This window comes from Chiloscyllium punctatum, chromosome 35, assembly GCF_047496795.1.
Source record: "Chiloscyllium punctatum isolate Juve2018m chromosome 35, sChiPun1.3, whole genome shotgun sequence".
Lineage (NCBI taxonomy): Eukaryota > Metazoa > Chordata > Chondrichthyes > Orectolobiformes > Hemiscylliidae > Chiloscyllium > Chiloscyllium punctatum.
The window spans coordinates 70,871,505-71,159,862 of record NC_092773.1 but is presented as its reverse complement, the minus strand read 5'-3'; the positions used below and the strand labels follow the sequence as shown (position 1 = coordinate 71,159,862).

Sequence of the window (288,358 nt, the reverse complement as noted above, 5' to 3'; positions counted from 1 at the left end):
AAAGAGTGCAAAATCCTGAATCCTAAGGAGCGTTATAAAGACGGCATCAGACGCTGAATGAAATGCTAAAAGCTTAAATGCTAAATGTTAGCCGAATTAGTGGGATGAAGGTATCCCATTCGTTTTCCTTGCCATTGGAGATGCCCCAAATGAATCTACTCAGTTTACTCCCTTCGAGTTAACATTCTAACGTGAAGTGAGAGGCCCTTAAATTTAATTAAAGACAAATTGACAGCGCCAAATTGGGACGCCTCGCACTTGCATTATCTATCAGAGGTGAGGGAGAGATTAAATAGAGCATGTGAGTTAGCTAAAAATGCACCTGAAGAGAGCACAACATAGGGTGAAGGAGGTGCCAGATAGAAGATCTGAAATTCTGACGTATTCCTGTGGAGATGGCGCATTCCTGTTCACCATTGAGAAGAGATCACTGGATAACAGAGAAGAGGTTGAGTCATGTAAACTAATGTGTACAGATGCCAGTTAGAAAAAAAACTGTATCAGATGTCATGTGACAATTTTGAAACCTCAATATAATAAAGTAGGAACTGAAAAAAAACGTGCTGGTGAGTGCGTCACAGACTGAGGAATCAAACCCAAGTATTGTGCTGTTGACGCACCAAAGAATATGTTAAACAATCGGAAAAGTCAATGAAGTATCTGTCTCCGCAACAAAGAACGCATTTGACACGGTTGTTGCAGCAGTATTAGGACATGTGCAGGAAGAGGATGGGGAAGCCTAATGTTATTCCGCATGAGCTTGACGTAGTGATTGCTGTTCCGATAAAACAATACCACGACAGACTCAATCCTTTTAAAGCTGGATTGGTCTAGAACAAACGAAGGCAATGCTAAACAATGATGTCATCGAACCGAGGTCGAATGAGTGAATTTTGACGATCGTGTTCGTTCCCAAACTTGACTGGCCTCAATGATTTTGCGTGGACTGTTGGAATATCAATGCTGTAATTGAACTCATACTCAATACCGACATTGGAGGACTGTTTAGAGAATGTTGAAAAAGCTAGTGACTCACAAAGTTGGATTTACTGGGTGGTTATTGGTAGGCACCTTAAACAGATAAAGCAAAAGAAATGTCTGCATTGGTAACACCAAACGGGTACATCAATTCAACGTGATACCCTTTCGAGTGAAGAAATTACTACCGCCCCTCCCCCCACCTACCCACATTCCAGAGACACATGATCAGAGTTGTGGCTCACTTAACAAACTGTGTCGTCTATTTGGACGTTACAGTGATCTTCAGCGAGTCCTGGAAGGATCACCAGATACAGTTGGCAATGTCGTTGAACGATTAAGGACAGCAAAACTTGTACTAAAATGATGGATAACAGAATTTGCGAACGCAGAAGTGGCATCCTTGAGAAATAAATCCCGTCATGGATTCTGAATTCAAGGAAAACGAAGACGAAGGCCATCGACGAATTTACACGACCAACTGTGGAAAAAGAGGTGCTCTGGACAGAACGATGTGAAAAGATATTTGAGAATTAAAAGCAGTATTAACCACCGCACCAATTTTAGATACACAAAATGTCTCGAAACACTTCAAAATTGCAATCAATGCTGGCAACATAGGAATTCGAATTGTACTAGAAAAGTACGATACTGATGAAATTGAACTGTCAGTTGGTACTTTTCAAAGAAGCTAAATATGCACCAGAGGAAATACTGCACAATAGAAAATTAACTATTGAGTTGGTACTGGCCTTCCAACATTTTAATGGTAATGTCGTAAATCATGTTTCAGAAATGGTTGTGTATATCGATCCCAAAATTCTTATATTTTTGGAACGCTTTAAAAGCAAGAATATGAGACTATTTCTTTGGAGGTTAATGTTACAGACGTTTTATTTACAAATTGGACATATTGCAGGTCGTAAGAATGTGATAGTAGTTGCAGCATCGCAGATTTAATAGATAAAGTATAGATAAGATGAAACAGATTCCAAATGTTATGTATACGTGGATGCAGAAGTTAATATGAACAGATCTTAACGTCCTATATATTTCATGGTAATAGAATTAAGCATTAGAACAAAAAGAAGCCATCTTTACATTATGATGATCCATTATTTTCCGAAGACAGAGGTGTTCCGAAGCTGAAGACGTGCACTGTAGCTTTAAGAGAGGGTGAATGCAAGCAGCTGGCACATGACTGAAAGCAATCTCAGCATGTCGTGGAAAATTACAAGGGTGTAATCTTTGGCTTTGAAACAGTACCTGAGCTTGGTGGTGATCTTTTTGCAGCAGTTCGAATTTAACCAATCAGTTTCAATTACGCCCCAAGATACTGAAAATCAGTCAAATTTGAATTTTACTCTTTTGAAAACATTGAACCAATGAAAAAAACCCATGATTTGGGGTATAAATATGCCGGAAATTTAGACACTTTGCCATTGTCAGACAAACCCCGTGCAAACCCTCTCTCTTAAAGTTAGCTTGTTCATATGAAACATCTTTCAAGCAGATGACTGAAGACGCCCCAGGGACATCTACCGGCAGAGAGAGTTCGCCACCGCAGACGACTGGTGTGGATTCGTTTTGAAAATTGATTTTGCTGTAAATTTAAGAATGACTTTGTTGGATCAGTATAGTTGTTATCGAGTAGAAGGTAGTTAACATAACTTTCAGAGAAAGTAGAAATAGAATTGTAAATAGTAGTTGGTTAATGTTGTGGACTTAAAGATTAATGTTGTTTCTTATTCTTTAAATAGTGAAATTTTGGTCGTTCTCCGTCACGCATGCTTCAACAGACTACGAGGTGAGGTGAATTTTTCTGTGTGTTTGGGATGATTAGCAGAAGGGTTCACCACCGTGCTGTAGCACATTACATTGTGGTTCTTAAAATCAGGACCACAACTAATGAATGCACCACACCATCCACCTTCTTAACACACCTATCAACTCGGGTGGAAACTTTGAGCGATCTATGGACATGGATATTAAGATCACTCTGATCCTCCACACTGCCATGAATCCTACCGTTTACCCGATGTTCTGATTTGAAATTCGACATTCAAAAGTGAAAGACTTCACACTTTTCCAGGTTGAACTCCATCTTCCACTTATCATCCCGGTTCTGCATCCCATAGGTGTCTCATTGCAATGTGCAAAGACCTCCACATTATCCAGAAATCAACCAAACCTTGTGTCATTGGCAAAATTAGCTACACTTCCACTTTCTAATCCAATACGCTTATAAAAGATCAGGCATCCCAGAACTAAGGCCATTTGAAGTACAATTGTCATCGATCTCCTGTCTGGATACTTTCCACCAACTAGCAACCTCTGTGGTCAATGGGCCAGCCAATTTTGTATCCAGACAGAGAGGATTTCCTTATTCCTATATTGCCTTACTTTTTGAATGAGCCTACCAGAGGGAAACATATCAAATGCATTGCCAAAATCCATGCACACAACCACTGCTGTCACTTCATCAACGTATTTTGACACATTCTGAAAAAATCAACAAAATTTGTAACGCATGTCCTGCCCCTCACAAAGCCATGTTGACTATCTCTAATTAAAGTGTGGTTTTTCAAGTAATCATAAATCCTGTCTCTCAGCATCCTCTCGAATAATTACCCACCACTGACGTTTGACTAACTGCTCTGTAAATTTCCCTATTCGCTTTCTGGAACAAGGGAAGAACACTTGCCACACTCCACTCACCTGGTGCTTCTTCAGTGGACAGTGAGGATGCAAAGATCATCGGTGAAGGCGCAGCAATCTCTTCCCTCACTTCCTGTTGTAACATGGGGCATATCCCACCTGGCCCAGCTGATTTATCGATTTTTCTGTTTTCTTTTATATTTCAGCACAGCCTCCTTCCGAAAATCAACCTATTCCAGCATTTCAGTCTGTATCACGCTGTCCTCAAAAACGTCAAGGTTCTTCTCAGTAGTGAATACTGAAGCAAAGTATTCATTGATGACCTCCGCTACCTTCTCCAACTCCAGGTGAACATTCCCTCCCCGAACCCTGATCGGCCCTACCCACACTGTGGAAATCCTCTTGTTCCTCACTTAAGTGTAGAACGCCCTAGTATTTTACTTCATCCTACCCGTTTAAGGTTTTTCATTTCCCATTCTAGCTCTCCTAAGTTCTTTCCTCAGTCCCTTGCTGGCTATCATGTCAACATCTAAAGTCCTATCTGATCCTTTCGTCCTCAACCTTAAGGAAGCTTATTTCTCATTCTTGATGCGATGTGCCACATCCCTTGTAAACCACCACTTTTAAAATCCTTGCCTCAGTAGGACAAAATAGACAGAACTATCAGCAGGTGTTCCAAAACAACCTGCGCACTTCAGTTGTGCACTTCCCTGAGAGTGTCTGATCCCATCTTAGGCGTCCCAGTTCCTGTCTAATAGCATTATAATTCCAACCTCCCTCAAGTACTGACCTTTTCTACCTGCTCCTACCCTTCTCCATGACGATAATACAAGTCGGGGAATTGTGACCTCTGTCAGGAAAATATTCTCCGAAAGCGAGGTCTGACACCTGGCTTAGTTGGTTTTCAAACAGCACATTCAGTATGTATTCCAGTCGAGCAGAAAGGAATGACTTCAGTTGCTCGAGATCAGAATCGGGAGAGTGGTGCTGGAAATGTATAGCAGGTCCGGGAGTATTCGAGAAATAGGCGAATCGACATTTTTGGCAAAAGCCCTTCAACAGGAATGAGTTTCGTAGGCTGCAGAGGTGGAATGAGAGATAAATTGAAGGATGCTGGGGTTGGGGCGAATCGACATGGGAATGGAATAGGAAAATGAAGTTGGGGAGAAGAGGATAGGCCAGAGAGGAGACTGGATCGGATAAATAGGAAATGTGATGGACTGGTCAAGAGAGCTGTTCTGAGTTTGAAGTTTGAGACTGGGGTAAAGTGGAGGCTGGAGAAATTTGGAAACTGTTTAAATCTGCATTGATCTCTTGAGGTGACAGGGTCTCAAGGCGAAGTGTGAGGCGTTCTTTTTTCAGCCGACGTGTGGGAAGAGTTTGGTGATTAATGGTGCCCAGGACCTGCATGTCCTTGACTGTTTAGGAAAGGGAGTTGAAGAGTTCAGCCATCGTGTGGTTAGCAGTGGGTGCTATTGTCCCAGAGATGCCCTCTGAAATGATCCACAAGTTAGCGTTCTGTCTCCCCGATGGGGTGCAATTGAGAGAGTAAATGACAGTAGTGGAGGTGCACGTAAGTTTCTGTCGAATGTGGAAGAATCACTGGAGGTCTTGGAAGGAAATGAGGGGCATGGGCGCAGATTTTACACACTGCGGTGTCAGGGCAAGGTGGAGGGAGTCGGTTGTTGACTGGTGAGTGACGTGGATCTACCGAGGGAGTTGTGAAGGGATTGATCTCGCTAAAATCATGACAGTGGTGAAGACAGAAATATGTCTCTGTTGGTACGGTTCGTTTTTAGGTGAATGAAATAGCGGAGAATGATACATTATATACGGACCTTTGTGTGTTGGAACGGGAGGAGCGAGGGGTTTCTGTCCTTTTAGCGTTAGGAAGGGTGGGGATCCAGGGCAGAAGTGTGGGAAGCAGATGTGATGAGCTGGAGGGCATTCTCAATCACGTGTTTCTGATGACCGCAGAAACTCATGTCTGTTCCTGTAACGATTGAATCTCATTTCACCGACACTCTCTCTTCTTCCCTTCATTAACACGGAGCCAGGCTCATTGCCAGAAATCTGGCCACTGAGCCTTTCCCCGTTTGATTCTTAACATGCTGTCCAACAGTATCCAGAATGGTATACATATTATTTTGGGGAGAGACCACATGAGATCTCTGCACTGCCTGCCTCTTCCCTTTACCTCTCCTGACATTCACCCAGCTGCATTTATCCTGTGAATTCGCTGTAACTCTCTCCCCATAACTCCTCCCTATCACCCCCTCAGCCTCCCAAAATATCCGAAGTTCATGCAATTCCCTCTCGAGTTCCCCCACGTTGTCTAAAAGGAGCTGATGTTAGGTACACCTCTCGGGGTTGGAGTCAGCACGTAGAGCAGTATAATCCTTACATCCTACAAGATGACAATGCAACTGCACTGGCTTACCTCCCCTCTGCTCTGAATTACCAGCAGACACTGATGAAATGAAAGAAAATTTAAAAAAATAGTTACCTTGCCGACATTCAACACATGGTCTTTCTTTCCTTGGAAAGAGGAAGACAGTGGGCGTGAGACACTATGCGTGTTCCGCCTCGTGTTTCACCACAGCCTGAATATATCAGTTTTCTATCCAACTCCATACGTCCATCCAATCCTATGCACTTTAATCTTGCACAATAACCTGTTCTGTAGGACTTTGTCAAACGTTTTCCAAAGTCCAAATATACCATATCGACAGACTCCCACTTGTCAACTGTACTGGGTGCATCTTCATAGAATTTCAACATGTTTGCCAACCATGATTTCCCTGTCAAAATCCATGCTGGCTCTTCCAGATTCTGCCATTCCTTTCTAAATATTCCACCAGAAAGTCCTTCGTAATGGATCCGAAAAAAATTCCCATACCTATGTTCAGCTCACTGGCCTATAAATTGCTGAAACTATTGAACGGAAAGGAGATAATCCTGGGTGGAGTGATTAATGAATGAATTTGATTGATTGGTGAATTTGGGTGAAGGGATTTTGCAGCACATTCTTCAGCTGCTGTCTGAATGTCATCTGTGTCACGGCATAAATCGCGGTGTTTGTGCAGCAACTGAGGAGCTGCAGCCTGAAGCCTAATTCCAGCACTAAAGTATCCAGATATATTGATGTATCCCCGAACAACCGCACCCGTTTCCATATAGAAAAAAACATTAACATTGACCATAACAGGATGAAATTGGCCGAGATCACAAACACCAAAACAATGGACTTTTTTCGATTTTGCATTCCTGTGTCATGTTGACCGTTCCCATTGGTGCGAGCCCGGACCCTTCTGTGGGCTCTGCTGGTCACGAAAATGTGTCTCACGGTGAAGGCATTAAACAGCACAATCAGGAGAAATGGAAGTGCCGGAGTTAGAATGTAATGGAGGAACTCAATAGTGATCCAGACTGGAGAGTAAGAAACATTACTCCTTGCTTGACAAAACCATGGGGAATTCCACAGCTTATACCAAGCTGTGAACATAAAATACCAGAAAATGTTTTTTAAGCAGCTCAGCACAGTAACTGTTCCCAGAACCACAGCCGCCGTTTTCTCACTGCAATATTTCGTTTTTAGCTTCTGGCAACAAATGGCCACAAACCGATCAAAGGTGAAAGTGACAGTGAACCAGACCGAACAGTCAGTGGCTGCATAAAGCAGGACGGCGTGGATATTACACACGGGGATGGACTTCACGAACAAAAACCGTTTATAATAAAGGATGGGAATGTGTCTCAATACCAGGTCGAGGATAATGACCAGTAGGTCTGCCAGTGCCATGGCCCCCAGATAACGTCTGATGCATGGAATCAATCCACAATCTTTACAAAGCAGGACGTAGGTCGTCACTACGTTAACTGTGAGGAAGAAAAACAAACACATTATCCATCAGCCTGGAAGCAGAATTATCAGTTTGAATGAGGATAGAGAGAGATTTTCAAATGAATCACTTTATTCAGAGATTTTTTTGAAATAATTAGAACTGAAATAACAAATGATAACTTCTGAATTATTCACAGAAATGTGAGGTAATCCATAAGAAACCCTGCCTCCCGAGGCAAACAGCAACACATCCATAAGAACGTTTCGAGGGCATTCCCCCACACTCGATCACCTGGGAGCAGACATAGGTCACTTCTTTCCAGTTCCTAATTTGGTGGGTGAAAAAGTTGCTGTCCTCTCTCTGTTCCTTGTAGACAAACGGAGGTGGGAAATTTCTGTTTTTTACTTTAAATTGTGGGCGATCCTCCGTCTTGTAGAAATGAAAACTGAGGGAAAGCATATTTACCCCTTTAATTGCCTGACGGGACTTCAGAACAGTGTCTCATTCTCTCTGGAACGGGATCACTTCCCTTGGGACCTTCTCTTTTGTTCAATCCACTAACATTCGTCCTTTCACAAATCATGTCAGTGATAGAACGTTCCGGGAAATGTCAGTTATGAACTGTGAGAGAGTCCTCAAAATCCTTCTCATAAAAGCCCTTCTGCCCATTACGATTGGTGAGATCTACTCAGTCTCAAGGTTCGAATCTCTCCCCAAACTCAAGTAAACTGACTCTTTGCAGAAAAAAAACCGGTAAGATTAAGCCAATACCACAATCGTTTCTAGTAAGATCTTGCTTGAATATCATATCGTCCTTATTCAGAGATCTCTTTCACCTCCTTTTTTCAATTTTTAATAACACTCCTAAGTATAAAGTGTTCCGGATATTCCGCCCCCCATATCAGATATCAGGCAGCTCTGCCTCTCTAATGCCTTCAAACCATATTCATTTCCATCAATGTATGCATTGACATTTTCATTCTTCTTTGAGAATAAAGCACCCAATCCAATAGAGTGCCTTTCATTTTAGGAGAAAGTGAGGACTGCAGATGCTGGAGATCAGAGCTGAAAATGTATTGCTGGAAAAGCGCAGCAGGTCAGGCACATCCAAGGAACAGGAGAATCGACGTTTCGGGCATAAGCCCTTCTTCAGGAATGAGGAAAGTGTGTCCAGCAGGCTAAGATAAAAGGTAGGGAGGAGGGACTTGGGAGAGTGGTGTTGGAAATGCGATAGGTGGAAGGAGGTCAAGGTGAGGGTGATAGGCCGGAGTGGGGTGGGGGCGGAGAGGTCAGGAAGAAGATTGCAGGTTAGGAAGGCGGTGCTGAGTTCGAGAGATTTCACTGGGACAAGGTGGGGGGAGTGGAAATGAGGAAGCTGGAGAAATCTGAGTTCATCCGTTGTGGTTGGGGAGACAGGCCGCCTAATTGCGGAACGTTTCAGAGAACAACACTTGGACACCCGGACCAACCAACCCAACCACCCCGGAACTCAACACTTCAATTCCCCCCCCCACCCCACTCCACCAAGGAGATGCAGGTCCTTGGACTCATCCATCACCAGACCATAGCAACATGACGGTTGGAGGAAAAGCGCCTCAATTTCCACCTAGGAACTCTCCAACCACAAGGGATGAACTCAGATTTCTCCAGTTTCCTCATTTCCCCTCCCCCCACCTTGTCTCAGTCTAATCCCTCGAACTCAGCACCGCCTTCCTAACCTGCAATCATCTTCCTGACCTCTCCGCCCCCACCCCACTCCAGCCTATCACCCTCACCTTGATATCCTTCCACCTATCGCATTTCCAACGCCCCTCCTCCAAGTCCCTCCGTCCTACCTTTTATCTTAGCCTGCTGGACACACTTTCCACATTCCTGAAGAAGGGCTTATGCCCGAAACCTCGATTCTCCTGTTCCTTGGATGCTGCCTGACCTGCTGCGCTTTTAGCAGCGCATTTTCAGCTGCCTTTCATTTTAAGCCGTTATTAGGCTGTTTCTCCCTGCTTAATTTTTTAGTTTATTCCTTATTTTGATAAGTGAGAATACAGTCTGACACAATCTGATCACAGAATCAGACCCGATGGGGAATGTTAGTTGAAGCCCATCACTATTCCTGGGTGGATCCTGGTCCACCGGCAGGACCGAACCACCAGTGGTGGGGACATCGTGGGATGCAGTTAGGGAAGGTGTTACTGTGGAATTCCTCAACATTGATTCCAGAAGCCGGGAAATCTCATGGTAGCAGGTGACCTTTGGTCGAAAGATCACCTGATGATGAACATCTCCTGCCGTCTGTGATAATTCAGTTCCCCTTGATGTTAAAATAAATCAGAGAAAACATTAGGTTGACAAGGGCACATGACGTAATCTGTGTGTGGGAGTTTAATGTCCATCACCGAGTGTGTCCCCACGGGGTCACCACTGACTGAGCATGGACACGGCTCAGATATACAGTAGCCAGACTGTGGGAAGTGATGGGCGAATCAACAAGGGGAAACCATTCTCACAAACCACTTGACATAGATGGATATATCCTTACAAGTGTCTGTAGAAGTACCCAGCACACACTCCTGGTGGAGGGAACGTCTCAGCCTCATATTGAAGATATTGTCACTGGCAAAAATTAGTGTTTTTAAACTTAACAGAACTTCATCACTGCAGTGACGCAGTGGCCCGTGTTGGGCTCTTCATTATTTGCAATCTATATCAATGGTTCAGTTACGTGGAGCAAATGAGTTCGAACTAAATTTTAATGACACGAATATAGACAGGGAATTAATTAATCCAGTGGAGGTATAGAATCTGTGAATGGATACGAATGAACAACAATTTGACAGATGGTATATAAGGCGAGTAACTCTGAACCTGTAAATTTTCCATAAGAATGAAAAGGGTGTATATTACATGAATGCGGAGAGATTACCGGATATTGTGATTCAGTGTGTACTGGAGGGTTCACCCTGACGCATTCACACATGGAAATGGTTGCTCCACCTTCCTGATGGTCTGCTCGCTGATGTCCCCAGTGGCCCCATTGCACTCAGTACACAAGGGACATTTTGATGTGGTTGATTGGCAGTGGTGAGTCCTGAGGGGATGAGTGCTTTGAGCAGTTTATCAATTGGATGGCCTTTTGACAAGAGGCCAACATTTCTTTCCAAGTGGAGGCTCGCCGAGGATGGAAATGGGTAACTGCTTCTGAATGAAGAAGCTCCGGCTGCTGCCAGGAGAGTGATAATTTATCAACATGATGTACTGTGCATGGTTATACTGCAACATTAATACAGCGAAACATGAAGGGCTCAATCCCAGGGATGTGCATTCAGAACAAAGGCATTGCCTAATCAGCTCAAATGGTCAGTTAGATCAAGACCATTATCCCCTCCACACTGGTCTCAAAACTGCGTGACCTTGGTCTCGTCGCCCCTCACTGCAACTGGATTTACTGACTCACAGGCCGCAATCAGTGAGAATATTTAACTGCACCTCTTTCATGACCACACGCAACACTGCATCTCATGCAGGATGGACTTTCATCCCTTGTCTGCATGCCCTGTACAACCGTAATTGTGTTGATAATTTACAACGAAATGCCATCGACAAGATTGCTGACAGCAACACCATAGTAAGAAGTATTAATGAAAAAGACGAAGCAAAATGCAGAAATAAGTTCGAGGACTTGTTGACGTGATGCAATGAGAACAACCTCGCTCTCAACGTCAGCAAAACTAAAGAACTAATCTTTGACTGCCGAAAGAAACGAGCAGGGCACGGCCTCATCCACATCAATGGAACTGAGCTTGAAAGGGTAAAATGCGGTAAGAATGATGATAACCGACATGTGTACTAGAACTCCCACGTAGATGCAACAGTGAAGAAGGCTCAACAACGTCTCTTCTTCCTCAGGCGCCTCAGCAAAATCGGCGTGACCATAAGGAATCTCAACAACTTATGCGACATTGGAAGAACACTGTGGTGCTGGTGTCAGCGATTTTGTAGCTGACATTCATTTGGAAATTGCCAACACAATCACAGTTGTGCTGCGCGTGCAGGCAGGGACTGTGAGTGCAGACTATCCGGAACAGAAAGTCTTTGGGATGGCAACTGCTGCGCATAGGACCATAAGTAAGTACAGAAGCTAGTTTGGGCGTGGTTATTGATCATGTTGGCAGATTTTGCATGGAAATAAGCAGTGGAAATGGAGTTCCTGAATGGCAGGTTTGCTTCCGTGATAGTCAGGGTTGTGCACACCCCATCAGGAAGAAGATACAGAAGCCATTTCACATTAAGGAAATGGTTTAGGAACAATATCTCCCAAGCTGTTATTAGACGAATGAATGCAATCTCTCACCTCAAATTTTGCTGATCTCCCGAACATTGCTCTTGCCTCTTGCACTACCTGTACATGCTAACCACTATGCCTCAGTCTAATTGCTTCTGATCTTTATATTCTTGCTTGGTATGACCTGTCTGCACTGCTTATAAGCAAAATTTTGCACTGCTGCTTGGTTTCACATGGCACTAAATCAATCAATCATTCAGTCAATATCACATCATCAATTCACCACACAGAACCTGCGCAGACACGTCTTTTTAAATTCACTCACACGAAGGGGGCATCAATGGCTGGACCAGCGTTCATTGTTCATCTCTCAGAGGCAGTTAAGAGTCTACGTCGGGAATCACAAGTAGGTCAGACCAAGTAAGGATTTTCGTGCATTAACCTATAAACGTGGACGAGGTATCTGTCGAGTATTTTAACTCAAACACATTGATCTATAAACGTGTTTCAGATATTATGTCCAGCACTGGGAGCTGTGCCGACCTCAACAGTGTACAGATCTAAAAACCCAGATGAGGTATATCTCCAACGAATACAGCTGTGCAATGAACGTCAGTCACTCAATCTATGAAGCAGGATCAGTTATCCTCCAAGTATGTTGAGCAGTGAATACCACCACCAGTGCGTTGTTGGGTAACAGTGTGTTCCATCACTGGTCAGCATGGGGAAACTTACAGCCAATTGTGGAAGTGGCAGAAGTGCAGATCCCATCCATGTAGAGCTCGATATCACCGTTGTGCCAATATAAGGGATGTTTGTGAGTGTGAAAATCACTGCCATAGAGATATGGCAGGAAACTCTTTGAATTGGCAACATATGGGAGGGCTGTGGGAAATAACAGAAAATCAGAGATTGAAAGACAATGCCAGTAGCAGGGTATGTTCACAGGTTTTAGAATGATGAAATATACACACGTCGATAGTATCCTGAAACATGAGCCAGTGATTCTCGGAAGGACGTGTGAATGAGTTGTTGGCATGTGGTCATATGCTGGATAGTCTTGAATGAGTATTTGTTCTGCAACTTTCTACCTGGAAGCAGAGTAAGCAGAATACTCGACTCAATGGGCTAGATGTAAGAATAATGTGCTCCAGTGCCATTGTTACTGTGTGCGACAGAGTATTTATCTCCACGATGCCGAGCTAGTTTCCTGGAGCTATCTGAGCGAACTCAGCTCATTAGCTACCCTCCTCACACCATCGTGTCCCTCCCATTATGTGCCAGCCCGATTCTCCCACCCATCATGGCTGGAGGTACTCACTATCCCTGAGATGTCTCTGAATGTTCTGTGATGCCTGGAACTGATGCCAACCTGCAAAGTCCAACGGGTACAGGATTGAACTTTCTCAGTTGAGAGCTGCCTGCACAGTTTAACCTGAGCAAGGCATATATGGGACAATCACACAGTGATTTGTCGATAGAGACACAGAGGTCCTGTTGGATTGGTCAGCACAGAGGCAGACCATTCTCTTCCCACAGGAGACCACACCACCAAACCCACCGAGCCTGGTCTGAGCTCATCGCGTGCTCAGTGCAGTATCTGCGGTCTGAAGAGAAGTCCAGCAATACAGGACGTGCATCAAAGCACAAAGAACAAAGAAAGTTTCACCAGAGGAACAGGCCCTTCAGTCCTCCCCTTCTAAGCTGATCGAGATTCTCTATCTGAACCTGTCACATATTTTCTAATCGTCTGTGCCCCCTTTCTCCCCACCCATTCACGTGTCTATTTTGTTACAGATTAAATGGCGCTACCGCACCCGTCTCTATCAGCTCCGCTGGCAAAAGATTGCAGGCACCCACCAACCTCTATGCACAGAAGTTCCCACGCATATCCTCCTATTTTTTCCCTCTCACTTTGAACTCGCTACCTCAAGTAATTGATTCCCCCACTATGGAAACAACAGCTTCATGTGATCCACCATGTCCGTACATCTTATGGTTCTGGTGACCTCAATCAGGTTCCCGCCAACATCTGTCTTTCCAGTGAAAGTAATCATAATTTACTCAGCATCTTTTCACAGCGAGCGCCTTCCACACCAGAAAACATCCTAGTGAACGACCTCTGCAACCTCTCCACAGCATCCACTTCGTTTTGGTATTGAGGCGAACAGAACAATGTTCCAGATGTGGCCGACCAAAGTCTTATCCAAATGTAAAATGATTTGATAACTTTTGTATTCAATACTCCTTCCAATGAAAAAACAAGGTTCAGAAACATTGTCGTATAGCTTATGTTGTCCTCTTTATTTTCAATAAGGGAAACAGGTAAAATACAGGAAACTCTAGGCTGATAAATCTCGCATCAGTGCTTGGGAAGGTTTTGGAGAGGATTCTAATGAATAGGAGTTACGATTATTTCGAAAAACAGTGCCTAACTAAGGACTGTCAGCCTAGCGTTCTATTGGTCAGACCATGGTTACTAACTTGTTTGATTTTTTTGAAGAGGTGACGGAGATGATTGGTGAGGGTGGAATAGTGGATGTTGTCGGCACAGATTTTGATAAGGCTTTCGCAAAGTTGTATTGAACATGACGCCAAATAAAATTAATCCCATCTGCCTGCCGTTGGCCGATAACCCTCCGTTCCTTCCATTTCATGTGCATATCGAAATGTTTCTTTCCTGTCCTTATCGCATCCACCATCACCAACATCACCCCTGGCAGTACCTTCCATGCTACTGCAACTCTCTATTTAAGGCTGTTCCAGAAGATTAAAATGCATGGGATTTACAGGGACTTGGCTGTGTGGATTCAGAATTGGCTTGCTCACAGAAAATTACTTCAGAATAACTTTGAATGATACAGTGGGATGTAGATCAGTTGGAGGTATGGGTGGGGAAATGGCATATTGATCTGTGTCTGGGTAAATGTGAGGTGCTGCACTTTGGGATATCAAATGTTGAGAAAACTTCCACGATTAATGATAAAACCTTGAACAGCATTAATTTACAAAAGGATCTTGGGGTTCAAGTACACAACTCGCTTTAAGTGACCAAACAATTGTAGAGGGTAGTAAAGAAGTCATATGACATGCTTGCTTTTCCTGATCGGGGAATTGAGTACAAGAATTGGAATGTAATCTTGCAGCTTTATAAGAGCGTTGCGTTGGCTGCACGAAGAGCATTGCGTTCAAATGTGGTCGCCACATGACAGAAAGGATGAAGGTGTTTTGGAGCGAGTGCAGAAGAGGTTAACCAATACACTGTTTGGATTCAATTTTATGAAATTTGAAGAGAAGCCTAGAAAACTGGAGCTGTTTTCTTTGGAGTACCTTGGCTGAGGAGAGACTTGATATAGTTATTGAAAATTATGAGATATCTAAATAAAGTTGATGGTCAGAATTCTTCTCACAGTGATGAAATATCTAAAGCTATTGGGCATGCAATTATGGTTGTAGCGAAGTTCAAACGAGATTGGCAGAAGGCTGGAACGCTCTGGTGGGTGTGGTGGTGGTGATGACAGAGTGGAAAGGGGCGTTTAACAAAGTTTTTGACAGGCATATGAATACGAAAAGAGTGGAGAGTTATTGAACAACGGCAGGCAGAAGGGATTTATTTTAATTTGGCGTCATGGTCTGCACAACATTGAGGGACGAATGGCCGATTCCTATTCTGTACTATGCTACGTTTCATGTTCTAGCGAGACTCAATGTGAATGCAGCCGCAAACCTCGCCCAGACTTGAATCAAAAGGTAATTTCGTCTTCCTGAATACAGCATTTCACAACACAACTTTCAGGAGCAAAACACTGAATATTCAATATCTTTACAAAGGAACATGAGGTATAGGATCAAGATTACGTCATTCAGAACTCCAACCCTTCATTCATTACGATCACACCTGATATACGCACACCTTCAAATCGAATTTCATGCCATGCCTTCTATTGCTCAACTCAAGTCAGACAAAAAAAAATCAATCCACTTGGTTTTGAAAATATTTTCAGTGATTGAGACTCCGGAAGTCTCTCAGTTCGAGAGATCACAGGTTCGCTGCCATGTGAGAGAAGATATTCTTTTGCATTTCATTTTTAAATGAGTATCCCCAGATCAATAAATAAATCGCCTCTCGTTCTAGATTTCCCTCGGTTTGGAGACATCTACTCAACATCCCCTCTATCAGACACCCTTTGAATCGCACAGGTTTTAACAATATGATTCTTCATTCCTTTCAAACATAAGCTATAAAATTAAAAATCTCACAAACCAAGTTATAGTCCAGCAGGTTTATTTGGAAGCCCCAGTTTTCGGAGCACTGCTCCTTCATCGGGTAGCTAGTGGAACAGGATTATAGCGTACGGCATTTACAGTAAACGGATTTAACTTTAAGCTGTGTATCCAATAAAGCTGCACCTGTAACTCCCAGATGAAGGAGAACCCGAAAATATGTACGTTCAAATAAGCATGTTGGACAATAACCTGGTGTTGTACGATTTTTAAACTTTGTCCACCCCAGTCGAACACCGGTAACACCTCAACAATAATTAAGGGCCTACCTTGTTGGTAAGACCATAAGACCACGGAACAAAAATTGTGCCATTGAGCCGATTGCATCTGCTCCTCAATTCAATCAAAGCTGATAAGTTTTTCAACCCAATTCTCGATCTTTCTGCCCATTACACTTGATCCCCTTGGTACTGAAGAACCTCCCCATCTCACTTTTAAAATCAATCAATGACCTGGTCACCACAGCCTTCTGTTGCTGTGAGTTACATAGATTCATCACTCGCTTGTTGAAGAGATTTCTCCTTATCCCCAGTATAAAAAGTTTTCCCTCTACTCTAATGTAGTGTCCTTGGTGCGAGTCTCGCCTAACAATGGAAACATCTTCCTAACATCTATTCTGTGCAGGCCATTCAGTATTCTGTATGTTGCAATTAGATACCCCCATCGTTCTTAACTCAATCGAATACAGACGAACAGTCCTCAAATGTTCCTCATACGTTCAGTTTTTCCTTGCTGACATCATTCTTGTGAACCGCCTCTGACTATGCTCCAAGGCCAATATATGATTTCTGTGATATGGTGCAGAAAACGGCGCAGAATGTTCCAGATGTTGTCTGGCCAGAGACTTATGGAGCTTTGGAAGTTCGGAACTACGGCCTTGATTTTATATTCAAGTCTTTTCGAAATAAATGCCATTTTTGCCTTTGCCTTCCTAACTTCTGAATTAACCTTCAAATTTACCTTGAGGGAATTCTGGAGGGAAGTCTCTTTGCACTTCAGAATTCTGAACTTTCTCCCCATTTGAAAAATAATCTATGCCTCTTTTCTTCTTTCCAATGTAAATGACCTCGTACTCGCCCATGTTGTACTACACCTGTCATTTGTTTGTCCACTCTCCTAACCTGCCCAAATCCTTCAAAATCTTTCCCCGCCTTCTCAATGCTGTGTCTTTCTATCTATCTCTGCATCGTTTTAAAAGTTCGCCAGGATATTCTCAGTTTCTTTTCCAGGTCATTAATCTTTAAAGTGAATAGTTGTTGTTCTAACACAGCCATCTGGAACACAACTTGTCAACAGCTGCCATCCTGAAAAGTACGTTTTTTTCCCCATTGTCTGATCTCTGCCAGACAACAAAGCTTCTATCCATGTTAGCACCTTGCTTCTGACATCATGGAACTTACCTTAATCATAGGACTCCTGTCGGCACATTGATCAAGGTCCTCTTGAAATCCAGGCAGGTAACACTCATTGGTTTTCCTTGGTCTAACCCGCTCGTTACTCTCTCAAATACTTTCAGCAGATTTATCCGTCAAGATCTCCCCTTGATGAAATCATGTTGACTATGCCATACTTTACCATACACTTCCAAGTATTTGGAAATCTCATCTCTCACATTGGATTCAAAGATCTGACCCACAACCGAGGTTTGGATAATTGATCTATAATTTCCCCACATTAACGTTTTACCTGACATCCTTAATCTAATGATTATTGAAAGATCAACATTAACACATTCATTACATCTTCAGTTCGCTCTCTTAAAATTCCGTCGTGTAATCCATAGGCCCAGGAGATGTATCCATCTTCAGACCATTCCGTGTTTCTTGCAGCTTCTCCTTGTTGATGGCCTTCAGTCTCTTGAATTTTCAGGATATTATTCGTGTCCTCCAGCAGAAGCACTGAAAAAAAAATAATTGTACACTCCCTCAGACATGTCCATGTCTCCCATTACTGTCCCTCCAGTGTAATTTTCCAGCGGAACTAGAAATGCCCACTCTTGCCGTTTGTGTATCGAAACGCAATTTACATTAGCTTATCTACAGATTGGAAACAGAACATTTGGCTCAACAAGTCCACACTGACCCTCCAAAGAGTAACTGACACGGACCCATTCACCTACATTTATCCATGACTAATGCACCAAACACTATGGGCAATTGGACATGGGCAATTGGACATGGCCAATTCCCCCAAACTGTACAACTTTGGAATGTGGGAGGAAACCAGAGTGCCTGCACAAAACCAATGCAGACACTGGGGAATGTGCAAACGCCACAAATCCAGTTGCCCAAAGCGGAAATGGAGGCAACAGTGCATACCGCTGAACCACCGTGCTGCCCCTTGTCCCCTGGCTAGCTTACCATCATATTTAATCTTCTCCCTTCTTATTTACTCTTTTGTTGCCCTTTGTTGGTCTATGTAAACTTCCCAATCCTCTGGTTTCTCACTGCCCATCATCGCATGATCTTCTTTCTCCTTTGCTTTTCTGCTATCCCTGACTTCCCTCGACAGCCATGTTTGTCTCATCCTTCTTTTCCATGCTTAATTTTCCTGGGGATGAATGTCTGCTGTGTCTCCTGACTTACTCTGAGAAACCCTTGCCATAGATACGTAGAGTCCTCCAGAATGGAGCTCTTCGGGCCAAACTCGCCCACAGCGACCAAAGTAAACCTCCACGACATTTTTGCATTTCCCTGAATTTGGTCCATAGCCTTCTACTCTTATCCTCTGCACGTATTTCTCCAAATATCCATGAAAAGATGTTGATGAGCACTTTAATCACTTCTGCTGAAAGATCATGCATATGTTTAATACTCTCTTGTGCAAAAACAAAACCCTCGGGTTCCATTTTATTTTCTCCCTTCTAACCTTAAACTGATGCCCTCTAATCCTCGTTTCCCGACCCTCGGAAAACGACTGAATACAATCACTCCATCCATAACTTTCATGATTGTAAGCAGTCTATATGATGCCCCCTCAGTCTCCTGTCGTCATTAGAAAAAAAGTCCCACCTTGTCCAATCTCTCCCTATAACTCAGGCTGTTGAATCCTCGCAACATCCTTGGCAACATATTCTGCACTCTTCCGAGGTTACTATTGTCCTTACTCTCATAAGGTGACTAAAACTGGAACACAATATTCTACGTGTGGCAATATCAACGTCCTGTATATCTGACTGATAACGTCCCAACTTCTACACTCAATGCCCTGACTAATGAAGGCCAGTGAAGCAAAACCGTTCTTCACTGACCTGTCTTCCTGTGACTCCACTTTGGGAGAACTTTGAACCCGAATTCCAAGATCCATCTGTTGCACGACACCTCTTTATGCTTGCCCATTAACCATAAAACTCTTAATTTGGTTTGTCTATCCGAAATGAAAGATGTCACACTGTATTAAATTTCATTTTCTCTTTCTCGGTCTACTTTCCCGGTTCATCAAGCTCCTGTGGAAATTTGTGACAAGTTTCTCATCTGCGATCTTACTGATCATGCTTGCACATTCCCATCCAAGACATTGGCATAGATTTTAAAAATGGGCTTAGCTCAGAACCCTGAGGCACACCCGTATTCGCAAGCCTCCAATCTGACAGCTATTATCCTCTGCTTCCTACCGTTATGCCAATTGTGAATCCAATTTTTAGCTTCCCTTGGATCCCATGTGATCAAACCTGTCATTGCTTGCCCACTATCGTTTCTGCTAGGCTCTTCTCTCCGTTGATTCTAAATAACTCGTCCCTCGTGCCTCCATCGTCGCCTTTATTCAGCTGTCATACCATTACCTCTGATTCTATCTTCTCCCTCTCAAGTTGCAGTTAAAAATTGCAATACAAGCTGCTCGAAAAACCCGTCTCATAGGCATTTTACAAATTACTTCTTTTTCAATCGAATATCAAGCTGATTTTTCAAATCGACATGCAAATTGAAATACCCCATGATCACTATACGTTTGCCTTTCTTACATATATTTTCAGTCTCCAGGTGTGCCGTGCACCCATCCTCAGACAACAGAACACGGAATGTACATGACTCCAACTGCGTTCTTTTTAACCTTTTTGGTCCATCAATTCTACACACAGAGATTCGATGACGTCTGACATGAATTCGTTTCTTAACATTAACATAGAGTATCTCTGCAAGTGAAAAATATAGTTTATGTTTTTTGGTGTTATTATATTACATCACACATTCTTACAATGAACACCATCTAACTATTTCTGCTATTGAACATTTCTGTTATTATTATCCCTCCATATACTCCAAACTATTTTATGTTTCATCAACTATCGATAGATTGTGTTTTGCCTCCTCCTCGAATTTATTATTATAGACAGTAATTAACGAACGTCCAAAGGTGGATGGTTGTGTTCATACACTAATGATATCTTTACAAACAGATAATTTAATTTCTTACTGATAATGCAACCCACCCCCTGCCCACTTTTTCGAAAACATGTATATCCTTGCATTTTCACCCCCATTTGTGATGCCCTTGCTGCTACGTCTCCCTGATACCGACCACGTGTTACCTGCCAATTTCGATCTGTGCCACGACCTCATTTACCTTATTCTGAAAACTGCGTGCATTGAGATACGACAACATCAGTCATGCAGGAACCGGACTTCGTTTTTCATTGTCATTTGTTTTTCCACTGTTTTTGTAGTTTGTTTTCTCACCCTTTCCATGCAATATCTATCTGTGCTGGAGATGTAAATAACCTCTTCGGAGTTCTGCACTCTTACATCCTCGTTTAATACAGAATTTCTAATTTCCCCCATAACTGAACTACACACCCGTTTTTCGTTTGAAACAATGTCCAAAGCCAGAGTTATTTGAACTTCTAGCACATTGGTCACTGTATGGTCAAAGTTAAGATCATCCCATCGGAACCTTCCCTTCTTACCCAGTACTGGGGCCAATGTCGCAAGACGTCATATCCTTTTTGCCCACACCATTCTTTGATCCAAGCATTTACTTAATTTCATTGAGCCTGTGCCAATTCGCTCGTGGGTTCTGTAGTAATCCAGGGAACAATACCATTTTGGTTTTGCTTTTTTAAAATTTAGCTCCAAGCTTTTCGTCCCCCTTTTTCAATGCCTCTGCCCTCGTTTTATCTGTGTCATTTGTCCTGATGTGCGCCTGAAGCACTGCATCTTTACCCTCCCATAGAAAGTTCCTCTAGAAACTAGAAAAGATATCCCGAACATGCGGAGATAACACAATCTTCGGGACGATTCGTTGTGGTCACAGAGAACACAGTCTATGACTCTTCTTTAACGCAATGATCAGCCGAGTAAATTGACCAAGATTGTTGATGCACCTGTATGTTAAACTTTTGAATTCCATGCACAGCTAAACCCAGATTTTCTGTTCTGCTATTTTGTTTAGAGTATCTCTGCAAGTGAAAAATACAGTTTGTGTTTTTGGTGTTATTATATGACATCACACATTCTTACAATGAACACCATCTAACTATTTCTGCTATTGAAGATTTTTTTTATTATTATCCCTCTATGAACTCCAACCTATTTTATGTTTCATCAACTATCGATAGATTGTGTTTTGCCTCCTCCTCCAATTAATTATGATAGAGAGTAATTAACCAACGTCCAAAGGTGGATGGTTGTGGTAATACACTAATACCATCTTTACAAACAGATAAACACCGTTTGACTCACTCTATTGTACCACTCCACATGTTGAATCTCTGACAAAAACCCACAAGCATCGTGCTTCTGCAATACACATTTGATGTAATAGACTACCAGTCGTTTAACAAAACTAAATACACAGTCTTACAGTTTGATTTTTGTCACCGCTTGATATATCCTCAAACAATGTTTGTCAGACACAATTTAATTTTCAGAAGAGGAGGTTGACTTTTGAATACATTCATTTTTTTAAGTGTCCTGCTGTGCATTTTCTCTTATAATAAACTCAGTTTCCTCATCATAGATATAAGGCAATCAGGCCGATAGGTTTCAGCATTTGTCTTTCCTGCCTGCTTGAAGATGGCAGTCACATTCGCAATTTTTGAATCTACTGCAAACCTCCAGGTGTTTTGTGGGAACAGACCAACAGTTGCTTATGGACAGTCTGTTTCTCTTCTGATGCTTTTCTCAAACAGATATACCACGAAAATAAGTCTTGTCGCAAGATCTTTCCTGTTCTTAAGAGCTGTAAATACATTGGGTTGTTTCTCTATCTCACCAAAAAAGACCATTAATGCAAAATAATGACTTAAATTATCTGCTATCACCTTAACTCCTGTGTAAAATTCCCCATTCTCAATTTACTAGTTTCACTGTTGTGGTTCTGTTTGCCGAGCTGGGAATTTATCTTGCAAACGTTTCGTCCTCTATCTAGGTGACATCCTCAGTGCTTGGGAGCCTCCTGTGAAGCGCTTCTGTGCTGTTTATTCTGGCATTTATAGTGGCCTGTCTCTGCCTCTTCCGGTTGTCAGTTCGAGCTGTCCACTGTAGTAGCCGGTATATTGGGTCCAGGTCGATGTGTTTGTTGATAGAGTCTGTGGATGAGTGCCATGCCTCTAGGAATTCCCTGGCTGTTCTCTGTTTGGCTTGCCCTATAATGGTAGTGCTGTCCCAGTCGAATGCATGTTGCTTGTCGTCTATGTGTGTGGCTACGAAGGATAGCTGGTCGTGTCGTTTCGTGGAGAGTTGGTGTTCGTGTATACGGATCGTTAACTGTCTTCCTGTTTGTCCGATGTAGTGTTTTCTGCAGTCCTTGCATGGGATTTTGTACACTACATTAGTTTTGCTCATGTTGGGTATCGGGTCCTTTGTTCTGGTGAGTTGTTGTCTGAGCGTGGCTGTTGGTTTGTGTGCTGTTATGAGTCCTAGTGGTCGCAGTAGTCTGGCTGTTTGTTCAGAAATGCTCCTGATGTATGGTAGTGTGGCTAGTCCTTTGGGTTGCGGCATGTCCTCGTTCCGTTGTCTCTCCCTTAGGCATCTGTTGATGAAATTGCGAGGGTATCCATTATTGGTGAATACTTTGTATAGGTGTTCCTCTTCCTCTTTTTGTAGTTCTGGTGTGCTGCAGTGTGTTGTGGCCCTTTTGAATAGTGTCCTGATGCAACTTCGTTTGTGTGTGTTGTGGTGGTTGCTTTCATAGTTTAGGACTTGGTCTGTGTTTGTGGCTTTCCAGTAAACCTTTCTGGTGAATTCTCCGTTCGGTATTTTCTGTACCATCAGACGACTAGCAACATGAATTCGACTGGGACAACACTACCGTTATTGGGCAAGCCAAACAGAGAACAGACAGGGAATTCCTAGAGGTATGGCACTCATCCACAGACTCTATCAACAAACACATCGACCTGGACCCAATATACCGGCCACTACAGCGGACAGCTCGAACTGACAACTGGAAGCGGCAGAGACAGGGCACTGTAAATGCCAGAATAAACAGCACAGAAGTGCTTCATAGGAGGCTCCCAAGCACTGAGGATGTCACCTAGACAGGGGATGAAACGTTTGCAAGACAAATTACCAGCTCGGCGAACAGAACCACAACAACGAGCACCCGAGCTAGAAATCTTCTCCGAAACATTCAATTACTAGTTTCACAAATAGATTTGAGCAACTCTGATGCATTTTTATTTGGGCACATGCAACCACACGCTATTTCTCCTGATACCACTTTGCAATTTAATTTCCAATCAATTTCCTCCCACTTTATTCGCTTTACTTCAGTCAAGAGTTAGATCATAAAATAAAACAATCTTCTGGCGTACAAGCAGCTTTCATGATGACATGTGTCTCTGTTTTTCCATTGGGTACCAACGTTAATGTCAAATGTTCACCATGAATGTTTTATTGTTTCATCAATTTCTTTTTGTAATTTATTATTGTTATAAAATATGTGACCAACATTTGCCGCCGTTCGTCAACTGAATATCCCTTAGTCCACTTTGCCAGGTCACTTTAATCAACAATTAATACAAAATTGCTGATTAGACGCCTGGAGATTGGGCTTCCTCATGTAGGTGAACAGTTGATCAACTGACAGTGCCGAATACAGTCTTTCAATGGATAGGCACGAAACAACTTATATGCACGCGGGTCAAAGTTGCTCAAATGCCCTGTCCAACATGGGGCACCAAGTATGAGACACTCGGAACTGAAAGACAATACAAATAAAAACATTTTGGAATCACCAACACTACAGTCAGTTAAAATCATGGTCAATGAGAGAATCAGAGGCAAATACAATTGCTTTTAACAGAGATTTGGACACCGCTGGCAGGGAAAAGGTCTGAGGAACATACGAAAAACAATTTGGGTGGCAGACTAATTGGATAAGTAATGCCATCGAGGGACCCATATGATTGAAATCAAGAAAATGGGGTTTTAGCACACCAGAAGTCAGTATCGGTAACGATTACAGGATTATGGGTGAACCAGACACTGTGTGAACCAGTGAGTAGTGATAGGTGAATGGACAGTGTAGGTCAGTTATTTTAGGGTTGATTGTTGTACGGCCAGTGTAGATTACTGAGTAAACAGGTGATGTGTGAATGGGACAGTGTCGGTCAGTGAGAACCGCAACCGCGGGTGAATGGATCTCAGACTGAGTTGACGGACGGACAGCAGCATTGTGTATCATTTGAGGTTTATGGAAGTATGAAGCAGTTATTGGAAAACCTAACTCTGGAGCTATTAATGACTTGGATGAAGATTTCAGCAAGAAAGAGCTGAGGCACAGGCAAAGATGGAGGAGTGAACAGAAGTATAAATAGATGGAAATATTGGTGATGAAATTGAAAATTGTTAAGAAACGCTTTTCAATGAAAGATAGATTGCTGAGGTTTTACATTAACTAGCTCACACGTGACAAAGGCTTGTGTGATTCAGAGCGGAATAATTCTGCCGACACATTGATTCTCCTGCTCTGCGCATGCTGCCTGACCTGCTGTGCTTTTCCAGCGTCACACTTATGACGCCTATGTTTTAATAGCGTACTCTGTACTGATTAGTGCAGAAAACTTCTATGGAGCCTGAGAGTGCAGTAGAAATGAATTTATATGATGAGGACATACCATTTATTCTATCATTCACAATTTGAACAATATCATAAATTCCATCAGATTAATCATTCAACATGGCGCATCCTGAGCAATGCACAGATCACAGCTAAAACCTCATTGTCTCTGTGTGTGGGGAATTGAACATTAGGGTAAAGATGCTACACTACAGTTTTACAAGATATTCATGAAATTACATCATGAATCCTATGTGCAGATTTGTTCAGTACAATTGTTTTGTAAATAACTCGGAGGTAGCCCAGAGGACGTTTACCCAGTTGGTGTCTCGGATGAACACGTCTCATGAGGAAAGTTGGCAATCTGACCTTATTTCCAGCATTCTCCTGAGGATTGAGGAATGAATGTCTGAGTTACTACTCACAATGCATGTCTGAAAATTATGCTGAAGCTTGTTGGTGGGTCCACTCACATTGTTTTAAAACTATCGATTATATTTTAAGGACAGAGATGTATTTGATATAATTTATGAACACTTCATTACAGAATATAACAAAAATCAGCGTACCATCCAACAGTATGCTTTTCAGCCTCTCGGAGATTACCCTGTTTTAATAGGATCATAGCTGATCTCATTGTAATGTTGAATTCCTGCCTATTCTTGATAATCTTTCCATTCTTGCTGGCCTGTAACCTATTTGCCATTGAGTTGAAAAAAAAATGTAGGACTTTGCATCCCCCACATTTTCAGGCAGAGAATGGCAAAGTCTCATCAACTGCAGAAAGGGTAGCAAATCGCTGTTTAGAGTGAGCCTGATATAAACTCGTGAACCGTAGGTCTGGATTCACACATAAAATAAAGTATTCTATGCAATATTACTCTGTCAGGATCCCACAGAATGTTTCTCAAATTTTAAACCAAAGCAGCACATTCAGCGGATCAGGTCTGATCTGCCATTCAGTGCCTTAATCGCTGATTTGGTAATCCTCAAATCCATATGCTTGCTGTATTCCCATAGCCATCGATTCCATACAGATGAAAAACTTGTCCTGCAATGGCCCTCAATATACTAACTGTTAGAATTTATACAGTTCAGTAACACATTATCCTCTGAGAGAAGAATTCCTCCACATCCCTATTATAAAAAAAAAGATCCCTTAGACTGAGCTATGCCCTCTGGTTCTGACTCTCCTGCAAACAGAAATAACGTTTTTTTTTGGCAATTAACCCGTCAAGTTAAACATTTTTTCATAACTCTTTCTTCTCATTTTTCCAGACTGCAGTGAGTGCATATGTAAACAACTCAACCTCACTTCATAATAAAACACTTCAATTCTCGGGATAAGTTTTGTGAAACCTCTCTCACCTGCTTCCATTGCATCTGTCCTATCCTGAGAACAGGGGTGTAGAACCTTTCATATTATTGCAGGCGCGGTCTGCATGGAAAATTATATGTGTTTAGATTGATATGTAGACATCAGCGTGTTTGAAATGATTGCCATCAGTAAATTGCATTCCCTGTAACCTGTGAAGTTTTCTGTTGGTCTATATAGAAACTGAAGTTCTACTTTGCTGTGGCTTTCTCGAATCTTTCTTAAGTAAATCGTAATCAGTTGCTCCGTTTCTATTGAAGTCAGTTCATCATCACAAACTTTCCATTTTTCTGTGTCAGTTGCCAGGTTTGTGCACAATCACTTAATCTATTGCATCCCATTATAAATTCCTTGCATCATCCTCCCCATTTCCCTTCCCAGTTCTGTGTGTGTCACTTAAAATATGGAGTTTTTGTTTTCACTTTTATCACTCAAGTCATTGTGTTGGAATTAATTATGTCGCCAGAACTGATCCCTGTGACACCGAACTAGTTGCAGTTCGTCATAGAAATAAAAATGCTCCCGAAATGCCTCGCTGCCTATTCTCAAATCTTTTGTGCAGATAAACTTTAATCTATTAAACTGTAAACTCACACAGCCACAGCGAGGATTTCCCATGCTATTGCCATTATTATGCTTTTAAAACCGCCTCTAACTGACTGAAGTAATCTGCACCAAGTGCTTGGCACCACTGAAACATTACCCCTGCTTCTAAATTCTGTGGGCGGACGGCATTTAAACTGATGGATTCGACAAAAAGTGAGGCATGCTGGGAAACTGAGCCGAGTTTTGACCAAAGTGACCGTGCTAATAAACACGCTGCAGAAACCACACAACCTGCGGCGACAGACAGCATGTAGTTGACGAAACAGCTGCAGATCATACAATTTCACTTGAATTTCAATCGACGGAATTAAACTGAATGACATGCCCAGATCACTCACAATATGGAGTTCCATACCGGAAACAGGGGCAACTCACACGCGTTTCGGAGAGTGCTCCCTAACCTGTGTGCACAAGGACCATCCTGCTATCTCCTGTCAACTCCTGTTTGGGTCCATTTAATCAAAGTAATCAAGCTCTGATCAATGGATTGGATGATCGGGACAACCCTCCCAAAAGGGCTCAAAGACTTCTTTGGACAAGAATCACTGCCGCCCCACCCACAGGAGCGGCAACTCCCGATCAACAACCGTGAAGAAAAGGCAACCCTGGGACTACGGGAAGAAGACTCGGCAATCATCTGCACGTGGGTCAAGGCCACGATCGAAGGTATTGGAGCATCCAGAGTTAAGATAAACCACAAGGTAGTTGATCAGATTTATCGCATAATTTGTTAGTTTGGAATGTATTTTATTATAATAATATTATTTGTGTTAAACAAATGAGTATTATCAGTCATTACTATTACCTGTCAACTCACAGTTTGTTCACTTAACAAGAGTTTGAACGCACTATGTGGCAGGCGCAACCGTTCAGTTCTGTAACCGTTCCCCACTATTCTTGATTCAATTATTCTGCATTCCACATATGAGGACTCCTGGATTCCTCTGCAACTCATAATCTGTCATTTCTCGTCATTTTGATAATGACAACATTTTAAATTTTGTGCTAATGGACAATTTTACGTTAACCCGCCTTTATCCATTTGCCCATATTGTGGTTCACTTACCTGACCCATAGTTACCATGTTAAAAACAGCACAGATGATGGAGGTGAAGTATTCGTGACCAAATAAGGTTAAGGGTTATATATTCTGGTTAACAAGAAGGTCACCCATATTTGAGGGTATAGGAGATGCTGATTACAAATCAGAATTGGATCAGTCATGATCTTGTGGAATGGTAGAACTGGAAGGGCCAAATGGACCACTTCAGCTCCCAGTCTCTGTGCATGTTCCTGACGAAGTGCTATCTGGACGACCTCCTTTTCATCAATGTTGTATTCATGCTATTCCGCATAATTACTTGTTATGGAATCAGTATGGTTCACTGAGGTTCTTTACACAGCACCTTCTCAATCTACAAACACGTCTACCCAGAAGTATAAGTGCAGCAAATACTTGGGAACACCGTCACGTGCAAGATCCCCTCCAAACCACTTGCCATCCTGACTTGAAATTATATCACCCTCCTTCAGGTTTGCAGGATCAAAATCCTGGGTCTCCCGCTGAACGATATTCAGGTTCCACAAAACCAACGGGACTGCAGCAGATCATTCAGAAACCGACTACCATCTCATCCAGTCGACTTGGAATTGACAATAAATCTGGCCCAGACAATAACACCAACATCTCATGGACGTATGCAACTCAATGCAAGGTATTCATTTCAATTGCATTTTGCAAGACGTTCTGTCAAACGCACATGAAAATAAAAACAATGTGGGTCCCTCGCCCGGAAGTGATGACCTCTACCACCTAATGAATTTAGAGGTTAACAGCATCATGGCATTTAATGGAAATGTCAACAAAGCCTGCCGTGAAAGTTCTTGGTTATATACGTTGAACAAAACTATGACCTTCATGGCCAATGTGAGCATAGTTCTCATCCTGGTGTGACACGCAAAATTTGTTAAATGTGAGGCACAACATTTTGACACGGCTTCATATTTGAACCATGCTTGCCTCTCCCTGTGTTCTTGGTTTACTAATTTGTTGGGAAAGTCTTCCTCGAAAACTCAAGGTTTGTGAGATAAGTGCAACCCGCCTCAGCTCCCTGACCTCCCCAAACTCATCTTCTTTCCTCTTCACAGACATTCTCCTACCTGTGGTCTTTCCTCAGTTTGTCAGTGACACTGCAGATCCTCACCGAATCTCAAGTACAACTGTGAGCAAAATTTCACAGCACCTGCATCAACTTTCCAAATCGAGTCCCCATCACGTTCCACAAATGCAAAGGTTTCCTCCTCGGTGTTGATCAGAACACTCTCCTTTCCAGTCGTTTAGGTATTCTGGTTATTCACTATTCTAACATAACACTGTCAGATGTCCAAGTAATCTCAGCAAACTGCAAGATGGATGCTTCGTCTCCCCGGAGAAATAGCTGATAGTGTAATTCATACCATTGTCTGAAGATCAGAATCACTACCAATGGTAACCGCCAAACTGAGTTGGAGAAACAGAGAGAAGCGAATGAGGTATATATGCAAATGGTAAAGGATTTTCAGGACAAAATTGTGATAACAGAGGAAAGGGACTCATCTTTGTTGAAGCAATCTTTTGTTATATGTGTATTGCACGTAAAAACAGATCTAGGGAACTTTCCTGATTTTCCCTGAATTGCGTGTCTTGCTCGGCCATTCTCGAGCACAGTTCAGAACGATTAACGTTCCTATTGTTGTGGAGTCGCGCGCAGAACAGACTTAGCAAGGAAAGAAATATCCTGCACCAAACGAACATAACCGTAGTAGGATGAGGAAAACAAAATCACTAAAATATACCCGTGGTATTGGTGAACATGTATTTGATGCAAATTACAACAGCTGCAAAGGAATGGGGTGGAATTCCACTCATGCCCCCACTGCATGAGCCTGGGGATCTGGGTTTCAAGTACAGCAACACTACGGCAATCTCATGTCATCCCAGGATATCAACTTGTGTCGACCGCAGAGCAGGAAACATTTCTGATTGAATTAGTTACAGTTTAGAATTGTACGTGGAAGAGAATTGGAATACGGAAATTTGAATTTAAGAAGCGTATAGATTCAGTATCGACAGTCAGACTGACGTGAAGACAAGGGGTTTTGTGGAGTTGATTGTGCTCGTAGTTTGAGACAAAAATAAAGGTCACTCTGGGGTTTGTTTATCAGTTTGTTTCATCCTTAGATATTGGTTTTAAAGATAGTTGACGAAAACATAGAGTTTACTGATGGAAATTGCAGCAGTTGTTTCAATCCTTTCATAATTTAACTAACTAGAATGCTATTCATAATAAATATAGTTTATAGTGTTAATGTTCAGATAGACTTACCAGGAACACCAACAATAGCGAGGGCGGGATAGTATCCAGCTTGAATCAACCAAAGTGCAGCTCGTATCCGCAATTCTAACCGGAGCCAGTCTTGTGAAAGCCAGTGAAGACCCAAGGATAAACTCCGGCCATTTGTTATTTCTTTCAAGTCCATTTTTCTCAGTTTCCGACGTCTGCTCTCCTTTACTCTGGAGATGTTGATCCCTGCGAGTGTCGAAAGTAATGGCCCCGCTATCAGTATGGAATAACACATTGAAATGACTCCCTTATTAATACAAGAGAGAAACTCTCCAGTGGCACGGTTAGAAAATGAGATTAATTAAAGTCATTGAGTAAGCAGCTCCAGTTAACCCCTCTCAGTCTAACACCTATTCGATTACAGTCAAACACAATATTTACCCAGTTTGAATAGAATGCACTGCGGTCACTGAAGGAAGCAATTATGGATATGCTATCCTTGGTCATTATGGACCATCATCAAATTGATTTAGGAATTTTCAGAGAACAACATCGAGAAAAATATGTTGTTGCTCAGAAAACATAGGGGTTTTTTTGCGGAATGTAAAGCAAAATCGACAGAGAAACAGAAAAGCGTATCTTTTGAATTCCAGTCAATCCTTTGACGCAGGGAGCTGAAGTGCCTTTTTTTTGAGTTGGATGTGTTTATAACTGTAGGTACATCAGAAGAAAAAGTGATCGATTGTAATTTAATTGTATTTGTTTACGAAGCAGAATGCCATTGACTAGATGGGAGTGAGAATCTGAACAAGGTATTGACAGAGAAAAAAACAGAAAAGGGTGGAGTAAAGGAACATGGCTGTTCCAATAGCATTCTCCAATCGGAACATTGGCAGGATGTAGATCTGGGCTAAGAAGCGGCAGATGTATTTCAATGTGGAAAGGTGTACAGTACTTAATTTTGCAAGGGCGAATTTGATTTATTATTACAGAGGTAAAGGCAGTATTCTTGGCAGTGTGAAGGAAAAGAGAGATCTTGGAATGCATGTCCATAGTTCTCTCAAAGTTGCTATCTGAGTTGACATGGTTGTTAAGAAGGTGTATGTTGCATTGGCTTGAATTAACAGGGGAATTGATTTTAGAGCTGCGCTTTGATGTTGCAGCTGCACAGAGCCGTGGTTACATCAAGTTTGGAATGTTGTGTTGAGTTCTGTTTGCCTCATTATTGGAAGGATTACAGATGGTTGAGAAGAGATTACTGGGAAGTAGTCTAGACTGGAGGGCATGTCTTGTGAAGAAAAGTTGAGGGAGCTAGGGTGTTTTCTTATTGGAGTGAAGAAGGGTGAGTGGTGACTTGTTGAAGATGTACAAGATGATGAGCGGCACAGATAGAGTGGATAGACCGAGAGGTTTTTCCTATGGTGGAAATGGCTATCATGAGGGGATATAATTTTAATTGTTTGGTGGAAGACTTAGGGAAGGTGTCAGAGGTGGGTAATTTACACAGAGAATGGTGATTGCGTGGAATGCACTGCGAGTTGTGGAACTAGAATCAGAAACTTTTGGGAAACGTAAGCGAATTTTGGATAGGCACAGGGACAATAGTACAATGAAAGTTATGGAAGTTAGCTTGATCTTTGAGTAGGATAAATTATCGGCACAAAATCGAGGTTCGAATGTACTCTACTGTGTTGTATTTTTCGAAGTTCTTTAAACACAGCAATATTCTACTGCATTGTAGAGGGTACTTGTGAGACTACATCAGATGGACTGTGTGCAGTTTCATCTACTTAAGTGAAACACAAAGAAATAATGGCTTTAGAAGCTGCACAGAGTAAATTATATGCACTCATTCCTGTGATGAAGTGCTTATCTTATCACAGATTAGTTCACTTGGCCTGAAAATGAAACGTGATCTTATTGAACCATACTGACCTTGAGGAGACTGGATAGTCAGAATGATTAGTTTTTTTTTCTTGTAAAGGGGCCCAAACACAGAGAAAATAGCATTTTAATGCAGCTATTACAAAACTTCAATCATGTAAAAACTTCTTGACCCACATACAATTAAGTAGCACTTCCATAATGGGGATATATATTGAACTGGGAACTTTTCGAGGCCGTTCATCTGATTTAGGTTGGGGTTGTGGAACAATTCTTACACGTTGGAACTAAGAGAGGGAGAATTATTGCCCTGCCTGAGAAGCAACAGCTCATTTCCCACTCTCTTTCTTTGCAGCCACATGGATAAGCAGAGAAACCCAAAGTCATCTTTAACACTCTTGACGCATTTCTGCGGACAACGCTTTAAAATCAAGCCACCACCTACAGCAGAAGTATTTCAGCCAAGTAGAACTGCTCATTGATGAGCATGCAGCACCTACATCTTGTGTGAGAAGATATGCATCGTACCATCATCTGGTACAATCTGTTGCCTAGTCTTTGTCATGATTGAAACTTTCCCTCGTCGAACTGTTCCCATGTTAACAAGAAAGTGCTTTTGCTGTTCAAAAGCAAAAACGATAGGCATATGGGAACAGCATTTGATGAAGTTGAATTGTTAGATTGTCTATAAATATGAAGGGGTTGGCTTGTCATAAACTGCTAAACACATGAGGCCTACATTCTTGACAGTTCTGCTTAATGGATACCTGGACTGTCAATTTATTGGTAAATTGTTGCCTTCATTCAACATTCCATCTGTAGAGCATTTCGTATATCTTTGGTTATGGAGGCTTGGCTAGGTAATAGTCTTGCTGTTATGAATAAATATGTAAGCATAGCAGACTTATTAGCGCTGAACCAGATAAGTCTGAGACCTATAATTTTGCCAAAGTCACCAACCTGGGTATGTTTAAAATTGGGGTGACTGACAGTGTAGTGGCACACGAAATGAATCAGTGACCCCTCTTCGAATTGAATACAGAATCATCGAGTCAAGGTGGAAACATCCAGAACCTAATCATTTTGAACTTGCTCCACTATTCAATATGATCATTGGTGATGCTTTCTGACAACATCATATTCCTGCTTTCTTTCGATTACCGTTGATCAATGCAAGTACTTCCAAAAAGCCATTTCGTTATTGAAAACATTTAATATCTTGGCCTTTTTTTTCTCAGTGATAAAATCCTTTACCATCTTTCATAATATTAAAAACTGTTTCTGGACCGCACAAACATAGAAAGCATTCCCTTTGCATCCAATTCTGCAAAATGTGATCCATTTCCCACAGCGTTTTCCAACTGTTCTGCAAATCACACCTTCGATAGTAAACCCTCACAGTTTTCTCTGTGTTTATGTAAATTGGTCTGTCCTTCAGTCTTTATTTTCCTCTCCTTTTCATGCCAAATAGTGAAATGACATTTACGACACTCCAATCTGCAGGAAGGGCTTCACAGATGGATTGTTGAATGAAGGCAACAATTTACCTTGTATTTCCAGGTATTCATTCACCTGAACTATCAAGAATGTAGGCCTAATAAGTTCAGAAGTTTCTGACAAGCCAACCCTTCATATTAATAGACAGTCCTGTAAATCAACGTAGTCACATGCTGTTCCCACATTCCTATCTGTTTTGTTTTGAACAGCAACAAAGATAACGACCTGCGCTATGCTTTGTGAATCTCATTTTAAATATCGCCAGTCTTTTGGTTTTTGATATGAACGCACTCACATTATTTTACAATTTTTGCTACCTTGCTGAATCGGTGCATTTCTTGTTTCATCAGTCTGATGTTATCAACCTAATTGTTCTCCCGTGTATCAGGTCCTACCCTGTATCATTTCGCCAAATTTTCAAGCATTCAGTCATTTTTCAAAATTATCTCGTTACCAGTACTAACGTATCCTTTGACAAGCTTCCACACAGGAGGCTGTGAAATAAGATAAGATCTCTTGGACACTGGGGCTAGGTACCAGCATGGATGGAGCATTGGCTGACTGGCAGAATACAGACAGCAGGGACAAAGAGGATTTTTTTCAAGGAAGGCAGATGGTGATTAGTGGCTTTCCACTTGAGTCAGTGTTGGGACCACAACTATTCACGGAAAATAATAACAGTATGGATAATTGAACTGATGACATTTTTGCAGATATGGCAATTGACAGAAAGATAGCTGTACAGACAGTTCGTGATGAGGAAGCAGGAAGGCTGCAGAAAGACTGGCATTTTGAGGAGGTGTTACCGACAGAAGATGCAGATTGAATGCAGTGTGGGTAAGTGCGAGGTAGCAAATTTAGTATGAAGAATGTAGATGCAGATGATTTTAAAAATGGGAAAGCTTTGGTAATGTGAAGTGCGATTGGACTTGGCAATTCGAACTGAGATTCTCTTATCGTTATCAACTAGAAGTTCTGAAGATAAAGCCAACTTTCTCTTCAAGATGGCAAAAATATAAGAGCAGGAATATACTGCTCAGGCCGCATAAGTCCGTACTGAGACTACAGATGGAATACCGTGAAACAATTTGCTCCCCATGCCTGAGAAAAGATGTGCTGGGTTTGCAGGACCGCCAGAGGGGATTTATAAGAATCATGGAAGTCTTGGATTTCACGAACGATTGAAAAATCTGGGTTTGTACATTATGGATTTTGGAAGAATAACGGGAAGATCTGTTTGAAATATACATAATACTGAGAGGCCTTGATACAGTCACTGTAGGGAGGATGTTTTCACTATTGGAAGAGACTAGATGCAAGCAAACTCTCAGAGGGGAGGGACAATCTATTAGAAATGAAAGCTGAGTGAATTTCTGCAGCCTGTGGGTGGAAAACCTGTAGAACTAATTATCACAGAAGGCTGTGGAGGCAAAGTAAACTAATTAATTCCTAACTCGAGTATCGAGAAAGGGCACACATACAGACAGGACACTCAATTACAACAGTAAGCATCCCAAAGACGACAAACAAAACTGAGAAAACCCAACGTGTAAACGAGCTTTAAGACACTGCGACGCCCAAGACCTCCACAAAACAGAAGAGGAACTACTACGTAGAGCATATAACCTAGCACATAGAACATTATAGCGTTGTACAGGACCTTCGGCCCCCGACTTTGCGCCGATCTGTGATACCAATCTGAACCCCATCTAACATATTCTATTCCATTATCCTCCATATGTGTAACCAATGATCATTTAAATGCCCTTAATTTTGGCGGGTCTACGACTGCTGCAGGCAGAGTGTTCCTCACCCTTAAGACAGTCTGAGTAAAGAAAGCAAATCTGACATCTGTCCTATATCTGACATCCCTCAGTATAAAGCTGTGCCCGCTCCTGCTAGCCACCACTACCTGAGGGAAAAGGCTGTCTCCGCCCATGCGATCTAATCCTCCGATCATCTTTTATTTCTCTATTGTGTAATCATTTAACCTTCTCTTTAATGCAAACAGCCTCGATCCCTCAGCCTTTCCTCATAAGCTTTCCATCCATAACAGACAAAATCCTATGCAATCTCCTCTGCCCAATTTCCAATGCTTCCACTTCGTTCCTATAATGCCGTGACCAGAAATGTACACTATCCTCCAAGTACGGCAGCACCAGCGTTTTGTACAGTTGCAACATGACCTCATGACTCCGACACTGAATCCCTCTAACAATAAAAGCTAATCACATCATGCGTTCTTCAGAACACTTCAACCTGGTGGCAACTTTCAGGAATCTATATGCATGCATATCGACACGACTAAGAATCTACTTGCAAACTGAACCACCTCACAGGTTTCTTCTTTAAACGCCATTTGCCACTTCTCAGCCCAGCTCTAAGGCTTAACTATTTACCTCGGTAACCTCCAACCTCCTAAGTAATGTCCACAACTAAACCGACCTTAGTGTCACCCGCACATTTACCAATGCATCCTGTATGACCTCATCCAGGTCAAAAACAAATTGGCAAGCAGCAGTAGCCCCTAAACACCCCTTGCTGTACATCACTTCTAATTGAATTGAAGGATGAACATTTTCCATCAACCACCAAAATGTGTCTTCTTTCAGTGAGCCACTTTTTGATCCAAGCAGCTAAATCACCCTCAGTGTCATGCCTCTGTATTTTCTGAAATAATCTACGATGGGAACCTTATAAAACGCCTTGCTGAAGTCCATATACACCACATCCACCGTTTTACCCTCATGCACTGTTTGATCACCTTCTCACAGAACTCAATAAGTTTTGTCAGGCACGACCTACACATCACAAAACCCTGTTAATAACCCCGAATCAAATTATTCTTTTCCAAATGTTTATGTATCGTATCTCTAATAACCCTTTCCAACAGTTTACCCATAACCAAAGAAACGCTCACTGGTCTATAATTACCAAGGTTGTCTCTAGCCACTTATTGAAGAGGGGAATAACATTTGATTAATACAGTCTTCTGGCACTATTCCGGCAGACTATTAAAACATAAAGATCCAGCCAAAGTTCTGCAATCTCCCCCCTCTCTTCCCTGAGAATCCTATGATAAATCTCGTCCGGTGAGGGAAACTCATCTATTTTTACGCTTTCCAGAATTGGTAACACATCCTTCTAACGAACCTCAATCCCGTTTCCCGAATAGCCTCTATCTCGGTATTCTCTTCGACAACTTTATCATTTTAGAGTGTGAATTCCTACAAAAAAAAAAATGCGCCTCTTCTAACTCCTGGGACTGCACACAAAGCTTCCCAATACTGTCGTTGACTGGCCCTAATCTTAGGAGCATGTGAGGACTGCAGATGATGGAGTGCCAGAGTGGAAATTGTCGTGCTGAAAAAAGCACAGCAGGCCAGGCAGCATCCGAGAAGAAAGGAGAATCGACGTTTCGGACATAAACGTCGATTCTCCTGCTCCTCGGATGCTGCCTGGCCTGCTGTGTTATTCCAGCACAACATTTTTCAACTCTGGGACTCCAGCATCTGCAGTCCTCAATTTCTCCTAGTTGATCTTAACCGACAGCGAATCCTCTTGCAAGGATGCCTTCCTTGAAGAAGCTCTCCTCCTCCGTCTACAATGATCTCAGTGAATCCCTCTCTCAGTGCACCCCCCACGTCATCTCCTCTGCCCTGCAGCTCTTCAGCCTTGGCTCATTCTCGAAGAAGGGCTTATGCCCGAAGCGTCGATTCTCCTGCATCTCGAATGCTGCCTGGCCTGCTGTGTTTTTCCAGCACAACATTTTTCAACTCTGGTCCTAATCTTAATATAGTCATTCCTTTATTGCTGCCATAACTATAGAAAGCTACAGGGGTTTCCTTCATCCAATCTGCCAAAGACTTCTCGTGTCCCCTCCTTGCTCTGTTTGGCACTCCCTTTACGTCCTTTCTGGCTGATTTTAACTTTCAATCGTCCTAAGTGAGCCATCACGTCTCATCTTTATATATGCTTCCTTCTCCTTCTTCACACGAGATTCAAGAACGTTAGTAAACCACAGATCCCTCACTTGACCATCTCCTCCCTACTTTACAGGTACAGACTTATCAAGGACACGCAGTATGTGTTGCTTGAACAAGATCCACATTTCAATTGTGCCCATCCCCTGCAATTTCTTTCCCCATTCTATTCATCCTTAATCTTGCCTAATCGCAACATAGTTGACTTTCCTTCAGCTCTAACTGTTATCCTGTGGGAAATACCTGTCCCGTTCTATCGCGATAGTAAACATAACTGTATTGTGGTCACTACCACCTAAGTGCTCATCTGACTCCAAATATAACACTTGGCCAGATTCATGGTCCAGCACCTAACTCAATGTATCCTCGCCCTTTTTTGGCTGTCCACGTACCGTGTCAGAAACACATATGGGCATATTGGACGAAGCAAATGACCCATTTGAAGTACTCGATCTATCGTGATTCTAGTCAGTATTTGGAAAGTTACAGTCCACAACCACAACCACACTGCTACCTTCACTCTTTTCCAGAATCATCTTTGCTATCCTTCTTTCTACATTGATGGAAATGCTTCCTTTCCTGGTTCTAACGTCAGCCCATACAAACTCAGTGGACGAGTCCTCAAACGTCCTTTCTGCAGCCGCATTATTTTCCTTGACGGGCAATGTCACAAACTTCTCTCTTTTCCCAACTTCCCTGTTCGGACTGAAACGCCTAAACGCTGGAAGGTTCAACAATCTTTCCTGTCTGTGCTCTATGCGCCTCTCCAAATACTAAAAACTTCGATGTCCCAGGTAAAAGCCCATGCTGCAAGTTCACAAACCTGATTCTGGAAACACCTGGTGTTGAAGAGGACACACTTAAATCCAAATTCCTGCATGAAAATGCACTCTTGCATCCTTGAGGACGTACTTATGACAACACGATTCTCAACATTGTGGACGCTGGAGCTACAATTTAGGTTCCCATAGCCCTGGTGAAATAGTTTAAACCCTCCCGAAGAGCAAAGCTAAATTTCCCAAAATATATTGGCACTCTACTTTTTCAGGTGTACACCACCCTATTTGTTCAGGTCCCACCTCCCACAGAATGAGCCCCTATTATCCAGATATCCAAATCCATCCAGCCTGCACTATCCCTGTAGCCATGTCTTCAACTCTTCTCTTTCCCTATTCCTCTCCTTGCAAGCATGCTGAACTGATAATAAACCAGGAAAAAAAAAGCTCTGTTTTTATTGTGTCACGAAGGTTCCACCGAGCTCCTTGAATTTCTGACTTACATCCCATCCCTTTACCTACCAAAGTCGTTGCAATCCATGCGGTCAACGGTTTGGGGCTTCATTCCCTTCCTTAAGGATCCCGAAAAGACGTTCCCAGACATCACAAACCATGTGTAAGGCAACATTGCAACCGTGAGTCACTCTCGTTCCCACAGAATCTTCTACTTATCCGGCTAACTATGGAGTCCCCAATTACTAATGTTCTGCTCCTCTACTCCTTCCCTTCTGATCAACAGGACAGACTCTTTGCCAGAGACCTGTACCCCATGACCTTCCCATGGTAATTACACCGCCTCCCAAAACAATATTCAAAAACGGCAACTTTGTTATTGAGGGAAACGTCACCGGATTTCCCCGCACAGTCTGCCACATTCTTTCTATCGTCTGACTACAACCCATCGCCCGTTTACTTGCACCTGAGTTGTCAAAACCTCCCAGTAATTGCTCTCAATTATGCGTCAGCGTCCCAATTTTCCGTAGTTCATCCAGTTCCAACTCCAATTCCTTCACACGCTTTTCAAGGAGATGGAGTTGGGTGCAATTCCCGCAGAAGAATATCGTTGGGACACGAGTTGTGACCCTCATGAATGACAAAGCACAACTGATCGAACCTCCATTCTCACTGTTCTGAATTTCCATTGACAATATTAAAAATAAAACTAACAATCTTACTAATCCAGCGCACAGACCCTTTTTTTGGTTACAGGAGGATGATAGGTGGGAAACACTATACATAGTATTTGCTAATAATGAACACCCGAACAGCTTCATCCAAATCAAGAAGTCACTGTGCACCAGAAACCTACATTAGAAATGTCTCAGGACTGACATCAAGACTCTTACGTGCACTGGGAATAATAACAGCCCACAAATCAACAGCCAAACTTTGCCAAATAATATCTGAGACAAACGACACGACATGTGTTGTACACAATTTCATGCAGCGACAGCGAAAACAAAATGACGTTGAAAAAAACAGGCAGGACATTTACCACCAGAATAGATAAACATCGCCTTCTTGGCAAAACGACATGACTCGCTATCCCTCATCAATATACACTCATAATGAAGAACACCAGTTAAACTGGGGCAATGTTAAAAGAATGGGACATGCTAAACATAGGCAAAAGTCGGCGCTCCGTGTGGCCTGGTTTTCCTCCACTGATTCAAAGAACTTAAAACGTCACAACACTGGAATTGTCCATTTGGCACTGCAAGACTGCAGCGATCCATATCCTCCATCTAAGTCTGCCATCTCCGTTTGAAGGATCTGTATTCCTTTGTTCCGTGCCCATTCACGTATCTGTCTTGACAAAGGTTCAATTATGATATCGTTCCTAACCTTACCACCTCCGCTGGCAGCGCATTCCAGGAACAACCTACTCTCTGCATGAAGAAATGTCCACGCATATCTCCCCTAAACATTTCCCCCTTCGTTTGACATTGCGACGCCTGAGGTTTGAGTCCTTCAGGCTGGGAGAAAACGTGTCTTGCTATCCACCCTGACTACACCTGTCATGATTTTGTGGGACTCAATCTGGTCTCCCCTCAACCGTCTAATTTCCAATGAAAATACTCCTAATCTACTCAACCTCTCCTCATAACTGGCACCCTCCAAACCAGGAATAAACCTGGTGCACATCTCTGCACCCTCTCCAAAGCATCCACGTCCTTTTGGTAAGGTAGCAAGAAGAACTAGGTGCAGTTTCCAAATGTGGTCGAACAAAAGTCTTATACAATGGTAACATGACCTGCCAAATCCTGTACTCAATTCCCCATCCGATGAAGGAGAGCATGCCGTATCCTTCTTGATGTCTCTACTGACATGCATTGAACTCCATTTGCCATTTCACTCCAATCTATCTATATTCTTCTGTATTCTCTAACATTCCCTTTCATTGTCTGCTACTCCAACAATCTTAGTGTCATCTGCAAACTTACTAATCAGGCAACTGACACTTTTCTACACTCAGTCCTTACATCTAATGAACTGCTTTGGGGTTTTTCTTATCCCTGTTCGCAAAGGAAATCTCATGACCTCTTTTAGCCCTCTTAATTCCTCATTTCAGATTGGTCCTACGTTCGCAATATACATCCATACACGGATCCCTGTGGGACAACTCTAGTCACAGGTCTACAGTTTGAGCAGCTACCTTCCATTCCTACTCTATTCCTCCTGTTGCTCAACCAGATCGCTATCAGTCCAGCTGGAATACCCTGGACTCCATGAGACGTAGCCCTCTTCATCAGTCTACCAAAGGGAAACTTGTCAAATGCCCGACTAAAGCCCATGTATATGACATCGACATCCCTTCCCTCATCAATCAAATTTGCCACAGCCTCAAAGAATTCTATTGGACTTGTAAGTCAAACCTTCCCTGCACAAAACCATGGAGCCTATCACTCATGAGCCCATTTTCTTCCAAATGTGTGTGTGTGTGTGTGTGTGTGTGTGTATGTGTGTGTGTCTATATATATATATATATATAGAGAGAGAGAGAGAGATTATATATGTATATATCTCCATTGGTATTGTCTCCAGACGCTTCCCTAAACCTGACATCATGCTCATAGTTCTGTACTTGTCTGGATTATCCCCGCTACCTGTATTAAACAAAGGAACAACATTAGTAAATTTGCTTTCCTTCGAGACCTCCCCCGTTTTCACTGATGCGGAAAAGATTTCTGTCATAGCATTAGTTATTTATTCTCGCAATTCCCTCATTAACCCGGGATAGAACCCATTCGGTCCTGTTCACTAGTTCACCTTAATGTCTTTCAGAAAACACAATACATCCTCCTTCCTTATGCCGTCTTGACGGAGATAAATCAAAAGTCTATCGCGAACGTCAACATCCAGCATGTTCCTCTCCTTGGTGAATACCAATGAAAAGTACTAAATAAGATCCCCACCCAGTTTCTCCGACTGTACGCATATCTTTCTTCCTTTGTACTTGAAAGGACCAACATTTTCCCTCGTCACCCACTCGGTCCTTATATGTGAATAAACTGTTTTGGGGTTTTTCTTAACGATGTTCGCAACTGAAATCTCATGACTTCTTTTCGCCCTCTTAAGTCCTCACATCAGATTGGTTCAACCTTCCCAATATACATCCAAAACATCTTCCGACTTCAGCCGCTTAGACCTTGTGCATTCATTCTTTTCCCTCTGGGCGAGTTTCACAATTTCGCCTGTCACACGTGGCTCCCTAACCTTGCCATTGCTATCTCTCATTTTCGCCAGAACATACCTCACCTGAACTCTAATCAACCCCGCGTCAAAAGCCTCCCACATATTGAATGTGTACTTCTCTTCAAATAGCTGCTCCCAATCTACATTTCCCAGCACCTGCCGAATTTTGCTGTAGTTGTCCTTCCCCCAAATTAGTACTCTTCATTTAGGACCACTCTTTTCTTTGTCCATGAGTATCCTAAAACATATGGAATTTTGATCACTCTCCCAAAGTAATCCCCCATTGAAGTGTCAACCACCTGGCCGGTTCCATTTCCTACACTAGGTCCAGCATGGCCCCTTGACGAGTTGGACCCGTTCCATACTGCCCTAAAATACACTGCTGATTGCTCCTTACAAATTCTACACCATCTAATCCTCTAACACAAATTGAATCCCACTCAATGTTTGGAAAATTAAAATCTCTTTTCACCACCACTCTGATGCTCCTACATCTTTCCATAATCCGATTACACCTTTGTACCGTCATCTCATGCTCGCTGTGGGGGAGCCTGTAGTACAGCACCAAGATTGTAGCCGCACCCTTCCTATTTCACAGTTCTGCCAATATTGTCTCATGTTCGAATCCTCCATATTGCCCTTCTTCAGCACATCCTTCTTATCTGCTTTGACCAGAAATGCGACTTCTCCATCCCTTTTGTCTCCCTCTCGAACCTGCCTGTAGCATCGTTATCATGGGTCACTTAGTTGCCAATCATGCACTTCCCTCAACAAAGTCTCAATAATATCAATAATATCTTACTCCCAAGCATTAATCTAAACCCTGAGTTCATCTGCCTTATCTTCTATACTTATTTGCATCAAAACAAATGCACAACAGACCATCAGTCACTCTGCGTTCATTGATCGCTTTCTGCATACACTTTCCCTTAGACACGCTGACTTCATTTTCCTGTGCCTTACGGGCTTTAATTACTACCTTCTTACTGTCCAGTAACCTATACATTTAGTCCCCAGCCCGCTGTCACATTAATTAAAAACCTTCCCAACAGCATTAGCAAAAGTACCCCAAGGGCATTAGTTCCAGTCCGGCCCAGCTGTCGAACATCCAATTTGCAATAGCCCCACATCCCACAGAACCGTTCATATTGTCCACCCTCCTGCGCCACCTCTCAAATCACACATTCATCCTGAATATTCGATTATTCCTACACTGATACATACGGAGTACTGGTTTGCAAACCTGAGATTACTACCTCGGAGGTCCGACTTCTTATCTTGGCTCCAAATTCCATAAAATCTTCGTGTAGGCCCTCATCCCCCTTATTACCTATATCGTTGGGGTCTACATGCGCCACGACATCTGGATTTTCACACTTCCTTTTGAAACATTTCTGCAGTCGATCCAAAACAATCCTGAGGCTCGCACCTGTGAGTCAACATGCCGTTCAGAAGCCTAGATTTTGACGTCAGAAAAATGTATCCTGCTCCTTGACAATTGCATCGCCTCTGACTATAGCCTTTCCATTTTTTTCCCAACCTTCTGTACAGCAGACAGCCAAGATGCCATGAATTTGGCTAATGCTACCTTCCCCTCGTAAGTCATTTCCCCAACAGTGTCCAAACGGTTTCCCTGTTTGAAAGGGAGATGACCGCAGGAGACATCCATACTGACGTTCTATTCTCTCTCTGCCTTTTGATCATCAGTTCCCTTTCTCACTCAGTAATCCTAGTCTGCTATTCCTGACCACTACACCATTGTGTATTCATCAAAGTGAGTCCATCCCCAGCTCCACAGCCATCATGCAGTTCATCAAGAGCTACAATTGAACACAGCTATATCCCTGAGCTCCAACATTGAGCGAGAGGAGCACAATACGGCTCTGACATCTCCTGCCATTTCTCATCTTAAACTTTGTTGAAATTGAGAGAAAGGTAACGAAAAAGGATTTTTTAAATACAATTTACCATAAATTGCCAAAATCCCTGCCTCATCCCAAAGTCTCTTTTTTTGGTTGGAGGAGGAGGACGGGTGAGAACACTGCACAGGTAGTGTATCGAGTTCAGCCGCTGACCGAGTGTATTAGCCTTTATAACAGTTTGAATACTTTCCCAGCAGCCCCCGGTCTTTGTTCTGTCTTCCCTCACTGAAATTAAAGTGCAGGCCGCAGACTCCGGACAAAGATTTTTAAACACTCTGTTTCCCTGCCATAAACAAAACATTAGTCTGATCTGCAGACCACAACAGTACAAAACTGGAAATACAACCACTGGCCATGGCAGACAGAACTGTATCAATTCAGGGCATATTACTACAATAATGCTTCATCCAGCAGCGACACGGCAATGCAGGTGCAATTGGGAGATGAAACGTTTGCAAAATAACCAGTCAGATCCGTGAAACGACCAACAATTCCAAACACAAGCCGAGCCTTAGATCTTCGCAGAAACGTTATGGTAGGAACTGCCCGTGTGGTTCCAGATAGTAAGTGTCAGGCTGCAGCATCACTCTGCCGGGTTCAGGATCATAGGCCTCAGTCAGTAGTTCAGTCTATGTAGTTCCAATTTGTAGGCTTCAGGCAGTAAGACCAGTGTGTGGTGTTCCTGTTATGAGCTCTAAGGCAGCAGCACCAGTCCATTGAGTTTCCAGATTTTAGGTCTCCGGCAACAGCATCAGTCTGTGGACCGCCGGAAAGTAGGCGTCATTCAGGAGGACCAGCCCGGTTTCATGTCTAAAGGCCATGGCTCTTTTAATGTATGTGGTGTTTCTACCTGACATATATGACATGTCTGTACAAATTGAACTGCATCTTTGTACAGACCAGGCCAACAGAAGTGCTTTTGTATCATAGGCTATGCTTACCTCACTTCTAGATGACTTCCTAATATTAATTCCTGTGCTCCCATGATACTTTTTATCTGCATGTTACCGGCATGACAATCTAGTGTTCTTCCATCGTTTTCTATTCTGCCCGAAGCTGCCGTTGTCACCACTTTCAATTTCGGATTCTATCTGAGACATTATAACACTTTGTAACACATTCAGTTTCCTTTTCAAAATTGGGTTTATTATACAAGTCTTGCAATGGCAAATCTTTACCTTGTAACTCCTGTAATCGTTCAGAGCTAAACACCACTGCATTGCCCTCTCCTTGTTCAGGCTCTTACCTTATCATTTCATTAAACAACATGTCAGCTAACTGCATCTCAACTCCTCCTCCTCGACTGGTGGAGCTTAGATTGGCCTCAGATTAGTTCGTCAGGTCGGCGCAAAATCGAAGACTGTGAGGCCTCTTCTGTGCTGTAATGTTCTATGTTTAAGTTCTGGGTCTCACGTGAGTTTTCCTTATTGCCTGAACTTATGGCTCTGGGGTCTTCTGACCACACTGTCCGAAAACAAACCACACTACTTTTTTTCTAATTCGCCATTTCCCTGATTTTCCTTTGGCTTCTCCACAATACGGAGTTTCTGATAGTTTTTCTTTTCCCAAAAACAAACTGTATTCCTGGAATAGACAATCTTTCAATATTTATCACTGTCTCTTCCTCACCCTGAGTAGAAATTCCAACCTGATCTTGCAAAGTGGGAATGTTAAGTCTCTTTCAATCTATCCCATAGATAACCACTTTCTCTGGTAACCTATTAAAAATAGTTTTAATTCATCCATCACTTACTATTATAGCTTCATGAGATCCTGTGTCTCTCACTATTTTGATTTATTTCACTTCTCCCCCTGTTCTTCCTGAGTAAACTTTAGGTATCAGGCAAGAACTCAATACCTAACCCATGCTTCGGCTGTCGACTCTCACCCAGCTATTTGACTTCCTTTGAGATTTCCTTCATTACCTTTACTAATCTCTTTGGATTATCTTCGTCTTCCACATCATTTTTCACAGGTGCCTTTCTTCAACGACGAACACTGTGACTTTGTTTGTCCCACATTATTACAGGAAAAAAACACCCGAGTCTTCCACCTCCTTTTTACCCTCTTAGGTTTATATTTTTCACCTTGGGTAAACTATTCCCATTGTGATCCAATCTTTGTTTTTCTCAGAAGCATCTCCGTCTTTCAAAATCTCTATACCCACGGACTGAAATTCCTGTTCGAAGCGAATTATGATTTACTAAGGGTGTAGGTTTGCTCACTGAGCTGGAGATTTGATATCCAGATATTTCATTACCTGGTTAGGTAACATCATCAGTGAGGACCTCCAAGTGATTTAATAACTCATGCATATTGACCAGGCATCTTTGCAGCTGTTCTCAATGTTTTAATTTCCCATTCTTTTATGCGAGCTCTTGACATTTCTGGAAGTAAATCTTTAACCCCACCAGCAAAATAATCTCTTTACCAGACTCGTATGTCTTTTCTATCTTTAATGCCTTCAACTATTTATCGAAGTTGTTACATTTAATCATTTCAAACTCAACATGAATCAAACTTAGTTCCTCCTTCCCATTTCTGAACCCTTGTCTATATACTTCTGGTACCGACTCGTAGCGTCTCATCATAATCTGCTTGACATCTTCTGAACTTCTTGACACATCATCTGACAGCGCAGCAAGCCACTCAGTGGCATGCCGACCAACTTGGTGTGAATTAACATGGCCCACACAGTCTCTGGTCTGTCCATCTGCCTCGCGAATTTCTCAAAAGATATGGGGAAAATAAGCCTTTGACATCTTTTTCAACGGATTTTGGGACTGTTTTGAAATATTTGTAACTCTCCCTATCCCACTCTTGGCTATCAGAGATTTGCTTTTTACTACTTTCCTCACTGAAACTTTCTGTTGCCATCATCTCTACTCGTTTCAGTTCGGTTTTGTGTTCAATCTGCAACTTAGGATGTTCAAGCTCTCTACCGTTGTCCCTCTCTTTCCTCCCTTTTGCCTTTTACACGGCATTAAATTAGTATTTCTCTTCCTTTATCTTCCAGCTCCAGTTGCCTCATTTGCAATTTCGCTTTTTTTTAACTCCACCGCCCTTGCGTGTCTTCCTGATGAACAGATGTGCTTGACCAACTCTGTAAAATTTCAATTTTCTTATTATTCTGATTAAATTGCACACAGTGTCCATGCATGTGCAGGTCAGGCCATTACCTATGGAAAATGCAGGATACAGGGGGTTCAGCATGGGATAATCTTCAGAGGGTTGTTGTGGACTCCTTGGATGAATAACATGTTTCTGCACGCAAGGGATTCTATTTTATTGTCATGAAGAAGAATGTACTTGTCTTCATGTGTTGAGCATCTGTGCAATTCACTATTCAAAACGTGGTGAATTCCAGGACAATGGGAGTGCTAAGAAGAGCCAGGAGTGGACATGAGAATTTGTTGGTGGATAGGATCAAGGAAAGTGTAAGGGCCTTCGATAGGTACCTTAGGAATAAACGAATGGCTTGACTAAGGTAAGGGCTAATCAAAGATTGTCGTGGGAAGTTGTGCTTGACATCTGAGGACTTCGAGGAAATGCGAAATGAATATCTTTCATCAGCATTCAAAATGGAAAAGGGCAAATTTAGTGTCAATAAGGAGACAAATGCTACAAGATTAGTTGAGATTGAGGTTGACAAAGAAGAGTTTTTAGCAATTTTGGCGCATCTGAAAATAAATAAGACCCCTGAGCCGAACGGGATTTATCATCAATTTCTATCGGAGGCAGGGATGTGATCGCAGAGACTTTGACTTTTTTCTTTATGTCATCATTGTAGATAGGAGTATTATCAAACGTCGTGAGGATAGCAAATGTTGTTGCCATGTTGTAGAAGGGGAGTACGGCGATTATCGTCCAGTGAAACTTACTTCAACTGTGGGTACTGTGTTGGAAATGGTTATAAAAGATCATATTTATAATTATCTGGAAAGGAGTATAATTTGATTAGGGATAGTCAACATGGCCTGGCAAAGTGTAGGTCGTGCCTTATTAAGCTAATTGGGTTCTTCGAGAAGGCGACAATCAGATTGATAAAGGTAAAGTGGTTGATGTGACGTATACGAACTTCAGTAAGGCGTTTGATAAGCTTCCACACGGTCGGCTATTGCACAAATTACGGAGTTTCGGGATTGAAGGTTATTTATGCGTTCAGATCAGAAATTGGCAAGCTGAAAGCAAGCACAACGTTGGTGGTTGATGGGAAATGTTCATCCCGAATAACCCTTCCAGTGATGTGTAATAAGGATCTGTTTTGGGGCCACTCCTGTTTTTTTTAGAAATGTTTTGAATATGGGCTTAGAATGAGAGTTTAGTAAATATCCGGCTGACACTAACGTAGGCAGTGTTATGGACAGTGCCAAAGGATGTTCTGGGTTATAGAAGGTCAGAGGTAAAATGGGATGAGAGAGAGCAAATAAAATTTAATCCAGAAAAGTGTGACGTGGTTCCCTTCAGAAATAGGAATAGGGATGCAAAGTATTCTGTTAATGGTAAAATTCTTGTCAATACAGATGAACATATAGATCAGAGATTGCCTGGTGCATAAATCTCTGAACGTTGGCACCTAGGTTAATTGGGATGCTAAAAGGTCATGTAGTGTGCTGGCGTTGCTAAATTGTCCATTGTGTTTGGGGCATTTGTCAGAGTGGTATGGGTTACTCTTCAGAGGGTCGGTATGTACTTGATGGGCCAAATTACCTGTTTCCACACTATAGGGAATCTAATCCATTTCAATTACTCGGAAGAGCTAAGAACAACTGCATAATTCCTGGAAAGTAGAGTTTCAGGGAGATCAGGTATTGAAGAAGGCATTTGGCATATTTGCATTTAATGGTCAATGCAGTAAACAAGAAATTGATCTGGGTTATATCTCAGTTTTTGCGGAGTTTGCATATCTCCCCTTTGTCTGTGTAGGTTTCGTTTGGGTGCTCTGAATTCCTCCCATATTCAAAAGACGTGCAGGTCGGTTGGATTAGCGGTGGGAAATGTAAGGTTACAGAGATTGGATGGGATTCTGTTCAAATTGTTGGTGTGGGGCGAACATGCAGAGTGTGGTAGGTACGTGGACTGCGGTAGTAGTAGAGTCAGAGATATTAGGGACATTTAAGTGACTGATGGACAAGCACATGGATGGCAGTAAATTTTAGGGCTTGTCTGTTAGGTTGTTCTTAGATGAAGAGAAATGCTCGGTGCAACGTCCTGGATTGAAGGCTGCACTGTGCTGTGTTCTATATAGGGGTTGGGAGGTCACGTTGGGGCTGTACAAGACCTTGGTGAGGTCAACTCTCGTCTCACTAATTTGGGAAAGACGTTTCCAAGGTAGGACCCATCCTCGTAATGGTAAGTACCTGAGAAGGGTTGCTGAGCAAATAGATTATAAAATGTGGGATCATAGTCCCTCGAAAGTGCTTTTGCAGATGGGCTGTTCAGTGAAAGTGGCGTTTAGCACAGTAGCTGTTACTGGTCAGTGCATTGAGTGTAGGAGTTCGGAGTCCATGTTTCCGTTGTACAGAACATTGGTTTGACCAGGTATGAAAAGCCCATACTGCCTTCAGTTCTGGTCTCTCTGCTATAGGAAAGATACTGGAAAATTTGCAAGTGTTCAGAGAACACTTACAAGGGGAGCATTTGAATCATATTTTGTGGCTTAATAGGCCGAGGCAATTTTCCTGGAGCACTGAAGGCAATGGGGTGACCTTGTAGGAGTTTGTATATTCATGAGGAGTAATGGACAGGGTGAATAGATAAGGTTTTCTATTCCCCAGGTTTGGGGAATCCAAAACAAAAAGGACATTATTTTAACATGAGAGGGGAAAGACTTGAAGGGGTCTGAAGGGAAACATCCCTTATGCAGATGGTGGTGTGTGTCCAGAATAATCTGGTCACATGATCACATTCGACCAAAGAGTCTGTTTCCGTTCTGTACATCTCTGTGATCGTGTTGCCATACGTGAAAGACTTCAGAAAATATCTAAAGAATTAATGCTCAGTTTGTAGAGCTTAGTTAATGGGAGTGAATGAACAGGCTGGGGATTTTTCCCTGGATTGTCAGAGACTGATGGGGTTTTCTTATAGAGGAGAACAGAAAATTTGGATGATTAGGGCCTTTTATTCCTCACACACCCATCGTGTGGGGAGTTCGAAATTACAGCGCATCTGTTTAAAGGTGAGAGTGGAAAGATTTAAACGTGACCTGAGGGCAACCTTTTCACTCAGAGGCTGATGTGTGTATGGAATGAGCTGACAGATGACTGATGAATGCAAGTAAAATTGCAACATTTAAAAGGCATCTGACTGAGTAATTCAATCGAAAGCGTTCAGAGTCATATATGCTAACTGCTCAGAACGGGCGCTCTGCAGGTTTGGAGGATGCTATAAATGCATGAATGTTTGTAGAGATTATCTAATGTACAGAGGTAGGAAGGGTTATCGAACGTAAAAACATATCACATAGATTGGCAATTTGAAGGCACAGAGGGAAGAATCTGAATATCACCTTTTGGCTGTCAGTTTCAAGAAAAATGCTAAAGAGCTGCAAATGCGCAGACACGTTGTCTTTCTCCCATGACCTTAATTCATATGTTATGTCGAGGAGAATAATGCAAACACTTATAACAATTAATACATGAAATAGACATTCATTGAAACAGTGAATACTGAGTAACATGCATTGTCTATGCAAACAGCGAGAGAGCGTGTAAACTGGACTTAACCTGCGGAAGAGTTCACCCACAACCTCTGCATTTGTAATCAGACACGTATCCATTTCATCACGAGTACATGAAACAGTCCCGAAGAGTTGTCATGTTAACAAGTGTATGCATGGTATTTTCGTACGTCATAGGATGATGAATCTTTCGAATTTTCCAGCCCAGACATGCGTACATCAGATCCTCATGCAGGGCTCCTGCCAGAAACGTCAATTTTCCTGTTCCTCGGATGTTACCTGATCTGCTGTGCTTTTTCAGCGCCACTCTAATCTTTACTCTAATCTCCAGCATCTGCAGTCCTCACTTTTGCCATGCGTGCATCCTTGCTGAATAAGAAAGTCTGAGACAGAGATATTTCGGGTTGTAAATGAATGGAAGTCCAATGTTATTGGGAGGGAAACATTTATTGAGATTTCCATTTCGGTATGACCTAATGATGGCAAATCTGATTCGAGAGGTATGAACTTCTCACCTTCCATACCATTGACGTGGCAATAACTGTCAATTAGAGGGCGCCCCAGTGATACCATGGTCGAGCGGGGGTTTTCGTTTTTGTCTCTTTGAAGGGCAGGTTTTTTTTTGGTTTCCGATTCATGTCATTCTGTGTGTCTTGCAGTGAGCAAGTGCAGTTTCATTGAATGTGGGTTTCTGCCTTATTCCATCTGATCAGAATAACAATGAGCACCAATGTCCCTCAATAGAGGTAACGTGTTCATTTTTATTTAACGAAGCTGGCACGTACCTATTTACGCAATGTTTTATGTGCAGCCGAAATGAATATCGTTTGCACATGTTTCTAATTCACTGTGGAGATTTAATGTGTCAGCAATGTACTTCGCACCCAGTGAAATTGTTCGCAGCATGTCCCAATCCTCCTTGTCTCTCCTCCCCTTCTTTGTTCAGGAAGTGGAGTAGAGTCAACTATGGAAGTTATAGACCTGTGAGTCTTACTTCAGTTGTGGGTAAAGTGTTGGACAGCGTTGTGAGAAACAGGATTTACAGTCATCTAAAAAAGTAATGCGTTGATTAGGTACAGTCAGCACGATATCGCAAACCTTTCTGTGTTCTTTGAGAAAGTGGCCAAAGAGGTGGATTAGGATAAAGTGGTTGATGTGGTGCAAATGAATTTAAGTCAGACGTTTGATAAGGTTCCCCGCGGTAGTCCACAGCACAAAATGCGGAGGCATGTTATTGAGGATGATTTATTAGTCTGTTTCAGAAATTAACTCTCTGAAAGTAAACATCGGGTGGTGTTTTATGGCAATATTCAAATTGGAGTTCAGTTACTACTGGGTGACTGTAGGGATCTGTTTTGGGTCCACTGTCGTTTAGCACTTTTACAAATGACACGGATGGCGGCACAGGAGGATGGTTTAGTAAATTTGCGGATGACACTGAGGTCGGTAAAGGAGTAGTTATTGATGAAGAATGATGTAAGTTACAGCGACATATAGATAAGCTGCAGAGCTGCGCTGAGAGTTGGCAAATGGAGTTTAATGCTGAAAAACGTTCGGTGACTCACTTTGAAATGACGAACAAGAATAGAAAGTATTGGTCTAATGGCAAGATACTTGGTAGGATGGATGAGTAGGGAGATCTCAGTGTCCAGCTTCATAAATTTTTGAAAGTTGCCACATCGGTTGAGAGGGTTATTGAGAAGGTGCGTTAGATTTTATTGATAGTAGGATTGAGCTTCGGAACCATGAGATCATCCTGCAGCTGTACAAACTCTGGTGCGGCCACATTTGGAGAATTGCGTGTAGTTTTTGTCACTGCATTAGAGGAAGAATTCGGAATGTTTGGAAAGGATTCAGAGGAAATTTACTGGGATGTTACCTTGAATGGAGGGAAGGTATTATGAGGAAAGGCTGAGGGACTTGAGGCTGCTTTCACTCGGGTAAAATAGGTTGAGATGTGACTCAGCTGAAACATATAAGTTAAACAGGATTTTGGATAGATTGGACATTAAAAGTGTCTCTCCTCGGATGGCGATGGATAGCACGAGGGGACATAGCTTGAAATTGTGGTGTTATATATCTACACACATACACACATACATGCATACACAAGAACAGTGAGAAGCGTCGATTATCCAAACGAGCTGGGCGAGCACTATGATGTTTGGATAATTAATAATTGATTTCATTGATTCAATGTGTCTCCCCAGTGGCTCGGAGTTGTCTGTAAAGCCTGTCCACCATTCAGGAGACTGGGCAATAGCAAACCCCGGGCAAAACCCGCACCCCTGACTGGACCAAAAACGCCCCTCCTGCCCACCCCCAAATCCGTTCCAACACCAACCCCGCCCGCTCTGAAACTCCTCCAACACCGCCACCTGCCCACCCCCAAGCCTACCCACAACATCGCCCCCTGTCCGTCCCCCAAACCGATTCAACGCCGCCTCCTGACCGCCTCTAGCACCGCCCACTACCCGTCCATCAAACCCTTTCAAGACCGCCCATTGACCGCCCACCAAATCGGTCGAAGATCGCACCCCGTGCCCAACATCGACCCCCATCCGACCCTCAGCCCGTTCTCCAATCCTGTCAAACACCGTTGCATTCGCGCCCCTAACACCTCACCTCGCCAGCCCCAAATCACATCCAAAGCCCCCCTCCATCCACCCCAGCACCACCTTACACCCGCCCCACAAACCCGTGTAACATTACCCGCTGCTCACCAACAACACCGCCCACGAACGCCCCCAAAGGGCCCCAAAGACACTGCCCAACGCCCGTCCAACACGGCCCACCACCTGCCCCCAAACCCATTCAACACCGCCCACCGCCTGCCCTCGCCCGCCCCCAACACTTACCACACCCGCCCTCAAACCTGTCCAACACCGCCCACTGCCCACTTTTAAAATGTTCCACCTCTGCCCTTTGCAGGACAATGTTCGAGAGAATATCTGGGGAAGGAGGGTTGAACGTTCTGCCCTGGGTTCTCCCCTATGTAGAACTCCAGTAAAATTGGAGGTAGAGGGAGAGATGGTGGAAGGTCATTCATTTTAAAATGGTGCCCGCGCTCAATGTCCAAGACTGTTCTTGGCAGCATTTCGGGTAAGCTGAGACTGTTCTTAATTCGTGCAAGCAAAAGACGTGATCAGGTGAAACAGCTCTTTGATGTAACGTTTCTATCGGGACCTCGATATCTCCTTTGGAGAATCTGATATTTCGACAATCATTGTCTCTCCGGATATGTGTGTGTGTGCGCGCGCGCATTGGACAGTTGTTCGAGTTCGTTTCTGTAGTCAGTGAGTATTGGGGGTGTGGAGCACATTGCCTGTAGTAGTAGTCTACTCGACAACTTCAGGGCATTTAAATGATGATTGGATAAGGAAAGGGGCGAGAAAGGATTAGAGTCGTTCAGATGGGCTTCAAATTGGTTCCACCCGTCGGCGCAACATCGAGGGCTGAAGGCCCTGTACTGCGCTGTAATGCTGCATGGTTTATATTATATTGTCCAAGTGGATTTCAATAAGGAATTTTTAAAATGTTCCCGGCGGTCGGTTTTAATATAAAATACGGTGTCATGAGATTGAGGGTGAGTTCGCAGTTTGGATCAGAAATTGGCGAGACAAATGATGGTAGATTGTGGTGGTTGATGGGAAATGTTCATTGTGGAGTTCGGTTACCAGTGGTTTTCTGCAAGTATCTGTTTCGTCATTTTTTCTAAATCACCACAAAGAGGGCGGAAAGAAATAGATTCCCTCCAGGAAACAGGCATTTCGCTCATTAAGCCAACATCGACCCGACAAAGAGTAATCCATCAAGACCTGTTTCCCTCTGAAGAGTCCACGGAGGCGATGAGCAATTCAGCATGGCCAATTCACCCGATCCGCATATCTTTGGACTGTGGGAGGAAACCTGGAGCACCCGGGGGAAACCCAAGCAGACACAGGGAGGATGTGCAAACTCTACTCAGACAAGCATTCAAGGCTGGAAAGGAACCTGAGTTTGTGGCGCTGTGAGGAAGCAGTTTTAACCAGTGAGCCACAACGACAGCCATTACTGGCTTACAGCAAGGATCTATTTTGGGTCCACTGTTGTTTGTCTCTTTTGCGAAAGACCTGGATGAAGGCATTGAAGAATGGTTTAGTAAATTTGCGGATGACACTAAGATCAGTAGAATTGTAGAAATTGCCGAAGGATGTTGTAGATTATGGAGAGGCATAGATAAGCTCCAGAGCTGTGCAGAAAGGTGGTAAATGAAGTTTAATGTGGATAAGCGTGAGGGGATTCAGTTTGTAAGAAACAACAGGAACCAAGAGTACTGGGCTAATGGTAATATTTTTGGTAGTGTAGATGAGCAGAGAGATCTCAGTGTCCACGTACTTAGATCCCAGAAGTTTGCTAGAGTTTGATGGGTTTGGTAAAAATGCACAATGTGTGATGGATATAATTTGTAAAAGGCTTGAGTTTCTGAGCAATCGGAATACGTACAAAACTCTGGTGCGGTCGCACTTGGAGTATTCTGTACTCTGGTCACCGCCTTGAAGGAAGGATATGGGAGTTTTGGTAAAGTTTCAGAGTAAATTTAGTAGGATGCTGCCTGGAATGGAGTGAAGGTCATATGAGAAAAGACTGAGCGACTTTATGCTGTTTTCGTAAGAGAGAAGACCATTGAGAGGTGTCTTAACAGACATGTAAACGATAATTAGAAGTTTAGATATGGTGGATAATGAGAAAGTTTTTTCTCAGATAGTGATCGCTTGCATGAGGCGACATAGATTTAAATTTAGGGGTAATTAATATGGGACAAGTATCAGATGCAGTTTATTCACTCAGTGTGTAGTCGAGGCATGGAACGTCCTGCCTGCAACAAAAGTCGACTCGTCAACTAAATGTGCATTCAAATAGTAATTGGACAATCATATGGATGAAAATGCAATAGTGTAGACTAGATGGGCGCCAGTCAGGTTACATAGGTTGGCACAACTTCGAGGGCTGCAGAGCATGTACTATGCTGTAATATTCTATGTCCATTTTATAATACTTGTGTTAAAGTTAATGCATTTTATTCTTCAACAAACACAGAAATTTCTGGAAAAACTCAGCAGGTATGTCTGCCTACAGAAGACTTTTATATGTTCTAACGGTACCAGAATCCACTACTTCTTCACTCCATACTCAAACCACCCTTTGTGCGAAAACAATTACACCATAGCTCCAAGGTAAATTTTTGAACTCTCACCGTAAACCTATGCACTCCAGTTTAGAGCCTCTAGGGACATTGGCTATTCACCTCATCCATGCGCCTCACGATTTTCAAAACTGTATAATTTGTATATTTGACTCTGGTCAACAGAAATGAATGGTTTCATTCATCGCAAATTCTGAAATCTAATAATGACACGCCTTCCTTCTCGATTAAGTCACAATACCAAAATCAGTGCACACAAATGTACAGACATATTAATGAGTCATCTGTTTGGAAGTCCAATCTCGATATTTGGGCTCAGAGGTAGAGACGCTAATACTACATAGCAATATCCCGTACAGCTGCAAGATTATTCTGCTGTCTGTTTTGTTCATCAGCCTGTTCTGACATGGTGTTGCACACCTCCACGACAGTATAAGACCTAAATCCAGAACTTATGCTCCAGAGATTGTGATATTACTGCAGGTATAATGACGAAAAGCGAAGTCAGAGTCTGGCTCAGAGGCTGGTTCACTTCCCACTATTCAAGATCTGAACCACACCCAAATACTGGCACATACGTTTACTGTCAGCTTTCAGCTGATTGTAGATGTGTTACATTTTAATTAACTTACTGAAAAGTATTAGTTTTCCTTCCAAAACAAACACAAGGTGTTTGCCTCAACGAAAGGACTTTGTGTGTGTGAAATAAACTGTTTGCATCTTTAATTTCTTGGCTATGATTTCCAGCCTAAATGATTAATAGCTGTAATACTAGGGAAGGAAATTTGCAGACTCACTTGGTGGAAGGAAGGATCTCGAGTCAATATTATTACTGCACAGCAGCGAAAATGAAAGGGAATAATTTCTGCCACTAAAATAACGGTCACTATTTCGCACTTCTATCGTGTGATTTCCTTTTTCATAAAATCATTAAATGGAACAAGGCAGCTTCTTACATTCTCGCCTCCCCTCTCCGGTAATATCACATACTGAGACGAGGAGTGGCAGATGAGAGGTTACTTTGGTTAGCTGCAAAGTACTTAGTTTTGGTAAAGTCAACAAGGGCAGGACTTATACAATTAAATTAGGTCTTTTGAATTGTTGGAGAACCCGTGGTCCGATACCCCGTGGTCAGGCATAAATCTTTGATATTTGTTCGTTTTGTTTGTTAGAAAGGTGTTCAGCATGCTGCCTTCATTGCTCAGACCTTTGAGTCGAGAAGTTTGGATGTCATGTTGAAATTGTACAGGAATGTTGGCGAGGTCTCTTCTGGATTCGTGTGCCCAGCTGTACTAACCCATTCATATGAAGTGTATTATTGTGTTGGACAAAATTCAGATGACATTAACTTGGATGTGTCCAGGAACGGAGGAGGTGAGTTATGAAAATGGAATAGTTAGGCAAGCGCATTTCAATGGAACATAGGGGAGTGAGGGATGATCTTCTAAGGGATTGTAAAATCACGAAGAGTATGGATCAGCCCGAGGGTGGGGGATCTCAATACTCGGAGGATATTTTTATGCTGAGGGGAGAAAGGTGTTAAATAGACACGAGGGGCAACTGGTTCACACAGTGTTATGTCTGAACTTTCAAAGGCAGTCGTGGATGTGTGTAAATTTCTTGTGTTTCAAATACAGTTAGATAAGTACGTGAATAAGTAAGCGTTTGGAGGGACAGGGACCAAGCGCAGGCTGCTGGGACTAGTTGAAATGAAGCGTCTGCTTCAATGCTGAATGAGTCTTTGACTCTATGCGTGCCTGTTTATGTATCTGCAGGCAGGCAGCTGGACTCGTTGAAATGAAGGTTCTGCTTCCTTGCTGTATGACTGTTTGACTTTATGTGTGTTTGTGTGTCTGTGTATGCATCTGCATGTCCCTGTCTGAGTTTGTGAAAATTTATGTGTGTCCACATTTGTCTGTGTATGTCTCTGTGTGGATCTATGCCTCTGTCCATCTCCCTCTGCGCATTATGTTTGATTCTGTATTAGTGTGCCTATGTAAGTTTGTATCATAGCATCCTAGTCTTTTTGCAATGGTTTTGAATCAATGAATTGGGGGTCAAAACCGCGCCACCTTCCTCTGTCTCTGGCTGAAGTTCTTTTTTAATGTGGAACAGTGGCACAAACAACAAAGCACAAATACAAGTGCAGCAGAGGTACAGGTCCTTCGGCTCTCTCAGCCAGTGTCGAACAACATGCTCGAAGGAAACTAAAAAAAACATGCCATTTTTGGGCAGCATCCCGCTATACCCTCCATATTCATGCAACAATCCAGATGTCTCTTACATATCGCCAAACTGCCTGTTTCCACCACATCCTCTGGCAGTGCATTCCAGGCCCCTACCCACCGGCATGAAAAACGTCCCTGGAACATTTCTCTGAAACATTTCCACTCACACATTGAACCTGTGTCCCCTTGTAATTGAAACTTCAAACCTGGGCTAAAATCTTTGACCATCCACTGAATCTATATCACTCATAATTTTGTAGACTTCCTTAAGGTCTCGTCTCAGCTGCCGTCTTTCCAATGAACGCAATCCGTGTAATTTTATCCTTTCCTCAGAGTCAATACTCTTGAGACCATGCAACATCCTGGTGAACTTTGTCCACACTCTGTACAAAGCCTCGACATTCTTCTGATAGTACGCAAACTACTTCAATCCAGCTGAATGAGGGTTTTCTGTAACTAAAAAATGTTTTGCCAACTCCTATATTCAGTCCTCTGGCTTATGAAGACAAACATGTCATACGCCTTCTATTAAGCTTGGCCACCTGCGTTGCCACTTTTCGGGAACTAGCACTTCTCGATCATTTAACATGTTACTGTTCCTCAGGGTTCTGCCATTTATTATATAATGCACGTCTACATTTAATCATCTAAAATCCTCTGGTTTTCCACAGTCTGCTGGTCATTTGTCGGGCTTTCCTATCAATTTGAATATTACAGAGAACGTCTATGAGTAAGTCACACAACACTGCAAGTTACAGAAACTGCGATTAACTACATCTCGTCTACTTGGAAAATGTTCATTCGAAGTTGCCTGGATATAAATGCATTACAAACACATTTTAAGGTGTACGCTATGTGAGCGGAACACTGTCCAAAGACAAATCACTTTCGCATTGCAGCGGTGCATAAACATTTCTCCACATGAGCACAGTGCACTCTATGTGCCACAGCAATCTTCCCCAATCTATTTGTGTCTGTGTGCGAGTGTGTGTGTGTTTGTGTGTGTGTGTTTGCGCCTGCGTGTTGGTGTGTTGCTGTGCGTTTGTGACACTTTACCCACTCCTCTCTCCGACTGAACGTCTACTGATTTTCACCTTCCACCAGCGCCTGTGAAGTGGGGTGGGGAGATCAGCAGAGGGGGGCATTGTATCATTTGAAACACCACGGAGACTGTTGGACCTATATGACACTGCGAGACTCAGATTCACACACTTATACACTCATGCTAATGACGTGAGCCTATCAGAATTTTTCATGCATCATCGTTTGTCTGGTGTGTGTCAAGATTTCCGTTGATCCCCTGAAAGCGTGTCATTATTTAACTCTTTCCATCGGATTCAAAATGAGTGGTGTTGGAAAAGCACAGTCGGTCAGGCAGCATTCGAGGAGCAGGAGAGTGGATGGTTCGAACATACTCACTTCATCAGGTATGTGGGCGGCCCAAAGGGGCTGAGAGGTAAACGGGAGGGTATTGGGCTTGGGTAGGTTAGCTGGGAATCTAATCGGTCAATGAACGTCTGGTGATCGGCTGAAGCGGAGGTTGGGCCCGTCAGGTGGGAATGTAGATGGATTGGTAGGTCTGTCAAGACGGCGGTGCTAGTTGGATGTTTGGATCTGGGATAAGTTAGACGGAAGGGAGATGAGGAAACTGGTGAGATCGGCATTGATACCATGTGATTGCATGTTCCCAAGACGGAAGATGAGATGCCCTTTGACCAGGCGTCCGGTGGTTAGGGTTTGGAATTGGAGGAGGACTAGAACATTTCCATCCTTGGCCGAGTTGGACAGCGAGTTAAAATATTCGGCCACAGGAATAGTGCCTGTGTCCAAGAAATGTTCTCTGAAACGTTCGTCAATGTGAAGTCCAATCTCCCCAATATTGACGCATCCGCACCAAGGAGCAGGACAATCTCTGTTGGATGTGGAACGATCATTTTGGAACTTGCATGGAGTTGAGTGGGAGATGTGGGTGCAGGTTTTGCATCTCTTGATGGGTCAACGAAATCTGCCAGGAGTTGAATGGATGTATGTAACTAAAAAGGTACTAACGGACGGGATGGTGTCTGCAGAACGCAGGTAGGGGTGAGTATGGAAAACATATTTCTGGTGTTGGGGTGGCAGAAATGGTGGAAATATCAAATAATTCTTAGACCTCTCTTCGTCATACTCAATTCCCCTTCTCTCCCACATGACCGTACGGGTGGGGAGTGAGTGGCCTTTTCTTCTTGCTGGGTAACAGGATCCTGGTAGCTCACGAGCTTCCAGATTTCCCAGTATATCAGTATCGAGCAGTTGAATAACTGCCTCCTGTTCCTGTGTATCAAATTCTTGAAAATATATTTCGTCTTCATGGTCCTGAGTCACAAGTTTCAATAGCTGTGTGCTCTCGTGCTGCTGAGGGACTAAATGGCCTCTTCACAATCCTTACAGCTTCTATGGACTTCCTCCAGATTTTGTGAAACAGCATCAAAGTCTGAATGATGGATCACAGTTCTTTTTTTCTCTCTGTAAATAAGCAAGCAAGCTGACTAGTTGTGTTTTCGGATGACAGATTGGAAAAGTTCAATGTCCTCCACCTATCCCTGGGTAACCGCTCTACAGGCTTCATGGACTCCACTGTCCCACTGGAATTGACCCAAACGTCTGATGGCCTCCTCCTGTCCATGTGTATCAGGCCCTAGAGGCTGAATGGCCAGCTACTGTTCCTCTGTACTAGGCTCAAGAGGCTCGATGGCCTCCTCCTGTACCTATGTAACAGACTTGAGAGGCTGATTGAGCTTCTCCTGTCCCTCTCTAACGTGAATAAGACATTATATGACACATCAATCCGTGCGATATGAACAGCCTGTGAACTGTAGATGATGATTGTCCCTCCCTTTTGAGTTACCGAAAAACCATCAACACAATGTACTCCAGCTGTCCTCCCATTAACATCTGCAGCTGCATAAAATTTCTTTATTTTTTACATGTTTTTTTCTTTTCAAACTATGCCATTATTCCAGCTTTCCACCTCTTTAAGTTGGGATTCGGGTACTGTAGTCTGAATCTGCTTCTCCTATGCCTCTGTAACAGTCACGTGCAGATAGAACTGCTTCCACCATTTGGAATCAGTAGTCTCTGTACTCTGAATGATGTCTGAAGTTGATGGAATGATTTCAGTTCAAGGCACTTGAAACTACTAGCACCATTACAAAACATCAGCGTCCATTAAGTATTGATTTCCTGGTTTGTCGTCCCTGTAAATTTCTCCACCAATACTATATGCACCTCCTCTGTTATTGCACCCCTGTCTCCTTTTATAAACAATGCGGGACACGGATAACCCTGGAATGTAGTGGCACGATTTGCACATCAAAGAAGATAGATGTAATAGATTGGTGGACCACTGATCTTTCTTTCAGCAATCCTCATCCATTCGATCCAGACCACAAAAATGTTACCTTGTATTATGGAATGAAAAATGATGTAGGAAGGGGTTAACAAAAACTTTTTGATCAGTGACTGATTAATGTCATTGTCTACGGAGTCTCATTCTTCCAGTGGAGGGCTTCCATCTTTTTAATGATAAATGGGCTCCGTTTAATTCGTCATTCCAAAGTATGAGCGGGAGCATCATTAAAAACACTAACAGAGATCAGCAGATAGAGAGAGATCAGATTCTGAGAAAAATAGGGTGGAATATTCCAATAATGGACCAAAATCCGGGAATATTGAACGGGAATGATCCAACGGTAGATTGGAATCTGAGAGCAAGAGACTGCATTGTTCCAAAAAATACATCTGAATCAGAGATCAATCGACTGGAATGTTTCAATAATGTCCTGGAGTTTATCTTGTCGTCTTTGTTTAGATTATGATTGTATTTCATTACCGTTGAGGATCTATCATGCATTTTGCATTAATATGTATTTTTATTGTCCTATTCTGGCTATAATTGGTGTCCCTGGTAATTCTCAATTTCCAAATATTATTTCCGTAAACCAAGGATAACTGCATTACTGTTCTTTTGATTTACTCTACACTCTTTGCTGCTGATCTTGTTTCTGCAAACACTCTGAATCCGTGCATTGACACGGCAAACCACTGCGAAATGCATCAGGGAAGTTGTGCATTTTTCTCTCCGCTTTGTTTCTAGCCGTGTGACTCAAGGTCGACCTGCGAATCGAGATTCATTGTATCACTGCCTCTATCAAGTAAGCATTTGCAACATGGAATTCACTATCTTCTGTCCTGCTGACAAATTCCATTTCGTCCTCCGATTTCATTCTGACAGTACTTGCGGTACGTTTCACCAATCCCTCCTCTCCCCTATCAACGTTCCAGAAAGACCACTCCCTCCGCGATTCCCTCGTCAGGTCCACACCCCCACCCAACACAACCACCACACCCGGCACCTTCCCTTGCAACCGCAAGAAATGCAAAAGATGCGTCCACGCCTCCCCCCTCACTTCCCTCCAAGGGCCCAAGTGATCCCTCCATATCCATCACAAATTCACCTGCACTTCCACACACATCATTTACTGCATCCGCTGCAACCGATGTGGCCTTCTCTACATTGTGGAGACAGGCCACATAGCTGCAGAACTTTTCAGAGAACACCTCTGTGACACCCGCACCAACCAACGCAACCTCCCCGTGGCTGAACACTTTAACTCCCCCTCCCACTCCGCCAAGGTTATCCAGTTCCTTGGCCTCTCTATTGACAAACCATGACAATACGACGCCTGGAGGAAGAGCGCTTCATCTTACCCCTAGAAACCCTCCAACCATAAGGGATGAATGCAGATTTCTCCAGCTTCCTCATTTCACCTCCCCCCCACCTTATCTCAGTCCCAACCCTCGAACTCAGCACCGCCCTCTTGACCTGCAATCTTCTTTCCGACATCTCCCCCACCCCCTCTCCGGCCTATCACCCTCACCTTCACCTCCTTCCAACTATCGCATTCCCAATGCCCCTCCCCCAAGTCCCTCCTCCCTACCTTTTATCTTAGCCTGCTTAGCACACCCTCCTTATTCCTGAAGAAGGGTTTGTGCCCGAAACGTCAATTCTCCTGCTCCTTGGATGTTGCCTGGCCTGATGCGCTTCTCCAGCAACACACTTTTCAGCTATTCCAAATGGGGCCTAATTAGAGAATTATAAAGTCTCAGGAGAATGTCGCTGCTTGAATATTCCAACCCACTTGAGATAAATGAAAACATTACATTTTCTTTCTCAATCACGGTCTCAACCTGTAAATCAACCTTTACAGAATCCTCGACGAGGACTCTCAGGTTCCTTTGTACTTTGGTTTTCTGAAATTTCTCATCATTTGAAAAAAAGTCAATGCCTGCATGTATTTTTCCAAAGTGCAAGACCTCGCAGTGGTTCACGCTGACTTTCATCAGCCATTTCCTGGTCCACTCTGCTAAACTGTCTTCATCTTTCTGCAACCTCTCCACCTCCTCAGTACTACCTGTCTGTTCATCTAACTTTGTATCATCGGCGAACATCGCCAGAATGCCGCCAGTCCCGTCATCCAGATCATTAATGTATAATATGAACAGCTGCGGCCCCAACACTGAATCCTGTGGGACCCCACTTATCATCAGCTGCCATTCCGAAAAGGAATCTTTTTTTTCCAAATCCCTGCCTTCTGTCAGACAGCCAATCCGTAATCCATGCCAGTAGCTCACTTCCAACACCATGGCCCCTCACTTTACCCAGCCGCGTTCCGTCAGGCATCTTATCTACTGTCTTTTGGAAGTCTAGATCGGTAACAATCACTCGGTTTCCGCTGGTCTAACCTACTTATTACCTCTTCAACGAATTCTAACGGTTTGTCAGGCACTACCTACCCTTACTAAATCATGTGGACTTAGTCAAACCGACCCTGCACTTTGTAGAATTTAGGAAGATCTTCCTTAATGTGGGATTCTAGAGATTTACCAACGACCGAGGTTCAGCTAATCGGCCTATAATTTTTCATTGTTTGTCCTGATTCTTCCTTGATTAAGGCGGTTGCAACAGCGATTTTCCAATCTTCTGGGACTTTCCCTGACTCCAGTGACTTCTGAAAAATCAAAGTCAGCGCTTCCGCAATTTCCTCAGCCAACTACCTTGAGGATGCAGCCCATCAGGACCGGGAGATTCATCATTGTTTTCACCTTATTTAAGTTTTTCTCGCACTTTCACTTTTGTAATGGCTACCATAGTAAACTCTGCCCCCTGATCCTTCTTAATTGTTGAAATAGTACTTATGTCTCCCATTGTGAAGAATGGCACAAAGTAATTATTAATTCCTCCAGCTGTTTCCTTATCTCCAAGCACTACGCTTCCTGCATCAATTTGGACCGGCCCAATTTCTACTTTTGCCTCTCGTTTGTTTCTTATGTATTGAAAGAAACTTTTACTTTCAATTCTAATATTACTGGCTAGCTTACCTTCATATTTCAACCCCTGCTTCCTTATTTTCCTCTTTGTTATCCTCTGTTTGTTTTTGTTGTCTTCCCAATCTTCTGATTTCTCAGTGATCTTGGTCATTTTATAGAATCTCTTATTTTCTTTGATACGTTTCCTGAATTCCATTGTCAGCCATGGCTGTCTAACCACTCCCCAGAAAACTCTGTACTGCTTCCTAAGTTTCACCCTGAAACACCTGTCATTATTTTTCTACTGACTTCTCCACTAGGCTCTGCTTCCAATAATTTTTTGTCAGTTCCCCTCACATGCACAGTAATTACCTTTATTTAACTGTACCACCATGACAGCCTATTTTGCATTCTGTTTTTCAAACTGCAGACTGAACTGTACAACATTATGATCGTTGCCTCTTGAGTGTTCCCTTACTTTAAGACATTTAATAACGTCTGGCTTATTTCATAGGACGCAGTCCAGAATACCATGGTCCCTAGTGTGCCTCATCACAAGCATTTCCAAAAAGCCATCCTGTCGGCATTCCATGAATTCACTTTCTCTGGATCCACCGACAACATTGTTCACCCAGTCCACCTGCATATCGGAGTCACTCATGATCACAGTGACCTTATATTTCTGACATGCCCTATCTATTTCCTGCATCCCTGGTACTGACCCCCTACTGGGAGGTCTGCACATAACTTCCATTAAGCTTCTATTTTGCATTTGTCGTTCCGCAACTCCACACACGCATCTGACACTATGTTGTCCAATGCCACAGAGTTAATTTCATTCTTAACTAACAAGGCAAAAATGCCCCCTCTGCCCGCCTCCCTGTCTTTTTGATAAGTTGTAAATCCTTGGATGTTTACCTGCCAGTCCTGAAAACCCTGCAACCATGTAATTGTCATGATTAACACATCATAATCATTCACAATGATTTGTGCCGTTAATTCATCTGCTTCGTTACAACTACTACGAGCATTTAGGTAAAGCGCCTTAAGGCTGATTTTCCTATTCTCATAATTACCAAAATTTCTAGCCATATGTCGTACGTTATCCTTCCTTTCTGTTTCATTCTTGCTTGTCTTGAACTTAAACCCTGCATACATGCTAACCTGCTGTTTTTATTTTTACTTCACTCCATACTCCCTATTGCTTTCCTTTTTCTTTCCCCGACTCATAAGTTTAAAGTCCTAGTGATCCTTGTCGCTAGGGAAATGATTCCAGATCGGTTCCGGTGGAGACAGTCCCATTGGTATAGATCCCTCTGCTTCCAAATCTGATGCCAATATTCCATGAAATGGAATTGCTCTTTGCCACCCCAATCTCTATGCCTCCGTTTACGACCCTCATTTCCTTATCGCTATGCCAATTAGCACGTGGTTCGGGCAGTAACCCATAGATTATGATATTTAAGGATCTGTTCTCCAATTTCCTTCCTAGTGCTTGATCGCCCGCAAACTGATCCTCCTTCCTAGCCTTGCCGATGTTGTTAGTGCCAACGTGAACCACATAACCTGGATCCTCCCCCAACTCCCCCGGCTCCAATATCCTTTCAAATCAGTGATGTCCTGCACGCGAGCACCGAGCATGCAACACAACGTGCAACGATCCGACTCGCAACTGATACTATCTATTCCCCAAGTTATATAATCCCCTATAACAACTACATGTATTTTGTTCCACCCTCTTGAATCGTCTCCTGCACCATGGTGCACCGTCCTGACCACAGTCCTTTTCCTCATTTATAGAGGGAGCAAAAGTCTCACACATGTTGGTCAAGCGCTGACGCTCCTCCATACCGGAACTCTGTATCCCCCTATCTGCCTCACTTACAGTCACACTCCGTTGTCCCTCATCATTGACTGAATTTGATTTATTTATTTGATCGGGTCTGACTGCTTCCTGAAACAAAGCAAAAAGGTAAATTACCCCCTCCTGGATGTGCCACGATGTTTGTAGCTCAGATTCGCGATCATCAATACTGATTCGGATTTCTTCCAGAACAGCTCCCACATGATATTGCTCCCCAAATGCGTGGTGGAAGCATCTTCACAACAAGCCCGACAGCATTACAAGAATGTCAGACATCACCTTTTTTATATGCAACAGGCTTTGGCATTGATCACTGGTATCTATGGAAAGAGAGAGAGAGACACAGCTGATATTTGAAGGTGTGCAATATGAATAGTAGGGAAAGAACATTGTGCAGATTTGACAGGCAGAAATGGAAGGAGAATGCACGCTTCTGTCGTAATAAGAAATAATTCTTGACTGTCAAAGATATTGTGGAAACATTCATCCAACAAGAAAGCAGCACATGGTCCGGGGCTGAGCTGCAGTAGAAAATTCATTTCAAAAAGGTCTGTGGAAGTAACAGTAAAATAATAAACAAGCCCTCCACTCTGGAGCGGAAGATTTTAACTCCCCCTACTACTCTGCCAAGTACATGCAGGTCTTGGGACTCCACACCGCCAAACATTAGCCACACGATATCTGGAGGATGAATGTCTTATCTTCTGCATTGGAATTTTTCAACCACACTCGATCAACGTGGATTTCATCAGTTTCCTCATTTCGCCACCCACACCTTTTTCCAGATCCAACTCGGCAAGACCCTTTTGAAGTGTCCTACCTGCCCAGTTTTATTCCAAACTATCAACTCCATCTCCCTTCTGACATATCACCTTCAACGTCCACCTATCGGCTTCCCAGCTATCTTCCCCCAGCCTCACACCCTCCCATTTATGTCTCAGCAACCTTCGCCCAAACGCCTAATTCCTTGTGAAAGGCTCATGCCCAAAACGTTGGTTCTCCTTCTCCTCGGATGCTGGCTGACCTGCTGTGCTTTTCCGGCTCCATAGTCTTGAATCAGTGTAAATCTTGACTGTTACTCCATGACAGGGAATGGATGCACATGCATCCCGCTGCAACTTGCCCCTCCCAAAGTTGGCAGCCACGCATTTGTCCGTCATATCATTGCCTCCAGTAAAGATTCTGGTGGTCATTCGGATCTTCTGCCATCGGAAGCTTTTTACCGTTTGCTGCAACATGTAAATTTCAAATCTGTGTTTTCTGACCCGAACAGCAATTTGCAAAACCTCTCAGCAATACGAACACAATTTCCCTCTCGGTTTCTGCTGATTAATTCTTCTTTCACCGTGGTTTGCAACTCCAAATGTTCCTGTCACCTTGGTCTCAGTGACACTGTGCTGCCCGTGAGTGCGAAATGTGGTCTAGTACAGTCCAGCCCTCACGAACTGACTTGTTGGCGTACCAGCCAACACTGCCCGGTCCTCTACATTGGAAACCCTGGCCTCTTATTGGTCAGCGGTGACATTAATCATCTGGGGCCAATTTTGGTCTGGAGCATGCGCAGTTCTTTCCACTTTTCCTACTATTTTTAGTTCCATGATTGAGGGTTTGTTCGTTTTTCCTTATCTTCTCGACATTGGGGAGACCAAACGTAAACTTTGGAAACGGCTCACCACGCATGTCAGCCAGGCCTGCAGGGTCGACTGGAAAACCCAATCATCACCTGTTTCAAATGCTCCCGCCCTCCCTTTCCGACATGCCCATCCTTGTCCTCCTCCATTGTAACAATGAACCACATCGCAAATTAGAAGAACAACATTTCATCTTCTGCCTGGGCAGCCTACAGTCCAATGGACAAAACATTGAGTTCTCCGATTTCAATTAATCTGTATTCCCACTCAAAGACTACCTTCCCAGCCGTTCCCTGTCCCTTGCATTCCTCTAGGCTAGCAACCCGATTCATTCCTCCCACTGACCAACCAGGTCGTATCCTCCAACTGTCTTCACCTATCCAAGCAGGTCGTACCTTTTACCCGTCTTCATTTGTCCTCAGTTGACAACTCTGCCCCCGCCAGCCCCTTTGTCTGCAGCTCCCCTACACCCAAAACTGTTCTGATGAAAGGTTACACCCAAAATGTTGACTTCTCCACCTCCTGATGCTGCCTGTTTTGCTGTGTTCTTCCACGCTCCGATCAGTTATCTACAACGTGAAGAATGATATGAAGTATGTATTTAACATATTATCTGGCTGCGTGCACAGATTGCTTCCTTGGTCCCGAATATCTCATATTCTTTCCCTTCATACCATCATCTCCTTGATATACCAATAAATTACCTTGAGGTTTTAACGAATCATACATGATCATGCTTTATCACACACCCTCTTTGTTCATCTACTCTTCCACGAATTTTCTTAAATTTAGCCCTCCTCCCTACAGTAGCTGACACCTGAATTAATAAAGCAACATGACCTCCTGTCTATAGTTCCTATACCACAGAAGTTTGAGTGGACAATCCCCCAACCTCCTTCAACCATAACTCTGATGGCAAATTATCGCAATTCGACATGTGAATCCAATCTCTTATCACATCTGTCTGACCCACATATATACCCAGCATTAAGGTGAAGGACAGGCAGCCTACAATATAACATCAGAAACAGTCTGTAAATCAGAGTTATACAATCATTGACTGTTTGCTACCCGGTTGCAAAACCTATGAACCCAAACTGTAACTCAGATACTGTCAAAAGCAACATGTGTTAAATCATAATTTCTTCTTTTGAATTGATGCACCAAATGCAACTTTCCAGAACCGATCGTTTACATCCATCTATTATGACTTTCTGGTGATTAATTCCCCGCTCAGTGTTAAGAGGGTACATTCCTCATTAATGGGCAGCAATGTTTCTGTCTCTCCAGCAGTGGACATGCTCTCCGTGATGCTGCTGGACTGCTGGCTTGGGTTAAAACTTTGTGAACTATGATCACTCTCGCCCTGGACGTTCAAGCCTCCCACTCACAAGATGGAATTTCTCACAAGGAAATGGTTGGTGCCTTCACATGTTTTCCATCCCATGATCCACAAGACATTGGGAACCGGTATTCCTCAGAGAGGCAACAGCATCTATAGACCCGAAATTGATAGCTGCCAAGCAGTGGGTCGAAAAGGGCATTATGTGCTTGACAAGTTCAGGTGAAAGACAAACTTTCACCCAGGTTGTGGAATCTCATCAATTGGTGAGAGTATGAAGGAGTGAGGTGTGTGAGATCAGGAAGCGAGGGAGGGGCATGAGGCAAAGGCTTCCAGTTATGGTGTGAATTGTTCCATTCAACTGAGCGCCATTACAATGTGTGTGTGGAGACCTACTCCAGACAGAATCCACCAAGTTTAGTTATTAATGTGATTCATCGCTTGGCATTTGCTGTTGTTTTCATCACCTGCATTCTGCAGGATTGATCTCGATCTAAACCCACTCAAAAGCATTTTGGGTGATACATGTATTCATCTCGGACCATTCCACGCATATGTAAAATTTTGTTTCGACACTGCTGAATGTGAAGACATCATATCGAAAATGAATATTACAGCACAGTACAGGTCTTCAGCCCTTGATGGTGTGCAAACCTGTGAAATTAATCTGAAGCCAATCTAAACTGCACTGATCCATTTTCATTCCTATGTTGATCCAATGAACATTTAAATGCCATTAAATTGGCCATTCTACAATTGATGCAGGCAGGGCATTCCGCGCTCACGCTATTCCCTGAGTGCAGAAGCGACTTTTGACATCTGTCATAGAGTGTTGTACAGCAAGGAAATCGAACTTTGGTCCAACCCGTCCATGGCGACCAAATATCCCAACCCAATCTAGTCCCAACTGCCAGCGCCCGGCCCATATCCCTCCAAACCCTTCCTATTCATATACCCATCTAAATGCCTCTTCAATGTTGCAATTGTACCAGCCTCCACCACATCCTCTGGCAGCTCATTCCATACACGTACCACCCTCTGCGTGAAAAAGTTGCCCCTTTGGTCTCTTTCACATCTTTCTCCTCTCACCCTAAACCTATGCACTCTCGTTCTGGATTCCCCAACCTTAGGGGAAAAAACCTTGTCTTTTTATCCTATCCATGCACCTCACAATGACGTAAACCTCTATAAGGTCACCCCTCAGCCTCCGACGCTTCAGGGAAAACAGCCTCAGCCTGTTCAGCCTCTCCGTAGCTCAGATCCTCCAACCCTGGCAACATCCTGCATCTATCATCCTTCAATTTAAAGCCACGTTCCTTTGTGCTAGCCATCACCATCCGATGAAAAGTAGCTTACACTGTTCATTCTATCTAATGCCCTGAGTATTTTGTATATTTTAAGAAAGTCAACTCTCGACCTTCTTCTCTCGAACAAAAACAGCTTCAAGTCCCTCAGCCTTTCCTCATAAGACCTTCTCTTCATACCAGACAACGTCCTGGGAAATCTCCTCCGTATCCTTTCCAAAACGTCCACATCGTATCGATAATGCAGTGACACCAACTGTGTGCATTATTCAAAGGGCATTCGCACCAGAGTTTTGTCCAGTTGCAATACGACCTAATTAGTCCGAAACTCAATCCCTCTACCAATAAAAACTAACACACCATATGCCTTCTTAACAACCGTCTCAGTATTGGTGACAACCTTCAGGGATCTATGTATGTGGATACCTATATCTCTCTGCCCATCAATAAAACAAAGAGTCTTACCGTTAGCCCAAATCTCTTTATTGATGTTGATCCTTCCAAAGTCATTCACCTCACACTTTTCTGCATTAAACTGTGTTTTGCATTTCTCAGCCCAGCATTTGTCATCTGTGTCCCACTGCTATCTGCCACAGCCTTCGACACTGTCCATAACTCAACCCACCTTAGTGTCAATCGCAAATTTACTAATCATCTGTCTAAGCACTCATCCTGGTAAATTATAAAAACGACATTTAGCAGTGGCTCCAGAAGAGGTTCTTGCAGTGGATCACAAGTAACTGAACTCAAGGATTAACATTTCCCATCAACCACCACCCTCTGTCTTCTTGCAGCTTGCCAGTTTCCGATGCAAACTGCTAAATCACACTGATCCACATGCCTCTGTATTTTGTTCAGTGGTCTACCGTGGAGAACCTTATCAGCCTTACTGGAATCCATATACATGGGCGTCAGCACCACGCTGCACTGAAATCACTGACGTTGAGCACTGAACCTCCGATTGAGCATTTTCCAAGGCGGATTTCAGGACAAGCAACAACGCAACGAGCAGGATAATCTCATGATGCTGCATCCCTCTAAATTCCACTTGAATCATATTCAAACAACCATCCCCTACAGTCTCTCCCACCGCATACACAGAATCTGTTCGGACGAGGTGGAATGTGACAGACACCTGAAAGTGCTGAAGGAAATCCCCATTAGAATACTACAATGTTTAACTCGTCCACTGCTAGTTTCAACGTTCGACAGTGAGAAACCACAATGACCTCCTCGGGAGACAGGCACGAGCTGCAAACGATAGGTACCCTTCGCTGTCCAGTACTTGCCAAGACTCGACAGTCTACGCCATGTTCTTAGCAGCCTCAAACACACTTTCGATGAGGACGAGCACATTTCCAAAGCATTCCCATGGCTCCAACTCTTGCTTTTAAAGAAACACCAAACCTCAAAAAAATCATTCTTCCCAACAAACTGCCCTGCACCCTCCGCAGGACAGCACCATACAACACTGTCACGGTAGCCACTGCAAGACGTGTCATCGTGTCGACACGGATACCACCAGTAGATGTGGGGCACCTCCCACCATATACCCAGCATGTTTTCATGTGACTCGGCCAAAGCTGTCTATCTTATACAGTGTAGGCAGGGATTCCCTGAGGTTGGGTACATTGGCGAGATTGAACAGACGATCTGACAATGTATGAGTCTACACCGCACGAGGATCACTGGACAGGACTGTTGCCTGCCAGTCGGGGAACACTACAACAGTCCAGAATATTCTGCTTCGGACCTTCGCATGAGCATTTTTCAAGGCGGATTTCGGGACAAGCAACAACACGAAGTGGCTGAACAGTGGCTGATATGAAATTTGGGCGCCCATGGGGCTGTCCTCATCCGGGACATTCGGTTCATCTCACACGAAGGTTGACCACACTGCAGTGCACACTCACTCACACAATCATAGTCACACGTGCACACAAACACACACATAAACATTTCCATACTCACACACTCACGCAGACGTTCTCCCATGCATAAGCTCTCTCACACCGCCGCACTCACCCCACGTACTCACTCTCTTACAGCCTTAGACCTCACCACAATCATACATTTACTTTACCAAGCTTACACATGCACATTTGCCCACTATTTCACAAGCACGCACATCCACACGCACGCACTCACAATCACACCCCTCCCCTGTCTTTCCTGCATGTGCAAACGTATACGTTTATGGGGTGAATTTGTATTAATAGAATTTCATTTTATTTTCTTCTAAATCTACACAAGTCCATATTCTATTCTTGAAGTCCCACTTTAGGAATAGAATTGTCTTAACAAAGGAGGCGCCGTGGACCAGTGGTCCGCACTGCTGCTTCACGATGCCATATATTCTGGTTCGATTCCAACCTTAGGCAACTGTCAGTGTTGATTTTGTTTGCATTCTTCTCGTGTGCTCTGGTTACCTCCCACAATCTAAAGATGTGCATTTCAAGTCAATTGGCCATTCATAATTGCCCGTAGATTTAGGTGCACTGGTCAGAAGGAAATGGGTCTGGGTGGGTTATTATTCAGAGGGTTGGTGTGGATTGGTTGGGCTGAAGAGCCTGTTTCCACAGTGCATGGGGACAGGTTTTACTTTTGCACGTTTAATATTTTGTCTGATCGAAGATGGCACCGAAAAATAGATAAACTAACGCCCCCTTGGGAATACAATTCTGGTATTTTCATGTTAATGAAAATAAAACACCGCATCACAATTTAAAAGATGAAAGACTGAATCTAAATTTATTTAAGAACTATAATCTCGTGTTGTGTGGTTTACAACTAAAGCTTTATTTAAATATATCATTACAACTTCATGAATCTGTAACCTTTTGTGGTGAATTCTAAGTCGTATGCTCATGTTCTACAACCACCTAATGAGGAGACAGCTCGTCGCAAGATAATGCTTCCATTTAAATCTCTTGGGCTATACCCTGGATTTGTGTATTTTGAAACTTCTCTTTCGCTGGCAGGCAGAGCTTGTGAGTTATTTGCAGCGCTGTCAGAAGAGGGATCAAGAGGTTATTCTCATGCCAAACGGACTATTTTGACTGTCTCTTGATTGGTATCAGAAAAATACAGAAGCGGCTCGGAAGTACCAGAGGAATCAGTTCAGACTTATATTGAATTTGAATGAACTAGATATAGCAATTTTGTGAGATAGGTGCGGGCTTTAAAAACTGTCAAGACACATGAGGGTATGAAATAGATTATTCTGCTGGAGGAGTTTAAAAACTAACTTCCAGAGAGTACAAGAATTCGTGTGGATGAAGCGAATGTTCAAGAAGAGAGAACAGCGGCAGGGATAGCAGATGCACATACATTGGAGCATAAGGCAAAGCTTGGCTTCGGGCAGGAATTTCAACCTTTAAGAGATAGAAATTTTGAGAAGGAGAATACCGTCACAACAAATCAAAGAGTAGAACACACTGGAAATTTTTAACCACCAGCGAAGAAAGATGCCTAAAGAAGTTAAACGCTTCAGCAGTTTCCATTTTGGTAAGATGGGACACGTAAAATCGCGCTGCTGGTCATCGAAGAAAGGCACTGAGGGAACAATTGTGGTAAATCAGGCTCAGTCAGTTGTATTAGTGAAAATAGCAAATGAAACCCCAAGAAAGGTCGAGGAGCTGCAGGAGATTGCTCTCCGTAGGAAGGGGCTGGGTGTTGAGTTATGCCCAATCTCTAAAAAGACGTCATCTCCCTTTGGTAAAGTTTACTCAGAAAGAACAGGGCGATAGGAGAAAGAAGTTGTAATTTTAAGAGATACGGGATCTGGTCAAACTCTGATAGAAAGAGGTATTAGCACTCTTTCAGGCAGGTCAACCAAGATTTTAATAATTTTTGTAATAGACAGACAGAAATTCAACTTTTGCCATTATAAGATCATATTGGAGTGTCAATTCAAGTTTGAGGAAATAACAGTCGGAGTGATTGACAGTGTGCCAGTTCCAGGAATGCAGTCTGTCCTTGGGAACGATTTAGCAGGATCCAAGGTTGGAGTGAAACCCTTAACGTAGAGAAGCCAAATGAAGATCATGGAACTCAGCATTTGAAAGAAACATACTCGTATTTTTTTTTTCAGGCTGTACAGTAACAAGATACCATTGTCATAAGTAACAGGAAAAACGAAAATCTAAAAAGAAAGATGAATGATTCCAGATTCAGTTTGTGGATACCCTATTTGACGTAATAGTGCAGGAACAACCTGAACAGGCAGCGGGTCGGGAAGCCGTGTTTCGTCTGGAAAGACTACTGGACATAAAAAAGAATGACGAGATAATAAAACCATCCATGTAAGAAATCAGAAAGTATCTCGGAGGGATATTACCTTAAGTATAGAATCCTAACACGAAAAATGCGAACAAGGCAGATTAACACAGAAGACAGATGGGCAGAAGTGCATCAGATTGTGTTGTCAGTAGCATACAGAGAGGAATTGCTGTGGTGAGCATATGATTTACTTGGTGGAGGTCACCACGGTACAAGGAAGACTCTGGCTAAGGTACAAAAGCATTTATATTGACCTTGAACGTGCAAATATTTGGTTAACTTTGGCCGTACATGTTATATATGTCAAATGTTAAATAAGCAACGCACACTAATCACACAGCGCCTTTTTTGCCAACTGTGCATTCGGAGGCACTTACACGACAGTTATGATTGATTATTTAGGTCCGCTCCCGAAGCATAGTAAGCAAAACTTGCTCATCATAATGCATGTGTCTACCAGGTTTCAAGAGGCAATTCTGTGATGGATTATTGAAATTCAAAGCGCGATGGAGGAGTTGGTAGCTTCCTTGACCCGATCTGAGCGACCCAGAGAGATTCAAGTCGACAACGCATCTAAATTTACTGCGAGGTTTTTTTAAGGCAGTCATGGATAGCTTAGGCATGCAGCACTTTAAATCAAATATGTATAATCGTGAATCCCAGGTAGCTTTAGAAAGGTGGAATCAGACCATGTTTAGACAGTATTAACAAGATTACCCAAATGATTGGGATATGTGTATCCCATTGGTACTGTTTAGAGATGCCACATAACGAATCGACTCAATGAATTCCTCTTGAGTTAATATTGAAACATGAAGTGAAAGGTCCGTTGGGGCTAATTAAAGAATAATTGATTGGACCGAAATCGGAGATCTCACAATTGGATTATGTATCTGAGATGAGGGAAAGATAAATCGTGTCAGTGAGTGAGCAAAACATCTGAAGAGGGTCGAGCATAGAATGAGGAGGGTAACAGGTAAGAGCTCCAAATTTGGAACATTTCTACAAGGGAGGATGCATTCGTATTGTTACCAATCGTAGGAGATTCTTTCAAAGCCAGGTTTCGTGATCCCGACCAAGCTGATAAAAAGTTTAATAACGTAGGCTGTGTAATAAAGATGCTGGATAGGAAAAAAAAAATATCCGGTGTGTCTTGTCATGACGTTGAAGCCTTTCTATAACAGAGATTGGGAACTGGAGAAACGGGTGTAGTTACACCCCCTCAGAATGACGGCATGGTGGCACAGTGGTTAGCACTGCGGCCTCACAGCGCCAGAGACACAGGTTCAATTCCCGCCTCAGGCGACTGACTGCGTGGAGTTTGCACATTCTCCCCGTGTCTGCGTGGGTTTCCTCCCACAGTCCAAAGATGTGCAGGTTAGGTGAATTGGCCATGCTAAATTGCCCATAGTGTTAGGCGAAGGGATGAATGTAGGGGAATGGGTCTGGGTGGGTTGCGCTTCGGCGGGTCATTATGGACTTGTTTCCAAAGGGCCTGTTTCCACACTGTAATGTAATGTAATCTAATCTAAGAACGGGGAATTAAATCCGGATACATGGAATTGATGTGCCTCAAATGCATTAAACAATGAAGTAGTACATGAATAATGTGACACTCTGTATGTCTCAGGATCATTGCCCCGATTTGGAAGGTTTGCTAGACCATTACGAGGACATTTGCAAGAAAAGAGTGGAGAGTACGAATATTATTGTGCGTGAGGTGGAAGTAAGTGCTATTCTGATGCAACAACATTGCACTACAGTCTTAATCCTTTCAAAACCACACAGATCCTGAAGGAAGTGGATGTGAAGGTCAATGATGACATCATCAAACCAAGACAGAGAGAGTGGAGTCCGTCAGTCATTTTAGTTCCCAAAGAAGGAACACAAACCTGAACAGAAGGGGTCACCCACACTTACCCACTATAAATGAGCATCATGGGAGCACGCGATTTTAGCCCATGGTTTGAGCTTTTCAGCAAGGGCTTCCCCTGTGATTTTTGTACCTTGCTCAGGTCTGGCATACCGTCGTTTTACTGTCTCTACCCAAGTTTTACTGGGAAGCCAATGGGTCAAGAAGTTTGGATTTCAGTCTGCCTGCTTGGCCGCAGAATCTGCAGACTCAATTTGGAAACGTATCAGCCGCCTCAGCGTGAGCCGAACATCTTCAAAACTGCGAGACTAAAGCAATATTGAAAATGCAATGTCCTGTCGATAATAGCAATCCGCTCTGTTCCCACAAGGCTCCGTAATCGTGAATCACACAAAAAACACAACATGAGTCAGTTTTCCTTTGCAGATTTTCCTTTTGCTCCGGTGCAAGCATGTCAATCCCTGCAGTAGTTCCAAGGTAACGGTAATGACACTTTGCTCCCCAGTGGACATACTTCCATGGTTAAAGCAAAACCCGACCATTTGTCCTTCGATGCCTTCGCTGATTTAATCTGAATCCCAGATATATATTACTGAGACCCGCCCATCCCGATTTCCTGGTTGCCCTCTGGAAATATTTGCTCAGTAGCGGTCGTTAGGCGGGCATCTGAGGTAGGCTCCCCCTGCAGTGTGTGTGCTGGTCTCCATCAATCCTGTCGGGGCTGGACCATAGCAAATTGGGATTGGGAGGTCGCTGGATAGATTCGGTTTTACCTGTAACTTGGATCGTGGCCCTGCCTGGTCTGGCCCGAAAAAAAACATTGCTCGCCTCTTTTACGGCTGGAAATTCCTCGACGAGTTCTTATTACTTATCCAGATCGTGTCAGGAATACATTGCAAAGGCATAACGTTAAATAAATGTAAGTCAGCTTCTTGATTATTTTACATTTGTGGGCGATATACAACTTTTGTCACAGAGGTGATCACTTATTTCAGTCTTATAACATTATCCATTCTTATTCAGATCTCTCCCAGCATTTTTCTGATCTTACATCTGTATTTTCATATAATAGTCTTCCCTGTGCCTCGAAAACTAGACCCAATTTCTGTCATCCTTCCCTGCTCTAAATCCTTCATTCCAGTTATCATTCTAATTAACGTAATGTTATTGGTATTCTTCGACAATATAATGCATTGTGTGTGTGTGAGCGTGTGTGTGTGTGTGTGTGTGTGTGTGCGTGTGTGTGCGCGCACGTGCACCCATGTGCGCCTCGGTGTTGTTATGGTCGTGTGGATGTATATCTTTGTGTGTTTCGGTATGTATCTGTATATGTATGTGGTGTGAACAATCTCCTGTAATTGGACTGAAATGGAAGAATAGGATGGAATTGCATTACCATTTGATTGAGAAAATATACAAAGTTTCCAAGCTGTCAGATATTGGAAAGATGTAAAATATCTTTCATTCATGAACTGTCACAAAGAATAAATGATTTTCATGGCTGTAACAAAAATACTTTAATGGACATTTACTGTGGACATTGAACGTCCAGACGTTTAGTTTTCAGCTGAGTATAAAATTCAACATTTTTTGGAGTCTGTGTTGCATAAAATTTCATCAAGAAGCAATCATCATTGGTGTCAAAACCAGAAATGAATGCACATGTTCAATAGTTCTGGGAGCATCTATGGTGAGGAAATACAATCAACGTAGTGTAGGGCAATCGGTCTGGGTGGGTTACTATTTGATATAGTGTTGAGGAATGTATAGGTTAAGTGCACTACTCAGGAGTGAATGCAGAACGATAAGTTAATGGAATGTGTCTGGTTGGGTTACTCTTTGGAAGGTTGGTGTGGACTTGAGCCAAATGGCCTGTTTCCACACTGTAGGGCTTCAAAGATTATATTTCTTCATAAGAATAACTTTGATGTAAGGATCAAAGATGACTCCAAACATGCTCAAGATAGTGATTGGGGAGGGTGAATAGTCCATGGTCATGGTACACATTAATACCAATCACATACGAAGGGACAATCTGAAGGATCTGCAAGCATAGTTCAGAAAGCTAGGCCCCAGTTGAAAAGTATGATCTCCAGGATTCTAATCGTGGGATTACTTTGCGGGCCAGGTGGATGTTAGACGGAGAAAAGGAAGACTGTGCCGTTTATTCACTAAAGAGCTGGTTTGGCATGAAGGTTTTAGATCTTGTGATCATTGGGACAATTGCCAGGGCACGTGGGACCTGTACCAAAATGACAGGGTTACCTCAACTAGAGTGGCAACAACATCATTGGAGGGATGTGTGGTAGTGCAACACAGGTAGACTTCGTCTAATAAGAAAGGAGGCTGGGAACCAAAGCAGCAAATCAGAAACTGAGCTGAAAGTAGACGTCAATAGAATAAACAGAACGGGCTAGTCTCATGCTGAGGGAAGGAATCAGAAAAAAATAAAAATCTTGACTAGAAAGTTGGAGCAATAATTGGCATGTTATTACTGAGGATCATTGAATAATGATGGCAGGTGTGGAAAGTGTCGTGCTCAAACAGTATTAAAAGAGAAAGACAAATCCATAAAACGTATTGAAGTACCTTGTACAAAAATGCATGTAGTATTTTGAACGAAATAAACGAGGTGACACTCAACAAGAAACAAATAGGAATGCCCTCGTGGGGAATACAGAAAAGTGGTTACTAATGCCCAATGGCACTCAGTATTTAGACAAGAACGAATTACACGTGGAATTGCTGGATTGATTATGGACGATATCAAGGTTGTATGAAGAAATTTTATGAGCACGAGGAACCAAAATCGTGAATCAGTCTGGGTCAAAATAATGGAAAGAAATATTAGGAGTAATTTACATAGTAGGTTCTTGCATAAACCAAGGAATGATGATTGTTTGTGAGAAGGTCAGAAGAGTAACTCTGATAATGTGAACATGTATATCGACTGGATTAATCAATTTGACAAGGTGGCCTCAAAGAACGATTCATTGTATGAATGAGGATTGTTCCTTCGGGCAACATGGCATGACAACAATCAAAGAACTGGTTTTCTTTGATTTGGTAAAATGTATTGCGGAAGTGGTGATAAATTATCCTGTAGGACAGGATTCTCTTGGAAACAGTGACTACAACATGCTGGAGTTTCACATTCAGATTGAAAGAGTGAAGAGAGAGTAACATACCAGAGTTGTAGAGTTGGATAAAGATTATACAGGCCTGAGGAAGGAGTTGGCCCATGTCGACTTGACAAAAGCATGAGAACATCGAACATAGAACATTAAAGTGCAGTACAAGCCTTTCGGCCCTGAATGTTGTGACAACCTGTGGAACCAATCTGACTCCCATCTCACGTGCAGTATCACATTCCCGTCGATATGCTTTGCCAATAACCTTTAAAATGCCCTTCATGCTGGCCCGTCTACTACTGTTTCAGGCGTTCCACATCACTACTACTCTCTGAGTAAAGAAACTCCCTTTGACATCTGTCCTATATCTATCGCCCCTCAACTGAAAGCTATCCCCTCGAGCTAGCTATCACCATTCGAAGAAAGACTATTTCAATATCAAGCCTATATAAACGTCTGATTATATTACATATCTCAATTACGTCACCTCTAAATCTTCTCACCAATGAAAACAAACTCAAGACGCTCAGCCTTTCCTCGTGAAAGCTTCCGTCCATACCAGGTGACACCCTGTTAAATCGCCTCTGAACTCTTTCAAAATCGTTTACATCCGTTCTATAATGTGACAACCAGATCTGCACGCAATACCCCAAATGTGATCGCACAAGGGATTTGTATCACTGTATCACATTCTCATGGTTCCAATACTGCATCGCTCCACCAATAGAAGATAACACACTGTATGCGTTCTTCACAACACTATCAATCGAGGTGGCAACTTTCAAGAATCTATATATCTGAACACGAAAATTTCTTTGATTATCTACATAACCAAGAATATACCCATTATCCCAAATTCTTCATTCCTGTTGCTCCTTGCAAAGTGCATCACCTCACACTTGTCCGCTTTAAACTCCAGTTTCCACCTCTTAGGCCATTTCAGCAGCTTATCTATGTTTCTCTGTAACATACAACATCCTTCGGCACTATGCACACCTCTACTGACTTTAGTGTTGTCTGCAAATTTACTAACTCATCCAAGTCATTTAAAAAACAACAACAGTGGACCCAAAACAGATCTTTGCAGTGTACAACTAGCAACTCAACTCCAGGATTAATGAATCCTATTAACCATCAATTTCTGATTTCAATCAGATAGCCAATTTCTGATCCAAATAGCGAATTCACCCACAATCCCATGACTCGGTATTTTTCAGCAATATCCTACCATGGGGAACCTTATCAAGGTAAAAAATACACTGCTGAAGAAAACGAGCAAAAAACATAAACATTGTTACCAAATTCTTCTCCGCTTATGTAAAAAAGGATATGTAAATGTTGTCCTTTTAGGGAAGGAAGATAGTGAGGTACTAATGTGTAACTGAGAAATGGCAGAGAGATAACCAATTCTTTCTGTTTTGATAGTGGAAGATAATTTCTTCCCAAAATTTACAACAACAACAAACGATCTTTATGGACGAAGAACGAAGACGAAGAAGGTATGAAATAAATTGTTGGGATTGAAGCCAGAGAAGGGCCTCAGGCATGATAACCCTCACCCAATGGTATGAAAGAGGGTGACAGCAGAGGTAGTGAATGTATTATTTAAAATATTCAATTTAGGAATCTTTGGATTCCGAAACACTGCCAAAGCATAAGAAAATTCGTAATATGACACAATTATTCACAACAATGTATAGGCAGTAAGTGACAAACAATAGACCAATGTGTTTGAATGCTGCAGTGAAGAAGTTGTTTGAGTGAAGGGTCAAGTATTGAATAACTGAAAACTTGGAAAAACAACGATTAATTCAGCAGTATTAGCACTTTTTCATATTGTGTCCGTTGTGGTTGACAAAACTGCTGGAGTTCATGAGAATGTAAACAGCAAGGAGATAATGGGGATGCAGTGAAATATCTAGATGTGGTATATCTAGACTTTCAGAAGACATCTGACAAAGGACCACATTAGGGCTGATTTAGAAGGAGAGTTCTAAGGGTTAAAGGTAGAGTACTTGTTAGAAATGGGGAGAAGTGTTGTTTTTGCAGATATAGAAAAAGTATACAGAAAAGGTGTACAGCATGAGAACTATTAACCCTGCAGGTATTTTGGTACTTTTCAGTATATAATTGTGGTTAATTAAGTACTAATTTAGGTGTGTAATTACTATAACAAAAAGTTCTTTTTGTAAAATTATGCTTTCAGCAAAAAACTGAGACAACCGAAATGTTTGAGCTATACAAAATGATACAAGTTAATGAAATGCCCGAAGATGAAATGTAACAGCAGAATTGATGCAAAATGTTAAACCAGATCTAGATGTACTGTCGACAAAATAAATGTATGCGTCAGCACTTACAGAAAAGAAGGTTGCCAACCTGGTGAAGGCGGAAGTAATAAGGGTGGAGCACAGCTGGGCAGAGGTCTAGCACAGTAAGAGAGATTGGGTAATGAGGAGTCTGGAGAGATTACCTCACTCAGCTCAAAGGGTATAACTGAACACTAACCTAAGTTCTAATTTGCTCAATTGTCTTGTGCAATTGCAGCCCCTACTTGCAAGTATGTAATAAATTGTCTTGTTTCCAGTTTTGATGGTCTCGTCTAATTTTTTTGAATTTTGTTTCTAACGGTATTGAATTGGATAGAGGACTTGTTGACTGATAGAAAGCAGAGTTTTGGAATAAATAGTCCTTCTCTGGTGAACTGAGACTGGTTCAGCACTCAGACTTCAAGTGCATACAAACTATGCTAATGACCTGGAAGGAGAGGTAGAGTGTCGCAAAAAAAAATCACAGCTGACACTACAATAATTGGTAAAACAGGCTGCGATGAGGAGATAAAGAGTTTACAGGTAAACATCGACAGGCTGGGAGAGGAGAAGAGCACGTGGCAGATGGAGTTTATTCGGAGTAAATGTGAGGATGTGTATTTTGGCGTGAAAAAATGTCAAATGATTAATTAGATATGACACAGATTCAAAGTGCTTCAATGATGAAGGTTCAAGGTAATTTTGCATGACTTGCAGAAAGTAGTAAGCAGGTGAACATATAGTAAGAAAGGTAAATGAAAGCCTCGCACTTATTGCAAAGAAAGCAAGGTTAGAAAGAAGTGTTGCTACAATTATATATTCATGATGTGAGCTGCATAAAGTTATCGTGCGACCAGGATAAGAGTAATCATGATCAGAGTAAATAGTGCAGGGAATCGAAGGGCTGAATTTCCTACTCCCACTCCTAATTCCTAATAATTATTATTATGTTGTTCGACCTGCAGTTCATCGGATTTTATTCACCGTTGGTGTTTGGGGTGGCAGGACTCGAGAGGATTCGTTCAGGGAGATTCACGTTGCTCTGTGTGCAAAGAACAAGACAGCAATGTAGAGAAACAACCTCAGTTAAGCCTTGTTGATTGAAAGACCATGCCTATCCCCGTTCTTAATTCTTGGTGTTTAATTGCCAAGACAAAACCAAATCAACATCTGCAGTCAGACAGTCAGTCCACAATTAACATTCGCATTTCATGATAAAGGGGTAAATTTATTTTTAGATCAGAGTTCAAGAATGGCCCATTCTGTTTAGTTTTAATGATAATTTGCTGCGACTGCTGACTGTGAACTGGCTTATAGGAAAGCACACACTTTAGCATTGTCACAACTTCGCATTTTAAATATCAAATAAAATATCACATTATCAGTACATTGGAATGTGGTCAAAATCTGTATATTTTAAAAATATTTTGATTTGAGGATGTGAAGTAGACATGTGTCTATGAAGAGGTCTAGGTTGTTCAAGGAACAGGATTAGTCTTCCGATCATAGTTTGGAAAATGTGTCCGTGATTGAGCACGTGGTGAGTAGAATGGCAAAGCAGCATATTATTTGAATGCATACGTTGCGAAAATGAGGGAGCGGGAACAGGCCACCTGGATCACAAAGGGAAAAACTCTGCATCATACTTTTCAGGAGGCAATATAAATGTCGAAATATTTTGAAACCGAATATCTATATATAGAAAAAGAGGAAAGATTTTCCTTGGTTTTACAGACAAATGGTTGGACAACTTCATTTGAAAAGTGCGTCTCCTGGTTATTGAGCCTTCGAATAAGGAAAACTGCTGCTGTTTGTTCACTCTGTCCATACCCGTCATGCTCTTAAATACCTCGATCAGTCGCCCCTTTCAATATTCTCCGCTTCAAAATGTCATCGAACCACACTTCATGGTTTGCGTATGCTTTGTCTTGTTATTTGCGAAATTCATCTTTTCACATTTATCAGTGTAAAATTTCATCAGCCTTTGACCTGGCCACCTGAAAAATCGACGTACATGTTCTGCAACCTAAGACTTTCCTAATCGCTGCGAACCACCCAGCTAATATTTCTGCCATCAAAACATTATTTATCATTCCCTGCCCCAAAGCTCATCCCGCACATTTTCATCATCATGTTTCGGAAACTAATAAATGAGCCTTGCTTTTTTTCCTGATCTTCAAATTTTATTAAGCAAAGGAGAATTGTACTTTCGAACATCTTGTTCTTCTCGTTTTAGTGAATTTACCGCGTGATGCATTTCAGGCCTTTTTATATGGGAGCCGTATTTTGGACATCGACCTGAATTCACCTTTATAATATACCATTCTTTATGTTTTGTTCGTAAGGCTTGAACGTAATTAATATTGGATTACTGTAGTTTTAGAGCATTTCACTGCAACATTAGTATTTGATGTGGACTTGGATATCGATTTTTGTAATATTTCCTGCAATAGTCAGATCTGAAAGAGTCTTTCGTGAGCTTTGTGGAAATATACTGTTAAGTTGATTTTTTAAAGAGCGAAAGTGATTAGGTTCAGTTCAAATCTACTTCATAGACAGAGTAGGAAATCAATTCATGCCGGAAAGTTTCCTTTAAATTTGAAGCAATATATGAGAACATACGCCACTGATCTCCATAGTGTAAAAAGTAAACTTGAAAAATGTTCTTATAGCAGCATGGATCTTACAGCTGCTGCTGGGATTGCAGCTAAAATTACAGATGTATGATACACATTTTTACCTTTAATGTATTCATTTTAGTTTTTTAATATAAGATTATATATACATTTTGTTTTATTAACATTCAAAAACAAACCAGAAAATAAATAAGCAAAAAATCTCACAACATTTTTTTAAAAAGTAGTTGTATTTAACAAGCTTTTTTAAAGTTGGTGTGCAATGAAATTAGAATAGTCTGAATACGTCTTCAAAGGTTTAGATATTTCACAATTTAAAAGGTTTTTGTTTCGAAAACCCAAGCGTTTTTTTTTCATAGCTTTACGGTGAGAGGGGAAAGATATAAAAGAGACCTAAGGGGCGATTTTTTCAAGCAGAGGATCGTACGTGTATGGAATGAGCTGCCAGTGGATGTGTTGGAGGCTGGTACAATTGCAACATTTAAGCGGCATCTGGATATGTAGGAAGGGTTTGGAGGGATATGGGCCAGGTGCTGGCAGGTGGCACTAGATTGGGTTGGGATATCTGGTCGTCGTGGACAGCTTGGACCGAAGGGTGTGTTTCTGTGCTGTACGTCTCAATGACTCGATGACTCTAGCTGTGCTTTCATTCTGGAGACCCCTATTCATGTTCAGCTTTGGAGAAGGCATTTATTGTTCGAGGAATGCATTGTAGAGGAATCATCTTATTGAGTTACTTAGCTAAATGGATGACTTTAGTTAGTTTTTATACTTTTGTTGACTGTGTATATTTATATGTTTTTCCATTTAAACATAATTTTCTTTAGGTAATGAAAGGTAACAACTAATGATATGAAACAGCCAACCTTTTCGACATGATGTTATTAAGGCCATATGCAACGTACCGAGAGAGTTGTCTCGAAGATTTTGAAACTTTATAATCCAGCTAATTCAGTCAGACAGTTGGGCATATGTCAGGAAATGTAAGAAGGCAGTTTAACAATCTTAAATGAGGTAGTTATGCCTCTATCAAACAGACATTCAGTTCTTGGAAAGGGGACGGTCTTTCCTCGGAAAATGGAAGAGCCGTCAGTTATTGGAAACTGGCAACGAATTGGATGTGTGGCAGCGTTTGACAAGACGTCGTAGAATTATTGCTACAGGGGACTACCCGAACAGTGGCATTAACAGGCGACTCTGTGGCATGATCTGTTGCTTTCCCGGTGCTAGGATTAAGAACGCCTCTCAGCATTTGAAGCATATTGTTAAAGATAAGATTTACATGTTGCTGTTGTTTGTGTATCCTATCAGATTGAATGCACGAGTCGGAGCTCCAGTGAGAGGCACTGTTGAAGTGACAAGACCAAGGTGTGCGATGGATGGCAGATGTGGGAAGGGAGAAAATCGCAGATAAAGTCACATATATGGATTAACTCTACAAAAGGAATGAGTGGGAGGCAGGAATTTTCTATGGCAGCCCCAGTTTCAAACAATAATGTTGTTTTAAAAAAAATAAAGGGAGTAATGGATTCTCAGGGGAATGTAGTACGAACAGCCACTTTTCTTGGAACGAGGGACTGACTTTGATGAAACGAGAGGCAAATCGGTGACCATGAGATTGATTGTGATCGGGGATTCCCTGTTCTGAAAAATAGGCAGGCGTTTCTATGGCTGGCAGTGAAAAAGTCAGAATGGTGCCAGGATGAAGGACGTCTCAGAGATGGTGCAGAATGTTCTCAAAGGGGAAAGCACCCAATCGGTCGTCATTGTACACATTGGGGCCAACGACATTGGAAGAGAAAAAAATAAGATTCTCAAGGGAGAATGCAGAGCATTTGGTAGAAATTTAAAAAGGAGATCCTCGAGAGAAGTAATATCTGAATGACTCCAGGTACGAGAAGTGAGTGAGAGTGCTGATTGGAGATGAATGCATGCTGAAAAAGTTGTTTATGGGAGAAAGAATCACATTTTGGATAATTGGAATCTCTTCTGAGTTGAAGTGACCTATGCAGAAGAACGAATTTTACCTGAATTGGAAGTGGACTACTATACTGATAAATAAATTTACTGGAGCTGCTCAGGAGGATCTAAACTAGTCGCGCGGATTGTTGGGACCAAGAAAATAGTGAGAAAACGATCAATCTCAGACTGGTATCGTTGAGAAATGGAAGCGAGTAAAACAGTCACGACAGTCAGTGATAAAGGAGAGAAAAAAGTAGAGCTGATAAATTAAAGTGAAATTATTTAAATGCAAGCGGTTTTCCAGGGAAGGCGGAGGAAGCAGGGCCTGCTGAGGAACATGGGACTGGGATATTATGGCAATTACATGAACACGGCTCAGGTTTGGACAGGACGAAGAGTTTAATATACCAGGATTTGAATTCTACAGGAAGGACAGAAAGTGATGCAAGTGATGATGGGGAGTCGAGATTTTGATAAGGGATATCTAAGGGATGAGCTGCACTGAGGGAGGATATTCCTGGAAATACATTCAGGGAAGTAATATAAGTGGAACTGAGAAATAAGAAAAGATGATGGTCACCACTTTTGGGATTATATTATCGACCACCACATAGCGGGAAATTTAGAAGCAAATTTGACAGGAGACCTCAATTCTCACCAGAAAAAAAGAAAATAAGTTGGTTTTGGTAAACGAATGTTACTTTCCAAACTTAGATTGGGACTCCGATAGTGTTAAGTATTTAGATGGAGAGGAATTTGGTAAGCGTGTACAAGATTTTTTTTGTGTAGTGTGTGGATGTACCGACTGGAGAAGGTGCAAATCATGACTTGCTCATTGGAAATAAGGCAAGAGTCAGTGGGAGAGAATGTTGGGGCCAGCGACAATAATTCTAATAATTTTAATACAGTGATGGGAAAGGATAGACCAGATCTGAAAGTTGAAGTTGTACATTTGACGATGGCTAATTTTGACGGTATTAGGCAAGAACTTTCAGAAGCTGACATGGGGCAGATATTCACAATAAAGGGACAGTAAGAAAAAGGGAAACCTTTAGAATTGAGATAACGAAAGACCAGAGAGAGCACACTCCTGCTTTGATGTATGGAAAGGCTGGCAGGTGTTGGGAATGCTGGATGTATAGAGATATTGATAGTATGTTTCAAAAAACGAAGGAAGCATAACTCGGGTATCGACAGGGTAGATTGACTGAATTCTTAGAAGAGTATCAAGGCATTATGAAAATCCTTAATAATGCAATCTGGAGTACAAAAAGTGGATGAAATAGCTTTGATAAATCATGTTAAGTATAATCCAAATAGTTTTCCCCAATATTTTATGGGAAAAAAAAGTAACTAGGGAGAGAATAGAGCCGCTCAAACATCAGCAACGTGGCCTTTGTGTGTAGCCGCAGGAGATTGGGAAGATACTAAACGAGCATTTTGCATCAGTTCTCACAGTGCATAAGGATATGGAATATATATATATATATAATTTAGGGAATTAGATGGTGCCATACGAAAATATGCCCTTATTACAGAGGAGGAAGTGCTAGATGCATTGAAACATATGAAAAGTGTATAGTCCCCATGACCTGATGAGGTGTAACCTCGAATTCTGTGAGGAACTCCTGAAGTTATTGCTGCGACGCCTGCTGAGATATTTGTAATATTGATAGTCACAAATGACTTTCCGGAAGACTGGACGTTGGCAAACGTGGTGTCACTATTGAAGAAAGATGGTAAGTGATATCAAAATTTAAGAAAGGTGGTAAGGACTACAGACCTGTGACCCTGACGTCGATTGTAGGAAGATTGTTGGATAGAATTCTGAAGGACAGTATATATACGTATTTGGAAAGGCAATGACTGATTAGGGATAGTCAACATGGCTTTGTGCGTGGGAAATCATGTCTTGCGAACTTGATTGAGCTTTCTAAAGAAGTAACAAGGAAGATTGATGAGCAAAGCTAGGTAGACGTGATCGACATGGACTTCAGTTTGACTTGGTTCCCTCTGGGAGATTTGTTAACAAGGTACGATCTCACGGAATATAGGGTGACCTCGCAATTTAGACACAGAATTGGCTCGAAGGTAAAAGACGATCGTGGTGGAGGGCACTTTTTCAGACTGGATGCCTGTGACAGGCGAGTGCCATCAGATTCGGTGTTGGACCAATTACATTTCGTCAATTACATAAATGACTTGAATGTGAGTATAGCAGGTACAGTTAGTAACTGCAAATGACGCCAAAATTGGAGATGTACTGGTCAGCAAATAACGTTACCTCAGATTAAAACGGGACCATGATAAGATGGGCCAATGCGCTGAGGAGTGGCAGAAGGAGTTTAATTCAGATAAATGCGACGTGTTGCATTTTATGAAAGAAAATCTGAGCAGGACACATGCATTTAATGATAAGGTCCTAATGAGTGCTGCTGAACAGAGCCCTTTGAGTGCAGATTCATAGCTCCTTGAATGCAGAGTCACAGCTCGATAGGATATTAAAGAAGTCGTACGCGATGCTTTCCTTTTTCAGTCAGAGTTTTCAGTACAAGAATTGGGAGATCATGTCACGGTTGCTTAAGATATTGGTTTGGCCGCTTTTGGAATATTGCATGCAATGCAGGTCTCCTTACTATCGGAAGGATGCAGTGAAATCAGAAATAGTTCAGATAAGTTTTACAAAGACTTTGACAGCGTTCGAGAATTATATCTATGGGAGAGGGTGATCTGCTAGAGATGTCTTCCATTGAGCATTGGAGGCTGAGGGATGCCATTACATAGTTTTATAAAACCTTTTTGGTCATGGACAGGATAAATAATCATTTTTTTTAATGGAGTGGGCGAGTCCAGAACTAGAGGACATAGGTTTAGGGTCAGAGGCGAAAGATATAAAAGCGATCTGTGGAGGAAAGTTTAAACGCAGAATGTGGTACATATGAAATGAACGGCCATGGAAGTTACTACAATTGCAACATTTAAAAGGCATAAGTATGGGTGTATGAATAGGAAGGGCTTGGAGGGAAATGGGCAGGTTCTGGCAAGTGGTACTAGAGTAGATTAGGATATCTGATCGGCAGAGATGGGTTGGAATGAAGGATGCGTTTACATGGTGGACATCTCGATGACTCTAAAGCGTAATGTTAGGAGTGACATTTGTAGGAACACGCTTAAAGCAGTGCAGAGTGCATTTCAGAGGTCAGGTAGAATGTTCAAAGTAAACCTTAAAATAATAGTTTCCGGTTTACACACAATGCCAAATTTCAGGCAGGGAAAGAATAAAAGGTTAAGGACAAAAATCAATGGGTCAAGCGCAGGTGTGTTGCTTAGGAATTTAGGTTTTCTTGCGAAATTGGAATGTCTTTTGGAATTGATAAGATTTGTTCAAAAAAGATTGGCCTAATCTGATCTGGAAAGCTACCAATAACTTAACAGGGAGATTTACTCACTGTACGTAGGTAGACTTTATATTGATAGAGAAGGCAAGTGGGTGTATTGTAAGTAGCATTGTAAATGTTAGGATGAATGGATAAGTTTCTGAATTTGAGGAAAGCACATCAATTCGAAAAGAAAGACGAGAGAGTCAGACGGTATAGTAATTCTGGGAAACTAAATCGCATTTATTTCAATGTAAGTTTCTTACAGGAAACGCTGACGAACACCGGGCATGGTTAAGAACATGAGATTGGGATATCATAGCTCTTACAGAAACTTGGCTGAGAGATGTTCATATTGGCAACACAATGTTCCTGGTATGAGGTGTTATAAAAGGAACAGAACAGGAAAGACGGGTTGGGGCTTCACGGTATTGATTAAGGAATGTGCTATTGCTCTCCTTGGGGAAGATATTTCTGAAAAACCGTCCAGAGAAAATATACTTGTAGATATTGCATAAAACAAGAAAGGAACGATCACTTTGATGAGGTATTATTATGCACCCCTGCGGTAAGAAGGAAACAGTGAAACAAATTTCTCAGATATATGTTAGTTTAATAATGTTGAAAAAAATGGGGGGTTTATTTTTTCACGCATTGATTGGGGCAACCAGAGTTCTGAGAATTTCAATAGTGAAGAATTTGTCAAATGTGTTCAAGAAAAGTTTCTATATCAATGTGTGGATGGTCCTGGTGAAGATGGAACAAAACTTCATCTTCTTTTGTGTAATAAGGTAGGGCACGTTTTGCTGTACAATTGGGGGAACACAATTGGCGACGAAAATGAGAAGAAGAGCCAGCGCTGTCAGCATCCAATCCAGACCACTTGGTATTGTAAACTGCCAGTATCATATTGAAAGGAGTTAACTGGAACTGTTTGTTCAGTGGCCGTGTTTGATGTTTGTCTCCATGGATTCTAGTTCTGCCATTGGATGCTTTCCGTCTCCAATTAGTAACGGTCTGCATTCAATGTGTTATCCCATTGTACAGCCCATCCATTGTCTCCAACACTGACAGGGATCAGCAGCTACAGAGAGAAGGAGAGGAGCAATCAGAATCTCATAATATACTTGGATGTTGCAACAATGGATGAGAATCTGAGCACAATAGACTGGAATGTTACAACAATGGAGAGAAGTTTATCAACGGGTCATCTCTTAATTTCCAAGTCTTGGCCAACATTACAAGATCGGATATTAGGTGTGCTGATGGTCATTCAGGCGGGTTACTATCCCATTCTCGCCATTATTGGGGTTCCTGGTAAGTCTCTCCATGGATTTCGATTTATTAATCCCATAAACTATGGTGAACTCCATCGCAATTTCTGTTATTAATGTTTGATAAATATTAACATTATTGTCTTCGGTTTCACTTGCAAACGCCATTCATTAGAAACAAATTTCAGAAGCCGCTTCCTCCTCTACCTTTACCACAACTTCCGTCCTTCCCTTCACAGGCATCTGAGAAAAATGCTCTTCACAAACACAAGGTCACTTTTTGCCCTGAATTGATGTATGTTTTATAATTCCCTCCATCACGAAACCTATTCACGATCTGTTTGAAATATCACTTAGTCCCCATCTTGGTGTCATTGCTGTTGCGAAATAAACCACGATCTATGTCTTGTTAAACTTCAGACTTTACAGGTCCAGCACTCTTCCAAGCACTCTTTCTGGTGTAAATATTTCCATCATAACCTTGCTCCTGTCTTGACAGTAAATTCATGGTCGAGAGACTGTGCCAGTTTATAAATGTCGCTGGATATGTAACTCAAAGGCACAGTTACTACACTGAATACACTGTTTCAAAACCTATCACATGTAGTGTCAGAATGAAAATTCAAATGACAGGAATTGAAAATAAAAGCGAATTTCGGTAAAGGCAACCGCAACGCCATCAGCATTTTGTATGTAAGCTCATCTATTTCACTGATGTCCTTTGATAAATAAATCTAACATAATTACTTTGTCTGAATTAAGAGTGACTTCAGACATACAGCAACGTGCTACGCTTTGTACAACCTTAAAGAATGGCCTCACAGTAATGGGCATTTAGTTATATCACCAAAATCTGCACTTGCCAGCGATGCAAACATCCCATGAAATAATAAAGTTAACGTTGAATGAAAACACAGAAAGATGCTATAGATCAGAAACAAAAATAATGAGCAATTGCCAGAGAAACTCTGCAGATTTGGCAGATTTGTTTCGAGAGGAAAACACAACTGGCATTTCGGGTCAACTGACTACATATCAAAACGGTACACACCTGCGAAATGTAATGATTGATGTTGGTGAAACGAATGTCTGTTGTGAAGAGGAGAAGGAATGCTCTGAGTAGATGTCGAAAGAGAGCGACAGAAAGCAAAATGCAAACAGGGATTGTTTATGATCAGCTGGAATAGAAATAAAATACGAGATTAACTTTATTTATTTTTCTCTTGTTTCAATGTTCGTGAATATCATGCCCATGCAGGCTTCACATCAAAGTACCCCTTGAAAGTACATTATGCCTCTGTGTCTCTTCATTAAGTGTGTTCATCTTCTTTTATTCAGTAATGGATGCTGTGCTAGCATTTAATTCCATTTCCTCATGTCTGAGAGATGTTGGTGGGCTGCCTTTTTAAAAGTCTGTAGTCCGTATGTTGTAAGTAGTCGGTAAGTAGTACTTCATTTCCTTGAGTCGAGAGTGGGATTTTGCAAAGCACAGCAGATTAGGCAGCATCCGTGGATCAGTAGAGTCGACGTTTCGGGCAAAAGCCCTTCATCAGGAATGAGGCTGTGAGCCGACGGGGTGGGGAAATGAATGGACAGATCGTGGGGTTGCAGAACGATAATTAGATGGAGGAGAGGACAAAGGTGATAGGTCAGAAGGGAGTTGGAGCGGATAGGTGGACACGTCATGAGGCCGATGCCGAATGGCAGAGGAGAAGAGCTGGGGGTTGCAGTGACATAAAGAGACTCGCTGAGATCCTTGCGGAGAAAGGACGAGATATTCTTCAAGTTCGGCATTTTTGGAAGAAGCTTGACTTTCAGGATAAAATCAACAAGGCGAAAGTGAGAACTGCAGGTGCTGCAGATCATGATCCAGAGTGAGGTGCTTGAAAATCACAGCAGGTGAGGCAGCATCCGAGGAGCAGGAGAGTCAGCGTTTTATGCGAAAGCACTTCCTCAGGAATGTGGCTGTGTGCCTAGGCAGTGTAGAGCTACGTTTGGTGGGGGAGTGGGGTGGCGTGGGGCTGAGAGAACGGTAGCTGAAAGTATGAAAGTTAGAACGAAGAGGGCTCTATGGTGATAGGTCAGAGGGGAAGGTGGAGCAGGTAGTTTGGAAGGAAGATGGACAGGAAGGATATGTCATGATGGCGGTGCCAAGTTTGCAGAGGAGAAGACTTGGTGCTTGCAGTGAGAGGGAGAGAATCACTGAGATCTTTGATGCGAGAGGGTGAGAACATATTCGAGGTAGGCATCCTTGGAAGAGGCTTCAGAGAGAGGCAAAAATCATTTGTTTAAGAGTTTGTAGTCATTGTTGTAACTGAGCAGCTGTCTTGGCCATTCCAACGGGCAACTGAAAGTCAACCATATTGCTGCGGATCTGGGTCACATGTATGACTGACCAGGTGAAGATGGTAGATTTCCTTCCCTAAAAGTCTTTACAGTGCTGGATAGGATTATCTATCAAACAACAGTCGTTTCATTGAATCATTTGATTCTTTATTCCTGATATTTTGTTAAATTCAAATTGCATTATTTGCCGTGGTGGGATTCGAATTTGCAGCCTGGGTCTTCACCTGGTACCCTAGATTAATACGGCTCGGCCATCGGATCCCCACCATCTCTAACCATCTCCACTGATAATAGCAGTGTTGCAATTGGCGTGGTTATGCTTGAAGCACAGCTGTTGGCAAGGCAAATAAATGATTTGGCAAATCTTGCGACGTGATATTGTAATTATTCTGAGTTGAGAGGATGGGAATCGCTCTTGGCAAAAAGGAGGTGAGTATCCTTGCTCATGAGCCACTAACAGAATTCATACAGGGCATCAACAAATCAGAACAGTAAATTGTGTGTTGTCTTTTATTGCAATATGATTAATGTATCGGAAAGAAGACACCTTCCTACAGATGGAGAGTGTTGTCAAGCCAGTTCTTGCGATGCTGAGTACAGATTGTCTTTGCTTTACACGGAATGATCTCCTTGCTACAGAGAGACATTAAAAAGTCATTTCACCAGACTAACCTCTGCGAAGATGGTACCATGATGATAATGTGAAAGAAGTGAGTTGAAATTCTGTATTGCTACAAAGGGATAAAAGGTGATTGAATTAAAGACCAACATTCATTATTTCCAAAATAAAACACTGATAGTGTGAAAAATGACGTGTTCCTCCACCCACCCCCCACCAAAAAAAAATCTATTATCACATTTGGACAAATACATAGACAGGAAAAGTGTTGAAGCGCATTGGACAAAAGCAGGGAAATAGAGTTGGAGTGGATGAACACTTTTTGCTGGCTTGGACCAGTTTGGACCAAAGACTGTAATTAATTACTGTCCGTCTCTATGACCCGATGATCGGTTATGTGCCTCTTTGGAATCTTTAGTTGGCTGAGACAGAGCTCCAGACTCTGAATGAACTCACAATACCACAAACTCCAGTTGTTGTGCGACGCTGCACTCAACGTCACGTTGTTCACAAATCTTTCAGCTGCCACCCAAAAACAAGTTAGCTATTACGACCATCTTCTGAACTCCACAAAAAAAAACTCTAGCCTGTCTTCTCGGAGATGTAGTATGTCTCCTTCAGACTATTTACAACCTTATATTTTCCCTCCTCACAGTTGGCAAACCAGTTAAAGTAACAGTATGTCCCTTTCGCAATGTAGCCATGAGGATCAACGTGGTGCAAGCTGTTTGTGCAGTCTGCGCTTCATTTGTTTGTCATGTTGCAATATCAATGACACCCTAGTATTTCTTTGTGACAGTTTACATTGTCTGAAGTGCGTCTTGTCTTCCTGTTTTCGTGAATTTCCTCCTCCTCGTCCAAGGGAAGAGATTCAAGGACGTTATTGGGCGACCCATAGTTGGTGGTTCCTGTCTGCCTGTGTAACAGGTGGTTGGAACAACACCAAAAGGCAGGTAACATTGGGAGATGGAGAAGTCAACGTTTCGAGATTAACTGTTCTTTAGGACTGGAGGAGGGGAGTGCGTGACGTGCAAATAAAGAGAGAGGTCGGGTAGCTGGCATGGGGAGATTTGTGGAATGATGAAAGGTTGTGTTGGATAAGAATTCTGCTGCAACTGTTGGTCTACATTATCTCAGGAAAACCTAGTCTTGAGTAGCTAGATCTGTTCAAAGTCTGTTCCTATTAACATGGCGATCTTGCCACACGACACGATGGAGGATATTCCCAATGTGAAATTGGGACTTTGTCTCCAAAATGACGGTACATGTTCAGTCATATAGATACTGTCATGGACCGATACATCAGCAGCTGGTAGATTGTAAAGGATGATGTTAAGGATGTTTTTTCCATCTCGTTGCTTCCCTCCCCACCTGCTCCAGACTCATTTTACCCGCTATATCCTTTAGGACCACACCAAACCGAACACAAGTACTGCTGCCGAGCCACTCTTGATGGTGAGTTTTGAAATCCTCCTTCCGAAGTACAATTTGTGCCCTTGCCACACTTAGTGCTTCTTCACGGTGTTTATTTTTCGAAATGGAGGAGTATTGATTCATTCGTTTCATGGAGGACGCTAGGTGGTAATCAGCAGGACGTTTCCTTGCTCATGTTTAAACTGAAGGCATGAAACCTCATGGGATACAGAGTCAATTTTGAGGACTCCCAGTGCAACTCCCTCCCGACTGTGCCGCCACCTCTGCTAGTTCTGTGCTGCCGTTGGGCAGGACGTATCCAGGGTGATGGTTGTGCCTGCGAAAGGTCTGATTCCATTCATCTGACGATGTCAGGCTGCTGTTTGTCTCGTCTGTATGTTCTGCATAGCTCCCCACGCTGGAGATTTATCTAGTTCGGGTTAATAGATCAATGCACTGCTGTGTTTTCATTCTGGGCAGATTGCTTGGTTGGACTGAGCAGAGCTTGATCACACAGTGCTCCTTGCTCCTTATGTTAGATTGAGACTGTGATGTAACTAACCATTTCAGTTGATCTGGCAAAGCCTTAACTTCTCAGTCTGTGATTGCACACTAATTCTCTGACTCCATTAATTTTGCAGTGTGCTAATACACATTTTATTATATTGGTGAATTCCCACTGTCTTGACAGCAGACACAGCCTTTTATTTTCAGAACTGACAGCTATTTCTGTAGTCTTCAGGTCTCCACTTAGAAAGAAAGGGTGGCCTCACGGATAAAGGCTATGCCCTTAGGACACAGGTCATAACAAACCCACTGCTTACCACAACACCTCAAAATATCCCGTGTGTAATGAGAGCAATAGACCCACTGGAAACACCAGGGAGCAGACCATCCGGGTGAGAAGGCAACACTTGCGATGTCTGAAAGTTTGAGTGAACCTTCCAGTCCACACTGCACCATTAAGTCCAGTAATCCCTCTCTTATGTAATGTGGAGTCTTATCTCTTGCTGAAACATTCAGATGTTAATGGTTATGCACGTGTTATTCCACCTGTCAAATTACCCATAGATTATTAATTTACTAATTCTTTTCCTCCTCGTGATAATTTCGTTTCCAGTCTACCTCTGCATCATTGATCGTTTCAGCTATTACTTTGTCCATTTATCGAAATAGTTGATTTCGATTGCAAAACGTTAAGTCCCCATCTGTGTTCACTGCGTCTCTATGGTCATGAATTTGTGTTAAATTCATCAAGACTAATTTATTCCTGCTTTGGCTCAGTAACTGGACCTCGCTTTATTCCTGTGTAACTGATTTGAAAGGCTAGATATTCGCTTTCATTAATTGTGTCACAAATATTTGAGATTCAATGATATGCTTTATTTACTGAATGACAGGCTCGAATGCCTGAATGGCCTCAGTCTGTTCCTGTTTCAAACATTTCATGAGCTGAATCGATTGCGTCCATATGTGTGCAGTTGTGAATGGTTCTGCAAATTTTGGAACCATCAGTGAACAGCCATTTCTGACTTTATGATGGAATGACGGTCATTGAATTTGCTGCTGCTTCTCACCCGTAGTACCTCGTGAATGCTCAATTTCCATTTGCTTTGTACTTTAAAATTATTTCGTACTTCGCAGGAGGGAGTGCCATGTAACACAGTGGGTGATAACTTAAGTTAGGGGCTGAGCCTTTTCCTATGACAGAACTGTGTGCTCCAACAGATAATGTCAGGGACAGCTCATTCTGTGACAATTGCTTTGGTGAAAGTGGTTTGTTGCCCAATCACTTCGCACAGTCTGGCTGCTGATTATTTAAGGCCTCGATCAGCTCAGTCAGTGGTGGGCCTGTGGAGACACTGTTGGTGATGGCATTGAAGTCCCAAACACAGAGAACGTTATGTGTCCTTGTCATCCTCAGTGGTTCCTCCGATTTGTTTTCAACATCGAGGGAAGCTGAGATATCGCCAAGGGCTGCTGTGAAATGCAATAAATGTCCATCACCAGGACATTTCCTTGATCATGTTTGACCTGTTACCATGTGACTTCCCGGGTTCTGGAATCAATGTTGGCCAAATTCCGGGTAGTCCCTTTCTCGATTGTATTAGAAGGTGCCCTCACCACTGGTGCATGTGTCCTGCCAGTGGGACAGGATATAGTCAGGTAAGGTGATTAGGCTCTCTGAAATATGACAGCTCAGGTCTGCTTCTGTGAGTATGACGCTGTTAGACTGTTTCCTGATCTATCAATACAAGGAAAGAAGGCGATACCAGAGCAGGAAATAATGCGTTCAAAAGCTGAATGAAGGGCACTCAATCTCAATGTGCGGTGTATTCTGAAACCGGATTGAAGAAATCACTGCATACATTTAGGGAAATCGATATGATTTACGGCTTAGAGTGAGATGGCTGTGGATGACCAATATTTTGGAATTGAATATCCAGAACATTTATATTTGGGTGTGTTATACAAAAATGAATAGTACAATGAATAAGAATGACATCTGTCTGATCGTAAAAGAGGATTTTAAATGAAATAATTGAGATAGTGTCAACAATGTATTTTTTTGTTGCAAAGTGCCAGCTGAGTTGAGATTGGGGAGATATTCCCACCATGAGGTTGAGTTGTTTTCACCAAATTTAATATGCAGAAGGGCTTTTGTGATGTGGATCTTTATGACTCTATCACATTCTGTAACCAGCATTCCCCAGAACACTCCACACCTGACATTCCACGGAACATTCTCTCCCCAACATCCGATAACTGACATTCTGCAGAACATTCTACGGCCACAATTTCCTGGAACATTATGTACCCAACATTCACTGGAAGATTCTGTAACTGAAAGTATTTGTGAATGGCCGGACGGTAGCTAATTGAACAAAAGATAAGACTCCGAGGGAAGAGATCCAGTTTCAGTAAGAAGGAGTCAAAGTTTCTATGTCCCCTCAGGCATTTCAAGTGGTGAATATGTTTTCCCTGCGTTTACATTTCTCTACGACAAATGATCGACCACACTTTAAACTGAAATACAGAAATTCCCAACCTTTGTTTATTTTCAAGGATTTGGGAGAGAATCCTTCAGGACACCAAATATTTCATCCTCCCGATTAGGAACTGTGAAGAAGTGACCTGTGTCTGCTGTCGAATGATCTTGTGTCTGGAAATTCACGAATCAATGTGCTGTTATGGATGTGTCTCTGTGTGTTTGGAGACGGAAGGTTACCTTTGTGTTTTGACATAATTTTCTCATTAATTCAGACCGTCACTTTTGTTATTTCAGCTCCAGTTATGTGAATACATTTCTGAATGAAATAACTGCTCTGAAGATCTCACTGAGTTCTCCATCAAAATGATCACTTTGCCTCCAGGCTGGTGGATAATGTATTTGTTTTCCTTCCTCAAAGTTAACATAGTGACGATCTACGTCCTGCGATATAAAGATTGTGGATTGACTCCATGTGTCAGACATTACCTGGGGGCCATGGCATCGGGGGATCTACTGGTCATTACTCTCGACCTGATATTGAGACACATTCCCATTGTTTATCCGGAACAATTTTCTTTCCTGGCGTCCATCCCCGTGTGTAATATCCACGCCGTCCTGCTTTATGCAGCCACTGACTGTTCTGTCTGGTTCACCGTCACTTTCACCTTTGATCGTTTTGTGGCCATTTGTTGCAAGAAGCTGAAAATCATATATTGCAGTGAGAAAACGGCGGCTGTAGTTCTGGCAACAGTGACTGTGCTGAGCTGTTTAAAGAATATTTTCTGGTATTTTATGCTCGAACCTTGGTATATGAGTTGGAACTCCCCCTGGTTTTGTTTGGACGCAGGCGGTGTTAAATTCTCTCATGTTTGGCTCACAATTGAGTTCCTCCACTACATTCTAACACTGGCTCTCCCATTTCTCCTGATTTTACTGCTTAATGTTATCACCGTCAGACATATTTTAGTGATCAGCAGAGCCCGCAGGAGACTCCGGGCTCACACCAACGGGAATGCTCAGTCTGACACAGAAATGAGAAACCGAAAAAATTCCATCATTTTACTCTTTGTGGTCTCAGCTAATTTCATTCTGTTGTGGTCAACGTTAGTGGTGTATTCTATGTGGAGACGAATGCATTGGACACTGGTTACCCCTATATTTCTACATAACTTTGTGCTGGAATTAGGCTTCATGCTGCAGCTACTCAGTTGCTGCACAAACACCGCGATTTATGCCGTGTCACAGACTAAGTTCCGACAGCAACTGAAGAATGTGATCAAATCTCCCTTCACCAAAAAACAACAATCAATCAATTTCACGCATTGATCAGTCCATCCTGGACTTCCTCTTTTTAATTCCATGTTTCAACGATGAAGCAGATTCATTATGGTAACAGACAGAGGGTAGTGAGGGCTTGTCCAAACTAACTCCAGGGGTGAAGGGGCGGGGATGTTACAGGGGCATATTTCAAAGTTTCTCACAATTCAGGGGCAAATGAGATTTTTTTAACATCACTCTATCTCTCACTTTAATTTGTCAGCAAAACAAATATTCATTAAAATGTTGAAAAATGTGGTGCTGGAAAAACACAGCAGGCCAGGCAGCGTCCGAGGAGCAGGAGATTCGAAGTTTCGGGCATAAGCCCTTCTCCTGCTCCTCGGATGCTGCCTCGCCTGCTGTGTTTTTCCAGCACTACATCTTTCGACTCTGGTCACCAGCATCTGCAGTCCTCACTTTCTCCAAATTCATTAAAATGTGCTGATCGGCGGAGTGAACGACATTGATGCATATCTTTGTGCTAAAGAAGCTGAACAGGAATGAAACAGACTTAATCGCAAGTCCTGGTACTCATGGGAAGGGTTGGGCCGGGGCTTGAGCTTAGGAGCTGGGTTGAAGTCACTCTGCCCGTGTTTTCACCGCTAATGCTGCACAATCTACCCCATTCTCCTCAATAACTCTCCAACTCCCAATCTCCATCCCATCGAATGAGCTCACGCCTTTGTTTCCTACCATGCTGATGGGTTCACAGGCAATTGCTAGGGGAATACAGCCACTCTGGGAAAGAAGTGGGGATGGTCCCACAGGCTGCTTCTTGGGGAACAGAGTGGGGATGGGAACACAGCCACTTCCTGGGAGAACAGGGTGGGGATGGGGTCGCAGACCATTGTGAGGATAATACAACGAGAAGGGGGTTACTCGCAGTTGATCAGACAACAAAGTGTTCTTGCGTTCACAGACCGTTCCTTTGACAACAGAGCGGTGATGCTGAAACAAGTCGATGAACGGAGAAACGAGTTGGGAAAGTTTCAGATGCGATTGTCAGGGGAACACAGTAAGAATGCCTCCACAAGCAACTTCGAGGGAAAAACCGAGGGGCTGGGTTCACTGGCCATTGTCATGAGAACAATCGGGCACTTGAACTCATGGCTCGTTTCTAGGATAGGAGAGTGGGCATGGATACATGGGGGTTGGATGGGGAACAGAGTGAGGATGGATTTGCAGGCCGTAGCTGGGAGAATAGCGTGAAGATCGGTTCATGGCCCACAACCGGGGAACAAATTGTGGATGGGTTCACAGGCCGTTCCTTGAGTAACAGATCGTGAATAGGACTTTTTAATTGATTATCCTCCCTACAGTATGGAAACTGGCCCTTCGGCCACCAAGTCCACACCAATCCACCAAAGAGTAACCCACCCAGACCCTTTAATCTACCCTATGTTTACCACTAACTAATGCACCTAACACTATGGGAAAATTAGCATGGCCAATTCACCTGACCTGCACATATTTAGATTGTGGGAGGAAACGGAGGCGCCCATAGGAAATCAACGCAGACACAGAGAGAATCTGCAAATTCCAAATAGGCAGTTACCTGAGGCAGTGATCAAATACAGGTCCCTGGCGCTGTGAGGCAGCAGTGCTAATAACTGAACTTCCATGCTGCCACAAGCCTATTCTTGGCCATTAGAGTGAGGATGTGTTTATAAGTCGTTGCTGGGAGAACAAGTGAGGATGGGAACCTCGGCTGTTACTAGGGGAAACACAGTGTGGTGGGGATCGCAGGCAGTTGCGAGGCGAAACGTGAGTGGGATGGATTCACAGGCCGTTGCTTCGAGAACATAGTGAGGGTGGGTTCACAGGCCGGTTTTAAAGGAATGTAGTGAACATGAGTTCAGAGGCGGTTTTGGGGGAAAACAGAGGGCTGTGTTCATAGGTTGTTGTTTTAACAACATTCGGGTGTTGGGGTTTACAGGCCATTCCTGGGTCAACAGAGTGGGGCTGGATTCAGAAACTGTTGCTCGGAGAACAGTCGTGAGTTCGGGTCACAGACCTTTGTTAGGAGAGTCGTTGCTTTGTGAACAGTCGGGCGTTTGAGTTCACAGGCCATTCCTCGGAAAAGAGAGTGGTGATGGAGTCAGAGGCAGCTGTTCAGAAGACAAAGTGAGGGTGGCTTCACAAACTCGGTTGCCTCGAGAACCATCGGGGACATCGGATCACAGGCCGTTGCTCGAACAACAGAGTGGGGATGGGGTTGCACGTCGTTGTTGTGAGAACAAAATTGGGGTGGGATCTCAGGCAGTTGGTAGAGTTGAAGAGTGGGAATGTTGCCACATGAAGTTGCGAGCTAACAGAGTGGGGACGGGATCACAGATTATTTCTATGGGAGCAGAGTTGGGATTGCGCCATGGGCTGTTGCTAACGGAAAACAGCGGGTATGGGGCAGTATCAGGAGAATACAGGGGGATGTGGTCTCAGCCCACTGCTAGGGAATCAGAGTGGGGATCGACTCAGCGGCCGTTCCTGGGAGAAAGCAGTTAGGACGGGTTCAGAGACAGCTGCTTGGCGATCAGAATGGGATTGATTTCACAGGCCATTTTTTGGGAACAGTGCGGGGCTTGTGTTACACGCAATTGCAAGGAGAACGGGGTGGGGATGGTTTCAAAGGCCGTTACTAGGGAACAAAGTGGGGATTGGGTCACAGGGAGTTGCCAGGAGAACACAGTGTGGATAGCGTCACAGGCAGTTGCTGGGGAAACAGAGGGGTTTAGGTCACAGGTCGTTGAGAGGGAAACAGAGCAGGGATGTGATCCATGCCGTTGATCGGAGAACATTGACGTGATAGGATCACACATCATTGCTCGGAAAACAGAGTGGCGATCTGTTTACAGGTCGTTGATGGGAGAACAGAGTGGGTTTGGGTTCTGAGGCTGTGATCGGTAAACAGAATGGGATTAGTTGAACAGGCTGTTGCGAGGGCAACAGAGTCGGATGGGTTCACATGCCAATGCAAGGGGAACAGCATGGGACATGGATTCACAGTGTGTTGCTAGGGGATCACATTAGACATACTTTCACTGGCCGGTGTGAGGGGAAAATAATGAGGATGAATTCATAGTGAGTTGCTCCGGGAATACTGTGTGGGTGGATTCATAGGCAGGTGCTGGGGAAAAGAGAGGAGATGGGTGCGCAGGCAGTTGCTCGGGGTATAGACTAGGACAGGGTCCACAGGTTGTTGCTAAGATAACATTAAGGCCAATTCTTGGACATCACAGGACGGATGGAGTTCCAGTCAGTTGCTCGGGGAAAAGTGCTTCACAGTCTGTTGCTATGGAAAAAGCTTGGTAATGCGTTCAGAGGCCGTTGTTGGGAGAATAGAATGGTGATAGGGTGAGAGGTGATAGCCAAGGAAACACAGCAAGGGTAGAGTTACTGGCTGTAAGTCGGAGAACAGTCGTGGGAATGGGATCACAGGCCATTGTTCCAAAAACAGAGTGGTGATAGGTTCACATGCTGTCGCTTTAGAGCAGAGCAGGAATGAGATTACAGGCACTTGCTCGGAGAATATAGCGGGCATGTGGTCACAGGCAGTTGCTAGAAGAACACAGTGGGAGTTGAGCCACAGTCTGTTGCGAGCAGAAAAGTGGAGCGATGGGTTTACAGGCCGTTGCAAGGAATACAAATTATGGTCGGGTTAAGAGGCAATTGCTAGCGTAACAGCAGGGCAGTGGGGTCAGAAAGTGCTGATGGTTTAGAACATAGAACATAGAACAATACAGCACAGTACAGGCCCTTCGGCCCTCGATGTTGCGCCGATCAAAGCCCACCTAACCTACACTAACCCACTATCCTCCATATACCTATCCAATGCCCGCTTAAATACCCATAAAGAGGGAGAGTCCACTACTGCTACTGGCAGGGCATTCCATGATCTTACGACTCGCTGAGTGAAGAACCTACCCCTAACATCAGTCCTATATCTACCCCCCCTTAATTTAAAGCTATGCCCCCTTGTAATAGCTGACTCCATACGTGGAAAAAGGTTCTCACTGTCAACCCTATCTAACCCCCTAATCATCTTGTACACCTCTATCAAATCACCCCTAAACCTTCTTTTCTCCAAAGAAAACAACCCCAAGTGCCTCAGCCTTTCCTCATAGGATCTTCCTACCATACCAGGCAACATCCTGGTAAACCTCCTCTGCACCCGTTCCAGTGCCTCCACATCCTTCCTATAGTATGGCGACCAAAACTGCACACAATATTCCAGAAGCGGCCGCACCAGAGTCTTATACAACTGCAGCATGACCTCAGGACTCCGGAACTCAATTCCTCTACCAATAAAAGCCAGTACGCCATATGCCTTCTTCACTGCACTATTTACCTGGGTGGCAACTTTCAGAGATCTGTGTACATGGACACCAAGATCCCTCTGCTCTTCCACACTACCAAGTAGTCTACCATTAGCCCAGTAATCCATCTTTTTATTACTCTTACCAAAGTGAATCACTTCACACTTAGCTACATTGAACTCCATTTGCCACCTTTCTGCCCAGCTCTGCAGCTTCTCTATATCCCGCTGTAACCTGACATATCCTTCCTCACTGTCTACAACTCCTCCGACTTTCGTATCATCCGCAAACTTGCTCACCCAACCTTCTAACCCTTCCTCCAGGTCATTTATAAAAATGACAAACAGCAATGGTCCCAAAACAGATCCTTGCGGAACACCACTAGTGACGGCACTCCAAGATGAATCTTTGCCATCAACTACTACCCTCTGTCTTCTTCCAGAGAGCCAATTCCTAATCCAAACCTCCAACTCACCCTCAATGCCATATCTCTGTATTTTCTGCAGTAGCCTACCATGGGGGACCTTATCAAACGCCTTACTAAAATCCATATATACTACATCTACCGCTTTCCCCTCATCTACCTCCTTCGTCACCTTCTCAAAGAATTCAATAAGGTTTGTGAGGCACGACCTGCCCTTCACAAAACCATGCTGACTATCCTTGATCACATCATTCTTATCCAGATGTGCATAAATCCTATCCCTTATAATTCTCTCTAAGACTTTGCCCACAACAGAAGTGAGACTCACTGGCCTATAGTTACTAGGATTATCCCTACTCCCCTTCTTGAACAAGGGAACCACGTTTGCTAGCCTCCAGTCCTCTGGCACTACTCCTGTAGACAAAGAGGACACAAAAATCAAGGCCAATGCCTCTGCAATCTCCTCCCTTGCTTCGCAGAGAATCCTAGGATAAATGCCATCAGGCCCAGGGGACTTATCTATTTTCACCCTTGCCAGAATTTCCAACACCTCTTCTCTACATATCTCAAAGCCATCCATTCTACTTATTCGTGCCTCAGTATTCATATCGACAACAATGTCCCGTTCCTGAGTGAATACTGACGAAAAGTATTCATTCAGTGCCTCCCCAATCTCTTCAGCCTCCACACGCAACTTCCCATTACTATCCTTGATTGGACCTATTCCTACCCTAGTCATTCTTTTATTCCTAACATACCTATAGAAAGCCTTAGGGTTTTCCCTAATCCTACCAACTAAGGACCTTTCATGTCCCCTCCTTGCTGCTCTTAGCTCTCTCTTCAGGTCCTTCCGGGCTACCTTATAACTCTCAATCGCCCCTATTGAACCTTCACGCCTCATCTTTACAAAGGCCGCCCTCTTCCATTTAACAAGGGATTCCAACTCCTTATTAAACCACGGCTCCTTCACACGACCCTTTCCTCCCTGCCTGATAGGTACGTACTTATCAAGGACACTCAATAGTTGCTCCTTGAACAAGTTCCACATATCAATTACGCTCTTGCCTTGGAATCTACTTTTCCAATCCACACATCCTAAGTCATGCCTCAACGCATCATAATTTCCCTGCCCCCAGCTATAACTCTTGCCCTGTAGTACACACTTATCCCTCTCCATCACTAGAGTAAAAATCACCGAATTGTGGTCACTGTCCCCAAAGTGCTCACCTACCTCTAGTTCTAATACCTGGCCTGGTTCGTTACCCAGAACCAAATCCAGTATGGCCTCACCTCTTGTTGGCTTATCTACATATTGTGTCAGGAAACTCTCCTGCACACATTGCACAAACACTGACCCATCTAACGAACTTGAGCTATAGCTTTCCCAATCAATATCAGGAAAGTTAAAGTCTCCCATAACAATCACCCTATTACTGTCACTCTTCTCCTGAATCATCTTCGCAATCCTTTCTTCAACGATTCTAGGACTATTAGGAGGCCTGTAAAAGACTCCTAACAGGGTGACCTCACCTCTCCTATTCCTAACCTCAACCCAAACTACCTCAGATGGCAAATCTTCATCCATCTTAATGGTAGAATTGAGTGGGGATGGGGTTACAATTTATGGCTAGGCCAGCAGAGTGGAAATGGTTTCAGAGGCCGTTGCTGGGACAATAGATTGGTGATGGGGTGAGAGGCCCTTGCTGGGGGAACACTGTGAGGGTGGGTTCAAGTCCGTTACTAGGGCACCACACTGTGGATGGTTTCACAGAATGCTGCTAGGGGAAAAAGAGGTCAATGGGGTCACAGGCAGTTGTATGGAAAACAATCGGGGTATGGGACCGCGGGCAGTTGCGAGGAGAAGAGAGTGAGAAAGGCGTCAGTCGGTTGCACGGGGAACAGAGTCGGGGGTTATTCACAGGCAGTTGCCAGGGAATAGAGACGAGATGTAATCACAGACAGCTGCTAAGGAAATGTAGTAGTGTTGGAATCACAGGTCATTGGTAGGGGTACAGAGCGGGAATGGGGTTCCAGACTGTGGCTTGGAGAACTTAGTGGGGATGGATTCACAGACAGCTGCTCGGGGAAGAAAAAAGGGTTTGCGTTCACGGGAGGTTGCTCGGACAACAAAATGGGGATAGGGTCACAAGCCGTTTCGACGGCCACAAAGCAGGAATAGTGTTACAGGCCGATGCGAGCAGAACAGAGTTCGTTCGGGTCACAGGTCTTTTTTAGGGAAACTGAACGGGGATGGAGTTCCAGGCTTTTGCTGGAACAGAGTGGGGCGGGATTCACAGGCTATTGCTCGGGGAATCGAAAGGGGATGGGTTCGAAGGTGATTATTGGAAACAGAGTGGGGATGTTGTCACAGATCGTTGCTGGGACAACAGAGTGGTGACAGGTTCACGGGCCGTTGCGAGGACAATGAACAAGGATGGGCAAACAGAGTCTGGTTGGGTTCACAGGCCATTGCGAGTGGAACAGTGTGGAGATGGGTTTAAAGCCTGTAGCCAAGCGCAAAAATTGGGCGTTGGTTCAAAGGACATTCCTAGTGGAACAGACTGGGCATGTGTTGACAGACAGTTGCTCGGCGAACAGAGTGGGAATGATTTCACAGTCCATTGCTTGGGACACATAGTATGATTGGATTTACAGGCCACTGAGAGAGAACAGAGCTCTGATTGCGTCACAGGCATTTGCAAGGAGAACAATGTGAGGATGGGATCACAGGTCATCGCGAGGGATACAGTTTTGGAATTGGTTGACACGCAGTTGCGAGGGGAGCAGAGTGGGTATAATTTTACAGGGAGTTACAGGGAGAACACAGTGAGCATGTTTTCGAAGGTCATTAATGGATTTCACAATGTGGATAGGATCACAGGCGCTTACTTGGGAAAAAAAGAAGAGTGGCTGTTCAGTCACAGATCCCTATTTGAGGCACAGAGCGGGGAAGAGAGTACAGATTGTCACGATCAGAACAAAGTGGGATCTGGTCACAGGCAGTTGAGAGAGGGACAGACTGGTGATGATTTCACAGTGTGATGCTCGGGGACCACAGGGTGATGCGGCCTCATACAGTTGCTCGTGAAACAGTGTGGGGATTGAAACTCAGGTCGCTGTTCAGAGAACAGAGCGGGAATGGTGCGAACAGGCAATTGCAAGGGAATAATGAGGTGATGGGTTCCCAGTCTTTTGCTATCAGAAAACAGCGGGTTTGTGGCCATTGGCACTTGCGAGGATAACCCAGCGGGGATGGAGTTCCAGGCAGTTGCCAGGAGAAGAGAATGTGGATCGTGTCAGAGATTATTAGTGGGGAAACAGAGTCGGGATTAAATCACAGGTCGTTGTTCGGGGAAATCAGCAGGGATGGTGTTCCCAGGGTGTTGCTCAGGGAACAGAGCGGTGAAGGTGTTCAAAGGCCTTTGCTCGTAAAACCGAGCGGGAATGGGGGTCAGAGGCAGTTGCTAGAATAGCACCGTAGCAATGTGGTCACAGCTCGTTGATGTGAGAACAGAGTGGAGGTGGGTTTGCAGGTCATTCCTATGGCGACATCTTGTGGATGCAACCACAGCCTGTTGCGAGGGAAAAGAGCGCGAATGGGCTCAAAAACGCAGTTGCTGGAAGAACAGAGTGTGGATGATGGTCACAGGTTATAGCTAGGCGAACAAACTGCGAATGGAAGGATAACAGTCGTGGATGGTCTCAAAGGCTGTTGCTAAGACAACAGAATGAAGATGGGGGTTCTGGGCAGTTGTTTGAAGGAATGAGTGGGAACGGTTAAAAGGCAATTGCTTGGAGAACAGATTTGGGATGGTTTCACACAACGTTACTAAGTAGCAGACTGGGTATTGGGTCACAGGCAGTTGCTAAGAGAACGGATTGGGGATGGGGTCAAAGGATATTGCGAGGTCACCAGAGTTGAGATAGCTTCACAGAGGGTGCTGAGAGAACAGAGTGAGGAAGGGGTCATAGACCATTACTAAGCGAGCAGAGTTTGAATTTGGTCACAGGCAGTCGCTAAAAGTACACAGGGGGCATGGGGGTCACAGTTACTAGGGGAACAGAGTGGGGATTGACTCACAGATCGTTGCTCGGGGAACACAGTGGGTATTGGGTCATAGGCTGTTATTGGGGAAAAGAAAGGGGACGGTTTCTAGGCCTTTGCTGGGAGAACATAGTGAGGATGGGCTAACAGGCCGTTACCATGGGAGCACAGTGTCGATGGAGTAACAGGCATTTGCATAGGAATAAAAAAAAGACGGATATGGAATCACAAGCAGGGTACAGGGTGGACATGGGTTCACTGGCCGTTCTTTGGAGACCAGTCAGGGGAATGGGTTCACAGGCCGTAGCACTGAATATAGAGTGGGGATAGGTTTACAGGCATTTGCAAGGAGAACACTGAGGGGAGACTACTCAGTGAGGGGATCACCTGAGGAAGGAGTGTCGCTCCGAAAGCTAGTGTGCTTCCAATTAAACCTGTTGGACTATAACCTGGTGTTGTGTGATTGTTAACTTTATACACCACAGTCCAAGACCGGCATCTCCAAACAGTGAGGGGAGAGGATGCGAGGGAAACAGAGTGTACACTGAGTCACGGGTGATCAGAGTGTTTACGTGTTCATAGGCTAATGCTAAGAGAACCGATTAGAGATGTGGCCATTGGTTATTACGACCAGAGCAGTGTAGAGATAGTTTCAACAGTCGCTACTCAGGGAAAACTGTGTAGTTGGCTTCACAGGCCGTTGCTCGGAGAACAAAGTGGTGTTGGAGCTATAGGCAGTTGCGAGGTGAACAGGGAGGGGATGGAACCACACGGTGTTGCTAAGGATGGAGTTCTTTGCTATGGAACACAGAGGGGATAGGGTCACATGCAGATGAGAGGCAAAAAGGAGGAGACAGTGTCACGTGCAGTTGCTAGGCAAGAAACGTTGAGTTGGTTTCAAAGGTCTTTGCAGGAAAACAGAGTGGAGACTGGATGACAGTCAGTTGCGAAAAGATAAAAGCAGGAGTGTTGTCAAGGCAGTTGTCAGGGCAACAGTGTGAGACTGAGGTCACAGCTCTTTTCTAAGTGAATATTGTCGAAATTGTGTCCCAGGACTTTGCTTGGGGAACAGAGAAGGGATGGGTTACAGCCCGTTGCTCGGGAAAACGTCGAGGGGATGTGTTGACAGGTTATTGCTCTCAGAAAACGGCTGGAATGCGCTCACAAGCAGTTCTTAGGAGATCATAGCGGAGATGGGGTCACAGACAGTTGCTAGGGGAACAGAGTGGTGTTGGTTTCACAGGCGGTTACCGGGGGACCTGTGTGGAACTGTATTCAAAGGCTGTTGAGACGGTAACAGCGTGGGGATGGGGTCACGTTCCATTGCTAGCACAGCAGAGTGAGAATGGATTTAAAGGCAGTTGTTTGGAATACAACATGGAGATGGGGCTCTAGGTCGCTGCCATGGAAACCAAGTCGGCATTGAGTAACAAGTCATTGTTGGAGAAACAGGGCAAGGATGTGGTTTGCGACAGATTTTAGGAGAACAAATTCCGGCTGAGATAACAGTTCGTTGGACGGATAACAATTGGGCGAATGAGCTGATAAGGCATTGTGAGGTGAACACAGTGGGGATGAGGACACGAGCCATTGGGAGGGGAAGAGAGTGGGGAAATATTTACTGGCTGTTTCTATCGCGAAACAGCGTGGTAGGTGTCGCAGTCGGGGGTATGGATTCACAGGCCATTGAGGGGATAAAAGTGAGCATGAGATCACAAGCCATTGCCAGAGAAACAGAGCAGGGGTGTGGTAACAGGAAGTTGCAGAGAGAACAGATTGAGAAGGAGTTTACAGGCCGTTGCACGGGGAAACCCGTGAAAATTAGTTCATAGGATGTTGTTGGGGAGCAGAGTGGGGATGGGATCCCAGGCCTTTGCTCTGGAAACAGTCGAGAATTCAGTCACAGGTCGTTGGTAGGAAAGCAGAAAAGGTATGCAGTTAGAGGGCGTTGCCAAGAAAACAGTCTGAGGATGGGTTCGCTGGCTGTTCTGAGGAGAACAATCGGCGGAATGGTTTCACAGGACGTTGCGAGGACAATAGAATCGGGATGGGTTCACAGGCAGTTGCTGTACACATTGCGTGAATGGTGTCCCAGTACATTTGTAAGGAAATTGATTGTGCATTGTGTCGCAGGTTGCTGAAAAGTACAACAGAGTAGGGATGGGGTGACCGGCAATTTGGAGGATAAAAATTGGGTGTATGGATTCACAGGTCATTGCTTGGAAAACAAAATGGGGATTCAGTTACAGGGGATAGGGGAACAGAGCAGGGAAGTGGTTACAAACCATTGCTGATTGAACTGTCTAGGGATCGTTCACAGGCCTTTACAAGGACAAGAGAGTGGGAATGGGTTCACCGACACATTTTTATAGAACAGTGTGGGGATGGATTTCCCTGGCTGTTGCAAGGGAAGCAGAGTGGTAATAGATAGCACAATGGAGCGGCATGGATTTCCAGGCCGTTACAAGAAGAACAGACTGGGTCTGGATTCACAGGCTCAGCTGACAGTCGGGGGATGGGGCCACAGGTAGTTTCGAGATAAACAGAGTGTGGATGGGGTCACAGACAGACGATGGGAGAACAGATTGGGGACGCATTCATAGGCTGTTGCTTGCGAAACAAAGTGGAAATAGGTTATCAGGCAGTTGCTCAAGGGACCGAGCAGGAAAGTGTTCAAATAGCGTTTTAGGTCAGCGGAGTCGGGAACACGGTGACAGGGAGAATAGAGTGGCGTGGAATCACACATAGTTTCAAGAGGATCTGAGAGGGATGGGTACACACGCAGCTGCTTGTAGAACAGGGTGAGAATAGGGTAACAGGCCATTGCGAGAACAGAGTTGCGATGGGTTCACATTCCATTGCTACTGGAACAGTTCATTGCAAAGACAATAGAACAGCAATGGGTTCACAAACGGTTGATACGAGAATACTGTGGGGATGGCTTCAAAGCCCGTAGTTCGCACAACCGGGTAGGGATGCTGTAACAGACTGTTAAGAGGAGAACAAAGTGGGTATAGGGTTCCAGGCCTTTGCTGAGAGAAAAGGGGGATGGGTTCACACGACGTTTCTCAGGGAACTGGATGGATAACAAGTCACAAGCAATCTGTCGGGGTACAAATGTTCGAGACAAGTGTGGGGATGGGGTCATAGCACATTGTCAGGAGAATAGATTTAGGATGAGTTCACAACGTGTTGCTCTGGGAATTGAGTGGGGTATGTTTACAGTACGTTGCTAGGATAACACGTTGATGATGGGATCACAGTCATTTGCTCGGTGAAGAGAGTGGAAATGCATACCCCGGCAGTTCCTGGTGAAACAGAAAGGGGATGACGTCACAGGTCGTTGCTAAGAAAACAGAGCGGATAAGTAGTCACAGGCAGTTGCTCGAGAAGCAGACTTGGATGGGTCACAAGCCGTTACCAGGATAACAGAGTGCAGATGGGGGCATAGGGGGCTGCTCTGACAGCAGAGCGGGGATGGGATCACAGGTTGTTTCCAGAAGATTATTGTGGGGATGGGGGCACAAGCCGTTGCGAGAGAAGCAGAATAGGATGGGTTCACAAGTTGTTCCCAGTACAACAAAGTGGGAATGTGGTCAAAAGCCGTTGTCAGCGGAATTACGTAGGGATGGAATCACAGGCCGAAGCAAGGTGAACAGAGTCGGGATGTGTTGACAGGCTGTTGCTTGGAATACACAGTTCTGATTGTCGTCAGACAGTTTCGAGGGAAACAGTGTGTGGATGACGTCACAGCTATTGCTACTGGCAGAGAGCGGAGATGGGTTCACGGTCTATTGCAAGGAGAAATTTTGAGGATGTATTCACAAGACATTGCTAGGAAAACAAAGTGGGATCGCTTTATGGGCTGTTTCTGGGCAAACGGAGCAGGGATGGGTTCATAGGTGTTTGCCATGGGAACAATACGAGGATCAATTCACAGGCCGTTGCTCGGATAACAGAATTGGAATGGTTTCTTGGGTTGCTGCTTCCGGGTAAAATTGAGTGAGTTTGGAAGTCAGACGCTGTTAATGTCGGACCAGTGGATGGGTTCGGACGCCATTGTTAGGGGAACAGACTCAGCATAGGTTCATTTAGGAGGCAGAGGCTGTGACGGATATGAGTTCCAGGGAAACAGTTACTCTGAGGCACGAAGAAAGCTGTGTAACTGTTCGAGGAGGAAAACGAAAAAACAGTCAGTGGTGGGATCCCCTGTGGCAACTCCTCTGAAAAACAAGTATACCGTTTTAAACAGTGTTGGAATTGACGGGAACCACTGACCATTGGTACGCAGTGGAGTGCAGGTCTTCCGCACAGAGTCTGTCCCTGTTGCACAGAAGGGAATGAGGTAAAGTGAGAGTGTTTCCATTGGGAACACAACAGTTAGAGGGTCAGATCGACGGTTTGTTGGGAACAAACAAGAGCCACGTTTGGTGTGTTGCCTTCCAGGTGCTAGGGTTCGTCATGTCTCAGATCGTGTCTTTGCGGCCTTGAAGGTAGAGGGTGATCAGCCCTCAGTCGTAGTCCACATAGATACCAACGACACAGGTAGAAAGCGGGATAGGAATGTAAGGCAGGATTTCAGGGAGCTCGGGTGGAAGCGAAGAGACAAAACAGACAGCTGTTATTTCTGGTTTGTTAGCAGTCCCAAGGGATAGCGAGGAAAGGAATAGTGCGAGATAAGAGCTGAACGTGTTGCTGCAGGGATGGTAAAGGAGGGAGGGTTTCAGGGATTTGGATAATTGGGGCTTAATCTGTGGCAGGCGGGACCTCTCCAACAGGATGCTCTTCATTTGAACAAGATGGGTACTAATACATTGGGTAATAAATTTGCTGGTGCTATTCGTGTGGGTTTAAACTAGCTCAGCAGAGGGATGGAAACCTGATATGGAGTTCCAGTGCACAGGAGGATGAGAGTCAGGTGGGGAGGCCAATATTTCACGGTCACAGGGAAGTGCAGGCGGACAACAATCTGGTTTGGAGTGTGTGTGCTTCTACGGCAAAAGTATCTGAAGTGAGGTAGTTGAGCTTGCAGCATGGGTAGGTACCTGGGACTTCTATGTGTGGCAATTTCGGAGACATGGATAGAGTTGGGTAATGAATGGATGTTCCAGGTTATGAGGTTTCGGATTTTCATTAAGAACAGACAAGTCCGTAAAAGAGGGAGAATTGTGGCCTTCGTAGTAAAGGAAATTAAAGAGGTGGCTGAAAGTACTTCTGACGAGGACTCATCTACTGAGGGAGATTTTATATCGGCCTCCACAGAGATCCAGGGAGGTGGAGGAAAGGATTGGCAAAATTATTCTGTTTTGGAGTGAAAGGAAAGAGTGATCATTATGGGGGCTTTAAGTTCCCCAACACTGACTTGAAATGCGACAACTTTGGTATGTCGGGTGGATCAGTTCTCTCCATATGTGCAGAAGGGGTTTTTCGCACTGCCTGTCGAAGGGCCGACAAGCGGGAGGCCACACTGGATTTGGTGCTTTGAAATGTACCGGACCAGTTGTTTGATTTAGTGGTAGGTGAGCACTTTGGAGAGAGTGACCATAATCCAGTTACATTTTGTTCAGCGTTGGAAAGGGATAGGTACATGCCACAGGGAAAGTGTTATTGATTGGGCAACGGCAACGATAATGCAAAAAGGCAAAATTAGGATGCATAGAATGGGGTGGCAAAAGGTAGGGGATAGGGACAATCGCAATATGCAGCTGGTTTAAGGAATAGATATTGCGTGTCCTTGATAGGTATGTCCCTGTCAGGCTCGGAGGACGTAATAAGGCAAGAAACCATGGTTTACGACAGAAATTGCATCTCTTGTTCAGTCAAAGAAGGAGACTTATTTAACGATGAGATGAGATGGTTCAGATGAGGCTAGTCAGAGCTCCAGATTATAGGCACGGTGGCACAGTGGTTAGCACTGCTGCCTCACAGCACAAGAGACCCGGGTTCAATTCCCGCTTCAGGCGACTCTCTGTGTAGAGTTTGCACATTCTCCCTGTGTCTGCGTGGGTTTCCTCCGGGTGTTCCGGTTTCCTCCCACAGTTCAAAGAGGTGCAGGTCAGGTGAATTGGCCATGCTAAATTGCCCATAGTGTTCGGAAAGGGGTAAATGTAGGGGTATGGGTGGGTTGCGCTTCGGCGGGTTGGTGTGGACTTGTTGGGCCGAAGGGCCTGTTTCCACACTGTAATTAATCGAATTTGCTAGTAAGGATTTCAAAGAGAATTTTAAAAAGCAAAGAGAGGACGTGAGCAGTTTTTAACAGGTGAATAAATATAATTGACGAATAGAAGGACGACTCGGGTAGGAATAGGGCCAGTCAAAGGCAGAAGTGGGAAATTGTGTGTGGACCCTGTGGTGGGAGAGTTGCTAAACGCATATTTCTCCTTGGTTTTCACTCATAAAAAGGAAATATTGCAGAGGAGAAGAATGACATAGGAGATATTAGACTAGAAAGGATCGACGTTAGTAAGGCAGATGTGTTAACAATTTCAGAAGGAGTCCAAGTAGAAAAGTCCCCTGGGCGGATGGTTTTTATCCGGGTATTCGGAGGAATCTAGGGAGGAGATGGCGGTGTCTGTGGCTTTGAACTTGGAGTCGGTATTGTCCACAGTTTTAGTACCGGAGGACTGGAAGATTGCAACTGTTGTGCCCTTGATCAAGAAAGGCAGTAGGGATGCCCCATGTAATTTAAGACCAGTGAGACTGACATGTGATCGAAGAAAAAAAATGTAAAGGATTCTAAAAGACAGGACTTATAATTATCCATGAAACAAAAATTTGATTGCAGATGTTCAGCATGGTTTCGTCAAGTGCAGGTCATATCTCACAAACCTCATTGAGTTTACTGAACAGGTAACCAAGCATGTGGATGAGGGTAGGGCAATTGATGTGCTGTACATGAACTACAGCAAAGCTTTGATAAGCTTCCACATGTTACACTGTTGGAGAGGCATGGGATTGACGGTGATTTAGCAGTTTAGATTAGAAACTGGCTTTCTGAAAGAAGGTAGCGAATGGTGGTTGATGGAAAATATTCAGCCTGGATTCCGGTTCTTAGTAGTGTGCTACAAGGATCTGTTTTGGGAATACTGTCGTTTGTGATTTTCATAAATGACTTAGACGCAGGCTTATGACGATGTCTTCATAAGTTTACAGATGACACGAAAGTCAGTGGAGTCTTGGACAGTATCGAAGATTGTTGTAGGTTGCAGGGGGGCTTGGATAAACTTCAGAATTGGACTGTGTGTTGGCAAATGGCGTTCAATACAGCTAATACTGAGGTGATTCACTTTGGGATGAGTAACAGAAAGGCAGAACAGCGTGTCAGTTGAACGGTGTTTGGTCGTATGGATGTGCAGATGGATCTTGGCGTCCATGTTCATAGATCCCTGAAAGTTGCCACCCTGTTTGCTGGTGCTGTTAAGAAGCCACACGGTGTGTTAGGTTTTGTTGGTGGAGGGATTGAGTTCTGGAGTCGTATTGTCATGCTGCAACTATCCAAAACGCCAATGCGGCCGCATTGAAATATTGTGTACAGTTCTGCTCGCCACATGACAGGAAGGATGTGAAAGCATTGGTAAAGGTGCAGAGCTGAATTAAAAGGATGTTTTCCTGGTTTGGAGGGAATGTCTTCCTTGGAAAGGCTGAGAGACTTGGGTCTGTTCTTGACGGAAAGTAGAATGCGAAGAGTTTGTGAAAGAGACGTACACGATGATCAGACGATTGAATAGGGTAGACAGTGAAAGTCTTCTTTCTATGACGATGAACGTCAGCTTGTACGAGGTCACATAACTACAACTTGAGGGGAGATAGATTTAAGACGGATGTCCGAGGAAAGTTATTTACTCAGGGAGTGGTAAGGGCGTGGAATGCCCTCCCTGCCAATGTATTTAACTCAGCCACATTAGGGAAATTTAAACAATCCTTGTATAAGCACATGGATGATAATGGGATAGTGTAGAGGAGTTCAATTTTCGGCATAAGATCGAGGGCCGAAGTGCGTGTTCTGCATTGTATTGCTGTCTGTTCTATGTTCAAAGGGCATTGCTACGAGAACAGAGTGAGCATGGGTTGAGAGGCTGTTGGTATGAGTTCGAAGTGGGGATTAGGTCCCATGTTGATAAAATAAGCTTCTACCACCAGTCTGTGTCTTCTGTCATCAAGGCAGATTTTATGCAATTGGCGACCTCTCCATGTACCCATAAGATCTAACGTTATTCAACAACCTGCTTGGCCATTCCATTATAGCTGATTTGATTCTCAACCATATTCTCCACCTTTCTCCCTGCAACACTTCATCTCCGCTGGATTTCGGATCCAGTCCGTTTCCCAGCGACTGAGTCTGAATCAGGCCAACTCCACATGTGCTGACAGCCTATTACACCGTCTCTGTGTTCAACCAAGCTGGCTTTCAGTCCTGGACAACAAGTCCGATCTGTTCGGAACAATGCACCTCACGCGAAAATTCTCCCAGCCTGATTAGCTTCATGTTGCAGTCCAAACCTTGCAAACCTGTCAATGTCCTTGTAAATACTTCTGTCGAAATTTGACGTGGTACTCTTAATCTTTTAATAATGGCAATAATACTGGACGATATTTAACTATTTGAAATAGAAAGACTGCACTCAATGGCTGCAAGTGTTCAAGCTGAATAAAGGACAAAGGGCCCATCTGCATGGTCGCATACCCATTCTGTTCAAGAGTGCAGTTACAATGCACTGATCACTTCTGCAACAGTAGTACTGCATTTGCCTTCCATGCAAAGGTGGCCTGTTTCACAGCCAAGGGGAAACGTCATTTGCTGGAGGTACTGCGAACATCAGATTACTGATGTACGCTCTCTTCCATCTGTACCCCAGAGTAGGCTCTCTGTGTTCTCACTGAGAAGTTGTCTGCTGTCTCTCAACGTAGGTGGACCAAAACCAAAATTTCTCAATCATGTTTTGGAGCAGTTCACATGTTCAAATTTCTCAGCGCCGGAAAAGTTGGCGGCTCGTTCAGTCAACAACCTGAATGAATGAATTCACAGTCTCAGGTTAACCTCTTGACACAGTCACAAATAATACTGTGTGCTCTGAAATCTAAGCCATGTTGGAGATGAACTTGCAGAAATGAAGAACAGGCTGACGAAAGACATTGCATCAAATTTGTTTCCTTCATATCACAGGAGTTGGAAGGTCCAAACGAGAATGTATAGGAAAGGGAAGCACATGCAGCTCTGATGAAACTCCTTCGCTCTGATTCAATCAGCAACAAGAGACATGAAGGTGAGCCAGACCGGAAAGCCTTCCATATCGACAACAAATTGCACTCATGTACGTTCGCACCTTGTTGACATCTTGCATCACCTTTTACCTTCTGTCAATATGTTTAGAAAATGCCGTTTGTACACTTCTAAGTAAGCACTGTCGGAGTTAATAACGTTTAGTGAGTCGCTTCTTATCGATTCTCACAAAGGTTTCCATCTCAGCTGGCAGCCATGTGACAGTTGCTAATGTCCAGCTGTGGAACGCTCTGCCAGAAAATGCCTGGTTCAGCAAAAAGACAGGGAAATTAGCAAATTGTACCAGCACGGAGAATCCAACAATCTCGCTCTGTCATCAGACGTTCTAGGATTCTACTGCTAACTCAGCTTTTCTAGCGGAGGAGTTCGTTTGAGCTGCTCATTCTCCAGAACAGAGGCTGGAACTGTAAGTGTGCTAGAGGGTATCGTCTGCTACACAATCTGATATCCTTTGCATTTTTACCACATCTGACAGTGTAGCCCAGAGGACTAAGTCGCTGGATATCTGTGCCAGTCGCTATGGAGGTGAGGGTAGAAATCCCATGACGACCTCTTGTGCTGACTGTTTGGTATGGTAATGTTTGGTAGTGACGAAATGTGTTGGCGTTGAACGTCACAAAATATAATCATTTCCTCAAAACCAGTCTGCGATATGGGACAGCAAGTATGCTCCATCGGGTCAGTGTCCATGCTGTGTTCTTTTGGTTCTGTGATCATTAAATTCACCTCCCACTCAAAACGCCCCAGCATAATACTGGACACAAGCAGGGTACGCTGGTGTTTAATGTTACGGGCAAGTTGCGTTGATAATCGTTTCATTTGAAAGTAAATGGCGGTTATAATTTCAGCGCTGTTGTCAAATATAATCCCGCATTGAATTTACTTGCCATTAGATGTCGTTGTGGCGCAAAGGAGGACAATTGTGATATGTTTAATTTCCTTCATTTCTGTCTTGGTGAGAGAGGCTGGTGATTTGCCTTCTCGATCTAAAGGAAGCACCAGCGCATTGTTGATGTCATCTATTCGAGACTCTAATTGGCAATCTTCACTTTTCACGGTTCACTGCTATTCTGTTGTTCATCATGTTACTGGAGAACTTTCTCGAAGTGGCGATGCAGTAACGCTCTAAAATGTTGGAAAACTTGTTTGAAATTGCCTCTCTACCATTTTTGTGATCTCTTCATTACCCAGGAGACTCGAACTGTTGGTCAGACAACATGAATGCATCAATGTGTCTGTGAATGGCTTCGCCTTGTCATTTTTAATTCTGTTTCACGTTAAGAACAGTTGCTTTTCTCTCAATAGCTGAGGGGCGAACACGATTTCTAAGCTATCTTTCCGTATGAAAATCTTTCACTGAAAACATGGGAATGTTGCACGGAGAATGGTCATTGGCAGCAAAAGTTTGGAAAGCCTTCACCTTCACGTGATTTCGAGAAACGAAACTTCTGATGAAATAACTGAAAACGCTGAACTATTGTGCCACAGACTCCGTGCCATGTGATGAAGCAAATAACGAATGAAAGCTGGTGTCAGCAACTAGAGCATCACTGAGATGAAGCACACGGAAACAGACCATCCTTTCCAACGCGGCCCTGTTGACCAAATATCCGAAATTATTCTAGCCATGTTTGTTCGCATTTGCTCCTTATCCCGCGAACCCTTCCTGTCCATATACATATCCAGATGCCTTTGAAACGTTTTGAGTGTACTCGACTCCGCCACTTTTTCTGGCAGTTTATTCCACACACACACAAACTCTGTGTTAAAAAGTCCCTCATATTGCGTTTAAATGTTACCCACTCACCTTAATACAATGCCCTCTGGTAATGAATTTGTGCGCCTTTGGAAAAAAGGTTCTTGACTATTCACTCTATCCATCGCCCTCATGATTTTATGAACTTATGTAAGGAAATCCTTCAGCCCCGATGCATCATGAAAAATTGTCCCAGTTTACTCGGCTCGTGCTTCTGCAACCCTGGCAACATCCTTCTACATGTTAATTATCGATACAATATATCGAGAGATTCCTTACAAGACTGTAAAAGCAATTGGAGTATCCGTAAGAGGGAACTCAGGAGGCCAAAAAGGGGACATGAAATAGCTTTTACAAATAGAGTTCAGGAGAATTCAAAAACTTTTTTACAATAAAAGTAAGGATAAAAGGATAACTAGGGAGACAATAGGGCCCCTCAAAGATCAGCAAAGCGGCCATTGTGTGGAGCCGCAGAAAATGGGGAGATACGAAACAAGTATTTTGCATCAGTGTTTACTGTGGAAAGGATATGGAAGATACAGAAAGTCGCTACATCTAGGTGACATCTTGCAAAATGTCCATTATATAGAGGAGGAATTGCTAGATATCTTTAAACACACAAAGGTGCATAGATCACAGAACCTGATAAGGTGTACCCTAGAACTCTGTGGGAAGCCAGACAATTGATTGCTGGACCTCTTATTGAGATATTTGTATCATTGAAAATCACAGGTGTGGTACAGTTACAAAGTTTTTAGATGACACCTGGTGTAGTGGACAGTGAAGCAGGTTACCTCAGATTACAACAGAATCATGATCAGACGGGCCAATGGTCCGAGAAGTGGCAGAAAGGCGTTTAATTCAGATCAATGCCAGGTGTTGCATTTTTGGAAAGCAAATCTTAGTAGGACTTATACACTTAATATTAAGGTGTTAGAGAATGTTACTGGTCAAAGGGACTTTATTTTGCAGGCTCGTAGCTCCTTCTAAGTGGAGTCGCACTTAGATAGGATAGTGAAGAAGGCGTTTGGTCCGCTTTCTTTTATTGGAGAGAGCATTGAGTCCAGGAGTTGGGAGGTCACGTTGTGGCTGTACAGAACATTGGTTAGGCCACTGTTGGAATATTGCGTGCAGTTCTGTTCTCCTTCCTGTCGGAAAGATGTTGTGAAACGTGAAAGGCTTCAGAAAAGATATACAAGGAAGTTACCAGGATTGGAGGTTTTGAGCTATGGGCGAGAGGCTGAACAGGATGGGACTGTTCTCCCTGGAGCGTCGGAGGCTGAGGAGTGACCTGATAGAGGGTTAAAAATTATTAGGCGCATGGATAGGATAAATAGACAAAGTCTTTCCCTGCTGTGGTGGACTCCAGAACTAGAGGGCATAGGTTTCGGGTTAGAGAGGAATGATATAAAACAGACCTTGGTGGCAAAGTTTTCATGCAGAGGTTGGTACCTGAATGAAATGAGCTGCCAGAGGAAGTGGTGGTGTCTGGTTCAATTGCAACACTTAAAAGGCATTTGGATGGATATATGAATAGGAAGGGTTTGAAGGGTTATGGGCTGGGTGCTGGCAGGTGGAACTAGATTGGGTTGGGATATCTGGCCGGCATGGACTAGTTGGACTGAAGGGCCTGTTTCAATGCTGTATGTCTCTATGACTCTATGGTTAAATATTTCCCGAGCAAATTCACTTCACTCTCATTATATTTGAACAATGCCAATAAGGCTGGACGGCATAAATGGACATGAAACAGAAGGATAATGTGTTGAATGTCTGAAGATATCAGTGCTGTATGACTCTGAGCATCCAGAATCGGCGGGGTTTGTTTCCGTGCTCTAATGGTTATCACATTGACCTTACAGATGAGTAACCCTTCATTCAGAATAGGGCGAAAATAGCCTTGTTCCAAACGGAAATCGTTTGCATTGTAGTGAACAAAGATTCCATGCATGCTGCTCTCATTAGTTAACCTGGCTTTGAATTTGCTCGCCTTTATCTGCTCTACTGGTGAACAATTAATAGTTCTGTGAAACTTAGTTATGTTTCTGTACTCCCTAGTCTTGAACATGGGCCAATGTCTAAAGCACCGATGGCCAGCCCGTTTTAGGGTGCAGTGACAGTCCCCTGATCCGTTGTTTAACAACAGTAGTGCATTTGTTTTCCGTGAAGGTGGCCCGTTTCAAAGCCAAGGAGAAACCTAATTTGCCGATACACCATAAATTCCTGATCTATCCTCTCATGGAAAGGTAATCAAACGTAATCTCAGACAAGCCTCATTTGGGTGCTGTCTACTGTTTCTCAAAGTGCGAGGATCAACACCAGAGGTCCTGCATCATATAGTGGAGTAGTTTATATACCAGCAGCCCATTCAGTCAGCAACAGGAATGAATCAATTTACAATTTCATACGAACGTCTTGACTTTCCATCTCATAGAACTTTCCACAATAACGAGTACTCTTAAATATAACCATGTCGGAAATCAAACTGAGGAAATGACAGACAGGCTACCAAATGACAATTAATCCATTTCCTTTTCTTAATATCAAAGAGGTGCAGAACGTTAACGGGTGTTGGGGGGCTGTGCTCAGACAACAAATCGAGGCAAATGCAGTCCTGGAGAAACTCTTTCGTTCTGATTCAGTCACCAATAATAATGGCTCGGGTTGGATAATCTTCAGAGGGGCGGTTTGGATATGTTGGGCTCAAGGGTCTGTTTCAACACTGTAGGGTTTCTCGTTTTAAAAAAAAATCTAAAAGAGCCATTATAGCACCTCAGACAGGAAAGATTTACACGTCTCGAACAAAAGGGAATTATGTACAGTTAATACCACTTTGTCATCTCGCGGGATGGATGACTGCTATTTGTGCATTTCTAAATAAGCACCATGGAATTAGAAAAAAATGACGAGTCGTTTGTTATCGATTCCCACATAGGTTTCCAACTCAGCTGGCAAGACATGTGTCAGTTGCTCATATCCATGTGTGGAAAGCTCTGCAGGAAAACATGCATAGTTAAGGTGAAATTGAAGGAAAATGATAAACTGTACCAGTGTTATTACCTTGGCCAGACCACGCAAAACTCTCTTATTCAGGGAGCCCTTGACCTAACTTTGCAATTTGTGCCTGAATTTGTGCAATGAAAATTACACGGAGTAAGATAGCATAATGACGAGAAATTAAAACAGACAAACCATTTTTCATAAAATTAAACAATGAAGCACAAAGAACAGAATAAAGAATCCCTAGAGAACTCAGTATGCCCAGCTAGACTAAGTTAAGCTGCTCCAAATGCAAACAACAGTCCCAATCAGCAGTAATAACTAGGACAAATAGAACGCAAAAATATAAGTTGAAATTGAAAGTCAGAAGAGTTACAGAGTCATCGAGATGTACAGCACGGAAACAGACCCTTTGGTCCAACCCATCCATGCCAATCAGTTATCCCAACCCAATCTAGTCCCACATGCCAGCACCCGGCCCATATCCCTCCAAACCCTTCCTATTCATATACCCATACAAATGCCTCTTAAATGTTGCAATTAGATTAGATTAGATTACTTTACAGTGTGGAAACAGGCCCTTCGGCCCAACAAGTCCACACCGACCCGCCGAAGTGCAAACCACCCATACCCCTACATGTACCCCTTACCTCACACTACGGACAATTTAGCATGGCCAATTCACCTGACGTGCACATCTTTGGACTGTGGGAGGAAACCGGAGCACCCGGAGGAAACCCACGCAGACACGGGGAGAATGTGCAAACTCCACACAGTCAGTCTCCTGAGGCGGGAATTGAACCCAGGTCTCTGGTGCTGTGAGGCAGCAGTGCTAACCACTATGCCACCGTGTTTCACCGTATTGTACCAGCCTCTCCCACATCGTCTGGCAGCTCATTCCATATACGTGAAAATGTTGATCCCTTAGGTCTCTTTTCTATCTTTCCCCTCTGACGCTAATCCAATGCCCTCTAGTTCTGGACTCCCCGACCCCAGGGAAAAGACTTTGCCTATATATCCTATCTATGCCCGTCATAATTTTGTAAATATCAATAAGGTCACCCCTCAGCCTCCGACGCTCCAGGGAAAACAGCCACAGCCTGTTTAGCCTCTCCCTGTTGCTCAGATCCTCCAAAACTGGCAACATCCTTGTAAACCTTTTCTGAATCCTTTCAGGCTTCACAACATCTTTCCAATAGGCAGGAGACCAGAATTGCACGCAATATTCCAACAGTGGCCTAACCAATGTCCTGTACAGCTGCAACATGACCACCCAACTCCTGCACTCAATACTCTGACCAATAAAGGAAAGCATACCAAACGCCTTCTACACTATCCTATCTACCTGTGACTCCACTTTCAAGGAGCTAAGAACCTGCACTTCAAGGTCTCTTTGTTCAGCAACACTCCTTAGGACATTATGATTAAGTGTATAAATCCTACTAACATTTGCTTTCCCAAAATGCAGCACCTCAGATTTATCTAAATTCAACTCCACCTTCCACTTCTCAGCCCATTGGTCCATCTGGTCCAGATCCTGTTGTAATCTGAGCTAGCCCTCTTCGCTGTCCACTACATCTCCAATTTTGGTGTCATCTGTAAATTTACTAAGTGTACCTCTTATGCTCGCATCCAAACCTTGTGGCACTCCACTCGTCACAGAGCTCCAGTCTGAAAAACTACCCACCACCACCACCCTCTGTCTTCTACCTTTGAGCCAGTTCTGCATCCAAATGGCGTCTCACTGGCCTATAGTTTCCTGGCTTGTCCGTACCAGCCTTCTTAAACAGTGGCACCACGTTTGCCAAACTCCAGTCTTCTGGAACCTCACCTGTGACTATCGATGATACAAAGATCTCCCCAAGAGGCCCAGCAATCACTTCGCTAGCTTCCCAGACAGTTCTCGGGTACACCTGATCAGGTCCTGTGGATTTATCCACCTTTAACCGTTTCAAGACATCCAACATTTCCTCCTCTGTAATCTGGACATTTTGCAAGATTTCACCATGCATCTCCCTCCAGACTCTGTCTTCCATATACTTTTCCACAGTAAATACTTTATACTCTTCGAAGGATTCAAGATTCCATCCAGCTCCCTGCTGTACTTCCTAGTTCAGACTGCAATACAATTGCTCACCGAGCAAACTAAAGAGCTTCCATTTCCCTTTCATTATACAGATCACTTCTAAAGCGTGACCACTTTGGCAGGCAGTCTCATCTGTTTACATCGCAACAAACGGCTTCTCAAAATCTGTACTAATCTGTCGGAGTCTGGTTCGGTTTATTGCCCCTCTGAATAAAAATCAAAGGACAGTGTCTCCTTGAGCCAAGAAACAGCTCTTCTTAAAAAAGGATTCGCTTTGTGACACCTGTACACTTAAAAAATGAACCATCATTACAAAGAAAGCCTTTATATTTAACCCTTCTAAACCCGGTTAGTCGTGTAAACACACATATACACTACACGAATTATAATCATGCAAACATGCGCAACCATAGAAGTTCAGGCCACGGCACATCCAACACCGAACATCTCCACATTTTATTTGAGTCTCGATAATGCATCGGCACTCACGTTTTCGCTACCTGCCACATGCACAATTGTGAAATTGACTGGCCGCATCAACAACTCGATCTGAACAGTCTGGCATTTTTGTCTTAAATCTTTCCACAAATGTCAATGGCTTGTGATCAGTGTATATGATTGCCTCAGATGCATTGCAGGTAATATAAACACTGAAATTTTGAAATGCCCCAACACCAAGTTGAAAACCTCTTTCTTCATTTTTCGTTATTTCTCTTGATGAACGTTCAACCTCCTAGAAAAATACCATATGGGTCTTTCTATTCCCTCTTCATCGTCCTGCAGGAATATCACATTGGTATCCACATCACTGGCATCGATGACCACCTTGAAAGGCCTCATGTATTCCAGTGTGGCTAATACTGAGGCAGTGGTTAATACAGTTTTTAGGCTGTTGGTACCTTTTGACAATCATCTGTCTCTTGAATGTTCGTGCGATTTTATAGCAATTCGGTGATGGAACAACGACACTGATAAGTTTTGGCACAAACCATATGTAAATTCCACTCAATCCAGGAAAGTTAATACTGCTTTTTTCAATGCCGGTGTTGGAAATTCGCCAATTACTTCCATTTTCGCATCTCCCGGGGGCGGGGGGGGGGGGGGGGGGGGCATTTTTCCATGTCAAATAACATGAACCAAAAAAAGGGGTCTTGAGCTTTGGAAAATTCACTTTTATCTAGATTTACCACCAAGCCTGTCTTCTGAAATCGATCCAATATGTCTGATAAATGCTGTACATATTCCTTCCGTGAGTGGATAAAAAATCACCAGGTCAGCAATGTATACCATACAGTTAGGCAATCGAGTAACCACTTGAAATATGGCTGGGCTCGAACGTTCTTCATACCAAATGGCATGAATTTGAACTGATCTCGTCAATTTGGCGTTACGAAACCTCAAATCGTCATTGTTCTCTCTGAATATTGTACTTGACAGCAGCCTCTGAGCAAGTCTAACTTAGAAATGCAAGTTGCTTGTTAAACTTTTTCAAAACAGTCCTCCAACCGTGGAATTAACTACACATCAGTCTTTGTAATAACGCTAACTTCGGGAAAGTCCGCATAAGAACGTTGGGTAACATCTGGCTTTGGCACTATGACTATCAGTGAGCACCAGTCACTCTAACACGTTTCGATTATATCATATTGAAGCATGCGCTCTACCTGCTTCTGAGCCTGTGCCATCTTTAGAGGATTATGCTGAAAAGGATGCTCCTTAATCAATGCAGCATCTCCGGTATCTATGTCTTGCACAATTAGATCAGTACTGCCCAGTTTAGTTCCGAATTTCTTTCACTATCATAGTAATATCTCTTTCAGGTCATTTCAATTTTCCTGTGGATGCTAACTCAGTCGTCTCTCCTAATTTTAGACAAATTTCTTATTGTCCAATTTGGTTTGAGGAATATCCAATACAGAATCACCTGAAGTTGGTTCTTCCATCTGTGCTGTAATCATTAACACCTTCTCCTCTCGCGTTCCTTCCCAATTAAAGTACCTTTTTGAGCATATCCACATGACACACTCTGAGGTTTCTTCCTGCCTGTAGTCGCTATCAAGTAGCTCACCTCACTCAATTTCCTGTTACTGGAAGTAGCATAATCACCAAGAGCCCAATTGCAAAATTGCGAATTTGTGATTTCTTCTCTGCTTCATGTTTCATTATATGCTATGATACTTTAAAATTATTTCTTGCTGACTCTCCAGCTCTAATTAATCGTTCCCTAAAATTTGACACATAGTCCAAATGGTGGTCTCTGAACTCTGACTTATTAATTTCTCCGTAATCATTTTTAACGGTCCTCTTACTTCATGCCCCAAAAATAATTCAAATGGACTGAACTTGGTCGATTCATGCTGTGCATCTCTGATCGCAAAAAATATAAATCAAATTCTCATCTCCCTATCATCTGCATAATCCTGACCATAAACCATTAACATGGTCTTTAATGTTTGGTGCCATCTCTCTCGTACTCCCTGGTTTACCGGATGGTACGCAGTAGATTTGAATTGCTTTATTCCCATCTGCTAACATTGCTGATTTAGCTATCTGTTATTCCAATGAACATGCACTACTTCCACAATGAGCCTATCCTCAGGCTTTATCTCCAGCCTTTCAAGCCGACATTCCTTTTGAAGTTCAAATCTCTCTCCTTTTCTTTCTCTTCTGTGTTTAATGGTAACACAAGCTGTTTCATTTCTTCTGCCCCTTCCTTATCTCTCACCTGCAACTCAAGCTGCTTCATTTGCAATTGAAATCTTGCCATCTGTATAGATGCTGATGGTTTCTCCAGCAGTTTTAAATAGTGAGCTACTACTGTAATTATCTGTCCTTCCCTCACAGAAGCAGATGGTTTCATTTCCAGTTTGTCTGCTAATTCTCGCAACGAGGTCTTACTCACTTTTACCAAACCTTCCAAATTCACCACGTCCACATTGAGAAAACATTTGCCGACTGAAAGTGTCAATACTAGCCTCAGGTTTGTCGAGCCAACCAAATAAACATCCAAAATAAAAGCACCTATCTCTTGCTGTCTAAAAGAACGCAAAAAAACCCCCAAACTCAAAACATTCTTAAGACGCAGCCCTGGTACTAACTTTGCAATTTGTTTCATAAGTGTTCAGTGAAAATTACCTGGGGTAAGATCGCTATGTTGACTCCTAGATTTAAAAACAGGCATAAAATATTGTTCACAATCTTACACAATGAACAACAAAAAACAGAATAAAGAAACCCGATAGAACGTAACCTATCCAGCTAGACTTAAATATGCTGTTCCGAATACACACAACAGTCCCAATAAGCAAACTCCCTTTAATACCGAATATAAGTGGAACACATACTTACAGGTTGAAGTTGAAGGACAGAAAAGAGAAGAGTTTCCACACAGTTCCCTATTGACCTCCGTGTACAGACTAAACTAAAACGGCTCACCCGAGCTTACTAAAGCACTGACCACTCCACGTTTTTTACACAGGTCACTCTAAAGCATGACCACTTTGGTCTGAAGGCCTCTGATAGCCTTTTCATCTCCGGACCAAAAAAGACTGATAGGAGTCTGGCCAGGTTTATTGCCCCTCTGACAGAAAAAGTCAAGCACAGTTTCTCCTTGATCCAAGGAACAGCTGTTCGGTAAAAAGAGAGCAGCTTTATGACACATGCACGAGGTTCGAACGGATTCTACTGCAAACTCAGTTTTTCAGGTGGAGAACCTTCTTCTGATTATTCTGCAAAACAGACTTCGTAACTGTAAGTATGCTATATGGTATGACCTGGTACACGGCCTGATCAGCTTGTGCATTTTCTCTGTGTCCGGTGATTTTCTTGTTGCATGTAAACGCGAATGTTATTCTGTTTCGAGTAATTGGTCATATCATTTACCAAAGCAAGAATCTAAATTCCAGTAGTGGAATGCAACTCATGGTTTGTTGACAAAACATTACAGAATGCACTTTCTCATGAAGTTCTTAACCTCACAGGGGGTGGGAGTGATCTCTCAGTTCTGTGATCTGTCAATGAACACACGCAATCCGTCTTTATGTTAAAACTTCACTCTTTGTTTCCAATATTGCCGGGGATACAACGTCTAGAAACGCAGATGTTATGTAATTCCGTATCGGAGGAACTGCACATGCTGGCTGAACACAGAGTTATTTTTATTCTTTTCATAAAGCAGAGCGTAAGGCATAATCGTAGATCTTGAATCTCCATGTTCTAACTCAGCCTGTATTCATGTTTCAGACTCTCACTCGCACACACATTACATTTGTCGCTCAATCTAGTCTCAGAAGGGAGATTCAGCTTTGTATTAATTTTTGTGTGGATAGAAGTGATAGCATTATCTGCTGCAAAATTGATATTGTGCCGGGCACATCCAAGCAGCCCTGCGAGCAGAATAGGGTTCGTGGAACTCTTCCACTGTGACTTCGCTTCTGTTGTTTTGAAGGAGTACCAAAGGAACCATACAAAACAGCTTTACCACTGTGGCTGGTAGCATGGCCGAGCGTGTTAAGGTGCTGGATTTAGGTTCCAGTCTCTAAGCAGTTTGGATGCGAGCGCCACAGCTGCCATTTGTGCAGATTACATATCATGCTGCAGCGTGTTGACCGTATTGCATTTATGTTCATCACAACAGGTCGGATTTCGTTCATGGAAACCTACCTGTGTTGTTGGAGAGTGCAGACTCTCCATTTGGTCACTGTCTGCGCTTCGCGATCACGTTCGCCTCCCACATGCAAAGTCACCGATTTCAGCAGTTCCACCGCTGCTTCATGTTCCAGGAAAATTGTGTGTTCGCTGTTTTCACTGAAAACGAAAGGAGATTGCTATTTCTTCGCTGTTGTGCAACAAAATCCTACAGTGACTCTACTCGTCGTTATTTGATGCTCTGATGAAGGTGAAAATGATTCCAATTAATTGCGATGTCATCTGTTCTTAAATTTATCTCACTTCCTTAATTTCTGGCCAGGAGACGGATGCTGCTGTCACGCTACACCACTCCCGCATTGTTGGTCGGAACAGAAAGCTCATCTAATCAAGAGTGTTATTGGTAAAATTCACTTTTCGTAGCCCATTCTTATTGTGTTGTTTGATTTATCTCATTTCAGCACTTTCTGGTAAGTTGTGATGCACTAAGCTTCCAAGGTGTTTGGAAGACCAGTTGGAATTGCCCTGCTGCCAGTTATGCGATTAGTTTGAGTCATTGCCCTCGGACAGTCTCACAGACGGCATTCATAATTCGATTTATCTGAAAACGCATTTAATTTGTCATTTTTCCTTGTTTCCTCGTTATGTATTGTCTGTTTACCGACGCATTCAATACATTATGAGGTAACACGGTTTGTGAGGTAACTTCCGGCAGCAAAAATCCTCAACTGAAGATCTGGGATTATTTCAAAGTGGGTGGAAAAGTACAGAAGTCCTTCGCTTCTGCAGTGCTTCACAATACTACCTTTCCGGTGAACAGTCGAGCAGATTAAAATATTGTGCCACAGAGACAGATGGCAAGCCCCTCTAAAAGTAATCTATTAAAGTCGGTTAAGCAACATGGCGTCACCGATGTACACAGCATGGAAACAAACTCTTCAGCGTATCTCGTCCATGCTGACCGCATTGTCTAAATTAATTATGTCCCATTTATCAGGATTGGTCCATATGCCTATAAAGCTTTCCTCTCCACAGACTCATCTCAGTACCTTTGAAATCTTGTGAGAGAACCAGCCTCCGCCACTTCGCTGGTTGCTCACTCCATACATGCACAATCTTCTGCGTGGGAAATGTGCCTCAGGACCCTTTGACGTTTTATCCCTCTCACTTTAATCCAATGGTCTCGAGTTTTCAACTTGCACTACGCTGAGAAAAAGAAGCTTAAATAACCAGTTTATAAACATTCCAGAATGTCACGCCTCCGCCCTACGCTGCTGAGAATGTTATGCCATTCTATTCAGAATCGCACTACAGTGCAAATCTTGCTACGCTAACAGTATTCTTGTCTATAGTTTGCGAGCAATTTCACGTGATCTTCTTAATTTTTCAATGTGCCGACTACGGTGAACAACAACGAGCTACAGGAAACAGAAAATGAAGCATTCAACGGCAACAACGGCTGGACTACACTGAGCACCAACTGGAAGCGAGGCTTGTTGCTGTAGTGCAGTGGGCATTACATTTGCTTCACGCGCGAACGTTCCCCTGTTTGAAACGGGCAGCAACAGCCTTTTTCCAGATGGCAGTAATTTAGATTGCCATGATCGGACATTTCTTACTTGCTTTGCTCGTCAGCAACCCTAGCTATGAATTTGCTCGCCCATACCTGCTGTCGTGTTGGAAAGGAATGCAATTCCAATTAATTACTTTGTGAAACATTGTTAAGCTTATCTTAAAACTGGTTCTGAATATGTGCAGATGTTTACTCCACCCACGACATTCTGATAAAGGAAGTATTCACCATCGTCTGATCCTTCTCCAAAAAGCAGTATTGTATTTGCTGATCTTGCACAGGTTCAATTCAAGGGAAAGGCTGATTAGTTTGTGTCACAGTGCACCGCAAAATCCGTATGTAGAGTCTGTCTGAAATCTATCCCGAAGTCGTTTCTGAGAGGTCTCATTTGGATGCTGTCTTTTGCTTTTAAGGGGAGTCAGGGGGCTGAGTTGAGTATGATTGCCATTACAAAAGAGAAAGTGCTAGAAAAGCTAAAATGTCTTAAAATTGATAAATCTCCTGGTCCCGATGTGCTACATCCTTGATTTCTGAGGGAAGTGGCTGAGGAAACAACAGAGGTGTTGGTTGAGATCTTTCAAAAGTCACTGGAGTCAGGTAAAATCCTGGATGGTTGGAAAATCGCTGTTGTAACCCCCTTGTTAAAGAAAGGATCAAGACAAAAGATGGAAAATTATTGGCCAATTAGCCTAACGTCGGTTATTGGTAAAATTCTAGAATCCATTATTAAGGGTGAGGTTTCTAAACTCTTGGAAGAGCAGGGTCGGATTAGAACAAATTAACATGGATTTAGTAAGGGGAGGTCGTGCCTGACAAATCCGTTGAAATTCTTTGAAGAGGTTACAAGTAGGTTAGACCAGGGAAATCCAGTGGTTGTGGTCTATCTAGACTTCCATAAGGCCGTTGGTAAGGTGCCACACGGGTGGCTGCTGAGTAAGGTGAGGGACCATGGTGTTCGAGGTGAGCTACTGGTATAGATTGAAGATTGGCTGTCTGACAGAAGGCAGAGAGTTGGGATTAAAAGGCTCTTTTTCGGAATGGCAGCCAGTGACAAGCGGTGTCCAACAGGGTTCAGTGTTGGGTCCGCATCTGTTCATGTTATATATTAGTGATCTGGATGAAGGGACTGGGGGCATTCTAGCGACGTTTGCCAATAATACGAAGTTAGGTGGACTGAGGAAGTGGGGAGGCTGCAGAAGGATCTAGACAGTTTGGGAGAGTGGTCCAGTAAATGGCTGATGGAATTCAATGTGAGCAAATGCAAGGTCTTGCACTTTGGAAAAAAAAAGTATACAAGCATGTACTACCTTCTAAACTTTGAGAAAATTCATAAAGCCAAAGTACAAATGGATCTGGGAGAGCTTGTCGAGGATTCTCTCAAGGTAAACATGCAGTTTGAGTCTGTAAGTCAGAAAGCGAATGCAATGTTGTCATTTATCTGAAGAGGGTTGGAATATAAAAGCACTGTTGTGCTACTGAGAGTTTATAAAGCTCTGGTTAGGCCTCATTTGGAGTACTGTATCCGGTTTTGGTCCCCACACCTCAGGAAGGACATACTGGCACTGGAGCATATCCAGCAGAGATTCACACGGATGATCCCTGGAATGGTATATCTAACATACGAGGAACGGCTGAGGATCCTGGGATTGTATGCATTGGAGTTTAGTAGATTAAGGGCACATCTAATTGAAACTTACATGATAATACATGGCTTGGGAAGGGTGGACGCGAGGAAGTTGTTTCCGTTAGGCGAGGAGACTAGGACCTGTAGACACAGTCTTAGAATTAGAGGGGATAAATTCAAAACATAAATGCTGAGACATTTCTTCAGCCAGAGCGTGGTGGGCCTGTGGAATTCATTGGAGTGCAGTGGAGGCCGGGACACTAAATGTCTTCAAGGCAGAGATTAATAAATTCTTGATGTCACAAGGAATTAAGAGTTACGGGGAAAATGCGGGTAAGTGGAGTTGACATGCCCATCAGCCTAGATTGAATGGCGGAGTGGTATCGATGGGCCGAATGGCCTTACTTCCACTCCTATGTCTTATGGTCCTTTGAACTTATGATCTTTTCAACATGCGGGAATCATCACGAGACGTCATGAATCATGTTTTGGAGTAGTTTGCGTGTTAGTAACTCAATCAGTCAGCAACACAAATGAATGAAGTTACAATCTCAGATGAATATATTGACTTGCACTGTCATGGAGTGACTGATATTAATGCGTTCCCTGACGATAAAGCCAGTTTGGAACAGAAGCTGAGGAAATGACAGACAGACCATTAATGACATTGCATCCAGTTTCTTTTCATTAAGTCACAGAGGAGCAGGAAAACGTAAACGGGTTCCGGGAGTGGGGAAGTGGGATAACAAAGCCAGACAGATGCAGCTGTTGTGATACTCGTTCTTTCTGATTAAGTCAGTGACAAGTGACGTGAATGTGACACAGGTGTGAGAGCTTTTCACATTGAGAGCAAACAATACTCATAAAAATTTCGCACCTCTTTGACATCTTGTGTGGTTTGGCGTGGGCGCTTGCCATTTGAATTTTGTTAATATGTGCAGAAACTGCCTTTGGTGCATCTCTAATATAACCATTAAATTAAGTAAAATTTACTGAGTGACACACGCATATGCGTAGAGCACCATTGGCCATTTTGTTTAAGAGTGCAGTTATCGTCCTCTGATCCTCGAGCTAAAAGCATTTGATTTCCTTGCACAGGATGCCCGGTTCAAAATTCTTGTCTTCGGATCTTCCTGTGTCTTCTTTACTCCTTGTTAGGAACGTCTGCCTCGCAGATTACTAATCGAAAAGGTCCTTTTATGCGAGAGCTATTTTCAAAAAAATCTGACATGCTTGAATGTGACCTTTCCTCTGAACTGTTCAATTTTCCCTGTTCTTATATTACAGAGCATCGAAGTGTGTCATTGACTTTCAAGATTGCCAATAGACTCAATTCAAACTTTATTCGAGTTTGATATCTATATATATGGTATAATTTAAACTGATTGGCCAAATTCGATTTTGTTTTTGTCTCCAAGCAATGAACTAATTAAGTAGTTCAACTCCGTGTTACATTGTTACTCTTTGGAGCACATTTAGTGTTGGAGCCGGTCGTTCTCCTACTTATAATTCTTTTAAAGTTTACCCACATCTTCCTAATACACCAATCATTGAGAGAGAGAAAAAAGAACCATTGGAATGAAATGAGGGTTTCATTTCTTTTCTCTACTTTTTAAAAACACTTTACCCTAACATACAGATAACTTAATATAAATTCACCTTAATTTCTTCTTATATATATGTGCATATATACATAAAACACTAAATAAAGACAAATCTCATCAAAACATTATCAGTAATATTCGCCATAACGTGACTGCAATCACATTCTTCTGAACCGCAACAGGTGTATATTTTAAAATTATAAGAATGTAGCATAAGACTACAACGATACAGTCTCATATCCCTACCTTGGAAACATTCCAGGAATGTAGGTGGATTGAGCTCAGTGTGCACAACCATCTCCAACACATTGTTCGTGGTATATTCATTGAAATGCAGTCAGGTGAGTGAGTACCAAACTTGTTGATTGAGGAGGATTTCAACTGGTGGCTGTTGATCTTCTTCAAAAGATAACCAGCTGGAAGTTCAATCCCATCATCATTTTCCTAGAGTACATCTCCGACTCCAATGTCACTAGCATCAATAAGGACTTTAAAATATGTTCAAACGTTAGCGTTGCTAAATCTGGTTTGATGGTTAATATCGATTTAAATTGTCGAATGCCTCCTGGCATAGTTCTATCCACCGAAATTTTATGTTATTCTTCAGCAATTTGTTTAACGGTGCCACTACATTGCTGAAGTTTGTAACAGACTTCCGATAGAATCCGCTGAGTTCCAAGAATTAAAGCATCTCTTTGTTCATATCTGCTTATCCTGTCAGACTGTTTCGTCAATGCTAAGGTATTCGGGGTATTTCGAGGTTGGTGGTGGAAATTCCTCGATTAACTTCGTCTTTGCGTTCGTGAGGTATAACCTTCATTCACCGATGTAATGTCAAAATAACATCAGTTCTGATTTTGCAAATTCCTTTTTATTTTAGTTAATCATCAGTTTTTCTTCTCAAACTCGTTCAATGAGCTCTGCCAAGTGCATCATGTAATCTTCCAAGCATTAATAAAAATCACTGCTTCGTCCAAATAGGCTATACCGTTTGTTACCAAACAACAACTCTGTTCTTGAGTATTTGGAATGTGGCAGGCGTAATCTCTGTTCCAGAGGCATCACCTTAAGCTGATATAGCCCATTGGTGTTACAAATGAAGAACTTTCTTTCGTCTTCTCTGAATAGAGGTCTGCTCTCCTGCTTAATTTAAAACCAGCAACATAGAAAAGATTAGTCCCGTGCAGTAATCTGTAAAATTTCGAGTGGCCAAGAACTATGTAAAGTAAATCTTAACAACTTTATTTCCAAAAATATATCAGAGAATAATTATTTCACCACTATCTACAATTTCGTTCTCTAATCTATCTTTCACCTTCCCTTCAAAATACTAGTCCGATAAAACACCCAATTAAGATTAACTAAACAATACTTATCTCAAAACCAGGCAGGTATATGTTCTTGTCTTCGGATTTTGCTATGTCTTCTTTTCCCCTTTTTAGAGATTTCTGTATCACACGTTACTGGTGGAAAATGTAATTTGAAGAGAGATGTTTTCAAGCAGCTTGTTACATGCCAGGAGTTAGCAGGACTTCTCTCAAGTTTTCAATTCCCAGCCCCGTCTTATACCCTAGATGTGGGAAAAAGATCTATCACCCTGCCTACCCATACTTGCCCACACAGAAGGGAAAATCAAGCCTGTCCAAACCAGACAAGAAATACCCCGAATACCTTAGCATTGACGAAACAGTCTGACAGGATAAGCAGATATGATCATAGTCACTCACAGACCAGAGAATACGTTCATAACAAACTAACAATAAGCATCTTGGATTCGGTCAAAGAGCTTAGCGAAAACTGGAAGAGCAGTCTCGTACCTCAGTGATACACAAAGCTACACAAAGCCACACAAAGCCACACTCAGGTAAGATGGCCAGTTTCCCAAATACCTCGCTCACAAGAGAGAAACAATGGAATCACATTATTATTTCAAAATAGAAAATCTCACCAATCCTCGAAGAGAGCTGGAATCGACTGATCCCATCAAGAACTGTTTGATGCTATCAGAAATTTACATTTAAACAATCAGAAATATCTTCTGTTAGATGTTTTGCAATTATTACCATTGTAGTTGAATTGCTTACTTTTCAAATACATTGGAATTTCCACATTTTCCACAACCTCATTGTGCAACATTATTATGAAACCTGGCTTATTTTTTTACTCGAGGAAGAGAGTTTGGGTGACGTAGAGAGACGCCACACCTTTCCACATTCCGCAAAGACCGTTCCCTCCTTGATGACCTGATCTGGTCAACGCACCCAACAACCTACCCTCTCTTCCTGGCACCTTCCTCTGCCACTGAAGGAATTGCAAATCTTGCGCCACGACCTCCCCCTCATTTCCAGCCAAGGCCCCAAAGGAGCCTTCCACATCCATCAAATTGTTACTTGCACATCTGCCAATGTCATTTCTTGTATCAGTTGTTCCTGACGTGGACTCTTTTGCATTGGGGAGACGGGAAGCCTTTTCACAGAGCTCTTTAGGGAACATCTCCGCCACACCCGCTCCAATCAACCCCACCATCCTTTGTCCCAACGTGGCAACTCCCCCTCCCACTCTGCCGGAGACATACAGGTCCTGGGCCTCCTCAACCGCCACTCCCCCACTACCCGATGCCTGGTGGAAGAATGCCTCATCTTCCACTTCCGTACACTTCAACCCCAGGGTATCAATGTGGACTTCACCAATTTACTCATTTCCCCACCCCCTCCCTGACCTCAGCTCTTCCCTTCCAGCTCAGCACCATCCTCATGAACTGTCCTACCAGCAATCTTTCTTCTCACCTAACCTCTCGACTCTCCTCTCTGAACTATCTCCTTCAACTCGATCCCCATCCACCTATTGTACATTTGGTTACCTTCTCCCCAGCGCCACGCCCCCTCGCATTTATCTCTTCACCACGGAGGCTCCCTGCCTTCATTCCTGATGAAGCTATTTTGGCTGAAACGTTTATTTTCATCCTCCTCGAACGCTGCCTGACAGGCTGTGCTTTCCCACCACCACTCTCATCTGGACTCTGATCGCCAGCATCTGCAGTCTTTACGTAGATCTAGAGAGCCTGACTGTGTTGTTTCAGCTTGGTCAATTTCTCTTCTGCAATATCACCGTGATTTGTCATCTCTGGTTTATTGGGCTTATTTCTCCAAAGAAATTGGCGTGGACGGTAGCCCCTTTCCTCTCAACACGTTAAGCGAAAAAGACGTGATAAAATTATCCCAATTCACACCTGGCGGCTCGCCTGCCACAGTGGGTCAGACCGAGTGAAAGGTTGGACGACTCAGGAGGTTAGCCACAATTCTAATCCAAACACTGCAGCAGTTCAGCGTTCAGCAATCACGGACTTGGCCTGAGGAGGTAGTCCTAAACTGATCAACTAAATTTTAAGTAATTTTGCAGTTGCGTGATCCAACTTGAACCAGGGCTTGTGCCAAAACGTTGATCCAGCCAGAGGAAACACGGTCAGCTAACGGAAGTCTGGCAAGATAGAAGGCGAGATTGTGGATTAAAATTTTGCTTTCCTACTGAAATTGACAGGGGACCGACCTGTTCACTATTTTCTATTCTGTGGTTTCTGAGTGTTTGTTTCGTGTGTGTCAGTTTGCTTTGCGGTTACCGAGTGCTTGACTTGTGAATTTTATGTGTCTCGTCTGAGTGTGTTCACCATCCGTAAACTGTTTGTTTACATTGTGGTCAGCGAAGACAAGCTCCATTACTTAACGTGTCAATCACTTGCTGCTTGTGTGTTCAATGAGCCCTCTCTCTGTTCATTTTTCCTTGAAAGCCAAAGTACAGCACTTAGCACTCAACCAAGGACGTCCAGTACGCCATGGGACATGGATATCCATCCTCTGCTGGAAAGTGTCAGCTGCGGAAGCTGGGTAACCCCAACCACGTGGTGAAACCGGAATGGGCCGAAGATGAGCAAGATGATGCAAAGAATCCATGGCAACTGCGTGAATTTCCAGACAAAGATTGGAGATGCTCTTGTTACACCTGGTTCGCCGGTAGACACCATGCTAAAAGAGACAGGTGACAGCCAGTATGTATCCCCTGCACAGGAAATATTTACTGCTGGTCCCAAGGGAATTAGCCATGTGGAAGAGCCTTTAAAATGGATACGATTGATTACTGGGCCATGGCCATTACGGGATAGCTCGGGGAGCCCTCCTGGGACATCCTTTACATCCCTCAGTATCTTGAAAGTTTTTGGGACATTGCCAAACAGCATCAGTCCCAGAAGGAAAAAGACGGTCGCAATAACCCCCTGATGGAGGAGATCCCAACATAATTCAACAAGGCCCCACGCCGTTTCTCATAAACTTACGCTACCAGCTGAACCGCCTGACCCACTGTCAATGAAGTTGCTGCATTTCTCACCACGCAAACACATGCGAAGCTTCCAGCAAGAAACAGCAGCCGCCATTAAGTCCGAACCATCACCACTGCCCAACACAAATGGTAGCCCCAGAATCACAAGTCGCGTGGCTGCGGCCCATAGAAACCAGGGCACCGGCTGTGGCTCTACTCCCCTCGATTAGACCTGGACGCATGCAATGGTCCAGTCCATGCTGGAAGATGCCACAGACCCGTTGAAGGACCAACTCCCAGTCTACAAATGGCTATTCTAAATTTGCACCATGGAAAACTATTTGCCCAAAATGTGCAGATCCGATTGCAGCTCGCGAACAGGACCCACTGGGCGACCATTCGCCCTGCTATTGACTTTCGCAACCAGCCCTGGGACACCACTGCTGACCGGGAGCAATGGCTGGACAGCACAGTGAAGGATGCAGTAAATGCCAGTGCAAGACAGCAAGTCGATTTTGGTGCTGTAGCCCGGTGTCTGCAGAGAACAGACGAGCCCTTGCCTGATTTCATTGTCTGCTTCATTAAGGTCTGGAACTCCTTGACGGGCATTCGTTGAAGAAAATAAAAAAGCTGTCTGTGCAGACCCGAGTTAACTGCATGCTCCCTCCATATGCTCACGTGTATAAACTGCATATTCTCACTTGGCATACGATGACCTAGGCGTCTCTTTGACCATACTCGGTAACCTGGACATTGCTGGGCTGTTCACCATGCCAAAGCAAATGGGAGCATTCTGCGAAGCGCACAACTGGACTGCCGAAAAGACACTACAAGGTCAGTACAGATACCTAATCGATTTCAGAAAGGACAATGTCAGAACTGTGGCAAAGCGGGACGGTGGCCAGAACAGTGCTGGTCAGAACCCAGGCAGAGACGCTCAGTCCCCTCCATCCTCCTCCACTCCCTGCAGGAGGACAGCAGCCCACAGCTCCACATTGGCAACCTTAGCAGACTGCCTAAACCATTCACGATCCCTTCCCCAATCCCGCAGAAAATTAGTAGGGCTGTCGCACGAGGGGTGATTTGCAGTTGTCTCAATACGCTTCTCTAACTAACTGTCCAAAAATCCGATGATGGCTGTCAAGGTTTGGGGGCGGATCATCTCTTTTCTGGTGGACTCTGGACCACCCACTGGCCTGAATGGCCCTCTGTAGAATTTGTCCGAGTTACAAAACCGTGCACACCGTAGGAACTTCTAGAGTGCCCATAATGGGGCCATCCCCCAATTCATTAACTTCAGTATTGGACCTTCTACTGTCTCTGATGCTGCCATTAAATTCAACTCTTGCCCAGCCGCCATTCTGTTCCAGCAAACCTTATATAACTTGATTGCCAGCATCATTTAGTTCTCATCATGATCCTTTTACGCCAGGCACCCATCCACTTCACGCCCCTCAATTAGGCCCCCGTTGCCCAGTGAGAGGTTGTGCAAATTGGGCAGATTGTGTTTTGTGTGCGCTATGCTCCTGCAACACTCTAGCCCGCTTTTGCCACCCAGATTCTGGGCGCTACACTCCTTCGAAGACTCCCTGTTGCTAACTCATCCACCAGCGTCACTGTAGGCACACCACCCCGACCATGCAGGCCAGGTGAGGTCCTCTTCACTACACCCTGCCACACTCAAGCAGGGGGACATCCTGTTGTCTATACGGCAATACAAACTGACGCCAGCAGCACTACAAAGGATCAAGTCGGTGAGTGACGTCCTCGTACAGGCTGTCCTTGTTCCTACAATAGGAGCCTGTAATGCACCCACCCAACACATTCCAATACCCAAGCGGCTCGGAAAGTGGCGTTTTGTCCAGGATCTGAGGGCTGTAAATCCAATTGTTATCCATGGCTCCCCAGTGGTCTCGGACAGTAACGTCATACTCACCAGCATCCCTGCCACCGACACCCATTTTTCTGTAATTGATCTCTGTTCAGGCTTTTTCTCCATCAAATTGTCCCCTGACAGCCAGTACCGTTTCGCTTTTACATACGATGGTTGCCAGTGCACATGGACCGTGATCCCCAGTGTTTCACAGAGAGCCCCACCGTCTATGCCTCTGCAGTACACCGTGCCCTCTTCACTCTACTCCTGCCGAGAAACAGCACCTTCCTCGAATATGTGGACGATATTCACCTGCGCTGAATCATGCAGTCAGGACCCTGCAGCATTGCTCTGCTGTTTTGCAAAAGATAGACACAGGGTTTCAATGGAAAAATGCAACTCTGCCAGTATTAAGTACAGTAGTTGGGATACAAACTCTTACATGGCCTCAGTGCAGTATCGAGAAAGAGAATCACAGCCACGAATCAGTTTCCCACCTCTAGCCACAAGAACGTGGCTGCGGGCTTTACTGGGCATGGCGAATTACTGCAGACACTGGATCCATGACCTCCTTGCCATTGACGATCCGCTACGGCAGTCAGCGGAAATGAAATTGTGGACCAGGTATTCGCTAAAATAAAGCAGTGGCTGGTTTCTGCTCCTACCCTGCATGTCCCAAACTACACTTAGCCCTTCTACCTCCAAGTCAATGAGTTCGACAGGTTTTCAAAATCTTTTTAACGCTGGCTAGAAAGCTGGAGATCTCCGACGCCCTGTTTCCTTTAACTCTGAACACGTACCGTCTGTTTGAAGAGGAATGCTGACATATTTGCGAGCTGTGCCAGCAGCCACGTTAACAGTAGAAAAAAAAGCACCCCTCATCCTGCTGGATCACCCAATCACTGTTGGTTTCCCATTTGGAATCCCTACTGTTCAATTCAGCAACAACTCCACATCTCACTGCCACCTGGAGAACTGGCTATGAGCTCGCTTATTGTCCAAAGTTAACCTTTCCCTATAGGGTGCTCTTGCCTTGAACCCGGCTCCGTTACTTCTACTCACTCAGAACACAACTGCGAACGACCATAACTGTTTAGACACCATGCAACAGGCCGTCACCGCCCGCCCTGACCTTTCGGAAACTACTTTAGACAATGATGACCTTATGCCCTTTGCGATGGGTCCTCCTTCACGCACTCAGACTACTGCAAACTGGCAGGGTATGCCGTCTGCACCTCTTTCACTATCCTGGAATAAGCTGCGCTACCAAATGGCACAATTGCACGGCCTGCAGAGCTGTTCATGCTGACTGGGGTTTGCATCATATCAAAAGGTCACCCAGCCAACATTTACATTGACTCCATTATGCCTGTCGTATTGCTCACGATTTTAGCACACTCTGGAAATGGAGAGGTTTAATTACTTCAGCAGGGAGGCCACTACAACACGCTGCGTTAATTTCCAACCTCCTCGAAACATTCCTGTTACCCTCTGCCCCAGCGATTTCAAAATGCGCTGCCGATATCTCTGCCACTGTCCCGATCACCCTCGGGAATGCCTCTTTAGATGCAGCAGCCCGGAAAGCCGCACTGCACCCCACCACTTACGTCCAACAGGCTCCCAGTATAGGTAAGTCTCCAGGGTTCCCTGACCGCAAGGAAGCACTCCGAGCTGACTTCCAGGCTGCTGTAACTCAAAAAAGGACTGTTCGGCCCGAATTGGGGCAGTCACCTTCACTAGAGCTGCTTTTACACCCCAATGAACATATCATTTGACGAAGAGCCCACCTGCATATACTCGTCCTAACAGCCCACGGCATTGGCCACACGGACAAGACGGGCACGTCACACGCTGTCACGCAATCCTGTATGCGCTGTGATGTGCTGCTGCTGCCTAAGCCTTGCTGTCACAGTGCCTCGTTTGCCTGCACGACAATTCTTAAAAGCCTGTTGCCAGGTATGACTGGCTGCCAGTTACTGATGGACCGTTTAGCCACTTGCCGATTGACTTTGATCACATGCTCCAAAAACAGGGTTACAAATACATCCTTGTCATCATCGACATGTTTTCTAAACGGGTGGAGGCGTTTCTCACAAGAAAGAATGATGCTGACGCAATGGTAAAATCCCTCCTGAGGGATGTCGTCCCCAGATTCGGGATCCCTGGTAACATACAGCCAGATAGGGGGAGCATTTCACTTTTAGGCTCATGACTGATATTAGGGATGCCATGGCGCGACCACATCCCCTACCAACTCCGGTCATCAAGCATGTTCGAACAGATGAAGGCCACCCTTAAAACCACACTGACCAAGATCACCCAGGAGTGACCTGGCCAGACGTCGTCTTGCCACTAGCTCTTTACACTATACATAGTCAGGCAAACCGCACGACTGGGGTCACCGAGTCATGGGGCGACCTACGCACACCAGTACCAGACCCCCAAAGTTCTCCATGGAGAACAGAGAGACGGAAATGACCCTGCTGATGAGCCAGACAGCTATAAAAGTCGAAGGATTGGCCGAATGGACACATGCCACCGGAATAAATGAGAGTTCCCCTTCCAATGGTGAGGGACCAGACAGGAGAAGACACTGCTCGCAACGCCGAAGACAGATTCAGCTGCGCAGCTCAGCCATCAACATCATCTCCATCATCTTACCTGTCTGACTGTCACACTCTGGCTTGCCAGTAAACAGGGACAAAAGGCGAGACATTTAATAATCCACTGTGACTTGCAGGCCAACACTTTCCTGCGAATGGCCCATGGGTATGCTCAGCGATTTAACCGGACTCGCCGTTGTGTCTGCACGAGGGTCCCCGTTAACTCTCACGGGGCATTCCGTTACCTTCTATCCCCTTCAATATCTCCAACACGGTGGAGTGGTGGCTGGAACCAAACAGGTCCTCTGAGGTTACCACAATCAAAATACCACCAGCAATGGGCATCTATGGGGACAACAGCCCAGCCCGCTGGAGATCTGCGGTGTGCCACCTGGACAAATTTACATCGTGGTCTTACATGGCCTACAACGTCTCTGATGAATCCCCAGCCCTAACCATTGCTAACACGACCGAACAGTGGACACCTACAGGGTCCATCTCTTTAAAAAACACACATCCATCTGGATGGGAGACTGGCTGGAGTTGGTGCACTCACTCCCTGCCTCTAACTCTCTCAGAACGACGATCTGCAGCAGAAGGCAACATATTAAACCTACAGTCCTCACCAGGATCACCCAGAATACCACCATCCTCATCATCTGGACAGAATCCCAGACCCAGCATCTCTGGAGTTACAATGGAACCTGTTTTGTCTGTGGCCACAAAACCTACCCCTTACGTTTGCTGTCCTGGGCTGGCAGCTGGTTTGTCATGTGCGTGGTACCATTCATCTATCACTCCCATTCCCCTTCCGTCCCAAAGCCCGTGACCTGTAGCAAACGAGCCCTCGCTGCCCTTGATGCAGCTCTCTCACTGAAGGCACATCCCATGCAACCGTGCGGTTTCACATGGAAGCCCACAAGCTCACCACCACAATAGAACAGGTGGCCAACTTCACAACTGTAGTGCGTACCCAGCTAAATGCGAAAGATATTCCAATTCGCAATGTGGCCCTGCAAAACTAGATTTCCATAGACTCCCAGCTCGCTGAAAAACGGGGCACATGCGTCCTCGTTAGCACTGGCTGCTGCACTTACATCCCTGAGCCCCGCGAGATCATCACAGACCTGGCCCAGCCTATCAAGCAGATGGCTTCTCTCTAGCATGATCAGGAATACCACTGGGACTTATGGGACTGGGCAGTCTACTGCATGGACTCATGGGGTACAGCCCTGCTCCAGGAACTGATTGCCATCCTTGCTATCATTGCCGGAGTGTGGCGCTGGCCATGGCCATCTGTATCTGCTGTTCACGCCTGTGCGCCAGACTACTGTCCTCTGGCCCCATGACCATTCAGATAAAACAGATCATATGGGGGATCAACCCTGCCCCAAGGCAACGTCTGTTGAGTTGTTCCCAGACACGAAGGGTGATCTGTCTGATATCAAACAACGCTCCCACCCGCCACACGACAATCCCCCCTGGAGCTTGCTACGTTGCCCCTTTCTCATCACACGCTTAAAAAAGGATGAATTGTGTGAAAACACCCTCTACCCTGCCAACTCATAGCATGGCAACATAGAACAGAGAAAATCAAGCATGTCCCATCCATGAAATAAACTCCCAGAATGCCTCAGCATTAATAAAGCAGGCTGACACGGCAAGCCAGACATGTCCATAGTCACTGTCAGACCAGGCAATACACTTCCAAAGAGAAAGTTACAATGAGCTTCTTGGAATCGATCAACACAGCTGTCCTAAAGCCCTCAGGGCAGTCTCATAACCCAATGATACCAAAGCCATTCAAAAGACAGGTCAGATTGAGAGGCACCAGAATTTTCGCTCAGAGAAGAGAAGCAATGGAAACACCTCATTGCTTCAAAAGGAATATTCCCCCCTATCCTCGAATACCGCAGAGATCTGATCCCATTTAGTACTGATTGCTGCCGCCAAAATGCTGCATTGCATCTATATTCAAGGTATTCGTCTGATAACTGTTTTGCGACTACCACCATCCTAACTGGATTCCTTGATTATCAAGACCATTGTATTTTCCCTATTTTGATTAGCATCATTGAACATGATCCCTATATATACAAAAAATAAACTGGCTTAATTTTCAGTTCGGAGAAGGGGGGTGTCCTCCACATGGACAGACTGTCTGTGCTGTTTCAGCGCAGCCATTCTCTCTTCCACGGTATCACTATGATAATAAACGTTTTGTTATTTTTTCTTCACTCTGTGTTTTGTGATCTCTGCTTTATTGGGCTAATTTCACCGACACTTAGGTTTAACCACCTTCCAAAGTCGATCAAACAGTGCAATAAATGCTGTCGATGCTCCTTCCATAATTGACTGAAAATGACCAGGTCATCAATATACGCCACACAGTTGGGTAATCGGCCAATGACCTTATTCGCCAGTCTCTCAAATGTGGCTGGAGAGTTTCTCATAACAAATTGCATGACTGTGAACTGATAAAGTCCATTTGGTGTTCCGATAGTAAAAATTGCCTTTGGTCTCTCTGACAGACGTATTTGCCAGTATCTTCTGAGCAAGTCAAACTTACAAAAATAAGTTGATTGTCACAGGTTTTCGATACAATCCTCCTACCGTGAAATTAGATAGGCATCAGACTTTGTAACGGTGTTTACTTTGCGATACCCCAAAGATAGCACCCAGATATCAACTGGCTTTGCCACCATGACTATTTGTAAGCTCAAATCACTGTAACTCACTTCTATTATGCATCTTGGAGCATGTGCTTTATCTCCTTCTGAATATGTGCCAATTTTAGAGGGTTATGTCCATAAGGATGTTGCTTAATCGGAAAAGTATCTCTGACACGCACAACATGCACAATTAGGTTAATACTTCCCAGTTTATTTCTACATATCTCCTCATGTGATACTAATTACTCGTTCAGGTCATTTTGTTCTTTCTGTGCAAGTTAACTCAATAATTTATCTTCATTTTTGTCAACTTCCTCATTCCCCAATTTGATTAGCGGAATGCCCAATTCTTAATCGTTTCAAATCAAAATATCTTTTGAGCATATTCAAATGGCACACTGTGACAGAGCTCGTCCTGTGTGGAATCCTGAGCAAGTAATTCACCTCACTTTAATTTCTTCTCAATTTGATAAGTTCCATTAAACCTTGTTATTAAAGACTCACCGGTTATTGGACGCAGCACCAATCCCTGCACCACAATTACAATATTGCGAATTTGTGATTTCATATTCGCTTCTTGTTTCATTCTATGCTGTTATACTTTTACGTGCTATCTACCCAACTCTCCAGATCTATTTAATCGTTCTCTAAAATTTGACACATCGTCAAAATGGGTGGTCTCTTAATTCTGAGTTACTAATTTCTCCTTAAGCGATTTTAATGGTCCTCTTACTTAATGCATAAAAATTAATTTAAATGCACTGAATTTAGTCCATTCATTCAGTGTATGTCTTATCGCAAACAGTACAAACGGAACTCCCTGATCCAACTCATCTCGACAATCCTGAGCATTAACACGGTCTTCAAGTGGAGGGGCATGATTCTCGCTTCGGCACGTGTGTCACATTAACCTGCAAGAGGTTACAGGTGCAAATCCCAGACGATCCCTCCTTTCTTGTCTTGATTTTGGTAAAAATGCCCGACTTGGAAGTGGCATCGAGGTGATGACGCCGACAGATGCCTGCATACCTGATATGTAATGGCAGTGGAAGTTGCTGTTGTCGGAGCTTTTGCTGAAGTATGATTGAGATGTAGGTCAATCACCTCTTCCTACCAGTCCTCTCCACCACAGGGAGTGGAGTGTAGTATTTACCCCTCCCACTCTATTTTGATTTGATCCTTGCCGTCCCCCTAGCTATTTGATCATGCAGCATTGCTCTCTGAGAAGCACACTGCTTGTCACTGACCACTCAGGTATTCCCTTTCTTCCTGGTAGTGGATATTCAATTAAGGTTTGTGCACTTGTTGTTTTTCATTGTGTCTCACACACGCACACACACAAAATGGTCACTGAGGAAAATATAAGCACGAGCGCAGTTTGGCGATAGTGTGTGGATTTCAAAAATAGTCAAAAAATATAAGCAGGAGATTCAGAGTCTCAAAAAAAAACACGGTCTGCAGTGTTTAATGCCATTTATCTAGCGCTGCCTGTGATATTGGATGGTACGCAGTAGATTTGAATTGCTTTATTAGCAAGTTAACCACAACAACCTAGAAGAGTTTAGAAGTGAAGTTTCCTCCTTGATCTGACGGGATCTCTTTTGGCTGTCCGGATCTGGTTAAAAACGAAGGAATTCTTCTTACCTCCTGTTGCTGCGATATTGCGTAATGGAATTGCCTCTGGAATTCGAGTCTAAACATCCAATATTGTGAATACGTACTTGCTCTCACTTTTTCTTCGAGTTACGGGACTTGCGCAATCAAACAAGACTTTTGTGAAAGATTCCTCAAATACTAAAAATGATATTAACGGTACCGGTTTTATTATTGACTGTCGATTTCTGATTACCTGACATGTATGACACTTTTGACAAAATTCAAAGACATCCTTACGTAGTCCAGGCCAGTAAAATTATCTTTGTATTTTAGCCTGTGTTTTCCACACCCCTAAATGACCTCCAAGTGTTAGCTCATGCGCCAGTTGCATCACTTCTTCCCTATAACTAAACGCAACTCTATTTGATAAATATCTGCCCATTTCTCATCTGCTCGAATGTGTGATTGTCTCCATTTCCTCGTCGATACATCATTTGAAAAGTAATAACACACAGGAAAGCATTCACTCTCCGTTGCTACACAAGCTTTTTAATATAAATGTTTTAACTTCTCATCTTTCTGCTGTAATTCAATCAGATTAGCAGGGCTAAAGATACTTGCTTTTTTGCCTATTTGCTCTTCCTCTGTTACAATTGTCTGTTCAAAAATCTCTCAGTAAAGCTATGTCAGCTTCCTTATTTGTGATTTTTGAAAACGCCTGCATCACTTTATGCGTCTGTGATTTAGTGTCCACACAATCATCGAAAATTCATGGATAAACATTTTCCATATCTTTAGTTTCCTGCGCCACCACTAGCATTTCAACTAGAGTAGGCAGCACGCCTACCGGTGCATCAGGTATATCATTTGAAAGTACAAGTTGTATTCCTGTATCTGAGAGTTTTTCCAGTACTGCGACCACAAATTCTTCACACTCTCTGGACTCTCTAACCTCACTTTATATAACTGAGCACTTTTTTTGTCTCTTCACGAATTCATGTTACCAGCACCTTTTCTGGAAATAGTCACTCAGGAGAACATATCTCCTCATCTTTCAGCATTACAGACTGGAGTATCCTGTGTTCCTTAATATTGTAACCTCCTTACCTATGACTCCGAGCCTATGTGAATAAAGGTTATGCTTGCATGTGTATTTTTAAGTGGATCTATCACTTCTTCCTTAATCGACCTCTGATCGTCTTGTACACTCTGAGGCAGTTGTCTAACTTCCCTTGTGCCTCTTGTTACTAGATTTGTCTTGTTTTCCTACATCAGGATTTCTCCTAGCCCACCAATACTGCGATTTCATATGGCCCACTTTATAACAATGCAAACACAGGAGTTTTTTAAAAACTTATTTGTCTCCCTCAAGACTTTTTTTTACACTGTAGTAGGTTATCATTATTATCTTCAAAGAGACCTACCTTACCATTTCCACGTGAGAATGTCTCTTTGCCCCAATAACTATCCTTCATTGGCTGAAGATGATTCTGTTTTCCAAACCGAGTTTTATGGACCAGCTCATAATCATCAGCCTCTTCAGCTGCTAATCTTTCTGTTTTGAATCTCTGACCTTCCACATGAGTTCGCACTCCTACAGACAGTAAATATTTTTAATTCCTTCAAAAGAATTACCTCTCTCAGGGCATCATAGATTTTTAAAACTCTTATCCATCTATCGAATCTACGATGTTTGATCCTTTCAAATGCAATATATGTTTGACTTGGGCCCCTTCTTAGATTCCTGAAACGTTCTCTATTGGCTTCTGGTACAGACTCATATGCACCTAAAATGGCTTTTTTCACCTCCTCATAGTCCCCAGATACTTCATCTGATAGTTCTACGATTTCTTCACTCGCCCCACATGCAAGTTTCGTTTGGATCAATAAAACCCACATTACGCCGGCCACTACATTTGTTTAGCCACCTTTTCAATTGAGAAGGAAAAGGCATCCACATCCTTCTCATCGAATTTAGACCACGCTTGAACATACTTAACCACTTTCTTAATGGGCTTCTGACGACCATTTCATCAGTAAGCCTGCCCTTCGCCTTAATCTCCAGCCTTTTAGGCTGACTTTCCTTTTTAAGTGTCAGTTTTTGAAGTTCAAAAGTTCACTCTTTTTCTTTCTCTGTTCTCTCTTTTCCCAACATTCTGCTGGTCTCTCTTGTTCGCACTGTTCTGCTGCTCTCTCTTTTATCCTCCCTTCCACTTTTAATTGTAACTCAAATTGGTTTATTTTTGCTCCCCTTTCCTTATCGCTCACGTCTGACTCAACCTGCTTCATTTACAATTGGATTCTTTCCAATTCTATAGATTCTGATAGTTTTCCTTCAAATTTAATGCTGTGCTACTGCTGTATTTGTTCCTCCTTTCCTCACAACAGCAGACACATTCAATTGCAGCTTCTCTGCTAATTCTTGCAACTTGTTGGTATTCACCGCATCCACATCCAGACAACTTTTGTCGACTAAAAGAGGAATTACTATCCAAAACTCTGTCTACCCAACCGAACCAAATCCTGAAATAATGACACTCGCATCGACCATGCCCTGCTTTAAATGCCGGAGGGGTCCTAGGAGGTGTCATGGACTAGACCAGACCATTATTTGCAATTTATTTCGCTAAGTGTACAGTGAAAATGACCTTGACTAAGTTAGCTTGGTTGACTATGAGATATTAAAACAGACAAAATGTATTCCCAAAATTACACATCCAAACACAAAGAACAGAATGAAGGACTCCTACAGACCTCAGTCTTTTCAAACTAGACTTTTTCGTGCTGTTCTGAATATACACAACGGTCCCAATAATAAAACTCCACTGCATGGGTTGAGGACTGTACTGATAAAGATAAACTGCACCAGAGAAAGGTGCAAGTGAAGGGGTTAATCAAGGAACGGCAGAACGAGTGGAAGATGTTGCGGTGGCAGTGGAAAAAAAAACAGAAACAAAGACGGGAGAAATTGGAAGAAGAACTCAGTTGACAGCGCACAGTACACGGGCAAAAACAGCATTAGGAGTTTCTCAACAATAAACAGAGTGTTGAACGGTGTCAAAGGGAAAGTGACCTATGGAAGTGGCAAAAGGAAGTAGAACAGCGCGTTCAGAGGAGGACCATAAGGCAACCAATAGGAGACTGATGGGATGAATTGGAGATGGAATCAGGATCAAGATCAGAAAGGAACTCCCTGGATTAGCATTATAGGAGGGAGAAAGAGCTGCCACATGTAAAAAGAATGATGTTTTCGCTGATATGAAAGTTGGGAGGGAGTCGGACAGCCACGATACATTCGCTGGGGACCCAAGATCGAGACGGGCTGAGAAATTCATTGGGGAAAGTGAGGACTGCAGATGCTGGAGATCAGAGCTGAAAATGTGTTACTGGAAAAGCGCAGCAGTTCAGGCAGCATCCAAGGAGCAGGAGAATCGACGTTTCGGGCCTGAGCCTGAAAAAGAACTCCTGAAGAAGGGTTCATGCCCGAAATGTCGACTCTCCTGCTCCTTGGATGTTGCCTGACCTGCTGCGCTTTTCCAGCAACACATTTTCAGCTGAGAAATCCATTGCCCAGTGTACATGAGTGTGGAGGGAAATGGATTAAAACCTTTGAAGATGGGAAAAATATTTGTAAAATGTTCACTTATGTGTGCAAGAGAGCAAGAGAGAGACAGAGAGACTGGTTCAGCCTTGATTTCCTGCAGCTTGCCGAATGGTTAAACCTTTGTGCTCTAGTTTGCATGCATATTTGTTTGTTAGTGATTGAATTTTTGTGATTTTCTTTCCTGGAGCTCGAGATCCAGGAGCGTTTTGAATTTAATTTGCACTTTGGGAATTTAAGGTGACATTTTGTGAGTTTTTTTTAAGTAGCCATGAATGTTTATGAAACAAAGGTTGTGTAAAATAAAATAATATAAATGAAATATTAACCCCCAATTTCTCCTTACAGACCGTGACTGCTCTGCTATTAATTTCCAACTGGTTACAGTTTATGTTTACATGAAAGCCAACCTTATTTAAATTTGAATCAGTTCAATATGGAGGATGATGACATTTCAATGTGACACCGGTGTGAACCTGTTCTCAAAACCCTCATTATTTGAAGCCATTGCCAAATTTCAAGTTCACCACGTTTTGATCTCATTGGCTTAATAAAAGATTTGACTCAAGGCAGTAAACGCAGTAGCCCTGTATACCCTGGCCTCAGCAGGTGCCTGTTTTTTAAAATAATAATCCAGAAGTAACATTGAGAAAAATCGCCTCAGTCTTGAACATTTGCTTATTTAGTGCAGAAATTACATGAACTTTGTGCTATTTAGTTTTTTTAAAACACGGAGCTGAAAGTATAACGATAGATCCCAAATATCCCAAACGAACATTTTTTTTTTTCAGAAAACGATACTGGCAGATTTCTTTTTGTTTGTTTAGGACTCATATGTCTCCATTCAACCTAAAGACTGCTGCAGCTCATTGGTGATTATGGAGTGTCAGTTGTAGTTTTATTCTGCATAAATTTTCCTCCTTCACTGAGAATTGAAGTTTTGGTTAACCATTGAGTTATGAAAAGCACAAACAAAACATGATATCTTATTTTAATATCTGTGTCTTTGGATTCGGCCATTATTTATGCATGAGAAGTATTTTGTTACCATGCGAGTGGACAGGACGTTTTAGTGCGGCTGCATTCACTTCACAGCTTTTTAACATTGTAAATGTGTAATGACGGGTCAAAACCGCTTAAGGTATCTTATCTGGGATTTAAATTAAGAGACTGTACCCAAGTAACTATAATGGTTTTTATAAATGATTTTCCACTTTGTATTAATCACTTCTAAAATGTATTTTTTACTGCCTCAGTTTCCACCTCTGAGTTACATGTATTTGTTATATTAGTTATTATTTTTAAAGGCCCAATTGTGTTAGCCCTGAATCACAAAACCGGAATCCCTTGACAGGTTTGATTGGTTTTATAACTTTTCACATTTCCAGTGATCTGTGTCATTGCCTCGTGGTTATTTTGAAGCATGTCTGCATTGAGTAATTCATAATTAAAGTAAGGAAATATAAAGCGGATATGAAACAAAAATATATCTTCCTGGACGGTTGAAGGAATTCTGCATGTGATCCGGTCACAGAGGCTTGTACACCTGAGCGAACTCCCCAAAGCTGGAAGAAGCGAAAGGCTGAGTCTGAATGGCCAGATTCAAAAGAAAGGGAAAAGAAGAAACAGTGTAAGGCCACTCGGGCTCAGGAATGTGAATAAGGGTGAAAGCAACAATGCTGTTCTTTTTTAAAAAATCAATCCTCAAAATCCCGAGCCTATGTAAGGCACACCTATCCGCGTTGAGGATGGTGATGCCACTGATGGGGATTTTATTCCAGGATACCCAGTGAGCCCCTAAAGATTTCTGATTCTCCCCAGCAAACCTCCTGATTACAACCTCTCCTTATTTTGAAAATGAAATGTAAAATCTTCAAATCCGATATATTGGTGATGAGTGGCCTGAACCATCCTAAACCAGGGGCCATCCCAGGAATCAGAGTAATGTGAATTAAGCATGCCCCAGCCACAGGAACAAACCGGCCCAATTTGCTCAATATGTTCAAAGGATGATACAGATGTACAGGCAGTAAAATTCTCAGAGTGACCTGAATACGCATGGCTTTTGTTATCAGGTTAAAATAAGTGGCCATTTGTCTGACAGAAGAGTTATACAGCCCTTGAGTGAAAAATAATCGAAAAGCTGATTCATGTTTGTTAAATCTTATGTTTTTGCTCTGCATTCCTTCTAGTGTCACTGACATGATTCAAAAAACAATATAAAGCAGTCCAGGATTTTACAGTCTCAAATGAGGCAAATGGTCGTTTCCTATTGGATTGGCCTGAACCAGACTGAAACACGATCGAATTGGCAGGTGAAATCGTATATGTCAAATGCCGTCGTTGTGTGCCAGTCCTGGCAGGATGGAGTCGGACCAAGATACCCCTGGGGGAGGAACTGACCTCAAATCCCCGCTCAGCAGTCATTGCTGAACAAGCCATTCCCGAGGAGATGCTGAAATGCGGACAGCCAGGACCCAGTGCTACACTTTTGGGTCGGGGATCACGACAGCGGATTACATCCTGTCACAATGAGGGATATACGCTCAGTATCATGCTAGAAAGGGAACATCAAACCCTATAGGCCACAGACCAGTGCCCAAAGGACCTTTCAAACATTTGTTGATTGACTATGTGAACATTTTAAAGATAGTGAGAGGGAAAAGATGTACGTTTGTGGTGATTGATAGATTTTGTGAATAGGTGGTGGCAAGACCCTCTGAAGGCACAGGTTCTGGAAGCGTTGTGACATTATAATCAAATGAACTGAGGTCAATGGGATAGGAATGCCACAATGGAATTATGGATTGCAGAATAAAGCGCTGCCTTGTAGTCGACATGTACAACCTCACCTGTTACCTCACCTGTTACCTCACCTGTACAACCAATACGCCCTATTGCCCATATTTGTATATTTTGTAACAGGCATTTCCCCAATTTGATCAAAGTGAACACATCCCAAAATGTAATTACATTATTCCTCGCTCTACCTTCAAAGTCAACGGTACATTACCAATACAGGCCCTTAACATCCGTCACCAGTTTGGTTTTGAATGCTTCACGCGGCGTAATAATGTCCTGATTGGCCAATGTGTGGGAAGGTGCACCTGGACATGGGCGTAGTGACTGTTGCAGGTGTCTAACTTGCAGATACTGATTTTGATGCCGAGCTTATCTCGTTAGCCGATACTTCGTTGTTGTGCACCATGGAATAGGGATTAAGGCCAACACTTCCCCTGCAATTCAGAGGCACCAGCACGCGAGTTATGCTACTAAAGAAAATGGTTATTACCCCAAAGGATCAGTTTGACACACCACATCAACAGATACTGCTTTAAAACAGGAAACATTATGTCCCTGACTAAGACATGGGCATTGACAGTACAGGGCAGCCAAGAGGCATCCCTAATGAATTCAAGCCGAGAAACCACATTGCTGCGGGCTGGAAAGTACTTTTCCCTTTGATTGGTTTTAGGAAAAATGCTGAATGGATTAATTCTATATACTATCACCAGAAGAGACTTACTAATTGTACCAATGACGCCCTCTCAGTATTAGTTGAGCAGTTGGATGCAACCAGCAGAATGGCGTGGAAAAATAGGCAGACCTTGGCTATTGGCTGAGTTGGCTGAGAAAGGTGGCGTCTATGTAATGTTTGTGTAACATCTCTGTAACTTCATACCTAATAACATTAGTCCTGAAGGGTCGTTAACTAAGGCAATTTAGAAGCTGAGAAATCTGAGCAGAGAGGTTAAGGAGAATGCAGGAACTCATCATCATTCTTTGATTGGTTAGACAGCGTCTTCAGTGTAACGTGGCGGTGGGGGGGGGGTGGGCGGGGTAACTTGGTTTCCCAAAATTGGAATCGTTGCTGCTATCGTGTTAATTTTCCTTGCCGTTCTGCCATGCTGTGTGTTACTTCTCATCGTGAGCAAATCTTCGATGTGTTTGTCTGTTCTCAGTCATCTCCCATCTTAGAAAAAAAAGTTTCGGCGCTCTATTATTATGACCCAATATCCACCGAAGTGTAGACATCATGTGGCGCCACGACATTTTAAATTTTGCTTTCTTTTTTTCTTAATTAAGCTTAGTCTGTAAGGTTTTCTGGTTATTTTATCAAGTTCTAGACAATGGTGGACGGATTTCTGGATCGGATACTCCAAGGATAGAGGGAGAACCCTCTGAGAACTGAAGCTCTATTTTTTTCTGCCCACTTTTCAGCCAGGAGCTCCGTGCATTGAGTTCTGAAGGTCGGCCCTCATTGTATCCATTCTTTGTGCAAGGCCAATAGGTTTCAAATGATGAAATATATAGTAAACATGAATAGATAGTTAAAATGTAATACATGTTGCGATGTCGCCTTAATTAAAAATAATCCCGGTGGCAGGCTCCAATCAACTTTCCATGACTGCGGCTGGTCAAGTGACAAAAAATGAAGAAAGTTGAACACAATGGAACGTGATGGTTTGCAGCAATCCACAAGAGAATTGAGGCAGAGTCTGATTGTTGACGTGAATGCAATGCAGACTTAGTGTGATTGGTTATGCTTATGTGAAGGGGATGAGGTGTGGCTTTGACAACAACATAAACATTAGAGTATCCTTGCTGTTCGTGGGCTTTCGGGGTTGACTGCACTGATGGGCACAGCTTCGGTTTGCAAATAAAGGCTTGTCATCGTGAAGAAATCTCTGCGTCTCCTGGAGGTTCCTAAAACTTCCACCAACAACAACACTTTCCTCCTGGTCTGACACATTCACCCACTCTCTCTCACCTCCTTCCTGGTCTCACTTGTTTGATCATTCTCTCCCACCCAAGCTTGCTCACTTTCCCCTTCCCGGTATCCCTTGTTCATTCCCCACTTCTCTCCTAGTCTCAAACATTTACTCGCTCTCTCCAAACATGGCACGGTCGCTCCCTCCCTCATGGACTGCCTTGTTCACTCACTCTGTTTCAGCCAGGCCCGCTCATTCCCTACTCCTTAGTCATGCACATTCGCTCACACTATTCCAAACAGGCTTGCTCTATCCCTCCTTCCTGGTCTGATTCATTCACTCTCTCAATGCTACCAAGCCACACCTACTGCGTCCTTCACCGTATCACATGTTCGATGGTTCTCTCCCACCCAGACTTGCTCACACTCTCCCCACCCCCCCCCCACCCCCACCAACTTCGGGTCTCGCTCATTCACTCACACCTTCCCTCTCGGTCTCACACTTTCTCAGCAACGCAGATTGTCTCTCACACTCTCTGCCCTTCTCTCTCGTTCGCTAACTCCCTCTCTCCTGGCCTCATTCGTTCTGTCCAATCCAGGATCGCTTTCTGTCTCCCTTCTAATGTCACTTGTTAGCTCACTCTCACCCACCGGGGCTCTCCTGGTCCTTCGCAGCATCGCTCACACTCACTCTCCCTCCTGGTCTCACTCGTTCGCTCGCTCTCTTCCACCCAAGGTCGGTCCCACACACATGATCTGACTCGCTGGTTCGCTCTCACCCACCCAATTTCGCTCTCTTCCTCCCTGTCTCACTTGTTTGCTCATTCTCTCTCGTGGAGGCTCGTTCTGTCCCTCAATCTCCATTACACACGTTCACCCACTGTCTCCAAAACTGGCTCGCCACACTGTCTCCCTCCTGGTCTGATTTGTTAAATCGCTTTTAACTCCCAAGACTCACTTGCTCCCTCCCACACAGTCTCAGTGCCTCGCTGGTTCTCTCTCACTCAGGCTCATTCGCTCTCATGCTCTTGGTCTTGCGTGTTTGTTCGCATTCTGCCACACAGGCCAATTCTCTCCCTCCCCGTCTCACCCATTCACTTGCTCTCTCCCAAACAGTTTTGCTCCATCACTCCCTCGTGGTGTGACTTGTTTGCTTCCTCACTGTCGCCAAGGCACACTCGCTCCCTTTTATCTGCTCCCATATGTTTGCTTGTTCTTTCCCACACAGTCTCACCCACTCTCTTCCTCTCAGTCTCTCTCGTTCCCGCGGTCTCTCCGTTCCTGTCTCTGTCGTTCTCTCGCACCCAGGCTCATTCACTCTCTCCCTCCTGGCAACTCCCATTTGCTCGCTGCGTACCTTCCTGTCTCAGTCGTTTGCTCGCTCTCTCCCAACCAGGCTTGCTTGCTCGCTTCCTCCCGTTCTCCCTCGTTCACTCACTCTATTCCACTCAGACTCACTCGCTCACTCTGTCCCCATCTCACTCATTCGCTAACTCTCAGCCAAACAATTTCACTTGCTTTTTACCTCCTGATCTGATTTGTTCAGTCGCTCACTCCAACCCGGTCTCACTTCACCACTCACTCTCCCTCACCAGGCTTGTTTGTTCTTTCCCTCCCGGTCAATCTCATTCAATTCCTCCCTCGAGGTCTCACCCATTTGCACGCTCTGTCTCACCAAGTGTCACTGACTCCCTCCCTTCCGGTCTCACTTGTTCTCTCGTACCCTGCCACTCAGGCTCACTTGCTGTTTTGCTTCTGTTCTCTTTCATTCACTCACTCGCTTCTTCCAAGTCTGACTCGTTCACTCACATTCTTCCACACAGGAATTTTCACTCCCTTCCTTCCAGTCCCGCTCGTCACACACTTGCTCCCGCCTCGGCGCATTTGCTCCCTCGCTCACCATCTCATTCACTTGATCTATCCAAATCAGATTCTCTCGCTTCCTCCCTCTTGGTCTGACTCATTTGCGCACTCAATCCCACTAAGACACAGGCGCTCCCTCTCTCCTATTAACACTTGTTCGCTCGTTGTCTCACACACAGTTTGAATCGCCCTCTCCCTGCAAAGTCCCCTCATTCGCTTGCACACTCCCACCCATTCTCAGTCGTTGGTTCCTTCTCTTCCACCCAGGCTTACTTGGTCTCCCTCTCTCCCAAACTCCCTCTTTTGCTTGCTCTCTACGATGTATGCTCAATCATGCTCTTCCTCCTGATCTCAAATATTTACTCATTCTCTACCACCCTGACACACTTGCTGCCTTCTGGCCTCACTAGTCGCTCACGCTTTCCCATCTACACTCACTCAACTTCCTCCCTCCCAGTCTCGCTCGTTTGCTCACTCCCAACTTCCTGGTCAGACTTCTCGCTCGCTCTCTCCCATGCAGCCTCGCTGCCACCCTCCTCTGGGGACTCGCTCATTCGTTTGCATCCTCTCTCCCAGTCTCAATTGTTCGCTCGCCCTGTTACTCCCAGGCCTGCTCCCTACCTCCCTTCCGGTCTCGCTCTGTCAACCATCATCTCCCACTCAGGGTCACTCGCTTCCTCGCTCCCCATCTCACTGGTACTCTCACTCTCTTCCAGCCAGGAGCGTTCGCTCCCTCCCTCCCCACCTCACTCGTTTGCTTGTTCTCTCCCAGGCAGGCTTTCTCCTTCCCTCCCATCGAGTCTCACTTGTATGCACAGTCTCTCCCACCCAGGTACATTCGCTCCCTGCCTCCCCATCTGACTTGTTAACTCGCTGCCTCCCATATAGGGTCTCTCCCTCCCCCCTCAAGATCACACTTTTTCACTCTCTCTCTTCCACCCAGGCTTGCTTGCTCCCTCCTTCCTGGTCTTGATGATTACTTGCTCTACACCCCACCTTCGCTCACTCACTCTATCCTGTTCTACTTCTTTTGCTCACTATCTTCTACACAGCCTCGCTTGCTTCCTCCATCCTATTCAAGTCCATTCCTTCGCGCTCTCCCACTGAGGCTCTCTTCCTCCCTTCGTTCAAGTCTCACTTATTCGCTCGCTCTGTTCCACTCAGTTTCGCTCGTTCCATTCCTCCTTGACCCGCTCCTTCTGTCGCTATCTCCCACCCAGTCTTGCTCGTTTCCTTCCTCTTGGTTTCAATCTTTCGCTCGATTACTCCTCCCAAGGCTTGCTCCCTCCCTCCTGCTGGAACCCATTCGTTCACTCAGTCCACCACCCCCAGGCTCGCTGGCTTTCACCCAACCAGCCTCCCTCGCTCCCTGCTCATCTCGCTTAGTCTCTCCCTACGTCCCGTTCTTAGTTGTTTACCCACTCTCTCCGAAACAGCCTCACTGCCTTCCTTTCGCCCGGTCTTGAAGTTCGCCTGCTCCACACCCCCAGATTCACTCGCTCCCCCCATCCTGATCTCATTGTTAACGCACTCTCTTCCGCCATGCCTCAGTTGTTCCTCCACTCTCGGTCTCTCCGACCACGTATCGCGTCCTCCCTTCATTCCAGACTCACTTGTTTGCTCACTCTGGTCCACACAGGTTTGCACACTTCCTCCCTTCTTTTCTCGCTTGTTCTCTCACGATCTCCCAGCTACTCTTGCTCGTTTCCTCCCTCGTGGTCTCGCTTTTTTGCTCAATTCCCCCACCCATGCTCACTCCCGCCCTCCCTCTTGATCTAATTAGTTCGCCCTTTCTACCAGCCCTAGGCTCGCTGTCTCTCACCGACACCGCGCTCACTCCCTCCTTGCCAATCTTGCTCGTTTTCTAACTCACGCCAAGTGTCAGTTTTTCACTCGCGCTCTCCCACCCATGCTCGCTGCCTTCCTTCCTCCCGGGCTCACTCATTCACTCGGCCTCTCCAACCCAGCCGCTTTCCCTCAGTTTTTCCAGGTCTCATTTTTCACTCACTCTCTTCAAGCCAGGCTCACTCCATCCCATCCTGCTGATCTCACTCGTTTGCTCGCTCTTTCCCACTTTGTCTCGATAACTATTCCCTTCCTGGTATCACTCTTTCGCTCACTTTCTCCCACCCAGGCTCTCTTACCTCCCTCCCCACATGTTCACTTTCTCCCACCCTCTCGGTCTCAGTCGCTCAATCGCTCTCTTCCACCTGGACTCACTCCCTTCCTCTCTCCTCTTCTCGCACGCTCTTTTGCTCTCTTCCTGTCAGGCTCGAGCTCTCTCTCACTCCACATCTCCCTTGTTTGTTAGCACTCTACAACACTTTCTTACTCGCTCCGCCCTTCCTGGTCTCACTTGTTTGTTCCCTGTCTCACATCCAGGCTAGCTACCTCCTCACTCCTGGACCCGTTCATTCACTCGCTCTCTCCCCCACCAGGATCGCTCACTGTCCCATCCAAGCTCACTCGCTTCCTCACTCCCCACATTGCTCGTTCTCTCACTCTCTAACACTCTGGCTTTTTCTGTCCCTGCCTCAGCGTCTCATTCATTCGATTTCTCTCTCCCTGAAAGGCTTGCTCCCTCCATCCCATCCCGGACTCACGAGTTTGCCCTCTCTTTCTTCCACCCAGACTCGCTTCCTCCCTCGCACTTGGGCTTGATGTTCGCTTGTTTGTACGCGCCCTCCCACACTATCTCTGTGCTCCCTCAATTCTGGACTCCCTTGTTTGCTTGCTGTCTCACATCCAGTCTCGCTACCGCCCTCCCTCCTCGTATCATTCATTCACTCTCATTCTTCCTCCACCAGGTTCGCTATCTCTTTATTACCCACTAGAGCTCGCTCCCTACGGATCTCTCTCGTTTACACTCAACCTCCCGGTCTCACTCGTTCACTCACTGTTTCTCCAGGGATGGCTTATTCCCAGCCCTCAAGTCTCACTCATTCACTCGCTTAGTTGTTTGCTTTCTGCCACCAAGGATCCCTCGCCCGCTCCCTCCTGGTCTCAATCGTTCATTCGCACTTCCCAACCTAGGCTCACTTGCTGCCTCTGTTCCAGTCTCGCTCGTTTGTTCACTCTCTCCTATTTAGTCTCGCGCATTCCCAACCACTTGATCTCACTCTTTCGCTCTCTCTGTCTCATCCAGTTCGCTGGCTACCTCCCTCCAGACCTTGCTCAGTCACTCGCTCCCCAGTCACTCCCAAACTGCTCGCATACTTCCTAACCGTCATACTCACTGCTCTGTACACCCCCTCACCATCTCGGGCAATCCCTCACACACTCCCATACCGTAACAATCACAGTCCCTGCCCATTCCCACAACGTCATGCTCACTCCCCAGCACCATCCTTTAGCATCACGATCACTCCTCCGCACAATCCCCACAGTCACGCTCCCTTCCCCTCACACTCACCTACGGTCGCGATCACTCTCATGCACTGTCCCTACCATGAGCACTGTCCTCTGAACACCTCCTACGTTAATCCCCTCGAAATTGCCTTGGAAGATATCCCGACTCTTTTCCCTGAATATTAAACAATCCGTCCCATGTGTTTCAGAATGTTGTCCCACTCCTAACATTTCGCCACAGCCAAAACCTATAGTGCCACCGCAACCCCCTTTACACACTCGTGGTGTCTATAGCGCTCAAACTAACTGTGTCTTCTAACAATGGCTATTGACACAAGCCTGATATTGTTAACTAGCATTCATCTGAATCACCGCGCTAATCTCTGTTTGTGTAATATCGGCCCGAATATCAGCACACCTCCTCTGCTCCATTAGCAACGGCAGGTGAGACAGGATTCTTGAAAGTGAGAAGATTGGAAGGGAGGGAGATCATGACGGAAAGAGAGTGAAGGAAATTGGGGAAGGGGATGGAGAGTGAAATAGAATATACAAATGGGAGAATGAGAGGGAGACAGATGGAAAGTGTGTCAGTGGGATGGTGATATCCATGGGGGATGATAAAGGGAGACAGATGAACTGTACAGAGGCCAGATCGAATTATGGGACACGGAGATGAAAGCAAGGACAGAGTGATTTAAACCCAACTCCTGAGCTCAGGCCCCGGTACCCTCCACATCCCTGAGGATTAGGACTTGGGGCTGAATCTGTCTCTCTCCACCTCAGCTTCCTCAATGCAAAGACAAACAACCATACCGTTCACTCTGCTGCTCGTGACTTTTGAATGCACAAATTTTAATGTTTACAAATTAAAGTGATCAATACAAGCAATGGGATGGTGCCTTTTCTCATTGGCCCCTGAATTGTGCGAAGCAATGGAATGTGTTTCCGAAACCGCTTCTGGGATAAGCTTGGACAAACCAGCACTACCGTCACTGTGTTACCATAGCGACAGGCAGATTCAACGCTGAAACATTTTACTGAAATAAGAAAATCCCAGATGCATTGATTAATGCGTGAAATTGATTGACTAATGGATTTTGGTGCAGGGATATATCAGCACATTCTTCAGCTGCTGTCTAAACTTCGTCTGGGTCACGGCATAAATAGCGGTGTTTGTGCTGCAACTGAGGAGCTGCAGCATGAAGCCCAATTCTCGCACAAAAGGATGTAGATAAACAGACTGATATCCAATATAATCCATCCGATTCCATACAGAAAACACCATTAATATTGACCATAACAGGATGAAATTAGCCGAGATGACAAACAGTAAAACGATAGATTTTTTTCGATTTCGCATTTCTGTGTCAGAATGAGTGTCCCCATTGGTGTGAGCCCGGAGTCTACTGCGGGCTCTGCTGGTCACTAAAATGTGTCTGATGATCAACAAATTGAGCATCAGAATCAGGAGAAATGGTACAGCTGGGGTTAGAATGTGGTGGAGGACCTCGATTGTGGCCCAGTTATGGGAGAAATAAACAGTGCGTGATGCATTACAAAACCAGGGAGTGTTGGACAGCCCATACCGAGTTGTAAGCATAAAATACCAGAAAATGTTCTTTAAACAGCTCAGCGCAGTCACTGCTCCCAGAACCACAGCCGAATTTTTCTTACTGCAATATTTACTTTTCAGCTTCTGGCAACAAATGGACACAAACCGATCAAAAACAAAAGTGACGGTGAACCAGACAGAACAGTCAGTGGCTGCATAAAGCAGGACGGCGTGGATATTACACACAGGGATGTCCCTAAGAAAAGAAAACTGTTGCCAATAAACAATGGGAATGTGCCTCAGTATCAGGTCGAGGATAATGACCAGTAGATCTGCCACTGCCATGGCCACCAGGTAACGTCTGACACATGGAGACAATCCACAATCTTTATAAAGCAGAATGTAGATCGTCACTACGTTAACTGTGAGGAAGAAAAACGAACAAATTGTACATTAGACTGGAGAAAAAGTGAGCAGCTTGACTGAGGTCCCAGTGAGATTTTCAGATGTGTCACTGCATTCAAGAATTTATTCAAATAATTAGAACGGAAATAATAAATGGATGGTCTGAATTAATGAAAGAATTGAATCATAAAACGCAAGAAACCCTCACCCTCAAAAAACACAGAGACACATCCATAAGAACAGACGCTGTTTTGAACATTCACAACACACTCGATCACTCGAGAGCAGACACGGTTCACTTATTTCCACTTCCCAATACCGATGGTGAAAATGTTACTGTCCTGAACGATTACCTCCCATTTCCTTGAAAACAAACGTGGTTTGGAAATTTCTGTCTTTTCTTGTAAATTGTGGTCGATCCTAGGTCGTGAAGACATGTAAGTGCAGGAAAAATGTATTCACCCTTTTAACTGCTTGAGGGGAATTCAGAACAGTGTCTCCCGGCCCCAGGAAAGGGATCTCATCCCTCGGGATCTTATCATTTTCACAATTCACTGACGTCAGGCCGTTCACAACTAACGTCAGGGGAAGAATATTCTGTGTAATTTCGGGTATTGAATGTTCCCGGGAATGTTGGGAAAATAATTTTCAAGGAAATGTCGGGCACAAATTGTTCCAGGAAATGTGAAATATATTATTCCTGGCACAGTGAGTATATAATGTACCAGGCAATGTTGGCTACAGAAGTTGATAGAATCGTAAAGACCCACATCACAATGACCCTTCTGCCACTAAAGTTGCTGAGACGCACTCAGGCTGACGCTGGAAATACTTCCCCCAAATCAACTGAAATGGCACTTCGTTTGGAAAATCAATAAGAAAAAGATAAAGCTCAGAAACGTAACGTTAGATCATCTTTAGTGTCTAAGCAGATGACAACTCTTATTCAGCTATTTTCCAAAACCCCGACTCCCCACCCCCATCGCTTATCCAGTTCTGTCTCGCACTCCCAGCTGTAAAATGTCCTGGTATTCAGTTCCCAATATTGCTGACCCTGTAGCTGTGTCTTTCGGATGCCTTTAAATCATGTCCATTTACCTCAGTGTATACAGTAATTTCCACAATCTGTTTTGAGAATATAAAACACATTCAGGTATCATGCCTTTCATTCAGCTTTTTAACCCATTATTCCCTGATCCATTGTAATCTGTATTTCACATATTGACCCTGTTCGGAAAAACTGTGATACCTTTATTGTCACGGAGTCAAACTTGATTGTTAATGATTCGTGAAGACCAAACACCATCCCTGGTTATGTTCAATCCCACAGGCAGGGCGGACTCACCAGTGGCGATGACACCGTAGGATGCAGTCAGGAAATGAGTTCCCCTGGAATTCCCCAACATTGATTCCTGAACCTGGGAAATCTCATGGGAACAGGTCAGAGATGGACAAGAAAATATCCTGTTGGTGGACATTCACTGCCCTCAACATCATCCCTCGGTTATAACTCAGATCCCCTCGATGTTAAAAAAAAAGAATTGGAGGAATTACTGAGGGTGACAAGGACACACAACTTACTCTGGGTTTGATCCTTCAAGTCCATCACCTAGAGGGTCTCCACAGGCCCACGAATGACTGAGCAGGGCTAAGCCTCAGTCCATAGCAGCCAGACTGTGGGAAGTGACGGACGAACAATGAAGACGGAATCATGCGCACAAACCCACGTGTCACAGATGGATCTGTCCAGAAAAGTATCTGTAGAAGTAATCAGCACACAGTCCTGGTGGATGGAAAGTCTCAGCCTCATGTTGAAGATACCGCCCTCTGTGGAATGTGGCACGACATCTTGTGACGTAGGACATACGTCCAGACGACCTAGCAAATGGAAACTGCGCATCCATGAGGCACTGTGGTCTGTTAATTGCTGTAGCATCAATGGCCTTCCTCCATCATAACGTCAAAAGTGGGTTGTTCATTAATTGTTCCAAAATGTTCCACACTATTCAAAATTGCACCTAAACAGAAGCGGGGCATTCAATCCGTCAAGAGTTTTAAACAGGAGCAGAATGAGGCCTTCCAGTCATTTGACGCTGTTACTCAACAATTGGAGTAGATATTTTAATCTCTCAAATCTGTTACACAGGAAATGGAAGGGAACTTTTAGCCTTTCAGAGTTGCTACACAGGAATACTGTGAAGACTGCTTCCTGAGCCAGGAGCAGGGATAAATTGTAGATAAATTAACTTTTTTAACAGTTTAACACAAATCAACTGCAGTGACACAGTGACGAGTGCTGCCGCCACAAATATTTACAATGTATATCAATGATCAAGAGGAGTCGAAAACAATACAGATATTGAATTTGCTGATGACTCTTAGTAAAGCAGAAAATTTCATTGTCCAGACAAAGTGGAGGCGCTGCGAATGGACACAACCAATAAAATCAATTGATTATTGTTTGGCAGCTGGAATGTGACATGATATCTCACCCGCTTTTTGATTTCAGGAAGATTGGAAGACAGTATGTTGCTGGAATGGAAACCAATTATAGGAGTTAGGGATACAGTATGTGCTGGAGGGCCCACTCTCACGTATTCAGACAGCGGAAGTGCTGCTTTGTCTCCCTGATGGTCTGCTCTCTGATTTTCCCAGTGACAACATTGCTCTCAGTAAACACGGGATATTTTGATATTGTTGGTTAGCGGTGAGAAATGGTGATGTGGAGGTTACATTGAAAAGTCTATCAAGGGGACCACCTTGATCCGAGATGTCATTCTATCTTTCTACTTAGAGACCTGAAGATGATGAGAGTGGCTGCCTGTTTCTGAATGAATTGCCTGTGGTTGCAACGGGACAGTTCAGTGTGTCTTAATTAACATATTACACCGGGCACGTTCACACCACAACATTAATGGCGTGAGTTGTCTATCAATACCTCTGACTCACTCGGTTGACATGGGGACGCTGCTGAGCCATGTGCACCATCGGGAATCCCGTTATACACGAAAACATCCATGTGTGGGAAAAAAAACATATATTCATCTCACTCATACCTTTATCCTCCGTCAAGGAATGGTCACATTGATAACGACATACGAGGAGATGATGGATATGTCACCCACTCATTCCTGGAAAGTTCCTGTTCATACGAGCTGAATGAAACTGTGACCCTAACAACCACTTGCAACACCATTCTCCTCCTTGTGTGAAGCTGCAGATCGTATTGAAGGAGGTGATGACGCTCTGTGAAAAGCTCCTCGTTCGATGAGGTTCACCTTACACTCTGCCCCAGGGCTAAGACTTGCTTGGGAAGATGTTCCTGAAAAACATGGCGTACATGCAGGAGATCCATATCCCCACACAAGCACTCATTCTGTGGTTTCAGGGATTCCCTCTCTGCAGCCTCTGTTCGATTTGTTGTTCATTTTGCAGAACCAGATGCTGTAACTGCCGAGGTATGGGGAGTGGGGGCACTCATGAGCCTCCCGGCTCTGGTGCAGCTAGACAGGAGGCGAGCGTTTATTCATTAGAGAGTTTTTTTTTCATGGAATCAAGAGGAGACCATTCAGCCTCTAATACCTAGCATACAGGATTATAGATAAGACGTTCACTCTCTTGATGCGGGCAGAATTGTGGATATGATCTTTATGGAATTCAGTATGGTGTTCGAAAAGGTTTGCCAAGGGATACTGTTTAGCAAGGTGAGGCCTCTTGGAAAGCAGGGAGAACTCGCCATTTAAATGCAAAACTATCCTGATGTTGAAAACAGAGTGTGGGGATGGAGGGTTGCCTTTCAGACTGAGACCTGTGACGAGTGGAGTGTTGTCGCAAGAATTGGTGCTGTGACCACTACCTTTTGTCATTTATATAAATAACTTGAATGTGAATATAAGACGTATATTAACTAAGATTGCAGATGACAGCAAAATTGGAGGTGTAGTGAACAGCGAAACAGGTTACCTCAGTGTACCAGGGGATCATTATCTAATGGGTCAAAAGGCTGATGAGTGGCAGTGGAATTTAATTTCGATAAATATGAGGTGCTGCGTTTTGGAAAAAAAAAACACATCTTAGCAGGACTTATACAATTAATGTAAAGGTCCTAGAGATTTTTACTGAGCAAAAAGACCTTGAAGAGCAGGTTCATATTTCCTTGAAATTTGAGTCTCAGTTTGATAGAACAGTGAAGAATGCACTTGGTATGCTTTCCTTATTGATCATGATTTGAGTGAAGGAATTTGCAGTCATGTCGTGACAGTACAGAACATTGGTTAGGGCACTTTTTGGAATATTGCGTGTAGTTCTGGTCTCCTTCATATCATAGCATGGTGTGAAACGCGGAAGGGTTCAGAAAAGATTTGCAAGTATGTTGCCAAGCTTGACGGATTTGAGTGAAAGGGAGAGTCTGAATATGCTGGACTTTCCCTTGAGAGTCGGAGGCTGAGGGTTGTCCCTATAGAGGCGTATATAATCTTGAGGGTCATGGAGAGAATAAATAGAGACGGTCTTGTCCTTTGTGACATGTAGCCCAGAGCTAGAGGGCATAGCTTTAGGGTGAGAGGGTAAAGATTTAAAATGGACTGTTTTTTATACATATGCAATGATTTGCCAGAGGAAGTAGTGAAAATTGGTGCAATTGCTGTGTTTAAAAGATACCTGGATAGGTGAATGAATACCTCGGGTTTGGAGGGCGACATGCCAAATGCTGGCAAATGGGAAAATTTTAGGTTCGGTTATCTGGTCGGCATTGACTAGTTAGACCAATGGTGTATTTCCGTGCTGTACATTATTAAGACTCTGAAGCCTGTTAGACTTTCGGCTTCCCAAACCCGCCACACAAATTACAGCGTGTCAGATTGTTTGCTCACTTATCTCCAGTCGGAAAGAACACATATACATTGTTCAGATTTTAAGGACGTTTTACATAAACAGGATAACATTTTTCAGTCAATCGAAGCTGTCAGTAATGTGAACAGGGCATTCAGTTCCTCAATTCCATTCAACAGGAGCAGAAGGAGAGCACACAGCAATTATGCAGGAAGAGCTTTTTTCCGCAAATCTGGTACACAGATACAGAAGGCAGTCATTCAACTGCTCAAGACGAGTGGACAGGGGCAGGAGGCAGGCATGCAACTACTTGAGACTGGGACACAGAACAATCTGGCATCAGTCAGTCATTCATCTGCTCGAAAAAGGACACGGGAACAGGACACAGTCGCTGAACTGCTCGAGACTGGGACGCAGGAAGAGAAGGCAAACATTTAACTGCTAGAGACTGGGATAACGCAACACGATTCAAAAATTCAACTGCTCAAGATTGGGGGAGAGGGAAATCTGCAGGTTAGTGAGCCTACAGGATCCTGTTAACCAGGATCAGGAGGGGGTGCTCACTCCGTACAAGTAGGGGAGAGTGGGAGAGAAGGGGATATGGCTTGTTACGAGCAGTAATATATGAATACATTGCAGGAGTGAGTCATTTCTTCCGTGCCCCCAAAATAAACTCGATCGTTGCTGATCTGATTATGAATCCTCATTACATTTTACAAGTGATTCTGCTCTCGGCAGCCTATGCCGCAAGTGTTGGTCATGTTGTAGATCCAGATGCAGTAACTAAAGTTAATATGATTCATCGAGAGTGGGTCACCAAAACGTTTGGTGTTCTTGATTGTCCGCAGCGGTTTAACATGCAACTCCCGGGAAACCATCCTAAGTATTTCAATTATGGCAGACGCCACTCATCTCCATGAGAAACCCAGGTATAATTCAATAACAGTTGAGGTCATTGCTTATGTTACGAAGCACATGGTGTGCAGGCAGTGACTATGACAGGCGTTCAATGGATAGGCACAGAACAAGTTGCAAAGACGCATCTCAACGCTGCTGAAACAGCACACTCCCTCATGAAGCACAGGGGAGGACACCAGGAAGTGAAAAGACACAAACTATACTTTTAAAATTGTTTTTCTATTAAGCCTCGTAATGGGAGAAACTGATGCTGTCGAGTCAGCAACACAAAAATTCGGAGAAAACTACTGGAGAGTTATTTACATCAAAAATCCGCAATTATACTTGGACGTACGATAAACACTTTAAATACCAACAAATTGTTGCTCCAACAGCAGGACGTGTGGGAGAATCAAGCAGAAGTCTCTCGGGAATGTGTGCAGAAGAATTAAAAACTCACCTCTCCCTCCGTGGCTTGCCATTGTCGTTCCAGATGCAGAAAGCGTGGAAGCGTCGAGCAGGAGGCGATCGCGAAGGTGAAAAAAAACTTTAAAAAGTCACCTCTAATGTCGGGTCCCGCCCTTTTACTTTCAGAAACGGGAAGTGCGGGAGTATAGAGCAGGAGGCTGTCAGAGAGTTCACGACCTTACATTTTTGTGTTTTTATTAACTGAAACATTACTTGGGTATTGTCTCCTCCCCATCCGCCTCTCCAATCACAAACAAAACTGTGCGTTGGTTGGTAAAATGACAGGTGTTTTTTTTCCGTGGATCATTATTTACAGTGGTCTCGTGGGAGTGCAAAATAGTGTGAATCGCAGTTAGGGAAGTTGAATGTCCCTACTGCAGTATGTCGAAGTTACGGTTCACCTCTAAAGCCCCTGTTCACTTAATTTGTGGAAAATGCGCCCCTATTCAGCTCCTCGAGAACCGTGTTAGGGAACTGGAGGCGGAGCTGAATGAACTTGGTATCATTCGGGAGGCCGGATGTCGTGTTGACAGGAGTTTACGGGAGGATGTTACTCCTTAGCCACGTGAATAGGGTGCGTTGCCGTCAGGAATAGGAAAGTGAACTCGTAATTACTGCAGGAACTCTTGTTGTGTTTCCCCTCAGCAAATTATACCGTTTTAGATACTGTTGGGTGGACAGCTTACCCGGGATATGCAATGGAGCAGAGGACACTTGCGCAGCGTCTGTCCCAGTTTCTCAGAAGGGAAGGGAGAAGAAGAGCAGAGCTTTATCATTAGAGACTCCACAGTTGGGGGAAAGATAGGAGGCGGATTGGAAACAGAGACAATAATGATTGGTGTATTGCCTCCCAAGTGCCAGTGTTCATGAGGTCGCTGATCGTGTTTTTGTGATCCGTGAAGCGGACGCGAAGCAGCACCAAGTCGTGTTCCACATAGCCGCAGACAATATAGGTAGGGAGAAAAATGGGGACAGAAAGCAGAAATTCTGGGAGTTTGAGTGGCCGCTTAGCGTTATAACAGAGTTGATATCTTTGAATTGTTGCTCATGCCACGAGCTAGTAATGCGAGGAACTGGGAGAGTGGAGCTGAACACGTGGTTACAGGGATGATGCAGGAGGGAGTGATTTGTGTTCTGGGATAATAGGAGCTCTCTCTGCAGAAGGTGTGCCCTCTACAAACTGAATGGTCTTTACCTGAAGCAGAGGGTTACCAATATGCTGGGTGCAACATTTACTAATACTCTTTGGGGGGCGGAGGGCTGATAAACAAATGCGGCAGGGGAATGAGAACCTAAATTGTATTTCTAGTGTTCGGAGGTACACGGTAGTCAGGTCATGGATAGGTTTTCAAGTTTATGGAAGGGCACCGGCAATCTGGGTTTTGATTTGAAATGTGTGTACTTCAAATCTCGTAACATCCGGAAGAATGTGTGTGAACTTGCAGCATGGGTAACGACCTGGGATTTCGATGTTGTGGAAACTTCAGAGACATGGCTTGACGAGCGACAGGAATGGTTGTTGCAGCTTCCGGAATTTATATGTTTCAGCAAGAACATAGATGATGGTAAAAGAGGAGGATGTATGGCATTCATAATCACAACAACAGGAAAACGTTTGAGGACTGATCCACTGAGGTAATTTGAGCTGTGGTTAGAAACAGGAAAGGACAGGTCAGCCTGTTGCGAGTTTTATACACACCTCCGAATTGTTCCAGGGATGTAGCGGAAAGCACAGCAAAGATGATTCTCAATAGGAGCGAGAATAATAGGACAAATTTTATAGGACTTTAACATTTCTAATATTGACTGGGAATACTTTTATTAAAGTAGTTTGCGTTGGCCAATTTTGGTTCAGCGCGTACAGTACGTAGACTGGCCAACAAAGGGAGTTGCTATATTGGATTTGATACTGGCCCGCTGTTAGATTTGGCGGTAGATAAGGAGTTGGCGAAAGTGACTATAATTCGGTTATGTTTGCTTCAGTAACGCGCAGGGATAGGTATAAAGCACAGGTAACGAGGTATAATTGGGGGAAATGAATTATGGTGTGATTAGGCAAGATTTAGCGTTGATCGGAAGCGTGATGGTTATGCAGTGGATGGGCAGATTTGAAATGTAGAAATTATTTAAGGAAGAGTACTGTGGGCCCCTGATAAGTATGCACCTATCAGGCAGGGAGGTAGTTGTCGAGACAGTGTGAAATGGTTCACTAAAGATGCTGAATCTCTTGTCAAGAGGAAGAATACGGCTTATGTGAGGATGAGGTATGCAGGCTCAGTTAAGGCATATGCGAGTTATGCGTTAGCCAGAAAATAACTAAACAGATGGCTTAGAAGAGCCAGGAGGGACATGAAAGGATTTAGAAGATAGAATGAAGGAAAATCCCAAGGCCTTTTATCGGTATATCGGGAAGAAAAGAATGATGAAGCTTAAGGCCAATCAATTTAGAAGTGGAGAGTTGAATGTGGAATCTAAGGACATTCGGAATGCGCTTAGTGAATACCTTTCATCAGTGTTCATATTGGAAAAGGGCAATATCAGTGAAATAGGAAGATGCAGACTACAAGACGAGATGGGATTCAGGTTGACAAAGAGGATGTTTCAGCGATTTTGGAAGATCTGAAAATGTGTAAGACCCATGTGCCAGATGGGACTTATTCTCGGATTCTCTGCGAAGCAGTGGGCATTTTTTCTCCGCCCTAATTGCACTTGACTGCGAGACCATACGTCAAGACAATGACGAGCTAAACCTATTGTTGCAGGTCTGAAGTCAGACTAAGTGCAAAACTCGGCAATCATGTTGTTATTTATCAAAGGCTATCAGGGAGTGATAAAAGAAACCTTACTGGTTTATTGTCGTCATTATTAAAAAAAAAATTCATTCCAATTTTTGTCAATCAAACTGATGTTCTGTCATCGACTGTGATAGAATTTGAAACAATTATGCCTCTGAAGTACACATCCAGTAACATAATTACTTTGGTGCAGAATCCTGATTGTGAACTAACTGTTAAGGCAAGACCAAGCTTCAGTTAAAAAAAAATGTGTAATTGGAAGTGTGGCCAGAAGAGAACAGGAGCCATAAAATCTGAAGTTCATGAAGGGTTAGATGGTGACTAATTCAGCAACGAAATGAGACAAACCAGGAGACTGGGGATAGTGTAGAGTTGGGTGTGGGCACTTAGAATGATAAAGAGAATTCCAGATATATAAAACAGCTCAGGGCAAAAGGGATTCCTTACATGTTTTTATGAGTAAGGAATTTGAAATGCATTGAATGGAAGTGGAGTTTGTGACTGAAGCTGAAGACAACTGTTTATATATTTGTGAAATATAGACATTCAAAATAAAAATAACGTTTTCCATCATTATAGAATTGACAGAGTTATATTTTGCAGTAACACCAACAATAACGAGGATGGGATAACAACCGTCTGAATAATCATCAGTACAGCTTCTATCCGCACTGCTATTTATGTCCATTCCACAGGAAGATAATGAACACTCAAGGAGAAACGCTGTCCATTGTTGTGAAATGTCAGTTCTATTGTTCTCAGATTCGGATCCATTGTTGGTTCATTCCAGTCTAATGTTCTCGGGTTCTGATCCATTTTTGGAACATTCCAGATTAATACTCTCAATTTCTGATCTATTGTTGGAACATTCCAGTTTAATACTCTCAATTTCTGATCTATTGTTGGAACATTCCAGTTTCATGTTCTCAGACTATCTTCCAGTCCCTCTCTCTGTCGTGTTGAGAATGACGCTGCCACTGATACGATGGGTTAACAGGTTGAACGAGGTTTCTTGTTAATGAAAGAGGAAAACCTCAAGTGTGACAGATCGGATTCATGGAGACTGCCATCAACCACAATAACTGAACGAACAGTTCTTATTAACTCCTTTCACACCAACCTTTATGACTCACAATACTACTTAGTCTAGGTGGGATGTTGACATACGTGAGTATTGGGCTAATAACGCAACTCCAATCGCAAATTTAGAGGTGACAGAGAAAGATAATGCTTCACCTTCACCAGCCGAATTATTCGACTGTGTTTTGGCAGAGTAGAAAGTGCTGGGCTCGCAAGTCCGTCTGCATCAGTTCAACAAACCTGCTTCATCATTTTTTTAATTGATCCGCAACTTCAAAATTTATCTTACTACCACTTACAGGCTGGTTTTGACTTAGGCCTTTCTTGAGAGCCTACTACTGTGGCGTAGGCGTTGTGGGCGTGGTCTATTCGTTGTGGGCATTCTTGCCAAGTCCGGGTACTGTGGACTGGAGGTCTATTTCGGTGGAGCTTTTGTCAAGCTCTCACAGAATCAGTATTTATCGTATAAACTTTGGCCACTTATTGCTGCGTTCTCATCAAGGTTGGAAAGCAATAAATCTCTCCCAGATGCTTTATTCTTTCTCTGGGATTTCTCTCAATATTGTCTTTTGACGTTCTTTCCTCCTGGATTGGAGAACTGCATGTGAGACAATCTATTTTCTGAATTTGATTTGTGACAAAAGTGAATTTGTGGCATGTTGCTACATTAGAGCAGGAGGTGTTCAGAAGTTAAATAGCATTTTATACTGTTAAGTTTTCTAATAGAATTAGGTTATTCCAGGTTTTCTTACCTTTGCCTTATTTGATCCATAATGATAGCTCATTATTGCTTAATTTCGAATACTTCAGCGAAGCGAATATTACTTGAAACAGAGCAGCACAGTGGCACAGGAGTTAGCACTGCTGCCGTACAGCGTCAGAAACCCTGGTTAAATTCCCTCCTCAGGTGCCTGACTGTGTGGAGTTTGCACAATCTCCCCGTGTCTGTGTGGGTTTCCTCCCGTGGGAGGAAATTGGCCGTGCAGTTTAGGTAAATTGGCCGTGCTAAATTGCCCGTAATGTTAGGTGTAGGGGAATGGGTCTGGGTGGGCCATGGGTCGGTGCGGACTTGTTGGGCTGAAGGGCCTGTTTCCTCACTGTAAGTAATCGAGGAGCATCGCGCATTTACCTTTTTAAAATAAGAAAACGTTCGGGTTGAGGTTGCCTTCTCCATGTATTTTGTGGAAATCAGCCTGGTACATAACAAAACGAATAGATATTCACGTTTTAATTGGATAATTACTGAATGGATAACATGTTGCTGAAATACAGGGTTTTGCAGCGGAATGGCCCGAGGTGGAGGAGTGATAATTATATCAGGAGTTTCGTCGGATACACAATTCACTTCACAGATCCAGCCAAGACACTTATATGCTCAGCTTGTAGCACTGTGCAGACTCGACTCAGTACAACCCAAATCTCTGTCCAGGATGGAACTTTCTGTCGGGATCACCCAGCCCATGGAGAGTAGAACAGACCACACCTGTGCGTTGAATTATATGGCTAGACGAAATAGTCTGTCTTTAAATTGCAGTCTTTAGATTTGTCCCCGAGCCGTGTGGAGACTGGGTCCCGTGCAGCCAGGAGACTTGGCGCAGTGTGGTCTGGAGTCAAGACCCATCACAATCTGCAGAGACGGCCCAGCACGATTTGGTGTATGGGCCTGCTATTGCCTGGAAACTGGCCATGGCACAGTGTGCAGACTGAGCTCCGCGCCGTCTGGTGACTGGGGCCAATGCCATCTGGAGACTAGGACAGCTGCTGAATGGAGACTGGGCCCGGTATGGTCTGGAGACTGGGCCCAGTGTGATCAGGAGATGAGGCGCGATGCCATGTGGAGATGTCGTGTATGCCTGACATGGTCTGAATCCTAGGACCAGCACAGTCTTTAGACTGGGTCTGATACGGATCGGAGCCTCAGCTGGATGAGGTCTTGAGACTAGGCCTGGTGCTGTCTAGAGTTGGGGCCCAGTGTGGCCTGGAGATTGTCCCCAGTGAGGTCTGGAAACTTCGCTCAGCACAGTCAAGATACTAGGCCTAGTGTGGTCTGGAGACTGGTCCCCGTGCGGTACTGAATCTGGGCAGGTGCAGTCTGGTGACTGGTCCAGTGTGGCATGGAGACTTACACAGTGCAGTCTGGAGTCTGGGCCCAGCACAGTCGGGAGTTTGCGTCTAACATGGACTGCAGTTTGGGCCTGATGTGGTCTGGAATCTAGATCCTTCAATGGTGTCCGAAACGTCCAAACACGTGACTCATTTGTATCAAACTGCCTCGATGTTTAAAAGGATAAATAGGGCAGAATACTCGGCACCACCATCGGTATTGGAAAAGGAAATTGGAAACAGCGTTCTTCTGCAGAGACATCCTTCAGAACATCTGAGAGCTTGTGACAAGATTTACAGACCTCTCCCACACACTGCACGAAACGTCGGGAAAGGAGTAGGCCATTCAACATGTTGAGCCGCCCTAAACCAGCTCATCACCGAACATCTCCTCAACGCTCCTCTCCAACATTGTGTTCACTATGTACAACTTGATTAATCGTCGGGAAATATAAAATATGAATTGCAATACTCCATTCGATTTATCCATTTTGCTCCCACATTCAATATGCAGGCTGTTCTCATAAAAAGGACGTTTACGAAATACAATTTTATTGTAACGCAATGAATAAATTGCGAACCTTTCTTTTATAAAGCGAGCTCCCATTCACTGTTACACAAATCCATGCCGGGCACCAGCTCCACCGCAAAACCCAAGCTCAGGATCATCCATCTCCAATATGTACACACAGTGTTTTCAGCTAAAACAAGAATGCTATCAGCTCTTCCAGCCTTGAGACTGAGCCTGAAACTGCAAAATGTAATCTACATTTAGAAGGTACATTGTTTCAAACCAGGTGGAGAATCTTTGGAATAACTAGAATTCTGCTTTGGCTTCACGTGGTCAGTCGTCCCACGCACTTTCTAGTGCAGAGTTTCGTGAAAACTACAGTACGGGAGGCAGTGATTGCCGTGTTAAAGGGTTATATTTACAGTAGTGTTACATTACAATATCATGTTTAAAGATTTTCTTAGACTGTATATTGTGTGTTTTCAACTTCCTTTAATTTTTGGATTTTAATCATATTTTTGACTGCTCACCATGTGGCTTGATTTTTTTTCCCATCGACCCGAGTGTTTATGTGCACAGTTTTCTACACACAGTTTTCACAGAAACGTTGCTAACGCGTTATTGGATAATTATTTGTAATGTAGTTGATCCTCTATCCCCACAGAATTGTCTTGCTGTCTTCTTAAACCTTTCGTATCTATAAATCTTTAAATTTATTCCGTGCTTCACTTCCACAGCTTACATTGCAGAGATTTCCCCAGGGTACCGAATCACTGAGTGCAGACATTTATGCTCATCTCAATGCAGAACAGCCTGCCTGTATCCAATAGTGTGGTACCCTGTATTAGACATCCCAGCTAGGGGATTTATCATACCTGCGTCCAATCTCTCTCACCCTGTCAGAGTTTTGTATATTTCACTGAGAACCTCACTCATTATCCTGGCCCAGTCGACCGACACTCTGCTCACAAAACAAGCCTGTGATCGCAGTGATCAGTCTGGCCATCCTTTGGTGCACTCTCTCAATGTCATTTTCCCCTTTATTAGGTAAGGAGATCAAAACTACAGAAAATGCTGCACTCTATTCGAGATGAGGCGAAGTAACACATCCTTAGTGCTGCACTCATGCCCCCCTTATATGAATATCAACACATCCTTTAGCTGCCTAACTGCGTTCTGTTTCTGCAATACTGCTTTCAGTGACAGGTGTACAAGGAGATCCAGTCCCCTTTCAGTGTTGCAGCTCGGCACTTCGTGGATCTACCTACACTGATCAGGATGACACTGCCATTCTCAATATTGACTTCTGTCTTCAGAACTCACTTCCCTGCATGGATCGAAGTGGTCTGTGCATAAGCAAAGAAATAAAGAAACGTAAATCCCTTTAAAGATCATCATTTTGCAAGCCATCCGTGTTCAAATGATAGGCACCGACGTGCATATCGTCACATCTATCCACATTGCGCTTTATCTGCCAGGCATTTGCCCAATTATTCCACTTGTCTCAATCGCTTGGAGCTTCTTTACATCCTTCTCACCCACTCACAATCCAACATCATCAAACTCTTAGCAGACTTGGTAATGTTGCGTTTTATTCCCTCAACCAAACATTTGCTGTGCATTTGGAATAGACGGAGCCCGAGGCACAATTCCTCTGATACCCCACGAAAATTTATCCCCCAAAAAAAGAATTATTTTATTCCAGGGCTTCCAGTTAAAAGGCTCCTGTGCTTGAGCTTTTCCGCTCTTAACACTTCATTTCTTCTGATTCTCCTGTCACCACTCTTCTGTTTTTTTTTACTAACAGACCTGGTAGCTTGGACAGAATAGGCAGTGGGGAGAGCCCAACGTGTGGACTTCGACTGGTGTCAGGGCATGGCTCTCGATGTTGATCGGGTCCGCTGTAGACGGCAATGAAGCTGTTGTGGAAGGATGAAGCGCAGGCGCTTTCGATAGTAAGATATTGGCTCAGGACTCATGGACTCTCTTCAAGCTGTTTCTTCTGTTTGTTGCATTTTCATCAATTTTTCAAAATGGTGCAATTTTGTGGCGACAAGCGACAGCTCGTTAGTGTATTGTGTTATATGTATCCTGTAAAATACATCTCAAAATAAAGTAAAAATCAACATCAAACGCTTCCACTCATCTCTTCTGCCAACTTTCCCATTCGAAACCATGCCCCTTTCTCAGCCATAATTCCATAAGTTCTGATTTTGCACATTGGGGTTTGGACTTTATCAAAAATCTTGGCGAAAACCCAAATAAATTGGAAACATTGCTTCTCCATAATGCATCTACCGGACAGTTGCTCAACCATAATAACTATTTCATAAAATTATGTTGACCTTTTCTCTGCCTTTGCTTTCAGTCGCAATAATTTTTCCAAAACCATGCATTTGCTAGTTTTATTCTCTTCCATTTTTCTCACCAGGCGTGGGTTTCCTCGTCTTGCTGGGAATATCTTTTTTTTAATGATTTATTTGCTGTGAAGATAGAACTGAAGTGCTTCTTCCATAGTTCTGCCATCTCCCTGCTCAAAATTCTCCATTGTCTCGTTTCAGACTGTGAGAAAGCTGCAGTTATTTCCTCTTATCTTTCCCATTGACATATGTTTAGAAGTTATGACAGTTCACTCAGAAAAAAAATATTAACATGCTTTTTTTCAGAAATCCAACAAGTCCTAACTTAACCTGCTGAATGATTGACCTCCTAAAAACATAATATCACAGAAGCAAAAATTCTGCATTTTCAGAAATACAGCACGTTCTACCTGAGTCGCACATTCCTGCATCAGGACCATAGCCGTGAGTGTTATGAAACATCAAATGCTTGTCCAAGTACCTTTTAACAGTTATGAGGTTTGTTTGACAACTAAACTTTCAGGAAGAACTTTCCAGACCGCAACCCACTCTGACTGAAAGCAATCCTTGAATATTCCCCAAACCTCAAAACCTTCGCTTTAAATATGTGATACTTTGTTCTTGGCCCTTTGACTAAAATAAACATCCGCTGTCTAACCACCCTGTCCATGTCCCTCGTAATCGTATTCTTCTAAATTAAACCACCTTCATCCTTCTCTGCTCCAACTTAAATAATTCGACTTTATCCAGCCTCTCTTCATCGTTGATATGCTCCATTCCAGATATCAACATCGTAAATCTCCGCTGCACCCCCTCCATTGCAATGACATTCTTCATTTAATATGGCACCCAGAAATGCTAAGAATATTTCATCTTGGCCAATTAAACGACTGCATAACTCTTGTAAACTCTGTCTCGACGAATAAAGAACATGTCTATGGTCCCCTTTGAACCCTTAACTCGGTAACGTCGCATTCAGATATCCTGGTAAAAGCACCCTCTGACCTTCGTAGTGTGCTACCATTCATTGAATAATCCCCTGTTTTTTTTTCCATCACCTCATATTTATCAGGGTTACATTGCACCTGCCATTAATCTGTCCATCAGACCATTATATATGTATCTTTCTCAAATGCAACAGCTTCCCCTTACGGCCAACCACCTGCCAATCTTTTTTGTCAAACACAAGCTTACTTATCCGCTCACACTCTCGCCCCCTCCACATTCATATCAACATCATGCATGAATACTACAAATAATAAGGGGCAAGGCACGATCCCTGTGGTACACCAGGTGATACTAGCCTCCAGCCGCACAAACTGCATTCTACTTCTACGCTCCATCTCCTGCGATTAAGACAATGCTGTATGTAACTTGCCAAGATACCCTTGATGCCATGAGATTTTACTATCTTCATCAATTTCCCATGTGGGGCTTTGTCAATGAACTTGCTGAAAACCTTATAATAGACACCCTGAAAAAAAAACAACAAACTCGTTAGCCATGTATTCCATCTGAAAAAATCATGCTGACCATCCCTGATCAAATCTTGTCTCTCTCAATGGAGATGAAGCTTCTCACTGGTTATTTGTTTGCCGAACACTGATCTGATTCTCACCTGTCTATAGTTCGCTGGCTGATCTCCAACATCCTTTCTGTAAATTTGGAGCACATTATCTGCTCTCAAGTCCTTTGACACCTCCTCTCTGGACAGATTCTACCTGGCAATTTGGGTCAAGGGATTATCATCTTCAAGTCAATCTTCTCCAATTCTGTACCTGAATCCTCCTTCTCCCAAGTTTGAAGCTCTCATGTAACAATCTATCAATGTTCACCAGTTTCATACGCAGATGGCCCCCTTGTTTTCGAAAGGGCCCTCATTATTCGCTGGCTATTCTGTTTCGCTTGATATATATGCAGAGTATCTTGGGATTCTCCCTAATCTTGCATGCGAGCACTTCTCCATGTCTTCTGTGTGAATTTACTAAGTGTCACTGCAAGCGAATCTCATGCTTTGAATCAGTGGAGAACACAGACTGAATTTCCACATCAAATAATCTAGTCTCTATGAAGACAGACATACAATTAACTCTTATGTTTCTCCGTAATTTCCCGGTTTTCTTCAAGAAATTATCCTGATATGCACCATTCCACATGTGATCTTGACATCATTTTCGTTTCAAGTATGGATAGAAGCGTTTTGTAATCGTTATGTTTCCTGTTAGTTTGCATTCTTGTTCTTTTTTGTTTTCCTTGTCAGTTCATTGGTCCTACTTTACTGTGTCTTAACTTTCTCTGAATTCGTGACTTGTCATAATATCTCGCATTTTTCTGAGCCGCTTCCTTTGATTTAGCGCAATGTTTGACTTCATTATGTACCATGGATCCCCTCCTCTTTTGCTCTTTGCACTACATATGTATAAATATCTCTCTCTATGTGTGTGTTTGTATGTATATCTATATGTGTGTGTGTGTACGTGTATGTGCATTATCCATGTTATAGTGTTTATATAAATAACAGCCATTACCTGCCTTTTATAAATGGTTTTCATGTTTTTGTTTCAATTCACTGAAGCCAAGTTGCCCCTTTCATCTTCATGCCTTGCGTAACTCTGGGCTATGCCTTAATTTCAAATAAAACATGCTTTGTGTTCAGATGTCATATAAAAGTCAATATATTAAGATCAGTATTTCCCAAACTTCCTTTGCAGCCAGGTTTTCAGTTACTTCTTGCTTACTGCTCTGCGAGATCTTCGTTAGCTCACTATTAGATTAGTGCATACACATTTAGAAGCCGACTGAAGAAAGGATATTGTTAAAATGGAAGGAAATCAGAAATGGTACCCTCAACAGATCCCTTCAATTAACGCGTTAACTTATGAAGAAAGGATGATCAGTTCGATCCAATTCCCATTGAAGATTACACGAATTAAAAATGATCTTCTTTTTACATGGAACACCGGAAGAATTCAACAACAGAATCAAATTTCACGGCAAATGGAGGAATCCATTCCACTCCTTCAGCCTGTTAAGCAGGAACAGCTGAAGGATTTTCAGGCCTTCGACACTGTTACACCGCAACAGGACAAGGATAAATCCATTCAGTCTCCTCAATTATGCACACAGGAACTGGAAGAGAAATATACATTAGAAGAAGAGAAGTTCATGAATCCCATTGAGCCTGTGGTACAGGAATTGGAGAAGTAGACAAAAATATTTGAGACATCTTTATGGAAAGTTAGGAGGTAATGTCGCTACTTATCTGTTATATGGCAACAGTAGAATATCAATCACTCCCTAGATCCCATTTCATGGATGCAGGAGGTGACTGTTCAGTGCCCCCAGCCAGGTATGGAGGAATTTGAGGAGTCCCTTCATCCCCTCATACTGTTATATAGCAACAGGAAGATTCCACAAGCCCTCAAGTTTCTGACACATCATCAGGAGGAGGAAAAGCAGAACTTGTGTCCAGCACTCAGGACATGCTGGCCACCGAGGTTGTAATATTGGAACTCAGTGAATGTTCAGCACATTGCCTGTGTAAATCAGGATCAGAATGACTCCATTCAGCCACTCATGCCTCTTACACAGCAATCGAAGCAGATCATTTAAAGCCTTTCTGTTTCACAGGAACACAGAAAATGGAACATGGAGTTTATAGACAGGCATGGATCTTAGTGAATAAAAAATAGTGAGCAACCTGTTGGCATGAAAGGCAAGTTGTTAAAATCCGTTATTATTTCATTAATTACGGGCGACTTTCAAACTGAAACCACAGTCCATCAGAGTTAGCATAGATTGCGAAGATTCTATTAATTTGAATTATTTAAAGATGTGACTAGCAAATTAGATAATGGGGATCCTGGTGATATAAAGTACCCAGACTTCTTGAAAGCATTGCATCCAGTGCTGCATCAATGATTAAGTTGCAAAATAAGAGCATAAGGACTTTCGGAGGAGTTCGTTAGCTTAGGTAGAGGATTGATGAAGCAGCAAAATGCAGGCAGATGGCACAAATTGGTTGCACTATGGCTGGCAACGTTTGGGGTGGGAAAGTTTGGACCAAATGCCCTGACTACTTGCATCTATTGTATTCATTCAATGACGGGATAGAAAACATTAATCCACTTTTTGCATGGAACTGGAACAGGTGGAAAAGTAGCCAGATGCAATGGAGATGTCAAAACCTCACAAATGGACATGAATAGTTTAAAGTAATGTGCCAAAATTTGACAGATAAAATTCAGTGTGAATAAATGTGGGGTCATCTATTTGGATCAGAAGAATAGAAAGGCAACTTGTTAAGTAAATGGAGAGAAACGTATTGGTGTTTACGTGCAGATGGACCTGGTATCCTCGTGCATAACACAGAAGACTGGCATGAAGGTGTAGCAGGTAATGAGAAAGTCACGTGGCACATCAACATTGATTGGAAAAAAGAAGAGTGAATAAAACCAGGGAAGAGTTGTTGCAAAACTGAAAGGCATCAGTGAGATTGTGACTAGACTGTGACTATGTAAAGTTTTGTAGCCCTGACTGGCGGAGAAATGCAGTTCATTGGGGACTGTTAAGAATAAGTTCATGAGACAAATTCCGGAGATGAGAAGATTATCTTATGAAGACAGATTATGCAGTTAAGGCCAATATTCTCTAGAGCCTCGAAGAATGAGATCTCATTAAGATATGTAATATGCTAAAGGTGACTGTCAATGAAGATGTGGAGTGGATATTTCCTCATGTGGCGTTTTCAAATAAGGCAGAAAAGGCTTAAAACAGGGGTGATGATAACATACTTCTCTCAAAGGATTGTGAAGCTGTGTAACTGACAGTCACAGAGTGGGGAATGCTGAGGAATTGCGGAAATGACGGGTGATGGAGACCGATCAAGAAAGTGGAAGCCAGGCTGAGATGACAACAGCCATGATTGTATGACATGGCGGCTTCGGCTCGAGGGGCTGAATTGCCGACTGATGCTCCTCGTTCTTATTCAGCCCTTCGAATGTGTAACCCAGGAATGGGGGAGGACTGTTTATTTAATAGGAAGCAGGCACCCGGGATAAATCAGTCTTATGCAGTTTGACAGAATGTAACAAGTGGAGCCAGATAGTCACCAGTGCTGGGTCCTCAGCTATTTACAAACTGAGCGATACAGTGAAGTGGAACCAAAATGTACTGGAGACATTTAAGGCGATGACATTAAGATGAGCAGGAAATTAAATTGTCAAGAGGTGGAGAATTTGGAAATAGTCATAAACAAGTAAAGTCAATCGATAATAGTTCAGCAGATTGAACATAGCGTGATGTTCACTGGGTCCGCTTTTTCAGGAAGACTGGAAGGCACAATTGCACTGAAATGGAGATCGCTTACTGGACTTAGTGAGACAGTGTGTATTGGAGAGTTCACTCTGACGTATTCAGAAGGGAAGAGTTGCTCCATCTCCCTGCTGATCTGCTCCCCGATGTTCCCAAGGGTCACATTGTTCTCAGTACGCACAGCATATTTTGATGTGGTTGGTTGGCAGTGGAGAGTGATGAAGGGGAGGGTGATTTGAATCCTGTATTAAGGGGATGGCCTTTACCCGAGAGGCCATCCTTTCTTTTACATTGACACCTGAAGACGGTGGAAAATGGCTAACTGTTTCTGAACGAAGAAGCTGTGGCTTCTGCCAGGACAGTGGGTATTTAAAAACATGATGTACTCTGCACGGTCATACTGCAAAACTAATTGGAGCTGAGTTCCTTCCGTCCCTCGACTTCTTCACGTTGACATGAGGACCCCGCAGAACCGTGTTTACCATCGGGAAACCCGCTATACTGGGAAATCAATGATATATCCGGCAGCTACCTACTGAGAGAAAGGTCATTATATGTACCTCATTCTCCATGAACATCCTCCGTCACAGAATGGTGACATTGATGTCAACATACTGGGAGATGATGGCAATATAACCACTTCTGCCTGGAAATATCCGGACCATAGAAACTGAATGAAACAGTGACCGTAACAGCCACTGGCAGCACAGTTGCAGCTTGGTGCGAAGTTGCAGGTCGTGTTGAAGGAGGTGAAACCGCTTTGTGATCAGCGCCTTCTTCATTCTGGGTCCCCTCACTCACTGCTCCAGGATTAAGTGTCGCTTGTGAAGCTGTTCTTGGAATACGCCTGTAGGATAAGCAGAGCCTTTTCCTCACCCACACTCATTCCATGGTTTCAGAGATTGCTCTCTCCACTGCCTCTGCTCCACTTGTTCATGTTGCAGACCCAGGTGTTGAAAATCCAGTTCCCGTGCTCTGTCTAGATTTGGGTTATTAAATCCCAAGGTCTCCCTGAATATCTGACGAAGCCCACAGAATAATCCGAAGTGAACCATCCCCAGCACCTCCACGAACCTTTCAATAACAGGAGTCAGTCAGAAGCTCCTGAGCTATAGGGCCTAAGGACATTAAGATGAGCCGACACCCTGAAAATATTTTAAGAAAATAGGCTCGATCTTAACTTTCGCATATTTTAGTTGGATTTCATCATTTGTTGCGACCCGTCAAACCAATCGTTCTTAAACAAACCATGCTGTTTCAACACTCTCGTGAAGAGGGATGAATAATTTGGGATAGGTTATGCATTCGAACACTTATCGAAACCATAGATGCAATACTTCTACTAATTAGCAGATCCAATAAAGTACCACCCCATAAACACTCCACTTGGCAAAACGTATTTCTAAATAAAGAAATATCTGTGAAGATCTCCAGTCGAGGAGGAAATAACAGAAAGAGAGACTTCAGAGAGAGTGGGAGTTAGCAATCATGTGTTGAAGCTTCCAAACCTTCTGGGACCGCAAGCAGCTTTTGAACGTTGCAGCTATAATCTAAAGTAGAAGATCTGGTCTGTCTGAGCTGGCCACTGCTGTTCCATTGTTACCACTACATTCTATTCCAATTAGATTATTCCAGCCACAGAACGACTCCATATTTCTACGTCCACATCTCGACAATGTGTCAGCAATTAAGCTTTCTTGTTCTGCCACCTGTTTAAGTTTTAAATTGAATGGTGGAAAAAATAAGCTACATCTAAACATATTGAAGTTGTTCACCGTAAACATAAACATATAAACCTCCGAAGTTATTTACTTATTCCGTTTTCCGGTGACAGTTCGGCCCCTGTGCCTTCAAGACCTCTCTTCAAAAACAAAACATGATTTTAAAAAATACTTTTCAAAGTGACAGTATCAACCCCCCCCCTTGAATATGATGAACCATTAATACAAAAAATATGACTTCAATTTAAACCTCTTGTTCTAACTATGTTAATAGACTACCATGCATATACACATAATACATTGACTCTCAGCATGCGAACATTCAAAACTACATTCTATTCCAATTAGATTATTCCAGCCACAGAACGACTCCATATTTCTATGTCCACGTCTCGACAATGTGTCAGCAATTAAGCTTTCTTGTTCTGCCACCTGTTTAAGTTTTAAATTGAATGGTGGCAAAAATAAGCTACATCTAAACATATTGAAGTTGTTCACCGTAAATTTCTCCAAAAACGGTAAGAGGTTATGGTCAGTGTAGAGATGTGTCTCACACAAGTTACTGCCAATTTTAAAACTGAAACTGTACAACGCCAATGCAAAGGTCAAGACGTTCGTCTCAATTGTGCAATATTTGTGTTAATGACTTTCCCGAACACACCGACCTCATATTATGTTACAGAGCTCTTGTCATCTCCCCAATAGGCCTTCTGAATGACATATCTCCTCATGTCTCAGCATCAAAGATTTATATGCTTCATATCCTTCAAGACTGTAACTTCTTTCCCTGCTACTCCCTGCCTATGCCAGTAAACCTTAAACTCGCAGGTATATGCTTAGAAAGATCTTGCACATTCTTCTCTATTCCCCACAGAAGCCAAAGTTCGATTTATGGATCAACTCGAAATCATCAGCCATTTCAGCAACTCATCTTTGCATCTTAACCGTGTGCTCTTCCTCCTGCGTTCACATGACCTCAGGAAGTAAATTTTAACCGTCTGCTCTTCCTGCTTAGTTTACATGACCCCAGGAAGTGGATTTTCACTTCAAAATAAGAATCGCTTTCAGAGCGTCATAGATTTGCTCTATTTTTAACACCCTCATCCACCAATCAAGCTCAGTTTGTTTGTTCCGTTCAAACTTAATGTACGTTTCACTCGGGTCGCTCCTTCGATTCCGGAAATGATGTATGCAGACTTCTGGGACAATGTCAGAAGTACTTCAGATGGCAGTGTTCACCTTCTCAAATGGCCCAGGTACCTCCTCTGATTGCGAAGCCAATACCTCACCCGTTGTACCTGCCAACTCTGTTGGATTACCAAAATCAGCATAGTCACTGGCCACTGCATTTGTCTCGCCATTTTTAAAAATTAAATTAAAAAGAATTACGACGTCCTTCTCGTCATATTTAGGGTTATAAAGAAATGGTGTACCTTTACGAGCGGTAAAAACATCAGAACTACCGGTCACATCACGGAATGTTATCAGAAGGCAACAGTGTATGTAACACTGGGTTAAACAATGCGAATATTTCGTTGCCTGGAGATAAAAGCAAATTCGAATTTCGCCAATCAGTTTAAACTGTGCCCCGAAAAAATGCCAATGCCCAATCACGTTTGGATAGAGTATATTGACAGTCTTAAAAACCACTGACGCAGTCCGATGGTCTGGGTACAAGACCAGAGGAACACTGAACAGTTGATAGGAGAAGCGCCAAGCCTAATATGCTCCAGATTGCTTGAAAAAAAACTCTCTTAAAAACATTTTTTTTTTTCTGTCATTAACCTGTAACGTACAAGTTCCTAACATGGTGAACAGAAGACACAGGAAGAATCGAAAACAATCACCTACAGCTCCGTGGTTTCGTGATAAGAAGTGTTGTTTTCGAAATTTTAATTGGGAGATTTATCGGACTGGTGTTGAAGAAGGGATTTAACAATGACAGTTTCGACAAAGAAGTGGTAAATAGTGGTCAGTTAACTATTATCTGTTAAACTTTAACAACAACACTTATTAATTTTTACATTACAGATTAGTACACGTTGCTGGTTTTAAATTAAGCAGGAGAGTTTACACTGTGTTGTAGTAGTATATATTTAAGCAGATCTCCATCGAGCCTTTGGCTCCCATAGAGTTGCGCATCGTCACTATCCTCCTCATTCAGCCGGCCTTCTACCTTCATCTCCACCCCTCTAAGTCGACTGACCTCCAGAATTACGAACTTTTGAAGTTGAAGCTTTTTCTCTTTCTGGTTTTCTTCCCACGTCTTTTGTCTTTCTTCCTCCTCTCATTTTCTTTTGACTCGAAATGTAATCATTATTCAAACTATTTCAATTCCTTTTCACTTTCAAGCTGGTGCGTGTGCAATTGAATTCTAGCAAATTCAAAAATATTTTGGTGGCATTTCCACCAGAATTGAAATGCCTGTCTATTGCTGCAATAACCTCTCCTTTTCTCACAGCCAAACGCATACCCAACTCCAGCTTGTCTGCCAGTTGCAGCAGCACTGCTTTGGTCGCCTTTTATAAAACCCGGAAAAGCATTTCCTCCATTATCAGAAAATGTTTCGTGACTGAAAGAGGCATTACAACATTGAACACTATTTAAACTAACCGAACATAACACCCGGAACAAAAGGCAATCGAAACTACCGCAGTCACTTTTGAGCACAACAATCTTACCAACTTCATACTCCCCATGTTTGCATAGGTTTCCTCCAGGTGCTATGGATTGCACTAACAGCCCAAAGATAAGCAGGATGGGTGAATTGGCTGTACTAAAATGCACACTATATTGACAGATATGTTGGGTAGATGCATTTGTCAGTGGTAAGTTTCGAGTAATACGGTAGTGGAATTAGTCTCTGTGGCTTACTCTTCAGAGGGTCGGTTTGGACTTGTGGGGCCAAATGGCTTACTTTCACACTGTCAGACCGGTAATCCGAAAGCCAATTTGGAACTACCGAAATAGGATAGGAAAAAGCCCCAGATTTTCTATGGATCAGACAAGAATGCCTCAAAATGTTTTAATAATGTGACCTGGACGCCCACCATTTCTTATTTCAAAGGTAAATGTGAAATGAGTTTTCCAGATGTGATGCGGCTGTTCAACAAAAACAGAGCACTTTTGAATAACCTAATTATTCAATAACTTAATCGAATAATCGAAACAGTAACATCTCGATAATGGACTGTTCAAAATTACCAACATCCCACAAACACATCCCTTTTGCAAATAGGCACATTTATGGGGACTGTACTTGCATTAGATTACTGTCTAGCACAGGAACATGTGGCGCCTTTGCTGTATGTGACAGTAAATGTGGCTCCAACAAATGGATGCAACTACGTTTCCAATAGATGAGTATAAAGGAAGATGCGCATGTATGTGTGTGTGTGTGTGTGTGTGTGTGTGGTGTGTGTGTGTGTGTATGTGAGTGTGTGTGTGGTTTTGCGTGTGTGTCTGCGTGTTTGTGCGTCTGTGTGAGCTTGTGTGTGTGTAACTTTGTGTGTGAGTGTGGTTGAGTGCGAAAATAATTTTTTGATGGAAAATACACACGGAGGAAACCAGTTTAATGTGAACAGGTTTTTCGATTATTGATGGAGAGAGACTAAGAGAAGTTTAATGAACAGATGAGATATAGGTTTTAAGAATACTAAAATAATGGCGTTGTCAAACCCAATAGTAATCCAGATCAGAGTGCACACAAATTAGAGATGGCTGTGATTTTGATGTGAATTTGAATCAGATTTGTTTCTGCAGATTTGAAGCCAGGAGTGGCAGTAGCAGATAATTCCCATCGTTAAGTCTGTACTTCATTTCTCAAGGTTCAAATTGCAGATATAATTTGGAGTGGTAAGCAGTTAAAGCTAATGATGCTCATGGTATGGTGTCAGGAATCAAACATGGGCAAAGGGAACACCACAGTTGTTACTCGTCTGTTTCAACCTCAGGTAACCTCCAGGGATGGGGTGGTATCAGAGAAAGGAAACGGAGTCTGTAATTAGAACTGAAGAAAGTGGCCTCCATTTTCGCAATATTTAAATAACAATGCAGTGAGACAATGGTTCAAAGCTGAAACTGAGAAGATCAACTCAGAGAGCCGTGCGCAACACTGCCAGAAGTAAAATGGAGATAGCTGTTGAACAAGTTCACTAATCCAGTCGGATGTAGAGTGAATATCTGGTTTTAGAGTCTCAACTAGACCAACAATGGTGGCAAAAGTGTGGACTCTATGAAAGAACAGAAATGTGATAAATTGTTTATGGAAATAACATCTGGACAGTCAGACGTAACAGGGACACCAACAATGGCCATGAGAGGATAAAAAAAGTTGCAACGAGCGACATTTATCCACGAAGATATTGATAACCTTAAATAATATGCAGAAAGAGTCCAAAGCAAATTCGATAAACGCCCGTCTATTGTTATAACATTCCAATTTATTGTCTCAGATTCTGGCACATTGCTGTAACATTTCAGTCTAATGCTCTTAGATGCTGATGCATTGTCACAACATTCAAGGCTAATGTCCTCAGATTCTGATCCTTCCTCCAATTTCTCTGGAGCTGCTCAACTTTGTCAGTGATGTTCGGAGATGCTCCCACTCATCCATGGGTTAGCACAGTGAACAGGCTACATTTCTTATTAAAAGCTAGAAACCTCCCACTGGGGTAATTAGAATCCATTTAGTTTGACATTAATCAGAGTGACAGAAGAAACAGGCTCAAATAACTGCTTCCTTACATCACTCTGCATATCTCAATGAAAGTGGACATTTACACAGGTTGGTTGGATTGAATAAGCGTTACTATGGAATGGACCATTAATCTTGCAATCTTCTTAAAACTTTTTAAAATTGTGTCTGAGAGTATTGCTAGAAAACCGCAGTGATCTGTATGTCCCCCGCTGTTTAAAAAAGGAAACGGGGGGATTTAAAAATAACAGATCAGCTGCATAAAATGTCTGGTGGGGATATTTATAGCTACCTCAACCCAAAGCACGATAATTATTGCCCATTGACTTTGTGTGAGGGTAATCCTGGATTAAAGTCCCCTGATATTAAATAATTTCACAACTTTGAGATGGAGCATTAGTACTGCTGCTCAGGAATAGGAGGAAATAATTCTGGTCCCATGTGGCTGTTACAGAGGGATAGGAAAAGGTCATTCAGCCTACAGGAGCCTATTATTACTTAAACAGGTGGAAATCCAGAATTTTGGAACATTTTATTAAGGGAATCATTTAAAAAACAGAAAAGGGATACTGCAGCTGTACGAGATGTCACTGAGAGGGTAGCAGCAGTACATTGTGCTGTTTGTGCTTCTAAAGCTGAGAAAGGAGGGAACTCCAGCATAGTTTACTGGCTGCTCATAATCCACGCCTTGCAGTGTCATTTAATGTCTCAAACCTGTTACATAGGAAGGGAAGGAAGCTATTCAGTCTCTCACACCTGTTACAGAGGGACAGGAGGAGGACATTATGCCTCTCGACTCTGCTACTTCGGGTCAGAAGGAGCTCATCCAAACTTTTGATTCTATCTTGCAGTATCTATTAGTTTTAAAGTAGTTGTGGAAAAGGATACAGCTGATGGAAACATTAAAGTTCTAACTCTGAGAGCGTTAGGCAGACCCTTTGAAGGGCTGATTGGGAGACGTTATTTACAGGTGAAGGGATGGTAGGAAAGTGAAAAGACTTCAAAGACTGGATTAAGAGAGTCCAGAGGCAACATTTCCCTATTAGTGAGACTGGCAAGACTTGTGGTTTTAGGGAGTGCTGTATGACGATGGATATTTATATTTTAGTAAAGGAACAGGAGGAGAAATATATCAGGTAAACAGTAGTGAGATCGAGTGAATCCCAAGAGGATTATACTGCAAGAGAAGTATATTCAGTTGTGAAATCCAGGCGTTTAAATGGGCACATAAGATGACTTTGGAAATAGTGTTAACAAGACATTTAATAAATTCTACAAACCCAGTAATGGCAAAAGATTAAGAGAGAGATAATAGGGCTGCATAAAGATGAACAAGGCTGTTTTTGTGTCGAACCCCAAGAGATCCATTATATACTAAACAAGTTTTTCCCGGCAGTATTCACTGTGGAGACGGTGACAAGAGCGGGACAACTGGGGAAATATATTGTGATGTTTTCAAAAATGTCGATATTACAAGGATAAATACTGGGCATCTTAAATGCATTGTTATGGCACGGGGTAAAATCCACTGCAAATGTAAACCAGCAGGTTCCCCTCTTGCCGTCATCTGTTCAAATTCCAGAGACAAAGAACTATCTCAGACATTACTGTTGAAAGTAAAAGTTAACAACAGTTTTCTTTACATCCAAGAGAGAATATTCAAACCAACAGTTATTTACAACTATCTTTTAGCTCCCACCTCAGATCGCAAACTGACTTTTGAAAAAACCCGATAAAAATTTACGAAATAGAATGTAATCACGTTTCACGACCAGTGAGCTTTGTTCGATTGCCCTTTGTAAATTTTTCGCCAACGATTTTCTCCAGGTGGGTTTCGATGCTCTGTTCAGCAAACTGCACATAGAAAAGTACCTTTCGAAGACCTCTTCAGCTAGAACTCTCCATTAGATGGACTTTGGCAGTTCTTCCCCACACTGTTAAAATGTTCAGTTCATTAAAAAAAATCAGATCGTTTAATTGATTTTAATATTATCAAATATTAAATTAAAATTTGATATGATCAAATATTAAGTTCAAAGTTGATTAGATTTTGGTATCTTGGGCACAATGTAATTTGATTGGCCGAATTTCAATTTGTTGTTATTTCATGGCAACCCATCTATTGCTATTCGTTTCGACCAAATGCGACATTGTTACCTTAGTCAGGACTCTGAGCTTTGTCAATTCTTGCTAGCTTTTGAACTCTTTTATAGATACAGAGCACCGCTACCCCCTTGTGATACATTCCCTCTTCAGAAAAGAAATGAAACATCATAAACAAAGGATGGATTCGTTTTCATTTCTATGTTCATTAACCACAATTTCATGACAAACATATGACTTTAATCAAAGTTCAAATTAACTTCTTCCCACATAAATGTAACATTGAATAGTTAACATTCTTATATACACTTAAATCCATGATAACACATCAACGATTCCATTCTTACGACTCACAACATTTATGATATGTAAATTAAATGTCTGTAATAGGAGACGACAACGCAATATTCGTATATACCTGTCCTTAAAGCGTTCCAAGAATGCAAGAGGATTGTGATCCATGTATACAACCGTCTCCAACACAGTTAGCTCATGCGCAACCCTTAACATTTCATGTCTATATGCTACCAGCAAAACAGCCTGGTGCACTTTGGTTCATTTCGCCACTTCAGTAACCTGCCATGTTCTCCATTTCCGTCTTCGGATTCTGTCTTTCAGTTAATAAAACTCAGGAATAGACCACAGCCTCCATTTCAAAATGCACATCTAGGTATCCATGTTCTATCAACTTGTCTTTTTGTTACATGTCCCTTAGCCTTTCAGGTTTAAACACTGCTGTCTGACCAGCTGCCTGTTAAGTGTTTTTTTTCCTACAGCATGACGTCAATCAGGGTGGCCACTTACTGAACCTTAACTCATTCATCTTTCTCTTTAGTTTCTGCTTTGGTCTCTGACTTATGATAGTGGGATCTGGTTACGACATATTCTGGTAAAATAACAATATGTTTTTGTTTCAACTCGTGATTTTCTTGTTGTCTCTTGGGCTTCTCCACAACAAGGGTTGTCAGTCCATCCTTCGAAACTGAAAAAAATATCATTCCCAAGTACGAACTGGATTCCTGGAACTGACACTCTGTCAATCACTATCATTGTTAATTCTCCAGCCTTGGGTTGATACTCCAAAATGTTCTCACACAGGCGAACGCTAAATTTCAGTCGCACAGATTGCCACACTCTTGGGTAACAGATCGTAAGAGTGCAAATTCACTCATCTCTTACTAGCAGCGACTGGTGAGATCGTGTTTCTCTCATAATTATACCGTACTGCACTCCTCCCGCTATTGTTTCGAAGCAACCTTTGTGCACAGTGGCAAATTCTTTATAGACACCAAGTTCTAACTGCATACTCAACCCTTGCGAAGGCTGTGCACACTCCTGCAGCTCCTCGGCTTTTCTTGGGGTTTCCATTGCCATGTTCACTGATGCAGATGCAATTAACTTAATTCTTTTCTGATGCTTTTTTTTCAAAATGTCTTTTTTACGTATCTCACTTTTTGGCTTTGAAAACACCTTTTTCCCAGTTCCCTGCTGAAACCATTGCCACTGTAAAGTTTTATGTCCCACTCCATTAGAGTGAAAACACTGGAGTTCATTCGACCTGCTTTCCACCCTCTTGGAGCTGTTGAACATTTGGCAAACTCCAAACAGAGTTCTTGACTCTTTGTTTCGTAGTGTAGTATCTCCCCTTCTCCTGACGTGTATCCCTCACAGGACGACATTCTGACCATAAGAATATCTTTTGCATCAACATGTATTATGTGCCAGTTGTGTTACTCTTCTGACTTCCTGAAATGTCTGTTCGTTCACGAGAATTCTTGTGAACTTTGGAAGTTTTTGTTATCTCCTCCAGCAGAATCATCCCTCTTCGAGCCGCGTAGGTCTTATCTAGCATTAAGGCTCGCACCCATGTACCAAAATGACTATATTTTATTCATTTGAACTTCACATAATTCTGTTCTGGTTCTTTCTTTATATTTCTGAACCACTGTCTATATGCTTCTGGTACCATGTTACAAGTAATTAAAATTCCCTGTTTGACCTCTTCATCATCTCTTGACCACTCATCTGATAGACCTGGCTACACATAACTCCATCTGCCTATGGGTTTAGGCTGAACTCCTATTACCCACAAATCCTCGGACGACTCCATTGCTTTGTCAATTATTTTCAAATGAAATAAAGAAGCTTCAACATCTTTCTCATAAAAATGTGGTAGAGTTTTGTCACATTTGTATACATCACTACCTTCTCTTTAATCGCCAGCCTGTTAACTTCACTTTGCTGACTAATTCCCAAGTTCTCATTTACGAAAGTCCTCTCTTTTTGCTCTGCTAAGAAAATTCTATCTCATTCTTTTCCCTCTCTCTTCACTTTCTCGTTCACTGTCCCTTCCCCCCCTTTCTCCTTTCCTTTCTTTTCTCTCTCTTTGCTCAGCTAAGACCCTTCTCTCTCTTTCCTGTTTCACTCTCTCTTTCACTTTGCCTCTCTTTTTTTAATCTTCGAACTCCATTTTCCTCAATTGTTACATAAGTTTTCTACTTCTACTGCACTACCTCTCTGACACACTTGATCGTTTGAGTAATTCCCTTAAAACGTCAGCTTTATTTTTCTTCTTTGTTAATTCTAATTTTATGTCCTTTTTCCTTCCTGCTAAATTGACTTGGCAAATTTGAGAATCATCTTCAAAGCCCAGAACCACTTTAGCAATTTTAAGAGCCATTCCTGTCACTTTTCGTTTAACCAACCACAATGCACCAAAGTGAAACAAATCGTCTCACCTACATTTTATCGAAAGTTCGAGGATGCAAACCGGCAAATGTCTACTTCTACTGAGCTTTTTTCGACATCATTTTTTTTCAAATCTCTCCAAAACTCAGACTGGATCTGTGGAAACCTTTTCAAATCGCTATCGAAAGCGCCCAAAACATCATGACACCGGGTTCACCCCTCTGCTAATTTAAACCTGCACCACAGAAAAGGTTCACCTCGAGCATTAATCTGTTAAAATTCGCGAGCAAATGAAAGACCACAGAGGTCACTAATTAAAGTAAATTTTAACAACGTTATTCTTTACGTCCAAAAGAGAATGTTAAAACCAACAATTGTTAACAAATCCTTTCTCTTCAAACTACTTTTAAGAGATAAAACGTACAATATTAAAACTTGCAAAACAAAATTACGTTTCAAAGCCAGTCAGGTTTTCTGATTCTCATTTGCCGATTTCCTTTGTAGACTCTCTCCAGGTGGTTTTCGATGTTCTGGTATGTAAACTCCTTATACATAGATAACTTTCAGAGATCCCTTCAGCTGACAGCTGTGTTGGTCTTTGGCAGTTATCCCACTATATGTTCAAAATTTCCGGTTTTATAGCCCAAAATATCGGATTTTGATTTTGGTTTAAATATTGTCAAAGTGCTAAATTCAAATTTGATTAGATTTTAATAGTTTCGAGCATAATTTAAACAGATTGGCCGAATTGGAATATTTTTCATGACAACCCAGCTGTTACTATTTGCTTCTGCCAAGTTTTACGTTGTTAACTTGCTCAGAGCTCTCTGTGCCTCGTCTCACTTTGCTACCTTTTCAATGGTACAGTAGACCGCTACACTTCAGTAACACCTCCACGTTTAGGTAAAAAGAAGAACAGTCATAATGAAAAGAATGACTTAATTCTTTGTCACTATGCCTTACCCACAATATCATGAAATGCATCAGGCTTCAATCTAAGTTCATATTAAGCTCTTCCCACAATAAGTATAACCTTGAATAGATACCATTGCTACCTACAAATTATCTGTTAAACTCATAATAACGCATTTGCGATTACATTCTTCTGACCTGTAACAAGTGGACGTGCAATTTAAATATCTGTGACATGCGCTTCCAATGAAATAGTGGTAATTGTTCATGAAACACACATTGAAATGTTGTGAAGACAGTACCAACGTCATTCGTTCTTATTCAATCGTGGATTATTTCCTCCAGTGGATGTTTCGTTTCTTCGAAATTTAACCAACTAGTGGTTCAGTCTCATCATCATCTTCCTGTACTCCTATTCATTTGCATCGAGAGCAAGCATAAAATGTTTTGAAATCATTGTTGGAGATAAACTGGTGTGGTGGTTAATATTACTTACACATGGTCGAATGCCACTTACATTGTTCTGTCCACAGAACTTTTTCTTCTGTTTCAGCAAATATAATGTTGCGACTACACGGCTGGAGATTGGAACGAACTTCCGATAGATTCCATTCAGTCTTAAGAATCGGAGCTCCTTTGCTTCGAGGTTGTTCCTGGAAATACCTCGATGACATTCGTCTTTGCATTCCTTGGGGTCAATCTTCCAAAACCGATGCTATGTCCGAAGAACATCACTGCTGCTTTCACGAATTAGTTTTATTTAAATTCCTTACAAGTTTGCTTCTCGTCTTCATTCGAGGAGCACGGCAACTGTACCATGTTAACTTTCCAGGACTTACTAAAGATCACTACATCAGCGAAATAGAATGTACAGTTTGTTAACCCAAACACAAATCTGTTCATCAGTCTTCGGAATTTGGTTGATACATTCTTCATTCCAAAGGAAATCACATTGAATTTATGGAGCCCATTTGGGGTTATAATGCAGAAATTTCTTTCGCCATCTCTATTCAATATACCTGGCACTAATCACGCAGTAAGTCTACCTTGGTGATTTATCTGGCTTGACTCGATAGAGCACTCCAATGTCAGTATTGAATACGAGTCCATTATTTTAATCGCATGCACCTTCTGATGAGCCACGCAAAATCTTGAGTTCTGTCCAGATTAGGAACAAAGATGATTGGAGAACTACAATCACTTCGTCTCTGTAACATGATACCTGGTGGAACCTCCACCTTCTTCTGGACCTGTCTGGATTAAAAAGATTAAGATGATAGAGATATTATTTTATCGCAACAGTATCCCCTAAATCTAGCTCATGTGCAATAGGAGTAGTCTTTCCTATCTGAGCCTGATACATGTCCTCCTCCTTTAGGAACAGACCTTCCAACTGTGTTATATGCTCTTGACACAGATATATAACTCAACTATCTCACTGCAAAAGGCTTCCTTCACTTTTTAATATATTTTGAGACACATCAAAATCCAAATCACTGGGTTTGATTCTTCACTCCGTGGGGCAGTAAGCAACACCCATTTATCCAGGTACGTCTCTTTTCGAGTTCATAGGAAGGAACCGATAGACACATTTCTAACCTGCGTGAAAGATTCATCAAATATGAGAATTTGCAACAAAGGTGCTGGTTTTATTTCCGCCTGTAGTTTAACTAGCATTTAGCATGTATGACAAGTACTGTAAAAGGTAACAACATCCTGGTGCATTTGAGTCCAACAAAAATGATTTGTACCTTATCCTGAGTCTTTCATGCCCCTATGTGTCCTCCTACAGGTAGTTCATGTGCTAGCCATAACACTTCCTTCCGTAAGCTGTCGGCAACACATTCTGGTTAACTTGCACTCATTTCTCCTCTGCACCAGCATGCCGCGATATTCATTTCCATCTTAGGATTCCATCTTTCAGACAGTAACGACTTTTTGGTGGAAAGATTGTCGTATGCACCAACATGTATTCATCTGTTATTTCTGCAGCCCTTCACTTTTCGTGGAATTTCTGTGCCTCGATGTGAATTCTTATAATTTCTGGAAGTGAGTTTTCAAACTCCTCCAGCAGAATTATCTCTCTTAGAACTTCATAGGTCGTATCTATCTTTAAATTTCACACACATCTATCAAACAACTATGTGTAATTCTTTCAAACTCAACATAAATCTAATCTTGTTCCATTTTTGCGTTTCTTAACCAATTTGTTTCTGGTACCAATTCATAAACAATTAAAAGAGCCTGTTTGACTTCTTCATAAACTCTCGACCCCTCATCTAACAGCTTGGGAAATACCTGACGTGTTCTGCCAACAGGTTTAGCCTGAACTGGTATTACCCATAATTACTCAACACTCAATTGCTTAGACAATTTTTCAAATGAAATAAGGAAGGCTTCAACATTTTTAAAATCAAAGTGTTCCAGAGTTTTGATATATTTGCATATTTCACGACCTTGTGTTTTAAACTCCATCCTGCTACCTTAAATTTGCTAAGTCGCAAATTATCAATTTCAAATGTTTCTTTTTTTCCTCATCAAAGAGCCTTGTTTTTCTTTTTTCGTCTCTTTCTCGCTCACGTTTTTCTTCTCTCTACTTTTCTCCCTTCCTGCTCTCTCTCATTGCACAGCTAAGAGTCCTCTCTCTCTTTTCCCGCTATCATTCTCTCTCTCTTTCTCGCTCTCCCTTTCTTTAGCTGCAAAAACCATCTTTGTCAATTTTGCTTTAAGTTTTGCAAACTGTACTATACTTGTCTGTTGCTCTGAGACTCCTCTGTGATTGGATTTACTTCTGCCTTTGGTAAATCACAAATCTAAGTTCTTTGCTAATTCTAAGATTGCGTCATTTGTTCTTTCCTTCTAAACTTCATTAGCAAAGTTCCGAGTCACTCTTAAACCACAGTAATTATTTCGCAATTTTAACAGCCATTTCTTTCACTTTTAATTTGTCCAACCACAAGTCACTGAAAGTAAACAAATTGCCTCACCTACGTATTTTGAAAGTTGAGGATACTGACCTGCAAGTGTTTAAATCTCTGGGCTTTTTCGTAACCCAAATCTGTTCACATCGGTTCAAATCTTCCACTAGATTTGTCCGAAACTATTCAAATTGCAGACGAAAGCATCCAAACCGTTACGACACGCGGTTACCCCCTGTACCAATTAAAAGCACGAACACAGAAAATGTAGAACTCATGCTATAATTTGTCAAAATTCAACAGGCAAAGAACAGTCCAAGAGAAGACTATTTAAAGTGCAAATATTCAACTTTATTTTTAAGTGCAAGAGAGAACATTAAATCGAACAAATATTTACATGCACTTTTCCTACCTTTTACCACCCACTCTCCAAAAACAGTCCCATAAATCATCCCGATTAATGCTTACAAAATAAGTCACGTTTCAAAACCAGTCAGCTTTGCCGATTCTCCTTTGCAGATTTTCCTCTTTAGATTCTCTCCAGGTGAGTTTCGAAGTTCTGCTCTGCAAACTTCTTATCCACAGGTAGCTTTCACAGAGCTTTTCAGCGAGCACTCTAAATTTCTTGGTCTTTGGCAGTTCTCCCTCTACGTGTTCAAAATTTACCATTTAGAACACATAACATCGGATCATTTCATTGGTATTGATATTATCAAAACACTAATTTCAAACTGATTGCATTTTGTTGTGTTGGGAAATAATTCAAACTCATGGTCAGAATTTGTATTTTGTCATGTTTCATGGTAAACACGATGCTGCAAATGTTTCGTCGAAGAGTCACGTTTTTAACTTGTTCAAGACTCTCTATGTTGCGAGATTTCCAACTCTCTTAAAAATACAGTAAACTTCTTAACGTTCATAACTGCATGAAAGTGAATGGATCTCTGGGACATGATCAATTGTCCCCAATAATTTTGTAGAAAGCTAGGAAAGTGAATGCCATGTACCTTGCTGATTCATTTATGTCATTACTGCCACAAGTCAGGTGCCAAAAGATTGTAAATTTGCTAATGTGATGCCAATACGTCTGAAAGTAAGGAATTTTCGACTGCTGAACTTGACGTTAGTGTTGACTCAGTTTCTCGAGGAGAATTCTGAGGGAAGGATTTATTTGTGGATGTAAATATTCTTGCTGAGCTGGAAGTTTTGCTTTCGTATGATTCATCAGCATACCGGGTAACATCAGCAGTATGGTCACAAAACGTGTGAGAAAACAAATGATGTTACCTGACATGGTGACGAAAGGTCTGAAACCAAACCTTCCAGCTCAGCGAGCAAACTAACATTTAAAACGTCAAGCTGAACGGCACATGTTCTCGAACATTGGTCGGATTTATATGCCTTTAGAAAGGCAAGTACTAAAGAGTCTGGGCTGAGCATTGGAAGATTGAATTTATTTCAGATAAATGTGTTGTGTTGCATTTGGTATGCCACATTTGTTGCCTTTGGTATGTCACAGCAAGGCAGGGTGGTAAAATAGGAAGTTTTTACAGTAGCTTTTGTTGTGCAGTGGTTTCAGTTTCAGTTTTTGGATGACATGTTGCACCTATACTGGACATTGGTTCGGCTACTGTTGTAATAGTGCCTTTAATCCTGGTCACTCTGTTATCGGAAAGATATTGCTCAACTTGAAAGGGAACAGAAAAGCTTCACAAGTATGTTGCTGGTGTTTTTGTAGGGGTGGCTTAGTGGAGCTGAGGTACAGGGAAGGTTGAGTAGGCTGGGGCTTTAATTACTGGAGTATTGATGCTGAGGAGTGACCTGAGCGGTTTTTTGGTGGTGGATCCCGATACTATGGGTGAGTAACACCGAAGGCCACGACATTATACAGGACATCTATTCACGTTAAAACTGGGCACCTACATCATGGACAGCAATGCCGAACTATGGAGGAAGATTGGAGAATGTGTGTAGCTGGAGGAAGTAGAACTTGGAGGATCCAATCACAACAATGAGAACAAAGAAAAATATTTATTGCCAGATTCTCAATCCAGCGCACATTACCACCCAAGATTCTCACAGACGCGGAGAAATAGTAGGGGGTATCAGTTGACTTACCAACAAACGTAAATGGTTTGAAGAAAATAACAGAGAATGGGAGACGAAGAGACAGAGACTTCGAAGCATGTATTCACAGGTTTCTGAATGCTACAATATAGACATTTCAGTAGCATTCTGCAACATGAGATAATATTCCAGTAATGATGGTTGAATGGGATATTATTTTGAGTCCAGCTAAAGGAGACTTTTTGGTGACGAATTTTTCTGCACCTTTATAACTGTGTGTGGGGGCAGCAGATTCTTCGTCTCACTGGCCTGAATCTAACAATAATTGGTCTCAGTGGCATGTTCATTGTAACAGAGGGATCTTCAGCACGAGGCTGGCTTAGTTTCCTGGTGGTATCTTATCGAACCCACCCCATTATCTGCCTACCCATCGTCAAGTTGATCCTCTAATTCAATCCAGTCCGTTTCTCCCACCCATCATATCTGGAGGTATTCACCAACACCCTGGATATTCCCTGATCCCTGGCAGTGGTGCCTTCGTTAAAAGACCAGTGGGGTCACGTTTGAGCTTTCTCAGGGTGGAGATGCCCTATACAAATTACCCTTAGCAGGGCAGGTCGGGACAATTAATCACGATTTGTCGACAGGGGCATGGAGGTCCTGGGAGATGGGCTAGTATAAAGGAGGCCATTCCTTTCTCAAAGGGGACCACAGCACAGAGCAACCGAGTATTGTCTGAGCTTACCACCCATTGCAAAGTCTGTGGTCTTAAAATATGTCTAGAAATACAGGACAAGTACCAATAACCGTCACCACTCTGTCAGGATAAGTGTTACAGTATATTCTCTGCTACCTCACACTCACAGTCCATCTGTTGTAGCACATACCCCAAAACAAGGCTCAGGGTTTTCTGCTCTCACGAGTGTATGCAGTACCTCCCTCATCCCTCACCTCTACCTTATATCCAACACCCCCCCCCCCACACACACACACACACACACACACAACTAACACGGCATGGATCCATGGATCCAACATTGTGGACTGACACCCTTCATTAAACTCACCATGACCCCACCACCAACACCAGCACAAAGAGCAGTGTCACATATGACCAACCCTAAATCATCCCTCCTTTTCTCATATTCCAGGAAAATAAAACAGCCTCCAAGAGGACAGAGAAAAGTACAAGCTGGATCGTTGAGTGTCCAAAATCCATTTCCTCACACACCCTCACCCTGCAAGAGTACATCCCACCAATCAGGTAAGGAGCAATGTTCAGGGAATGGCAATTCTCACTTTAATCCCAATGTCAGTTCCGCTCCAGCGGAGCAACTTCAAAGCCGTGACTCTGATGCCATTTTCATTTTGTGTTGAGCTGATACTATTGAAATCTCTGCCTTCTCATTGGGAATGCAGGTGGGCAGAAAACACATCGTCACCACCATCTCCCAGGGATGGAGCACTACACCCCTTTCTGTAAACAACTCAGAAAATGAAACTAACCTGTCATATTTACTGTTCTCTCCACTTGTCCTAATATCTTCAGTAATCCCTGTTGATATACACTCATGGTCCTCTGCTCCCTCATTCCCCATTAAAACTCTGTAGACTATTTTATATTGTCTTCCAATGTGCTTCATACCAAAGTGCATCACCTCACACTGCTCTGCATGGCTCCTCACGTGCCATATACTAGAACATGACACCAACTTGTCACTGTCTTGTTGGTGTTCCATACTGTCCTCCACAATTCTTTCAATTCTTCCAGGTTTGGTGATACCTGTAAGCATTGGCATTTTCTGAGAGTCAGGATCCTCACACAAGAAGTGAAAAACTGGCACAGCCACTAATATAAGCAATTGAAAGATTGGACAACTGCAACTATTGACACACTGCTATTGGAGCCATGAAAATAATGACACCCTGCAAAACGAGCAGCATAAATACTAAAACACACCTTCTGGAACAGGTGAAGTCGTGAAGAACCCTCCACAGAGCAAGGGAAATACTGGCAACCTCCTCATCTCTGCATTTTTGTTGATGCTTTTGTATCTGTATCTGTGTGCCCTTGGTGATGTCTGAATTTTTCTGCGTGTGCGCGTACGTGTGTAACAGAGAAAGTGCATTTTGCTGTGCCTGCGTGTTAATGCGTTTGTTTGTCTCTACCTCTCTGCATTTCTGCATGTTATTGATTGGTAGCTCGTGTGGTGACTGACCTTAGGCAATTCCACTCCCTTTGGCCTTCTCTAAGACATCCCAGATGGATACGGAAGAGGGTGAAAAACAGGAGGGGTTTCGTTTCTTTTATTGTATCCATGGGATGTGGCCTGTTCCGAGTTGCATGTGAGCAGGTGTTGATGGGGTCATTTCTTGAACTTTCAGAGGCTGCACGTTGTTTCAGTGATTAGCACTGCTGCCTTGCAGTGCCAAGGGCCTGGATTCCACTCCAGCCTTTGGCAATGGTCTGTGTGGAGTTGCATCTTCTTCCCGTTTTTGCGTGAGTTTGCTCCAGGTACTCTGGGTTAATCCCACGCCAAACCGACTCAGTTTGCTGTATTAGTCGTGCTAACATTGTTCATAGTGTTCAGGGTTAAATATGTTATGTGCATTCGCCATGGGAAATACAGGGTAATATGAACAGGGTAGGGGGATGTCTCAGTTTGGTATACTCTCCAGACGTTCGATGTGGACTTGGTGTGTCGAATAGCCGACTTCCACTCTGGATGTAGGTTCGCTCGCTGAGCTGAAGGGTAAGTTTTCAGACTTTTGGTCAACACACTAAGAAAAACCATCAGTGAGCCACTGGTTGCATGGCTCGATTTTTATTTATGTGGTCATGTTTCTTTAGGTTTGTGACGTCATTTCCTGTGGTGACGGAATTTCTTCTGGGAGCTGTCATTTCCTGCTAATTCTCTGATGGGGTCGTAAATGGAATCCAAGTCAATGTGTTTGTTGATAGAGTTCCGTTTGGAATGTCATGTTTCACGAAATTCTCGTGCGTATTTCTGTTTGGCTTGTCCCAAGATGGCTGTCTTGTCCCAGTCCAAGTCGTTTCCTTCCCCATCTGTATGAAAAGATATAAGTGAGAGTGTGTCTTGTATTTTTGTGACTAGTTGATTTTGATGTATCCCTGGTGGCTAGTTTTCTGCCTGTTTGGCCAAGGTAGTGTTTGTTAATGTTCTTGGAAAGCATTTTGTAAATTACATTCGTTGTCCTTGTTGTCTGTATAGAGCGTTTCAACTTCATTAGCAACTGTATTCGTGTGTTGGTGTGTTTGTGGTTTATCATGATGCCAAGAGGTTTAAGTAGTTTGGCAGTCATTTCGAGATGTCTTCGCTGTAATGGCGAGTGGTGAGGGACTGTGGACGTGTTTTCTCTCCTAGTTGGGTGTGTTGCTGAATCATCAGTGGACTATGTTTATTGGATACCCGTTCTTTTGAATACACTGTTTCTAAGCTGAAGGGATTCTTCGTTTACCTCACAGTCGACGTGCAGCATGGAATCATAAAGTCACAGAGATGTACACGCAAAAAGAAACTTAGCTCCAACTGGCCCATGCACACCAATGTACTAGAGTCCCTTTTGCCAGTCTTGGCTCATATTCCTTTCAACCTTTCTATTCATATTCCCATCCAGATATCTTTTAAAATTTGGAATTTAAACAGCTTTCGCCACTTCATGTGGCAAATCATTCCATGTACGCACCATTCTCTGCATGAAAACTTGGCTGCTTGGCTCCCTTTTATTTCTTCCACTCGCACCCGAAACCTATGCCCTCTAGTTCTGCACTCCCCCACCCCAGTTAAAAGACTGTGTCTATTTACTCTAACTATGCCACTTATGATTTAAACATCTCCAGGAAGTCACCCCTCGTCCCAACATGTTTCAGGAAAAGCAATCCCAGCATTTCAACCTCCCCCTATTGCTCAAATCCTCCAACCCTGGCAATAGCCTTATGGATCTCTTTTGAACCCTTCCAATTTCAAAGCGTTCTTCACATAGGAAGGAGACCAGAATGGCACACAATATTCCAAAACTGATCTAACCAACGTCATGTACAGCCGGAACATGACTACCTAATTCCTATATTGAATACTCTCACCAATACAGAAAGCACAACAAACGCCTTCTTCACCATCCTATTTACAAGGGACTCGAATTTCAAGGGACAATGAACCTGCACACCATGGTCTCATGTTGATCAACACTTTCTAAGAACATAACATTAAGTGTATATGTCCTGCTTTGATATACATTTCCAAAATACAGCAACTGGCATTTATCTAAATCGAACGCTACATCAGGCACTCATCAGCCCATTGGCCCATCTGATCCAGATCCCCTTGTAATCTGAGGTAACCTTCTTCGCTGTGCGCTACACCTCCAATTTTAGTGTCATCGGCAAAATTACTAACTGTGACTCCGATGTTCTCATCCAAATCATTTGTATAAATGACGAAAAGTAGAGGATCCTTGAGGCGATCCTTGATCCTGAATTGATCCATGTGGCACGCCACTCGTCGCTGGCCTCCAGTCTGAAAAGCAACACTCCACCACCACCACCGACTGACTTCTACCTTCGAGCAGTTCTTTATCTGAATGGCTAGGTCTCCTTGTATTTCATGAGATCTAACCTTTATAGCCAGTAACCAATTGCTAACCCTGTCGAACAATTTACTGAAGTCCAAAACGATCACGTCCGCCACTCTGCCCTTATCAATCCTCTTTGTTCCTTCTTAAAGAAATCAAGTTCCTGAGACATGAATTCCCACGCATAAAGCCATATGGACCAATCTTTATACGTCTTTTCCTTTCCAAGTACTTGTAAGTCTTGTACCTCAGTATTCCCTCCAACAACTTACCCACCAGCGACGCCAGGTCTATCGTTTCTTGGCTTGTCCTTACCAGCTTTCTTAAATACTTCAACCACGCTCGCCAACCCCAATCTTCTGGTACCTCACAAGATACTATCGATGATACAAATATTTCAGCAAGAGTCCCAGCAATCACCTCTCCAATACATTGATCATTATCGATCCTATTGAGTGAATTCCAGCAACAGTGAAAGAATGCTGATATATTTTAGAGTCAGGGTGATGAGTTGTTGTGGACAAATGAAATATTGTGGTCGTCACTTTCAAAGGATGCGGATTGATGGTGAATTTCTGCAATGAATGTTGAAGATGTTAGACACTGTTGCTAATAAATGTTGGTTGTTGAGGGGATGCATACTTGTGGATATAATACCCGTCGACCCGGTTACTTCTTCCTGGTTGGCGTTGAGCTAAAAGACTGTTTATTTGAATTTGACTAGGAGAAAGTGAGGACTGCAGATGCTAGAGATCAGAGCTGAAAAATGTGTTGATGGAAAAGCGCAGCAGGTCAGGCAGCATCAAAGGAGCAGGTGAATCGACGTTTCGGGCATAAGCCCTTCTTCAGGAAGGAATGTTGTTGAATTTGAACCTGTTATGGATCATGTCAGGAAACATCGCAACATTTCACGAAGTTAACCCATAACATTGTTTTTCGAGTTATTTTCACGATATGTATAGTGAATATTTCAGAAGTGGTACATCTGGTCAAATCCCACAGTTTTGTATAAAACTAAATTCTTTTTAGAGTACGAAATGAAGCACAAACGAGAATGCAATGCAAAACGACTTAACCTATCCGAAAACCAACTGACTACCTCAACTTAACACAGAATATTTTTCTGAGATGGCAGCAGTGTTCCGCGTAAACAGCCCTTAATTTAAATAAAAGCTAAAATCAAAAGCAGAGTGTTGCAGGTGAGAGATGGCAGAGGGATTCAGCATGGAATACCTTATTTCATGTAACTGTTCCTTTAACCAGCAGCCACACAAAAGTGACTGCTTGCGAAAAGCAAACTAGATCGAAGAAATGTTGAGCTGAGAGGACTGGCTGCTCCCCTTTCCGCGCACATGTGTATTTATTTACACTGGAAAGCCTTTTTTTCTGAGGCAGCATCTATTAGCTATAATCAAAGTGACCCTAAAAGCTACCCAGACTTGACATCCCGTACCTCTGTCAATACGACCACTCTGAAACAAAACACAAGGACAACATAATCTTGTTAAAGGAGTAGCATCATCACAGCTCCTCCCTGATAAAAATGAAACAATAATATCTAAAGATGGCTTTATTTTTAAACACTTTAATCGTAAATTCTCATTGCACTGCAACACTCATACAGATGCCATTGGCTTTAAACATGCTAACATGTACACTAAATTCGATTACAATCTGCTTTACTCCTGTAATCGATTGTGTCTGTTACTCATTCAAGTCTCGGAAACACGTCATCACTCACGTCTTTTCGTCCTCCACATGTATAATTTTCAAATTGCATGACTGTAACAGCAAGCTCCAACTAACCAGTGTGGATTTATTGTCTTTACATTTCTCCATAAAATTGAATGAGTTATGATTCGTGTAAATTATTGTCTCAGATACATTACTGGTAGCATAAACACTTAACAAGTTTTAATGCCATCACCAAGCTCAAATTCTCCTTCTCAACTGTCGGTACATCTCTGCTGATGAATGTTCAACTTCTTTGAGAGATATCTGATAGGTCTTTTCTTTCTTTACGTTGACTTCTGGCGTGGACACAGCACCGAAACCCACATCACTCGCATCAATAGCTACCTTGAATGGCTTTGCATTAATTTGCCTGGCTCATACTGAGGCAGAGGTTCACACATCCTTTAGGCCGTCAACTCTTTTCTGACAGTCTGCTTTTAGCTGAAACCCATTGCCTTTCTTTAGCAATTCAGTGAGTGGAGCAGCCTCACTGCTACAAGTTGGGATAAATTTTGAATGAAATCCAATCTGTTGCATTGCTCTGTTTTATCGAAACGATGGAAAACTCCCCACTTATCTTTATTTTTCATCCTGTGGGTCCATTTGTCCGTGAACAATAACATGGCTAGGAAGATGCTTTGGGTTTTGGAAAATTCATGTTTACCAAGGTGGAAAACAAGTCTACCTCCCGAAGTCGATTGAACAATTTTGATAAATGTTACAAATGAATGTTCCATGTCTGATGAAAAGTTACCACATCATCTATATGTACGGTATAATGTGATCATCCGGAAATGACCTTATTGATTAGTCTCTGAAATACGCCTGGCACGTTATTTGGCACCAAATAGCATGACTTTGAATTGAAACAGCCTATTCAACAGTACAAATGCTGAAAATGTATTCAGTCTTTTGGACAAAGGTATTTGCCAATGTCCTTTGAGCAAGTCCAATTTATAAATTTATTTGTCCAACCTTTTCAACCCTGTCTTCCAAACACAGAGTCGGACATTCAACAGTCTTCATAACTGCATTGACTTTGCGATCGTTCACTTATTACAGTCAGATACCATCTGATTTCGGCACAATTAGTATGGATGTGTTCCAATCATTTTAACCCAATTGGATTATTCCTCAGTTGGAGGAAGAGTTCTATCTCCTTTTGAAATTGTAACATATTTAATGGGTTATACTGAATTGGAATAGTATCTCCAACATCCACAACACGCATTATCGAATTAGTACATCCCTGCTTATTTCAACCTACCTCCCAATGCGACATTGTGTACTCTTGCAGGGCATGTCGACCTTTCTCTGGTAAGTAACTCAATATTTTAACCTAATTTTTGACATCTTCGTCATTGCCCAATTTACTTTGAGGTATATAACACAGAACATAGAACAGTACATCACAATACGGGACTTTCTGTCATCGATGCTATGATGACTTTTTCTCTGACGAGCAGATCAAACTAACTTACAGACGCTTCATTGTACTTACTTCCGTGTGACAATCCAAGAGTCGAGAAATGTCCCTAGTGTATCTGACTCTAACAATACAACTCGCAGTGGATTCAATGCACCCACCACTCACTGTGCAAAGAACCTACCTCTGACATCTCCCGTAAACGTCCCTGCAATCACCTTAAATTATGTCCCCCAGTGATAGACATTCCCAACTCTCAGATTTATCTTTGATTACTAATAATCTTACACACTTCCGTCAGACCAACGCTCATCCTCCTTCATTCTACTGACAAAAGACCCAGCTCCCTGAAGCTTTCTTCATAAGACATGCATTACACTCCGGACAGCTTCCTGGCAAAAATCCTCTGCACCAACTTTAAACTTTCCACCTCCTTCCTATAAGCAGCGACGAGAATTGAATCCAATATTGTGAGTGTGGTCTAACCAGGGCTTTACAGAGCTGGGGAATAACCTCATGACACTTAAACTCGGTCCCTCTCGCTAATGAAAGTCAACACACCATACACCTTACTTACAACTCGATCAACTTGGCTGGCAACTTTGAGGAGGTTGTTTTCCCTGAAGTGTCAGAGGCTGAGGGGTGACCTTATAGAGGTTTACAAAATTATGAGGGGCATGGATAGGATAAATAGACAAAGTATTTTTCCTGGGGTCGTGGAGTCCAGTACTAGAGGGCATAGGTTTAGGGTGAGAGGGGAAACAGATAAAAGGGACCTAAGGGACAACTTTTTTCACGCAGAGGGTGGTATGTGTATGGAGTGAGCTGCCAGAGGAAGTGGTTGAAGCTGGTACAATTGCAACATTTAAGGGGCATTTGGATGGGCATATGAATAGGAAGGGTTTGGAGGGATATGGGCAGGGCGCTGGCAGGTGGGACTAGATGGGGTTGCGTTATCTGGTCGACATGGACGGGTTGGATCAAAGTGTCTGTTTCCATGCTGTATGTCTCTATGTCACTATTAACATTGATACCAAGATCTCACTGGTCCTCCACACTGTCAAGTATCCTCCTCTTAACCGTAAATTCCACATTCAAATTCGTCCATCCAAAATGAATCATTTCACACTTATCCAGGTTGAACTCCAAATGCCACTTATCAAACCAGTTCTGCAACCTATCAATGTCCCGATAGTTTTCAGACTATCTAACATTCGAACAACTGTTGTTTCTTCGGCATCCTGGCCAACGCTACCTTCCAATTACTTATCCAAATCATTTATAAAAATCACAATCAGCAGAGATCCGAGAAAAGATTCCTGAAGAAAACCACTGCTTACCAACTCCAAGGCTACTTTATCCCCGCTGGCCCAGGGGACTTATGCATATCCAATTCAGAATCCTCTGAACTTGGTTCATCACTCTCTACTGTCACCAAATGTTGAGAGGAGAATCCAGTCTCCTTTTGTCTTCGTTCCCTATCAAAACGCCTTTTGGCCATATTCGGATGACGAACCCCTTGAGATTTATTGATGTCTGGAGTTCTTACGAAATGGTTCACCTCACTGAATTTCCTTTCGAATTGATAAGATCCACTAAAACTTGCTTTTTAAAGGATCACCTATCACTGTAAGTAATAGTAATACTTCATCGTCAAAAACAAATCTGCACCTTTTCGATTTCTTGTCTGCTTCCTGTTTCATTGTGCGTTGTCATACGTTTAAATATTGTGAAGTCAACTCCTCGCCACTATTTGATCGCCACGAAAAATATGACATAAAGTCCAAGTATGTGGTTTCTCAATTATGACTTATCAACATCTCCTCAATCAATTTAAGCAGTTCTCTCGCTTCATTCCCCGAAACGAATTCAAATGGACTGAACTTTTTCGCTTCATTTGCTGCACCTCAGGTCGCAAAAAGTAGAAACGGAATTCACTTACCCAAACCATTTTGATATTCTTGACTGTGTGCCCTCGACACGTTCTTTAGGGTCTGATGCCACATTTTTATCGTTCCCTGCGATTCATGCCGGTATCCATAACGTCCTTGAATAATCGTGTTGTGAAGCTTGATCCTTGTTCTGATTACATGTACTGCGTATACCGTAAAATATTTCAGTAACTCGTCCACAATCGTTTTACTGGTGATATTGAAAAAAGGAATACCCTGTGTAGTTCTCGTGGGCCCATCTACTATTGTCAACAATAGCTGATTCCCTTTTTTTTGTTTAAGTTAGGGGTTAGTTGCAACGAATTCGGAGTCTTGTAAAAGACCCTCAAATGCAAAAATTCGTATTATATGTCCGGGTTTTATTGTTGCCTGTGGTTTTCCAATGACCTGACATGTATCACATGTCTGAAAATAAAGTCATCTGTGTCCCTGTGCAGTCGAGGTCAGTAAAAATGCATTTACATGTAAGTGTGACTTTTTCTCACCACAAAATGAGCACCTATTTGTCGTCTGTGCACTACTTGCAACACGTCCTTTCTATAAACCACCGACAATGCGATTGATGAGCGTTGGTCCATTTCAAATCTGCCTGAATAACTGATGGTCTACACTTCTTCAGATAGTTGCATTTGAGGATTCATATAGATCCTTCTTCTGTGTGTTGTTTTGGGGACAATTGGTTTAGTTTCTCATGTTCTGCTGTAACACAGATATTTTCTCTGAACGAAAGATATCTGCTTTGTCATAAATCTGCTCCTGTTTGACTCAACTAGTTGAGCATCAGGGTCTCTGCTAATTTCACTCTGTGATGATGCTACCCCTTTATCACGGTTTTGTTACCCTGGGGTTTTTTCAGAGTGTTTGTAAACTTAGAGACTCCAAGAGATCTATGTTTGAGGGGCTTCGGGCCAGTTTGATGATAGACAACAGATAGACTCTCAGACAAAAGGCTTTCAGATTTGACAAACTAAGTGCACTGTCTAATAAAAGGGTAATGGCCAGATTTCTGGTTTGGTTCGATATTAGCAAACATTGTGCTGCAGTTGCCGGGCCACAAATAATCAGGTCCATGCTGCCTCTACCTCTGCATCTCTGATGTAAGACTTTTTTTGATTTTCCATTTTTTGTGAAGGGGTGTTTCTGGGGATTAATGCATGCATTTGGAACAGGATCATTTGTCAGGGATAATCTGTTGTCTTTTCGGAAAGGTTGTGTTGCTCTGAATTATGTTCTCTTTTGCTTGTGTTTCATTTGGCTTTGTTTAAAACAATGTGATTGTGCCAGTTTCATTACTTCTGGAGTATCCAATGTACACCGGCTTAAAACAATTATCAAAGTTAGGATTCGATCTACTTTCTTGAATTTGTTTTGAGGGTTGTGGAATAGTCCATAACAACTTCAACTTTGTTTTCTATAGTCTTTGATCTATCCTGTTTAAACTGTTTACATTTAGACCATTTTCCCCACAGTCCAGAAAAAAAACTGCATGTGTGTCCCGCAATAGTTAGATTGCCTGAGTTTCGAATCGCTTTTCAACCACCTTCAGCAGCACCCCTATCTGTGAACCGCCTATATAAGTAAGGACAAATTGTATTCTTGGAACTGAGAGTTTTTCCAGTACTACGACCATGACATCCCCACTCTTCACTGGAGACTCTAAATTCATTCGACGTAATTTCAAGCTTTTCTCTCATCATACACTCCCATTATGAGTACCTTGATATGACAATAGTACGTCAGAGGTATCTATTTACTCATTTTATAACATCAAAGATTCAGCATCACAGGATCCTGTGTCTCTAAGCATTGTAACGTCCGTACATACAGTTGCTGGCCTATGCAAGTAAATTTCATCTTTGCGTGCAATTTAAGCAGGACTGCCAGCCCGTCCTTAACCAATCCACGTCCACATCTTACATGCTGGTATAGCCTTTTAACCGCTACTGTATTTCGTCTCCACCGAATTCATTGACATATCTTGTTTTCCTACATCTGGTGTCGCAGTTAATTTTTTAACACGCGAACACCGTGATTTTATGTGGCCTAGTTTATTGTAGTGAAAGCACCCGAGCTTTTTAACATCTCCATCTGCTTCAAAGACATCCTTTTTAACCATTTAGATAAGATATCCTATGATTTTCATCAAAATCTATCTTTCCCTATCAACGTGAGGATTTATCTTTTCTCCAATTTCTCGCACTCACAGATTGAAAGTGATGTTTGTATCGAAAATTTGTTTTATGAGCAAACTCCTAATCATCAGCCCTTTCAGCTGCTAATCTTGTCATTTTCACTCTGTGGCCTCTCACATGAGTTCTTATTACTTCATGAAGTGTTTTATTGAACTCTTTCAAATTAATAACCTCTCTCAGAACGTTGTAAGTGTGCTTTAATTTTAATGCGCTTGTCAACCTGTCAAAATCACTTCGCATGAGTATTTCAAACAAATTGTAAGTTTGGCATGCGTGCCTCCTTAGATTTCTGAAACATTGTCTGTTGGTTTCTGGCACAGACTCATATGCAATTAAAATGGACTCCCTCATCTCTTTATACGCCTCCGATTCCTCCTTCATAATGATGCATGGACCTCACAAGCTCTACCTAAAGGTTTTGTGTGGATCAACAGAACCTGCGTGGTCATGAGCCAGTGCATCTGTTAAACCACTGTCTCAAAAAAGAGGTTTTCTCCATTCCTCTTGTCAAATATATGCAATGCGTGAATGTATTCAAATAGCTTCTCACTCGGCCTTTTGCTACCATAGGTTTGGTCATACTCACGCTCTTCCTCACTAAGGTTACATTCATCCTTTGTCTACCATTCTTTTAAAATGAATTTCTTATCTGGCATTTCCTGACGCTCAAACAACTTCACTTTCTTCCTTTTCTCGGTCTGCCTTTCTCTCTCTTCTCTCTTTCTTCCTGTCTCTCTCTCTCTCTTCGTTTTTCTTTTCAATCAGCAAAAGCTATTCGTTCTTGTTGTCTTTCCTCTGCTTTTAATCAGAATTCAAACAGTTCAATTTCTTTCGCACTTGTCTTCTATTTTTCCTCTAACGAAATTTATTTTCAATTGATTTAGTTTTGCCTCTAAACATTCTGGTCATATTTCCAGCTATTTATATGTTGAGATTTGGTGCAATTATCTCTCATTTTCTCACGGAAAGAGACAGCTCAAACTCCAATTTGTCCACAACAGCTGGACCTTATTCACTTTTTAAAAATGCAGCAGAATCATTTCTTCCACACACAGAAAACTCTTAGTGTCTGAAAGAGCCACGGCTAGCCGAGCACTGTTGAAACCAAACGAGTTCAACACAGAAGAAATGAACATAACACCTATCACTCGTTGCCTTAGAAAGGCTAATTCAAAATTGGAAATATAGAAAAATTCTCGAAGCAACCTCCAATCTGTTATGGATCATGCCAGGTACCCTCAGTGCATTTAAACAAGATAGCAGAGACGCTGAATGTTCCAGTTGTTTTCATCAGATGCACAGTGGACATTTCAGGAGTGATACAGCTGATCCAAGTCTCTCAGCTTTAAACAAAACATAATTTATTTACAGACGAGAGAATGAAACACAAACAAAAGCGAACATAATTCCGAATAAGTTAACGTGTCTGAAAATAAAGAAGACTATCCCAACTTAACGATGTTGTTCCAAATGCCTGCCAAAAAGCCCGATAATCACCCCCTAAACAAAAAGGTAAAATCAAAGTCATGGTCGTAGAGGGGAGAGAGAGATGCAGAGAGATTTAGCATGGAACATCTTCTTCCATCCATTTATCTCTTTGATCAGCAGCCTCAGAAACCGACTGCTTGCTCAAACCAAATTTTAGCTGAGGTCGGAGATCTTTGTGTAATCGAGAAAACCTTTTTGCCTGAGGTAGTTTCTGTTATCGATAATGAAATTGGCCTCGAAATCCTATCCTGGATAGACACTGTGAAAGCTCTGCATTTATGACAACTCTGAAAAAGATGTAAATGTGGCATCACTTTGTCAAAGGATCACCATCATCACATAACCATCCAGTTAATGGGTCATATTCCGTCACGCTCCTGACATTGTCTGGTAGATAGTGAACAGGCTTCGGGGTGTCAGGAGGCGTATTACTAAAAGCAATATTCAGAGAGAGAGCAGCACAGTTCAACGCAGACACACACACAGACACACAGACATACAGACAAAGACACACACACACACACTCACACACACACGTTCATGATCAAGGACGCTCCGTTCATTTTAAACAATACTTCTGAACCTCGCACCATTTAATAAATACAAAATGAGATGTATACTCTTTGGTTCCCACCTCCAATTCATTTATATGTATTAAAAGTTCCTATGGACCAAATACTGACACAAATGATACTCCATGAGTAACGGCATTCAGTCTAGAAAAGGGTGCCACTTCCAATATTGTTTCCACGAACCAATTCTTAATCCATGGAGTATTTTCGCCCCTCACCCTTGGATTATGACTTCCTTCTCCCACTAGTGAACAAGGTGTCGAAAGTCTTCTGAAAACTCAAATGCACAACGCCAATTGGCACTTACTTGCAGATGAGTTCATGACCATAACTTGTGGCACGGTTATCAAAGATGATTTCTCTTCCCTAATTCTAGCCTGACTCTAATTCCCCAAGTGTCTAGTGATAACATTTCTTTGTAATGATTTTTATATTTCCGCAAAAATGAAATCAAGTTCACTTATTGTTCGGTTTGTCTTGTTTCCCGGCGTACTACTTTCTCGATTTTCCAGATTAGTAACGACTATAAAGGATAATCAGCAATTATTTCTCGTAGTTACAACGTTCGGAATACATTTGGATAAATATAGGAAGAGGGAATGTTTCGAGGGAATTAGAGAAAGACCATCAGTAGGAACTAGTTTAGATTAGGTGATGGTTGCCATGCACCAAAGTGTATGCTTCCATCCTGGATGGCGCTATAACTTTTCACTAGCTCTGTTGCCACCTTCCTGAATAATATGGAATGGAGCTCGTCTGGTGCAACATCGTGTAACCGTCCATTGAATTAGTTTTTTTGAGTCATTTCTCTTTGTTAATTCTAATATTACAAAGGTTCTCACTTTTATCAGTTACTCTGTCCCGTTCATTCTTCTGCAAAGATTCCCTTCAGCGGGGACAGAGACATCCTCTGTCACCGTGTGAATACATCAGAGCACTGCACTTGGGAGATGATGGACACGTCACCACTCTAAGAATCAAACGTTTGAGCTGAAAAAAATGTTCCATGGAACCCCTATTTCATGGGCACCGACAGCACAGTCCTGTACCCAAGTGTAATTTTGCAGGTTATACTGAAAGAGGTGACAGAAATCTGTAACATCTAATTTTAGAGTCATGGCGGCTTCACATTTTGCACCAGCACAAGCCCAGATAAGGAGAAGTATAGTTTATTATCAAATTATTTGTAACTGGAGGAGTGATTGGAAGAGAACTGCAACCAGAAAGGTCAAGACGATGGTGTATTCAGAAAAAAAAACACTGCAACAGAAGTGAAGACTGAGGGTATTATGGAGGTGGTAGTGGACAGGTTTAATAAGACAAGGAATATTGAAATATAAATCAACGTATGATAAAATGGGGCTCCCGCTGTTATAACATGTTTTGTTCCTCGTTATATATTTGCGAGTGAAAGATATGAAATCAAAGGAATAAAAATGATGCTTGTGAATGTAAGTGAATAGAATGGTTTACGTTTTTCCCAACTATAGATAACAGGAAATGCGATTGTGTTCACAATGGTTTAGAGAATTAATAAATAGACAGAGACAAACTTACCAGGAACGCCAACAATAGCGAGGATGGGATAGTAACCTGCCTGAATAATCATGAGTACACCTTCTATCCTCAACGCGATCCTTTTCCAAAAATGAGAAACTAACAAAATACCATATGATAAACGTCTGTCGATTGTTTGAGCATTGAGATCCTGATCCATACTTGGAACATTCCAGTCTATTGTTCTCAGATTGTGATCCATTGTTGTCATATTCCACTCTATCGTTCTCAGATTATGATCCATTGTTGTAATATTCTGTTGTATCGGTCTCAGATTCTGATCCATTGTTGTAATATTCCAATTTGTCGTTCTCACATTCTGATCCATTCTTGCCATGTTCTATTCTATTATTGTCAGATTCTGATGGATTGTTAGAACATCCCAATTGTTGTTCTCAGATTCTGATCTTTCCCTCTCTGCTAATCCTAATTATGTTGATGATGATGCTACCACTGAAACGATGATACAACACATTGAAAGAAATTGCTCATCCACACAACAAAAGAAACCCTCTGCTGACACAGTTCGGATCAATGGAGACTGACATCATTCAGTCTCTGAACAACCATGTCCTGTTAACTCCTTTCACGACGGCCTTTATATGTCACAATAGCACTTCTTCTGGCTGGAATGTTGACATCGCCTGCTATTGGCCTTATCGCCCATTGCAAATGTTAGGGGTGAAGGAGAAAGTTAATACTCCACTTCACAGGCTTCCAATGTAGAGGAGAGCACATACGGTGCGACGGAAGCAGTAAATTGCATTGGTAGAGGTACAGGTAAATTTCTGACAGATCAAAATTTTTCTAAAAATTCAAATACACCACTCTCACTGGCACTTACTTGCAGATGCTTTTACTAACCCAACTTGCAGCAGGGTTATCAAAGTTGATTTCTCTCTGAATCTCGCCTGACTCCCCAAGTGTATAGTGATGACATTCTTTTGTGAGGATTCTAATATGTTCCTCAAAAATGATATTAAGCTGTCCTACTGTTAGTATTTGTGTTATTTCCTAAACGTTACGACCCGACGCCTGGAGGAAGAACGCCTCATTTTCTCCTTGTTACCCTGCCACCAAACGAGATAAATGTGGATTTCAACATTTTCCTCATTTCCCCACCCGACACATTATCCCAGTCCCACGTCTCCAACTCGGCACCGCCCTGCGGACCTGTCCATCACTCTCCCCCTCTGACCTTTCACCTTCTCCCTTTCACCTTCTCCCTCACTTTCTTCTAACTATTGTTTTCCCAGATACCTAGTCCCAAACTCAACCCCCCAATCATTTTTGTCTCATCTCCAACATACAAGCCTGATGAAGGTCTTACGGCCGAAACTTTGATTATTCTGGTCCTCAGATTCTGCCTGACCAACTGAGTTTTTCCAGCATTATACTCTCGAATTTAGATTACGCTCCAGGGTACAACAAATTTGAATTTATTGCTTCTTACAACATCGAAGCAACCAGACAATCCAATGTTTGCTGTCTACAGAAGTCGGCATTTTGGGTCAACCATAGAGCGACCATCTGCAATTGTCTGAGTATGTGCCAAGCTCACACTCTCTATCAAATGTATCTTTTTCAAAGGAAACATCTATGCAGCAAACACCAAAGATGACCAGGGAGATTTGAAGCTGAAAAAATACAGACCGATGACATTGTTGGGTGGTTTTGAAGATTTAGTTGATGGAATTTTAACAGGGGTTTTTATTGGTTTTTCATATTGTTCCAGAGTGGGAGGGAGATAACAAAAAAATATGAGAAAGTAGGCTTGGAGTTCAAACAGTTGTTGTCTAATGTTAATTTTTAGAGTTCAAGAATGCAATGATATATTTCCTTTAAATGGTGGAATTTGTGGAGTGGTCTCTCACTCGTACTTAAACAGATGACGAGGCCAGTTGAGTAACCTTGGATATTTGATTCAATTAGGAGAAGATTTCACCACCGCGTCGTAACAGTTTGAAGGCAAGAAAAAGTAAGAGAGAGAAGATTCGTCGATGAGAACATAGAGAGAGACAGAGGAAAGAAAGAGGAAGAGAGAGAACTTGAATTTCAATAGTTGCGACTTCGTAACGAAATTAAAGTTCACAGGAAGGAGATTAAGCTGACGCTATTACTTATTGAAGAGAAAGATGTCGATACCTTCTCAATATCATTTGAAAAATTAGCTTGGGGCGGTACAGTTGCTCAGTGGTTAGCACGACTGCCGCACATCACCAATGCCCCAGGTTCGATTCCAGTCCCCGGTGACCGTCTGTGTCGAGTTTTCACTCTCTCCATGTGTCTGCATGGGTTTCCTCCGTGTGCTCCGGTTTCCTCCCACAGTCCAAAGATGTACAGATTAGGTGAATTCAGTCAGCGAAATTGCCCATAATGTTAGATTCATTAGTCAGGAGGAAATGGATCTGGGTGTGTTACTCTTCGGAAGGTCGATGTGGACTGATTGCGCTGAAGGGCCGGTTCCATAATTTAGGGAATCTAATTTCGATAGAGTGGTCAGATGACCGGGTAAATATATTTCAGACGAAACTAGTCGGCAGAGTGAGTGAGATATTTGCATCGCTGTCAGATGAGGGGTTAAGAGATAATGTTGAGGTCAAACTGTCTATTTTCGATTGTACCAGAGCTTATGAATTGTACCAGAAGCGAAATGTTCGAGGTACAGAAACATAAAGAAGGTCATACATATGTTGAGTTCGAAAAAACGAAACAGCAATTTTGATAGATGGGTGCAGTCATATAAATATATCATGCATTACACGTTCGAAGAGAGTTGATTCTGCTGAAAGCGTTCAATATCTCACTTTTGGAGATGATAAGAATTCACGTGGAACTTTCAGAACTGAGAAGAGCAGCTCGATCGCAGATGAACATACATGATTGCAAACGGCAATGCTGAGCTTTAGGCAAGCATGTCATCCTTGGAAGGATAGAAATTAGGAGAAGTGGGCATGCCACACTAAAAACCAAGGAAGACGGGGAAATGGTGGTTACTTACCTTAAAAATAAGGATAATGGGGTGAAAGAGGGGTATAAGGCCTCAGTTGTTTCCATTGAGGGAAAGTGGAATATAAAACTCAAGTGCTTTTTGTTAAAGATAGGCACTGTTCGGAAAGATGTGATAGAAGAAACGAAACCAGTGGAATTAGTGAAAGGAGCAAACAAAGCCGAGGAGCCGCAGAAGAGTGCCCAGCCGAGTGTTCGGTCTGGCGTTACATCCTGATCTTGATGAAGAACTTACCTCCTTCGTTACTCAGACAGAAAGGAGCAGAAGGGAAAGAAGGTTTAATTTTCAGAAATACAGGGGCTAACCAGGCTCTAATAATAATAGATGACCGTATTTGCGCTCTTTCTTGCTTGTTTCCCGAGAGAGAGGGAACGTGTGGAATAGATGGACAGTAATTCAGCGTTCCCCTGAATAGATAAAGATTGAGCGCCAACTCAAATGCGGAGAAGTAACAATGGGAATGATGGACGGAGTGTCAATTCATGGAATACAGTTTGTTCTTAGGTGAAATCCAGAAGGATCCAAGGAGGGAGTGAGACCCTCTCTAGTGGAAACCCAGGGAGGACCAGGGAAATGAGGAGTTAAAAGAAAATTGCTGTGGAATTTTCGAAGACTGTATAGTAACAATGTCGAACCATTAAAAGTCACATAACGACACAAAAACTAAAGATAAAGATTAAGGAGATAAAATTCAGTTCGGGGTTGAACTGTTCAACGTAGCAGTGCAGGAAAATCCTGAACAGGCAGACGGTCAGCCAATTGTCTTTAATCCTGAATGTCAATGGACGGACAACAGATAAACGAGAACATAAACATATATATGCTGATGAGTACTCAGAAAAGAAAGCAGTGAACATTCCAGAGGGTTGATAGTTTAAAGATAGAGTCCTACGACGAAAATGGAGACCAAGGCAGATTAGTGCAGAGGAGAAATTGGCAGAAATGCACCAGATTTTGATGCCAGAATGTTCAGGAATCAAACTAGATTTTGGGGCGTTGGATGAGCCTCAATATACGTTAAACAATGAGGAAATCTTGAGGCTTGGGTTAGGTTTGTGAAATATGTGTCTCAGGAGCAAAGAATCCAATGAAACCTTTTGTTGCAGCAGTATGAGAACATATTCAGGACTAAGGTCGTGAGGAGTAATACTGTTGCCCTTGAGGTGGATGTAGGGAATGCTGGTTTGATAACACAATACCCCTACAGATCCAGAAGCAAGCGAATGTGAAGCGCAACAAAGATATGATCAAACCGAGTCAAACTGAGTGGAGTTCGCAGATCCTGTTAGTTTCTATAAATGATGGGAGTCAACGAATTTGTGGACTATCAACAGGTCAGCGCATCAAAAAAGTCGGACTCATACCCAATATCAATATTGGAAGACTGTAAATAAAGTTGGTTAATCCACTTTCATCAGAAAGTTGGTCTTACTGCGTGGTTATTGGCAAGTATCATTATCAGAGAAAGCAAGAGTAAATTTTGTAGTTGTAACCAGAAATATGCTAAATCAATTCTAACAGATGCCATTTGGAATGAAGAATTCACCACCAACATTCCAAAGACTCATGAACACAGTTAAGGCTGGGTTCACAAACTGTGCCCTCTGATTGCATGATGCAGTGATATTTCGTGAGCCCTGGAAAGATCTGTTGGTCTCCTTGGCAGAATTCCTTGCACGTTTAAGAGAAGCAACACTGGTCATAAAGTTGAAGGAAACAGAATTAGTGAAAGCAGAAATGACTCTCTTGGGACACAACATCCGTCAAGGAATGTTGACCACAAAGAACACAAAGAGAAAGGCCATTGAGGAATTTCCATGAAGGAACTCAAAGAAGGAGGTGCTTCACTTTTTGGCAGCTGAGCAGATTCTACCAGAGGGTTGTTCCCAACAACAAACAGATTTACTCAGAACAACACAAAATTTCGGTGGTCAGAACAATGCCATTAGACATTTGAGAATTTAAAAACAGCATTAATCACGGGACCAACTTTAGCTACGTCAAACTATTTTAAATCTCTTCAAACTTGCAATCGAAGCAAGCGACATAGGAGTTGGATATGTACTGCTGCAGGAAGATGATGAAGGATTTGAACTGCCAGTTGACAATTTTTCAATGAAACTCAAAACGCAGCAGAGAAAATGCTCTGTGATAGATAGGTAATTACTAAGTTTGGTACTCACCTTACAACACTATAATGTTTACGTCATGAATCATGTGTCCAACAATGTTCTGTACACGAATCACAATCATTTTACGTCTTGGAATTATTTAAAGGCGAGAGCACGAGTCGATTTCATTGGAGACCTATGCTACAGACTTGTGCATTAGAATAAACAAAAGAAAATGAATTTATCTTTCCTTTCTGAAGGTTCATTTTTTCCTTCGTTGTGAGGTGTCATGAAGTTGTAATCGCGTACTGTAACTTTAAGAGAGAATGAATGCTGTTTTGCTTTGAGCACTTGCAAGCAATTGTCTTGTGACTGATTGCCAGACTCTGAGTGAATTGTTGAAATTATGTAACATTTGTATGTTTTACCCTATTTTGACTTCAAACAATAACTTCAAGTTATGCCCCAGAATACGAAAACTCAATAGAACTTGAAATTATTGTCGAAAGAAGTTAGTAATTTGACAGTTAGTCAGACAGTGACCAACAGCCATCTTGCAGCACAAGACCAAAGACGACCCAGGGAGATATTCATCTGAAGGAAGACAGACCAAGGACGACAGCCGTTTTTAAGTGATCAGAATATTGTTATAGAGTGGGAGGGAGATTAAAATAAATACCTTGAAGAGAAAGGAGGCTTAGAGGTGCAATTAGTTGTTGTTTCATTTTCACTTTTGGAATTAATGAAAAATATGCTTATTTAACGTTAGGCAGTGGAATTTGGGGAGTTCCCTGTCCCTCATACTTGAACAGATTACGAGGCGAGGTGAGCTTTTCTAGGTGTGTTATTTAACAGAAGTGTTCACCACCGTGTTGTGACATTAGAGAGAGGCAAGTGCAAAAATTGGAATGTTGAAAAATGAGCCTGAAGAAGTAATTATGGGAAACAAAGAAAGTGCAGAGGAATTAAATAGTTACTTTGCATCAGTTTTCATGGTGGCAGAAAACAGAAGCTCGCCAGAACTTCAAGAGAGTCAGAGGGCAGAAATGAGAGGAGAATTTGAAAGGACAAAAGATAAATAAACCTCCAAGACCGGATGGTTACCCCTCATAGTTCGCTGGAGATGGCGGCGGAGATTGTTCAGGCATTGTTAGCGATTATTCAGAAATCACTACAATCAGAACGTTCAGAAAGGATTGGAAAAGATATCCCAGTTTAAGGAGCGAGGGACAGAGTCGGTAGCAAATTAAAGGTGGCCAGGCAAGGTACACATGTTGATAAGAAGGTTAAATGGATCCAAGGGTTTATAAATCATGTAAATCCGAGGAAATGATGCGACATAATTACAAATAATTGGTAAAACTATATTTGGCGTACCGTGCACAACTATGAAAACTTTACATATGGAAGAATTTCAAATCCCGAGAGATATGGAAATGGTTTGACGAGAATGAAAATCGGAATGATGTATTTCAGATACAAGGAAAGATTTGAGAAGTTGGACTTCCTCTTCTGTAAGCAGGAGAGATTAAGAAGTGTACTACTTGTTTTAAACGATCAACAAATATGATAGGCTAATTTGAATATTCTATTTACACTGGTTCGTTAGTCAGTAATCATAGTCAAAACTTTTGGATTGTCAGCAAGATAGCGCGAGCTAGGAACAAAATGAGGTGCATCGTCTTCATGCAGAAACTGTTTAGGATTTGAAATGTGTTGCCAGGTGGTGGAAGTGGAATGCAAAGGAGGTTGCAAATGATAACTAGATTTTTATTTAGCTTCAGAAATAGGGCTGGAGAATGGGAACAGTCGGTTAGAGCTATCTGGAACAGGAAGGACACGCTGTGTTGAATAGCCCATTACCGTTACTTTAACATTCTCTAATTCAATGCTTCTGTTATTACAACTGTCATTTCCTTGATCTAAGCACCACTTTTACACTTGCCGCAACCAACTTAGAGTGTCATTTTTCGTAACTCATCACACTAGGGCATGGCTAGTTGGTCCAGCATTTATTGTGTATTTGAAGCTACCATTGACAAGTGGTAGTGAACTACATTCTTGGATCGCTGCAGTCTGTGTGCTGTGATCGACCCAGAACGTCTTCGGGGAACGAAATTCCATGATTTTAGCCCAGAGACCGTGATCGAAACGTACAATATTTCTAAATCAGAATCGTGAGCAGGTCGGAGTAGGAATTGATGTTCTTATGAGCCTCCTGCCAATCTCCTTCGAGAGGGAATTTTTCATGGATTTGGAAGAAACTGTCCAAGGATCTTGGGTGCAATTATGACGGGCTGATTTCCTTAATAGCCAACTTTGCTTGAAGTTTTAACGTCATCCTCTTCCGGAGTTTCACAATGTGTGTTAGAAATTTATAATCAATGTCCAGCCTTCAACTAGCCTCCTGTCCTGGTCTCTCAAACAAACAAAGCTTGTATAGGCTGCTCCTTACTTTTTAACGCAAACTGCCACCAATCACCCCCAGCTCATAATAAAGAAAACTATAAAAATAATGAGCAATCATCAAGCGTTTTCACAGAGGTGATAATATTTTGATTTCTTGTTCATGAAATTTCCTCCCGGGATGTGAATGTTGCTGCCTGGGCCATTACTTATTGTCTGTCCCTAGTTTCTCTTCGAACGCTGGTAATGAGCAACCTTCATGAATTCCAAAGTTTCTGTCTCTTTCCTGGGGAATTGATGAGAGAGTGAAGTTTGGTTACAGATAGAACAGGACACTCAGGCTCTGGGTGTGGCTATTTTCCTATTTGTTGTTCTCCCTACAGTGAGAAATATTTCAGAGCGAAGGCTGAACAATGTTGGAGCCATGGTAGTTGTGGGGGAAGAGATGGGCGGACTGGCAGTCAATAGAGAGGCACGGACAGAGAGGGACTAGGGAGTGAAGATGGGGTGGTGAATAGATAGAAGGATAGAAACTGACAGGGACAGAGACAGACTGAGGAAAGAGAGACACGGATGCAGGGAGAGAGAGACCGTGAGAGACTGACAGGGTTCGAGAGATAGAGACGGGGATATAGAGAGGGAGCGAGCGAGAGAAATAGTATAACAAAGACAATGCTTCCTTCATTCACAGGGACGAGTTTGACGGGAAAATAACGGAGAGGGTGAGAGAGATTGACACGATGTCATGTGACAGGCTGCAAACTTGATCGGGAGCACATGGAAAAGACTGAGACGGGTTTGGGAAGAGAGAAATGGAAAGATAAAGGGAATATATCAGGGGAGCAGGAGAACGGGAGAGAGTCTGAGGGGAAGGTGCTATGAATAGGGCCGGATGTTAATGTTTCTGTCCTCAAGTAAAACAGATTAGGCCATTCTGGGGCATCAGGCAGATATTATTAGCCAGGAGCTGTTTTTCTCTTTTGGATTTCTAATTCTCATTTTCAGTGATGAACATGGGAGACCTGGAAAATCTATACCGCAGTCCCCTGGTTGTACACGGATGGAGATAGAGAGAGGCCATTACACACATTGGTTCGCAATGGATGGGCCAGAGAGTGTGGTATTTCAGTGGTGGTGTATATGCCCAGAGAGGCCAATTAGATAGTGGCACGTTCCTATTCCTGATGAAGTGATCATGTGAAAGATAATTTACAGTAATGTTATGAGAGTGACAGAGATAGAGCGGGAGAGTGATTGTGAGCGAAGAGCGATAGTACAAAAGGCGAAGTAACATGGATTTGGAATCTCACGGGGTAAATGAACTTTCCCTTCCTTGGAAATTTTGAAAGGAATAGAATTCCAAAGTGTGGAAACAGGCTATTCTGCCCAATAAATTTCAATTGTTCAAGCTACCCACATTCATCTGTAACCCAGCAGTCCCATGGCTAACAAATCTAAGCTACTCACCAAGGGAAATATAGCATACACATTCTTCGACTGTGGCGTGAAATAAGTGCACCTGGGAATACCCACGCAGAAACAGGAAGAATGAGCAAATTCCACACAGACATTCGCCCAGCAAACAGCCTCATTCAGAAACAGAATTGCACGCAACGATTCTCGTTGTTTCAGCTCCAGCTAGACTTAGACCAAAGGTAATAGCCTCGATTTCTCCAGATCATCAGACAGACTCTTACTGAACAGCAGTGAACTGCTAAACTCACATTATAAGTTGGCATTGTTAATCACAGTCCTCATTAAACCAGAGGATTATAAATTGGAACTCTTCAGAGTTGCTTCCAGCGTTTTATAAAGCGAAATTTCCAGTTTCCAATGTAATCCTGTCTTTTTGCTTTCCTGCCGCCCATTCTTACCAGGTTTGCTCACACGGTGTACACTGCCATTCTAGCGAAACAATCCTTGTATATGCCTAGGTGAATAACCAACACACCGCCCCACGACCTCAATGATCTCAGTCCCTGCCCAGTTGTGATGCCTCCAGTGTGGATTGATTCCTCCACTGAAAGAAATGGTGTCCATGATCTGAACCTCATCCACTCCACTCCTTCTCCCTCTAGCGCCATCTCTTTGGCCATATCTTTGCCCAATATACCTTTCTGTTTCTTCACTAATTGGCAGGTGGCACTGCACATCATCCTAAGATGACTCCATTTGAGATCATACTGTTGAGCTTGTTTCCCATTACGCTGCTGTCTGCCCCTACGTCCTCAACCCTATTTTGCACACATGGTGTTGCTGCCAATGTGCCCGACGAGTTTGAAGATTCGCCCTCCGTTCACCCCTCATTCTGTCAGAATATCTTGTAACCAAACTGAGAGATCCTTTCATGAAACAACGAGTAAACCGCACATACTTTTGCACTGTGGTAGGAAACCTATGAAACTCCTTCTCCTCCCCTTATAATTGGTTTACGACTGTGTTTCCTACACGTTTTTCCATTTCCCCGTGGAGTGGAGCCAAGAGGTTCCAAGCAAATATCTGCGACCACCGCCTTCATCCCGAAGGCCCACTTGTCTCCCACAACATTATAAATTGTTTCTCTGTTTCTCTGGTGAATGTCCATAGTGGGATAGTATTCCTGCCGAGTCCCCTCACTCTGTCAAGAGGACAAGTATCTCCCGTGCTACCTTTGAATGCCTATCCTTCTGTGTGTCGCAATCACCTCATCCCCAAAACCCAAGCCGGTGCAAGCAGGAGCTGAGGAGATTCCGAGTGATGCTTGTGAAAGAGGCCACGTATACGAGTGGAATAAATTAGCAGCACATAGCTGAGGGACCTGCAGTGACGAAACCCTCATTTAGACATGACTGGAAGAAATAACAACAAACTAACACACTGAGTTGAAATATTCATTATTAAAGATCCGACAGTTGAGTCAATGGCAAAGATCGCGAGCAGAGCTATGGATGATCATGGATTCACATCTACTGTAGCTGAAAATATAACACAGTAATGGAATCAAAGGAACACTTCAGTTTTCGTGCCTTCCACTTTTCGGTAAAATCAGATGATAAAATAAATGTGTTGAGAGACATTCAGATGAAACATATACATCTCTTCGTTTGAGTTCCAAACATCCATGTGATAACGAACTTTCCAAAATCCAGCATTATCAGTTAGGATGGGAATTTACAAAATGGTTTGACGAGTCAAGTATTTTAATGATAAGGTTATGTTGGCGAGAGGGTTTAAGAGATGTAATAGAAGCATGCAATTTAAGATGTCTTTTCACCAGCCAATTTTGTTTTCCAAAGATCATTTGGAAACAGAAGCTTTAAATGCAGGAAAAAGAAAATTAGGAATGAATATAATCAAAATTCTGTAACAATTGGATTTAATGCCTGGGGAACTACCCAGCAATCCACGCCGTGAGACTGTACTCATTATAGGAGAGGGAGGGGCATTCGCATGCTGGCTTCACCTTCGTGGTAAATGGAAGAGATGCACTTTTCGAGATGTTAAGGCTTTAGAGCCTGGAGAGAGTGATTCAGGCCAAGAGCGTTTAAAAACGCTTCCAGCGAACATCGAGCGCCTTGAAAAATAAATAGTGGGTAAATGTTTTGCAGTTCCAAGGTAAACAGCTGCCATTCTGGCTCAAGTTCTGGACACATGGGTGGGCGGAACAGTGACGTCCTCGTACGGGTTTGTAACTGAGGGTGATTCTGGCAAATATTGAAAATCTGAGACTAAAACAGAAAGGGATGGAAGAACTCAGCGAGTCTGGCAGTATACATGGACAGAGAAACATAGTTAACAGTTCCTGTCTTGTGTGCCTTTTCTTCCGAATCCACTTCCTTGGTGCCGCGCTATCCTGGCTGATCGCCTTTTTAGCAGCATAACATACAAGTCTATTTGTCAAAAATACCACAGTTTGCTTGATATCTGGATTTTTCTGCATTTTTAATCAAAATTTTCAGATGTGTCATGACACACTTGTGAAGCCGGTGGTGCTTGAGAATCCAAACCTTCTTTTTCAGAGTGGAGTTACAAAGGGTCGAGAGTGTGAGGCTGGAAAAGCAGAGCAGGTCATGCAGCAGTCGAGGAGCAGGAGAGTCAACGTGTCTGGCATCAGAACTTCATCAGCAATAAGGGCTCATGACGGAAACGTCGATTCTACTGCTACTCGGATGCTGCCTGACATCCTTCGCGTTTCCAGCAACAACCTCTCGACTCTGAAGTCAACCATATGCAGTCAACACTTTCCCTTTGGCGTTCCTTTGGGTCGGGGTCTTGACCCAACCATCTTCACCTGCTTTGTCAATGACTTTCCCTTCAGAGGTGGAAATGTTTGTTGACGGTTGGACAACATTCAACATCATTTTCAGCTGCTCAGATACTGAAGTTTTGCATGTGCATATGTTCAGGTTGTACGTTTGCTAGCTGAGCTGGTCGATGTGTTCTAATTGAGAACAACTTTTCACCCGGAATCTCAACATGCGCTAAAAAAACTTCTCAAAAAACGTATATTAATTTGTAACAACACCTAGATATCATACAAAATCTGCACAAGTGGCAAGTAACAGGGTCAGATCACATATCTGCCTGGCAATGACCATCTTCATCAAGATACAATTTGATTTTCCCCTTTTGACATTCAACACCAAATTTATTCTTGAATCCTCCATGAACAACATTCTGGGGTGTACTATTGAATAGAAACCTTCCAGATAGATTCAATATGTCCTGACATGGTCCTGTATGCAACTGACCCCCTCTCAGACATGTGGATCCGACTCCCTCCCCTCTGCAAAACTAGTATAAACCCACCCGAATTGCAAGAGCAAATCTCCCACCCATGACATTTGTACCCCTACAGTTCAGGTGGAACTCGTCCTTCACGTACAGGTCCCACCTTCCCCCGAAGGTATCCCAATGGTCGAGGTATCTGAAGACGTCCGTCCTGCACCACCCTCGCAGCCACTTGTTAAGTTCCATTCTCTGACTCTTCCTCATCTCACTATCTCGTGGCAGGGGTAGCAAACCTGAGAACACGACTCTACTCGTCCTGCTCTTCAGCTTCCAACCGAACTCTCTGTAGTCACTTTTGAGATACTCAATCGCTTTCCTGTCTATAGCATCGGTGCCAATATGTTCTATGATTTCTGGATGCTCACCCTCCAACTGGAGAATCTTGCAAACCCGATTGGCGACAACCCGGACCGTGGCACCAGGCGGGCAACATACCTTCCAGGAGTCCCTTTCCTGATCACAATATCTCCGGTCAATCCGCCAAACTATTGATTCCCCTACCACTTGTGCTTTTCTATTCCCCCGCTTCCCTTCTGAGCCACAGTGCCAGAGACCTGACAACTATGGCTTTCTCCTGGTAGGCTGTCCCCACCAGCAGTATCCATAATGATATACTTATTGATGAGGGGATTGACCACAGGGGATCCCTGCTCTGACTGTCGGTTCCCTATACTCCCCCAATCAGTAACCCAACTGTCCTTATCCTGTGTCTGGGGAGTGATCACCTCCCTGTATATCTTCTCAATTTCCCCTTCAGACTCTCGGATGATCCGTAGATCATCCAGCGCCAGCTCCAGTTCCCTAATTCGGTTTTCAAGGAGCTGGAGTTGGCTGCACGACACGCGGATGTAGTCGACAGGAACATGTGAAGTGTCTCTCACCTGCAACATTCTGCAGGGGGAACATGCAACTGCCCTGACTTCCATATCCCGCTAGTCTGAAAATCAGCACAGAACTAAACAAAGGAAGAGAAGAGGGGAAAAAAACAGAAACCTGAAAACTTACCTGGTTTACAGAATCTTAGTAAGTTTAGAGGAGGTAGGTAGGAGGGCGGTCTAATGGTGAAAGACCTCGGGTTTAGATGTCACACACTTAAAAAGTCCAGTAGTCCTTCGCTCCTCCCTCACACCTCTCGGCAAATGGAGGCCCCGATGCCTGAAACCAGGTTGTTAAAATGTTAGACTCACCTTTCCAAAAGTCCTTCGCTTCTCCCTCGCACCTCTCAGCAAATGGAGGCCTTTGCGCCTGGCCTTAGGGTTTTAAAAAATTGGATTCACCTTCCCAGAAGTCCTTTGCTCCTCCCTTGCAACTCTCGGCAAAAGGAGCTCCCGACGCCTGATCAAAGGTTTTCATACTGTTAGACTCACCTTCCCAGAAGTCCTTCGCACCTTCCTTGCACCTCGCATCAAATAGAGGGCCCGATGCCTAAACTAAGGTTTTTAAATCGTTACACTTAACTTCGCAGAGGTCCTTCAATCTCCCTCACAGCTCTCGGCAAATGGAGGCCCCGACGCCTAATCTCAGATTTTTGAACCATTAGACTGACCTTCCCAGAAATCCTTCACTCCTCCCCTGGAATTCTCAGCAAATGGATGTCCCAACGCCTGATCTAAGGTTTTTACACCATAAGACTCACCTTCCCAGAAGCACTTCGGTCCTGCCTTGCACCTCTCGGCGAATGGAGGCCCCGACGCGTGAACGAACGCCTTTCGACTCACCTGTACAGATGTCCTTCACTCCTCCCTTGCAACTCTCGGCAAATGGAGTTCCCGACGCCTGAGCTAAGGTTTTTAAACCTGTAGACTCAACTTCCTAGACGTTCTTCGCTCATCCCTCATTCCACTCGGCAAATGGAGCCCCCGAAGCCTGATCCAAGGTCTTTAAACCGTTAGACTTACCTTCTCAGAAGTCCTTCGCAAGTCCCTCGCACCTCTTGGCAAATGGAGGCCCCGACTCCTGAACTAAGATCTTCAAACCTTTAGACTCACCTTCACAGAAGTCTTTCGCTCCTCCCTCGCACCTCTCAGCAAATGGAGGCCCCCACGCCTGAACTAAGGTTTTTAAAAGGTCAGACTCACCGTCCTAGCAGTCCTTCGCTCCTGCCTCCCACCTCGGGTCAAATGGAGGCTCCGCCGCCTGAGCTAGGGATTTTTAACTGTTAAACTCACCTTCCCTGAAGCCCTTTGCTCCTCCCTCGCATCTCTCGGCAAATACCGAGATTGAAAGTATTTAAGTTGAGTGAGTAAAATCAAGCATGATATACTGACCCAAGATCCAAAGGAGTCCCTAAATTCAGCAGGACATGAAGGTTATATATTTATCTGGCATGTCTGTGGGAAAAGATTTCAAATGGCAGTGTGAATGTAAAACGCCAACAAACATACACACACACATGCAAACACACACATATGCAACCACACACTCACACAGACACCCACACACACTCACACACAGACATTCTACATTGTGAGTGTTCCAGTACAATGACTGCAGAAATTATTTCACATTATCCAATTTAACATTATTTATTTAAAAGATCTGAAGAGAAGCCATACCTTTGTTGTGTTTAAGGGCAAGGATTCAACAGATCATCGGAACTTGAGATATATATGGAGATCAGCAACATGGAAATTTCTGGATTGTGGGAAGGATTACAGCTGCTCAGAGCTCAGCGACACAGACATTATTTAGATAGACTGTTGACGTGCTCCCTGTGTGGAACGGGATTTACTCTGTTATTCAGCCTCGTGTGACATCTGTGGGTTTAAACTGACAAGAGACCATTCCTCTGGTTGTGGGGAAAACTCTTTTAAGATTTTCTCAGATCTGAAATTCAGAGGTCTTAATTCAACATCAATTAGTCCCACGGGCGAGAACTCGTTCAGCTGGTCCATGAGTGGGCAAGTTTTCACTTGGGGATCTAGCCTAATGTCACACATCTGTCTTCGTCACTCGAAGAGAAGGTTTTCCGCTCCGTTTGGGCAGGGATAACGTCCACAATCCACTCTAATGTCAACCAGTCGAATTGAAACTGGAGCATGTACATCCTTCTGCTCTGTGCTTGAGAAGATGTGTATTAAATCAGTAAAGATTCAGACGCACAAGCTTGATAAACACTGAATGGATACCATATTCCTCCACTGAGTGTTGGAAGCGATTCACGTGGTCATCTGTACACAGTGAGCACAGATTATTCACATTAGTGGCAAACATTTGCCCCTTGTGTGGAAAGGGATTCAAATGGTTCTCCAAACTCAGCAGATATGGGCTTGTTCATACCGTTGCGAGAAAAAGTAAATGCTCTGACTGTGAGAACAGCTTCAAGCGTAACAATGCTTTGATGAAACGACAGTAAACGCTTTGTGGGCAGAGGCCCTTCACCAACACTATGTGTAGCAATGGATTAAATAATTCATCCGCATATGCGACGCACTAGATTGGTTTAGCTCAGTTGGCGGGCTTGCTTGCGTGTAAGGTAGTGTGATGCTGGCAGTATGGGTTCCATTCCCATGAACGGGTTGAGAATACCATAAGCAACTGTCCTTTTCAACCTTTTCCGTTGCCTGAGGTCTCGGAGCCCACTGGTTAAATCACCACCAGTCATTTCTGTCTCTAATCAAGAGGAGAGCTCAGATGGTCTGCATATCAACGGTGGCACATGCATTCCAGTGAGGTCAAATGTGATTTATCCTGCTGTTATTGCATCCAGAAATTAATTGTGTTCATTCTATCAGCAGGCGTTTACTTCATTGGATGTGAATAGCCTCTTTAATTGAACTGGGTTTTAATTGCTCAAGTATCAATCACATCAAATATACAGTTTTCCCCAATTTCTCCCCAATGAGAGGAGACTGGTCGATATGCATTTGCACTCTGTTCTTGGGCATTTTCTTCGTTGTTCAAGCTTGATGTTTATTAAAAATGTATTTGATGAATTCAGAATTACTGACTGTGTTTCACTGCAAAGGAAGTCCGTGAGAAGTGTAATCACTGCTTGAGGAGATGCAGCAGTTAAATTGTGTCGATACACAGTGGGAGGTCAGTCTCACGGTGAGAGCACGTGAATGGCTTCTCATCAATGTGAACACGTTGATGGGAGTTCAGTTCCTGGGAACACTTACGATACTCTGGACATTTAAACGGTTTCTTTTCGCTTGTACCCATTGGTGTATTAGCAGAATGTAAGATTTAAGTACATTATTTCCCAAAAATGGAACATATAATTGCCCGCTTGCCAATGTTAATTCGCTGATGTCTCAGCAAGTGTGTGAATGGAGTGAATCCGTCGCCGCATTCAGAGTAGGTGAACGGCCTTTCACCAGTGGGAACTCCCTTGTTTTTCAACAGGTTGCTGAAATACAAGCGAGGATTCAGTATGAACACATTGGTGATGCCTCAGTTTTGGAGGACTCTTTTTGAAAGCATCTCCCACACTCTGAACAGTTAAACAGTCTCTCCTCAGTGTGAATGCATTAGTGCAGCAGCAGGTTAGATAATGGCACAAATCGCTTCCCACACTCAGAACAGGTGAAATGCTTTGCCCCAGTATGGCCGGATGAATTGTCGTGGTAGGCGAATAATTGAATACTTTCCACAGTCAGCACATTTCCAAAAGTTCTCTCCAGCGTCCCTCCATTAGTATCTTGGCAGTCCAGATGATTGGCTGAAGCCCCGCCCATAGACAGCACACGTGAATGGTTTCACTCGACTCGCAATGTTGATTTCTCCTTCATATTCAAAGGCCGACATGTTCAGGCTACTTTAAACTGAACAACTCCATCAGATACCGATGTGATGTGTCGTTGTTTCAGTTTCCAAAGATAACCTCATCTTTAATAATTCTGAAATTAAAACAGAAATAGCTTAGTAAGAGCTAGCTTTTTTTAAAAAAACTCGAAAGCATTTAATTGTCATTCTTCTTTCGGATATGTATATTCAAGACAGGGTCAGCATGTATTGCTCATTCCTAATTTGACTGGACAAGGTGATGATGAGCAGCCTTCTGGAACCCTTGTTGTCCATGGGCTATCAGTACATCCTCATTGTAAGGGAAGGAAATCCAGAATGTTGACGAAGTGACAGGGGAGGAATGACAAAATATTTCCAGGTCAGCATGGTAACTGGTTTTTCGGATTGTCCTCCCCACCTGTCATCCTTTACCTTTGAGATGCACCTGATTGTGAATGTGAAAGGTTCTGTTTAAGGAGGCGTGGTGAATTTCTGCACTTAATCTTATGGATAGTACAACCTGCATGTCTGAGTTTTTGGTGGTGGAGGAAGTGGACCTGTATCGATGCTGTGTCATTCATGCGGTGCTGCTCAATTCGGCTATTTTGTTCTAGGTGGTGTTGGGCTATGTATTATTGTTAGAACAGCACTGAGGAGTCCTCAAGGAGGTTCTGACTGAAATGTATCTTCCGACTTCGAATGCTGCCTTATCTGCTATGCTTCTCCTGCAACATGCTTTTCAAAACTGCACATATTCAGGCAAATAGGGAGTATTCAGTTAAGTGTCTTATTTGTGGCTTGTAAAGGAATAAACGACAGGTGGGGAAAGAACCAAAAGAAGGAGAAGAACAGTTGAAAAATGGAGTGGATAACGATATGGTTAGGAGAAAGAAAATCGGTTAATGGAGATATTTAGTTGCTTTTCGTAGGTGGTGTGTAATGTAGATAGGCTTCACGGAAAAAGAATTGTATTACTTGCTGATGAAATCCCGGATTCTGACTGATCTTGTGGACACAAAAGGCTGGTTCAATTAATTTCTCATAGGTACTGGGACTTTCATAGCAAAAGAGCGTTTTGGCCCTTTCATAGCCTTTTGGCCCTTCTTGCCAATGTCAGGCATCAAGCGCCATTCCACACTCATCCCATTTTCCTGAACTTGTTCTGTAGCTTTATGTGCTGTGGGTGCTTCAAGTGATCATTGATTTTTGCAATTCCACCAGCTCCAGCAAAATGCCATCGCCATGCACATATTCCTCTCACCTCTGCCTTCCGCATGAAACCTTCAATCTGGGACACACTGGTGCATTCTGCCTTCACTCCTAACACCTCCCCACATGGCACTGTGGAATCATCCCCTGCAATTGCTGAAGATGTGAACCATGCAGTCATGAAATATCAGAAATAGGAGCAGGTGTAAGCCCTCCAGCCCTTCGAGCCTGCTCCGCCATTCAATACATTCATGGCTGATCCTTTCGTGCGCTTAGATCCATTTATCCGTCCTCTCACTGTATCCCTTACTTCGTTTATTGTTCAAAAATAAGATCATGGCCATAAACAACGTTTACTGAATTGATGTCAACTACTTCACTGGGCAAAGAATTCTAATTTTGAAAGTGAGGACTACACATGTTGGAGATTAGGGCTAAGAGTGCGATGCTGCAAATAGCGTAGCAGGGGAGACAGCATCTGATGAGCAGGAAAATTGAGCTTTCATGCAAAAATCCTTCATCAGGAATCGAGGATTGCAAAGAGTAACAAACCTTTGGTTTATAAGTTCCTTATCAATTCTGTGCTGAATCTGCTCCAGCCTCTAATCTTGAGGCTGTGCCCTCTCTTCCAAATTTCACCCGCCAGTTGTAATATCCTTTCTACTTCTATCTTACATATTCCTTTCAAAATTGTACATATTTCTATAAGGTCTCTCCTAATTCTTCTGAATTCCAATGAATATAATCCCAATCCACTCAGTCTCTCCTCATAACCCTATCCCCTCAAGTTCGGCATTATCCTAGTTTACACCTTCTGCACCTCTTCCAGTGCCAGACCATCCTTTATCAAGTCATGAGACCAAACCTGCTCACAGTACTCTAAGAATGTCCTCACCAGCACCCTGTACAGCGGCAAAATAACCTCTCCTCTTTTAACCTCACCCTCTTTAGTAATGAAAGACAACATTCCATTTGCCTACCTACTTACTTGTTGTACCTGCAGACCCGACCTTTGTGATTCTTGCACAAGGACAGCCAGGTCCCCCTGTACAACAGCATGCTTCAACATTTTAGTCGACAAGTAATAACCCTTTCTCTGTAACTTCTAACAAAATGGATGACTTCACGTTTCATCTGCTAAACCTTTGCCCACTTATTCAATGTAACTATTTTCCTCTACAAAGTTTCACATTCCTCTGCGCATTGTCCACTGCCATTCATTTTCGTGTCATCTGTAAAGTTGTCACCAACTACAAATTATCTATATAGATTGTTAATAATTACAGTTCCAAATCCCATCTCTGAGGCTCACTACTACTCACCGGTTGCCAGCCAGAACAGGACACATTTATCGTCACTTTTTGCTTCCTGTTAGTTAACCATTCCTTTATCCATGCTTATACTCGACCACTAACATCATGCATCCTGACCTTGCGCATCAGCATCTTGTGTGCACCTTGTCGAAGTTCTTTTGGAAATCTAGATACACCACATTCACTGAGTCCCCGTTATCCATCATACGAGTCATGTCTTGATAGAATACCAATATATTTGTAAAGCATGACCAGCCCTACATGAATCCGTGCTGTGTCTGTTCAATCTCTATCGTAGTGACCTCTTATTCCTTCCTTGATAGTAGACTCAAGCACCTTCTCGACTACAGAAGTTAAGCTAGTGGATGTATTACCCCCTCTCTTGTCTTCCTTCCTTTTTTTTAACAGTGGCGCCAGATTTACTGTATTCCAATCAGCTCGAATTGCCCCAGAGTCCAGCGAATTTGCAAGATTACCTCTAGTACACCTGTTATTTCCCCCACCAACTCTTTTAGCATCTTGGGATGCATTCCATCAGCGACAGGAGACTGTCTATCCTTAGCTGCATTAGTTTGCCCAACACTAGCTTTTACGAAATAAAGATTGTTTCCAGGTCCCCACCGACATCCATCTCTTTGTCAATTACTGGCATGTATTAGTGTCTTCCACTGTGAAGAACGATACACAATAACTGTTCAATGCCTCAGCCATTTCATCACATCCCATACCTAAATTCCTAAAGGACCAACGTTCACTTTAACCACTCTTTTTCGCTGTCTTTTATTGTCAAAACTTCTGATGGACGTCTTTATAATCTGTGTGAGTTTTTTTTTTCTCTCATGTTCTTTCTTACGGTTATTTACAGCACTGTTGTGGCATTCTGTTGACCGGGAAAGCTTGCCGAATCTTCCAGTTTCATGCTGATTTTACCCACTTTGTATGCCCTCTCCTTAATTGGATAGCCTTCCTTATTTCTTGAGACAACCATGCCAGATTACACCTTTTCTTGCTGTCCTTCCTTTACAATGGAATATAATTATGCTCATCACTTTGAAAAACGTAATTGAAAGCTCTGCTCATCATCTGACCCGCCATTTTTTTTGTTTTGAGTCGACTTTGCCAGGTTCTCCCCTTTCTATTGTAGAGCCCCTTGTATATGCACAGGGATCTGGCATTGGTTTTTACCTTCATACTCTCCATCTGCATTCTCAATTCAACCATACTGTGATCACTCCTTGCAAGCGGATTCTTAATGATGAGGTATTTGATTATTCCTGTCTCACTACAGAGGACCAGATCGACAATAGCTCTGCTACCTCGACGTTTCTTTGACATACTGTTCAGGAAAACCATCACGATTAAATCCAACAACGTCCTCCTCAAGGCAACACAGACTGAGCTAGTTCGACCAATCTACATGTCGATTAAAATCCCCAAAGTTAATATTCGGCCCATTTTGACCAGCATTACTTATTTCTTTGTGTATTCACCTCCCCAATGTAATCATTTATTTGGTGGTCTACACACTACGCCTATCAGTGGAAGTTTCTTCTTAGAATTTCTAATTTCCAACAAAATAGATTCAAACACATTCTCTATCGAACCTATACCATCTCACAGTACCACGTTGAATTTGTCCTGGAATATCAGACTCTCCTGTCTGTCCTTCCGAAAAGTCTGAAATCCCGGATATTTAGCATCCAGTCATGACCACCCTGTAACCATGTATCCGTAATGGTTACGAAAACATATTAATTCTTAATGATTTTTGTCATTAACTCGTCAACCTTGTTCCAATTGCTACAATCATTTGATAAACGGTCTTTATGATAGCTTTCTTAGCCTCATGATTTCCAACATCTTTCATAACATCTCGTGAATAATCCTTCCTTTTTACATCTTGTTTCACCTCAACTATCCACTTACGTCCTCCCTCCTCAGTAACCAAGGGCCCAAACACATCTTCCAGGTGAAGAAACACTTTGCCTGCACTTCAAACAACCCAGTCCATTACATTCACTGCTCGGTATGTTGTCTCGACTGTCTTGGGAAATGAAGTGCGGACTGAGTGACTGCTTTTCAGAAAATCCAAGTTCCATCTTCATGAAAGACACTAAACTACCACTTCCCAGCCACATTAGCGGACCAGCCCGTTCCTTGGCCAACATCTCTGTCTCAGGCTTACTGCAGTGTTCCGGAGAAGCTCATCATATGAGTGAAGAACAACATCACATTTTCCATTTGGGGATGCTGCAGCCCTCCAGATCCATCAATTTCAATACTTTTAGGTCCTGAGCTCATCCATCTCCTTGCCCTCCACCTCGCACATCACTCCTTGTCATCACATATGCAGCCATTACACACTATCTATGTTTAGTCACTAACAGTCTCCATAAAAAAGCTACTCACCCTCTCAGCTTGATCATTATCCATTAGTTTATCCAATTATTCTTCTCTCTCTGAATTCTGCACCAAACTACCGTTTAATTCTGATACCAATCCCACCACCCTATCTTCTGCCGATAGGTCAAGATTTCGTAGGTACCATCAGTTCTGAAGAAGGGTCACTGGACCGGCAATGCTAACTCTTATTTCTCTTCTCAGATGCTGCCAAACCTGCTTAGCTGTTCCAGCAAATTCTGCTTTTGAACCTGTTCCTTGGCGCACATCTCTGTCTCAGGCCATCTGACACTGTGAATGATGGAGGAACAAAGGTCGTGCGTGTGCCCTTTTGGTGGCCTGAGATCGTCCGTCATCAATGATCCTCTGCAGCGAAGACAGTACTCTGTTCCTTTTGAAAACCTCTCTTGTCGATTCGTCCTATTGCAATGTGAGCCATAGGCATCAACTTCTTAAATTTATTAATGCAGCAATCATTTGTATGGGATTTGTCACGCAGTTCTATTTTGAATGCGATCAACAACAGAAAGAGAGAGAGAAAAAAATCTCATGCCAAATCTGAACAGACTGGAGTTTCTGCACGAGGTGGAACTTAGTGACATTTTTTTCAGATAGATAGTACTAAAACTCTTTCTCATTGTGACAGTGTGCCTTTGGTTATCAAAGCAAAAGGATTTATAGGCGCAATGGCTGAAGCAGCTTTTTCCACATACAATACGTGAATAATCTCCCTCCAGTGTGATAGTACAGTTGTGTCAGTAAATGGGATAACTGAGTGAATCATCTTACATATGCAGCCGGGGAACAGTCCTTGTGTGGTCATTTATGGGTACAGAATGCAGGGATGAGAGACTGAGAGTTCTTTGAGCCGTTTCACATCGCGACTGAGACGGTATTGGAGGTTTTGACAGGCTAAAATTGGGCAAATGCTGAGTTCCGAATGGGGTTGTGTCTCACGTTGTTTTGTGAGACTGGAGAAAAAGTTACACGTGTTCTGAATAATGTTTTACATTCCTTTTTGGCCACCTGGGAGTGGTTACAGAATTTCAGGACTACTAACTTGTTTCCAGTTTTCAATAAGGCTGGCAGAGATAATGCAGCAAATTACAGAGCAGTTATTCGAACTTCATATGGAGGGAATCTTATGGAGACGCCTCTTATGGAAAGAATTAATTGCAACTTCTTCAGAGAAAGTTTGACCAGCGAAAGTCAGCATGTTTTTATTAGAGGAATTCATGCCTGACAGATCAGATTAATTTTTTAAATAAGTGATCAGATATCGAAACGAGGAGAGCGAAATTGATTTAGTTTATGAGGATTTTAGAAAGCCTTAGACAAGTTCCCACAACGGAGACTGGTGACAGGGTTAATATAAAAGGGATACAGGGTCACGTGGTAAGTTGGACCCAAACTTATTTGGGTGGTTCGAGACAAAGGAAGGTGTTGTTTCTGACACGTGGAAATGGTATTAAGTGGTGTACCACAATGATCGATGCTGTGTCCCTTAATGTTTGTGATTGCACATAAACAATATAGAAATAATGTTGGAAAAATGATAAGAAAATTTGGGAAGGATATGAAGATTGGCAAAGTAGTGAACAGTGAGGAAGAAGATCTTAGGTACCAGGATTTCAGAGGTGGATTTGTCAAATGGGCAGATAGGGGGAGTTGAAAATAACAATAAAAACATCAGGCGATGCATTTCGTAAGTAACACATCATAAGAGTACTCAACGAATGGTAGGGCACTGGGAAACCCATAGGAACAGAGTGACTTTGCCTGTGGGTCCACAGATTTGTGAAGGCAGCAGAATATAGTAGTTAAGAAAACAAGCTCGACTTTATAAGTCAAATAAGATTATGAGAGCAGGAAAATAGGGGTCACATGTCGAAAAGTTCGTGAAGAAAGCATTTGGCACGCTTGCCTTCATTAGTCAGAACATTGATTATTGAATTTCACATGTCATGTTCTGGCTGTACAGAACATTCGTGGAGCCACATATAGAATATTGCTGACAATTCCGATCACCTTCACCAGGAAAGATATTGTAAAACCTGAAAGAGTGCAGAAAAGATTTCCAAGGATGTTACAGTGTCGAGAGGGCTTAAGTTGTAAAGAGAGAGTGTTTGAGCAGGGTCTTTTCCCGGCAGTGTTTCAGGCTGGTGTGTAAACTTGTAGGCGTTTATAAAATCATGACTGGGGTTGGATCGGTGACTGGCTTAGGCCTTGTTTTATCCAGGATGGTGGAATTCAAAACCTGAGGGCACAAGTTTAACGCATTTTACACGGACACACTAAACAAGGGACAATGTGTGATAGAGAGATATTTGGATTTCCAACAGACATCATCTCAGCTTAGTCTTCGATTTAAAAAAATAATAGGCACGTACTTGGTGAAAATAATTTGAAAGGTAAACGGTGAAGAGAAAGTTAAGGATATAAAAATTGAGTGATGTTGAGATGAGGAATTTTGTGAGTAAAATATTGACCAATGCAGTATTACGTGGAGAATGAGATGTTCGCAGGAACATTCAATACTGATCCTTTTATTTAAATTAGATATTTCAGGACTCTGGAATACAGAGAGACCTGGCTGTCCTTCTTTATGGATCACATGAACATGGTCTGCCGTGGTAATAACTGATTAGGAACGCAATAAGTCTTTTTATTCAATTGTTCAGCAATGACTGGGACAATATTTATTTCCGCACTCCTAACAGTACTTGAGACGGTGAGAGCCTGATCGAAATACTGCATTTCATGATGTCTTTTTTTGGAGAAGCGAAGTGTTGCAGTTATCAAATTGCAGCTTTCTCTTTTCCTGTTCACAGATTGATGTTCAAATACTCAGTTGATATCAGAGAATGCAGAGTTTCTCCAGCAATTATGCTTGTGGTTTAGATTTCCTGCATCCACAGTTCATCTTTAGCTAGTAACTTGAATGATCTGATTTTATGAGGAATGGAAAGTTGCAAGCTGTCAAACATGTGACAGAAGATTCAAACTGAATGCTGGCAAGTTCATCACCAATTTTCCGAAGCAGATCAGCTGAGTTGGGAATAGAGTCAAAAAGTGTGGTGCTGGTCAAGCAGCATCCGGGGAGCAGGAAATTCTATGTTTCGCGTACAAGATGTTGATCAGGAATTCTTGAATCGTCGATTTCCCTGCTCCTTAGATGATGCCTGACAGGCTGTGATTTCCAAGTGCTACACTTATTGACTTTGATCTTCAGCATCTAAAGTTGTCACTTTCTGTTGAGGTGCGATACAGTCAGGTACTGTTCCTGAGATGTAATAACGTGGTCGTGATGACAGAGTGAATTTGTAGTTGAAAACGTATCTGTGAATCAATATTATTCTCCCGCTCCCACTCTGCCAAGGGCAGGCTGTTTCGATGGAGCTTGGTGTTACAGCCAGTCAATTTGACAGTTGTGCATTTGGCAGGTCGCGAAAACGTGATTTCCCAATGCGTTGTCGAGACTCGAAGACGATAAGGAGACGTTCGGTCTTGGGTCTGCCACGGCCTAAATTTGAAAGTGGGTTTGCATGTTTGCATGTGTACAGTCGGTGTAATGTATATTTGTGTCTGAGAGTGTAACCAGTTTTATTTTCTGATGGGTTTTAAAAATGAAGCGATCAACAGGATGTTTATTTTCATTTTTTTTGATAATGTAAATCTGAACAAAACCATGAATTGTTGTACAAAGTCAGCAGGCCTGACAGCGTCTGTGGAGAAAATTGAGTTAATGTTTTAGATCGACAGAAATCCGTTCCTTATGCATTACTATATTATAATGCTGGGAAATTATCAGTCTTATCTGTTGAATCAGGATTTTTATCAAAATATCTCAATGCCAGACAACCGTCACCTTTATAAATTCAAAAGGACTTTATTGACTGTAATGCTGTTTCCTTTGCTCTCAGCTGGTGAAAGGCTGTGCTTAAATGATTGCCTTCTTTCGTTTCCCTTTTCTCGGTTTGCAGCAATGTCGAATGGAGAATTGGTCCTTTCAGTGTCTAACTCAGCACATTGCTCCATCTGTCTCTCTTTGTCCCACCCTCTTCCTGTTTCACATTCTCCGACACTCTGTCTGTTCATCCAGCTCATTACCTATTTCAGCTCTATGAAAAGTCTGACATTTCGTGACAGTTTGAGTGTGGAGCTGCTGAGAGGCTTTTTGTCCACTGACATTAGTGCATTGAACTGGGCTCACATTCTCCGGATAATGTGTCTGCCACTTCAAACCAGGCAAGGCGACACTTCTTCCTCAAACAATTATGACTGTTTCGAATTCAAAATAGAATTCCTAATCCACCAGGAAAAATAAAACAATTAGACTACAAATAAAGAAGCACAACGATGTATATACTGTTAGTTTAAGTGTATGAACGGTGACATCAGAGAATGAGAGTGAACAGCTGGTGCTATCTCTGCCATTACCACAATATTCCCCGGCAAATCTGCAGCGTCTCCTGCCTCATCTCGTTGTTCCGACCCAACTGGGAATGAAGGAGGGGGAATATAAGATGAGGAGAAGCAGGAGTGCTTCTGGAATAGTGGAAAGAAACCACAGATATAAGTAATAGTTCGGAATATAAAAAAAGTGGCATTCACTGTTGGAACCTAACCTGGATCACCAAATCATAACAGCGTGAAAGTGCAAAACAACACTGAGTTACTTTTGTGAAGACTTGAAACACAAAGCCCAAACGTGCACGCAACAAGTAGGCACCGCTGGGAGTTGAACCCCAGCTTTCTTATTTACGAGATAAGCGCTTTAACCAACTAAGCCACGGCGCCATAGTAGAAACGCGCTTACTCACCTATATGTGAAGATGCTTAACCACTTCCTCACAGTGCTTGGACATGTGTTTTCAGATCAATATTGCTAACAGAGAATTGCAATAAATCCTCGTATTTTCAAATACAAACAGTTTAAAGCTGAAAATTCTTCACTGAAAAGACACAGAAAAACATAATCTCTTCTTGCATTCATTTAAAACTGGTAGTTTCACCTGGTTAAAGTGACAGGAGGAAGAGGATGTGTCCATTCTATCGGGGCCCATGAACCACGTTAACACACACAGAGGGGACCTCACATCAAGAGGAACAAGGTCATTGTGGTGAATTGACGAGGTGCAATGTGTAAGTAAGTATAAACATTGGGCAGTAAAAGCTGACCCAATGGCACCGACATTGAGGTTTGCACTATCAGTTCCACACTCACTTCCTGCCTTATGCCTCCCAGGCATCATTGTCTATCGCTTTATTTTACTGTCTTCGTCCACGTCTCAACTTATTTCAAACGATTGCAGATGTCTGATAGGAACCTTTAAATTTTCGAAAAGGATTCCTGGAGTTTAGTTGTCACTCAATGGGAAAGGATTCACTGCCTATCCAGAATTACCACAGTGATGGAGGGGATAAATTACTTTCCTGAAGTTTTCAACTTCTCACCACAGACATGCAGCCATGATACCGCTGTTGGGGAATTTCCAGGATTTACACTAAGCGACACTGAAGGATCAGCGAGATACATCCAACTCAGAAAGGTGATATGATTGGAGGGGCATTTGCGGTGGTTGTTTCCCGTGTATCTGCTGCCTTTGTCGTTATATACGAATGGAAACAATCACTGACCGATTCTGGCAGGATCTGGGTGTGTGCTCTGCATGCAAGCAAGAATTTGTTTTCATTCTAATAATTCACAAAAAGAGGAATAAATCTTCATTACTTGAGTGGGAATTATATCCAGGTCTGTGCGATGCAAACTCGGAATCCTTGTCAGGGAACTCCTGTGATGCTGACTGTAAAACTTACAACCTGACTTGTAGACACTGTTGTATCTGTCGTTGACTCCATAACAAACTTCAGTTGCAACGTTGGTCACTCCAAGCTTCGAAAAAGTTCATATTATCGCAATGGATTTCAATGTGAAGAAAGCGGAGCTGTCATAATCTGACATTGTTCTGAAGATGTACTGCAGGACGGCACAGAACAGGCTCGTGGTCACAGGGCCTCATTTTGTCGCTCTGGTCTTCGGTGAGCGGGTAGCACCAATAAGGTTGTCGTAACACTCGTCTGATTCCAGATGCCGGGCTAGAAATGACCAGAGATTTCTCGCTGAACTTGTTCAGGGTCTTGAAAGGAAGAGCCCATGACTCCGATTATGAACGTGCATTTCACTGGAGTGGATCATGTAATCGCGTAGTGACTGTGAATACAGCAATGGAAACGTCCAGCAGACATGCAGGCAACACTGAAGGAGGCACCTGAAGACGAATGTATTCAATTTGCCAGTGAAAGGCACTGCTTCACAAAGTGTGACGTATTGAATTAAAGCAGTCACGCTAATTATCTTTGCTGGTTCTTCACCTTTGTAATCTTGTATCCCCCCGATATAAATGTCTCCATTACTTATGGAAAAGCAGAGAGGAAGTCGACGGTGGGTCGGCCCTGTGGTGTAATGGATAACACGTCTGAATTTGAATCAGTCTATTGTAGTTTTGAGTTCTACTTAGCTCAATTGTAGCATGCTGCTTTGTTGAAGTCAGTCATAACTGGTTTTATAAATACATTCAGGGCAAAGAGGAGTTTGTGAAGAGTAGCGGGACAGCATAAAAATCAATAAGTCCGTCTCTGTTTGGTGCTGCTCGAGATGGGGAGATATGAAACCTGTGCTTTGTATGAATGCTTACTGTGGGGAAGGACATAGAACATAGAACATAGAAGAATGCAGCGCAGAACAGGCCCTTCGGCCCTCAATGTTGCGCCGACCTTTGAACTATTCTCAGCTTATCGCCTTACAAACTGCTATCATCAGCCATGTGCTTCTCCAAGGATTGTTTAAATCTCCATAATGTGGCTGAGTTAACTTCACTGGCAGGCAGGGAATCCCTCGCCCTTACCACTGTCTCAGTAAAGAACCTGCCTGTGACATCTGTCTCAAATCTATCACATCTCAATTTGTAGTTATGTACCTTCGTACAAGCTGACGTCATCATCCTAGGAAAATAACTTTCATGTCTACCTATCTAATCCTCTGATCATCTTGTATATCTATATCAAATCTCATCTGAGCCTTTTTTTCCGATGAGAACAGACCCAAGTTTCTCAGCATTTACTCATGAGGCATTCCCTCCAGACCAGGCATCATGGCGGCTCGGTGATTAGCACTGATGCCTCATAGCGCCAGGGACTCGGTTACAATTCCAGACTCGGGCAACTGTCTGTGTGGAGTTTGCACATTCTCCCTGTGCCTGTGCTCCAGTTTCCTCCCACAGTCCCAAAATATGCAGTTCAGGTGAATTGCCAATGTTCAATTGCCCGTATTGCCAGGTGCATTAGCTGGGGCAAATATAGGAGAATGGGTCTGGGTTCGGTTATGTTGCGAGGGTCGATGCGGACTTGTTGGGTCGAAGGGTCTGTTTCCACACTGTAGGAAATCTAATCTAAATCTCCTCTGCACCTTTTTCCAATGCTTTCACATTCTTCCCGACATGCATCCGCACTAGCGTTTTGTATATTTGCAGCATGATATTGCCGCTCCGGAACTCATTCCCTCTACAAATGAAACCTAACACACCATATGCCTTCTTAACAGCATTCTCAACCTGGGTGGCAATTTTCAAGGATCTATGCACATGGACTGCAAGATCCCTCTTCACATCCACACTACCAACAATCGTTCCATTGACCCAATACTCTGCCTTCCCGTTATTCTTCCCAAAATGCATCACCTCACATTTAGCTGCATTGAACTCCATTTTTTAACTCTCAACCCAATTCTGCAGTCTATCCAAGTCGCCCTGCAACCTGTAACATATTTCCAAACTGTCCACTACTTCACCGACTTCAGTGCCATCTGTAAATTGACTCATACATACACCTATGATGCGTCTCAGTTATTTATAAAAATAACAAACAGCAGTAGTACCAGAACAGATCCTTGTGACACACCACCAGTAACTGGACTCCAGGTTGCATATTTCCCATCAATCACCACTCGCTGTCTTCTTTCAGGAAGCCAGTTTCGAATCCAAATGGCTCAATGACCCTAGATCCCATGCCTTTGCATTTTCTCAAACAGTTTATCACATGGAACCTTAAAAGCGTATTCACTAAAATCCATGCATAACACGTCAACTGTTCTACCCTCATCTACATGATTGGTCACATTATCAAAAAAAAACTCAATGAGGTTTGTGAGACAGTACCTGCCCTTGACGAAACAATGTTGACTATCTGAAATCAAAGTATTGCATTCCAGATGATTATACATCTTAAGTTTTATAATCCTTTCCAAAACCTTTCCTACATCAGAAATATGGTTCACTGATATGTCATTAACCGGGTCATCTCTGCTGTGCTTCTGGAACAAGGGCACACATGTGCGATCCTCTAGTCCTCTGATAGTAAACCTGTAGACAGTGACGACTCAAATATCAAAGCCAAATGCTCTTATATCTCCTCCCTAGGTTCCCAGAGAATCCTCAGACAAATCCCAACCAGCACAGGGGACTGGTCTACTTTCAACCAAACTGAATTGATAACACCTCTTCATAAGTAACATCGATCATTTCTATTCTAATATCTCTTATCTCATTCTTCTCCCCGACATTATTCTCCTTTATCTGAGTGGAAACTGATGAAAAATGTTCGTTTAGTACTTCTCCCATATGCACAGGGACCCCACTCATCATCCCACTTCTGTCTTTGACTGGCCCTATTCCTACCCTAGTCATTAATTTAATCCTCACATACCTACAGAAGGCTTTAGGTTTCTCCTTTATTCTACTTGCTGAAGACTGCTCGTGCCCTTTCTTTGCTCTTCTGAACATTGTCTTTAAATCCTTCCCAGCTAATCAGTAACGCTCTATTGCATCATCTGAACCACCTTGTCTCTCACCATATAAGCCTCAATCTTCTTCTTAACAAGAGATGCAATTTCTGTAATAAACCAAGGTTCCCTTACCTTTTCACTTCTTCCCTGCCAGATCGAGACATACCTATCGAGGAAACTCAATATCTGTTCCTTAAACAAGCTTCACATTTCCATTGTCTGCATCCCTCGCATTTTGCTACTACATTCTCTGTATCTTAACCTTGCCTAATCGCATTATAATTGCCCTTGGCCCATCGATAACGTATCACCTGTGGCATGAAAGATGTTGTCTGTGGGGAAATGGATGTTGTTATCTTGTAAACCAAAAAATTGTTGCCGAGGAGGAAGTGCCGGATGTATTGGACAGGATAAATGTTAATAAATCCCCGTGACGTGATCAGGACACACCACAGAACACTGTGAAAAGTGAGGCAAGTAATTTCTGGGTCACTTGCTGAAAATTGTGTCATCGATAATCACAGGTAAGGTGCCACAAGACTAGGCTGGCTAACATGATACCACTACTTAAGAAAGGATGTAAGGGAAAGCCAGGCAACTACAGACCTGTGAGTCTGACGTCGGCGGTGGGTAAGTTGTGGAGGGAATCCTAAGAGACAAGACTTAATGTATTTCGAAAGGCAAGCCTGATTATGGATAGTCAGGCGTGCTGTGTGGGAAATTACTTCTCGTTAAATTGAATTAATTATTTTTTGATGAATTAACAAGGAGGATTTAATGAGGGCAGAGTGTTTTACGGGATCTATGTGTCCTTTATTAAGGGACGTCGACAATATTCCCCATGGGAGACGAGTCAGCAAGGTGAGGAGATCCAACCATTTGGACTCAGAACCAGCTCGAAGGTAGAAGACAGTGGGTGGTGGTGGAGGGTTGCTTTTCAGACTGGAGGCCTGTGACCACTGGAATGCCACAAGGATCAGTGCTGGGTCCTCAACCATTTGTCGTTAATATAAATGATTTGGACGCGAACATAAGAGGTACAGTTAGTAAGTTTGCTGATGACACCAAAATTGGAGGTGAAGTGGACAGCGAAGAGTGTTACCTCAGATTATAGCAGGATCTTGACCAGATGTAGCAATGGGCTGAGAAGTGGCAGATGGAGTTTAATTCAGATAAATGCGTGGTCCTCTATTTTGCAAAAGCAAATCTTAGCAGGACTTATGCACTTATTAGTAAAGTCCGACTGAGTCTTTCTGATCAAAGAAATTTTGGAGTGCCGCGTCATTGCTCCGTTAAAGTGGAGTCATAGGTAGGTAGGATAGTGAATACAGCGTTTGGTATGCTTTCCTTTATCGGTCAGAGCATTGAGTACAGGATTCGGGAGGTTATGTTGTGGCTGTACAAGACATTGGTTAGGTTACTGTTGGAATATTGCGTGCAATTCTGGTCTCCTTCCTATCCGAAAGATGTTGTGAAACTTGAAAGGGTTCAGAATAGATTTACAAGGATGTTGCCAGGGTTCGAGGATTTGAGCAATAGGGAGAGGCTGAACAGGCTGGGGCTGTTTTCCCTGGAGCGTCGGAGGCTGATGGGTGACCTTATAAAGGTGTACAACATTATGAGTGGCATGGATAGGATAAATTGACAAAGTCTTTTCCCTGATGCCGCGGAGTCCAGAACTAGAGGGCAAAGGTTTAGAGTGAGAGGGCAAAGATATAAAAGAGACCTAAAGTGCAACTTTTTCATGCAGTTAGTGGTACGTCTATGGAATGAGCTGTCAGAGGATGTTGTAGAGGCTGGTACAATTGCAACATTTAAGAGGCATTTGGATGGGTGTATGAATAGGAAGGATATGGAGGGATGTGGGCTGGGTGCTGGTAGGTCGGACTGAATTGGGTTGGGATATCCGGTCGCCATGGACAGGTTGGACCGAAGTGTGTGTTTCCATGCTGTACACCTCTATAACTCGATTACTCTATGTTGTGACCAGAGCCGACTTCGCCAATGCACTTCTGCTCGTCGTCAAACATTCTGAACTTTCGGATAGTCATTGTCTTATTGTCGTCAGCAAAACTGCAGTTGTCTGTTCCCGAGCTCACATATTTTCCAATTCACATGGCTAACACAAATCCAATTAGCCTCAGCGATTACTGCAATGGTAATCAGATCTGGCTGTATGTGTGTGTGTACTCATATGTATTTATATATATATGTGTATATATATATATATATATATATATATATATGTTTTCAATATTGAAACACATACAGACTGCAGCGATTTCATTTCTATATTAAACAAGAATGTGTATTTAACAGAAGATAGTATATCAGCTGCAGATAAGCAATAACTAACGCTAACATCTCATTGGAATGCTGACAACTTTAATCCTCTCGTGCAAATTCCACCACAAACTCTCAGAGGCAGTGACAGAAAAAAGAACTATGATGTCGTTGTTGCACATGAAGCATGGGAAGGCAGTTCAGTCGTCCCTGATCATAGGAATCACTGAAATTGTTCTGGTAACTTTTCAGGATATTCTGCGGTAATTGGGTGTGTCAGGTATGTTTTGCTTGACACTGCTTCGACAAGGTGGAAAACCCTCCTGCTGAACAAACCAAACACCCAGGAAATTGGCCTGGCCTCAGATTTTGTCGCAGTCCGAGTGACAAAGAACTACGAAATTCCAGTACATTTTAAATACTCAATGTATTCTTTAACTCTAAAAGTGAACATTTAGCAAAACGATTTACAACTTTAAGCCCAGTTTCTCTTAACGAATTGTTATCGGCCTTCAACTGTACAAAAATATACTTTTCCAATAACCATGAATTAAAATTTCACCAACTTATTTTCAAAACCACACAAAGTCTTTCAGTGTCAGTTTCCATCTCCCTCTGGCTATAGGTTTCCCTGGGTCATCTTCGATATTTTCGTGGAAGGATGTTTGGTACAAAAAAGGAACTTCGACCGGGAGTAATTTGCGGCCAGTTTACTCTATCGATGACATTTAGTCTCACTCTGTCTAGCTGTCAAAATGTCCGATTCTTTAATGTCCAAGCATTGGATCGTTTCAGGGGTATGATATTTACAAAACAATAAATTCAAAATAATCAATTTTTAATTTGCTGGGGCATAATTTAAACTGATTTTTTAAAATCAATTTGTATCCTTGCAAACATACTAACCGAAATTTGGGTATTTGTTTCACAATGAAATGTGGTATATTTTCAAATTTCCATTACACTCTGATACTGCTCGTCATTCACATGATTGGTACCTGAAAGCTCTCATTGCCAAACAGTCTTCACTCTCTTTTTAAGATACATTTGACACCCGCAACTTTATAACATCTCCCCACTTACCAAAACGATATGAGCCATTACAGTGAAAAGATGTTTTTTCAGGTTTTAACCACCATTACAAGGAAATGCATAGGGCCGTAATGTAATTTCATATTAATTCCTGTGCGCGTGCACGACCGCGCATATACAGACACACACACGCACGCACGCACACACACACGCACGCACGCACACACACACACGCACGCATATATGTATTTCTATATATCACATTGTTATCCGTTCAATCTTATGTGGAGTTTTTCTGTTAAATCAGCAATAACACATCTGTAACCAAATTTTTATAAGCCATAACATGTACAATGTCTACATTAAGAATCTGCAACAAAAGACTCCAACGGATAATACTCATATTCTTGTCTTTTATTAGTTTTGATCTGACACATCATTTGTCACATAAATATTAAACTGTTGGAAGGCCAGTACGAAACTCAATAATCCTTTTTTTCGATCGTAGAGTATTTTCTCTGGAAGGTATGGAGGTTAGTGTGCAGTAACCAACTGGCGTTCAATTCCATCATGATCTTCGAACAGCAGTACAGCTCCAATGCCTATCTCGTTGGTGTCCAAATTGCATGACCGATATCATGTGACAAGAACCTCTCCTCTGCTTTCGTGAGTGTTGATTTCTTTCAGTTTATTACTAGTTTTGCTTCTCTTAATCGTTCAAAGAGCTCTGCCAACTGCAGCATGTGATCTCCCCATGACTCACTAACGATCACTACATCACCTGGATGGACAGCACAGTTTATTAACGCAGCCATAAGCCATAAGGTCATGAGCCTTTGGAATGTGGTTGGTGCATTTTTCATTCCAAAGTGCATCACATTGAATTGATGTAACCTATTTGGAGTCACAAACGCTGAAACCTCTTTGTATTTCTCTGATAAAGGTATCTGCCCATCACTACGCAGTAGTTCCCACTTCATAATGTAACTAAATTTCTAAATTTCTCGATAAAGTCTGACTCGGTTCAGTGATATTTTCATTGAGCTCCCATCCATCTCCTTCCACCCTTGCGTGGCTTTGAAAGGATTAATCCTATAGGGGTGTTGCTTTATCAGAACAGCATTCCCTACTTCTACCCCATGCACAATGGCATTAGTCCTCCCCATGTTATTCCTGCAACTGTCATTATACTGCTGCTATCTTTCAAATGCGTTTTTTTTTTCTCCTGAGACAGTTAACTCACTGACGCATCACAGTACTCAGTGACTTCCTCATTGTTTAGTTTGTGGTCCATCAAAATTCCCATCATCCTATTTTGTTTTCTCATTCTGTGGTGCAGTAGTTAACTGTTTTATTTTCAGTGCCCTCTCTCTGTTGTAACAAGGTTGCAACATATTCATATTAAATGCCCGTCACAGTTTTCTCCTATCCACAGTAGACCATTAGACCATAAGAAATAGGAATGGAAGTAAGGCCATTTGGACAATCCAATCCTCTCCACCATTCAATCATGGCTGATCGGCATTTCAACGCCACCTACTTGTATCCCTTAATTCCTTGTGAGATTGAGAATTTATCAATCTCTGCATTGAAGACATTTAATGCCCCTGCCTCCACTGTGCTCTGTGGTAGTGAATTCCACAGGCCCGCCATCATCTGGCTGATGAAATGTCTCCTCATTTACTTTTTAATTGATCCCCTCTAAGTCGAATGCTGTGCCCACGAGTCCTAGTATCCTCACGAGGCAGAAACAATTTCCTAGCGTCCACCTTTTCCAAGCCATCTTGTAAGTTTCTATTAGATCGCCCCTCAAACGTCTGAACTCGAACGAATACAATCCCAGTATCCTCACCGATTCATCGTTTGTTAGACATACCATTTCAGCGAACATCTGTGTGAATCTACGCTGGAGGAGCTCCCGTGCCAGTATGTCCTTCCTGAGGGTTGGTCCTCAATAGGACACAGTATTCTAAATGGGGCTTCACCAGAGCTTTATAACGTCATCGTAACAAGTCACTGCCTTTACATTCCAACCCTCTCGAGAGAAATGACAAGAATGCATTTGTTTTCTTAACCACGTTCTCAACCTGCCTGTCACTCCGCAATGAATCCTGTACTAGCACTCCCAGATCCCATTGTGCCTTGGCTTTATGAATTTCTCACCGTTCATAAAGTAGTCTTTGCCTGTGTTCTTTTTTCCAAAGTGTGAACCCCGCATTCTCTCACATTACATTTCATCAGCTATATCTTGGACCATACTCCTGAATTGTCCAAGCCTTTCTGTAGCCTCCCCAACCCCTCAGAACTACCTGCCTATTCACCTAACTTTGTATCATAGACGAACTTTGCCAGTGGGCCACCAGCCTTTTAATCCAGATCATTTATATATAAAGTGAAGCTGGGATCCCAACACTGAATCCAGCGCCTTTATGAGAGAGTTTTTCCCTGACTCAACTTTTCTTCTCAATTTGATAGGGATCACTAAGGCAGGCTTTTGAGTGAATGTTACAATTGGTTATCCGTCATCCCCACGGGAAAACGTCCGAATTTCAGAGATTTTATCTGCCCCGTACCTTTCTACACTGTGCCACTTCAGGTGCTGTTTAACTAACTCACCTATCCGATTTTATCGCTGCATCACCTCCGATACATAATCCAAGTGCGCGGTCTCCTACTTTGGCGCTATGAATTTCTCCATAAATATTTTCAAAGGGCCTCTCTCTTCATATCAGAATATTACGTCAAAGGGCATAAACTTATGAGATTTGTTTTGGGGCATGCCCAATGGCAAACAATGCAACTAGGATACTTTTGTCTCAACCATTCGGGCGGACCTGGCAGTACCCTCTTAACACGGTATTCAGCGTCTCATGCCTCATTTCTAAAGCTCCCTGGGATTCAGGATGGAAGGCACTTATTTTAAAGTGCTGTACTCCTAAACCATCCACCACTTCGTGAGATAGCCAAGTAGTAAAATTTGTCCTTAGTTTGATTGAGTATTCCTGGGTGGCCCAAGCCATGTGAAGAAAGCTATTGATTCCGCGACTACTATTTTTGTTCTTCTTCCTCCGTAATGGACTTGTCTCCGCAAATTTGTTTGCCATTTCCATTATGGTTAACAAGCACTGCTTCTCGCTTCTAATTTGGGGCAAGATGTGCAGAGTTAGTCATCACCTGCATGAAAGCTTCTTCCGATGTGTTAATTTGCAATAAAGTTGCTGCTTTTATTACTGCTGTGGCTTACGTAGCTATTGGAACATATGACATGGATGGCAAACGTTATTTACATCCCAATTGCATTTAAGGCCATTAAATATGCTTTCATACCTCAACCTGAATCGTATTCACACATTTGACCTCGTACTGGTAGTTCATGTATTACCCATAACCCGTCCTTTAATGCTATTTCCAACACAAGCTTGTGTATTTCAGCCCAGTTCTCCCCACGACTCTTCTGCATGGTGTCCATTTTAAAATAATAACCATCAGGAATAAACTCTGACTCATTTTCTGAGTATACGTCAACATATATATCTGTTATTGTCTCGTCTTTCAGTTGTAAGTCCATTAGCCTTCCATCTAGTCACTTCTGTCTGACCCCCTGTCAGTTCCAGTTTTCCTGAACCATTACATCAAACAGTGTGCCCGCTAATTGAACCTCAATTTCTTCGTCTTTCTCTTCACATTCTGCTTCGTGCAGTGACCTCTGATAGCGGGATCGTTTTACTACACAGTCTGAAAACATGCCAGGTTACTTACCTTTTAACTCTTCAATTCCCTGGTCTCCGTTGGTTTCTCCACAACACTGGTGGCACTCCCAACTTGGATACTGATGAATAGATCCCAAGAATAAACTGTATTCCTAGAACTCACACTCGATCAATACTCCAAGTTTTCTTGAGTTTGCTTTCCAAACTGATCTTACAATGTACGCTAAATTCCTGTCCAACTATCCCACAAATTACTGTTCTCTCGGGGAACACGTCAGAACGTGTGCAAAAACATTCACCTCTTGATCCTGTATCTCTGAAAATAGTAACACATTTCCCTTACATCTGTGTTCTTTCTGAGTAAACTTTACCGAGATAGATGAATTATTTTCCAGATCAGGGACTCACTCCATACCCAGCCCGTATATAAGCTGTGCACCATCCAGTAGCTCCTCGATTTTACTTGGGGGCTTCTCTTACTAAATTCACGAATGCCAATGGCTTAGCCTCTTTAATCACATCTTTTCCCACAGTGGCTTAATTTAATGACCAGTACAATGACTTCATGTGTCCTCCTTTACCACAGTGGAAACACCTGCCGGATATCACTTCCTTTTCCTCCTCTTGGGCTTCTTTGTTAACCTGTTGTTGACTAGTGATAACGTGCTCTTAGTTTTATTTTGTAGTGTGAGATCAGTACTTCTACAAATTTCTCTCCCTCACAGGATGGATCTCTTGTCAAAAGCTGAACGTTGCCTTATGCACCAGTGCGTATTTATCTGCCATCTCTGCTGCTATTCTCACTTATTGGTTATTGTTCATCCACACAAATTCTTGTCATCTCTGAAAGTGAGTTCTTCAAACTGCTCCAGAAGATTAATTTCTCTGATAGCCACGTCGCCCTTGGCTATTGTAACTACGGCACCCATCTATCAAAATTACGATTTTTAGTTCTATCGAATTCAACATAGGTCTGACCTTGTTCCTTCCTTCCGTTTCACAAACGCTGTCGATACGTCTCTGGTACGAATTCATACGTCATCACAACCAGACTGCTTGACATCTTCATAATCACGTGACACCTCAACTGACAGCACTATAAATACCTCACTTGCTCTGCCTACCAACCTAGTTTGAACGAACATTTTCAACAATTTCAACACTCCAAATGCCGAGTCAATTGTTCAAATGAAATAAAGAAAGCTTCGAAATCATTCTCATCAAAATGTGGAAGCGTTTTAAAATATTTGTATGCCTCACAACCTTCTCTCTTCATATCCACCTGGTTAACTTGACTTTCCTGGATATGGTGCAAATTCTGAAGATTAAATTCCCTCTTGTTTTCTCTTTATATTCCCGCTCTTCCTTTTCCCCTGTATTCGATGTTTCCTTGTTCAACGCAGCACCTTCTCTTTAGTTCGTTTTACTCTATTTTTTCCTTCTCTCACTCTTTCTGTCTCTTCTCACTTCTTTCGAACTCTTGTCTCTCTCTCTCTGTGTCTCTCTTTCCTTTTCTTTATCTTGTAACTCCATTTTCCGAAAATGTAATTTAAGTGTTTTTCTAACTCTGCTGCACTTGTTTGTTTCTCTGACAGACATAGCTGCTTAATTAACTTCCTAGCACTTTCAGTTTTACATTTGTCATCAGTTAAACCACATTCTAACCTCTTTGCTAATTTGAAACCTGTGTCGTATTTCTGTCTTTCTGAACTTTCCCAACAAATTTGGGAATAGTCTTCAAATCCCAGAGCGATGTTTGCAAAATTAAGAGCCATTTATCTCATTTTCCATTTCACCGAACACAAGTAACCAAAATTAAACTCTCACCTTCACTTTTTTTTTAAAAGATGTGGGCCTCTAATTGGCATGTGTTTAAATTTTATTGGACCTTTCCAACCAAAAATCAACTCAAATCTCTCCAAATCCAGACTGGATTTGTCTAAATTCGACGAAATCATGGACTCGATCCCCAAACTGTTTCGACACGGCGGTGAGCACTTCTGCAAAATAAAGGAATCACCCAAAAAATCTCATCTCACTTCATAATCTGGTAAAGTAGGAGTGACAGAAAACTCCTAATTTCCAATGTTAAAAAACAATTTGTTTCTTAACTCTAAAATTCATCATTAGACAACAAACAATTTTAACTTTAACCCACATTCTCTTACCATAATCTGACTTGAAACGCAAAATAATATAGTGATGCAAATAAGGCCCTAATTAAAGCTGAGTCAAGCCACTATTACATTTAAGATAACATACTGTAATAAAATCACTGGAACTAAAGAGAAATCAACATTGGTAAATAAGAATATACGTGAGGCGTAACACAGGAACAGAAGGGAGTGAGAAAAATGAGATCAAGAACGTAACAGCATAAGAGAATAAGAGCTTGGAAAAGACAAATGGAGATTACGATTCCAAACTAAAGACATAGAAGAGGAAAAATCTGAAGAAAATAAGTGTACAGGCGTAATCCGATAAGAGAGTAAGATCATCAGAAGATATGAGAAAAAGAACTGAAGACAGTTAGAGCACAACAGAATAAGAGCATAAAAGAAGAGAAATCAAAATCTAAGGAATATAAAATAATGTTGAGGAACACACCGAGATAAATGCAACTAGACTAAATGGGATTGACGTTTGTAAGTAGAAAGTGTTAGCAGTTGTGCTAAGTGCGAAAATCGATGAAACCCGTGTTCCAGATGGGAATTATCCGAGGATTGTCTGGGAGCCAGCGAGGAGAATAAAGAGCCTTAATTTTGATCATTGTCAAAGGAATCGTGCGAGACGACTGGAGGGTTACAAATGTTATTCCATTGTTCAATAAGTGGAGTAGACGAAACCCTGGTAAATATTGACAAGTGTGCATTTCTTGGCTTATAGGTAAAGTATTGGAAAAGGACAAAAGAGTCAGAATTTATTATCATCTGCAGAGGAATAAGTTGATTCAGTATCATCAATGCAGTTTTCTAAAGCGTAGCCATGCGTCACTAAGCTTATTGGGTTCTTGAGATGGTGAACAAACACATGGATGAGATTGAAACGATTGATGTGGTGTATATTGATTTCATTAAGGCGTTTGATAAGGTTCCAGATGTTCGGCGATTGCACAAAATACGGAGGCATGAGATTGAGGGTGATTTAGCGGTTTGGATAAGAATTTGGCTGGCTGGAAGATGACTGGTGGCAACTGGTGCTGGTTGAAGAGAAATGTTCATGGCGGAATCCAATTACTCGTAATGTAGAGCAAGGATCTGTTTTGGGGGTCACTGCTGTTTTTCATTTTTTGCAAAGACGAGGGCGCAGAAGGTAAGGTCATTGAGTTTGTGGATGACACCAAAGTGGGTGGAGATGGGGATAGTGCTGACGAATGTTACAGGTTACAGAGGGGCAGAGATACGCTGCAGAGCTGTGCTGAGACGTGGCAAATGGAATTTAATGCGGAAAAGTGGGAAAAGTCGAAGAAGCAACAGGAATAAAGAGTATTGGATAATGCTAAGATTCTTCGTAGTGCAGATGAATGGAGAGAGATGGGTTTCAGTGTACCTGAAAATTACCAGTCAGGTTGTTAGTTTTGATAAGAAGGCATGCGGTGTTTCAGGTTTTGTTACTGGAGGCATTAAGATTTGGAGCCTTGACGTTGTACTGCAAATATTCAAAGCTCTGGTGCGGCCTCAAATGGAGTATTACTTACACTTCTGAGTATTGAATTATTGGAAAGATGGATAAGCTTTGGACAGGGTTCAGAGGAGATTTGCAAGGATTTTGCCTGGTGCAGTGGGAAGGTCTCATGAGGAAAGCCTGAGGGACTTGAGGCAGTTTCGTTCGAGAGAAGAACGTTGTAGGTGACTTAATATAGACATACAAGATAATCTGAGGATTACGTTTTGTAGACAGTGAGACCTTTTTTGCTCTGATGCTGATGACTAACACGAGAGAACATAGATTTAAATTGATGGGTGGTAGATTTAGGACAGATGTGAGAGGTAGCTTCATTACTCAGAGCGTAGTAGGAGCGTGGAACACACTCTCTGCAGCATTTTTAGACTCCTCAAATTTAAGGGCATTTAAATGGTCGTTCGTTAGACATGGGGATGAAAACATAAAGTGTACGATAGATGGACTTCAGAATTGCACGACATGAGCAGCGCAACATCGAGTTTCGAAGGGTCTATACTGTGCTGTAATGTTCAATGTTCTGAGTTCTAATAAGAAAATCAGAGATTAAGAGAATATTTCTCTGAAGGAATAACAGAATAAGAGAATGACAACAAAGGAGAATGAGCCCAAAAGACAATGAGATAATAACATATGAACGAGTAAGACATTAGGAAATGAGAACTTTATAGAACTATGATAAATAATATGAGAACAAAAGTGAATTAGAACAGGACAGATTAACATAGTAAGATAATGACAACATTATGTATTATGTGAATCAGACATAAGTGGACAAGAAAATAAGAACATTACAGAACAGGAATGGAAGATAATAATAGCGTCAAAGACAACGTGATAAGAGCATATGACACACGGAAGGAGTAGAATAAGTACGCGAGACATTTTATGCATATTAAACTCAGAACAGAAGATGATATAAACACAAAATAAAGGAGAAAAACAACATAAGCGAATACAAAAATAAGAGAGGAGGAATATATGAATTTAACAGAACAAGAACACATGGGCGTAAGAACATGGGAGAACATGAATAGAAGTATATATAAAAAAGAGTGACAGAGTTCGAGATCACAAGGAAAAGAACATAAGTGAGTAATAAATATGTGAAGAGGGATATAACGGAAGAAGAGAATGTGAGAATGTAAGAGATGGAGGACATAAGAAAATAAGACCAGAACGAAACGAAAACATAAGATACGAATAACATAAGGGAATATGTACAGATGCAAATACGAAAACAAAACACAAGTGAGTAAGCAAATAAGAGCGTGAGACTGTGAGAACAACAATGAACAAAAACGTAAGGGAACAAAAACACCAGATTATAAGTCAATATATGAATAAGAACATAAGAGAATGGGAAGGTGAGACCATGATAATGTTAGAAAATTTGAGCCGTTATATATGCGAATAAGAACAAAAGGTGATAAAGTAAGAAGAACCTATGCGAATAATGAGATAAAAGAATGACAACATACGAGTATAAGAGAATAAGAAAATAAAAACATTTATGAATATGCAAATATGAATATAGAATACAAAAAGCATGAGATTTAAATCGAAAAAACAATATAAGTGAGTAAGAACATAAGTGAGTACAAAAATAGGAAAAATACCGGATTGGAACACAGTGGAATAATTAAACAGGAGAATAGAAACAGAAGAGCATTAGAGAATAAGCACATGAATCAGAGAATTACATAAATGGAAAATAGGAAAATAAGTGAATAGGAACATAAATATATGAGGACATACAAAGTACAGTTGTGTTTAAAATGTAAGAGTATAAGAACGTACGATGTTACGAGAATAAGACCTTCAGAAAACAAAAGCATAAGTGCTTTTATGAACAACAAAATGATTACAGAAGATAAAATAATACTAACAGAAAATAAATCAATTGATGTGAATAAGAACATAAGAGAGCAGCAACATAGGGAAATAAAAGAAAAAGAACATGTGAAAACACACAAGATCATGAGAGAATAAAAAAGAATATCACAATTAGAGAAAAGCAGAATAAGAATGTAAGTGAATAAGTAAATAAGATTATTTATGATTACGAAAAGAAGAACATAAGAGACAAAAATCGGAAGATTAAAATAGAATTCAAAGTAATTGACTAAGAACATAACTGAGCAGAACATAGGAACTTCAAGCAGTAAGAACATAAGAGAGAATAACATCGATAATCATTAGAATGTAAGTATTTGAAACAGACAAATTAAGAATATGTTTAGAGGCATATATACATAAAAGAATGAAAAGATGAGATTCGTTACGAAAAAGAATATTAGAAAAAGAGAATAAGAGAATTTTAACGAAGGAGAAAACGAAGTGACGAGAATAGGAATACGTGAGAATGCAACATATGGCAATAATAAATAATAGCATAAAAACGTAAGAGAACAAGGAATTTAGAGATGAAGACGATACCACTCCAAATGAATAGCAGAAGAAGAGAATGTGGACATAGGAGAATGACAATACATGAGAATAAAATAATAAGACAGTAAATTAAGAAGAAAATAAGGGAATGAAAAAAACGACAACAATAGAGAATAAGTACATTAACATTGGAGAATAAGAAAACAACAAAATAAAAACGCAAGTTAATAAAGAAAGAGAATAAGTACAGAAGCAAATCAAAACATAAGTAAACATGCAAATAAAACATAACGGAATATCATAGGTGAACTATTACACAAGAGAATAAGACCATAAGAAAATGTGTAAATATTCAGGTAAGAACGTAAGAGAATGAAAACTCAAAAAAAGAGAAAAACAACATATCTAAAAACCAATATAAGATATCCGGAATATATGAACATTTTAGCAAAAAAGAACACTAGAGGATAAGAGCATAGGGGAACAAGAACATCAGAGCATAAGCGATTAAGAAAATGAATACTCAAATTCAATACCAAAACAATATGAATAACACTGACAGATAAAATAATACAATAAGGACATAAGGCTAGAACAGAAAACAGAACATCAGAGAGGAAGAACATAAGAGACTAAAAACACAACAGAATAAGAACATAACATAATGAGATTATAATGGAATACGTACAATAGCGACTTAGAAAATAAGCGTCTCAGTGATTAAGAACAAAAAAATGAACATGAAGATAAGACAGGATAAACATTAGTGATTAACAAGGTCAGAGCATAAGATCATATGGGAATAAGAAAGTAACACCGACATAGCATTTGCGAACACTAAAATGAGAAGACAGGAGGAAAAAACAACTCAAGACAAGAATAGAAAAAAATACAGGCGTTAGAGCGGACAGAAGACAGTAGGAACATATGAACAGAATAGAATAAAACATAAGAGAACAAAAATACGCAAAGACAAGAACAGACGATCATAAGAGAAAAAGAACATCTCTGAAATATTTCACGAGCAAAGGAATAAGAACATAAGTGATTGGTAAAATACGCCCATAAAATCATCGGGAAGAATGAGAGAGACAAACAACAATATAAGAGACAAACAACATAAAAACACAAGAGAATAAGAATAGGAGTGAAAAAGAATATATTACAATGTGAACAGAAGTTAAACAGAAAATAAGAAAATAGTTGAATAAGAACACAGGTGCGTGTGACTGTCAGAACAAAAGCGAATTAGAAGACACGAAGACAACAGAACATAAATGAATATCCGAATACAGATATAAGGGAATGTGAAGGTTAGATGATATGAACATAGGTGAATTCGAACATACATCAATATGTGAATTAGAACATCAGAGAATAGCATGGTGAGTAAATAAGAACCAAAGTGAATGACGAGTTAAAAACATACGAGAATAAGGGAATAAGTACTTAATCTCATTTATGATCATGAACTTAAATGCATAAGATATAAACATTTTAGGACTGAAGTGAAGAATCATATAAGTGAATAAGAACATAACCAAGCAGAAACATAGAAACATAAGAGAATAAGAACGTTGGAGAAGAAGACCGTGAATAACAGATTCAGAACATAGAAACATGAATGAATAAGATCATGACTGTTAGGCCGTAAGCAAATAATACAATAAGAGCATAAGATTAAAAGCATGAGAACATGAGAGAATAAAAACAAAACAGAGGAAAGGTATAGCAGTAAGAGAACGAGACAATAAGAACATGAGAACTGAATAACACAACAATATTAGACAATAACAACCTAACAGAATGAAATATGAAAAAGACAATAATAGAACAGGAGTCCATGAGAATGGAACATAAACCATGATGCACTGATATAAGCGTCTTTGGCGATAAAGAGCAGAGGAAACAACAAAGGCTGAGTCGAAACCAGAAACAATCACCAACCAGGAGTGTTCTCTCGCAGTCGGGGAGCGCTTCAGTGATCCAGGACATTCGGCCTTGAATCTTCAGTTGTCCATCCTCCAAGGCTGACTGTGAGCTCGGCAAAAATGCCAAGTGGCCGAGCAGAGGCTGCCAGCCAATTTTGGTACCCATGGGGATGGCGTCAAGCGTAAACTTGGGTTCATGTCACATTACAGGTGACCTCACTACACTAAGATTTCTCTCACAAACATGCATACGCGCGTGCGTGCACACACACACACATAGCCACAGACGTGTCATCAGTATAAGTGCCGGAGGAAACATCACAGAAACGCTTCACAGGAGGCTCCCAAGCACTGAGGATGCCACCTAGACAGGGGACGAAACGTCTGCAACACAAGTTCCCAGCTCAGTGAACAGAACCACAACAATAAGGAAACAGAACCAATTAATTTCAGATAAATGAACAAAGGTGATAAAGAATATATGTGAAGCGGCGTATAGAAACAGAAAATAGTAAGAACATAATATAATAAGAACTTGAAAAACATAATAAAACTTTTAGACTAAAAACCTAAGAACGTAAGAGGATCACAACAGAAGATAATAAGAGTACGTGAACAGTGGAAGAAATGAATAAAACACAGAGAATATAAGAGAACAAGAATAGACGAAAATAGGAACATAGGAGAATAAGAGAATTAGACAACGAGGAATTAACTTCATAAGAATATAAGAGAATCAGCATCTAATAGAACAAGACACAAATAAGAATCTAAGATAAGAAAATAAAAACATAATAGTCTACGAATGTGTGAGATAAAGAGAACAAGGCTCGAAGACAGTAACAGAATAAGAGAACGAGAATATTAGGGAATGTGTACATAAGTGAATAAGATAAAAATTATAACTGAGTAAGAACATAAGGGATTGAGAACATGATAACAAAAGGGTTAAGATTGTAATAACAATCAAAGAATATGAACAGAACAGATTAAGAATGGAACATCATGGAAACATAAGAGCATAGGCACAGAAGTGATTCAGAACATAAGAGAATATGGCAGTAAGAGAACAAAAACATAAAAGAATTGCATCCTTAGTGAATATGCGATTGAGGACATAAGTGAAAGCAAAGATGATATAATAAGGGCATAAGAGACTAACACAATAAGACCGTAAGAACAGATGAGAATAAGATAATTAAGACATAAGACGTTTGGTGAATATTAACATGAGAACATAAGATTAGAAAAGAAAAGAACAAGTAAAAAACAACTTAAGTGAATATGACTGACAGATCGCCGGAACAAATTAATATAATAGAATAGCAATAAAAGAGAATAAGAACGTAGAACAAGAAAATAAGAGCTTCAGAGAGTAAAAATAAAAATGAATAAAAGAATTCAAGAATAAAATAGTTAGAACACATTGAGCAACAGCATAAGAGAACAAGGCCATAATGGATGAAGATTAATTTGAGAATATAAGAAAGGAAGAACAGGAGAACATATATAAACAAGAAGAGAACAGAGAATAAAACAAACGATAACGACAGGGGGACAGAATAAGTACAAAGAAAATACAATCATAAAACATCATTGAATAAGAACACAAGAGCGTGAGGACAGGAAACAAATGCGAATGAGAACATCAGAACACAAGTGAATCAGAACATAAATATGAATATGCGAATGAGAAGATAAGAAAATGCAAGTTGATGTTAATAGAAACTTAGGAGTTTCAGAACGTTGTGAATTAGACCATAAGAGAATGGCAAGGCAAGGTCAAAAGAAGGTAAGCGAATTTAAGCACAAGTGATTAGGTGAACAAGAAGGTAAGAGAATAGGGTGGTAAGACAATACGAACCTGAGATAATAACAACATAAAAACATACAAACATATGAGAACAAGGGAATAAGAAGGTAGATGTATTTATGGATATGAAAAAAGAACACAGCAGAGTGAAACATAAGATTCACAGAGACAAACAGCACAAGTTAATAACAACATAATGAGTAAGAACATAGGAACGTAAGTGACGAAGAACACAAGAGAATAAGAACATATTGGATCAGGAAGATAAGAGCATTAAAGAATGAGAACATGAATAAGAAAATTAGAGAACAAAAGAATAAAAACATGAGTAAATAAAAACATAAGAGAATAAGGACATCAGCCAATCATAGACTAAGACAATATGATAAGAAAATAAAAGATTGAAAATAAAGAGCATAAGAGTGCAAGTCTCGAAGAACGAGAGAATAAGAACATGAGAAATAGGTATCACAAGAACATAAGGCAATGATAATCTAAAAAAAAGACATCAGTAAGTGAATAACGGAATAAGAGTAAATGAGAATACAACATGATCCAATGAGAACATAATGGAATAAAACATAAAGAATATTCGGGAGTAAGAATATAAGATTACACGAGAGTAAGACCAGCCAATGGTAAGTACAGAAGATAATACGATAATAAGAATGTAAGACATTAATATGATCATATCATGAGAGAAAAAGAGAATAAGATAATGAGAACCTAAGAGAATAAATACATTCGATAAGGTTACAATAAGAATATGAGTGAGAAATAACATAAAGGAATGAGACAATAGGAACAAAAGAGAATTAGAACATGCGAACAGAAGAAAATAAAAAGAGCGCAGAATAACAACATAAGATAGTCAGGTCATAAGTACATAACAGAATAGAATTGCGAAAGGCATTCTGGCTTAGTGGTGCTCGAAGAGCACAGCAGTTCAGGCAGCATCCAAGGAGCTTCAAAATCGACGTTTCGGGCAAAAGCCCTTCATCAGGAATAAAGGCAGTGAGCCTGAAGCTTGGTGGGATAAGCTCGAGGAGGGTGGGGGTGGGGAAAGCTAGAGGAGGGTGGGGGTGGGGAGAAAGTATCAGAGAGGACAACGGGTGAGTGGGGGAGGGGATGAAGGTGATAGGTCAGGGAGGAGAGGGTGGAGTGGATAGGTGGAAAAGGAGATAGGCAGGTAGGACAAGTTCGGACAAGGCATGGGGACAGTGCTGAGCTGGAAGTTTAGAACTCGGGTGAGGTGGGGGAAGGGGAAATGAGGAAACTGTTGAAGTCCATTGATGCCCTGGGATTGAAGTGTTCCGAGGTGGAAGATGAGGCGTTCTTCCTCCAGGCGTCTGGTGGTGAGGGAGCGGCGGTCAAGGAGGCCCAGGACCTCCATGTCCTCGGCAGAGTGGGAGGGGGAGTTGAAATGTTGGGCCACGGGGCGGTGTGGTTGATTGGTGCGGGTGTCCCAGAAATGTTCCCTAAAGCGCTCTGCTAGGAGGCGCCCAGTCACGCCAATGTAGAGGAGACCGCATCGGGAGCAACGAATACAATAAATGATATTAGTGGATGTGCAAGTAAAACTTTGATGGATGTGGAAGGCTCCTTTAGGACCTTGGATAGAGGTGAGGGGGGAGGTGTGAGCGCAGGTTTAACAGTTCCTGCGGTGGCAGGGGAATGTGCCAAAATGGGAGGTTGCATTGTAGGGGTGCGTGGACCTGAGCAGGTAGTCATGGAGGGAACGATCTTTGCGGAAGGTGGAAAGGGGTGGGGAGGGAAAAATATCCCTGGTGGTGGGGTCTGTTTGGAGGTGGCTGAAATGTCGGCGGATGATTTGGATTATGTGAAGGTTGGTAGGGTGGAAAATGAGCACCATGGGCGTTCTGTCCTTGTTCAGGTTGGAGGGGTGTGGTCAGAGGGTGGAGGTGCGGGATGTAGACGAGATGCGTTGGAGGGCATCTTTAACCACGTGGGAAGGGAAATTGTGGTCTCTAAAGAAGGAGGCTATCTGGTGTGTTCTGTGGTGGAACTGGTCCTCCTGGGAGCAGATTCGGCGGAGGTGGAGGAATTGGGAATACGGGATGGCATTTTTGCAAGTGGTAGGGTGGGAAGAGGTGTAATCCAGGGAGCTGTGGGAGTCGGTGGGTTTGTAAAAAAATGTCAGTATCGAGTCGGTCGTCATTAATGGAGATGGAGAGATCCAGGAAGGGGAGGGAGGTGTCAGAGATGGTCCAGGTAAATTTAAGGTCATGGTGGAATGTGTTGGTGAAGTTGATGAATTGCTCAACCTCTTCGTGGGAGCACGAGGTGGTGCCAATGCAGTCATCAATGTCGCGGAGGAAGAGGTGGGGAGTGGTGCCGGTGTAATTACGGGAGATCAACTGCTCTACGTAGCCAACAAAGAGACAGGCATAGTTGGGGTCCCTACGTGTGCCCATGGCTACCCCTTTGGACTGGAGTAAGTGGGAGAATTCAAAGGAGAAATTGTTAAGAGTGCGGACCAGTTCGGCCAAACGAATGAGAGTGTCGGTGGGACGGTACTGTTGGGCACGTCTGGAGAGGCAAAAAAACGGAGTGCTTGGAGGCTCTGTTCATGGCGGATGGAAGTGTAGAGGGATTGGATATTCATGGTGAAGATGAGGCGTTGGGGGCCGGGGAAACGGAAGTCTTGGTCAAAGGAGAAATTGTTAAGGGTGAGGACCTGTTTGGCCAAACGAATGAGAGTGTCGGTGGAAGGGTACTGGTTTTACCCAATTGCGAAAGGCAGTTCATGTCTGAAACGTTTAGTTCATTTCATTGACGAGGTGACACAAGGAGCAGATCACGATAACGTGATGGATGCTGTACATTTGGACTTTCATACATGTTTTCATACGGTTCCTCATAGCAGGTTAATTACCAAAGGAGGAGTGCTTAGGATTGGTTTATCTCTGGCAGCATGGAATCGATGTTGGCGAAAGGAAATGTAACAGATGATAGTTACAGCTGGTCATTTCTGAAATTGAAGATGAATTGAAAATGGTGTTCCCTTGCAAACTGTATTGGGATCTTGTTTTTCTCCGATTTGGAGTTTCTTATTGATGTCAAAACTTCTACAGTTAAAGAAGTTACGAAGCCAGTGAGAGTTGTGAAATGTGAGGGCGATGCTGAGACGGACTTTGAAAATTTGTTCAAATGATCAGTTACCTGTCAGATGAAATTTAATGCAGAAATCTTTGAGGTATTACAGTTTGGTGTCAGAAACATATAAAGACAAACTGGGCTCAAAAGTACACTTTTGAGATTAGTACAGGAGAAGACAGAATAAGGGTTCATTCTACATAATTCTCTGAAGGTGGACAGATAATTTGAAATATTATTTTAGAAGACTTGTGGGATGTTTGAGGTTTTAAACAGGGATCTAGTGGAAAACAATGAGTATTTGATGATGCCACGTCGCTAAAAATCATGTGTGAGTCCATGCTTAGAGCATCGTTTTCAATTATGGCGCCGAGATTAAGCCCTGGAAAGAGTACAAATGAGATTCCGTACAGTCGTACCAGAAAATAATGTATTTAGATGCAAGGAACAATTGGAAACACTGGTCTTGTTTTTCTAGAAGCTGAGAAGATAAGGAGGTGATCCCATTGACGTAATTAAAAGTATGTATGATTTTAATCGTGTAAAAGCATATTTTATTTCAACTAATTAATATGTCAGTGACGTGTGGTCATAACTTCAATATTGTTAGTTAGACGAATGAGGTGACGAGAAACATCATTACACAGAGAGATTTTCTGAGTTGTAATGCATTGCTTGGGAGAGTATTGGAGCCAGGTTACATAGAATGTTTCAAAAGAGAGTTGAAAATACGTTTGAAAGGGATGATGATATGGGACGATCAAGGTAGCGCTGGACAGTCAGTGGTACTACTTGGTGAGCTCTTTCTGGAATGGGTGCAGATGATCACATCGTGCCCTTCTGCGCAGCAAAACGCTCTGTTTTTTTTATTATTTACCCTTCCGTTCCTCGACAGTAAGTTTGACCCATTGTTTAATAATGCTCATCGAAAAAAGCAAGAGAGATTGTACACTTGTTTATTTCATTATCTCCCGGCCCAACCAATCCATCTGTGCTTCATCGCACTTTTTAATAAGTAATCTTGAAGTGCGTTACAGGAAACGTTCTGCATCTCAGGTACCTTCTATGGAGAAAGAACCAGATTTAACATTCGGGGAGTTCTCGGGGTTGCGAGTTCACAGTGAGATGGGAAGAGTTTAGGGGATATGTAAGGGGAAAGTTCTTCACAGAGAGGGTGGTGGGTGCCTGGAATGCGTTGCCAGCGGAGGTGGTAGGACAAGAATAATGGCGGCTGGTGAGATGTTACTGGACATACAAATGAATGGTCAGGGAGCAAAGGGAACAGAGCCGTAGAAAATAGGCGGCAGGTTTCGATAGAGGGTCTGGATCCCCGGAGGCTTGCAGTTTCGAAGAGCCTGTCCCGGTGCTGTACGTTTCTTTGTTCTTTGTCCTTCGGGTGCAATACCCATCTTCAGAGTTGTTTGCAGTTAGGAAAGATATATATGTTAGAGTAAGTGTGGGGGCGGGGTGCAGGAGTAAACGATAGGTGGGAATCTACCCAGAGAGTGAGATTGTGCAGATAATCCTCACAGAATGAATAGTTCAGAAAGGGGATCATTGTGCTCTGACAGCATAATACATGTTTCATAGTTCTGCGTGCAAAAACGAATTCTCGTTATAATATAAGCAGTTCATAAACCCACACTGGATGGCAAAAGTACAGGCAACTTTACCACAAACCACAAACAAGTAGAACCACAAACAAGTAGATCAAACCACATAAAATTACAAACATATATTTCCCAGTTGGGTACATGTACGTGTACAGCTTCAGTTATTCAAGGAAAGAGGCGATTTATTGAATCTTAATGAGAACACAATTAAGGTTTCCTTTGACTTTAGTCCTTCTGACAAGAGAAACGACCAAATCATAACTGCAAATAGGTTTACGTGATCATTCTTTTCCGTTTCATTCATGGGTCACATTCAATTCAGAAAAACAAACTTTGGTAAATGATCATGCTTATGACATTTCTCATTGGTTGTTTGTGTCATCTGAGAGTTTCTTTTCCTCTGTATGTGTAGACACGTGGTTGTGAGAGGGAAATAATGCGGTCCATTTCTTCTGGCTCTGTGTCCTCTTATCAGCGCACGAAGATGTATGTGAAGATGGATCATCCGGTCTTATTTCATTACAGTTGTTCTTGACTCCCTTCCGGAAATATTCCTCCACTGAAAGTGCAGGAAAGCTGCATGCTGCAACAGAAATTCCTGTAATATGACTGCACTTGTTTACACAAACATTTCAAGTTCCATTAACTGCCATTAAAAGCACATCATTCTGAACTTTTGCAAATAGATCTTGCTGTTTAGGATGCACTGGAACTGGCCTTATTTAATATTTCACAGGGGCATAGGTTGTTTAACTTATACAAGACTTTTTCTTTCAATGCAGCAATATCATAACCCAGAAAGCTATTTCTGGATCTTGCTCCCCAGTTTTGTTCTTATTTCAACGAATATTTACCTGCCTGTTCGTTTTCCTGCACATTTCAATACACCCATCTCTTTGGTACTGTCAATACGCATGACTTCCATCACTTCTTCTTCCCCATTCCACACTCTCATTTTTTGCCTTCACAGGTTTTTTTTCCGAATCTCTGTCCATTACCCATCTCACTCTCCGACATTGCAAGTTGAAATCCCCTCCAACAAATGTTGTACTCTTTGTGATGAGGAGAAGCCCATCTCTTCAGGAGAACATTGTGCTTGTGCAACAATGATCCCAGTGTTTGAGAAATCAGAGCTCCTCCACTGTACGTCACCCGTCAAGTCATGCTGATGGGTTTTGCGTAAATGGTGAAACTCGTAGCATGCAAAACATTTCTAAGATTTTTGCCACATTACTACTATGGATTCGTTCCTGCATTTCCATCTAAACCCAAAGCCACGGAACGGTTCCTGCATGTTCTCCACGCTGTCCATCGCCATCTCATTGGTTCCAACATGCACCCCAATGACAGACCTTTTAACTCTAATTTATGCAGTCATTCTCTTTATGATTCAATCACTTGCACCCGGAGACAGGACATCATAATGTCCTCACGATGTAGCTGCAAAGTTAAACGTAGTTCTTTCTAACGATTGAGTCACACACCATTACTAATCCGCCTTCCAGCCGCTCTGTTTTTTTTTTCCAGCGTATCCTCGACACAGCGGTACTGTGGTTTTCTCTCACGTCATCACCCAGACTCACTCAAGTTGCTCAACAAACCGGACTCCAAAATCTAATACATGTGACACAGCACAAAGGATACCTGTATTTCCTGCACCTGCTTTCTCTATTCCCTTGGCGAATGGTCACCGGTTCACGTGCCATCTCTGCACTGCTCCTTGACTGATCATCACGATGTCACGTGTTAACCCTCTGGCTTGACTCTTCCAGAAACCTCTCCCTTTCTTGAATGCTGCACAGTGCGAAACGTTGATTCTCTAAGTCAACCACGTGTTATTCAAGAACTGTAACTGTCTGACACTAAATGCAGATCTGACTATCCTGGATATCTTGTTAATCCAAAACCTCATACTTTTTATATAGCCCAAAAATCATATGCTTTTCCCGAGTTTCTGATATCTTTGAAGATCAAGATGATGCAAAATGCTGATGACCTGCTGTCCCTTAAATATGATCAGTCATTCTAAAGTCTTCTCTTTCTCTCTCTCTCTCTCGTTTCACGGAGGATAGAGGAAGGGAAGGAAACACTATAGTTATCTAATTTTGGTGTTTCACTGTTTTGTGTCGCTGGATCTTTCCAGGTGCCTTTCACAATCATGGTGAGCAAGGCAACCTCTCTCACAATCCTCAACAACTCTCCTTCAAAATCATTATGAAGTTGGCAAGCGAGGCAGTATTTCACAGAAAGCATCTCATTCATATGATGCCGCTGGCCTGCGTGCCTGGATGTCAGAAGCAGGAAGAGAGTGGTGAGCTTGTGGGTATTTACAAGAGATCTCCAAGTATTGGGGATGAAATAGATGAGAGCCTTGGCGTGCAGTTCAAGGAAACTCGCTGGGCAATTTGGGTTGTGATATTTTGTAATTTTAATTACGTCAGGGCGGACTGTGCGAAGTGTAAAGTCTGGGACAAAGAAAGTCTTAAATGTGTGCAAAGTGTGTTGTATACGTTTCTGGAAGAGTATATTTCCAGTCGTACCAGACATGGAATTGTCTGGTATCTGGTTCTAGTAAATGTGGCAGGCCATGTGGAGAACAGCAGAATGGCGGAGCATTTGGAAAATAGCAATCAGAATATGACAAATACTGCAAATTGTTTGGAAGTGGGTCGAAATCAGGCTACGTTTAAGATCCTTGGCTGGATCTTAGGCATCTAAACTTTGAACGTGGCGACGCTGATTCGTAATGCATTATGGTTGATAAATCATTGGATGAGATAGGAGAATTTCAATAGAAAGATAAATATGGTGGAACCTAAGTATGTGCATATGAGTAATAATTGTAGGCTACGTAATGATAGAGTAAATAAATCACGATGTTGATGGGAATACAAGGAAGAAAAGGGAGGCATATTATACATTTTGCAATGTTAATTGTACGAGAAATTTGGAAGAGATCCGGAAATGCAGGAGAGAGGCCAAGGCTGGACTAACGTGAAAGTGAGCTCTGCAGATGCTGGAGAACAGGCTTGAGAGTGTGGTCCTGGTAAAGCACAAAACGTCAGGCAGCATTCTCTGAAGTTAACCAGCGAAGTTTAAACAGTTGTTCAGAAGTTGTTTTGGATCCTTGGATTTATCAGTGAGGTAAAATGCTGAAAAGCAAGAAGTGCTGCTACACCTCTTAAAAAAAATTGTCAGAACCAGGACTCTGGCTCAGTTCCTGGTACCTTACTGAAAGAAGAATATCATAAACCTAAACAGAGAACAAGGGATATTTCCTACAATTATTCCAGAAATGAAAATTTCCTTTGGGAAGGAAGGTTAGAAAGGTTTATTCTGCTTGGAGCAGAGAAATTAAAAGATGACCTTATTGGACAGCTCAATATTACAGACAACATTTACAGTGCAACGACGGACATTCTGTTCCCACAAGATGGTGCATTCGAAACAAAGGAGTAAAAGTATCAATATTGTTAACAAGAGAGCCAGGAGTGAGGTGAAGAGAGACGTCTTTTCTCAAACAGTTATTCGAACTTGGAGTGTGTTGTCCAGGAAAGTGTAAGACAGATTCCATATGACGTTTCAAAAGAGATTTGGATAGACGTTTGAAAGTGATGACATCAGAGGGCTCCGAAAATCAGCCTGGAGAATAGGCTTCGCCGATTCGCTCTTTCGTGAGCTACTTTATACTCATTGTGTTTCATAGCTTTCTTTTGATCTGCGAAGTTTTATAATTGTATGTGGTTTTAATTTTTATTGTGGTGCATATCTAAACATAATCTCAACATTTTCCAATTGTAAAGGATGTAAAACGTCTTCTTTTGTACTTTAGTTGCACGTGGAACTGACATGAATCCGTTTGCCGTTTGCATAAAATGACGCATCTTTTCGACTCTCTCCATATGACATGTAGCAACTGTTCTTGCCCATCGCCTAACCGTTTCGATTACCTGAGATGCTCTATTTCTTACTGCAGAACATTTGACAGATATTGATTATTATTTTCTGAAGGTAAGCAGGACGGGCAATAAAACAACGTGTACAGAATCGTTCAGAGTTATTGATAAAAGCACAAAAAACAATAAGGTTGGTTTCATTGGTGACAATTTCCGAACAAATACTTTATCAAGGAGCTGAGGAGACCGTTCCCCATTCTATTTTGAAATATCAACATCATGACGCCTTATTTACATTTGAGGGTACTCACAGATCGAGGTTTTCCGTCACATTCATGTACACAATTTGACCGTTTCGGATCCTTCTGCATAGTCATCAAGAAACTGAATTTGCTAGACTATTGGCTTTGCCTCCTTGAATTTGCTGAGTTTGGACCCATTACATGCTATTTCAAGAGATTGATGAGACACAGAGTCGCTATGCAGGAAATGAAACATGACTAACATTTCTCTCTTCTCACTTTTTCCTGTTTAAACCCAGCAGTGAAAGGACACACCAGCACCTTCTTTATCTCCTCTCGGAACTTGTTCTGGGAAATTGCGTATATAAAGACGTTGTTGCAGGAACTGATCAACTGAAGCATATTAACCATCTCTTGAACGATGTACCGTGGGTCATTAAAATCCAGGCCAGAGAAGTAGCCTTCACCTGTAACTCGCACGTAGAGAAAATGCCCGAGATAGCTTGCCCACAAGAGGAGGAAGCTGATGGAGATTGTGAAGAGCAAGACTATGCACTTCTTGCGATTGGCCATCTCCATATCCCCACGATTGTCGGCACCACGGAGCCTCCTGCGTGCTCTACTCGCTGCTAAGATGTGCCTTACGGTCAAGTTGTTCAGAAGCATTATGAGCAAGAATGGTAGAAAAGGTGTTAATGTATGGTCCAACCAGTCATAGACTTGCCAGATTGGCCAAGTATAGAAGATCACTCGAACGTCACAAAACCAGCCCACTCCATTCACAGTATACAAAGGTTGAAAGATGAAGTAGAAAGGGACGTTCTTGATACAGCTCAAGGCATAGGTTATTCCAATCACCAACGATGCAGTTTTCTCCTTGCAGTATTTGGCCTTCAATCTCTGGCAACAAATGGCTACAAAGCAGTCGAAGGTGAAGGCCACGGTCAACCACACTGAACCATCCCGGCTGCAACGGACCAGAACTGCACCGAGTCTGCAAGCAAGCGTTGTGGACAGGTAACTGTCCCGAAAGTAAATGCGTCCAATCCGGTTCAGGACAACAGCGGTAATGATGACAATGAAGTCACTCACTGCTATTGCCATCAAGTAATAGGTGATGCACCGGGAAAGTCCACACCGTCCACGGGAGAGGATTGCAATTGCTATCAAATTTGCTGTGAGAGGGAGAGACAGAGATATGTTATGATGCACATGCCACCAGAATTATCTGATGTATTGTTCTAGTTTAAGATTCTAGCTTTGTCAAATCCATTGCTAAATGTTCGACATCCAATTCTGGATTCTTTACTTTTCAGCACATGGAGTCAACGCAAATTACTCATTCATAAATTCAATGCCTCCACCCCCACCTTTGACAATGAACCAAACTTCACTTCTAGCTATCAAAATAAGCATCAAAAATATGCAAAATATTTGCTGCAACGTTTTGCTGCATACCATGACTCATCCATCCAGCAGCACTATATTTGCTGATGTAAAATATGTCCACATCTAACAGCATTTTGATGGAACTTTCTAACTTGCCAATTAATCTATATCCTCATCACGTTAATCGGTGTCATATATTGTTACGAACTGAGGTTGCAGCTGATCGCTAAATCTGCCATTTCTTGAATTCCTGATATATGTCCAAATGTGGTGGTGATGTCTTCCATTTCGCAAACCATATATTGTGTGATTTCAAGTCTCAATGGCTCCATCGTTCCATCTTATTTCCAATAATCTGCGTAATGTTTTGCAATCAAGCTTTGTGTAGTGTGTTCTATTTTATCCCTATGTCTTTATGGTGACCTTCATTTGTTTAAGGTCTCATGAAAGAATCCTTCTTATTTAAGGCAATCCTCTGTGGATCAAGTCATATCCGACGATTTCAAATAGAAATCAAAGATAAGCAACCAACATTCATGATGTCAGTGTCAACCACATCGAACACAAGTAAAAGAGACTGACCCATTTCAAACCCATACGGAAAGTACTCCATTGGTAACATTTTGAATGCATAATCGATTTTTAAAAACAAATTGCATTTCCACTCAATTCCTCAACCCTTTCTGAAATTCAATGGTTGAACATCATATACTGCAACGACCACGTGCCATGCATTAATAAAGGATGTCTCATTAAAAATCTCCATTGAGAACGTACTAGACTGCAATATTTGCATCGGTCCAGAAAGCAAAATTTAGATTGCTATGCAAATAAAGTAAATTATATTTGATCTCGCAATCATCAACTGGAATTATTGCAATAAAATAATAACACAACCCCGTTGTAATCCGTGTTTCTGCATTACGACGGGATTGCTTTGTGCAACACTAAAAACTAAAACGCAATGCTCTGAAAATAATGGATTAATGTTAACAGAGCCCTGAAATTTTATTTTCTATTTCAACCTTAAACTGTATCATATCATATTATGCAACCATATAAATTGCCATGTGCTCACATTAACATACAATTGAAAACTTGTCAATACATATAAGAACATGAACTTGATATGAATAGCAACACTTTCGTAGCTTAAAAAAAACAAAGTTTTGCAGTTAACGTTATTTACCAGGGAGACCAATAAGTGCGAGAATGGGGTAGCAAATGGCAAAGAATGGGCCGTTCGCTGCACCATGCATTGTCTTTCAAAAAGTGGAAGTACTCCCGAAGCTTCACACGTTAGCCCTGAGACCCAAACAAATCATTCCGCATTTATTTAAGGTAAACAAGTCCTCAGGGGCAAATAACTGACAACACGTGCATTCAGACTATGTCATTGAACCAGTGTGTTAACTCACCCATGTGTGCCCAACTCTTTTTCACATCAGAAAGATGAATAACCTCAAAGCACATCGAAGTAAATTTAATGTTGCAAATGCCACAATTGCCACAGATCATGCCTGCATGAATCCAGACCTTAGAATCGTTTTTTGTTAAATGCTGATACATGGCCCTATCACTATTTTTTGTTTCTTCTCATTTTTGCGATATTCCCAATGAATGCACCTTTATAGGTATTCGTTTACAGTCATATTTGGTTCCTCATCAGGTGTTCGAGTGTTTTATATGATCATGTTGCCCAATGTCATTATTGCCTGAAAATCCGCAGGATTTATTCGAGTTGACTTCTGGCTAATTTGGAATGGGCGATAACTTCTGTCATAATAACCAAAACACACCTCCCAGAAATGACGAGGAAAGAAAATTCGAACTATTGTTCCTGCTTTATCTGAACTTTCACAGCGAATATGTATCTTTTGTCATATTCTTTAACACAACAAGGAGACATTCGTTATAGATCCTCCTACTATGCCTTCATTTATATTCTCATGTTGAAATATTCAGTTGGCAAACAATGCTATGAGGTATCAGTTCAATACGTAAATAATTATGAGCGCTTGACATTGCTTGCCAGCGATTGCTTCCGATGGATGTGTCAGTTGCAGAGAGAAAGTACCTGGAATCTAAACCAGGAGTGTTTGATGGATCATCAGACCCATCAAAAGCAAAAGATTCATGAAGGTATTTACTTTCTTGATAGAATCTGAAAGCTCTTACTTGATTATTTACCAAATGGGAAGCTGGATTATCCAGGTTCGACATTCTCTACAAGAAGTGACATGAGAGATAGTCTGAAATACGATAGAGGGTCTGGTGTTGATTTACATGAGGGTGGGACCAGGACGCCACTAATGAGTGGTATTGACACATGGTATCTGAACGTGATTTTTACTCTTAGTTATGGTGTTCAACGTGAGAACTAACGTTTTGTATTGCTTCTCTGGCTCTGCAAGCACGACTTTACATTGCTTCCGATATTAATATGAGGTTCAATGTGCATACACGGGAGTTGGCATGAGAATATATCCTGCCTGTACAGTCTACAACCCTTCATGCGCACTAACTATTGACCTGCAAAGTCCATCTATGCGCTGTTTCAACTTAACAGTCGTTTAGCGCTCAATAAGCACACATGTAGAATCCAGGATGTAAGCTTGTTCAATGAGCTGAAAGTTAATTTCCAGTCGTTTCAGCACCGTACGTGATAACATTTAGTGGGTTTCTGGGCACATTTTGTCTGCTTCTTTGGATTTGTTGCTGTGATGTCTGAGGACTATTTCCAATGAACTCCACCAACACACACATTGAGTTCGACCACATCTACCACACTTGAGATAAAGAACACGAAATGACATCACCACAGGAAATGACGCCAACACAGGGAATGACATTACCAATCCAAGTAAACCCAAATATATAAACAAAAAGCAGGAATTATCAAGACTTCTTCACTCAGAGACCAACTGAGGATGTTACCTGAAAGGGAGACAAAATGACTGGAAAAGAAACTTCCCAGTCATCTAGCAAACCAACATCCAGAACCTCAACATGAGCTAAACATCTTCTCAAAACCCAATATAGAATCCAACAATGGTATGTCATCTGCTTCTCAAAACACCACACAACCTGTTTGTCCAATAGCGTGAAGGAATATATGAAAAAACGCTAACTGGTGACATGTTCTCCGTCAAGCATCTCATCAGAAACATCAAAGTTGACATTCCCACAGTCCATTAACTGTCCATTTAGTTGCAATATGAAATGGCCTATTATTATTTACAACCATATGTATGCAGTATAAACAAAGCCTTTTCCCAAACATTATACTTGTCTATTATTTATCTACAAAATGATTTTTTAAGTCGGTAAAAATTCATTTCCAGCATTTTAATATTCAGAGTTCCCTCATGATTTCTGTATTTTTATTCAGGACATTTGCATACCAGGGATTGCAATGGTATCTCTTTTTTATCGCCAACTGTCATTTCCAAGTTGGTGATGAGAGGCAAGCCATTGGTAGCAAAACTCTCAGCCGCCCTGTTAGTCAGGGATTTCTGACCCAAAGACAATGAAGACGCTGTAAATTTCCAATTCAGGATGGTGTAAAGCCTCAAGTTGAGCATGCATTTTCATCCTCTTGATTTTGTGTATCATAGATTTCATTTTTCCGAAAAGCGCAGTGAAATGGAAGACGATGAACATCTGGAGGATATTTTTGTGTTGTTTTCTTATACTGCTACTGTAGATCGATTGTGGTTGGAGTGACCAATATGCTAATGATGACTGCAATGCAGGGTCCGTTCTCCTGGATGGTGTCAAGCTTTTTGACTGTACAGAAGTTCCAATTGAGCAGAGTTATCAGAAGCATTTCAACAAGCATTTCAAACACAGTTTCTGTCTTCATTATCACCTGGATCGAATCATCGGTATAAAACTCAGCTTCAGATGTAAATCAAAAGTACATCAATTTGTCGTTTGATCCGCGGATAATTTCATCGAAACTGTCTAAATCTCCAGGGTCCACAGTGACAACTTAGCACAAACAATGATGTTTGTGAATTTAAAAGGTCGTTCGTCTCAGGCACAGGACAACAGTGAAGAAATTAATCACAGATTCATTGTATTACAAAGTCAGTTGTTTCTACAATGGTTTTTTCATGCATTATATAGTTAGAAGCGAAATCTAATGTCTCTGAGTCTTAAAATGACAACTTATTCCCTTGAGTTTAGGCACAGCATCCGGGTATATTTCAGAGCAGAACAAACCCCTCAAGTTAGGTATGAACTCATTTCCGTCTCCTGTGCCACTTATTGTATTTGTGGCATTAATTTTGTTTTGATCTGCGGTGAAACAATTGCCAGATTTGCACATTTGATTTGTCACTGTTTCAGAAGTACTTCACTGGATCTGATCCAGGTGGTGGTGAGAGGCGCTGTCCTCTATCTGACCAGGCAGCATCCAAACAGCATATAAACGAAACGTCGATTCTCCTGCTTCTCGGATGCTGCCTGGCCTGCCGCGCTTTTCCAGCACCACACTGTTCAACTCTAGTCTCCAGCATCTGCAGTCCTCACTTTCTCCTTCCTCTCTCTGTCAATGGCAATGCATTTTTCCCTTTCACTCTGTCATCAATGAATGTCGACATATTAAATCTCCCAAAAACCTGCTCTGTTCCGATTAAGTACAAGAAGGCGAGAGTTATGGAGGTCATATCACAGGTACGACTACCAAATAATTGTCTTTCCTCTTGGAACTCTCTCATATTATGGGATATATTATCTCTTGTTTGAGGACATGCAGTCGTGGCCCAATCGTTGAAGTGATGAGTTACGAATCCATTGGGACTGCGGGTTGCATTTCGTCAGATCGCAAATTTCAAGGGACTTCCAGCTGTGTTCATTTTGACAGACTGAAACGCCATCTGAACCAACGCCATTTCTCTCAGGTCCAGTCATTTTCTTTTGATAATCAGGAAACTCGAGTTCTGAACCAGAAGGGTACCAGACTCAGACAGACATATTTCGACATACCTCCTGAGAGTTCCATGTGCTTCACGTCGGCAAGGTCCTCCGACAGAAGGCAGCGTTAGGTGGAGCACAACCTACTTCTCCAGATAATGAGAATGTTTTGTGGTCAACTGGGATATGGAAAGGACAGTGAGCTGAAATAGTTCCACTCCCTGATCTTGTGCAAATTTCAATTTCCAAAATGCCCCGAACCAAAACCTGCAGTCTCCCCACGGGATGAGAACGGAGTTTGATAAACTGGAACTTCCCTCCTCTGCAAATAGCGATTAAGGGGTAACCTCATTGCCATGAGCATTTGAAAGGACAGAACACACAAGCGCTGGAAACTGGGATTGAATTAGATGGATCCTTGATATCCTTCATCGAGACAATGTCCCAAAGGGTCATTTTCCATGCCGTGTAAACACACTGGTAGGAAGGAATTAATCTGGAGGCAAAATGAACGCAACTGAAAAGTTAAAAACGGAGTCAGTGAGAGAAGAAAGACGCGGGCTGTCTTTTTCCCTGATAGCTTACTGTTCAGGATTTGGAGCTCTCAGATACGCAGTCAGTGTTCCATTCCCATTCAGGGAGTTCGAATTCATGAATTCGACTAATGTATCGTCAAGACACTTGCTATGAAGTTGAAGGCGTATACTGTACCATTAACGGAGAGTGAATGTTGTTCCGAACTGAGAGCTTATGAATTTCTGCCACATGACTAACCAACAGTCTCATCGTGTTCGGGAAAATTGAAGATGTGGCAGATTTGGCTGTGAAATAGATACCTGAGTTTGTTAGCTTTTTACAATTCGGACTTTCCTATGCCGCAGGAAATGCAAACCCAATCCAACTTGAATTTATGGCTTTTGCCAATATCGAGGAATTAGACGATTCAGTGCTGGAGGCATAAAAGAGGCAGGTAGTTTCAAAGTCAGACAGAGTAACTGATATGAAGAGTGGAACTGTCAATGAAACACCCTCGATCCAAGGTACCTTTATAATTTGAAACATATTTGCAGTAAAAGGACGAATTTGATGCAAGGAGATCTTCAGTCAGAAGGAGGAAGATACTGACAACCACAACCACTGCATCGATTTAAGATTAAGTTGCTGTAATTTCATTAAGTGTTCCATTGGAACTGGATAATTATATTCGGTTAGAGGCTGATAATTAGCAGTTAAGAGAAATGACATTTGATTTGTGAATAGTTGTTAAAATGAATCGATACCGTTTTCTTTAAATCGTGGAACTTTGGAGTTTTGTATCACTCATATTTTAGCTTCGGCCATTCTGCCCTTCTAGCCTGCACCGCCTTTCAATATGATCATGGCTGATCATTCTTAATCAGTATCCTGTTCCTGCCTTTTCTCCATAACCCTTGATTCGACAATCCTTGAGTGCTCTATCCGACTCTTTCTTAAATGAGTCCAGAGACTGGGCCTCCACTGCCCTCTGGGGCAGAGCATTCCACACAGCCATCACTGTCTGGGTGAAGAAGATGCTCCTCATCTCTGTTCCAAATGGTTTACCCCGTATTCTTAAGCTGTGTCCTCTGGTTCGGCACTCACCCATCAGCAGAAACAAGTCTCCTGCCTCCAGAGTGTCCAATCCTTTAATAATCTTATATGTTTCAATCATATCCCCGCACACTCTTCTAAACTCAAGGGTATGCAAGTCCAGTCGCTCCAGTCTTTCAGTGTAAGGTAATCCCGCCATTCCAGGAATTGACCTCCTGAACCTACGCAGCACTTCCTCAATACCCAGAATGTCTTTCCTCAAATATGGAGAGCAGAACTGCACACAGAACTCCAGATGTGGTCTTACCAGGGCCGTGTACAGCTGCAGAAGAACCTCTTTGCTTCTATTCTCAATACCTATTGTGATGAAGGCCAGCATGCTATAACCCTTCTTCACTACCTGCTGCACCTGCATGCTTACCTTCATTGACTGGTGTACAAGAAAACCCAGATCTCTCTGAACTGCCCCTTTACCTACATTAATTCAATTTAAGTAGAAATCTGCCTTCCTGTTCTTGCCAGCAAAGTGGGTAACCATACATTTATCCACATTAAACGGCATCTGACCACCCACCTCACTTGTCCAGGTCACCCTGTAATCCCCGAACACCCTCATCACATTTCACCCTGCCACCCAGCTTTGTATCATCAGCAAATTTGCTAATGTTACGAGGTAATCTGGTCGTTCAGTTTAATTAACAGAAGGGTTCACTGCCGTGTCGTTACACATCACTTATAATTAATTTTCAGAAGCTGCAAATACGCTCTGCCATTAGCAAAAATAAACTGAATTGTCTCAAGCATCATTCCGATTTACATAAATCAGAACAAATTCAATGAAACTCAGCGGTTTTACAGAACCTATGGAGAAAACAGAGTTAACAGGGACCGTTCGTTGGATCTGGAGTAGTTATTCATGGCAGCCATTACATTTGCTGGTTGTTCATCTTGTAATTCCTGTTTCTGCCAATCACTCCTTTACAAACCAACAACCTATGACGCACGTGTTTGAGGTATTCTGATGGCGTGACGGGTCACGCGTCCAACGTTGGGTCCGAAGATTGTCAGTTTGACTCCTACCTGGAGTGGAGTGTTCTGCTTTCCCATATTTGAATTTGACATATTTCCTGACGGAAATTTCCTGACACCTGTTCGCTGAGTGCTGTCTTGCCAGGCTCCTTGGGTCAGTAAGAGTTTGAAATTTCTTGTGCATATGAGAAGGTTGGAGGGAGTATCCCAGCTCACCGCCCATTTCATATCTCACCTCACCACAACGGTTGTCATTGTCTGGGGAAATGGCTTGCGTTACACATAAAGTTGCCTTTTGCCAACGAATCTTGTGTGGGGGTCCAAAGACTTGACGTGAAGGACATGGAGTGCATATAATCGTGAGGTATCTACCCATCTCGGGAAAGTGTCTGCGTGAGTTAAATGAGGACATGTTACTGAAAGGGGATTATAACGCAATGTGACCAAGTCAACTCAGGCCCATTATTATGTCATTTATGATCGCAAGAGGAATAGCTTTCACATTTGCCCTGGAAACACCCGAGCACACGAGGCTCTTAAATAAATACTGGAAACTTGCAATGGAATAGATAAATGGCTGTGAGCCACACCGAACGATGTTCCACATAGCATTTCTCCACATTGTAAAAACTCGAAGAAATTGAGGAAATTGTCTGTAGCGAAAATGAACACAAAGTAAATGGCAAACAGTGTCAAGGAACAAAGATATCACGGCACGTGTTGGCCTCTGTGGTAGTCTCGTGGTCAAGATGCGACACTCTCACCGCTGCCACCCGGGCTTGATGTCCAGTCATGAAATAGGAGTTCGGTTTTGTTCATTTATCGTGGTGACATGCATTTCTGATGGATTTTTTTGAATCAGGAAATATGCTCTGTAGCTGGCACGTAATTGATATTGTTGCAAATACGACTAAGGTTAACATTAAACAAAGAAGTGTGAATGATGCAAATCTGAAACTTAAGTAGGAATTGATAGAAATTCTCAGCTGGCCTGGCAATATCTGTGAGAGAATCATCGTTCAAGTTTCAGATCGACAAAATCGTTTTGTTATTTTTGCGATATGATAATGCTGGGGAAATTATCAGTTTAACCTTGCAAAGTAGCGAGTTCTATTTCACGACACTCAAAGTAAATTTGAACATTGAGGCAGTAGTTAATAACTGCAAATGCAATGATGGTATTTATTTTGCGAGAACTTGCATATGAATGGAGGGATTTATTTCTGAGGCACCGTACGACTGTATTCAGAACACCTTTGGAGTGTTATCTGCAGTTTGAGTCCCATATCTCCGAAAGGACGTCCTGGCTCAGGAACGAATTAAGAGGAGGTTCATGGGAATGGCCCTCGGTATTTAAAGCTGAACATTTGGGGAATGTTTGAGGATACTTATTGTCCACTTGATTCAGTTTAGAGGAATAAGGGGGGATCCAACGAAAACAGACATAATGCTGAATCGCCTGGACCGAGCAGTTTGAGAAGATGTTTCCATTGCGAAAACAGACGAGGACATGAGGGCACAATCTGAGAGTAAAGGGAAGACCTTACAGCACGAAGATAACGACAAACCTCTTAAGCCAGAGAATGGTGAATGTATGGAATTCATTGCCACAGAGTATTAAAGACCGAGATGGAGAGGTTCTGGACTGTCAAGGAGATTAAGGGTTACAGGGAGAATGCTGAGAAACTTATCAGCTATCATTGAATGCTGGACGAGTGTCGGTAAGGTGAATGGCCTGATTTCTGCTTCTGTCTTATTTTCTTATTGTTGATACTTACATAAACCTGCTACGAGGGAATTTAGTAGTCGTGAAAGTGGCTGGGTTTGGGGGTTCAAGAAATTTCTTGTTGAGATGCAGCTCAATTAAACCCCTCTCAGTCACCATCTCCTACTTTCAGCCAGCTTTCGTCATCAGCTCCTCACCTCTCCGCCATCCCATGGAGCCCAGAGTCCTTTTGACCACACCGGTAGCCAGTCACAAGGACATTTGTTGATCAGTTGGGGGATTTCACAAATAAATATCGTAGCTTCCTACTCACCTGTTCTGTGTGCAGCTTGAGAGACTAGCAGATACTTTCAGCTGCATTTTACAAACTGCTCTGTGATTGGGAAAATTAAACTCTGTTGTAAAAATGGAAGCAACAGAGCGATTAGAAATACATTATCAAATCAACCAGAATCAGCATGATTTTGTGAAGATGAAACCATAGCTGACACCTTATGGAGTTAGCAGCAAGATAGATTTTGGTGAAACCAATAGACAAAATATGGTGGATTCAAACATTGTTTCTGCATGGTATTGCATGTGAGATTAATTCAAAAAGGAAGAACCCTTGAGATAACACTGCTGAGGAGAAAAGTCAGCCAAGGATATTGATCAAGACTTTGGTAATGAATTGAAGACACTGAGTTGAGACTAAAAGAGCATCTTTATGATCGCGAATAGTTACATGTAGAAACCTACGTTCATCAATATTGAAGCTACAACTATGTAAAATAAATACTATCCACCAATTCTCTTTGCACTTCTTCCAAGTCACCTGTACAATCGAAACGAATGCACTGTAATGAAGTCTACAGAACACTAAACGGACAGGGAGGGAGCTAGTGAGGATGGGACAACAAATTACAGAGGGGAATAGACAACTAAGCAAGTGGTAAAAAAACATAGCGGACAGAATATGGTGTGGGAAAAATTGAGGTTTATGTATTTTCGCAGGACGAATCGAAGAGGTGAATATTAATTAAGTGGGGAATACATGCAGAAATCTGCAGCACAGAGAGAATCGTGGAGCCTTCTGTTGAAAGCTGAAAAGATTGCATCCACGTTCTGATGGTAATAAGGAAGTTAAATGATATGTCTACCTTTTCGCAAAGAAAATGCCGGGAAACTATGGAAGTTTTGCTAAAACAACACAAGATGCACATCGCCTTACTTCAGGAAAGGCAGTCCAGAAAACATTCACAGGAGTGATGGCGGACATGAATTGATTTTTGTCGAGGGATTTGATTTTCCAGACTGCTTCTGATATTATCGATATTTAGAAAAATGAGACAAGACGTTACTGATAGGTAAATAAAAGTGAGCGGTTTGGCGGGATAGATTCAGAGCTATTGTTTCTACTTGTCTACGAGTCTTGGACCAGAGGACATTATTTCTGAGAAAGGAGTTACATATTTAAGATAGAGATGTGGAGGAATTCCATCTCTCAGGGTGCTGAATCTGTGGAATTATTTTCCTCAGTGTGCTATTGAGATTGGCTGATCAGTGTATCTAAGGCTGAGAGAAACAGGCTTTTAATTAGTAAGGGAATCAAGGCTTAGGGAATAAGGCAGCAAAGTCAAGCTGACGATTATCACATCAGCACTGATCTCATTGAATGGAGACAGCAGACTCTATCGGTTGAATTGCCCATTCTTCACCTCCACTTATCTTGTTTTCTTCTTTTACTGGGCTCTCACCTGTCCCTTTTTAAAAATGTTTTCAACGAATTTAACAGGGGAGGAAGATTTGCAGTGAGGAGTCTTAAAATCAAACATCAATTCTGTATCTGACGCAGATACAAATTTTTATAGCCTGAATATCATTGGATTTTGAAAATGGAAGGGGAAAGCATCATTCACAGCGGGGAGAAACCGTAAACGTGCTGTCCGTGTGGACAAGGCTTTAACAGAACATCTGCCCTTTCACAACATAAATATAGTCACGGTGGTGAGAGGTCATTTTTCTGTTCCGACTGTAGGAAAGCATTCACACCATCAACCACCCTGCTAAATCAGTAGCAAGTTCACACAAATGACAAACCACTTAATTGTCCAGAAGATGGGAAATGCTTTAAAATCTCTGAGTCACTGATATCCCATCGACATGCACACAGTGATGACATATTATTCAGTCTCTAGCATTGAGTAAATTTGTTCAAACAATCATCTGATCTCATTGAAGGTCCGCAGATCCCTATTGGGAGGGACCATTGACCCATTCAGAATGTGGGAAAACATTTCATCGGAAATCCACCCTGCTCAAGCAACAGCGAATTCACACAAAGGACGGACCTGAAAATTGTCCGGACTGTGCCAAGTGCTGAAAATGCTCTGGAGCACTAATGTCCCGTCAACATGTTCACACTTATGACAGACCGTTCGGCTTTTATCAGTGTGGGAGTTAGTTCGAATGTTCATCTCAAATGCACAGTGACCTCACACTGGGGACAGGCCGTACACTTGCACTCAGTGCGGGAGGGGTTCGCTGCAGTATCCAAAATGCTGAAGCAACAGCAAGTTCATGAGTAATGACAGCGACTGGAGTTCACTGTGAATATGCACATACTTCATAATGTCCCTCAATCTCGGCCATACGATTTGGTTTCAAATCCAATCTCCTGTGAAGCTCCGTCAAGAGATGAAATTCTTTTTTTTTAATTCATGATCGAATGATATACGTTGGGGGCCTGTTTCTGCTAAAGTTAGAGCATGGAACATATAATATAGAACACAGAAAACAGAACATCGAATATTGAACAATACAGCACAGTACAGGCCCTTTGGCCATCGAAGTGGCACCGAATTCTGAAAGCAACCTTAAGCCCATCTCAACAACACTGTTCCAATGCCATCCATCTATTTATCAAATGACCATTTAAATGCCCTGAAGTTTGAAGAGGGCAAAAGCGAGTACTGCAGATACTAGAGATTGGAGTCCAGTGTGGTGTGCTTGAAAAGCATAGCGGATCAGGCAGAATTCATCAGGACTGTCCTGCAGAAGACCTTTTTCACGAAACGTCGATTCTACGGCTCCTTGGATGATGCCTGACCTGCTTTACTTTTCCAGCACCAGACCCTCGCCCTTAAATTGAAGTTTGGTACTTTTGCACGAAGATTGTTCATAATCTTTCTACGGTCTGAGTAAAGAAGCTACCTCTGAAATCTGCCCAATATCTGTCTCCCCTCAGTTCAATGCTTTGTCCCCTCGAGTTAGCCATCACCACCCGAAGTAATGGGCTCCCACTGTCCTCTTCATCTCCTCCTCTGATCATCTTGTCTGCGTCTATTAAGTCACGTCTTAATCGTCCTCTATCGAACGAAGACAGTCTCAAGCCAATCAGACATTCCCCTGACGTGCTCCACTTTAAATCAGACAGCATCCTGGTAAAACGAAATCTGTGTACTTACGACAAAAATAAAATGGAATGGTTCAGATTGAATGCACGGTATCATTGATCTGCTTATTGACTATTGAGTACGACCTGGTTGCACTGCAGTTACTGCCTTGCATTACTTTGCTAATAATGGAAAGTTCATCAACATTCGTAGAATAATCGGTGGGGTTGATTTGTCCTGTTTTTGTGGACTTGACGTTCCCAAGACCAGTTTTAAAGAATGTGCGTCAATCCGAATGTTTGACCAGGTTCGGTGTTGTGAAAACGATAGCAGGGCACTGAATATTATGAAGATTCATCTTAATACTGAACAGCAGGCCAAGCTCAAAGGGCCAAATGACTGCCTGCTCTTCCGATACGTCGATACTGGAGAGCTTCAGAGGGGACTGATATCGAATCGTACAGATTTATATCAGTTTGCATTTCTGCCTGAAGATTCTTGGCAATACTTTAGCTTTATCTGTTGCACGAATTGTGATGGGATCCCCTATCTTCCTTGTGGAGAGAAACTGTCTTTGAGATGGGTTGCTCCTTTCCAGTCCATCTTGTTGAATTGAGCACAGATCGAACTCTCTCACTCAGTGGCCTGCACTGCCAATCGGCTCAGCCCCTCTTCTCCCTCACTCCATGATTGGAAGACAAGCCACCCTGCCCCCGAAACTAACTGTTCAGTCGCTGCTGTCAATCATCGGCCCAGCAGAGAGTGCTGTGAAGTGGTTGCGCTGGAGACTACCGGCGAGGGCGATACAAACCACGGGCTGCAGCCGAATGGACTGGGCCGATGCATATTTACAGCGTGAGGCGAGAAATTACCCGGCATCTTCCAGATATTTAAAATCAGACGGATTTGTCTTTGCTCTGAGATAGAGTCAGCGGCAGGTTTTGTTCAAGAAGCAGGCCATGGGTTCGCAGTCGTGGCGGAATGTGTGAATTTCAAGAGAGACTGATGGTGTCGGAATGCAGATTGGAACAAGGATTGGAAACACTGCCTTAATTCTGCCCAACACATATTTGATTTTATTAATCAGAATGAAGATAATGAGAAATCAGGATGGACTCCGAGACTGCTTCCATATTTAATTGAGAATGCGTGGGAAAAAATGAAAAACGATACTCCAGCAGGTTAGGAGAAACCACCTAGCCATGACAGGCTCCAGCAATAAGACATTTTAGCCATGAAGTTCTATTGGAGAAGGCTGAAAAAACATTTTTGAAAAAAGTTTTCAAAGTCATGCAAGTTCCGGACAGAAAAGAAAGTGATAGACTGCTTACATTCTGAAAAATAATTTTGACAATAACAGTGGAGATATCAAATAAATAAAAACAGAATTAAATGTGATGTGAGAAACAAATTTCACACAGCGAGTAAGAGGACCACCAAAATTGATTAATGCAAAATTGGTCATCAGTATTGAGAAAGCACATATTGAGACGATGAGTTGGATTTTTGGCAACGACGACATAGAGCGGCACAGTTGGCCTGACAGCATTAACATTTATCACAGCACACAATGAAACAGGAAAAAGACAAGAAATCGAAAACTCGCAATCTTGATTGAGAGATAAGGTTTTAGTGTTATGTCCCGTGATAAGTGACCCTTTAAAATCAAGGCTTACTGGCCTTATCAAGTCGAAAGGAAATTGAGTGCGGTGTACTATTTCAATATGGTCTCCAGACAGAAAGAAATCTGAGAATGTGTCATGTAAATATGCT

At 42.6% G+C, this 288,358-nt stretch overlaps 1 non-coding gene across 1 annotated transcript; it reads right to left on the bottom strand.

The window, feature by feature from the left end:
• Positions 1-242,753: 242,753 nt before the first annotated feature.
• On the bottom strand, positions 242,754-242,827 carry trnat-cgu (transfer RNA threonine (anticodon CGU)). Its single transcript has one exon. It is a non-coding gene; the product is annotated as a tRNA-Thr (tRNA).
• Between the last annotated feature and the right edge of the window lie 45,531 nt (positions 242,828-288,358).